This window comes from Bos mutus, unplaced genomic scaffold (genome assembly GCF_027580195.1).
Source record: "Bos mutus isolate GX-2022 unplaced genomic scaffold, NWIPB_WYAK_1.1 CTG227, whole genome shotgun sequence".
Taxonomy (NCBI): Eukaryota; Metazoa; Chordata; class Mammalia; order Artiodactyla; family Bovidae; genus Bos; species Bos mutus.
In genome coordinates this window covers 1-235336 of record NW_027219731.1, presented here as the reverse complement: position 1 = coordinate 235336, position 235336 = coordinate 1, and the positions used below count along the sequence as shown (strand labels likewise).

General features: G+C 42.2%; 3 protein-coding genes, 1 non-coding gene and 4 pseudogenes across 12 annotated transcripts; 3 read left to right on the top strand and 5 right to left on the bottom strand.

Moving 5' to 3' along the window:
• Nucleotides 1-15171: 15171 nt before the first annotated feature.
• LOC106701414 (multifunctional methyltransferase subunit TRM112-like protein pseudogene) lies at nucleotides 15172-15533 on the bottom strand (annotated as a pseudogene).
• Nucleotides 15534-25096: 9563 nt separating this feature from the next.
• On the top strand, nucleotides 25097-29948 carry LOC102268758 (protein fem-1 homolog A-like; annotated as a pseudogene).
• Nucleotides 29949-61480: 31532 nt separating this feature from the next.
• Nucleotides 61481-235320, top strand: LOC102279819 (protein SSX3; the record flags this gene model as incomplete). The annotated part of the gene is made up of 9 exons (XM_070366869.1): nucleotides 61481-61519; nucleotides 71755-71850; nucleotides 103368-103489; nucleotides 104126-104245; nucleotides 108361-108414; nucleotides 132667-132726; nucleotides 230846-230960; nucleotides 232876-232925; nucleotides 235180-235320. Coding segments are annotated over exons 5-9 (375 nt in total), but the record flags the coding sequence as incomplete, so codon positions are not given.
• On the bottom strand, nucleotides 69589-69692 carry LOC138986879 (U6 spliceosomal RNA). The gene has a single exon (XR_011463474.1). It is a non-coding gene; the product is annotated as a U6 spliceosomal RNA (small nuclear RNA).
• On the bottom strand, nucleotides 74949-75897 carry LOC102278772 (uncharacterized protein C1orf21 pseudogene; annotated as a pseudogene).
• On the bottom strand, nucleotides 128574-161769 carry ZNF182 (zinc finger protein 182). 9 transcript variants are annotated; one of them, XM_070366875.1, is made up of 6 exons: nucleotides 161377-161769; nucleotides 160982-161164; nucleotides 160083-160142; nucleotides 145256-145388; nucleotides 144849-144941; nucleotides 128574-140172 (listed from the first exon to the last, which is right to left on the bottom strand). In XM_070366875.1, exons 3-6 carry the CDS (start codon nucleotides 160095-160097, stop codon nucleotides 138545-138547), a joined length of 1869 nt encoding a protein of 622 aa, XP_070222976.1. In that variant the 5' UTR covers nucleotides 160098-160142; nucleotides 160982-161164; nucleotides 161377-161769; the 3' UTR covers nucleotides 128574-138544. The 9 variants fall into 9 exon arrangements, with proteins under 9 accessions (XP_070222976.1, XP_070222975.1, XP_070222974.1 ...); XM_070366874.1 differs by having other exon boundaries at nucleotides 144849-144944; nucleotides 161377-161768; XM_070366873.1 differs by having other exon boundaries at nucleotides 128574-140175; nucleotides 161377-161767.
• LOC102279541 (sperm acrosome-associated protein 5) lies at nucleotides 167612-169909 on the top strand. The gene is made up of 4 exons (XM_005910535.2): nucleotides 167612-167848; nucleotides 168278-168436; nucleotides 169631-169709; nucleotides 169813-169909. Exons 1-4 carry the CDS (start codon nucleotides 167713-167715, stop codon nucleotides 169907-169909), a joined length of 471 nt encoding a protein of 156 aa, XP_005910597.1. The 5' UTR covers nucleotides 167612-167712.
• LOC138986878 (SUZ RNA-binding domain-containing pseudogene) lies at nucleotides 212057-212437 on the bottom strand (annotated as a pseudogene).
• Nucleotides 235321-235336: the final 16 nt, after the last annotated feature.

Genomic DNA, 235336 nt, shown 5'->3' with positions numbered 1-235336 from the left:
AAATATATATAAAATTTGAAAATATGAAAAGCTATATACAGTCTAAATTCTCTTATCTTTTTCCTGTCTATTCACTTCTCTTTATTTTTAATTTTTATTTAGTTTTTGGCTGCACCATGGTGGGGCATGTGGGATCTTAGTCCCCTGACCAGGGACTGAACCCACACCCCCTGCAGTGAGTGGAAGCATAGAGTCTTAACCACTGGACCACCAGGGAACTCGCTGTTCACCTCTCTTTAATACATATAACCAAGTTAGTTTTCTCGGCGTGAATTTCTTTATGTAAGTAAAAGCAGTTGAGAGCACACTGTTATTTTTTCTTTTTTTAGTTCAGGAAAGGTAGCCCACAAGACAAATTCTTATCAGTTTTTGGTAATTTTAAATCGTTTGGTAAAATAGAAAATGAGTTATAAACCATGCTGCCATGAACATTTTTGTTCATGTCATGTATGTGTGTCCACCCTCTCTTGACTGTATACATAGGGATGGAGTTAGTGGGTCCTAGATTCAGCCTATCTTTTAAAAAATATTTTTGTTGTGAAATATAACGTATGTCCAGAAAAGCGTGCAAAACCAACATGTACAGCTCAGTAATTTTTCACTATGACGGTCTAGAAAATGTCCATAGTTAGCATTCCAGAATTCCCCTACTTCCAAAGTCAGGTACTCTCCTGACTTTTATGATAACTTATTTCCATTGAAAAGAAAATCACAAGCCGCAGAGTGGAAGAAGAGACAGACAACAGAGGACTTGTACCCAGGATGTATAAAGAACAGCAGAACAATAAGAAAAAGCAGATGACCCTGTAGTCAGAGAGGTTATTTGAATAGGTGTGTAACAAAGGAGGAAATCCAAATGGCTAGTAACACCTGAGATGGTACTCAGGGAAATCAGGGAAATGCAAAAGTGAAACCACAATGTAATCCTACCATACCTCCACCAGAATGGCTAAACTTAAGAAGCCTGACAATGACAACTGTTAGCAAGGATAAGGGTCTGTATCAGTAGCTCATATACTCATCTCAGTACATATAGTTGCTGATATATTGGCTCATATCAGCAGTCCATAGACTGCTGGTGGCAGTATAAACTGGTACAGTCTCTTTGGAAACATTTTAGCTTTCTTCATCAAAGCATGTGTAGACCATATGAGGAAACTCTTCTAGAAGATACCCAAGAGAAATCCTTGGCTAATGTACCAGGTTGTTGTTGTTCAGTCACCCAGTCGTGTCCAACTCTTTGACCTCAGGCATGAGGAGACTCCTGGACAAAAAGCTGGCAATGATCTGTTTCCAGACCAGAATGGGAATTAGATAAGTATTTGCCTTGAATAATCAGTTAGGCCAACTATTTATGTTGCACAAATTTTTATGTGATTATTGTATTTTGTAAAAATCTTTTGAAAGAGAATACATGCCCTCAATTTTGACCTTAGTCTCCCATATACCCTTTCCAAGGGCAGTTACAAGGACACACACACACACACACACACTGCTGTATCCATTTTTAAACTTCTAACACTTTTCTCATTTCTTAATAAATTTTAGTGATAATTAAATGTCAATAGATGTAAAAAGTTGCCTCATTCTTTTCAAGGCTGAATCTTACTCAATTATATGGATATATCACAATGTATCCAGCCCCCTGTTAATAGACATTTAAGACATTTCCAGGCTTCCCTGGTGGCTCAGATGGTAGTGAATCCACCTGCAATGCAGGAGACCTGAATTCCATCCCTGGGTTGGGAAGATCCCCTGGAAGAGGGCATGGCAACCTACTCCAGTATTCTTGCCTGGAGAATCCCCATGGATAGAGGAGCCTGGTGGGCTACATTCCTTGGGGTCACAAAGGGTCAGACATGACTGAGCAAGTAAGCACAGCAAGATATTTCCAGCTTTTGCTATTACAAACAATACTGCAATGAAAATCCTTATTTCATCCATGTATGTATGTGTGTGTATATATACACACACACACACACACACACACACACACACATATTTCAATTAACACAAAAGGGAATATGTCTAAAGAGAAATTTCTGAAAATGAAATTCTTGGGACAAATGATATATATATATATATATATATGAATTTTTATTTTTGATTGATATAGCAAAATGACCTTCTTTGTGGGTTTTTTCAATTGTATAAGAATGCCTGTTTTCAGCATACTCAAGACAGAACAGCATCTTGTCATATTTTTCTTTTTGGCCCATGTAATAGGTTAAAACATGTATCTTATTACAGATCTAATTTGCATGTCTTGTATCATGACTGATGTTGAATACATGTAATTGTGTTTAATGACCCATTTATAGTATTTTTTAAGCTGATTTTAAATTTCCTTTGCCCATTTTTCTATTAGATTGTTGCTATTTATATATTAAAGACAGTGGCTCTTTGTCTTTTATGTGCATCCCGAATATTTTCCCTCAATTTCTCAACTGTCTTTTAAAAGAAAAATTCTGGCATTTTCTCCATGCATTTCACAAAATTGTGCTTATCAATCTTTTGTGTCCTCCAAGTTTTGTGCCATAAGTAGATGGCCTTCCCTATTGCTCATATCTGTATTTTTTTTAATTCCTCCATTTTCTTTTTTTTCCTTTTGTCTTTTTTTTGGTCATGCCATGTGGCATCCAGGATCTTAGCTCCCTGACCAGGGATCAAACCTGTGCCCCTTGAATCGAGAGCAGGGCATCTTAACCACCAGACTACCAGGAAAGTCCTGTGCATTTTCTTTTTAGTGCTTTCATGTCTTTGGTTTTGCTTTTACTTCTGTGACTATCTGGATTTTTGATGGTTGTTTTAAAGTCTTAGCTGGGGATCAGTCTTCATTTTCTTCAAGATGCTTACACATTTGTCCCATCACTGTTTGTTGAATAACCTATAGTTTCCCCACTAACATGCAGCACTTCATCATATATACACACATTATAATATATAATTGTGTGTGTATTTATGAACCTTATTCTCTTCTATTGATCTAATGGTCATAGTCTATATGATTCTAATTCCTCTAATTCCTCTAATAAATAGGAGGGCTAAATCTCTGATTACTCTTCTTTTTCAGAAATTTACTGTTTCCTTTACTGTTTTGTTTTCCATACATAATTTATAGTCTGCTTACTAAATTTAAAAATAATCCTCTTGTTGTCAGTGAATTTGTATTAAACTTGTATTTTAAGAGGGCCATTTGTCTCTATAATAATTCAGATTTATTACTAAAGTACAGTGTATGTCTGTATTTTCTTCAAGTAATCTTTGCATTTTTGATTAGCGTGATAAAGTTTTCTTCAAGTGTATTTTTGACATCAGTGCTTGTTTCTGTTATCTAAATGAAAAATTACAATGCAAATGTATATGAATGTATATCATTACAAATTGGAACTAAAATGAAGAGGTACACATAAAAGGTAGTTGAAGAGTGAGTAAAAGGAAAAATGAAGAATCCTATGGTTCTCTTATTCTTGTTCAGGAGAACAATATAGATAGACCTTATTAGAGAAACATGCGTACAGTTACAGTTCCCTTTCCTCCACGTCCTCTCCAGCATTTATTACTTGTAGATTTTTTGATGATGGCTGTTCTGACTGGTGTGAGGTGATGATACCTCATTATAGTTTTGATTTGCATTTCTCTAATAATTAGTGATGTTGAGCATCTTTTCATGTGCCTGTTGGCCATCTGTATGTCTTCTTTGGTGAAATCTCCATTTAGGTCTTCTGCCTATTTTTGTTTGGGCTGTTTGCTTTTTGGTTACTGAATTGTGTGAGCTGTCTGGATATTTTGGAAATAAAGCCCTTGTTGGTCGCATCATTTGTAAATATGTAAGGGAGACAAATGCCTAATCTCAGTTAATCATTCATGAGACAGATAATGGGGAGTTAAAGGGTCTGTGTCTGGCCTTGTCCACAGATTCAGGCACAAGGAGAAAGCTCTGCATTTGACCTTGTCACAGGTAAACAAGGGAGTCATTTCCAAGTTGTATGGGGGTCATGGGAAAGAGTGGACAGCCAGACTTACCTAAGTCATGTGGGAAGAATGGTTCTTTGTGGTAAGTCATTTCTCAAAAAGGAATACAGATGAGGGGTGAGGATTTCTTGACTTTCACTGTTTTGGGGGCTTAGGTGAAGTTCAGCATTGTCACAGGTTGTCAGTTCTGTTTGAAAACTGGAGTCTAATCCTAAATGTCCACGCCACCAGACATGCATTCTTCTGCCCCATAGAATTGCTGAGCGATGGCCAATGGAAATGGTTCAGGAAGACATTTGGAGGTGTTCACAGGTGTTCTGAGTGTTTGATGCAGGAGCTGCGGCCCTCCCTGCTGTTTGTGACAGACTTCTTAGCAAGATAAAGGGGAATGGTGATAATATCCTAGTCGTAGGTATTGGAAGACCTGACAGTCAGTTAAATTTAAGGCTCTTGCAATTTGGGGGAAATGTGCCAGGGCATTCTTCTTTGTGAGGAAGGCTTCAGGGGGTGGTTCTGAAAGACAAAGATCATTAATGTCTTTTGCTTTCCTGTACTTCTGAGGTCTAAGGTGTTTCCTCTTCAGGTTCTGTGTTGTTGCTGGTCTTCTACTGACAGAAAATCATTAAGGCCCATTCTAGTAGCTATAAATTCACCTTACCCCCCAATTATCTCCTGCTACTTACCAGACCTTTTATCTAAATGGATCATGTACAAGAGAGACAGGGACATTTTTCATGAATTCACAGAGATCCATTAGGTTGTGTACTTTGGCCTATGTGGGTCACTGTAGGGGGACATAGTAAGCAGTGTACTGAACCAAGTAGTAATTAGCCTTTTGATCTAGGACAGTGTTCATCCAACGAGAGAATCCAGGTAACTGAACAAGAATTAAGTTTCAATATGTGGGCTCCCCCACTGCTGGCTGGGCTGCCATCCAGAGGGTTAGCAGCCAGGCTGGTCTAGGTCACTTGGTGAAAGAAATATTATACCTAGGATGTTCAACAGAGGATCCCACATTGTCAAAATATGTCCCTATAACCCCTGATCTTAATTAATTACCCAGGGATTAGCTGAAAAGAGCTGATTCCTTTCCAGCCATATTCATTGACCCAGCTGCCATAATAGGGTGTATGAACCAGAAGCAGGTAAGGGTGGTAGACTCTGAAATCCTTTGGAGTCCATTTAAAAATTTTTTTAAACATATAAATTTTATTTTTCCAATGATCATTATTATTGCAAAAAGTGCTTAATAATACATAGAAAGTAAAAGCCTCTTTGTAATCTCATCCTGGAGAGTCTGCCAGAGAATTATCTGAAAATTTCCAGGAAATGTTTGGTTGATTCTTTTTGTGATATTAGAGGTTGTTAGCCTGATCCATTCTTTATTAGGTTCCTCATTGGTTTTTTATCTGATGATTGATTTTTATCATTACCTAGATCATTAATTCGCTCAGTCGTGTCCGACTCTTTGTGACCCCAATGGACTGTACAGTCCATGGAATTCTCCAGGCCAGAATACTGGAGTGGGTAGCCTTTCCCTTCTCCAGGGGATCTTCCCAACCCAGGGATCAAACCCAGGTCTCCTGCACTTCAGGCAGATTGTTTACCATCTGAGCCACCAGGGAAGCCCCATTAATTCACGAGGAGTTACAAAATGGTGATGTTCTAATTCTGTCATTCCTTCTGGATTTATTGGCTGGAATGTTTCTGTAAAGAAGAACTTTCTCTCATCAAAGCTGTATTTTCCCTTTTTCTTTGACTGATAAAAAGCTCAAGGGGCTTGCCCCCAGCCAGGCTCTGGGTTTATGGATGCTGGACTTCCTCCTGTGTTCCCCTTAACAGGAACCCACTGAATCAGAGCTCTATTCTGGCCTACGTTGTTTTAGCACTGGCATTTGCACTGTATTGTTTTTATGCATTTCTAGTATCCCCTATGGAGAAGGCAATGGCACCCCACTCCAGTACTCTTGCCTGGAGAATCCCAGGGACGGGGGAGCCTGGTGCGCTGCCATTTATGGGGTCACAGAGTCGGACACGACTGAAGCGACTTAGCAGCAGCAGCAGCAGTATCCCCTAAGGCAGCATTTAGTCACATTGAACTGTCTGGGCTGCCATATTTTCTCCTGAGGGTACCAATTATTGTTTTTAGGGCTCCTACTACATAGGTTTGATTGATCAGTTCCTAATCTGAGTCCGTTTTTGAGGAGGCTGTTCTAGTGCTTGACCATACCAGATGCAGTGGATGGTAGTGAGTGTTGAAGTCCATCAGATACCTTGACTATCAGCCTATCATTACATGACTTTTGCAGTAAAAGGCGTACCGCTCTCAGGCTGCAAATAAATAGTCCAGGATGCTGAATACCTGACACTGATTAATTCTAAGGGCCACAGTGGAGTGGCTGGAGTCAGCTGAGCAGACTGAAATAGCAACAATTCAACCTGAAAAAATATCAACAGTTGTATGCAACAGCATACAGTGAAATCCCTGAGAATGGGTTCTTGAGATGCGATGCTGTGTGCCAGGAGCAGGCAGGCCCACAATTCATGCAGTGTGCTATTCCTCATCCCAACAGACCATTTTTTAGAAGGAGTCACATTTTGGCCAGCCATGGTAACTTCTACATCAGAAAGATATAGTCTTGTAATTTGTGCCCAGCCTGTGATGATAGATGTGTTTGTTGCCATGTCCATGTGATGACGAATGCAGAAAAGTAATAGCAGTGATCTGGGTCCTGAAAGCTCCATCAGCAGTATGATTCTAGTCAGTGGCATCAGAGAATGGACCCTTACCATGAGACCTACATAGGTGACCCTGACCATTCAGTTAGCAGCCTTGATTTATTTCCATTACTCACCATACTAAAGAGGGCCGTCCAGCCTCCCAGCCGGTGGTCTTCCATGTGGGAGACTGAACAACTGGACATTGGCTGTAGCTCCAGAGTCAATAGATATCAAAGGGAGTACTGGTCAGAGTTATAAGAATAGCCTTGAGTTCTGCCTGCTGAAGGGTGTGCCCACATCCATTTTCAGTTCTGCTAAGGTTGAAGAGCCCAGAGTAGAATGTTAGGTTCCAGCTAAGCCCAGTCGTTAGTGGATCAGGTTCAGGCATTTGAGGAATCGTCTATGAATCAAGTGCCCCACAAAGCCCAGCAGCCTTGTTCTATGGTTGGCAGAGTGGGAAATAAATTTTCCCCCAAAGGGATAGCTGTCCCATTTTCCTCTGAAGCCAAGATGCTGCTGGAGCCAGGCCAGCTGTGCTCTTGAATATATTCTTTCCTTTTGACAAATGGAGGCTTGTTGGATACTTCCCACCTTGTCAGTCATCGAGTCTGAATTGACCTACACCCAGATGGGACTATCAGGCTAGATGGCCTCCATGGGTCAGGTGTTCAGTTTGGACAAAGGCCCAGTAGAAAACTAATTGCTGCTTTTCATAAGGGGTATAGGTAGTAGCTGTATAAGAAGAAGAAAAGCTGGTACCCTAAGGAGCTTTTCCAAATGGGCTTCCCTTTGCTACTGGCCCCAGCAGGCAATACTATCAGTTACACAGACTGGTAACTCAGCAGGGTCATTGAGGCTTTGAGGGCCCTGAAAGTAGAGAGCAGAGAATGTGCCACAGCATGCCGGATAGCATCCTCTACTGGCCCATTGGTTTGGGCCCCACTCAAAGGACACTGCGGTTTAGCAAATATGAAGGATCTAGTAGAATGTCCAGGCAGGGCACATACTGTCTCCTTTTCCCAAAGAGCCCAGGATGGTGCTGAACTTCCTTTTTTGGCATAGGATTCAAAGAGGTAGAAGGTTTTCTTTGACTGCAAGAGGAATAGAGCGTCATGAATCCATCCAGAGGTCCCAGACACTTTATTTGCATTTTGTCAGGGTTTACCAGCCACCTCTGATGTGGCAAAGGCATGATAATACTGTGGGTGGAGCCATTGAGACTAAGGTTTCTGACTGGCTAACCAAGACTTCATCTATACAGTGAAAAGTTTGGACAGTGGAGGGTAGAGGCAGTCTTGTTACTAAAGTCTGACCCACTCACTGGTGGTGCTCTCATTACCCTTGGGAGAGTACTGCCAATGTATATGGAAGGTCTTGCCATATGAATGCTGATTGGTCTTGGTGCTTGGTGTGAAGAACTGGGAAGGGGTGAAGATTTTAAGCTAACAAGCTGGTGTGCCACAGTTTCAAGTATGTTGACAGAGGCCATGAGACTCCTGAGTCAGTGATGGGATACTTTATAGTCACAGAAAAATCAGTAGCCATAGTCAGCATGTTTGCATTTTAGGGGAAAAAAAAGTTAAAGCTCTTGGCAACCCATGAAGTCTCTGCAAATATAAAATAGAAAATGGTTTTGTTATGGAATAAGCATCAAAGCTGGGTTTCCTGGGTAGCTCAACTGGTAAAGAATCCACCTGCAATATGGGAGACCTGGGTTCGATCCCTAGGTTGGGAAGATCCCCTGGAGGAGGGAATGGCATCTCACTCTAGTATTCTTGCCTGGAGATTCCCCATGGACAGAGGGGCCTAGTGGGCTGCAGTCCATGGGGTCACAAAGAGTCGGACATAACTGAGAGACTAAACACAGCACAGCACACAAGCATCAAAGCAGACCACAGTGTGCATCACAAGCAGTTAGCTAAAGAGATTGCAAAGACAGAAGGAAATCTCATTCATCCTTTTCTGTGACAGAGCATATAGAGTCCATTACATGCTGGTTTTCAAGACACATGATAATTTATCAAGTCCTCATGCAAGAGGACTTAACAGGACAATTTGTCATACATTCTTTTGTAGTTCATCCTAAGTTCAGCTGATAATGGGAGTGGCTATCTGTGCTAGTTAATTGCCTTTATCCAAAGGCAAAATTGAACTTCTCTTTTCTCTATGACAATCAGATAGTTACAGCTTAGAGCCAGGCACCTAGGATAAGGTGACAGAGAGATAGAGTACCATCTTCCTTAATGTTTACATGTCAGTGAGGTGGCCCTTAAGAAAACCCTTAAGAAAATCCCAGGTCCTTAAGAAAAACATTCCTGGGTTATAATGCTGACAAAAGGCTTATTTAACCGTTTAAAAGATTTACATATATTTTGATATATATGTAAGTGGCAGAGGAAGCATTTACAAATACCAGTTTTCTCAAGGAAATACTCTAAGGAAAGGGAGAAGATCTCTTTCAGTAACAGGGAAAATTCCATTTTTAAAAATCCTTGCACTTTCAATTTATAATAACAGCACACTTTTCTAATTATCTCCATTGTAATTTCTACCTTTGTCTAGGCAGTGTGCGGCCACCTAAATATCTAGCAAGTCCATATAACAGCAAAATAAAGCAGTTAGGAAAATCACCATAGGATGAATTTTAAAAGTCAGTGCAGTCTTCAGAATGGGAGAAAATAATAGCAAATGAAGCAACTGACAAATAATTAATCTCAAAAATATACAAGCAGCTCCTATAGCTCAATTCCAGAAAAATAAACGACCCAATCAGAAAATGGGCCAAAGAACTAAACAGACATTTCTCCAAAGAAGACATACAGATGGCTAACAGACACATGGAAAGATGCTCAACATCATTCATTATCAGATAAATGCAAATCAAAACCACAATGAGGTACCATCTCATGCCAGTCAGAATGGCTGCTATCCAAAAGTCTACAAACAATAAATGCTGGAGAGGGTGCCGAGAAAAAGGAACCCTCTTATACTGTTGGTGGGAATGCAAACTAGGACAGCCACTATGGAGAACAGTGTGGAGATTCCTTAAAAAACTGGAAATAGAACTGCCATATGACCCAGCAGTCCCACTGCTGAGCATACACACCGAGGAAACCAGAATTGAAAGAGACACGTGTACCCCAGTGTTCATTGCAACACTGTTTATAATAGCCAGGACATGGAAGCAACCTAGATGTCCATCAGCAGATGAATGGATAAGAAAGCTGTGGTATGTATACACAGTGGAACATTACTCAGCCATTAAAAAGGATACGTTTGAATCAGTTCTAATGAGGTGGATGAAACTGGAACCTATTATACAGAGTGAAGTAAGTCAAAAAGAAAAACATCAATACAGTATGCTGCTGCTGCTGCTGCTAAGTCGCTTCAGTCATGTCCGACTCTGTGTGACCCCATAGACGGCAGCCCACCAGGCTCCACCATCCCTGGGATTCTCCAGGCAAGAACACTGGAGTGGGTTGCCATTTCCTTCTCCAATGCATGAAAGTGAAAAGTGAAAGGGAAGTCGCTCAGTCGTGTCCGACTCTTAGCGACCCCATGGACTGCAGCCCACCAGGCTCCTCCATCCATGGGATTTTCCAGGCAAGAGTACTGGAGTGGGGTGCCATTGCCTTCTCTGTCAATACAGTACTAATGCATATATATGGAATTTATAAAGATGGTAACGATGACCCTATATGCGAGACAGCAAAAGAGACACAGATGTAAAGAACAGTCTTTTGGACTCTGTGGGAGAAGGTGAGGGTGGGATGATTTGAGAGGGTAGCGTTGAAACATGTATATTATCATATGTGAAGTGGATCACCAGTCCAGGTTCGATGCATGAGACAGGGTGCTCATGGCTAGTACACTGGAATGACCCTGGGGGATGGGATGGGGAGGGAGGTAGGAGGGGATTCTGGATGGGGAACACATGTGTGCCCGTGGGTGATTCATGTCGATGTTTGGCAAAAACCACTACAATATTTTAAAGTAATTAGTCTCCAATTAAAATAAATAAATTTAAAAAGAAAAAGAAAAACAAGAGAGACCGTTAACCTTTCTCAGATTGAAAATAGTACTACTTTGTAGTTCCTAAGGAAATGGCAACCCACTCCAGTATTCTTGCCTGGAAAATTCCATGGAGAGAGGAGCATGGCAGGCTACAGTCCTTAGGGTCACAAAGAGTGGGACATGACTGAAAACTAAAAAAACAAAACAAAACAAAACTTATGAAGTCTTACCCAATCCAAGCCCAAGGAGTAGCTCTCTGGAGGCCTGATAATTAATTTTTAATTGAGTTTTTTCTTATAAAGTCCAGTGAATTTCTCCTGAGTTCTTGTCTTTGAATAATTAGCATCACACACACATAATTTATCGATGCAGTAATGGTTCCATCTCCCCAGATAATATTTCCCAGATGCAAAACACAAAGACACCCACAGTCATTTCTAGTATATTATTATGAAACACTCTTTGAAGGGTACAGATTGAACTTCCAGTGCTTAATGTATTTGGCTTTAATTATTTTGGGACTTCCCTTGTGGCTCAGCTGGTAAAGAATCCACCTGCAATGCAGGAGACCTGGGTTTGATTCCTGGGTTGGGAAGATCCCTTGGAGAAGGGAAAGGCTACCCACTCCAGTATTCCGGCCTAGAGAACTCCATGGAGTGCATAGTCCATGGGATTGCAAAGAGTTGGACATGACTGAGTGACTTTCACTTAATTATTTAAGTCTTGAGGAACAACCCAGCCTCTGAGCCATTGCTTGCATTAGTCCAAATCAGTGACAGGCATGCAAATCTCCATGAATAATAGGCATCTTCTTTTGTTTATCCGTACCAGGACTGGAGAGAGTGTGCATCCTAAAATTAATCCAGTGTCATAAGACCTATCCTTTGCAGTTGCTAGCTATAAATGCTAGATTTCTGTTTGTCTATTAATTAGATGATTTCATACTATTCTTCTATCCCTACAGGTAAAGCCGTAGTCTAACACTAATTCACTGAGTGTTTGTTCCTTTGAATATGAACAGTGCTGTAATTCTGAACTAGTGATGCTATTCTGGAGTTATTTGATAACTAACTGCTTCTAGACTGTCCAGTTGAGTGGTTCTGAGACCTATATGGTGATTTTTGCTCTATTATTACATCATTCCAAACAGTCCAATTCCCATATGTTTTCAATTTTTATTTGATTTGAATTTCCACGGCTTTTAAACATTTTGTATGACATGATTCCATCCAGTTGTATTCCATGCAGTTGTATTATGTACTTTTTTAATTATTCCAAAACACTAAGTTTATTATTCAAAGTCTCACTATCAAAAGAGTTAGCTATACCTGTGCCTGCTCCTGTTTCTTACAGGATTGTATTCTAATAAGCCTCCTTTTGCTCTTGTACAGCCCCAAACAGGTCCCTTACACAGACTTCATACTGAGAGAGCTCAAGAGATACATGTCTGGTTTTGAAGACTGGTATTAGCCTCAGATATATTAAGAGAAACTATCCACCAATAATCCTAGGGGGCTATTAAAATAGACTCAGGGCATTGAAATATTCCATATGTAGTAGGGAGATCTCTTTTATATATATATATGGGTCTGTTGATAGGTTTCTCACCAGTTTGGATGAGGTAAGTGGCCCTAGGAGTAAAGAATCTGCCTGCCAAGGCAGCAGCACAAGAGACGTGGGTTCCATCCCTGAGTCAGGAAGATCCCCTGGAGGAGGGCATGGCAACCCACTCCAGTATTCTTGCCTGGAGAATCCCATGGACAGAGGAACCTGATGGGCTACAGTCCATAGCGTAGCATAGAGTCAGACACGACAAAGACACTTAGCACACACAAGCAATTTACTGTGACTGTCTTTACAGCTATCAGTAGTTTTATTGAACGAAACTCCTACAGTAGTAAAAGTGAGAGAGCAACAGTTCTCTTGATTGTAGTATAGTTAAGAGAATTCTTCTATAAAGATCCTTCCAGTCAAAGTAGTTAGCAAAACATTTTTTGTGTCAAATTTAGGGCTGGAGTATCTTGATTCATATTAGTTACTTTGCTTTGGTATTATCAAAAATTACTCATGAAGATGGTTCCACCTTTACTCTGCCAATAATTGGGTTGTTTCAGATTTTAAGTCCAGATCATGTCTGTTCTAGGAATACAGTATGGAATTGATCAGAAATACGTAATTGTGGAGACCATTATTTGGAGCATAGGAAAAAGAACAGTGTAATATATGTTTTCTAGTAAAATCTGATTCTTAGGTAATTGAAATAACCCTCCTATGACAACGCCAGCAAGGCAGTCTATGAGAATGGTAATGTTTGCTTGTAGGGGATGAAAAAAAATAATTTTCTTTCCACTCCTCTAAGTTCTTGGCTGAGAGCCCTTTAACAAAAGACAAATTAATATGAGAAAACAAGTTTATTAACTTATATACCTCAAGTATATATGGGTGATACCCAGGGAACAATGAGTAGTAACTCAAAGCTGCAGCTTAGAACGCTTGCTCATATAGCATCTTTAACAAAGAACAGTAAATTTATGGGGAAATGACAGGACAAAAGAAAGCAGTTTTAATCTTCCAAGGGCAGCATACTGTGGGAAGGTAAATATATGGGAGGAGACTAATGGTAGATAAAGGCTAGTTAATAAAGTTTGTGCCATCTCCAGGCTGAAAGGATCTAAAGTTGCCTCCCGTGATTAACTTTTGTCCTCCTGGTAGAGAAGAGAAGAGAGACGTTGTTGAAAATTTATCTTTAAAAAATGTTTATTGTAGTATAGTTGATTTACAATGTTGTGTTAGTTTCTACTGTACAGCAAAGTGAATCTGTTATACATATACATATACCCATTCTTTTAAAAATTCTTTTTCCGTATGTGTCATTACAGAATGTTGAGTAGAGTTCCCTGTGCTATTCAGTAGACTCTTATTAGTTATCTATTTTCTAAATAAATAGTAGTGTATATATGTGAGTCCTAGTCTCCCTTGAAAATTTTTATCTTGCTTTTAGGCAAATGGGAGGGCAGGGAGCTTTTCTTGTACCTGCTTCTTCTCAACTCCATTCAGCTCAAAATAATCCTTATGCCAAAGTGGCGTATTCTGCTACCCTTCAACCTCTTTTCAGTTGAGCTCAACACCAGTATCAGTCACTCTAGAAAACTTAAATTTCAAGTCCTTTGTGGGAGCAACAGTCCAGTCCTCCTGAGGTGCTAGCTTCACAGGAAAAGCATGGATCCAATTTTTTTTAACTTGGATAGCCTTCATGGGGAATGAGCACTTGAAAAGGTTTCTCCCAGTGTGGGGACAGCCTGTCTTTTCCTGGGACACTTTTATGTAGATGAGATCTCCTTTTTGATAGATGTGGCAGACTTTTTCCAGGGGGTCCTTCCAGGTTCTTATGACTTTATGTCTCAGAGTTTCTGAGGAAGAGAGAAACCCTGTTAAGACCTGAGTGTGATTTTGGGAAGATTCAGTTAAATTAGGCACAGGACATGGTCTCAGACCAAAATTCATAGGCCTGCTATTTATAAGTTCAAAGAGAGTGATTTCATGCTTGCTGGCAAGGGTGCTCTAATTTCTAACAAGCTAGTGGTAAAGCTGTAGGCCTTTTTACCCTAATTGGTTGCTGAATCTTGGCAAGTAAGTTTCTTCAGAGCTTGATTCATTTGTTGTATTAATACATGTCCACAGGATTAAGAATGATAGGGTGTATGATAGCTTATAGAATTCTGCAAACATTTTATAATTCCTGAACACCCAGTGGAAATAAAGTGACTTTCTGTCTGATTCAATATGCCTGGTATCCCCAAGGTGTAAATTATATTTATTAAGAGAACTTTTACCATTGCCTGAGCATTGTCTTTTTGAAGAAAGGAAAACTTCAGGCCATTCTGACATCATACACACCATAAGTAGACAAAACCTCTTACCTTCTGCCAGCATCACTTCTGTGAAATCCAACTACTAGCAGTTCCTGTTGGCTAAGTTGCTTGGGGAAAATTTCTGGTGCTTACCATGGGAGTAGCCTGTACAGAATTCTGCTGACAGATAGCACATCTCTTTAATATGTTTTGAGTGAGCTCATCTTTTTGATAGTTGTAGTGAGAGTCTCATGCCTTTAAAATTGCTCTTAACTGAGTTTGTTGATGACACAATGATACCAGCCAAGTATACAGACCATGGAATAGGAATTATATTGTTAGGTACTTTCCATAGTATAGTCAAACTTCTTTTTAGCCTTTTTCTTAACCCATTTGTTCATTTCCTTTTAGAAGGCGTATTATTATTATTATTATTATTTTGGTTTTGAACCTTTAATGAGAAAAATGTATAATATCGAGCTCAAAAACACTGTGTGTGGTGTGTCACTGGGTCCAGGGTTAGGGATACACAGAATAGGACTAGCAAACAAGATATGTGTAAACAAAGATACACACAATCATAGAGTGAGAAACTGGTGCCTGGCACAGTTTAAGTCTCAGTTTCCTCATCGCTCAGCAGCATATGGGGATCCCACGGCTGATGGGGAATAGACGTCCTGACTTTGGGCATTGCAGGGTGCCCAACACCTCCACCTCCAGCAGCACGTGGTGCATCTTTCTCAGAAATTCCTCGTTATGCTCATATCCCTGAATCGGCTCTTTAGGCACCTCGGTCAGATGCAGGGTGTCCACAACCTCCAGAAGCGCCGCCCACTCCACTTTGGGTATCATACGCACTATGAAGTCAGGGTTGAATTCCACAGGATTGATAGAGACCTCGGTGGCCTGGAGACGCAGGGGGAAGCCACGGGGCCCCACCCCCTGCACGTACAAGCTCAGCAGGTTCAGAAGACATATTATTTAAAACAAAATGAAAGTTTCTTGTTGTATTAGAAGTGTGGCTTCTAAGTTGAATTGGCTTTGTTTTAACAGTGACTTTTGCACCTCTGTCAGCAAAATCATTGCCTTTAGAAATTTGCTCATTCTGCCCTATGTGGGCTCTACAATGGATTACTAATGTCTGAACAGGTAGCTGCAAAGGTGCTAATTACTTGGATATTGATTCTCCATGAGATATTTTAGTTCCCACTGAAGTCAAGAATCCTCCCCCCTTTTTTTTCCCCAAATTTGTCTCATTACACAACAGACACCAAACACATATTTACTATCAGTATGTAGGCTCTCTTTGGGTCTTGAACCAAGATTTGCAGCCCTAGAGCTGTTATTAACCTGGCTGTTCAATTCAGTCGCTCAGTCATGTCCGACTCTTTGCAACCCCATGAAACGCAGCACACCAGGCCTCCCTGTCCATCACCAACTCCCTGAGTCCACCCAAACCCATTTCCATTGTGTCGGTGATGCCATCCAGCCATCTCATCCTCTGTTGTCCCCTTCTCCTGCCCTCAATCTTTCCCAGCATCAGGGTCTTTTCAAATGAGTCAGCTCTCCGTATCAGGTGGCCAAAGTATTGGAGTTTCAGCTTCAGCATCAGTCCCTCCAATGAACATCCAGGACTGATTTCCTTTAAGATGGACTGGTTGGATCTCCTTGCAGTCCAAGGGACTCTCAAGTCTTCTCCAACACCACAGTTCAAAAGCATCAATTCTTCTGCGCTCAGCTTTCTTCATAGTCCAACTCTCACATCCATACATGACTACTGGAAAAACCATAGCCTTGACTAGACCGACCTTTGTTGGCAAAGTAATGTCTCTGCTTTTTAATATGCTGTCTAGGTTGGTCATAACTTTGCTTCCAAGGTGTAAGCGTCTTTTAATTTCATGGCTGCAATCACCATCCACATTGATTTTGGAGCCCAGAAAAATAAAGTCAGTCACTGTTTCCCCATCTATTTGCCATGAAGTGATGGGACTGGATGCCATGATCTTAGTATTCTGAATGTTGAGCTTTAAGCCAACTTCTTCACTCTCCTCTTTGACTTTCATCAAGAGGCTCTTCTTCACTTTCTGCCATAAGGGTGGTATCATCTGCATATCTGAGGTTATTGATGTTTCTCCTGGCAATCTTGATTCCAGTTTCTGCTTACTCCAGCCCAGCGTTTCTCATGATGTACTCTGCATATAAGTTAAATAAGCAGGGTAAACCTGGCTGTTGCTACTGCTGCTGCTAAGTCACTTCAGTCATGTCCGACTCTGTTCGACCCCATAGACAGCAGCCCACTAGGCTCCTCTGTCCCTGGGATTCTCCAGGCAAGAATACTGGAGTGGGTTGCCATTTCCTTCTCCAATGAATGAAAGTGAAAAGTGAAAGGGAAGTTGCTCAGTCATGCCCGACTCTTAGCAACCCCATTGACTGCAGCCTACCAGGCTCCTCCATCCATGGGATTTTCCTGGCAAGAGTACTGGAGTGGGGTGCCATTGCCTTCTCTAAACCTGGCTGTTAGTGCAGATTAAATTCCAGGCAAAACATAATCCTCCAAGATTTCTTGAGCAGTCACCCCAGCATATGAAGCCTCGAGATGGACTCTTTTCATCTTGGATGCGTGGCACATCAGTAAACATTATCAAGTGTGCAATTTTTTTTGTTTGCACCACGCAGCTTGCAGGATCTTAGTTACCCAACCAGGGATTGAACCTGGCCCCCCCTCGCAGTGTAAGCACAGAGTCCTAACCACTGGACCCTCAGGGAATTCCCTGAAGTATGCAGTTTGAACAGAAGTATCAGAAAAATTCAGTTGCTGCCTAGTGTCTTCTGCTAGTACCATTGTACGCTTGTTTGATCTTTTTTAATTTTGTTTGTCTTTTGGATTTTTGTTTGTTTGCCACACTACTCAATATGCGGGATCTTAGTGCCCTGACCAGGGATCAAACCCATGCCCCCTGCAGTGGAAGTCCTAACCACAGGACTGCCAGAGAATTTCCACCATTGTACACTTGTGGTCATCTCTTTGGTTAGGAACTGGTAAAGAGTAGCAGGGTTTAGGAGATTGCATCTTTTGAACATAGCTGTGGTTGCCAATGGGGTGGGGGTGGGGAGGGAAGAAGGGTTGGAAGTTTGGGGTTAGCAGATGTAAATTATTATGTATAAGATGGATAAACAACAAGATCCTTTTGTATAAGACAGCAAAGTATATTTAGTATTCTGTGATATAGCTTCATAATAGAAGAATATGAAAAAGAATATATATGTGTATAACTGAATCACTTTGCTGTACAGCAGATATTAACACATAACACAACATTGTAAATCAACTATACTTCAATAAAGTTTTTTTTAAAAAAAGGAATATAAAAAAAAGATTGCATCTTCCAAGTACAAGATTCAGATTGGATAGTAATGCTTATTCACAGTTAGTCAAATGGCATAGTGATAAGTGCTGAATCTTAGGCACTTGTAGGATAGCTGTCACAGCCTGTGAGAGGTACAAGTAAGTGACCCAGGGCAAGGGTGTGCGTCTTTTCACTAAGTGTGGTGGCTGTTGCTACCAGTTGGAGACATCCATGCACTCATAGTGTCACAGTCTCCAGAAGAACTGAGAAAGGTGCCTTTGGTCTATAGTCTAATCCTACCTTTTGAGTTAAAATTCCACTAGCAGTGCCTTTATTTTCATGACAAAACAAGTGGGGAAGTTTTTCAAAATTTGGAATCCTTAAAGCTGCAGGAGAGACTGTAGTCAGTTTCAGCTGTTCAGAAACCTCTTCAAATTCTAAGGGCCAAATCAGAGCCTTAGGTTAGTACTCCACCAGAAGTTTTGCCCTCTCTGCAGAAGCTGGGATCCACTGTCTGCAATGCCCTACCTGTGCCCCAAATTAAGTCATTTTATTGTAATAGGCTCCTTGATCTGCTAAATTACAGCCTTACCTGACAACAGATACAAGTATTTTCCTTCAGTTTGGCAGTATTTGAAATTGTCTAGGGAGGCATTGTGCCCCACTGAAGTAGGGAATTGTAACAAAGCCAAAATGCCAGCTTTGTGTTACTCTTCAGTTTTGGAGGCTACCATAAAATCATCTACATAGTGAATAATTATAGATGTCCCTCCATGGGCCAGATTCCCCTTAGCTTTCCTCTGAGTGTCTAGAGAAAACAATAGAGAGTCTTGGAACCCACGAGTAATTCTTTGCCATAAATACTGGAGTCAGGGCTTCCCAGGTGGTATTAATGGTCAAGAACTTGCCTGGCAATGCAGGAGACGTAAGAGACACAGGTTCAATCCCTGGGTTGGGAAGATCACCTGGAGGAGGGCATGGTAATCCACTCCAGTATTCTTGCCTGGAGAATCCCATGGACAGAGGAGCCTGCAGGGCTACAGTCCACAGGACTGTCTGCAAAGAGTTGGACACGACTAAAGCGACTTAGCACATACTACTAAGTAAAAGCAAATAAGAATTTAGATTCATTAGCTACAGAAACATAAAAAAGAGCAAAACACTGAGAAAAACTTTACAAACTATGGTCCCAAAGTCAGAATAGCTGGTAGGGCTAGAAACTGAAGCAGTTAATGGAACAACAGGTTTATTTACTTCTCTAAACTCTGTGTCAATCTACATGGTGGTTGTCCATCTTCATCAAATTTACCTTCCTTCTTTACTGGAAGTATGGATGAATAAGAGGGTGAATTTCCTTTTTAAAATTATTCCTGGCTTTTCTAATTCTTTTATAACTGATTTTATTCCCTTGAATTGGGCTTTCAACAAAGGATATTGTTTTACACATGGCCATAGCTTATCCTTTTGGTAAGCTTCTGTATCTTGAATTAAACCAGTATCATTGTTCTCTAGGGCCCAAAGTCATATATTGATTGTTTCCATTTGGGGTAATTTTCTGGCACAACCCTCTTTCCTATGCCCCTTTCCTCTCTGAAGGCACATAAATAACCAAACCAGGTGGGATAGCCATAAGCATTCCATCTAGTTTACAGAATATGGTAGCTTTTATCCTGCATAGAAAATTTGCAAGCATATCTCTTGCTAGTAGTTTTACAGGAGAAGGTGAGAAAGCATCCTTGTCATCAGAGGACCTGTGTTTGTGGGAAACTGGAAGAAAAGGAGCGAGTAGAAGGCTGATCTGAAATGCCAAACTTCAGTGGTGATTATCGACTCACCACTAGATGGAAAGTGACACATTTCTCAGGAAACTGCAGAATAAACAGCACCAGTTGTTTTTGTATAGTCGCTAAGTCGTATCCGACTCTTTATGACTCCATGGACTGCAGCACACCAGGCTCCCCTGTCCTTCAGTATCTCCCAGAGTTTCCTCAAATTCATGTCCCTTGAGTCGGTGATACTGTCTAACCATCTCATGCTTTGCTGCCCCCTTCTCCTTTTGTCTTCAGTCTTTCTCAGCATCAGGATCTTTCCCAATGAGTCAGCTCTTTGCATCAGGTAGCCAAAATATTGGAACTTCAGCTTCAGCATCAGTCCTTCCAATGACATTTCAGAGTTGATTTCCTTTAGGATTGACTGGTTTGATCTCCCTGCTGTCCAAGGGCCTCTCAAGAATCTTTTCCAGCACTGATACTTTTCAGAAAAGGCAAGCATAGATTAGCCTGAGGGCAAGGTATTGAAACTTGTGGTTCACCAGTTTCTACCTCCAAGATTCCTTCAATAAGTTAATTTTGAGCCTTTTGGCTGTTATTTCCTAGCTGAGGGTTTTGTCCTGGCCTTTCCTGATTCCTTATTCCTGCAAGGTCTGCATTCTCAGGAGTCTCTTTCTACAGTCCCTCTTAAGTGTCTTGGCCTCATGTAATAATGGCATACAGTTTTGCCACCTACCTTGGCTCCCTTCACATGTTGTCCAGAGTAGGGGTTCTTCCCTTGAAAAATAGTTGTAACCAAGTGCCAAACATGCCTACCTCAGATGAAAAACAATCTAGCTGGAGTGCAGGAGACCTGGATCCCATCCCTGGGTCAGGAAGATCCCCTGGAGTAGGGAAGATCCCCTGGAGTAGGAAATGGCAATCCACTCCAGTATTCTTGCCTGGAGAATTACATGGACAGAAGAGCCTGCTGGGCTATGTTTAACTGCTTCTTTTCTTCTTCCACTTTCTCTAGATTATCCCAAAACTGAGCAGCTGCTGCTAAGTTTTATATAATAGACTGTCCTTTGTTGACACAAAAGTACAGCAGAACACTGCCCTGGATCCATGCTGGTAAATCTTGAGAAAGTATCAACAAACTGCCGATGAAAATCAACAGGGAACTCACTAGTCTTCCGAGTATACTGCCTTGATTTCTCCCAGCTCACTTTTAGCAGAAAGGCTTCAAGTACGGCCATTTGCAGGCCCTCTCAGTGGGCCCCTCAAGCCATTAGTTCTTCCATGGTTGTGGGAGGTGGCATATAGTCAGTGTCTTTTGGCTACAATTCCCTCTGATGTGGTATGTTACCTTCCAGTCCTGACATGCCTGCTGCTTAATCATATAACCAAATCCTGTTGCAGAATTCTGTGTAGCAACCAGGGCACATCCCCATGTGTGGGGCTGTAAACTGAAAACACACTGCCAAGTACTTGTGCAAACTTCTGTGGGTCTTCCCTGGGCACACGAAAAGAAGGCCTCAATGATAAATGTTGGAGAGTTGAAGGTCATGTAGATTCATACTGCTTCAAGTCTGGGTAGCTACATAGTGAATCAGCTTTATTGGCAAAGTGGTTAGGGAAGGCCAGCTATCTTGTCATTGAGTCAGGAAAAATGTAGAATTAGATGACTGTTGGATTTCCTTTCCCATACTGTACATTTCAGCCTAGCACCTTTGTTGTTTGTCTTTTCTAAGTGACTGCTGCAACCACTCTCCATCCTGTAGCCACCGTGGGAGGAGGGGCGGGGACACATTCTTTTATCCAAGTTCCCAGTTATTCCTTGATAATATTGCTTTGTCATCTCTGCTTTCCTAGCTATACAGTTCGTGGATAAGAAAATAATCTTGAAGGTCAAAATCTAGGCTAAGCATGAAATCGAATCAGAGCTAGGGCATGAGACAAACACACACCTCACACGGGGCAGATAATTCATTACTGTCTCCTTGTCCCTCTTTGCAGGGAAATCTACTGATTAACTGCCCATCTCAAAGGTCATAGCTTCACCCTTACTAGGGGTCAGATTGAGGCCTGAAGATGAAGAGCTGCCATGGAAAGGGAGCAAAAGGAGGGGAGACAGCAGAGAAAGGAGGAGGAGGGTTTGGTGAAAGAGAAAGTGACTTTAATTCTCCCATTTCCTCCATCTTCCCAAATAATTTTAACCTTCTTCTTAGGATGATATTTATCCTGTAAACATGAGTAATTCCTTTGCTGGAGATGAAGTGCAATTGTTTAGTTGCTCAGTTGTGTCCAACTCTTTGCAACACCAAGGACAGTAGCCTGCCAGTCTCCTCCATCCATGGGATTCTCTAGGCAAGAATACTGGATTGGGTTGCCATTCCCTTCTCCAGGGGATCTTCCCGACCCAGGGATCGAACCCAGGTCTCCTGCATTGTAAGCAGATTCTTTACCATCTGAGCCACCAGGGAAGCCTGAGGATGAGGTCCTAATAAAAACCACTGTATATGTTAATTCATCCAAATTAAAGAAAGCTTTCTCAGGTCAATATAAGCCTACATTTTCCTTTCAAATGGATTCCCTTCCAAATGTCATATAGAGCTGTATTGGCCATTCAAGAGAGAAGATCTGCAGGCAACATCTGGGCTTCCCATCTTTCCCACCATTAAAGCTGATGGTGACCCTGATGGATTTTTAGGTCCTGTATTATGCATGTTTACTCAAAAAGAAAATCTAGAATTTGGAGAGTGGGATCCATCCAGGTAGTATTTGAAAACAGCAAAGCGCTAAGAGCGAGGCATTTGATAATTTACCTTCACTGGTCTGCTTAGTTTAGGAACTTTCAGGCCATCCCATCAGCAGCAGCATACTGTTGTGGAAAATTAAACATACAATCTCCTGACAACCCAGGAAATCTTCTCCACAAATGTAGAATAGAAGTAGAATGATTTCATTACTGAGTATTAAACCAGACAGTGATTGGCATCATGGGCAACCTGCTAATCAGACTGCAAAGATAGCAAGAAATCAACCATTTGTTTAACTGAGCAGATACAGTCCAGTACCTGCATGTTCTTAAGATGAATGACAACTAGTGGTCCTACAAGAGGACCTGAGAGCACCGTTTTCTCTACATTCTTTCATGGTTCATCCTAAGCTCAGCTGGTAATGGGAGTGGCATCTGTGCCAGTTAATTGCCTTTGTTTGCCTGCTAAGTCACTTCAGTCTTGTCTGACTCTTTGAGAGTCTGTAGACCTTACCCTGTCAGTCTCTTCTGTCCATGGGATTCTCCAGACAAGAATACTGGAGTGGGTTGCCATGCCCTCTTCCAGAGGGTCTTCCTGACCCAGGGATCAAACCTGTGTCTCTTATAGCTCCTGTATTGGGAGATGGGTTCTTTACCACTAGCACCACCTGGGAAGCCAGGTTAATTGCCTTTATCCAAAGGCAAATCAGAATTCTCCTATCTCTTATTACAAGCAAGTAGTTCCAGCTTCGGAGAAGGCAATGGCACCCCACTCCAGTACTCTTGCCTGGAAACGCCCATGGATGCACGAGCCTGGTAGGCTGCAGTCCACGGGGTTGTGAAGAGTCAGACATGACTGAGCGACTTCACTTTCACTTTTCACTTTCATGCATTGGAGAAGGAAATGGCAACCCACTCCAGTGTTCTTGCCTGGAGAACCCCAGGGACAGGGGAGCCTGGTGGGCTGCCGTCTATGGGGTCGCACAGAGTCGGACACGACTGAAGCAACTTAGCAGCAGCAGCAGCAGCAGCAGTTCCAGCTTACAGCCAGGCCCCCAGGTTAAGCTCCCAGGATGACAGTGAGACAGAGCACTGTCTTCTTTGGTGTTTATATTTCAAGGAGATGGCCCCCAGGCCCATAAGAAAAATATTCCTGGGTTGTAATGCTGACAGAAGGCTTATTTTCCCTTTTAAAATTTACATACATATCCAAGGGACAGAGGAATGTTTACAAATACCAGTTTTATCAAGGAAATGTTCTAAGAAAAGTGAAGGAGGGAAAGGTCTCTTCTCTTATATCAACAGGGAAGGTTCCTTTTTTTAAACCTTATAGGCTGTGAGTTCCCTAAGCCCAAGTTCCCACAGGGGTGACTCAGATCATTCTTGACAAATGCCTGCATGTGCACTGAGTTGCATTACAGGAAAGACCCCTGAGCCTGGGCACCTGGCTGCCTAACAGCAGCCTGGAAACCAGTTTCAGAATCATTTGCTGTAAGCACAAACCTGAGGAATGCCAGGGAAAGAGCACTTGGGGTCTTGCTTTCCTGTCACACTCAGCAAGATGTGTAGGAGCACAAGAGACCCATGGAGGAGTGTCTTCCAAGTCCAGTGGGACAGAAGAGAAGGCCTAGGCAGTCGACACAGCACTCCCAGTGCCGTCAGTCTGTGCTGTGTGTTCATTTACAGTCACAATGTCTCAAACGGCCAGGGCCACCGGAGCGACATACATTCCATTGGCGGTAATCCACAGTGAGCCTGCACCCCCTGCTAGTTTTTTCCACTGGCCGTACTATTGGTGCTTTACTGTCATAATCTACCTGCCACATTTTAGTCTTAATCAAGGCCGTGACTTCTCTTTGTCCTCCAGGGAGTCTCTGCTGTTCCTCTTCCGTCACCTGTGAGAGGATAGGGAGATGAGTTGGGGAGTGAATTGCACACTCTGCTGTCATCTCTCTGCACATGGCAATCCCTGAACCAAAGAATTCCCTTTGGTTTTTATCCAGCTTTCCTAGAACAAGCATGCAAAGCACTGTCCCAGTGACATATTCAGTCGTGGAAGCCACAATGACAGTTCCACTGACCCATGAACAACGTGGGGGTTAGGGGCATCAACCCCCTTCTGAGTGGAAAATCCAAGTATAACTTTAGACTCTTCCAAAACTTAACTACTAAGTCTACTATTGACTGGAAGCCTTACAGTTAACACAAACAGTTGATTAACACCTATTTTGTATGTTATATGCATTAACTGGGTGGTAGCAGTAAAGAAGCCGCCTGCCAGTGTAATAGATGGGCCATGTAGGTAGGTTTGATCCTTGGATGGGGAAGATCCCCTGGAGAAGGAAATAGCAACCCACTCCAGTATTCTTGCCTGAAAAATTCCATGGACAGAGGAGCCTCCCTGGAACCACAAAGTCAGACACGACTGATCACACACTCACACCCATGCATTATATCCTGTATTCTTCAAGTAAGCTGGAGAAAAAAATGTTATTAAGAAAATTGATAAGGAGATGCACCTAGGATGGAAGCGGGGGAGATGGTGAAGGCTGCAGCCTGCCCCTCTGGGCTCAGTCCTCAGTCCCCTGTCCCTCTAACCTTCCCTGTGCCAGCCCATGTCCTGGCGGAGGCCCAGATGGTGGACCTCCACACCACCATATACAACGCAATCCGTGGTAGATGCTTCAGAGGCTGCTTAGTGGCTGGACAGGGAGGAGCTGGACAAGCTGATGGGCGAGTTGGCCAATGGGGGAAAGGGGTGGGGGGTTAAGGTGGGGATGCCGCTTGTCATCACCTCCCATTACAGCCACCTAGATGTGGTTGTGGAGAAGGCAATGGCATCCCACTCCAGTACTCTTGCCAGGAAAATGCCATGAATGGAGAAGCCTGGTAGGCTGAAGTCCATGAGGCTGCACAGAGTTGGACACGACTGAAGCGACTTAGCAGCAGCATATGTGGTTGAGTAAGGTGGACCGTGCAGTGCCAGCTTGGAGGCGGGTGGCTTGGTACACTTCAATGACAAGACCATCAAGGGTGCGCAGCCACCCTGGGCCACCTAGGCCACTGACCCCTTGGACCTGGTGCAGGGCCTGCTGTACTGTGGAGCCTTGGTGAGCTACACCATGCGCACGTGCATGAAGCACCTGTGCGCTGACTGCTTCAGGGGGCACATGGAGGTGTTGTGCTACTCAGCAGACGAACACCAGGTGGACCTGGAGGTGACCAACCGACATAGGCACACGTGCCTCATGATCTCCTGTTACACAGGCCACTGCCAGATCACCCGCTATCTATTACTGCAGGGTGCCCAGGTGCACCTGTGCAGCATCAAGGACAGTGTGGCCCTGTGTGACTGCACCAAGGCCTGCAGCCTGGGTATCCTGCAGCTGCTGTTTGGGTGCCAGGCTCACAGGGAATGGGATGGCTATGGCGTAACACCACCTCTGGCTGCCCACATGACAGACCACACCAGCATCGTGGAGGACCTCAGCCAGGAGCAGCCTGCTGGGGAGGAGACGTGGCCAGGGATAGCCCAAGAAGGCCCCTCCACCAGCCAGGCATGTGTGTAGCCCCAGGGTGCCTGCTGCTGCAGCTCTTCCCAGGAGGAACACCTGAGCACCAGCTGGGAAGCTGCCTGACAGCCTTGGAGCTGCTGGGAGCCACCTACATGGCTAAGAAATGGGATCTGCTTGGGGTCCTGAAACTCTTGGTAGGGGGCTATGGAGCTGCGTCACCAGGGGACATATATCTGCCTAAACCCGAGTCCTCGCCTCTGACTATTCCAGGGAGGTGAACACCACCAAGGAATTGGAGGCACTCATCATGCAGGGGAATGAGAAGCATATGCAGGCACTGTTGACCTGAGAGCGGTCCTGGTCCCTCCCACCTGGACACTTCCCACTATATGCGCTACCAGGATGTGGTGTAGGCAAACTTGGACAGCATCTAGTGCTGCATCCACTAGTGGAAGTACACCTTGGACATGCAGGAGAACAACCTGGAGCCTCAGACCGCTAGAAGTTTCCTGTCCTTTGATGAACTCCTCTCCTAATTGCTCAAGAACTGCTTGGCCAAGGGGCAGCCTGAGTATGCCAGATGGCTTTGCAGATCTAATGTGGGTGCTGTGCAAAGGTCTGGAAAGTTGAGCGGGCCCAAGGAGCCCAGGGACTCAGCCCAGTTCACCACGGCCCTGGCCATCATCCTCTACCTGTTCTACCTGCTGGAGAAAGTGGAGTGCAGGCCGGATCAGGAGGACATGAAGCACCAGAGCTACTGCTCAAGTGTGCCCATCACAGCAAGAATGTCTTCACTCCTGCACATGGCGGTGGACGCCAACCACAAATGTGGTTCCCTTCTAAGTGGGCACATTCCCCTCTATCCAGGTGGTCAAGGTGCCCTTGACTGCAGGGCCAACTAGACAGCCGCAATTTTGACAACAACACCCCCAGTGCACATTGCAAAGCAGAACAACTGCCTGGGATCATGAATGCCCTGATAGAGGCAGGGACCCATATGGACACCACCACCCCCTTTAAGAAGACAGCCTAAGAGCTGCTACATGAGAAGCTGCTGGCCAAGAGCACCACTCAGCCCTTCAACTTTGTGACCCTGTAGTGTATTTCAGCCTGCACTCTGGACAAGAACAAGATCCCTTTCAAGGGCTTCATTCCCTAAGAGCTAGAGGCTTTCATCTAGCTGTACTTAAAGGGGTTGGAGAGGAGAACCCAGCAGGGCCAGGGCCCATACCTGTCCCCACCCCGTCTCTGGAGACCATTTCTGGTGGCTGGAAACCAGGGAAGAGTTCACAGGTCTCCATGGCCCCCTCCCCTTATCAGGGAGAGGGGACAAGAATCAATGAGCTGTTGGTGGTAGAAGCTTCCAGACCATGTGCTCAGAGAACTGACTCTTTCTAGGGGTTAGCACACTCATGCTCCATAAGGAGAAGATGCTCAACCTCCCACACGTCCCATCTGCCTGAGTTTCAGAGAATCTTGGCTCTGCCCTGTGGCAGAGGGATTGAAGCCATTGCCTTCCTTCCCTACTAGAAATACAAGAAGCTGAGAGTTGGGTTTGACCTCTACCTTTTATGTATCAAACCAGATAGACCCAGCTACCCAGGGCAGTGTTAGAACTGGAGGCCCTGAGGGGGCAAAATGGGAGAATCAACATTTCCGGCACATTTGCACCTGCTCCTTCTGCCCTGCTGTGGGTTGGACTCTTCCCCGAGCCACCAGCCCCTTGGGTAGCTTTTGTGGCTTGGTGTTCTGTTTATTTACCTGGCGGAGAGGAGTTGGTGCTTACCAGGTGGTGCAGTGGTAAAGAACCCACCTGCAGTGTAAGAGACACAGGAGATGTGGGTTCCATCCCTGTGTCGGGAAGATCCCCTGGAGAAGGGAATGGCCACTCACTCCAATATTCTTGCCTGGAGAAGCAACCCCACGGACAAAGGAACCTGGTGGGCTACAGTCCATGGGGTCGGAAAGAGTCCAAGAGAACTGAGCACCAACATCGGCAGCTTACATGTGTGGTGCAGAAGGTTTTACTTGTCTACACTTTTTAAAATTTATTTATTTATTCTAATTGCGGACTAATTACTTTACAATATTGTGGTGGTTTTGCCACACATTGACTTGAATTAGCTGCGGGTATTCATGTGTTCCCCCATTCCAAACCCTCCTCCCAACCTCCCTCTCCCACTTTTTAAAAAAGATTTTGGTGTCAGGCTCCCTAAGTTCATTTCATGTAGCAAGGTTTTATCTTGCCAGAGATGGCCTCGGCCAGCAAGGGTGAGCTATATTTTGTGAGGAATTTAGAAGGTAACAGTCCCCCAAACAAGGGTGACCGTACATTTCTGAACACTTGACTCATTAGCCTTTTACTTGGGCCGCCCTACTTCCCATTCTCACTAGAAAGAGAAGTCATTTTCCAAACAAGGAGCAAGCGGCTTGCCAGCCACTTCCCACCCAACAAGAGCTATTAATAGGTTGGTTGGTTTGGGGGTTGATTTTCAGTTTCTGAGTTCAAACTGCAGGTCACCTCTGCCTCACAAATCACGCAGAAGGACACAGGTTTGTGGCGAACAACCCAAGTGTCTGTAGCCATTTTTTAGATGCTTGGAAACCATGATCCACATGACCCTGAGACAATTCCAGGTATTGACATACTAACCCACTGAGTCAGCTAGATAAGATGGTGGATGTGCGAAATAGGTTGTCGAATAAAGTAGTACAAAATCTTGGTCTCCCATCACTGGGGGTGGGGAGGGTGATCAAGTGCTCTTGCTGGAGAAGCCACCCCTGCAAGATTGTCTTGTGTGGAGGCGGGGTGGGGGAGGTCTCCTCCATGTGCCATGGCTGCCAGCAGGAGAGTGTTTTTGGCATCTTGGGAAAGCAGTCAAGAGTAGAAGGGGACTGGAACTGCCACCCCCACAGCTCAGGAAAGAGGCCATTCCCACCCTGTGCCTCTCCTCCAGCCCTGTCTTGGGGAAGCTACACAGAAGCCTCCAGAAGCCATGGTAGGTCCTTGGATATTCTGTCCCTCTAAGGGGACTAGGTCTTGTTTGGATTTGCAGTGTTAGTTAGGACGTTCTTTATTTTCCAGACTAGGTTCTTACCTTCTGTCAAGGCAGGAAATGCCATCACTGTCCCTGGCAGTGTAGTAGCCTGGAATAAAGAAACGAGGCAGTATCCAAAAAAAAAAAATCCATAAGGAAGAGAAAAAACATTCACAGTACTGTCCTGTATTTATTGATACTGTAAGTTTATGTCATCTCTTTACAAGAGGAGTTATTTGTCAGTAGCTACATCAGTATTGTTTTATGTGATACAAACACTATAGATGTTTTACATTTTATTAACACTAGATATGACAAATGAAAAGATAATGTAAAAAAGAAATTCATATTTATTTACACTTATGATTCATGCCCTGATAATGAAGAAACAGCAATATGATTGCTTTATGGTAGCTCAGCCTATATGCTAATGAGTGAATTGTTTTAAAATTTTTGTGGCATACAGTATAATAGTCATATTCATAATCAGTATCAAGCATTTTTACTTTAAAAAACAGGTCTGATGACTGGCTTATATGTAGTTTTCCCATTTACAAGACAGAGTGAGGTATCCCTTACAATAATGTAATTCTTTCAGAGCAAAGTTGTAAAACAATAAGAAAACTAACACACTAATAATTTCATATTAAATATCACTCATCTTCTGCCTATGTAAGGATAGGCTGTCCATTGCAATACATCTTGCACACAATATTTTCTATACGATGCATACCTAGAAGATGAGAATGGCTAAAAAACATCCCATACAGTTCTTGTCATACAGTTATTAGATTTTCACATGAAGACATGCAAAACACATACACAACAGATATGTTTGATAACCATAAGGCATGATTCTTTGCTAAAGTGGATGTGGATCATCATGAAGGTTTTCATGCTTGTCTTCGTGTTGAGTAGATTGGGGAGGAAGAGGAAAAGGAGGAGTTCGTCTTGCTGTCTCCGGGGAAGCAGAGGTGAAGGAAATGGAAGGGAAGGCAGGAGAGGCAGGTACACATGGTGTAACTTTATGGAAACACATCGTGATCTCTGAGTTTTTTGCTTTTTCTTTCTTCCAAAAATGCTTCTATAGTGTACCAACCATTCTTCCACCATTTGCTTTAGTTTCAGTGCCTGTATCATAGAAGATGCTATATTATAAAAGAAGTCAAAAGCAGTCTTGAGCAGTCTGCCAGATTGTCTAATGTCAGTTTGTTTTCTTTCTTTTTTTATTCTTTTTAATTCATTTGTTTTATTTTTTTATTTTTATTTTTTGGATTCATTTTGATATTTGGCAAAACTAATACAATTATGTAAGGTTTAAAAATAAAATAAAATTAATTAAAAAATAAATAAAAATAAAATATCAAAAAAATAATTCATTTGTTTTAATTGGAGGCTAATTACTTTACAATATTGCATTGGTTTTGCCACACATTGACATGAGTCCACCACGGACGTACATGTGTTCCCCATCCTGAACCTCCCTCACCATCCCATCCCTCTGGGTCATCCCAGTGCACCAGCCCTGAGCATCCTGTATCATTCATCAAACCTGGACTGGCGATTCGTTTGACATATGATAATATACATGTTTCAATGCCATTCTCCCAAATTATCCCACCCTCGCCCTCTCCCACAGGGTCCAAAAGACTGTTCTATACATCTGTGTCTCTTTTGCTGTCTCGCATACAGGGTTATCGTTACCATCTTTCTAAATTCCATATATATGCATTAGTATACTGTATTGGTGTTTTTCTTTCTGGCTTACTTCACTCTGTATAATAGGCTCCAGTTTCATCCACCTCATTAGAACTGATTCAAATGTATTCTTTTTAATGGCTGAGTAATATTCCATTGTGTATATGTACCACTGCTTTCTTATCCATTCGTCTGCTGATGGGCATCTAGGTTGCTTCCATGTCCTGGCTATTATAAACAGTGCTGTGATTAACATTGGGGTACACGTGTCTCTTTCAATTCTGGTTTCCTTGGTGTGTATGCCCAGCAGTGGGATTGCTGGGTTGTATGGCAGTTCTATTTCCAGCTTTTAAACGAATCTCCACACTGTTCTCCATAGTGGCTGTACTAGTTTGCATTCCCACCAACAGTGTAAGAGGGTTCCCTTTTCTCCACACCCTCTCCAGCATTTATTGCTTGTAGACTTTTGGATCTTAGCCATTCTGACTGGCGTGAAATGGTACCTCATTGTGGTTTTGATTTGCATTTGTCTGATAATGAGTGCTGTTGAGCATCTTTCCATGTGTTTATTAGCCATCTGTATGTCTTCTTTGGAGAAATGTCTATTTAGTTATTTGGTTCATTTTCTGATTGGGTTGTTTATTTTTCTGGAATTGAGCTGCAGGAGTTGATTGTATATTTTTGAGATTAGTTGTTTGTTGCTTCACTTGCTATTATTTTCTCCCATTCTGAAGGCTGTATTTTCACCTTGCTTATAGTTTCCTTTGTTGTGCAGAAGCTTTTAAGTTTAATTAGGTCCCATTTGTTTATTTTTGCTGTTATTTCCAGTATTCTGGGAGGTGGGTCATAGAGGATCCTGCTGTGATTTATGTTGGAGAGTGTTTTGCCTATGTTCTCCTCTAGGAGTTTTATAATTTCTGGTCTTATGTTTAGATCTTTAATCCGTTCTGAGTTTATTTTTGTGTATGGTGTTAGAAAGTGTTAGAGCTTCATTCTTTACAAGTGGTTGACCAGTTTTCCCAGCACCACTTGTTAAAGAGATTGTCTTTTCTCCATTGTATATTCTTGCCTCCTTTGTCAAGGATAAGATGTCCATGCTGCTGCTGCTGCTGCTGAGTTGCTTCAGTTGTGTCCGACTCCTAGCAACCCCATGGACTGCAGCCTACCAGGCTCCTCTGTCCATGGGATTTTCCAGGCTAGAGTACTGGAGTGGGTTGCCATTGCCTTCTCTCAAGGTGTCCATAGGTGTGTGGATTTATCTCCAGGCTTTCTATTTTGTTCCATTGATGTATTTTTCTGTCTTTGTGCCAGTACCATACTGTCTTTATGACTGTGGCTTTGTAGTAGAGCCTGAAGTCAGGCAGGTTGATTCCTCCAGTTCCACTCTTCTTTCTCAAGATTTTTTTGGCTATTCGAGGTTTTTTGTATTTCCATACAAATTGTGAAATTATTTGTTCTAGCTCTGTGAAAAATACCGTTGGTAGCTTGATAGGGATTGCATTGAATCTATAGATTGCCTTGGGTAGTATACTCATTGTCACTATATTAATTCTTCTAATCCATGAACATGGTATATTTCACCATCTATTAGTGTCCTCTTTGATTTCTTTCACCAGTGTTTTATAGTTTTCTATATATACGTTTTTTCTTTCTTTAGGTAGATATATTCCTAAGTATTTTATTCTTTTCATTGCAATGGTGAATGGAATTGTTTCCTTAATTTCTCTTTCTGTTTTCTCATGATTAGTGTATAGGAATGCAAGGGATTTGTGTGTGTTGATTTTATATCCTGCAATGTTACTATATTCATTGATTAGCTCTAGCAATTTTCTGGTGGAGTCTTTAAGTTTTTCTACACAGAGGATCATGTCATCTGCAAATAGTGAGAGTTTTACTTCTTGTTTTCCAATCTGGATTCCTTTTATTTCCTTTTTCTGCTCTGATTGCTGTGGCCAAAACTTCCAAAACTATGTTGAATAGTAGTAGTGAGAGTGGGAACCCTTGTCTTGTTCCTGACTTTAGGGGAAATGCTTTCAGTTTTTCACCATTGAGGATAATGTTTGCTGCGGGTTTGTGATATATAGCTTTTATTATGTTGAGGTATGTTGCTTCTCTGCCTGCTTTCTTGAGGGTTTTTATCATAAATGGATGTTGAATTTTGTCAAAGGGTTTCTCTGCATCTATTAAGACAATCATATGCTTTTTATTTTTCAATTTGTTAATGTGGTGTATTACATTGATTGATTTGTGGATATTGAAGAATCCTTGCATCCCTGGGATAAAGACCACTTCGTCATGATATATGATCTTTTTAATGTGTTGTTGGATTGTTTGCTAGAATTTTGTTAAGGATTTTTGCATCTATGTTCATCAGTGATATTGGGCTGTATTTTTCTTTTTTTGTGTGACATCTTTGTCAGGTTTTGGTATTAGGGTGGTGGTGGCCTCCTAGAATGAGTTTGGAAGTTTACCTTCCTCTGCAATTTTCTGAAAGAGTTTGAGTAGGATAGGTGTTAGCTCTTCTCTACATTTTTGGTAGAATTCAGCTGTGAAGCTGTCTGGTCCTGTGATTTTGTTTGCTGGAAGATTTCTGATTACAGTTTCAATTTCCGTGCTTGTGATGGGTCTGTTAAGATTTTCTATTTCTTCCTGGTTCAGTTTTGGAAAGTTGTACTTTTCTAAGAATTTGTCCATTTCTTCCAAGTTGTCCATTTTACTGGCATATAGTTGCTGATAGTAGTCTCTTATGATCCTTTGTATTTCTGTGTTGTCTGTTGTGATTTCTCCATTTTCATTTCTAATTTTATTGATTTGATTTTTCTGCCTTTGTTTCTTGATGAGTCTGGCTAATGGTTTGTCAATTTTATGTATCCTTTCAAAGAACCAGCTTTTGGCTTTGTTGATGTTTTCTGTGGTCTCTTTTGTTTCTTTTGCATTTATTTGTGCCCTAATTTTTAAGATTTCTTTCCTTCTACTAACCCTGGGGTTCTTCATTTCTTCCTTTTCTAGTTGCTTTAGGTGTAGGGTTAGGTTATTTATTTGACTTTTTTCTTGTTTCTTGAGGTATGCCTGTATTGCTATGACCTTTCCCCTTAGCACTGCTTTTACAGTATCCCACAGGTTTTGGGTTGTTGTGTTTTCATTTTCATTCGTTTGTATGCATATTTTGATTTCTTTTTTGATTTCTTCTGTGATTTGTTGGTTATTCAGCAGCGTGTTGTTCAGCCTCCATATGTTGGAATTTTTAATAGTTTTTCTCCTGTAATTGAGATCTAATCTTACTGTATTGTGGTTAGAAAAGATGCCTGGAATGGTTTCAGATTTTTTGAATTTACCAAGGCTAGATTTATGGCCCAGGATGTGATCTGTCCTGGAGAAGGTTCCGTGTGCACTTGAGAAAAAGATGAAATTCATTGTTTTGGGGTGAAATGTCCTATAGATATAAATTAGGTCTAATTGGTCTATTGTATCATTTAAAATTTGTGTTTCCTTGTTAATGTTCTGTTTAGTTGATCTATCCATAGGTGTGAGTGGAGTATTAAAGTCTCCCACTATAATTGTGTTATTGTTAATTTCTCCTTTCATACTTGTTAGCATTTGTCTTACATATTGTGGTGCTCCTATGTTGGGTGCATATATATTTATAGTTGTTATATCTTCTCCTTGGATGGATCCTTTGATCATTATGTAGTGTCCTTCTTTGTCTCTTTTCATAGCCTTTGTTTTAAAGTCTATTTTATCTGATATGAGTATTGCTACTCCTGCTTTCTTTTGGTCCCTATTTGCATGGAAAATCTTTTTCCAGCCCTTCACTTTCAGTCTGTATGTGTCCTCTGTTTTGAGGTGGGTCTCTTGTAGACAACATATACAGGGGTCTTGTTTTTGTATCCATTCAGCCAGTCTTTGTCTTTTGGTTGGGGCATTCAACCCATTTACGTTTAAGGTAATTATTGATAAGTATGATCCCGTTGCCATTTACTTTATTGTTTTGGGTTCGAGTTTATACACCCTTTTTGTGTTTCCTGTCTAGAGAAGATCCTTTAGCATGTGTTGGAGAGCTGGTTTTCTGGTGCTGAATTCTCTCAGCTTTTGCTTGTCTGTAAAGCTTTTGATTTCTCCTTCATGTTTGAATGAGATCCTTGCTGGGTACAGTAATCTGGGCTGTAGGTTATTTTCTTTCATCACTTTAAGTATGTCCTGCCATTCCCTCCTGGCCTGAAGAGTTTCTATTGAAAGATCAGCTGTTATCCTTATAGGAATCCCCTTGTGTGTTATTTGTTGTTTTTCCGTTGCTGCTTTTAATATTTGTTCTTTGTGTTTGATCTTTGTTAATTTGATTAATATGTGTCTTGGGGTGTTTCGCCTTGGGTTTATCCTGTTTGGGACTCTCTGGGTTTCTTGGACTTGGGTGATTATTTCCTTCCCCATTTTAGGGAAGTTTTCAACTATTATCTCCTCAAGTATTTTCTCATGGTCTTTCTTTTTGTCTTCTTCATGATTCAAATATTGGGGCATTAAATATTGTCCCAGAGGTCTCGGAGATTGTCCTCATATCGTTTAATTCGTTTTTCTTTTTTCCTCTCTGTTTCATTTATTTCTACCATTCTATCTCCTACCTCACTTATCCTATCTTCTGCCTCCATTATTCTACTGTTGGTTCCCTCCAGAGTGTTTTTTATCTCATTTATTGCATTATTTATTATATATTAGCTCCTTGTTAAACCTTTCTTGCATATTCTCAATCCTTGTCTCCAGGTTATTTATCTGTAACTCCATTTTGTTTTCAAGATTTTGGATCATTTTCTCTATCGTTATTTGGAATTCTTTATCAGGTAGATTCCCTGTCTCTTCCTCTTTTGTTTGGTTTTGTGGGCACTTATCCTGTTCCTTTACCTGCTGGGTATTTCTCTGCCTTTTCATCTTGTTTATATTGCTGTGTTTGGGGTGGCCTTTCCGTATTCTGGCAGTTTGTGAAGTTTTCTTTATTGTGGAGTTTCCTCACTGTGGGTGGGGTTGGACAGGTGGCTTGTCAAGGTTTCTTGGTTAGGGAAGCTTGTGTTGGTGTTCTGGTGGGTGGAGTTGGATTTGTTCTCTCTGGAGTGCAATGAAGTGTCCAGTAATGAGTTATGAGATGTCAGTGGGTTTGGTGTGACTTTGGGCAGCCTGTATATTGAAGCTAAGGGGTATGTTCCTGTGTTGCTGGAAAATTTGTGTGGTATGTCTTGCTCTGGAACTTGTTGGCCCTTGGGTGGTGCTTGGTTTCAGTGTAGGTATGGAGGTGTTTGATGAGCTCCTGTCAGTTAATGTTCCCTGGAGTCAGGAGTTCTCTGGTGTTCTCAGGATTTGGACTTAAGCCTCTTGCCCCTGGTTTTCGGTCTTATTCTTACAGTAGCCTCAAGACTTCTCCATCTATACAGCACTGATGATAAAACATCTAGGTTAAAGATAAAAAGTTTCTCCACAGTGAGGGACACCCAGAGAGGTTCATAGAGTTACATGGAGAAGAGAATAGGGAGGAGGGAGATAGAGGTGACCAGGAGGAGAGGAAGGGGAATCAAAAGAGGAGAGAGCAAGCTAGCCAGTAATCACTTCCTTATGTGCTCTCCACAGTCTGCACCGCTCAGAGATGTTCACGGAGTTATACAGAAAAGAGAATAGGGAGGAAGGAGACAGAAGTGGCCAGGAACATAAAGGGGGAAATCAAAAGGAGAGAGACAGATCCAGCCAGTAATCAGTTCCCTAAGTGTTCTGTATAGTCCAGAACACACAAAGAGATCCACAGAGTTGGGTAGAGAAGAGAAGGGGGAGGGAGGAGATAGAGGCGACCTGGTGGAGAAAAAGGAGAGTCCAAAGGGGGAGAGAGCAGTCAAGCCAGTAATCTCGCTCCCAAGTAAAAATGGGTACTGAAGATTGGGTTCTTAAATGTACAAAATTGATAACAAATACCAAAAAGCAAAGATTAAAAATCTAGAGTAGAGGTTGGATTCTCAAAAATACAATATTAAAGAAAAAAACAAAGTCAAAAAATATAAAATATATATATATATATATGAAGTTTGCTTTAAAAAATAGGGTCTTTTTTTTTTTTTTTTGCAAAGTAATAGTAAGCCTGGTAGGCTGCAGTCCATGGGGTTGCTAAGAGTCGGACACGACTGAGAGACTTCACTTTCACTTTTCGCTCTCATGCATTGGAGAAGGAAATGGCAACCCACTCTAGTGTTCTTGCCTGGAGAATCTAGGGATGGGGGAGCCTGGTGGGCTGCTGTCTAAGGGGCCGCACAGAGTCGGACATGACTGAAGCAACTTAGCAGCAGCAGCAGCAGCAGCAGCAGTAGGTTATAAAAATGAAAATTAAAGGAGTAATAGAGGAATTAAAAATAAAAAAAATTTTTAATTTAAAAAATGCTAATAGAAAAATATATCTAGGACTTTCTCTGGTGGTGGTGTGGACAGTGTGGGGTCAGTTCATTTTCAGATAGTTCCTTAATCTGGTTTATTCTTCTCAAAATCTGTAGGCCCCTTCCTATGTAGTTGGTGCTAACTACAGGGTTTTAATCTATTGCACCTGTCACTTCCAAAGTGGTTCCCTCTGTTTATGTTAGCTTCTTCTGTTTGCTGGTCTCTTCAGTGTTTAATTTCCACCCTGACACAAGGGGGCGGTGGTTGACACTTTTTTAGGCTCACTTGTTCATTCGTGCTATGGGAAGGGAGGAACACTGCAAACAAATAACACACGTGTGCTCGCAGTGTCTCGGCCACACTGGGTTTGCCCCTGCTCACAGTGTGTGTGCTTTCCCTGTCTACCCTGCTTAGGCTCTAGGTTGCTCTGCTAGGAACTGTCTGAGGCTGGCCCTGGTTGTATGCACTTCCCAGGTCTAAGCTGCTCAGGTTCAGGTACTCGGGTACTCCACAAAGGCACAGACTTGGTTGGGGCTGCATTTTGTGCCCTTCCCAGGTCCAAGCAGCTCAGGTGACCAGGTGCTTGGCGAGCGTGGTCTCTGTGACTTATCGCCTCCCCTGTCCCTGCCACTTGGTTTTCTGGGTGTACAACTGGCGCGCCTTCTCAGGTGTGCCGTGTGTCTCTTCTGGGGAGCTGATCTCTGGCTGCAACCCTCCCGGCAGATATCAACTATCCAGAATCCTAAGAAGTCTTGGTTAGCAACGAAGCCTGCTTGCAGTTTGGTAGATGATGCCTCTCTGGGGCTGTGATTGCCCCCTTCCAGCTCTGGCTACCCTCGCCTGCCTGTCTCTGGTGGGGGGTGGGCTGGTCCACAGCCAACTAGCTCTGCTCAGTCCTTTGTTCTGTGAGAGGGCCTGGCAGTGTCGTAGGTTAGGGCTTTTCACGGGATAGCTATCCCACAGTCTGGATTGCTGTCTCAAGTTAGTTCCCTCAGATTGCCCTCGGGGCATTCAGGACCGGTCCTTACTCTAAGCAATGCAGCCCTGCCCAGCCCCAGCTTGCTAGTGGCGGATACAGGCATCTGTGCTGCTTCTCCACTGGGGGAGTTACCGTTGGGCACGTAATCTGTGGGTTTTAATTATTTATTTACTTTTCCTCTCGTTGGGCATGTAATCTGTGGGTTTTAATTATTTATTTATTTTTCCTCCTGGTTATGCCTGAGGTTCCAAGGCTCGCCACAGACTCATCAGTGAGAGTGTTTCCTGGTGTTTGGGAACTTCTCTCTTTTTTAAGACTCTCTTCCTGGGACAGATCTCCATCCCTACCTCTTTGTCTCTCTTTTTATCTTTTATATTTTTTCCTACCTCCTTTCGAAGACAATGGGCTGCTTTTCTGGGTGCCTGATGTCCTCTGCCAGCAATCAGAAGTTGTTTTGTGGAATTTACTCAGCGTTCAAATGTTCTTTTGATGAATTTGTGGGAGAGAAAGTGGTCTCCCTGTCCTATTCCTCCGCCATCTTAGGACCACCCCCTCCAGTTTGTTTTCTAACTCTGCTTCTTCTGCGTCTTCTTGTCTTCTTCCTCCTCATTGTCAGGCATTGGTTGGGAAGTAGGCACTCATCTCCATCAGGTAGTCTTCTGTGAATTCCTCTGGTGTGGTGTCTATTAGCACTTGAATTTTTCCAAGATCCATATCTTGAAACCCTTATCCCCTGCACCCCCTTTTTTTTTTTTTTGCCACATCTACAACTTCCTGATTTCCTTGATGGGCTCTGTCATAAATCCTGTGAAGTCATACACAACATCTGCACAGTTTTCTCCAGCAGGATTTTATTGTTTTTGGGCTTGATGGCTTTTGTGGCTTTTTCTGTAACAACAATGGCATCTTCAATAATGTAATCCTTTCAGACTTTAAAGATGTCCTCTCTATTGGAGTTCTCTTCCATAGTGTTGACAATCATTTCCATAGAGGACTGTGTGTAATGAGCCTTAAAAGTCCTTATGACCACCTGATTTAGAGGCTTAAATAGAGATACATTGTTTGGGGGCACTTGAATTACTTTAATGCCTTTAAGTTTAACACCTGGGGTTCTGGGTGGCCAGGGTATATTGCCCAAGATCAAAAGAACTTTAAAAGACAGTCTCTTACTGGAAAGGTACTTCTTTATCTCAGAGACAAAGCATCGATGGAACCAATCCAGGAAAAGAGTTCTGATTCTTCAGGTCTTCTTGCTGTACAATCAAAAGACTGGCAGCTGGTGTTTATCTTTTCCCATCAAGGCTTCCCTGGTGGCTAAAATGGTAAAAAATCTGCCTGCAATGCAGGAGACACGGGTTAGATCCCTGGGTCAGGAAGATCCCCTGTGGAAGGAAATGGCAACCCACTCCAATATGCTTACCTGGAGAATCCCATGGACAGAGGAGCCTGGAGGACTAGAGTCCATGGGATCTCAAAGAGTTGAGACTAACACACTGAGGTCTCAGGATTAGCATCTTTATAGATAAGGGCAGTCCAGTTCATAAACTCAGCTCCTTTTGAACAAAACAGTAGCATTAGCATATCCATTTCTGCCTTAAATCCTGGTACTTGCTTCTCTTCCTTACTAATAAATGTCTTTTCTTAAATTTTTTCCCCAGAATAGGGCACGTTTGTCTGTATTCAAAAGCTGTTCAGGCAGGTATCCCTCTCCTCAGTGATTTTTCTACATGGTATCTGGAACTCATCTGCTGCCGCCTGGTGGGTACAAGCTGCTTCTCCTCTTGACATTTTAAGGCTTCCCTGATAGCTCAGTTGGTAAAGAATCCACCTGCAATGCAGGAGACCTGGGTTGGATCCCTGGGTTGGGAAGATCCCCTGGAGAAGGGAAAGGCTACCCACTCCAGTGTTCTGGCCTGGAGAATTCCTTGGACTACACAGTCCATGGAACCTCAAAGAATCGGACATGACTGAGCATCCGTCAGTCAATCCTGACATCCCTGCCTTCAATCCTGGTGCTTGCTTGTCTTCCTTACTAATAAATGTCTTTTTTCACATATTTCCGGCAGAATAGGGCACTTTTGTTTATTCAAAACCTCTTCAGGCAGATACCCCTCTCCTCAGTGATTCCTCTACATACCTGGAACTCATCTGCTGCCCCCTGGTGGGTACAAGCTGCTACTCTTGACATTTTAAAAGCCAAACAAACCTCTTTCTTAAAATTATCAGACCTTTCTGTACTGACATTACATTCTCCAGCTTTAGATTCTTCACCTTCCTTTTGCTTTAGGTTGTTGTAGAAAGACTTTGCTTTTCCTTGAATCATATAGAGAAGCTTTTGGTATGCCTTTCTCAGAGCAATCCTGCATCTACATTAAAGCTGCATTTTCAAGATGAGATAAGGTGTTTCATAAAAAGTGCAAGGTTTTCATGCCTGTTGGTATAGCCGCAGTGACAGCTTCATCTGTTTCTTTTTTTTTTTTTAATGCAGTAGTCCTTATTGCTGGATTTAGTTGCCTTGAGATGGTGGGCAACCACAGCCGCAGACCTCAACCTATAGCACATATCAAACAATTCAACTTTTTGTTGTAATGCGATGGCTTTTCTCTGCTTCTTGGGAGCACTTCCAGCATCACTAGTGGTTTGGTTTGGTTCATGGTGTTATTCAAGGTTTACAGTATTGCACTAAGCACGATGAAAAATACATGAGGACCACAGAAGATGACTTGTTACTTCAATACACAATTTGTTGGAGAAACAAACTGCTCACACAGAGATGACTAATATCACATGGTGTTTTAAGCAGATACCTGCATCACTTGAGCTCATTGAAATTGCAAAAGGAGGTGGGTATGAAGTGATTGCAGTTGTACAGTATGGATGACAGTTAAATCTATGCAGTTATAATTTATTTCTGACTTTTCCCATGTGCTTACATTTCTCTTGACTGTGAACAGCGGCATGTATTATTGTAACTGTGTGCATAAGTTTTGATAAATTGAACCTTTTTATAATAGATTTTGGAGAAGGCAGTGGCACCCCACTCCAGTACTCTTGCCTGGAAAATCCCATGGGCGGAGGAGCCTGGTAGGCTGAAGTCCATGGAGTCTCAAAGAGTCGGACACGACTGAGCAACTTCACTTTCACTTTCATGCATTGGAGAAGGAAATGGCAACCCACTGCAGTGTTCCTGCCTGGAGAATCCCAGGGACAGGGGAGCCTGGTGGGCTGCCGTCTGTGGGTTGCACAGAGTTGGACACCACTGAAGTGACTTAGCAGCATAATAGATTTGCATACATTTTATGATAGTAAATAGCAAAAGAGACTATTATCTACACATTTTTGATGAATTCAGGACATACCTAACAGTTTCTAAACATTTTGATATTTCTAGGTTACACGGTTCATCTGTGAGTTTTTCAAATAAATAGTTGCAAATCCCAATAATTTTTTTCAATAGATTTTTTGAAAATAATCCATGTGTAAGTGGGCCAGTGTGGCTCAAACCAATGTTGATCAAGGGTCAATTGTACATTGAAATGGCTTAACAGCCCACCTCAACCCCCAGGGACACTTTTCACTTATCTGTACCTAAACCCCATGAACTGAATCTGGGTGCTCCCTCATTCTCTCGAGATCAGATAAAATGGTCTTAGGTACCTGTATCCAACAGAGCCTTAAAAGTCTGATCTCTCCCTTCGACAAAGTTCTCCAGCATACTCAGAGGGGGCGTGCATGGCCTTTGGTCCCTTTTGGGAACAGGGACCCCCCTGCTCCACCCCAATAATTTCTTCAAAGGGGTCAATTTCAGAATACAAGGGAAGGGAGGGACAAGGTGTGGAGTGAGAGGGAGGCTAAAGGCCAGAAGGCACGTCTTTATGTTTAGTTTATAACAATGAAACAGCTGCTTGGGCCTCAACCAAAGGTTCTCTTGTTTTCAATATGCCCAGAGCTCTGTATCAGATGGCAAGGTCCTTGTGACTGATGCCATCTCTTTCAGATTTGAGGATGCCTTGATTCTGTTCAGTTCATTTGCTCAGTCATGTCCGACTCTTTGTGACCCCATTAATGGCAGCACGCCAGGCCTCCCTGTCCATCACCAACTCCCAGAGTTCACCCAAACCCATGTCCATTGAGTCGGTGCCATCTAACCATCTCATCCTCTGTCGTCCCCTTCTCCTCCTGCCCTCAATCTTTCCCAGCATCAGGGTCTTTTCAAATGAGTCAGCTCTCCGCATCAGGTGGCCAAAGTATTGGAGTTTCAGCTTCAACATCAGTCCTTCCAATGAATATTCAGGATTGATTTCCTTTAGGATGGACTGGTTGGATCTCCTTGCAGTCCAAGGGACTCTCAAGAGTCTTCTCCAACACCATAGTTCTAAAGCATCAATTCTTTGGCGCTCAGCTTTCTTCACAGTCCAACTCTCACACCCGTACATGACCACTGGAAAAACCATAGCCTTGACTAGATGGACCTTTGTTGACAAAGTAATGTCTCTGTTTTTCAATATGGTGTCTAGATTGGTCATAACTTTCCTTCCAAGGAGCAAGCATCTTTTAATTTCATGGCTTCAGTCACCATCTGCAGTGATTTTGGAGCCCAGAAAAATAAAGTCAGCCACTGTACTGTTTCCCCATCTATTTCCCATGAACTGATGAGACTGGATGCCATGATCCTAGTTTTCTGCATGTTGAGCTTTAAGCCAACCTTTTCACTCTCCTCTTTCACTTTCATCAAGAGGCTGTTTAGTTCTTCACTTTCTGCCATAAGGGTGGTGTCATCTGCATATCTGAGGTTACTGATATTTCTCCCAGCAATCTTGATTCCAGCTTGTGCTTCATCCAACCCAGTGTTTCTCATGATGTACTCTGCATAGAAGTTAAAAAAGCAGGGTGACAATATACAGCCTTGACGTACTCCTTTTCCTATTTGGAACCAGGCTGTTGTTCCATGTCCAGTTCTAAGTGTTGCTTCCTGACATGCATACAGGTTTCTCAAGAGGCAGGTCAGGTGGTCTGGTATTCCCATCTCTTTCAGAATTTTCCACAGTTTATTGTGATTCACACAGTCAGAGGCTTTGGCATAGTCAGTAAAGCAGATATAGATGTTTTTCTGGAACTTTCTTGCTTTTTCGATGATCCATCATATTTTGGCAATTTGATCTCTTGATTCTGTAGCCATGGCCATATTGCTTTCTAGTCATACACATTGGCTAGCTTAGGCATTACTAGTGCAGTTGTTGCTGTTGTTCAGTCACTAGTCATGTCCCACTCTTTGTGACTCCATAGATTGCAGCACGCCAGGCTCCTCTGTCCTCCACTACATCCCAGAGTTTGCTTAAATTCATGTTCATTGAGTTGGTGATACAATCTAACCGTCTCATCCTCTGTCATTCCCCTCTCTTCCTGCCTTCAATCTTTTCATCATTAGGGTCTTTTTTTAGTGAGTCAACAGTTCACATCAGGTATCCAAAGTATTGGAGCTTCAGCTTCAGCATCAGTCCTTCCAATGAGTATTCAGGGTTGACTTGTTTTAGGATTGACTAGTTTGATTTCCTTGCAGTCCAAGGGACTCTCAAGGCTGTGATCCATGAAGGGGAACTAGTGCAATGGCAATCTTTAAAGATGTTCACTTCAGTTTGGGGCGTTTGCTACCCATGTTCATGATAGTGGGAGAGGAAAAAGTTTTTTTCCAGCTTCTTAGGGTCCCTGGCAGGATCTAAAAATTAAACTGACAGAGACAGATTAACAGAGAAAACCGTACACATTTGTTTGTAAGTTTTACATGACACGGGAGCCTTCATAAGGAAAGGAAGACACAAAGAAACAGTTAGACTTCAGGAGTTCTGGGCTGGGTTTGGTAAAGACTGGATGGTTGTGGAGGAATATGATAAGTCAGAGAGTGTGAGGGAAGTTTAGTTAACTGGGAGAGACTTAGCACAAACTGTTTCTTAGGGTCCCTTTGGTTTTCTGAGATAAGGATGCTCCTTTCCTCTCAGTGTAAGCAGGGAACCTTTCACATGAAGGTTTAATGACCTGTTTCAGGGAAGAAGGGCAGGGGGAAAGGTCAGAGTGACCTCTCAAAGTGCTTCATTTTAAAGTATTCAATATAACAAGGTGCATATTTGGGAGTAGCACATCCTGAAACACATCTGTAATACTATATCTTAAGTTTTTGCTCACTTTTAAGATAAAGTGTCTACGGAAATTTTTCAGGGCAGTGGGGTTGATCTCAAAAGGGGAGATGGGTGGGAAGTTCAAGGGAGAGGGGATATATGTTCATCTATGGCTGATTCATGTTGATATTTACCAGAAAACAACAAAATTATGTAAAGCAATTATCCTTCAATTAAAAACAAATTAAAATTGAAAAAAAAATTTATCTAGAATTTTTTGGGTCAGTTTCTCACTTGGCAGTAGGTCATCTTCATCAGCGTTATAGATCCAGTATGGGACAGTAAGAGCCCAGATGCCAGTCACAGCCTCATCTGTGGTTTCATCCAGAAGTTTGTCTTGGTGAAATCTCCCCAAGAAACTGAAATTATAGCATGCAGGATCTACTGCAGAAAACCTCTTGAGTCCTTTGGTGTGGTTTCTCAATGGATCTGAGGTAGGCATGTAGGCATGATAGACTGTAGAGGGACTGAGCCATAAGACGTTTCAGTTCTTCCCATTCTTTTGCAACAAGCGTCACATCCCCTCCTGCTCCTTCCTTGCTCAACCGTCCAGCCAAAGCTGTAACCATGTGCCTGGCTTCTGCTCATACTGGTCATGAGTTTCTGTCCCCCTGCCCTGTGTATGGATGCTCACCTCTGAAACTATTCTCTGAGTAAGTGTTGTGAACCATTTCTGACCTTCCCCAACTCTTAGTACAGGCATCCCTCATTTTAATTGTGCTTTGTTTTATTGTGCTTTACAGATATCTTGAGCTTTTTCTTTTTTTCAGTTCTTTTCTATCATAGTTTATTACAAGATATTGAATATATTTTCCTATGCTGTATAGTACGTGCTTGTTGTTTATCTATTTTAGGTATGGTATGTGCATCTCTTAATCCCATACTCCCAGTTAACCCTGCCCACTTTGGTAGCCATTAAGTTTGCGTTCTGTGTCTGCTTCTGTATTGTGTTTTATTTTTTTTTTTTAACAAATGGAAGGTTTGTGGGCAACCCAGCATTCCGTGAGTCTGCTGGCACCATTTTTCCAATAGCATTTCCTCTCTGTGTCACATTACAGTAATTTTTGCAATATTCCAAACTTTCTCATTATTATTATAATTGTTTTGATGATCTATAACCAGTGATCTTTGATGTTACTATCAATCCATGAGTCTAGGATTGCAAACTTAGATGATAAATATGTGTTCAGACTGCCCTGCTTCCTGTCTCTCTCCCTCTCCTCAGGCCTCTCTTTTCCTGAGACATAATAATATTGAAATTAGGCCAGTTGATAAACTTACAGTTGCCTCTTAAGTGTTCAATTGAAAGGGAGAGTCTCTTACTTTAAAACAAAAGCTAGAAATGATTAAACTTAGTGAGTAAGGCGCATCAGAAGTTGAGGTAGGCTGAAAGCCAGGCCTCTTGTACCAGTCAGTGAAGTTGTAAATGCAAATGAAAAGTTCTTGAAGGAAATTCAAAGTGCTGTTCCAGTGAACACATAAGTGATAAGAAAGAAACAGCCTTATAGCTGATACGGAGAAGCTTTTAGTGGTCTGGATAGAAGATCAAACCAATCACAACATTCCCTTAACCCAAAGCTTAATCCAGAGCAAGGCTGTAACTCTTTTCAGGTCTGTGAAGCCTGAGAGAAGTGAAGGAAGCTGCAGAAGAAAAGTTTGAAACTAGCAGAGGTTGGATCATGAGGGTTAAGGAAAGCTGTCTCTGGAACATAAAAGTGCAAGATGAAGAAGCAAGTGCTAATGTAGAAGCTGCAGCAACTTATCCAGAAGATCTAGTTAGAATAACTAATAAAGATGGCTACACCAAACAGCAGTTTTTCACTGTACATGAAACAGCTTTATATCAGAGAAAGACACCATCTAGGACTTTGATAGTTGGAGAGAAATGCCTGACTTCAAAGATTCTCAGGACAGGCTGGCTCTTTTTTAGGGGATAATGCAGCTAGTAACTTTAAGAAGAAGCCAGCTGCTCACTGATCATTCTGAAAATCCTAGTGCTCTTAAGAATTATGGTAAATCTACTCTGCCTATCCTCTGTAGGTGGAACAACAAAACCTGGATGGCAGCACATCTGTTTACAACATGGTTTACTGAATATTGTAAGTCCACTGTTGAGAACTATTGCTCAGAAAAGATTGTTTTTGTAATATTACTGCTCACTAGCAATGTAGCAGTACACAAAAGCTATAATGGAGATGTTGTTGTTCTTGCTCAGTTGCTCAGTTGTGTCTGACTCTTTGTGACCCCATAGACTGCAGCATGCCAGGCTTCCCTGTCCTTCACTATTTCCCAGAGCTTGTTCAAATTCATGTCCATTGAGTCAGTGATGGACATCTAACCATCTCATCCTCTATCATCCCCTTCCCGTCCTACCTTCAATTTTTCCCAGCATCAGGGTCTTTTCTAATGAATCGGCTCTTCACATCAGGTGGTGAAAGTATTGCAGCTTCGGCTTCAGCATCAGCCCTTCTAATGAATATTCAGGATGGATTTCCTTTAGGATTGACTGGTTTGATGTCCTTGCAGCCCCAGGGACTCTCAAGAGTCTTTGACTCAAAAGCATCAATTCTTTGGTGCTCAGCCTTCTTTATGGTTCAACTCTCACATCCATACATGACTACAGGAAAAACCATAGCTTTGACTAGACAGACCTTTGTAGGCAAAGTAATGTCTCTGCTTTTTAATATGCTGTCTAGGTTTGTCATAGCTTTCCTTTCAAAGAGCAAGAGTCTTTTAATTTCGTGGCTGCAGTCATCATCTGCAGTGATTTTGGACCCCAAGAAAATAATGTCTGTCACCGTTTTCATTGTTTTCCCATGTAGCCCATGGGACTGGATACGATGATCTTTGTTTTTTGAATGTTGAGATTTAAGCCAGCTTTTTCACTCTTCTCTTTCACCTTCATCAAGAGGCTCTTTAGTTCCTCTTTGGTTTCTGCCATAAGGGTGGTGTCATCTGCATATCTGAGGTTATTGATATTTCTCCAGCAATCTTCTTTCCAGCTTGTGCTTCATCCAGCCCAGCATTTCACATGATGTACTCTGCATATAACTTAAATAATCAGGGTGACAATATACAGCCTTTATGTACTCCTTTCCCAATTTACAACCAGTCCGTTGTTCCATGTCCAGTTCTACCTGTTGCTTCTTGGCCTGCATACAGGTTTCTCAGGAGGCAGGTAAGGTGGTCTGGTATTCCTGTCTCTTTAGGAATTTTCCAATTTGTTGTGATCCACACAGTCAAAGGCTTTAGCATAGTCAATGAAGCAGAAGTAGATGTTTTTCTGGAATTCTCTTGCTTTTTCGATGATACAACAGATGTTGGCAATTTAATCTCTGATTATTCTGCGTTTTCTAAATCTATCTTGAACTTCTGGAAGTTCTCAGTTCACATACTGTTGAAGACTGGCTTGGAGAATTTTGAGTATTAGTTTGATAGCATGTGAGTTGAATGCAATTGTACTGTAGTCTGGACATTCTTTGACATTGCCCTTCTTTGGGATTGAAATGAAAATTGACCTTTTCCAGTCCTGTGGCCACTGCTGTTTTCCATATTTGCAGGCATATGAAGTGCGGCACTTTAACAGCATTATCTTTTAGGATTTGAAATGGAGATGTACAATGAGATTAATGTTTTTGTGCCTGCTAGCACAATAGCAGTTCTACAACCCATGGATCAAGGAGTAATTTCAGCTTGCTGCTGCTAAGTCACTTCAGTCGTGTCCTAATCTGTGTGACCCCATAGACGGCAGCCCACCAGGCTCCCCCGTCCCTGGGATTCTCCAGGCAAGAACACTGGAGTGGGTTGCCATTTCCTTCTCCAATGCATGAAAGTGAAGTTGCTCAGTCGTGTCTGACTCTTCGCGACCCCATGGACTGCAGCCTACCAGACTCCTCCGTCCATGGGATTTTCCAGGCAAGAGTACTGGAGTGGGGTGCTATTGCCTTCTCCGAATTTCAGCTTAAGGCTTATTATTTAAGAAATACATGGCATTGAAACATGTATAATATCATACGTGAAACGAATCACCAGTCCAGGTTCAATGCATGATACCGGATGCTCAGGGTGGGTGCACTGGGATGACCCAGAGGGATGGGATGGGGAGGGAGGTGGGAGGCGGTTCAGGATGGGGAACACGTGTATACCTGTGGCAGATTTATGTTGATGTATGGCAAAATCAATACAATATTGTAAAGTAATTAGCCTCCAATTAAATAAATTTATATTAAAATAAGTAAATAAATAAAAAAGAAATGCATCTCATAATGTTTTAGCTGCCATAGGTAGTGATTTCTTGGATAGATCTGGGCAAAGGCAATTGAAAATCTTCTGAAAAGGATTCACCATTCTAGATGTCATTAAAAGCATTCATGACTCATGGGAGGAGGAGTCAAAACATCAACATTAACTGGAGTTGGGAAGATGTGGATTCCAAACATCATGGTTGACTTTGAGGGTTTCAGGACTTCACTGAAGGAAGTAACTGCAGATATTAGAAATAGCAAGAGAATTAGAATTTGAAGTAGAGCCTGAAGATGTGACTGAACTGTTGCAATCTCATTGTGAAACTTGAATAGATGAGGAGTTGCTTCTTATGTGTTTGGAAAGAAAGTGGTTTCTTGAAATAGAATCTACTCCCAGTGAAGATGCTGTGAAGATTGTTGAAATGACAACAAAAGGTTTAGTGTATGACATAAAGTTAGTTGATAAACAGTGGCAGAGTTTTAAGAGGATTAACTCGTATTTTGAAAGTTCTATTATGAGTAAAATGTGTCAGACAACATCAGATGCTGCAGAGAAGTTGTTCATGAAAGGAAGGGTCAGTGAGGCAAACTTCATTTGTGTCTTATTTTAAGAAATTGCCACAGCCACCCCAACCTTCAGGAACCACCATCCTGATTAGTCAGCACCCATCAACATCAAGGCAAGACCCTCCATCAGCAAAATGATTATGACTCACCAAAGGCCCAGATAAGGGTTAGAATCTTTTAGGAATAAGTGCTATGCCATGCCCAATGTTCAACTCTTTGCTATCCCTTGGATTGTAACCCACAAGACTCCTCTGTCCATGGGGTTTTCCAGGCAGAATACTGGCGTGGGTTGCCATTTACTTCTCAAGGGATCTTCCTGACCCATTGTCTCTTATATCTCCTGCACTGGCAGGCAGATTCTTTACCTGGGAAACCCTTTAGGAGTAAAGTATTTTCTTTTCTTTTTTTTAATTAATTTATTTTAATTGGAAGATAATTACTTTACAATATCGTGGTGATTTTTGCCACACATCAACATGAATCAGCCACAGGTACACATGTCCCCCCATCATGAACCCCCCTCCCACCTCACTCCCCACCCCATCCCTCTGGGTTGTCCCAGAGCACTGGCTTTCAGTGCCGTGTTTCATGCAATGAATTTGCACTGGTCATCTCTATTACGTATGGTAATGTACATGTTTCAATAATATTCTGTCATATCATCCCACCCGTGCCTTCTCCCACATAGTTCAAAAGTCTGTTCTTTACACTTGTGTCTCTTTTGCTGCCTTGCATGTAGGGTCATCATTACCATCTTTCTAAATTCCATATACATGTGTTAATATACTGTATTGGTGTTTTTCTTTCTGACTTACTTCACTCTGTATAATAGGCTCCAGTTTCATCCACCTCATTAGAACTGACTCAAATGCATTATAACTGAGTAGTATTCCATTGTATATATGTATCACAGCTACCGTATCCATTCTTCTGCTGGTGGACATGTAGATTGCTTCTGTGTCCTAGCTATGGAAGATAGAATGGTGAAAATAAATGAAGCAGAGAGGGAAAAAAAGAAAATTAAAAGAAATGAGGACAGTCTGAGAGACCTCTGGGACAATGTTAAGTGCCCCAACATTCGAATCATAGGTGTCCCAGAAGAAGACAAAAAGAAAGAGCATGAGAAAATACTTGAGGAGATAATAGTTGAAAACTTTGCTAAAATGGGGGAGGAAATAGCCACCCAAGTCCAAGAAACCCAGTCAGTCCCAAACAGGATAAACCCAAGGCAAAACACCCCAAGACCCTTATTAATCGAACTAACAAAAGTTAAACACAAAGAGCAAACATTAAAAGCAGCAGAGGAAAAGCAACAATAACATACAAGGGGAATCCCTGTAAGGATAACAGATGATCTTTCAATAGAAACTGTTCAGGCCAGAAGGGAATGGCAGGACATACTTAAAGTGATGAAAGAGCCTACAAGCAAGATGACTCTACTCAGCAAGGATCTCATTCAGATATGAAGGAGAAATCAAAAGCTTTACAGACAAGCAAAAGCTGAGAGAATTCAGCACCACCAAACCAGCTCTTCAACAAATGCTAAAGTATCTTCTCTAGACAGGAAACACAGAAGAGATTTATTTAAATTAACCCAAAACAACAAAGTAAATGATAATGGGATCATACTTATCAATTATTACCTTAAATGTAAGTAGGTTAAATACTTCAGCCAAAAGACAAAGACTGGCTGAATGGATACAAAAACAAGACCCTTATATATGCTGTCTACAAGAGACCCACCTCAAAACAAGGGACACATACAGACTGAAAGTGAGGGGCTGGAAAAAGATATTTCATGCAAATGGAGACCAAAAGAAAGCCAGAGTAGCAATACTCATATCAGATAAAATAGACTTTGAAATAAAAACCATGTTAAGAGACAAAGAAGGACACTACATAATGATCAAAGGATCAATCCAAGAAGAAGAAATAACAATTATAAATATATGTGCACCCAACATAGGAGCACCTCAATACATAAGCAAATGCTAGCAAGTTTGAAAGGGGAAATTAACAGTAATACAGTAACAGTGGGAGACTTTAATACCCCACTCACACCTATGCATAGATCAACCAAGCAGAAAATTAGCAAGGAAATACAAGCTTTAAATGATACAATGGAGTTAGACCTAATTGATATCTACAGGATATTTCACCCTAAATCAATGGAATTCACCTTTTTCTCAAGAGTACACGGAACATTTTCCAGGATAGATCAGATCCTGGGCCATAAATATAGCTTTGGTGAATTTTAAAAAATTGAAATAATTTCAAGCATCTTTTCTGATCACAATGCAGTAAGATTAGATGTTAACTACGGAAAAAAAAAAAAAAACTATAAAAAACACAAACATTTGGAGGCTAAACCACACACCTCTGAATAACCAGCATATCATGGAAAAAATCAAAAAGTAAATCACAATATGCATAGAAACAAATGAAGATGAAAACACGACAATCCAAAACCTGTGGGATTCAGTAAAAGCAGTGCTAAGAGGGAGATTCATAGCAATACAAGCCTACCTCAAGAAACAAGAGAAACCAACTAAACAACCTTTAGGAATAAAGTATTTTTAAGTAATTAATTTACATTGTTTTTAAAGATACAGTGCTGTTGAACACTTAACAGACTACAATATGAATACAGTTATAATAAATGTAACTTTTATAATCACTGGGAAACTGAAAAATGTCTTACCTTATTGCGATATTCACTTTATTTTGGTGATCTTGAATACCCACAGTGTCTCTGAGGAATGCCTGTACTAGTTGTCACATAAGGTGGACTTGAGACTGAACACAAGATTGGTGAGGAAATCCCCCACTTGGATAAGAATTAGGACTAACCATAACACTGTGTTCAGGCAGCTGTCTTTAAACCTGCTTCATGGTACTTGGTATGTAATCATTTTTCCAGTTCCTCCTCATTCAGTTCAGTTCAGTCACTCAGTCAGGTCCAGCTTTTTGCAATCCCATATACTGCCACACTTCCCTGTCCATCACCAACTCCCTGAGCTTGCTCAAACTCATGTCCATCAAGTCAGTGTTCTCCTCATTGACTGGCAATAAAGTGAAGGACCATATATTGAACATACAATTTGGTCAACGTTTCCACTACTGATTCCAAAGACTTTACTCAAATCTCCTTAATTTGTCTCTGTTAGTTTTCTATTACTGCTGTAACAAACTGCTATAAAGTCGGTGGCTTAAAACAACAGAAATTTTAAATCTTGTATTTCTGAAGTCCTAAATGGATCTCACTGGGCTAAAGTCAAGATGTTGGCAGGAATGGGTTCCTTTTTTATTTTTAATTTTATTTATTTTGTCTGTGCTGGGTCTTCGTTGGTGTGTTGCCTTTTCTCTAGTTGGGGCAACTTGGGGCTACTCTTCGTTGCAGTGTGTGGACTTCTCATTGTGGAGGCTTCTTTTGTTGCAGAGGACAGACTCCAGGTGTGTGGGCTTCTTTAGATGGGGCACATGGGCTCAGTATTTGCGGTTCCCAGGCTCTAGAGCATGGGCTCGGTAGTTGTGGCACATGGGCGTAGTTGCTCTGCAGCATGTGGGATCTTCCCAGATCAGGGATCAAACCTTGTCTCCTGCATTGCAAGCAGATTCTTTACTACTGAGCCACCAGAAAAATGCGGATGGGTTCTTTTCTGAAGGCTCAAGGGAAAAATCAATTTCTCTGCTCTTCTTAGCTTTTAAAGGCCACACATATTCCTTGATATCATTCTCTTCATCTTTAATACCAGCAACAGTCAGTTGGTTCTTCTCATGCTACATCACTCTAAACTTCTCTCCTACCTTACTCCCACACTTTTAAGGACTCTTTACATTACCCCCACCCAGACAGTCCAATCTCCTTGTTTTAAGGTCAGTTGATTAGCAAACTTAGACATCCTGAAATGTGAAGTCAAGTGGGCCTTAGGAAGCATCACTATGAACAAAGCTAGTGGAGGTGATGGAATTCCAGTTGAGCTATTTCAAATCCTGAAAGATGATGCTGTGAAAGTGCTGCACTCAATATGCCAGCAGATTTGGAAAACTCAGTAGTGGCCACAGGACTGGAAAAGGTCAGTTTTCATTCCAGTCCCAAAGAAAGGCAATGCTAAAGAATGCGCAAACTACCACACAGTTGCACTCATCTCACATGCTAGTAAAGTAATACTCAAAATTCTCCAAGCCAAGCTTCAATAGTACGTGAACCATGAACTTCCAGATGTTCAAGCTGGTTTTAGAAAAAGCAGAGGAAACAGAGATCAAATTGACATCATCTGCTGGATCATCAAAAAAGCAAGAGAGTTCCAGAAAAACATTTATTTCTGCTTTACTGACTATGCCAAAGCCTTTGACTGTGTGGATCACTATAAACTTTGGAAAATTCTTCAAGAGATAGGAATACCAAACCACCTGACTTGCCTCCTGAGAAATCTGTATGCAGGTCAGGAAGCAACAGTTAGAACTGGACATGGAACAACAGACTGGTTCCAAATAGGAAAAGGAGTACGTCAAGGCTGTATATTGTCACCCTGCTTATTTAACTTCTGTGCAGAGTACATCATGAGAAACGCTGGGCTGGAGGAAGCAGAAGCTGGAATCAAGATTGCTGGGAGAAATATCAATAACCTCAGATATGCAGATGACACTACCCTTATGGCAGAAAGTGAAGAAGAACTAAAGAGCCTTTTGATGAAAGTAAAAGAGAAGAGTGAAAAAATTGGCTTAAAGCTCAACTTGCAGAAAACTAGGATCATGGCATCCCATCACTTCATGGCAAATAGATGGGGAAACAGTGGCAGACTTTATTTTCTTGGTTTCCAGAATCACTGTAGACAGCGACTGCAGCCATGAAATTAAAAGACACTTGCTCCTTTCAAGGAAAGCTATGACAAACCTAGACAGCATATTAAAAAGCAGAGACATTGCTTTCCCAACAGAGGTCCATATAGTCAAAGCTATGGTTTTTCCAGTAGTCATGTACACATGTGAGAGTTGGACCATAAAGAAGGCTGAACGCTGAAGAATTGATTCTTTTGAAATAAGTCAGGCAGAGAAAGAAAATTCCATATGATCTCACTTTATGTGGAACTAAGAAAAACCAAAGACAAACAGAGCTCAGAGATACAGAGAACAGTTGGTGGTTGCCAGAGGCAAGAGTGGGTGGTGGACAAAAGGTGAAGAAGTCAAAAGTTAACAAACTTTTGATGATATACAGCCTTGTACTCCTTTCCCAATTTTGAATCAGTCTGTTGTTCCATGTCCAGTTCTAACTGTTGCTGCCTAGCCTGCATACAGGTTTCTCAGGAGACAAGTGAGGTGATCTGGTATTCCCATCTCTTTAAGAATTTTCCACAGTTTATTGTCATTCACACAGTCAAAGGCTTTAGTGTAGTCAATGAAGCAGAAGTATATGTTTTTCTGGAATTCTCTTGCTTTCTCTATGAGCCAGTGAATGTTGGCAATTTGATATCTGGTTCCTCTGCCTTTTCTAAGACTAGCTTGTGCAACTGGAAGTTCTAGGTTCACATACTGCTAAAGCCTGGCCTGAAGAATTTTGAGCATTATCTTGCTAGCATGTGAAATGAGTGCAACTGTATGGTAGTTTGAACATTCTTTGGCACTGCGCTTCTTTGGGATTGCCCTACTTTTCCAGTCCTGTGGCCACTGCTGAGTTTTCCAAATTTGCTGGCATACTGAGTGCAGCACTTTCACAGCATCATCTTTTAGGATTTGAAATAGCTCAGCTGGAATTCCATCACCTCCACTAGCTTTGTTCATGGCAGTGCTTTCTAAGGCCCACTTGACTTCACACTCCAGGATGTCTGACTCTAGGTGAGTGACCACACGATCATGGTTATCAGGGTCATTAAGACCTTTTTTGTATAGTTCTTCTATGTATTCTTGCCACCTCTTGTGAATGTCTTCTGCTTCTGTTAGGTCCTTACTGTTTTTGTCCTTTATCATGCTCATCCTTGCATGAAATGTTCCCTTGATATCTCCAATCTTCTTGAAGAGATATCTAGTCTTTTCCATTCTATTGTTTTCCTCTATTTCTTTGCATTTTTCACTTAAGAAACCCCTCTTATCTCTCCTTGGGAACTCTGCATTCAGTTGAGTATATCTTTCCCTTTCTCCCTTGCCTTTTGCTTTTCTTATCTCCTCAACTATTTGTAAAGTCTCCTTAGACAAACACTTTGCCTTCTTGCATTTTTTTTTTCCCTTTGGGATAGTTTTGGTCACTGACTTCCCTGTTGGCTCAGACAGTAAAGCGTCTGTCTACGATGCGGGAGACCCGGGTTCGATCCCTGGGTTGGGAAGATCCCTTGGAGAAGGAAATGGCAATCCACTCCAGTACTATTGCCTGGAAAATCCCATGGACAGAGGAGCCTGGTAGGCTACAGTCCATGGGGTCGCAAAGAGTCGGACACGACTGAGCGACTTCATGTTCATGTTCACATTTGGCCACTGTCTCCTGTACAGTGTTACAAACCTCTGTCTATTGTTCTTCAGACACTCTGTCTGCCAAGTCTAATCCCTTGAATCTATTTATCACCTCCACTGTATAAGGGATTTGACTTAGGTCATACCTGAATGGCCTAATGGTTTTCCCTACTTTCTTCAGTTTAAGCCTGAATTTTGCAATAAGGAGCTGATGATGTGAGCCACAGTCAGCTCCAGGTCTTGTTTTTGTGGACTATATAGAGCTTCTCCATTTTTTGCTGCAAAGAATATAATCAATCTGATTTCAGTATTGACCATCTGGTGATGTCCATGTGTAGAGTCTTCTCTTGTGTTGCTGGAAGAGAGTGTTTGCCATGACCAGTGTGTTCTCTTGAGAAAACTCTGATAGCCTTTGTCCTGCTTCATTTTGTACTCTGCTGGAGTCCAGCTCCAGCAGCCAGGGAATCAGCCTGAAGGGATGAGCGGTGTTGGCAAAGAATGTTGTCGGCAAAGAATGTTGTCGGCAAAGAATGATGTAGCCTCTGATGTAGCCTCTGACTCGAGGTTCGGGGACTACATGTTTATTTCAAGCATCAGGTCTTCTTTTATACTTTGACAAAAGCATTGGTCAGAGGTTTGACATTTTCAGTTCCCCCTCACCCAGATTATTGTCTCATTGTTGCCCTTCAAACAGAGTTCCTGCTTCAACGATTAGCTCAGAATCGTGTTTACTTGTGATTACATTGTAACTCAGGCCACATTCCTCAGTTTATTTCTTATCTTTCTAAATCCTGTTTGCCCCTAGTATCTTAAGCTCACTATCTCCTAAAAAGGCTTCTAGCTATTCTTAATGATTCCTAAACCCTAAGTTCAGCAAACTTCCTTTGCCATAAACATTCTCCTCACAAACAGGTCTCAGATAACAATCCTTCCCGTGGCCTCAAGCTGTGGCCTACGTGCTCATCCTGGAACATGCTTTATAAAAATCCTTGAACAAATGTCAATGGTTACTTTATAGATTATTTTCTGGGCACAACTGCAGAAGGCTTTGTGCTTTCTCATGCTTCTCTCAAGAACAATAAGCACCTTAACATTCTTTCCAGCCAACTCAACTGAAGAAAGGAAAGAGCAAGTCAGAATCACAAAACCTAACTCCTTCATCCCGGGACCGTGCCTGCGGAATGAGGAGAGGGGGTTGGGGCCGTGCCTCCATTTTGTCAGTAATGCCTAACACGGCTCCTGACAGTACTCCAAAGCCAAATTTGCCTGTTACTCCAGGTATCTCTTGACTTCCTACGTTTGCATTCCAACCCCCTGTGATGAAAAAAGACATATTTTTTTTTTGGTTTTAGTTCTAGAAGGTCTTGTAGGGCTTCATAGAACCATTCAGCTTCTTCAGCATTAGTGTTTGGGGCATAGACTTGGATTGAATCATTTGCCCTGCAAACGAACTGAGATCTTTCTGTTGTTTTTGAAATTGTACCCAAGTACTGCATTTCAAACTCTTGTTAACTATGAGGGCTACTCCATTTCTTCTAAGGGATTCTTGCCTACAGTAGTAGATGTCATGATTATCTGAATTAAATTCTTCCATTCTGATCCATCTTAGTTCCCTGATTCCTAAAATATCGATGTTCACTCTTGCCATCTCCTGTTTAACCACTTCCAGTTTACCTTGATTCAGGGACCTAACATTCCAGGTTCCTATGCAATATTGTTATAGCATCATTCTTTACTTTCACCACCAGATACATCCACAGCCTGCCTCTTCATTCTTTCTGGAGCTGTTTCTCCAGTCTTCCCCAGTAGCAAAGGGGGCTATGGATTTGGGGGGTCTCATCTTCCAGGGTCGCATCTTTTTGCCTCTTTGTACTGTTCATTGGGTTCTCATAGGAAGAATACTGGACTAGTTTTCCATTGCCTCCTCCAGTGGACCACCTATATCAGGTACATAGAGACAAGACTATGATTTTCCCAGTAGTCATGTATGGAAATGAGAATTGAACCATAAAGAAAGCTGAGTGCCGAAGAATTGATGCTTTCAAATTGTGGCGCTGGAGAAGACTCTTTGAGAGTCCCTTGAACTGCAAGGATATCAAACCTGTCAATCCTAAGTGAAAGTGAAGTCGCTCAGTCATGTCCGACTGTTTGCGACCCCGTGGACTGTAGCCTATCAGGGTCCTCTGTCCATGGGATTTTCCAGGCAAGAGTGCTAGAGTGGATTGCCATTTCCTTTTCCAGGGGATCTTCCCAACCCAGGGATCAAACCTGGGTCTCCCACATTGCAGGCAGATGCTTAACCATGCGAGCCACCAGGGAAGCCCCATCCTAAAAGAAATCAACCCTAAATATTCACTGAAGGACTGATGCTGAAGTTCCAATACTGAGGTTGAAGCTCCAATACTTTGGACATCTGATGCGAAGAGCTGACTCATTGGAAAAGACCATGATGCTGGGAAAGATTAAAGACAAAAGGAGAAGGGGGTGACAGAGGATGAGATGACTGGATGGCATCACTGACTCAACATGAGTTTGAGCAGACTCTGGGAGATAGTGAAGGACAGGGAGGCCCGGCATGCTGCAGTCCATGGGGTGGAAAAGAGTCGGACATGACGTAGCGACTGAACAGACTTATTTCACTTAGCATAATGCTCTCAGGGTACATCCATGTTGTTGCAAATGAAAAGATTTCCTTCTTTTATGGCTAAATAATATTCCATTGTTTTCTTTATCCATTTCTTCATTTATGGATGCTTAGGTTGATTTTATATCTTAGCTATTGTAAATAATACTGTAGGGACTTCCCTAGTGGTCCAGTGGTAAATAATCTTCCTTGCAATTCAGGGGATGCAGGTTTGATCCCTGGTTGGGAAACTAATATCCCACATGCTGCAGAGCAACTAAGCCCATTTGCCACAACTAGAGAGCCCATGCACCACAACTACTGAGCCCAAATGCCTTGAGGAAGATCCTGAATGATGCACCAAAGATCCACATGCTGCAACTAAGACCCAACATAACCAAAATAAATAAAATCCAATCTTTAAAAAAAAATACTGCAATGAACAGGAGAGTGCATATATCTTTTTAAATGAATGTATTCATTTCTTAGGTAGATACACAGAAGTAGAAGTGCTGGATCATATGGTGGTTCTATTTTTAATCTTTGAGGAAGTTTTGTATTGTTTTGCATAATGAAAGTGAAAGTTGCTCAGTTGTGTCTAACTCTTTGCAACCCTGTGGACTGTACTGTAGCCCACCACGCTCCTCTGTCCATGAGGATTCTCCAGGCAAGAATACTGGAGTGCGTTGCCATTTCCTCCTCCAAGGGATCTTCCTGACCCAGGGATCAAACTCAGGTCTCCCACATTGCAGGCACCACCCAGTAAGCCTAATTTTACATTTCTGCTGACAGTGCATGAGTTCCGTTTTTTTCTATATTCTCATTAACACTTGATATTTATTGTCTTCATAATAGCCATTCTAACAGGTGTGAGGTGATAGCTCACTGTGGTTTTGATTTGCATTTCCTGATAATTAGTGATGTTGAGCATCTTTACATGTACCTCCTGTTGGCCATTTGTGTGTCTTCTTTACAGAAATGTCTATTCGGATCCTCTACTGCTTTTTAATCGTGGTTTTTTTTTTTTTTTGCTGTAGAGTTGTATGATTTCTTTACATATTTTGGATGTTGTTGTTGTTGTGTTAGTCACTCAGTCATGTCCCCACTCTTTGCAACCCCATTGACTGTAGTCCACCAGTCTTCTCTGTCCATGGAATTCTCCAGGCAAGAATACTGGAGTGGGTAGCCGTTTCCTTCTCTAGGAGATTTTCCCAACCCAGATATCAAACCTGGGTCTCCTGCATTGCGGGCAGATTCTTTACTATCTGAGTCACCAGGGAAGCCCCACATATTCTGGATATTAACCCCTTATCAGACATAGGCTTTGCAAATATTTTTCCCAGTCAGTAAGGTGTCTTGTCATTTTGCGAAAGGTTTCATTTGCTGTGCATAAACTTTTTAGTTTGGCATATTCCCACGGTTTGTTTTTGTTTTTGTTGCATTTGCTTTTGGTGTCAAATCCAAAAATTCATCTCCAAGACTTACATCAAGGAGCTTACCACCTATGTTTTCATCTAGAAGTTGTATGGTCTCCGGTCTTGTAGTTAAGTCTTTAATCCATTTTTAATTAACTTTTATGGGGGTGTAAGAGAGTGTTCCAGTTTCATTTTGTTGCATGTGGCTGTCCAGCTTTCCCAAACATTTATTGAAGACACTGTCCTTTCCCCCATTTTATATTCTTGGCATCTTTCTTATAAATTAATTGACCGTAAATGTGTGGGTTTATTTCTGGACTTTCTCTTCTGTCCCATTGATCTGTATGTCTGTTTTTATACCACAGTCAAGTTAGTTAACACATCCATCACCACACAGAATTACTTTCTGTGTGTGTGCTTGTGAATTGGTGAGAACACGTAAGTTAATTTTTGTATGGTGTGAGGTGTGAATCATGGTTTGTGTTTTCCTCCAAAACTTATTATAACTATTTGTTCCAGCACCGTTTTTAAAAAAGACTTTCCTTTCCTGCATTGAAACACTTTGGCACCTTAGTCAAAAAACAGTTGTCCATATGTGTGCAAATCTGTTTCTGGACCCTCTATTCTGTTTCATTGATATATGTGTCTATACTTACATCAATACCATTCTGTCTGAATTATTGTAGCTTTATAGTAAGTCTTAATATTACATAGTATAAATCTTCCATGCTAATCCTTGCTTTGTGTATTCTAGTTCCTTTGCATAGCCATATAAACTTTTAACATCTCTGTTTCAGTTTTTAACAAAAAAGTTAACAAATAATTGGTTGAAGAAGTAGAAGACAAATGAGTAAAGTGATATAGAATTTAAACAACACTCAATCAAGTTGATTTAAATATTAGAGAACACTGAACCTATCAGTAGCTGAATATACATTCTTTTCTAGGGACACCTGAAACATTCTTCTAGATAGACCATATGTTGAAATCATACAGAGTGTGTTTTCTGACAACTGTGGAATTAAAATTGATCAAACAAAAGGGCATCAAGAGAAAATGCCTATATTTTTAAAGACTAAATGAAAGCAGTAGTACAGGGAACTATGTAAAGTGAGAAAAAAGTGTACATGCTGGACTTCCCTGGTGGTCCAGTGGTTAATAGTTTGCTAGTCAAGGCAGGGGAGCACGTTCAGCTGACCCTGTGCTCCACAACTACTGAACCCTTGCTCTAGAGCCTGTGAGACACAACTTCTGAGCCTGTGAACCCCAACCACTGAAGCCTGTGCACTCTATAGCCTGTGCTCTGCAGCAAGAGAAACCACTGCAATGAAAAGCTCTTGCACCACAACGAGAGAGTAGCCCCCACTTTGCCACAACTAGAGAAAGCCCACGCACAGGAACAAAGACCCAGCACAAACATACATGCCTCCTTCAAAAAGCAATAAAACACTAACTTCCCATTAACATGAGGAACTAAATAAGATAAACTTCAAATCCCCTTTTGATCACTTTATTTACTTTATTTATTTATTTTTATTGGAGTATATTTGCTTTGCAGTGTTTTAGTTGCTGCTGTACAGCGAAGTGAATCAGCTATACACACTACTATGTATAAGTAGTTATATACTACTATAGAAAACTAATGAAAATTAATTTTTTAAAATGAAAGACATATACAATGAATGGCAGAAATTTATAAGTACATATTTTTATTCTATACATTACGTGTAAGTAGGTATTTAAAAGGCATAGCCTATGGGGTATTATGGTAAAAATCCTAAAAGCATTTTTCTATCTTTCCCCTATCCTCCCATGCTGACCCGGTCACCCTGAATGGGATTGTGTTTAGAGGTGACAGTGTCCTTGGTGTTTGTTTACAGGTGTCAGTGTCCTTTGAGGACGTGACTGTGGACTTCAGCAGGGAGGAGTGGCAGCATCTGGACTCTGCTCAGAGGCGCCTGTACCAAGATGTGATGTTGGAAAACTACAGCCACCTCCTTTCACTGGGTAAGCCCTGTCAGAATGTGAATCTGTGAGGAACCTGTATGGGTAAAGTTTTGTCCGTCCAAGAAAATATGTTAATGTCTTAAACTGCACTGTCTTTGACTGTGACCTTATTTAGAAATAGGATCTTCCCAGAAGTAATCAAGCTAAAACAATGTCATTAGTTGGGCCCTAAACCAATATGACTGGCATTCTTATGAAAAAGAGAAGTGTAGACACAGACAAGCACAAACACTCGAGGGACCGTGCGGAGGCACACAAGGAAAAGATGACCATGTGATTGGAGGGATGCATCTATAGGACAGGAGGTGCCTGAGGCCACCAGAAACCAGGAGAGGCGCATGGAACACATCCCTCCCTAGCACCTTCAACAAGAACATGACCTGGCTGACATCTTGATTTTGGACTTCTGGTCCCCAGAACCGCAAGACAAGAAATTCCTGTTGTTCTGAGCCACCCAGTTTGTGGTACTTTGTTACAACAGCCCTAGGAAACTGCAACTTTCTGTACTGGGGAGTGGAGTGATATTATGAGAAACACCTAAAAAAAACATGGAAATGGCTTTGAATTGGGCAGCAAGTAGAGGCTGAAAAGATTTGTAGGGGCTTGATAGAAAAAGTCTAGTCTAGATTGCCTCAAAGAAACTTGTGGTAGAAGTAGGAATGTTAAAGGTGGTTTTGGTGAGATCTCAGATGGTACAGTCCATGGGGTCACAAAGATTCGGATACAAGTGAACACACACACACTGCCAGATGGAAGATAGGCATATGTTGTTGGAAATTGGTATAAAGGTAAATCTTTTTTTTTTAATTTTATTTTTAAACTTTAACAATATTGTATTAGTTTTGCCCAACATCGAAATGAATCTGCCACAGGTATACCCGTGCTCCCCATCCTGAACCCTCCTCCCTCCTCCCTCCCCATACCCTCCCACTCTGGGCCGTCCCAGTGCACCAGCCCCAAGCATCCAGCATCGTGCATCGAACCTGGACTGGCGACTCATCTCATACATGATATTACACATGTTTCAATGCCATTCTCCCAAATCTCCCCACCCTCTCCCTCTCCCACAGAGTCCACAAGACTGACCTATATATCAGTGTCTCTTTTGCTGTCTCATACACAGGGTTATTGTTACCATCTTTCTAAATTCCATATATACGCATTAGTATATTGTATTGGTGTTTTTCTTTCTGGCTTACTTCACTCTGTATAATAGGTTCCAGTTTCATCCACCTCATTAGAACTGATTCAAATGTATTCTTTTTAATGGCTGAGTAATACTCCATTGTGTATATGTACCACAGCTTTCTTATCCATTCATCGGCTGATGGGCATCTAGGTTGCTTCCATGTCCTGGCTATTATAAAGGTAAATCTTATAAAGTGGCAAAGAATTTGGCTGAATTTTGTTTTCTTGGGTGGAAAGAACTTGTAAGTGATGAACTGGGATATTTAAGTGAGGAAATTTCTAAGCCAAGTGTTAAAAGCGAGACTTGATTTGTCCTTAATGCTTATAGTAAAATGATAGAGGAAAGAGAGAATTTGAAGAAGGAATTGTTAGTAAAAAGGAACTAGAACATGAAGATTTTGAGAATTTTCAGCCTATCCATATTGTAAAATATGACATGTACTCTGGAAAGGGCACCAAGTGTGTGGCTGGAGAACCAGTTGCTAAAAGGATTAGGCATGTGAGTTGTAGATCCAATCAGCCATCTCAGCAGAAACACTGCCAGCTTGGGATGAACAGGGCAGAGGCAGGAAAAAAGGAAGGAAGGAAGACTGGATTTCTTGGATTCTCCAGCCAGGAAATAGGCTAGTAAAGCTATTTGGCGGTGAATATCTTCTAAGAAAAGCGGTGAATGACCCTCCAAATGGTTCAGAAGCCAGCAGAGCTCTCACTGCCACCACAGGCCCAGAGAGCACAGACTAGGAAGATGCAGGGTGACAAGCTGTCACCTCTTTGCTTCCAGAAGATGAGCCACCTAGTTGATTTCCAGGGCTAAGAGGGCAAGGCCACCACCCAGGGCTGAGGGTGTAAGGTCACCACATAGGATCTGAGGTCACATCTCTTAACAGTGACATGCTCTCTTGAACTCTCTCTTCAGCTCTCCCTTATGATACTTGTTGACTATCAGATTTGTTCCAGGATTTAGCTTTGGGTCTTCCCTGGTGGCTCAGATGGTAAAGAACCTGCCTGCAATGCAGGAAACTGGCATTCGATCCCTGGGTTGGGAAGATTCCCCTGGAGAAGGGAATGGCTACCAACTCCAGGATTCTTGCCTGGAGAATTCTGTGGACAGAGGAACCTGTCACGTCCATGGAGTCTCAAAGAGCCAGACCCAACTGAGCGACTAACACTTTCACTTCCTTTTATTTAGCCTTACAGCAAGCCCTGGTGGCTCAGTTGTAAAGAATCTGCCTGCCAAGCAGGAGATGCAGACTCGATCCCTGGGTGGGGAAGATCCCCTAGAGTAGGAAATGGCAAACCCACTCCAGTGTTCTTGCCAGGGAAATTCCACGGATAAAGGAGCCTGGTGGGCTACAGTCCATGGGCGCAAAGAGTCAGACATGATTTAGGAACTAAACAACAATATTTAGATTACATGGAGTTTACTGCCCACTTTGGGCACATTCTCAAGCAATTCACCTCTGGGAAGACCCAGTCTCAGTGCTGCAAGGGTGGCTCCTGGCCTCACACCATCCACAGGCTGAGCCTCCGTCAGAAGAACTTGGGCCCCTTACAAGCAGCACTGGAAGGCAGGTCTACCATTTGCCACATTTTCTATGTCAGTGCTGGCTTCTTCTGTGTTCACTCACCATTACTGAGGGAATCCTTGTTAAGTTTTATTTTCCTCCACTAACTAAAATGCTTAAATTCTGTGAGTAAATTGAGACATTGTAGCAAACCAAAAGTTGTTTCTCAGAAGGAGAGCAGAGGATGGCAGAGCTTAGCTCCAGAATCCTAGGACCTGTGCTGTGATTCGTCTCAGGGGAACTGCCAAAGCCTCCATCCCTGTGTCACTGACACTTCAAGCACCAATGGATCTGATGGGTCATGTGACCCAAGTGGCAGGGTGGCTTGTATGGCGGTCTGGACGTGTCACACAGGGCCTTCTCCTATTCTGATCTCCACTCAAAATGGCAGCTTTTTGAATCACCTGGTAAATAGGCCAGAGTAGCTCATCCAGATGAGGACTGTGTTGCCTCTGATGTCCAAAGAGGCCCTAGGTGTTGGCCCTCTTTTTGCTTATGGAAGAGCCAGATGCAAAACTTATTCTTCAAGAGGTTAGAAGGAGTATCTCAACAAGCCCCCCACCACTGAACCCCTAGAAATCTCACTGAGATAGAAGGCCCCTAAATTTATTTTCAGATTCATTTCCTGTCTCCTGACACACAGATGTCTTATCCATAAGTCTAGAGTAGTTTCTCACTCTTATCCACTAGGTCTAATAAGCATAATATCCATGTAATGGACCAGTGTGGGGTTCCTAGGTGGTGAAGAACCTGCCTGCTAGTGCAGGAGATCTAAGGGACATGGTTTCGATCCCTGGGTTGGGAAGACCCCTGGAGGAGGTCATGGCAACCCACTCCAGTATTCTTACCTGGAGAATCCCATGGACAGAGGAGCTTGGCAGGCTGTAGTCCATGGGGTCTCAAAGAGTTGGACATGACTGAAGCTACTGAGCACATAGACATGTGATGTGATGTCTTGTGGAAGGGAAAATTGCCCAAGAACCCTGCAGGTTAAATTATGACATAGGACTGGAGAGTTGATCTACCTCTGAGGCAGGACAGTGCAGGTATATAGCTGGCCTTCCCAATGGAAAGAAAACTGCTTTTGCTGGTCTTTACTAACAGTACTGTTTTTAAGAAAGGCATTTGCCAGATAAATATATACATGCCGAGTATCAAAGGATGTGTTCATTTGGTCAAGCAACAAAACTGTATCTAGTATAGCAGCTGCTGTTGGAGACACTACCTGGTTAAGTTCATGATAATCCACTGTCCTTCTCCAAGATCCATCTGTCTTCTGCACAGGCCAAATAGGCATGTTGAATGTAGTGGAATCACCATCCTTGCATCTTTCAAGTCCTTGCTGCTGCTGCTAAGTCGCTTCAGTCATGTCCACCTCTGTGCGACCCCATAGACAGCAGCCCACCAGGCTCCCCCATCCCTGGGATTCTCCAGGCAAGAGTACTGGAGTGGGGTGCCATTGCCTTCTCCATCAAGTCCTTGATGGTAACACCAACCTCAGCAATCCCTCAGGAAAGCAGTACTGCTTTTGGTTTACTGTTTTCCTAGATGGAGACAGTTCTAGTGGCTTCCACTTGGCATTTTCCACCATAAGAGGCTTCACTCCATAGGTCAGGAGACCAATATGAGGACACTGCCAGTTGCTGAGTATTCTAATTATGCATTCCTATACCAGAGAAATAACCACGAGATGGGTTTAGTGATCCACTGAGCTCACTGTGTGTGATTGACCTGAGCTAAAACTCCATTGATCACTTCACTTTTATAAGCCCCAACTCTGTCTGGTGAGCCACAGTAATGTTTTGGATCTTTTGGAATTAGTGTCAGATCAGAGCCAGTGTCCTATCTGGTAATATCTGGAAAGCCTCATTGCTTTTTCCCCAATGCAGAGGTACCCTGGTAAAGGGCTATAGGTCCTTTTAGGAAAAGTTGGGAGAAATATTAGTGGTGTAAATTTTTGGCAGTGTCATGGGTTCATTCCTCCAGGGACCCAGCCTCCCCTTCATTCAGAAGTGTTCATTCTCGGTGTATAAACTGACTCAAGTCTGAGAGTTGATTGAGGAGCTGGGATTCTGTGTTTGGATGTTTCAAGTTAGACTTCTTTTCACTTGACCTAGAACTCTTTTCCTTCTACAGATCAAGTAAGATTTTAGTAAATTGCCCACCTATTTGTTTCCTATGGAAGTCATGATCAACTAGCCAAACTCACAGGTCTCTGTGAATCTTTTTGACAGCACAGAAGGTTTGGTTCATCCCTATGTAATATATATTAAAGACATGTATTTTTTTTTCTATTTGGCAGTAGGATAGCATAAGAGAAAGAAGTTTAAATCTCTACCTGGCCACTTGTTGTATGAATAACTAAGCCACTTACTAGCTGTGTGACTTTGGAATTTTACCTCTCCAAGGCTCAGTTTCCTTGTCTGCTAAGGGGAATAAGAGGAGAGTTGGTTTGAAGATTAAATGGATTAATTCATCTAAAGTGCCCAGGGCAATGTCTGGGACATAGTAAATACTCAATATTCTTTTATTTTTTTGCTCTTAATTTGTTTATATGCATGTCTGTGAGCAGGTGAACCACTCTAAAACAGGTGTTATATTTAATGCTATCCCCCCATTCTCATATAGTGTTAGAAGGATAGAGAGGTATAGACATATAACACATAAATATATGGTTGTGTAGCATAGTTTCTTAAATATCTGAAAACTGTCTTTTGCTAAATGTTCATACACTGTTTCTGTCCTGCTTTTCTTAGACTGTCCTAACTCTGCTGGCTTCAAAGAAGGTTATCTCTTAAATAATGAAACACCAAGATAAAGATATGGGCTTTCCAGGTGGTGCTAGTGGTAAAGAGCCAGCCTTCCAGTGCAGGAGATGTAAGAGACCCAGGGATTTGATCCCTGTGTCGGGAAGATCCCCTGGAGGAGGGCATGGCAACCCACTCCAGTATTCTTGCCTGGAGAGTCCCATGGACAGAAGAGCCTGGTGGGCTACAATCCATGAGGTCGCAAAGGGTTGGACATAACTGAAGTGACCTAGTATACACACACGCAAGGTAAAGGTTTGTTTTGAAAGATGTTTGAACTCTAATGAGTTGTAGAATGAATTAAAACAGTATTATAGAAATTTCTACCCTTATTTGTGAATTGGACTGTTCTGATTACTACTCTGACACTGTGCTAACCACATCGACCTTGTATTTGGCAATCCAGTGCCTCCATTTGGCCCCTGCCACACCAGGTTTGAACTTCCTTTGTGGCTCCGCTGGTAAACAATCTGCCTGTAATGGGAGAGACCTGGGTTCAATCCTTGGGTTGGGAAGATCCCCTGGAGAAGGGAACAGCTACCCATTATAGTATTCTGGCCTGGAGAATTCCATGGACTGTATAGTCCATGGGGTCACAAAGAGTCGGACATGACTGAGCAACTTTCACTTCACTTCATTTCACTTCACTTCACCCCAGGTTCCAATTGCTCTCACTGCATTTAGGTTTTCCAGTTCAGTGGCAGCAGTTCCCACTGAAATTTCTGACCTACAGTGAAGAACAATCATAGATTATCGGGGGCCCCCTCACAAATTTATTTGTCACAGTTGTCATGACTGGTGTGTCTCTGGACCATCCTGGTGTGAGTGAGCAGATGTTTCTTGATAAGTCTACTCTTAACATTCCAATCTCCCTAAGCCTTCAGATGCCTTTCTCTGTAGTACTCCAAAGCAGTCCTAGAATTCCAGCTGCATTTATGTGGGCTGTGATTTGGTTCATGTTCCAGCCAACCAGCCAAATATACTGTCTGTACCCTTCCTAACCCCTCAAGTGGCAAGATGACATTCAGAATCTGCTTAGTGTACACATACTAAAAATTTCAGTCTTATCCAACTTTGTTCCTTCCATTATCCCACACATATCACCCAGATTTCTGTCCTTATAAATTGGACAAATCATGCAGTCATTTTGGAGTATCTCAGATCTTCTCATGGGTCGCACTTTGTATCTTACCCTTTGGGCCTTTGTTGTTGTTTAGTCCCTAAGTCATGTCCAACTCTTTGCAACCCCATGGACTGCAGCATGCCAGGTATCCCTGTCCTTCACTGTCTCCTGGAGTCTGCTCAAACTCATGTCCATTGAGTTGGTGATGCCATCCAACCATCTCGTCCTCCATCGCCTCCTTCTCCTCCTCCCTCAATATTTCCCAGCATCAGAGTCTTTTCCAGTGAGTCAGCTCTTCGCATCAGGTGGCCTAAGTATAGGAGGTTGAGGAATTCTCCAGGCAAGAATATTGGAGTGGGTAACCCTTCCTTTCTCCAGGGGATCTTCCCAAACCAGGAATTGAACCACAGTCTCCTGCATTGAAGGCAGATTCTTTACCAACTGAGCTATCAGGGAAGCCCATAAATACAAAGAAACATGAAAATAAACGTTGCTCAGTCGTGTTCGACTCTTGGCCACCCCATGGACTATACAGTCCATGGAATTCTCCAGGCCAGAATACTGGAGTGGGTAGCCTTTCCTTCTCCAGGGTATCTACCCAACCCAGGGATCGAACCCAGGTCTCCTGCACTGTAGGCAGATTCTTTACCCAGCTGAGCCACCAGGGAAGCACGGTGGTGTGACCCAAAACTTTATTCTTGAAGGGTCCAGGCCTGAATTGTATCGCTGTAGTTTTACATTGACTTCAATCACAGGGCATGCGTGTGTGTGTGCTCAGTCACTTCAGTTGTGTCCGACTCTTTGCAGTCCCATGGATTGTAGTCCCCCAGGCTACTCTGTCCATAGAATTTTCAGGCAAGAATACTGGAGTGGGTAGCCATTTCCTCCTCTGGGGGATCTTCCTGACCCAAGGATTGAACCCGTGTCTCCTGTGTCTCCTGCACTGCAGACAGATTCTTTACCCCGAGGCACTGGGGAAGCAATCACAGGGCATGATAGTATGCCTTACGGGATCGCCTGTATTCTAGACATACTCTTCTTTTTAAAAAAATTTTTATTGGATTATAATTGATTTACAATGTTAGTTCCAGGTGTACAGCAAGGTGAATCAGTTATACATATACATATATCCACTCTTTTTTTTAAGATTCTTTTCCCATATAGGCCATTACAGAGTAGTGAGTAGAGTTCTGTGTGCTATACAGTAAGTCCTTATTAGTTATCTATTTTATATGTAGTAGTGTGTATATGTCAATCCCAATCTCAGTTTATCTCTCCTCCCCTCTTACCGTCTGGTAACCATAAGTTTGTTTTCTACATCCATGACTCTACTTCTGTTTTGTAAATAAGTTCATTTGTATCCTTTTTTTTTTTTTAAGATTCCATAAAAATATGGAACACTTCATGAATTTGTGTGTCATCTTTGCTCAGGGGCCATGCTAATCTTCTCTGTATCATTCCAATTTTAATACATGTACTGCCGGGCTTCCCTGGTGGTTTAGATGATAAAGATAATCTGCCTGTAATGTGGGAGACCCGGGTTCAATCCCTGGGTCAGAAAGATCCCCTGGAGAAGTGAAAGGCTACCCACTCCAGTATTCTTGCCTGAAGAATTCCATGGACGGAAGAGCCTGGCAGGCTCCAGCCTATGTGGTCTCAAAGAGTCAGACATGATTGAGCAGCTTTCACTTCACTTCACTGCTGAAACAAGCACTAAGACATACTCTTCTTTATTTCCATTGTGATATAGCAGGCCACAGTTTCCGCTTGATAGTCAAGATCAACCACCCCAGCCAGCACAGTAACTCCCTTCTTTGCCTGTTGATTCAGAGATGTGAAAAGACCAAGATTTCCGGGTGGCAGACTTATCTTCCAGTTCAATAGAATCAGTGTTGTGTCTCTTGGTAGAAGTATTCCTCCCTTTGGAACTAAGGCATGTGGAACAGCAGAGCATAAGACTGCCAGTACAGGAAACAAAATTTTTGCTAATGGGCCATTAGGAGTGATAGTAAGTGGTGCCATTCCTGGCCCAGGGCTGAGGGGGTGGGGCTACCATCCTGGTGGGCTTGGAGGACAGAACATTGAACCAGTGAGGATTATTGTCAAGCTGTGGCTCAGCTGGTAAAGAATCCGCCTGCAATGCAGGAGACCTGGGTTCGATCCCTGGGTTGGGAAGATCCCTTGGAGAAGGAAAAGGCTACCCACTCCAGTATTCTGGCCTGGAGAATTCCATGGACTGTATAGTCCATGGGGTTGCAGAGTCAGACACGACTGAGTGACTTTCACTTTCACTTAAAATCTAATGGAATTTGCCCTGCTCGGTTTCAGACTTGCTTGAGACCTGCCATACCTTTCTAAATTCTAATTTCTCCCTTTTGGAATGGGAGTATCTATCCTATGCCTGTGACACCACTGTGTTTGGAATATTTTAGAAACAGGTAGTGCGTCTGCTTTCATAGATATGCATGGAGAGGAATTTTGTCCCAGAATGACTTATACTCAAGTCTTACCCATAAGATTTAGATGATTTAGATGCTGAGATCTGAGACCCTGGGTTGATGTTTAGATGAAATTTTAGACCTAAGAGTTGATTGGGGATATTGGGATAGGGTTAATGTATTTTATACATGGGAAAGATGTGAATTTGGGGGGGTCAGGGGACATGCTCTTATTGGTTGAATAGTGACCCCTCAAAAAAAGATATGTCAAAATCTTAACCCCCAGTACCTGAGAATGTGCCTTTATTTGAAAGTAGTATCTTTACAGAAGGGATCAAATTAAAATGAGGTCATTGGAGTGGACCCTAACCTGAGTGGTATCCTTATTAAAAAAAAAAAAAAAGGAGATTTGGGCACAGAAATAGGCACACATAGAGGAAAGACAGTAAGAAGATATACAGGGAGAAGATAGCCATGGGACTGGATTAAAATACATTTACAAGCCAAGGAACACCAGAGATTTTGGCAGACAGAATAAGCTAGAAGGTGCAAGGAAGGATTCTCCCCTATATCTGCTGGAGTGACCATGACACTGCTAACACCTTGATTTCAGAATTCTAGCCTCTAGAAATATCAGATAATACATTTCTGTTGTTTTAAGTCACCTAGTTTTTGGTGCTTTCTCTCTTTCTTTTTTTTTTTTTAGTTCTACCAGGTTATTGCTACCAACCCATCTCCCTCCACCCTCATGCCTGCATGCTCAGTCATGTAACCCCAAGGACTGCAGTCCACCAGGCTCTGTCCATGTACTTTTCCAGGCAAGAATATTGGAGTGGTTTGCCATTTCCTTCTCCAGGGATTTTTTGGTACTTTCTTAAAGAAGCCCTAGGGAACTAACACAGAACCTCAGTGAGGTGGTTTCCATTCTCAGCTGCTAAGTGCTCTGGGGCATCTGAAATGTGTAATGGTGTCATCCTTGATTTCCCTGAGATTCTTCACTCCCTTTGCACATTCATGCTTATTACTCTTTTTCCAATGAAATGCGGTTACTTTTCCAAAGAACACATGGAAAGCAATTAGTTGGACCCCATTTTCTATCATTTCCTGTTAACAGGGTATGAAGTTCCCAAACCAGAGGTCATATTCAAGTTGGAGCAAGGAGAGGAGCCTTGGGCACTGAAGGAAAAAACCCTACATCACAGCTGCTCAGGTGAGTGTGATCCTGGCAGAAGGAAGACAATGGAAATACTTAAGACCAATACCTTTAAAGTGCTGTGATTGCTGCCCTTTTTGAAGGTTCAAAACTTTAGAAACTCCTTGGCCTCTGAGGTACCAAACTGCTCTTCCCTGTATTTCCCTTACTGCTTCTTGGCTTAGCTTCCCTCCAGGAGAATTGCTACAGTATCTATACTCTAGATCATATGCCAGACTTCCTTACTATGGATCTGGCTTTCTTGGATGTTTTCTCCTCCCATTACATTTTTATGCTTTAGTACTGAAACCCCACTCCCAAGGTCTTAGATCCTTATTGTATACATTCAGGTTTTAATGGATTTGCCTTCTTTGGAGATCAGTTGGTTGCCTCACTCCTGTTCTACCTGGTTCCCTTTCAGCTTCTTCTCCCTCTTGTTTTCATCTTCTCACTCTAAGATATCAACAAACTGTCATCTACAACCAGCCCCACCTCCTTTTCTCTTTGTAGATATTGCTTTCAGATTCCTCACTTCTCTTCACCTCCCCTAATCTCCATGCCTGCCTTCCATCTTCTCACTTTATGATCCCTGTCACCTAGCATTTTCTCTTTTAAAATCAAATTTATTAAGATATAATTTACATACCATAATAAGTATCCATTTTAAGTGTACAGTTTGGTGAGTTTTGACAAAGGTACACACTGTTATAAGCACCACCCCAGTCGTGATACATTCCATCACACAAAAATGCACCTTCATGCCCCTTGTAGTTAACACTCTACATGACTTTGGCCCCAAGCAACCACTGAGTTACTTTTTGTCATTATAGACTAGATTTGCCTTTATTAGTGTTGCATATAAATGGAATCATTCTGTATGTACCTTTTTGGGTCTGGCTTTATTTGTTCAGCCTAATGATTTTGCAATTCATTCATGTTATTGAGTATATCACTAGTTTGTTTCTTTTAAATAGTGGATACTATTCCATGGTATGACTATTAAATAGTTCCTTTTAAATAGTGAATACTGTTCCGTTATAATTTTTTTTTATCTCTATGCCTGTTAATGACAAGTGGTCATTATTTGGTTATTATGACTACAGTTGCAGTAAACATTCTGATTTGTCTTTGTGTGAGCATATGTCTACATTTTTCTTGGGTAAATGCCTAGGATTAGCGTTGCTCTGCAGATGGTGACCGCAGCCATGAAATTAAAAGACGCTTACTCCTTGAAAGGAAAGTTATGACCAACCTAGATAGCATATTCAAAAGCAGAGACATTACTTTGCCAACAAAGGTCCGTCTAGTCAAGGCTATGGTTTTTCCAGTAGTCATGTATGGATGTAAGAGTTGGACTGTGAAGAAAGCTGAGCGCCGAAGAATTGATGCTTTTGAACTGTGGTGTTGGAGAAGTTGAGAGTCCGTTGGACTGCAAGGAGATCCAACCAGTCCGTTCTAAAGGAGACCCAGCCCTGGGTGTTCTTTGGAAGGAATGATGCTAAATCTGAAACTCCAGTACTTTGGCCACCTCATGCGAAGTGTTGACTCATTGGAAGACTCTGATGCTGGGAGGTATTGGGGACAGGAGGAAAAGGGGACAACAGAGGATGAGATAGCTGGATGGAATCACCAACTCAGTGGACGTAAGTTTGAGTGAACTCCAGGAGTCGGTGATGGACAGGGAGGCCTGGCATGCTGCGATTCATGGGGTCGCAAAGAGTCAGACACGACTGAGCGACTGAACTGAACTGAACTGAACCATTATCTTCATTACCTCCACCATAGTTTGGCCCCAGATAAATAGCAGGGAGGGAACACAGCTGCACCCTTCAACAGAAATTGGATTAAAGATTTACTGAGCATGGCCTCACCCATCAGTGTTTGCTCACCTTTCTTATAATTTCATATAATTGCCAAACTGTCTTCCAAAATGGCTTTACATTCCCAACAGCAATACATGAGAAATTCTGTTGCCCCAAATCCTTGCCTATACTTGTTATCATCAGTCTCTTTAAACTTTGCTATTAGAATGGATATGTAATGGTATGTTATGAATGTAAGCAGCATTTCTCTGATGTGTAATAATGTTAAATACCTTCATGTGCTTATTATCATTTGTACATTTTTTTGTGAAGTGTCTATTGAAATATCTTTCCTATGGGGGGGGGTTGTTTGTCTTCTTATTGAGGTATAAGAGTTTTTTATATTTGCTCGATACAATTTCTAAGCCAGATATATGTACTGCCAATATTTTGTTGTAATGTGTATCTTACAGTTTTAGTCTTACTGGTGCCTATCAAAGGAAAAATATTTTAATTTTTATGGAGCCTAATTTATCATCTTTAAAAAAGTTTTAGTATTTTTTGTGATCTATTTAATAAATCTTGTCTTACTGCAAGGTTCTTGCTTCTTGGAAGAAAAGCTATGACGAACCTAGACAGCATATTAAAAAGCAGAGACATTATTTTGCCAACAAAGGTCCATATACTCAAAGCTATGGTTTTTCCAGTAGTTATGTATAGATTTGAGAGTTGGACCATAAAGAAGGCTGAGTGCCATGCTGCTTTAAAAAAAAAACAAAACAAAACAGTAAAATGTTTATTTTCTTAGGAAAAAAAAAAAAAAAGTGGGCAAGAGGGATTCAAAAGATTGTGATCACACTTCGTCTGCATCTGAGCAAAACTGATGTTGCAAGCTTGATCTTTGATTAAGAGACCCAGGAAATGAAACCACCTGCTGCTCCCTCCTATGTCACTTCCAGGAGTCATGTCATGACATGCTTTGAATTGATAGTAGCGTCTCTACTTCTTCATAGCAGAGAAACTAGGCTTGCCATAGCAACCATCCCATCTCCAAAGTGCAACACTGCCAGTGAGAAACAAGGCTCTGGACTACTGGGGGAGGCAGGGAGGAGGGAGCGGGGAAGGAGGCGCTTGTCTTAGAAGCAGAACCAGTCTAGAACAGAAGTTGGATATCTGAGTTCACCACTACTTCATCTTTTAGAAAAAATAGGTTGGAGAGCATCTGTAAAACCAACAGTATCTTCAAGGTGAAATTGCAGAATTTTGCTGCAGACCTGGACACAGAGAAGTGAAAAGTTGCAATAAGTTTTAACTAGCAGCAACAAAGAAATTTCGATAACAGTTTTTGTTTGTTTTTAGCAATATTCCTTTGCAAGTTCATTAAGAAACACTGTAAGTTAATGCAGCATACGATATGGAATGATCTTCTTTTGCTATAGTGCTGTTCGCTGAAGAGAACCGACCTTTGCAAAGATTTCAACTAGGGTGTAACCTATTTACACAGTAGTAGCTCCTGGTTTCAGAGAAGGCAATGGCACCCCACTCCAGTACTTTTGCCTAGAAAATCCCATGGACAGAGGAGCCGGGTAGGCTGCAGTCCTTGGGGTCGCTAGAGTCGGACACGACTGAGCGACTTCACTTTCACTTTTCACTTTCATGCATTGGAGAAGGAAATGGCAACCGACTCCAGCGTTCTTGCCTGGAGAATCCCAGGGACGGAGAAACCAGGTGGGCTGCCGTCTATGGGGTCGCACAGAGTCGGACACGACTGAAGCGACTTAGCAGCAGCAGCAGCAGCTCCCGGTTTGAGTGGTAGGATTGGTGCTATGTGATACCTTCTTCTTCTGAACAGTAATCTCGACCCTTTTCAATTTTTTCATCCAGCATTCTGAAGAATTCTTGTTGGCTTTCAGAAATGTGCATGTTTGCTCTGGGTTGATGAACTAATCCTGAAATCTCTTTATTAGTTTTAAGTCTTACATTTGAACTGGCACTTTTTCCCAAGTTTTCTTGGTTCCTGGCTGCTATTTTCTGCTCCTCTTCTGCCCCATTTTTCATGTATTTGACCTCTTCCACCGGTTTGATCCTATACTCATCGCCAAACACATCTCCATTCTGGTAGTTCTTCCCTTTCTGGGCTTCCTCTTCGTTTTGAACAGTGGCAACATGCTTGGTGGAGGCACAGCGCATAGTCTCATTCGGTCAGCTTCAGCTGGGCTGAACTGCAAATCATCTCTACAGACACAGGGACATTTTTTTTTCCCTTTAGACACAGGGAAAATCCACCTTCTTGCTGAGTCGGTCAAGATGGGTGCACCTTGGGCGCTAGCGGGGGTGCTGAAGGTGGCAAGCCTCCGGCCCCGGTCCTCCTCTCGGGTTTTCTTCCTCCCTCCTTCTTGTCTTCCTTCCTCTTCCTCCCCACGGTGAGTCCGGGTCTCCCCCTCCTCCCCGAGGCCGGGGGTAAGAGCCCCGAAGCACCTGAAGCCCGGCCCGGGTGCGTGCGTGCACGTCCTTACCCCGGCCCCCGGGAGTGGGCAGGGAGCCAGCGGGGGCTGGCAGCGAGCGAGTGAGGGAGGGGGACGGAGGGAGAGGACCTCCTCGCCCCTCCATGATGCTTTTGAACTGTGATGTTGAAGAAGACTCTTGAGAGTCCTTTGGACTGCAAGGAAATCAAACCAGTCAATCCTAAAGGAAATCAATCCTAAAGGAAATCAATCCTATATATTCATTGGAAGGACTGATGCTGAAGCTGAAGCTCCAATACTTTGGCCACCTGATGGGAAGAGCTGACTCATTAGAAAAGACCCTGATACTGGGAAAGATTGAAGGCAGGAGAAGGGGATGACAGAGGACAAGATGATTGGATGGCATCACCCACTCAATGGATATGAATTTGAGCAAGCTCCAGGAGATGGTAAAGGACAGGGAAGCCTGGCGTGCTGCAGTCCCTGGGGTCACAGAGTCTAACATGACTGAGCAACTGAACAACAACATTGCAAGGTCACAAAGATATTCTCATATTTTCTTCTATACAGTTTATCATTTTAGCTTTTTAAGTTTAGGTCTATGATCCATTTTTGTGTTTAATGTAAGGGTTGATGTTCATTTTTTTCAATACAATATTCAGTTGTTCCAGAACCATTTATTGAAGAGCTTTTTCCCCACTGAATTACCTAGGCACAGTTATTAAAATCAATTGATTTCACATATGTGAACCTATTTCTGGACTTTCTGTTCTGTTTAATTGATCTATTCAACTGAACTCAACTCATGCTTGTGCTCAGCCATGTCTGACTCTTTGTGACCCCATGGACTGTAGCCTGCCAGGCTGCTCTGCCCATGGAGTTTTCCAAGCAAGAATACTGGAGTGGGTTGCCATTTCCTCCTCTAGGAAATCTTTTTGACCCAGGGATTGAACTCACGTCTCTTGTGTCTCCTGCATTGAGAGACAGATTCTTTACTGCTGAGAAAAGGTTTTATTATTATTCAGTTATGGTGAGGCCAACATATCTGGAGACAACTGCCATTGAAAATAGTTTGTAACAGCTTCCAAGAGGAAAAGGCATACCACACTGTGCAGAGTCACACCTGGGAGCACTAAGGTCAATCAGGAGGTAGAAGTTGTAGGGGGAAAGCATGGGCAACAGCCTTTATTATGATTTTCATAGGAAAGAATGGGTGAGGTAGAATAAGCAGGCTGGAAAGGTTTAGAGTTAGTTAGTTTGAGTAATTTCAGTGGACTCTGGGGTGTAGTGTAGAGACTATCCTTAGTTGCCTGGTACCCAGCCTGAGGTGATTAGGGCAGGGTTCTAGTGGCTCAACCTGTGAGATCTTGAAAAAGGAGATAGTTGGTGGATATGGGCTCTGGATTTGTTGGTTTGCATATGGTAGGTATACTTATAGGAAAGTCACTTGCTGTCTCTGGGAAATAACTAGGTCTGGGAGAGGCAGTCTCTCCAGGATCAGCTAGACATCAGATGCTAGAGCATCTAGAATACAGAAAATAAGAAAATATAGTTAATACACTGTCCTTTTGGCAGACCCCTATTTTATTTGTTGTTGTTCAGTCACTCAGTCATATCCGACTCTCTGCTATCCCATGGACTACAGCACGTCAGGCTTCCTTGTCCTCCACCATACTTTATTACTATAGCTTTTATAATGAGTCTTGCAATCAGGTAGAGTAAGTTCTCCAGGTTGACTTTTTTAAAAAATTACTTTGACTCTTCTAGGTCATTTGCATTTCCATATAAATTTTATAACCAGTTTTTAATTTTTTGGAAAAAAACTTGCTGGGATTTGGTTTGGCATTAATTCTAAGATCAATTTTAAGAGAACTGACATCTTAATAATATTGAGCCTTCTAATCTGTGAATATAGCAACTTTCTACATATATTTAGATCTTTGATTTCTTTAGCAATGTTTTATAATTTTCATATAAAAGTTTTATGTATCCTTCATTAAATTTATCCTAGGCATTTGATGTTTTTGATACTATTATAAATAGCATTAAAATTTTTTTTCAGATTATTTATTGCTAGTATAAATTGCTAGGAATTTATTTTTGTACATTGACTTTATGTCCTGAGGCATTAATTTTTGTAACTAATTAATTTACTTTTGGCTGTGTGGGGCCTTCGTTGCTACTCTCAGGCTTCTTGTAGCTGTCGCTTCTTCTGTTGTGGCGCACAGGCTCTAGAGCATTCCGGCTTCAGTAGTTTCAGTGTGTGGGCTCAGTAGTTACAAGTCGTGTGCTCTAGGGTGCAGGCTGAGTAATTGCGGCACACAGGCTTCGTTTCCTCATGGTTTGTGGGATCATAGTTCCTTGTGGGATTGAACCTCCTGTGTCTCCTGCACTGGCAGTCATTTCTAAATCCACCTATTAATTGTTTTTTTACATTTTTTAATATTTTATTTTATTTTTAAACTTTACAATATTGTGTTAGTTTTGCCAAATATCGAAATGAATCCACCACAGGTATACATGTGTTCCCCATCCTGAATGATCCTCCCTCCTCCCTCCCCATACCATCCCTCTGGGTCATCCCAGTGCACCAGCCCCAAGCATCCAGTATCGGGCATGGAACCTGGACTGGCGACTCGTTTCATACATGATATTATACATGCTTCAATGCCATTCTCCCAAATCTTCCCACCCTCTCCCTCTGTTTGGGGTTTTTCATGTAAGTAATCAACACTTTAAGGGCACTTTTACTTCTTCTTTTCCAATTTCATGCTTTTATTTCTTTTCCTTTCCTTATTTCACAGTCAAAGACCTTTATTTAGTTCAGTGTTGAATAGAAGGGGTGAGGATGGACATGCTTGCCTTGTTCTGATATTTGAGGCAAAAAAAAAGTACCATTAATGATGTTAGCTGTAAGTTTTTTGAAGCTGCCCTTTATCAGGCTATGTAAGTTCCTTTCTAATTCTAGAATTTTTAAGAGGTTTTTTTCTTATTATGGTTATTTGTTGGATTTTATCAAGTGCTTTCTCTTCATTTTATTAGAGTGATCATGTGAGTTATTTGCTTTTATTTTGTTAATATATGTATTTATTTTTTATTTCAGTAAATAAACAATTGAGATTTTTTTATTTCAATAAACAATTTTAAATTGACCTTACATTTTTGAGATAAATACTAGTTTGATTATGATTTATTATCCTTATTATTATATTGTTGGATTCTATTTACTGAAAAAATATTTGCACTTTTCATGGGTGATATTGGTTTGTAGTTTTCTCTTTTTTGCAGTATCTTTGTCGGGTTTGAGTATTAGGGTTATGATGGCCACAAAAAAATTAGTTGTGAAGTGTTCCCTTCTCTATTATCTGAAAGTTTGTGGAAGATTTTTACTTCTTTTTTTACTGTTCATGAAATTCACTAGTGAAATGATCTGCCCTCAAATTTTCTTGATGGGAAAGTTTTAGTAACGGATTTACCAGTGAACTCATCTGGGTCTCAAATTTTCTTTGTGGGACTATCTTTCATTTCAAATTCAGTTTCTTTACTAGATATAAGGATATTCATATTTCTTCTTGCTTTGATAATTTTTCTTTCAGGAAGTTTGTGCATTTTATCTAACTTGTCAATATTTGACATTCAGTTGTCTCATAATATTCCTGTATTATCATTTTACTAATTTAAAAAGTATTTATTTATTTGGCTACACTGGGTCTTAGTCACGGCATGTGGGATCCACAGCTGTGGCATGCGGGATCCAGTTCCCCAACCAGGGAACACTGCATTGGAAGTGCAGTGTCCCAGGCACTGGACTATCAGGGAAGTCCCTGTATTATCATTGTAATGTCTATTATATGTTCAGTAATGTGCCCTCTTTCTCTGAAATTGATAAAATTTAAATTCAACAGGATTATAAAAATAGAAATTTGTATTTACTTTAGCGTAGCCTCAAAATGTATAAAGAAAATATTGACTACACTAAAAGGAAAAATGGAATACATATTCATAATTGGAGATTTTGACATTCCTATCTCAGTAACTGATTTTTGTCTGTTTACAGACAAAAGAATCTGTAAAGATTTGAACATGATATACCAGTATGACCTAATTGACATCATAGTTCTCTACATCCCACAACTGTAGAATACACATCTTTTCAAGTGCATGTGGCCCACTGACCAAAATAGACAGTATTTTGGGACATAAAACTAATGGCAAAAAACTTCAAAGGATTGGAATCATGCATTATATTTTCTCTAATTACTATTGAAATAAATCAAAACTCTGAACAGAGAGACAATTAGAACATACCCGAATGTTTTGAAAGTAAGCAACACATATACAAATAGCCCATAAGTCAAAGAAAAATCCATAATACAATTAGGAAATATTTTGAGCAGAATGATAATGAAAGTATGACACATCAGAACTTGTGGGATGAAGTACCACCCAGATAGAAATTTATTGCTTTAGATCAAGGGAAAATCCTGAGCTCATCTCTTCCCATTTGTTGTTCAGTCACTAAGTCGTGTCTGATTCTTTGTAACCCCATGGACTGCAGCACTCCAGACTTCCCTGTCCCCTTCTCCTCCTGTCTTCAATCTTTCCTAGCATCGGGTGGTCTTTTCAGTGAGTCAGCTCTTCACATCAGGTGGCCATAGTATTGGGGCTTCAGCTTTAGCATCAGTCCTTCCAATGAATATTCAGGATTGATTTCCTTTAGGATTAATTGGTTTGCTCTCCTTGCAGTCCAAGGAATTCTCAAGAGCCTTCTCCAGCACCATCAATTCTTCAGCACTCAGCCTTCTTTATGGGCCAGTTCTCATATCCATACATGACTACTGGAAAAACCATGCTTTGATTATGCAGACCTTGTCAGCAAAGTGATGTCTCTGCTTTTTAATATGCTGTCTGGGTTTGTCATAGCTTTTCTTCCAAGGAGTGCGTGTCTTTTAATTTCATGGCTGCAGTCACCGTCCTCAGTGATTTTGGAGCCCAAGAAAATAAAATTTGCCACTGTTTCCATTTTTCCCCATCTGTTTGCAATGCCAGAGACCCTGGTTCGATCCCTAGGTGTGGAAAATCCCCTGGAGAAGGGAATGGCTACCCACTCCAGTATCCTTGCCTGGAGAATTCTGTGGGCTACAGTACATGGGGTTGTAAAGACTCAGACATGACTGAGTGACTTAACACTTTCTCTTCCTATGAACACACCTAAACTATAACTACATAGAGAACAACTATCTCTGAAAATGACATGAAGACTAGCATAACAAATTTTCCACAACTGAGGACATAAAGAAAAGTCCACATTGAGATATGTAGGAGGGGCAGAGACACAGTCTATTCAGAACCCACACACTCAGTGTGACAGCCTGCAAGCAACAGAGATATCATAACTGCAGAGGTCACCCTTGAAGAGCAAGGGGTTCGAATCCCATGTTGGGCCCCTCAGCCCAGGATACCTGCCGTAGGAAAATGAATCCCTACAACATCTGGTTTTGAAAACCAGTGGCACTTACATCTGGGAGAGCTGGATGACTGTCAGAAACTAAGATTTTACTCTTGAAGAGCTCACAAACAGACTTTCTCTCTGTGAGTCCCAAAGGAAGCAGCTTGGAAGTGCCTGAGCTATATGAGAATGAGATTCATTGACTAATTTAGAGCATGTGCCAGAGGGGCAGGGATCTGGTGAAACTTTCTCTAGGGACAGAAGTGCTGGTGGGCACCATTTTTTCACTCTCCTTCCACCTAGCTGGCCTGGTGCTGGCAGGTACCATTTCTGTCACTCTCCACCAGCCTCATTAATACCATACATCCAGTATTCCTCTCAAGACCCATCACACTGCACCCAGTGAGCTGCCTCGGATGCCTCTAGTGCCCCCTGAAAAATGGCTCCTGCTCCAGGGGGCCAAATCCATCCACCAGCATGCTCACAGGAGAAGGCAATGGTACCCCACTCCAGTACTCTTGCCTGGAAAATCCCATGGACGGAGGAGTCTGGTAGGCTGCAGTCCATGGGGTCTCGAAGAGTCGGACACGACTGAGCGACTTCACTTTCACTTTTCATTCTCCAGTGTTCTTGCCTGGAGAATCCCAGGGATGGGGGAGCCTGGTGGGCTGCCGTCTATGGGGTCTCACAGAGTCGGACACGACTGAAGTGACTTAGCATAGCATAGCATGCTCACAGCAGTTATGGCCCAACCACCACAGGTGGGTACATGCAGCCCACACAGGGGATACCCCTGGAACACCTGTTTCTGGTGACCAGGCATAATTGCACCACTAAATATTAAGAAAATATTACGACCAACTTTATGCTAACAAATTTGATAACTGAGGTGAAATGGACACAGTCCTAGAAAAACACAAATTACAAGAAATGTCAAAAACAGAGAAGTTTTAGCAATCTTTTTGTCCATTAAAGAACTTTAACCTCTAATTTAAAACCTCTCCTTATTGGTGAATTCTTCCTGTCATTTAAAAAATCCCAGTATTGTACAAGTTACTGTTTATTAAGAGTACTTTTAAAAAATTTGGGGGCTGTGCTGGGTCTTCATTGTGGCACGTGGGCTTTCTCTAGTTGTGTGTTGGCTTTATATAAGTTGCCTTGTGGTTTGTGGAATTGGAATCTTGAATGTGGAATTGGAATCTTAGTTCCCTATTCAGGGATCAAACCCATGCCCCCTGCATTGAAAGGTGGATTCTTAACCACTGGACCACCAGGGAAGTTCTTTTGGATAACAACAACAACAACAAAAATAACATTTTCTACTTCATTTCATAGTAAGTTGAACTATATTAGAGTAAAAAAAAATATCCTTCTCCAAAAGATATCATTAAGAAAGTGAATAGGCAAGCCACAAACTGGGAGAAGATATTTACAGTACCCAGATTTGAGAAATGACTCACATTCAGAATATATAAAGAACTTGTAGAAATAAAAAAGAAAAAGGTAATCTAGCCAGTAGAAAAAGAAATGGGTAAAAGACTTGACCAGGTACTTTTAGAAGGAGGTATCCACACAATAGTTGTGTATATGAAAAGTTGAACATCATTATTCATCAGGGAAATGTAAGTTAAAACCACAGTCAGACAACCCTACACACATAAATAAAACAGAACAATGACTAAAATGTAGAAGACTGACAATATCAAGTGTTATCGGGATTTTGGAGCAACTGGAATTTATATGCATTGATGGTAGTAACGTAAATTCTTTCATTCAATTTGGGAAACTGGCAGTATATACTAATGCTAAATGTATAGCTATTCTGTATCTCAGGAATGTCACTCCTAGGCATTTATTTAAGAGAAGTGGTATGGACCTAACAGAAGCAGAAGATATTAAGAAGAGGTGGCAACAATACACAGAAGAACTATATGAAAAATTTCTTCATGACCCAGATAACCATGATGATGTGATCACTCACCTAGAGCCAGACATCCTGGAATGTGAATTCAAGTGGGTCTTAGGAAGCATCACTATGAACAAAGCTACTGGAGGCAATGGAATTCCAGTTGAACTATTTCAGATCCTAAAAGATGATGCTGTGAAAGTGCTGCATTCAATGTGTCAACAAATTTGGAAAACTCAGCAGTGGCCACAGGACTGGAAAAGGTCAGCTTCATTCCAATCCCAAAGAAAGGCAATGCCAAAGAATGTTCAAACTACCGCACAATTGCACTCATCTCACACACTAGCAAAGTAATGCTCAAAGTCTTTCAAGCTAGGCTTCAGCAGTACGTAAACCATGAACTTCCAGATGTTCAAGCTGGATTTAGAAAAGGTAGAGGAACTAGAGATCAAATTGCCAACATCCACTGGATCATCGAAAAAGCAAGAGAGTTCCAGAAAAAACATCTACTTCTGCTTTATTGACTTTCCCAAAGCCTTTGACTGTGTGGATCACAACAACTGTGGAAAATTCTTAAAGAGATAGGAATACCACCTTACCTGCCTCCTGAGAAATCTGTATGCAGGTCAGGAAGCACCAGTTAGAACTGGACATGGAACAACAGACTGGTTCCAAATCAGGAAAGAAGTACGTCAAGGTTGTATATTGTCACCCTGCTTATTTAACTTATATGTACAGTACATCGTGTGAAATGCCAGGCTGGATGAAGCACAAGCTGGAATCAAGCTTGCTGGGAGAAATACCAACCTCAGATATGCAGACGAAACCACCCTTATGGCAGAAAGTGAAGAACTAAAGAGCATCTTGATGAAAGTGAAAGAGGAGAGTGAAAAAGTTGGATTAAAACTCAGCGTTCAAAAAACTAAGATCATGGCATCCGGTCCCATCACTTCATGGAAAATAGGTGGGGAAACAATGGAAACAGTGAGAGACTTTATTTTGGGGGGCTCCAAAATCACTGCAGATGGTGACTGCAGCCATAAAATTAAAAGACATTTGCTCCTTGGAAGAAAAGCTGTGACCAACCTAGACAGCATATTAAAAAGCAGACATTACTTTGCCAACAAAGCTCCATCTAGTCAATGCTATGGTTTTTCCAGTAGTCATGTAAGGATGTGAGTGTTGGACTATAAAGAGCTGGGCACCAAAGAATTGATCTTTTTGAACTGTGGTGTTGGAGAAGACTCTTGAAAGTTGCTTGTATTGGAAGGAGATCAAACCAGTAAATCCTAAAGTTAATCAGTCCTGAATATTCATTGGAAGGACTGATGCTGAAGCTGAAACTCCAATACTTTGGCCACCTGATGTGAAGAACTGACTCATTGGAAAAGACCCTGATGCTAGGAAAGATTGAAAGTGGTAAGAGAAGGGGACAGCAGAGGATGAGATGGTTTGATGGCATCACCAACTCTATGGACATGAGTTTAAGTAAGCTCCAGAAGTTGGTGATGGACAGGGAGGCCTGATCTGCTGCAGTCCATGGGACTGCAAAGAGTCGGACACGACTGAGCGACTGAACTGAACTGAGCACATACATCCACTAAAATAAATGTACAGGAATTTTCATATCAGCCTTATCATAATTATCAAAAACATGATGCTCTTAAAGTGCCGCACTCAGTATGTCAGCAAACTTGGGAAAGTCAGCATTGGCCACAGGACTGGAAAAGGTGTTTTCATTCCAATCCCAAAAAATGACAATGCCAAAGAATGTTCAAACCACTGTACAGTTGCACTCATTTCACATGCTAGCAAGGTTATGCTCAAAATCCTTCAAGCTAGGCTTCAACAGTACATGAATCAGGGATTTCCAGATGTACAAGCTGGGTTTCAGAGAAGCAGAGGAACCAGAGATCAAATTGCCAACATTCATTGGCTCATAGAGAAAGCAAGGGAATTCCAGAAAAACATCTGCTTCGTTGACTACACTAAAGCCATTGACTATGTGGATCACAACAAACTGTGGAAAATTCTTAAAGAGATGGGAATACCAGACCACCTTAACTTTTCTCATGAGAAACCTGTGTTTAGGTCAAGAAGCAAGGGTTAGAACCAGACATGGGACAATGGACTGGTTCAAAATTAGGAAAGGAGTATAACAAGGCTGTATATTGTCACCCTGTTTATTTAACTAATATGCAGAGTACATTATGCAAAATGCCAGGCTGGATGAATCACAAGTTGGAATCAAGATTGCTGGGAGAAATATCAACAATCTCAGATATGCAGATGATACCACTCTAATGGAAGATGGTGAAGAGGAACTAAAGAGCCTCTTGATGAACATGAAAGAGGAGAGTGAAAAAGGTGACTTGAAACTCAGCATTTAAAAAAAACTAAGACCATGGCATCTGGTCCCACCACTTCATGGCAAATAGAAGGGGAAAAATTAGAAACAGTGACAGATTTTATTTTCTTGATCTCCAAAATCACTGTGGATGGTGACTGTAGCCACAAAACTAAAGGACACTTGCTCCTTAGAAGAAAACCTATGACGAACCTAGGCAGGGTATTAAAACAGAGAGACATTATTTTGCTGACAAAGGTCCATATAGTCAAAGCTATGGTTTTTCCAGCAGTCATGTACAGATGTGAGAGTTGGACCATAAAGAAGGCTGAGCATTGAAGAATTAATGCTTTTGAATTATGCTGGAGAAGACTCTTGAGAGTCCCCTGGACTGCAAGGAGATCAACCAGTCAATCCTAAAGGAAATGAGTCCTGAATATTCATTGGAAGGAGTCTTGCTGAAGCTGAAGCTCTAATACTTTGGCCACCTGATGCGAAGAGCCAACTCATTGGAAGAGACCCTGATGCTGAAAAAGATCGAAGGCAAGAGGAGAAGTGGGCAGCAGAGGATGAGATGGTTAGACAGCATCACTGCCTCAACGGACATGAATTTGAGCAACCTCTGGAAGATAGTGGAACACAGAGGAGCCTGACGTGCTATGGTCCATGGAGTTAGAAAGAGTCGGGCACAACCTAACGACGGAACAACAACAGCAAAACAATTTAATTAAGCACACAAACATTTTTAAATGGCACAAAAGAAGATATAAGCAGGAGTGGAGGAAGAGGATATTAACCTGTCCTTTTATTTGAGAATAAACTGGACTTTTGTGAGCCGTTTTTTGAGTGGCAATGAGAATGCTAGCTTGCATGCACAGCTCTTTCTAAACAGATGACTGTCCATTTCTGTACGGTTCACTGAATCTGTGGGCTCAGTAAAGGGCTCAGGAAGCTTTTTACTGAAGAAGCAAATTTTTATGATGAATGTTGGTACTGGTGATCTTTTGTCCAATATATAAATGGTTTAGAAGTTATGTTTTATTTACAACTTAGACATTTTATATACATTTAAGTGTTTAATAAAGTGAAAAGTAAAACCACCTCTAAAATTTAGCCTAGGAATCCAGGGGTTAGTAACTTCCAAATAAATTAAAGCCAAATATATGAGAATACAATGCAACTTAAGAATAAGAGGATGAGATTTTTGGACTGGACATGTATTCAGAGTACTGTATCTAACTGACTAACAGGGGAAAACTGGATTTGATGGCTCAGAGCATTCTCAATATCTAAAAACTCTTGCTGATGAGATAGTGTACAGTTCTTCCATTTTACAATTATTATTGAGAATATAATATGTCTCATGAACTGTGATTCACTCTTGGCAAGAATAGTATATTAATTGTGTTAAAGCTAATTCACAGTAATAAAGAGAGCATTAAATATAATGACTTACATATAGAATTTTCTTACATATAGAATTTTCTTACATATAAAGTCTCTAATATCACAGGCCATTGGAAAACCTAGCTGCTTCTGCTTATTCATGAATCCATTACTCAGCTCCACCGTCTTTTGAATTTTTGTGGCATCTACATGTTTGAATCCATGTTGCTGTCAAATCCAGGTTTTAGTAAGCATGAAGGTAGAAGGTATAGAGAAAATATGCCTACTGTTTCAATGCTTTGGTTTGAAGGTGGCACCCAGTGTTTTCTCTCATATTCTGTTGAGAACATTGTCACATGGTCACAGCAATTTTCAAAGGAGGCTGAGAAATGTTATATGACTGGGCAGCCATATTCCTGGCTACTAATCCATTAATGCAAAAGAATGGTGAAACAGATTCTAGTGGTCAGCTTTCATTCTACCACAGATGGCTTTTCATCACTTTCATTATGTACTTCTTATTAAATATATTTAATTTTATTTCCAGGGAAACAGTTACACTTGGATGGAGAGTTGGAGTATAGACATCCATTTATTGTTTGTATAGGTCAAAATGGCTACGACCACAGTATTTTTCCTGTAGACATGAATAAATTATTTGTTTAGTTTTATTGAGATATAATTGACATACAGCATTGTATAAGTTTAAGGTGTACAGCATAGTAACTTGACATACGTATATTGTGAAATGATTGCCACAGCAAGTTTAGTTAACATCATATTATATAGATACAAAAATGAAAAGGAAAAGATTTTCTTTGTGATGAGAACTTGTAGAATCTACTCTCTTAGCAAACTTAACTATTTTATCACATTAATTTGATATTGATGCTGATAAGCAATAAGCAGTGAGATTAGTGAGGATTTAGAATGGAAAGCTAATGAGGACTTAGACTCTGAGTTACCCATTCAAGCCTAGGCTCTCCATAGATGTTTCCCCTTAAAACCCTTCTCTGTTTAATCTTCAGTCCACCTTACTTGATATCCCCTACCAAAATAAAGCTAGATTGCTTATGTTAAACTCCAATCTCCAATACTGAATATATGTGTAATTATTCTGAACTTCACTTTCCTTATCTACAGTGGTGGATAAGATACCTCATAGGGCTTTTGAAAGGATTAAATGAGTTCATATGTATATATTTTGTAGAACAGTGCCTGTACCACCAAATCATGTAAGAGCTTGGCACATAATAAGTGCTATTTATGTACTTTCTATCATTGTCATCATCATCATCATCAGATTTACTGGTTTCTCTGTGACCAATTTGGATTAACTTAAGTGTGCCTCTTAATCTTCTGTTATGTATTATTTGTGTCATTTTACTTTTTTTCTCTTTTTAGATGGAAAGTTTGGGATTAAAACCTTACAAAAAAGAATTTCTGGAAAAGTTTCATTTCATGGTGAAATGGAAGGTGAAGATGCAAAAGATGATTCATTGTATTCCATTTTAGAAGTACTGTGGCAAGATGCTGAACAGATAAAAAGCTACCAGGAAAAGCAGAACAAACCTTTGAGTCATGCTGCTTTCATCAATAAGAAAATATTGAATACAGAGTGGGATTATGAATATAAAAACAGTGGAAAATTTATTCATCCAGGCCCAAATTGTATTCCTTCACAGAAAAGACCCCATAAACGTAACTCATTTGGAAAGAATTTAAAGCATAATTTAGATGTACATATTCATAGTGAAAGCAATGCAACAAATAACTTTGATAAAATTATTGGACACAGTCAAGTTTTCACCCAGAGCTCTTCTTATACTAAACATGAAAATACACATACTGGAGTGAAATTCTGTGACAGCAATCAGTGTGGAAAAGTCTTCAGCTTCAAACAAGCACTCAGTCACAATCTGAAATTTCCTGTTGGGGAGAAAGCAAATATGTGTACTGAACTTGGGAAGATCTTCACCCAGAGGTCTCAACTCTTTGCACCTCAGAGAATTCATACTATGGATAAACCTCATGAACTTAGGAAATGTGTAAATGTTTTTACACAGAAGCCACTACTCAGTATTTATTTGAGAGTTCATAGAGATGAAAAGCTATATATATGTTCTGAGTGTGGAAAGGCATTCATCCAGAATTCAGAATTAATTCTGCATGAGAAAATTCATACTAGAGAAAAACCCTATAAATGTCATGAATGTGGAAAATCATTTTTCCAAGTGTCATCTCTCCTAAGGCATCAGACAACCCATACTGGAGAAAAACTTTATGAATGCAGTGAATGTGGGAAAGGCTTCTCCCTAAACTCAGCCCTCAATGTACATCAGAAAATTCATACTGGAGAGAGACACCATAAGTGCAGTGAGTGTGGGAAGGCCTTTACCCAAAAATCAACACTCAGAATGCATCAGAGAATTCATTCAGGAGAGAGATCCTACATATGTACTGAATGTGGGCAGGCCTTCATCCAAAAGGCACACTTGATTGCGCATCAAAGAATTCATACTGGAGAGAAGCCTTATGAATGCAGTGACTGTGCGAAATCTTTCCCTTCTAAGTCACAACTCCAGATGCATAAGCGAATTCACACAGGAGAGAAACCCTACATATGCACTGACTGTGGTAAGGCCTTTACCAACAGATCAAATCTGAATACTCACCAGAAATCTCACACTGGAGAGAAGTCTTATATATGTGCTGAATGTGGGAAGGCCTTCACGGATAGGTCAAATTTCAATAAACACCAGACTATTCATACTGGAGAGAAGCCCTATGTTTGTGCTGATTGTGGCAGGGCCTTCATCCAGAAGTCAGAGTTACTTACACATCAGAGAATCCATACTACAGATAAGCCTTATAAATGTTCTGACTGTGAGAAATCCTTCTCAAAGAAACCACACCTCAAAGTACATCAGCGAATTCACACAGGAGAGAAACCATATATATGTGCAGAATGTGGGAAAGCTTTCACAGACAGGTCAAATTTCAATAAACACCAGACAATTCATACTGGAGATAAACCCTATAAATGTAGTGACTGTGGAAAAGGGTTCACTCAGAAATCCGTTCTGAGTATGCATCGCAATATTCATACATGAAAGTAACCCTGTTTCTTGAAAATGAGAAAGCCTTACCACAGAAATCAGGTCTAAGTGTGTGTTAAAAATTCAGCCAAGACAGATCAGATATTGAATGCATTGCATAATAAAAAGAATGTGTCAGGCTCTTTCACCTGAGATGAGAAAAATTATTCAGAAGAGACTCTCTAAGAATGCATTGAATGATGAGGAATTTCCATATTTGCAAATCCTCACAAAATATAATTGAATTCATACTGGGGAAAATGTTATCAGTTTGAGATATTGGGAAAAGCCTTCCTGTAGAAAGTATTATAAGGCAAATTATTACCAAATTCTTTATAGATAAAGTATGAAAAATGATATAAATGACAGTAATGTTTATTGTGTTGTATTAAGCAATTTAAAGTGACAACAAAGTGAAAGGTAGGACAAAACAATAATATATTTGATGTATAGACCTGCTCTCAGATCTATTTGTAGCAAAACACATTGCACAATGGGAGGAATAATTGAGTTGAAATTCTTTTTTTTGTATTTGTGTCTATCAAATATGTTTGCTACTGAATATTTTGCTCATGTGAATCCACAGTTTTAAAGTCATTATGGTTTTATATATACACTCATCTGCTGATATAATTTTACACAAACAAATATAATCCTGTCATACATGTTGATTTCCATGACATCATATTTTTATCTTCCTTCATTGTGGTACAGTGCAGAAATAACCACAGGTCTCTCCCATCCTTTTATGCACCCCTCTTTGTAATATTACTGTTGTTTCTCTTATTAAGAGGCAGAGCTCTCTCTCTACTCCTTGACTCTGAGTTTGGCCATGTGAATTGCTTGGGCCAATATACATTAACAAAGAGATTCAAGAAGATGCTGGAGAGGTGTGAAAAGCCTGCTTTGAGACTTACCCTTTCTTGCCGCTCTTTTGAATTCTGAGACCTTCATGTGAAGAAGCTCAAATTACTAAGGGATGTGAAACCACGTGGAACAGAGATGAACCAATCCAGATGAAGCCCCTTAAACCAAATGCCAGATGTGGGAGTAAGGCCTTCTTTAACCTCCAGCCCCAGCCATGCCAGCCCACACCAGAAGAGCCACATCAGTCATCCCAACCAACCTGGAGACTTATGAGATAGAAAAAATGATTGTTTTAAGCTACTAAGTTTGGTGTAGTCTGTTATACAGCAAATGCTGAGTAATACATAAAAGTGTACACCTACTGGGGGTGTTGTATCAAAATATAAAACATGTGGCATCAGCTTTGGGCCTGGGCATCAGGTGGAGACTGGAAAAGCAATGAGGAAAACTGTTAAGAAAGTCTGCAGAAGATGGCAGTCCATATTGTTTAGTGAGGGAAAAAATAGCAAAACAGCTACCATGCTCTGTGGAAAGATAGAGAATATACCAAATGAACTTGTGGATCTGGCTAAAGAGATTTCCAACAGAATGTTGAAGTATATGTTTGCTTCTTTTAGCTGCATATGATAAAATGCAGAAAAAAAATGAACTAAGTAAATAACTGTTCCATTTGCCATCAGAGTTCAGAACAAACACCTAAAAAAACAGGACTTGGCTGAGTTGGAAGGTAACTGCTTCACATCTCCAGTCTCTCCAGCCATCAAAATATTCTCAAGGTGAAAAAGTGACCTCCAGAGTAGAGATCAAATCATAGATGTGGTTCTAAGACCCTTTGTTAAAATGTGTAAAATATTTAAGTTGGTGTTTGGGAGACCCTGTCAGCTAAGCTAAACAGCTCTCAAAAACTTCTCAACAGTGTCCCAATAGCCTGACTCACTGTTCAAAGTAGAGAGGGGCCCATCTTAAAAAGAATTGTTGATGTTGCATTTGGGACATAGAGTCAATACAAACCAGATTCATAGAAAACTTGCAACATTTTTAACAGAGTTTTACTAACAAAACTACCTCCATGTTGGACTTAAAGGACTGAAAAAGTCCAAAGTGAAAAATGGACTCCCCTGTCTTAACTTCTGTGAACAGGAAGCAAGCTGTGAAAGTTACTCAGCTGCAAGCATGGGCCATTTCTTATGGGAAAAGAAGGCCGTCTCAGAGAGAAGATCCAAGAACAATGTACTAAAATGGATTGGGAAGCCATTCCCAGGCAGAACTATGACCTAAACAAGAAACATTTTTTGCCCCTGGAGCAGAGATACCTGACAGTATTTGCTCTGTGGGATTTCAGAATTGTTATTGAACAGTGATTGATATATGCCTCTTTTTCCTTCCCTTTTTGAATGGAAGTATCTGTTACAGTTATCCTGTCCCTATCTCACTATTGTATTTATATTTATGTGTATGCACATGTGTGAGTATGTGTGTGTTGGGTTAGGGGAGTGGTCATATAACTTGTCATTTAGTTCACAGGTCTCTGGATAAAAAAAAAACTGAGAATCTACACCCAAGGAGCCTCAGCCATATTTGAATCTGATATAGAAGTCTTAAGGTCTTGGATTTGAGCCTAATGTTTTAATTTGGGATGAATGTTTGGAGGTCTTGGAATGGGGGTGAATAGATTTTGCCTGGTGTGATAATGTAAATAATTTATTATCAGGACAGAGACTGTGATAGAAAATACTACAATTTTCCATCCCTGTATGTATGCCTGTTTTCAGTCATTATTTTGCTTTGTGTTTCAGTTGGGATAATTTCTATTAACCTATCTTCAAGGTCACTCATTTTAACCTCTACCCTGGCTCTGTCAGATCTACTGATGAACCCATTGAAGGCAATCTTTATCTCAGTTAATGTTTTCTTTTTATTTCTAGATTGTCCATTTGAATTTGAAAGAGTTTTCATCTCTGCTGAAATTCCCCACATGTTTATACCTGTTGTTTACATTTTCCACTACCCTCTTTAACATACTAATCATTGTTATTTTAAACTCTTTGTTTGACAGTTAAAACAACTAAATCAACTGAATCTGGATCTGTTGATTGTTTTGTCTCTTGACAGTGGATTATTTATTCTTGCTGTTTTGCATATAATATTTGGCTGAATGTCAGATGTTATATGTAGGATAGTAGAAACTGAGGTAAATATGTAATTCCTGGGAGTAGACATGTTACTTTCCTTATAGGTCATTGGCATAGGGGAATTGAGGCCAGCTAGTTAGGATTTGTTCTGGTGTTTAGGTGGTGGTGTTGCTCTCTTTACCTACAATGTATCAATGACTTCAAATTTCTCTAGTGTTACCTTGTGCTTCCAGTAGGCACTGGTTTTCCAGATAATTTTTCTCAGTATTCCCGCACCACCCTTGCCTTTAGGCCTTTCTTAATGTGCTTATACTATGGAGAGGCACTCTCTCTATGCTCTTGCCTTTCCCTTAGTAGCAGACTTTTATTATTACCTGGGTCTTGGTGACCTGATGAGTGGGAGGGCAGGAGGTGTCTGGGGCCAGCCTCAGTCTTAGACAGGCCCTATATCCCTAGATCTTGGAAGGTGAAGCTTTTTCAGTGATCCTGCCCTTCCCATTAGTATTAATATAGGGCTTTAAATGGTCTGAACCTAGGAAGGTTTCCTGTCCTTCCCTTTTCCTTTCCTCTAGCTACAGTAGATCTTTACCTATGTCTTGGGGGCAACAAGGTTTGCTGCACTTCACCCAGTGGCTTAAAGTTTTTATTCTGTGAGGGAGTAGGGTCCCATCAGGGCTTTGGCCATTTCTGTATCAGCAGCTGTGCCCCTAAAGGCCTACACCACTGAGAGAGGCTTTCTGCAGTCTCCCATCCTACCCCTGATGTTTCTTATGAGCAACCAGTGGAGGTCTATGGAGAAGAACCTGAAAGTGGGGGCCTATGTCTCCCGCTCTCAGAGCTCTGATATTCTCTCACTATCCCACACTCAACTTTTAAAACTTTATTTAAGATTCTTGCTGAATTCTTAATTCTGGTGTGGTGGACCCATCTTCTTTCCTGCTCTGCCACAGATAACCCAGTGATAACTTCCTGCCTTCTTTGAGGCATTTGTCTTATATATCAAGCTAGTTTGTTCCCCTATGACATTAGCTCCCTGATGAATTCAAGGAAAGTTATGATTTTATAGATTACCTGGATTTTTTCTAATTGTAAGAATGGGAGCTGAGCTCTTTCCAAGTGTCTGCATTTCTAGCCAGAATCCAGAAATCTGGATGGTCTCCTTTGGCCACTACTATCAGAATATATGCCCCCTTTCCATGTGACTTTACCACTTTACCCAAGAGGTAGAGTCTATTTCTCCAGCCCTTGAAACTGGATTTGGCCGTTTTCTTTGGTCAACGGGATATTAGCAAATATGACACTAGCAGAGGCTTGAGAAGTACTTGCACATTGAGGTTTGCCCACTATTGCTGCTCTTAGAAATCCTGAGCCCAAGTATGGAAAAGCCTGAGTTATGCTATGAGTAACCTTATGGAGCAGCAGTGGAACAGAGATGAGCCATCCCAATTGAGGTACCCTAAACCAACTAGATTTCATCTGCAAGATATGTGAATGAAGCCATTCTATCCATGTAACCATGGTCAGTCCGCCTGTGGTCAGCAGCCTCTGAGACGACCTTGCATCATGATCCCCACCTCTTGGTATCTACACCTTTGTATAATCCTGTTCCCATGGGTTTGCACCAGGTTAATGACTTGGTTCTAGTGAATAGAATAAGGCAGAGGTAATGGGATGTCACTTCCAAGATTAGGTTACAGAAAGACTGGGGCTTCCATTTTGGATGCTCTCACTCTCAGTTGGTTCACCTTAGGGGAAGCATGAGGCAGCTCTATGGAAAGACCTATGTGGATGAGTTTGGGAGCATATTCTCCCAATCTAGTCTTCAAATATGACCATAGCCTTAGCTGACAGTTTGACTGCAACTTCATGAAAGACCTTCAGCCAAAGGCACACTTCTGAGCCTCACCTGAATTCCTGACCCACAGAAACCACAAGAGAATAAATGTTTTAAGCTGCTAAATTTTAGGGCAGTCTGTTTCTAGACTAGAAAAGGTCTGCCATCGACCCCACTGATCCCAGACAACTCACAGAATCATTGATTAAAATGTTTATTGTTTTAAGCCACTATGTTTTTGGAGGCTTGTTACCCAGAAAAAGCTACCTAATACATTTATTATTTACTGACTTTCCTCCACTATGTATTCAGAATAGATAACCAATACTAATTAACTACTATGAATGCTTTCATGTTTTAATCTGTGCTCATATAAATTATATATAGATATACATATGTTACATGCTTATAATCAGATAGAAGCTATATAAGATTTGTTTTCTTCCTTGACTTTCAAATATGGGATCGTATCACATAATTATCTCTGCTTGCTTTATTACTGAATAATAACATTTTTGAATAATTGCATCATAGTTTGCAGGGTGGATATGCAATAACTTATTTAACTGTTTGCATATTAAGATTTATTTACATACCCCTTTTTCAACTTAGCAATGCTGTTCAAAATATTACGAGGCGGTTTTCATAATGGCTGGGTAGATAGGCTCAGGAACCGATGGCTAGGGTTTCAATCCTGACTCTACCAGTTACTAGCTCTGTGACCTTGAGCAAGTTAGTAATCTCTCTGTACTGATTTATTCAGCTGTAAAGGATGGTCACAGTAGTACATATCTCATAGATTCAACGTGAGATGAGTATAAACTTCCTAGGGCTATATAGTTCCACAAACTGAGTGGCTTCAACAGAAATGTATTGTGAGGCCAGAAGTCTGAAATCAAGGTGTCAGCAGGGCCACACTTCCTCTGAAGGTACTAGAGGAGGAATTGTTTCCTGCTTCTCTCCTAGTTTCTGGTAGTCTCAAGTATTCATTGGCTTGTGGATGCATCACTCCAGTCACACAGCCATTTTCTTCCTGAGTGTCTCCAGGTCGTGTTCCCTCTGCATGTCTGTCTCTGTGTCTGATTTTCCCTTTTTTGTAAGAATACGGTCATATTGGATTAGGCCCACCCTACTGACCTCATTTTAACTTGATTACTTCTGTAAAGACTCTATTATCAAATGAATTCACATTCTGAGGTTCTGGCAGTTAGGACTTCAATGTATCTTTGCTGTTGCTACTGCTAAGTCACTTCAGTTGTGTCCAATTCTTTGCACACCGCATGGACTGTAGCCCACCAGGCTCCTCTGTCTACAGGATTCTCCAGGCAAGAATACTGGAGTGGGTTGCCATTTCCTCCTCCAGGGGATCATCCCGACCCAGGGATCGAACCTGTGTCTTCTGCATTGCAGGTGGAATCTTTACTGCTGAGCCACTGGGGAAGCCCCTCAACATATCTTTGAGGGTACACAATTACTCATAATAAATTAATGCATTTGTCTATATAAAGCACTTAGAACTATGAATACTAGATACATACCACTTGCTGAGTCTGCCTGGAGAAGGCAATGGCACCCCACTCCAGTACTCTTGCCTGGACAATCCCATGGACAGAGGAGCCTGGAAGGCTGCAGACCATGGGGTCTCGAAGAGTCGGACACAACTGAGCGACTTCACTTTCACTTTTCCCTTTCATGCATTGGAGAAGGAAGTGGCAACCCACTCCAGTGTTCTTGCCTGGAGAATCCCAGGGACGGGGGAGCCTGGTGGGCTGCTGTCTATGGGGTTGCACAGAGTCAGACATGACTGAAATGACTTAGCAGCAGCAGCTGAGTCTGCCAAGGCCCCCCTACCATTCTCTATGATTGGGCAGGATTTAAGGGCTTATCTGTGGTGTCTTAGTCTCCAACTACCTAAAGAAAATGTTTAGAGTAACAGGAAAAACGGGCCAAGGACCAAGGCTTGTTACCACCTTTTGAGGGCTAGGCTAAGAAAGATTCATGTATAGAGGATAATGGGAAGGAGCAGCCGGAAAGAAGAAAACATACCAGATGAGAAAGTGACTCATAGACAATAGAGTGTTTCCAAGGAATGTTTCAGTGGAGAAACTTTCCAGACTAAAGGTCAATTCACATGAGGATGGAAAACTGGTTCTTGGATTTTGTGACAAGGAGGTCATTATTACCTTTGGTGTTATTTAGAAGTGAATTTAAGGAAAACAACTGAGCAAATTTGAAGGGATTTCTGAACTCAGGTGGTGTTACTTCACCACAAAATTTTTCCGGTAGAAAAAAATATTAGGCTATTGGGCTGCATTACTCTGTTGTTGTCTAGGTTGTACTGAGAAATGTGTTTTCAAGAGTCCTTTGTGATTCCAAGTCAGCCAAAAGTAGAAATTGCATGAGATTTGGGAGGTCAAAATGAAGGAGCAACCATTACTCCAAAAGTTTGAGATTAGATTCAGAGAAGGACAAATGCAGAGATACCTAGGTCTTAACATTTCTTCACTCTCTTCCACTCTGTATTCAGCCCTTTCTATCTCCCAGCCAGGGCTTCTCTGGTAGCTCAGCTGGTAAAGAATCTGCCTGTAATGCAGGAGACCCCAGTTCGATTCCTGGGTTGGGAAGATCTGCTGGAGAAGGGATAGGCTACCCACTCCAGTACTCTTGGGCTTCCCTGGTGGCTCAGATGGTAAAGAATCTGCCTGCAATCTGGAGACCCAGGTTCGATCCCTGGGTTGGGAAGATTCCCTGGAGAAGGGAGTGGCTACCCACTCCAGTATTCTGGCCTGGAGAATTTCATGGACCTGTATGGTCCATGGTCTGGCAAAGAGTCAGACAAGACTGAGCAACTTTCACTTGTCTCCTAGCCCTGCTGACCTTCGGCCTGCCGCTTGATGCCTGGCTGCAGCCCACAAAGGCAACAGCTCTTCATAGACTTCTTCATCAGCTCCCCTTTCACAGTGTTACTTAAGCAGCTGAGTGTGCCTGGCTTCTCAGATTTTCTTGCAAGCACTGACTTATCCACCATGCCAGTGTTTCAAAAAGGCTGATTTAGTGACTTCTCTAATCTTCCAACTTCCCCTTCCATGCCTTTACTTCCCCAGCTACTCCCACAATTGTGCATGATCTAATTCATATTTTTAAATTCCTTATTTCATTATACTCATAATGAATCCGCTTCCCCAAATGAACCCTGATTGTTAATGTTACACTTTCTTTTCCTGATAACTTGGTAAACATCACTCTTCTAAAATTGGGTGGTGCCATTGAGAAATCTTAGATTAACCTGCTATTTTTCTTGTATGTTTCTGCCATATGATTCTTTTTTTATGCTTGAAGTTAAGGATCTTTAGAAGTGTATGCCTTAGTCTTGATTTTTGTAAACTGATTTTGACTGGGTTATAGTGAGTTGTTCCAATCATGATTCAAACCTTTTATTTCAGGGAAGTGTTATTTTGTTTAACTTTTTAATCTGGTCTATCTTTTCTTCATGGACATCGGTTATGCATATGTAATGTGTCTTTGTCATCTCCATCCATTTCATACTGCTCTACATTCATTTCATATCATTATTCTTTTTGGTTGTTTATGGTTGGCTCTTAAGACTCCATGAATCTCTCATGTTTCTTAATGTCTAGGCATTAATAGCCAGTGTGCTCAGATTTATTTACATTTCAGGACAATAAGGATAGACGATGTCTCCCTCCCTGGAGACATTCACAGAGAAGATTTACTTACATTCTAGGATAATAAAGATCATGTCTCTCTTCCTAAGAGGATGGGCAATAATAAATCAATGTAACAATATTGTGTTTTCCCTACATTTTAATTATGTCAATTTTCAATCATGTACAAACATCAAAAGAACAGTACAATTAACACACATAACTTTCATCTAGATTCAACAGTATACGTAAATTTTTTCCTGAGTAATTGATGGCAAATTACAGACATTAGAACATTACACTCAAATACTTGAGCATCCATCTCCTAAAAATAAGGACATTCACCCCCATACCTAGATTATCATTATCAATCTAGTTCTCATATGATATTGAATATGGTATTGCATATCCAGTCCATTTTCAAATTTCTCTCACTGTCTCCAAAATATATTTTACAACTTTATTGAGGTATAATAACATATAGTAAATGGAAATTATTTAAAGTGCATAATTTGGTGAGTTTTGGCATATATATGTACCTTTAAAACCATCACTATGATAAAAACAATGAATGTATCCATTACCCCTAACAATTTCCTTATGACCCTTTGACACCCATCTCTCTCTCTCTACACTCTCCCCTCCCATCCACAGGCAACCACTGATCTGTTTTTCATTACAAATTAGTTTGAATTTTCTACAGTTATATATATATGGAATCATATTGTAGGTATCCTTGTTTTGTTTGGCTTCTGTCATTCAGCGTAATTATTTTGTGATTCATTTTTGTTGTTACATGTGTCTATATTACTTACTTTTTACTCCTAAGTGGTATTTCATTGTATAGATAAACCAAATTTGTTTACCCATTCATGTGTTGATAGAAATCTATGGTGTTTCTAGTTTTTGGCTGTTACAAATAAAAGTGATACGAACATTTCAATGCAAGTCTTTGTGTGGACATAGCTTTCATTTCTCTTGTGTGAATACCTGGGAATGAATATTTTTGTTATATGTTGAGTGTGTGTTTAGCTATTTAAGAAATTACTAAACTGTTTTCCAAAGTGCCATACCATTTTACGTTCCCACAAGCAGTGTGTAAGTGTTTCATTTGCTTCATATCTTTGCCCTCACTAGGTATAATTACTCCTTTTAAATTTTAGCCATTTTTGTGGGAATGATATGGTATCTCACTGTGGTTTCAATTTACATTTTCCTATAATGCTGTGGAGCGTCTTATGCTTATTTATAATCTATATCATCTTGGTTGGTGTATCTTTTATTTTGCCCAATTGTAAGAGCTCTTTATATATCCTAGATATAAGTCCTTTGTTGGATATATATTTTGCAAATATTTGCTCCCAAGTTTGCCTTTTCATTTGAATAACAGAAGAGAAAAAGTTTTTAATTTTAGTTGAGTCCAGTGTATTTATACTTTCTTTCATAGTCCATGCTTTTTGAGTCATTGTTAAGAAATTTTTGCAAATTTCAAAGTCACTAAGATTTTATCCTATGCTTTCTTCTAGACATTTTATAATATTGGTTCTTACATGCAGTTATGTCCATTTTGATTTAATTTTGTATATAGTCTTAAGAAAGGATTTAAGTTCATTATGTTTTGCATATGGCTGTCCAGTTGTTCCAGAACCATTTGTTTTTTAAAAAAAAAAGTTATCCTCCCACCATTGAATTACCTTGTCATTTCTGTTAAAAGAAAATCAGTTGATTGGTTGTATTTCTGGAAATACTTCAGTTCTTATTTATTTATTTGGCTGCACCGGGTCTTAGTTGTGGCATGCAGAATCTTTAGTTGTGGCATCCAAACTCTCAGTTGTGGCAAGTGTGAGCTAGTTCTCTGACCGTGGATCAAACCCAGTACCCCTGCATTGGGAGTGTGGTGTCTGAGCCACTGGACCTCCAGGGAAGTCCCTCTAGAAGTACTTCAGTTCTATTTTTCTGTTTGTCTGTCTTACTGGCATTGTAACATCACTGATTACTGTAGCTTTATAGTAAGTCTTGAAGTCAAATAGTATAAGTCCTCTAACTTTACTCTTTTCCACAATTTTTAGGCATATATGAGTCTTTTATATTTCCAAATGAATTTTGGAATCAGCTTGTTGGTTACTATAAAAAGCCTGCTTGGGTTTTGATTGGGATTGAATCGAATCTATGGAGCTATTTGGAAATAGTTGACATTTTAATAATACTGAGTTTTCAGATCCATGAACAGATATATCTTTCCATTTATTTAGGTCTTCTTTCATTTCTCTCAAAAGTGTTTTCTAGTTTTTAGTATGCAAATTTTACACATTTTGTCAAATTTATCCCTAAATATTTTATATGTCTATATTATTTTAAATGATACTAGTTATTTTAAAGTTTCCAATAGTTATTTGCTAGGATAGAGAAATACAGTTGACTTTTGCATGTTGAGCTTGTATCCTATAACCTTGCAAAGCTCATTTATAAGTTCTAGTAGCTAGTTTTGATCCTGTAAGCTTTTATACATAGACAATCATGTCATCTGTAAGAAACGGTAGTTTTGCTTCTTTCTTTCCATTTTATTTATTTCTTGTCTTATTGTACTCGCTAGAACCCACTCCAGTATTCTTTCCTGGAGAATCCCAGGGACGGGGGAGCCTGGTGGGCTGCCGTCTATGGGGTCGCACAGAGTCGGACATGACTGAAGCGACTTAGCAGCAGCAGGAGCAGCAGAACCTGCAGTACAATGAGCAGAAGTGACTACAGTGGAAATATTTGCCTTTGTCTTGATCTTAATAAGAAAACAGGTTCAATCCCTGGGTCGGGAAGATCCCTTGGAGTAGGAAATGGCAACCCACTCCAGTATTCTCGCCTGTAATATTCCGTGGACAGAGGAGCCTGGCAGGTAAGAGGAGCCTGGCAGGCTATAGTCCATGGGGCTGCAGAGTCAGACAAGACTGATCACACACCCTGATGGCCTATGTGGGATCTCTCACCTCACCTCAATACATAATATAGTATTGGATTATAATACACTTTGCTATTCCCATCTATTGTTATGATTTATAATCCAATTCCATTGTGATCAGAGAATATACTTTGCCATTATATATATGTAGTCCTGCATCCATGTCTCCATCCCTTCATATACTCTAGGCATCATTCCTGCCTTGTATTCCACCTGTGCTTCCCTTGTCTCCACCCTCATTTGAAATCCACTGAGCCCCGCCCCTGCGCAAGGTATGCTCCCTATGGGCTCCATACACAGCCCTCACAGTGTCCACTGGTCCGTTTCTTTTCCTCCTCTCCCTGCTTGCATGCTAGAGTTCTCTGCAATCCCATCTAATTCTGTAAAACACGGCCCTTCCCATCTGTCCATCTGGTTCCACTCAGTCTCGTCCTGGAGGGGCAATAAGGGCGGTGCTCCGGTACACTGAGGTTATGGGAGTCTAAGCGGCTAATTCATTCTCGGGACTAGAATGGTAAATTTGGGCCCTCTGCTCAGGTTGAACTAACCAAACGAGATATATTCGCTCTTCCTTCACGCAAGAGTTAAGTGTGAGTTACCTCCGAAATCTCTATGGTGTGCGGGCCTTGTGGGGTGGTCTATGTGGTGGACGGGGTACGAAAGACGTAATCAATGATGCTACAGTAATACAGAAGTTCCAGCAATGCCAATAGTGGTACTGGCAGTAAGACAAACAGAAAAATATAGTTGAAGTACTTCCCGAGGGACTTCTATGTGGAGGGCAGGGTGTTTGTAGAGGTTCCCCACAAGCCCCGCCCACTATGGCTTCTTTTGGCAATCATAGGGGAAAAGGGCGGGTCCAGAACACAGACTAAACTTGGGCTTCCTTTTGTGTCTTTTGAAGCGACGGCTGTTTGCAGTTGTTGGCTTGCTGGTGGCGGGTCACTTCCCTTTTAGAAGTTCAGGCTTTGGACAGACCAAACGTTTGTTGTTCATATAAACTTGAGCACTTTGTCCTTATCCTCGCCATTTCTCAGCTTCTTAATTTATGACATAGGGATGAAGATGGTAGCTATGTCATGACTGGTGCAGAGCGTTTGGAGCTAGGCTCTGAGCATACTAAAGGGGTGTGATGGGTTATCTAGGGCATCCTGATTAGTTAGGGATAGAAATATGCTGAGCCACCATGAAAGGGGACTTCCCTGGTGGTGCTAGTGGTAAAGAACCAGCCTGCCAATGCAGGAGATGTAAGAGACTTGGATTTGATCCCTGGGTGGGGAAGATCCCCTGGAGGAGGAAATGGCAATCCACTTCAGTATTTTTGCCTGGAGAATTCCATGAACAGAAAAACCTGGCAGACTGCAGCCCATGGGGTCCCAAAAGTGTTGGACACGGGCTGAAGCGACTTAGCACACAGATATGTGCTAACAGAAATAACAACTATTAGCATTCTGCCCTTATGAGCTGGCACTGTGCTAAGTGCTTTACTTTCTTCAGCTCATTTTCTCAGCCTAACACTGTACCAGGTGAGTACTATCATCATCTTCATTTTATCATTCCAAGCTGGGTGGTGCATGAAATACTTCAAGGTGCTGGGCCTCTCTGCTGACCTCTGCCCCTTCCTGTGTCCACAGCCACTTGCTTGTGAGTCATCTGCTTTCAGAGTCCCCTTGGGATGTGGAGAGTTCCTGCTACAGCTGTGAAGGGGGTGGCCTGGCTGTGAGGACTGCACAAGAAGATCCCCATGAATTACAAGGTGAGTCAGACCTAGTGGTACTACCATGATACCTAAGGCCACAGTAGATAGATCCCTCTCAGGCTGGACTCAGACCCACCACAGAGCTGTATGTGGGTTTATACACACTGCATTTATATGGGTTGTTTATATGGATTATTTCACTTTCTGACCTCTCCTGGGCCCAGAAAATGGGGGCATGGAACACTCTCCCTAAAATTATATCAATTATTCCACTTTCTCATTTCCCATACCTAAACCTTCACAACTATATCAACAGTGATTTCTCCTGATTTAATTATCTGGGATATGCAGAGAAGCACCAGACTCCCTTCAAATTTGTATACTTCTTTTTCTTGACTTACTCTTTTAGTTAAAACCTTCAAAACACTATTAATAATATCTTCTAGGCATCTAAACTAGTCATTTGACCCCAGGTTTCTATTGTCACTGGGCTTCCCTGGTGGCTCAGACGGTAAAAGCCTGGTGGGCTACATTCCATGGGGTCCCAAAGAGTTGGACACGACTGAGCGACTTCACTTTCTTTTGTTACTACCAGACCATCCTGACGTACCACAGATCCACACTGAATTCCCATAACCCAGAGCTCGGAGCCTTCAATATTTATACCAATTCTCATCTTAATGTACCCCTCAGGGACTCTGCTGGGCCAAGGGGCTGGATCTTCTCTGGTCTGCTCGGCTGGGTCTGTGCCCACTCTTTTGGCTGCTTTCCAGAAACCTGTTGTGCTCTCACAACATCTCCTTTGTTCACATGGTGAGTTTATATATCAAAACAAACATTTGTTTACAGTTTCTATTTTTGTGTCCTAGAAGAAATCTGACTTAAATGCTTGTGGCCAGTCTACCACATTTAATTGGAAGATTCACATTGTGTTTTCATCCTTTAAAATCTCCTCTGGATGCATTATGTTCCCTTTCTCACTCCTGATTCTATATCGGTTTTAACTTTATTTTAATCAAGTTTGAGTGGTCTATAGACTCTTTCCTATTTCAGTGGTGTTTTGGTTTCATGTGTCAAGTATAATATATATTTTTAGAAAATGTCTCTTCATTCACCTTTCTCCTATTATTTGAAATCACTTTGTTGTTCTGTTTATAACTTCTTGAGAAAGATGCTTAGCTAGCAAATCTTTATTGTTCCCAACATATTCATTAAAGATTATACATTTTCCTCTATATGTTCCTTTAAGCCCATAAGTTTTTTTCTATAAACTTTTAAATCAAAGTATAACATTTATCCAGGAAAGTATACACATTTTAAAAGTATAGCTCAATGAATTTTAGAGCACAGCCTTGTAACCACCCCTGAGATCAAGAAGTTAAACATTCTCAGTGACCCAGGAGTGCCTTTCTCGGCTCCCTGTGGTGTGGACCTGTACTGCTTTGGAAATATGAAGAATCATTTTCAGTTGTCACAAGACAAGGCAGGACTGAAGTCATTTGTTCAATAGAGGTGGGGAGATGAAACATCCTGCAGGGTGTGGGATAGATCTGCCCAACACAGAACTGTCCCACCCAAAATGCCAACAGCTCTACCACTGACAGACATGGGGGCAGACTCATCCTTGCTCCCTTTGCTGCCGTGGCCCCAGCCTGTGACCTGTTAGCTTACTCACACCCTCCAATTCCAGTTGCCTTTCATTCCCAGATGTCTGTAGTTACCTGCCACATTTATCTGGCACCTGTGCCCTGTCCCACCTGGTGTGTCCACCTGGAAATGCCTTTTCTGGATTAGCCTGAGGGACACAATGCACCTTTCAAAACTTATACCCCTTCCACGGCTTTGCAGCATTTGGGTGTCCACACTACTGACTATAAGCCCTTCAAGGATAGGAAATGTGTATTCTGCAATTTCTGTTTCCCCAAACACCCAGGAAAACCCCAGCTACATAAAAGGAGTTCAAAAAAGGTTTGTTATATGAATACTCAATAGTATGGTGTTCATTATATGATTTTATTTTAATTGGGAAGCTTTATTTAATACAGTGGGTATCTTGCCATGAGCATCGGCTGTACTGTTGTTCCTGCAAAATTATTTGATCCTTTATCCATTCTGTGGCTGATCAATCTCAAGTAAAAACAGTTTTTGGCTGTTATCAATAAAGCTCCTCTGGACATTCTAGTACATGCTATTTAGTGCACATATGTACACATTTCTGTTTGGTATATACATAGAAATCAAATGGCTGGACCATATCATAGATGTATTGTTAGCTCTTGAAGCAACTATTGATATTTTCCAAAGTGGCTATACCATTTTACATCCCCCCTAGCAGAGGAGGAGAATTTCTGCTGTTCCACACCCTCACCAGCACTTGGCAGCAAATGCCTCCCTTTCTGTGACTGCATCTTCTAGATTTCTTCCACCATGTGCCTTGAGTCTCTTTCTTTTCATTGTTTTCCATTCTTTTAGTTCTCTGTAATTCAGTAATGGTATTTTCTATTTTCTATTATCCATGCCTCACCTGTTTCCAGTTTGCTACTAAAACCTGTTGATTTTTTTTTATTTATTTTTTTATTGAAGGATAATTGCTTTACAGAATTTTGTTGGTTTTTGTCAAACCTCAACATGAATCAGCCATAGGTATACATATATCCTCTCCCTTTTGAACCTCCCTCCCATCTCCTGCCCCATCCTACCCCTCTAGGTTGATACAGAGCCCCTGTTTGAGTTTCCTGAGTCATACAGCAAATTCCTGTTGGCTGTCTATTTTACATATGGTAATTAAATTTACATGTTATTCTTTCCATACATCTCACCCTCTCCTCTCTTCTCTCCATGTCCATAAGTCTATTCTCTATGTCTGTTTCTCCATTGCTTCCCTGTAAATAAATTTTTAAGTACCATTTTTCTAGATTCCGTATATATGCATTAGAATATGATATTTATCTTTCTCTTCTGACTCACTTCACTCTGTATAATAGGTTCTAGGTTCATCCACTTCATCAGAACTAACTCAAATGTATTCCTTTTTATGGCTGAGTAATTTTCCATTGTATATATGAACCACAACTTCTTTATCCATTCATCTGTCAATGGACATCTAGGTTGCTTCCATGTTCTAGCTATTGTTAATAGTGCTGCAGTGAACAATGGGATACATGTGTCTTTTTCAATATTTGTTTCCTCGAGGTATATGCCTAGAAGTGGGATTGCTGGGTCTTATGGTGGTTTTATTCCTAGTAAAACCTTCTGTTGATTTCTTACTTTCACTTACTGTGATTTTTAGCTACAGACTTTCTGTATGTTGTTTTTTTTTTTTTTCATAAATTCCCATTGTTTGGTGACTTTCTTCATTTTACCATATCTTAAATTGAATATGTTAATTTCTTGGTCTTTTTTTTGCCAGAGCTTGTGCAATTTTCGCTATGCTATGCTATCTCCAGCTGAAAGAAGTTGGTGATACCACCATAAAGGGTACTATATTAAAATCCAACTAAATGTTTATAAAGGATAAATAAAACAAACTATATCAGGGAAAAGACATTTTCCAAAATATTAGTTACAAGAGCTTAAAAAAAACTTCTAGAATTACATCCCCTTAATCCTAAATTATTAATCTTATTACTCCATCATTTACATTTACATTATTGGAAATTTACTGTTTTTATCAAAGTATAGTTGATCTACAGTGTTGTGCTGGTTTGAGGTATATAGCAAAGTGACTGTTTTTTCAGATTCTTTTCCCTTACAGATTATTATAAAATTATTGAGTATAGCTCTAGGTGCTATACTGTATGTCCTTTGTTGTTGTTGTTTAGTCGCTACGTTGTTTCTGAGTTTAGTGCAACAAGGTACCAAGAAGATAAAAGTGTGCTCTGAAGGGGCCATGTTGCCTGAGGCTGCTAGCCTTGGAACCAAGGAGGGGTTAGGGTGGAGGTGGAACTCCTGCAATGAAGAGACCCCAGAGTGCTTTGTTCCAAACAAGATAGAGGTTCCTTTTCCCTCTCATAAGATTCCAGGGTGAGTGATGGGCCCTCTATGGGTGAAGGGTACTAGGGCAGCATTGCCACCCTCCTAGGGCACTGCCCTCATCTGTAGCATGGAGAGACTGGGCCATGGGCCCACCTGGGTCCCAGGGTAAAGGACAGAGGTCCTATTAGCAGGGAAGTGGCTAGAACTGGGTTCCTGGTACATGAGGGGACTGTGTCACACAAGGCACACTTCCAGTACAGCCTGTCAGCTCCCCAGGGGCAGAGGGTGACCCCTCATACCCAGCACAAGATCCAGCGCTTGGCTCACTGATGAATGAATGGCTCCAAGAGCCAATGCACAGAGGCTTCTCAAAAGTACTTTTCACACTTGGGTGCCACTCAGGGTGGGGACCTGAGGAAGCGGGAGGTAGGGGGTGGGTGGTGCTTGCTGAAGCTGAGAAGAGGGTGCAGGAAGGGCCCAGGCAGGAGGAAACTCAGCCAGAATTTGGAGAAGTAAATTCCACTGAGAGAAATGTTGATGGGGAACACAGGAAGGACTGAAGTGGGACTGGCTGGAGGACACTTTTCCTACAGGGTTTCCTGGACTGTATGGGGAGAGTAGCAGGGCTGGCTGACCCCACAGAGAATGGGCCCTAAGAGGCCCTCTGAGCTCAGGGAGTGGAAGAAAGCACTACTACATCCTCAGCAGCAGAGAGGTTTCACAGTAACATGTAGGCCAAGGCTGAGCCTGCTGCTGGGGGCTGCCCAGGGTTCTCCCAGAGGAGCCCTTAAGCCCATCCCATTTTCCCAGCCAGCTTTGCCAGGTGGCCGGGGCACTGGAGATTCTGGACTCTGCTTCCCCACAAAAAGGAGACCAAGTGTGATGGTGGCAGTGAGGGTGGTTGTGGTGGTGCATGGTTTGGGATCAGAACACTTGTCTTTCTGTTTATACAGGACAGAGGGAGGAGGTAAGAAGAGGAAGTGTCCAGAATCATTGTCATGTTCGAGGTGAGCATGGCTAGAAGCATGTGCTCTGTCTCACACAAAGAAAAGGGAGATGTGTCAGTGCTTCATACCTTTAGGAAACAGGGAAATGCTTTCTAGTGCCCTGGATACATTTCGGTTCAGTGGCCCTCCAAGCAGTCCAGGGTCATTGTTGAAGGTCACCCAGGCAAGCCACTTTCAACTGCAACCGCCTCATCTTTAGAATGTTGACAAGTTGCTTATCCTGTAGATGCAGGACCGCAGAGAGAGTGAAGTAAGATAGGAAACTTTGAAGCATGGCAACAAGGAGCCAATACTGTGCCCAGGTAAGGAAATAGTCTCTGATAAAGTGAGCCTAATCAGATTGGAAAGATTCCATAAATATTATTGGTCTAAAACACTGCTCAAATTCCTAATGAACACGTACCCCCAAAGGACCAGTTAATTTTTAAACCATTTATTTAGAAATAACTTCAAACTGAGAATTTCTGTGAATAATACAGAGAATTCCTATAAGCCCTTCAACCAAATTCAACAATTGTTAGTATTTTACCACATTTTCTTTGTGATTCTCCCTCCTTCCTTCCCTCCATCCTCTCTCTATATACACATTTATATATATAGGCATTATTTCCTTTTTATGAACCACTTTATAGTAGGTTGCAGACATGATGGCTCCTTGTTCCTGGATACTTCCCCATGCATTTCCCAAGGACAAGTACATTCTCCTACATAACCACGGTCTTAGCTTGGGCTACCATAACAATACCATAGACTGGGTGACTTAAGCAACAGAAATGTGTTCTCATACAGTTCTGGAGACTAGAAGGAAGTCTAAGATCAAGGTTCTGGCTGATTGCATTTCTAACAAGGGCTTCCTTCTTGGCTTGTAGATGGTAGTATACTTTTTTCCCCCAAACTTTAAACTTTTTTTTTTTGCATTGGGATATAACCGATTAACAATGTGTGGTAGTTTCAGGTGAACTGCAGAGGGATTCAGCCATATATATACATGTATCCATTCTCCCCCAAAGCCCCCTTTCATCGAGGCTGGCATATAACATTGAGCAGAGTTCCATCTAGATCTTTGTTAGTTATCCATTTTAAATATAGCAGTGTGTATATTTTAAATGGATAACCAACAGAAACCTTTTGTATAGCACATGGAACTCTGCTCAATATTATATGCCAGCCTGGAGCGGAGCAGGGTTTAGGGGAGAATGGATACATGTATATGGATGGCTGAGTTCCTTCACTGTTCGCCTGAAACTATCACAACATTGTTCATTGGCTATATCCCAATGCAAAATAAAAAGTTTAAAGTTTGGGGAAAAAACAGTAGACAGCCAGGAAGGAAGCACTTGTTAGAAATGGAATCAGCCACAACCTTGATCTTAGACTTCTGGTGTTAAAAAAAATAAAATTGAATTGAAGTCGCTCAGTCGTGTCTGACTCTTTGCGATCCCATGGACTGTAGTCTACCAGGCTTCTCTGTCCATAGAATTTTCCAGGCAAGAGTACTGGAGTGGTTTGCCATTTCCTTCTCCAGGGGATCTTCCTGACCCAGGGATCGAACCCAGGTCTCCTGGATTGCAGGCAGACGCTTTACCCTCTGAGCCACCAGGGAAGCCCATAGTAAATTAAAAAAATAAATACAGCAGTGTATACTTGACCTTCCCAAAGGCACTAACCATCCCTTCCCCCTGGCAACCATAAGTTTTTTTCTAAGTCTGTGAGTCTGTTTTTGTTTTGTAAGTTTGTTTGTATCATTTCTTCTTAGATTCCACATATAAGTGATGTCACATGATATTTCTCCTCCTCTAACTTCATTCAGTGTGACACTCTCTAGGTCCATGTTGCTGCAAATGGCATTTCATTCTCTTTAATGGCTGAGTAATATTCCATGGTTTATATATACCATATCTTCTTTATTTATTCCTCTGTCAATGGGCATTTAGGTTGCTTCCATGTCTTGGTTATTGTAAATACTGCTACAGTGAACATTGGGGTGCATGTATCCTTTCGGGTCATGTTTTTCTCCAGATATATGCCCAGGAGTGGGATTGCAGGGTCATATGGTAGCACTATTCTTAGTTTTTTAGAGAACCTCCATACTGTTCTCCATAGTGGCTGTACCAATTTACATTCCCACAAACAGTGTAAGAGGGTGCCCTTCTCTCCACATCTTCTACAGCATTTGTTTGTGGATTTTTTGATGATGGCTATTTTGACTGCTATGAGGTGATATCTCATTGTAGTTTTAATTTGCATTTCTCTAATAACTAGTAGCAATGTTGAATGTCTTTTCATGTGCCTCTTGGCCATCTGTATGTCCTCTTTGGAGAAATGTCTATTCAGGTCTTCTGCCCATTTTATGAGTGGGTTGTTTGTTTTGATGCTATTAAGCATCATAAGCTGTTTGTAAATTTTGGAGACTAAGCCCTTATAGGCCACGTCATTTGCAAATATTTTATCCCAGTCTGTAGTTTTTCATTGTTTATTGTTTCCTTTGCTGTGTAAAAGCTTTTAAGTAGGTCCCATTTATTTTTCCTTTTATTTCCATTATTCTAGGAGATGGATTGAAAAAGATGTTGCTGTGATTTATGTCAGAAAGTGTTCTGCTATATTTACCTCTAGGAATTTTATAGTGTCCTGTCTCACATTTAGGTCTTTAATCCATTTTGAGCTTATTTTTGTGTATAGAGTTAAGGAATGATCTAAAATAACTTTTTTACATGTGGCTGTCCCGTTTGCCCAGCACCATTTGTTGAAGAGACTGTCTTTCCAACATTGTGTAGTCTTGCCTCCTTTGTCATAGATTAATTGACCATAGGTGCATAGACTTATTTCTGGGTTTTCTATCCTGATGCATTATAGATGGCTGTCTTCTCACTGTTTCCTCAAATGGCCTTTCCTGGCTGGATGCACATAGACAGTGAGCATGAGCCTTCTCTAATATCTCTTCTTATAAGGACACTAATCCTATAAGATCAAGGCACCACCCTTAGTTCAGTTCAGTTCAGTCTCTCAGTTGTGTCTGACTCATTGCGATGCCATGGACTGCAGCACACCAGGCCTCCCTGTCCATCACCAACTCCCGAAGTTTACTCAAACTCATGCCCATTGAGTCGGTGATGCCATCCAATCATCTCATCCTCTCTCATCCCCTTCTCCTCCTGCCTTCAATCTTTCCCAGCATCAGGGTCTTTTCAAATGAGTCAGCTCTTTGCATCAGGTAGCCAAAGTATTAGTTTCAGCTTCAGCATCAGTCCTTCTAATGAGTATTCAGGACTGATTTCCTTTAGGATGGACTGGTTGGATCTCCTTGCAGTCCCAGGGATTCTCAAGAGTCTTCTCCAACACCACAGTTCAAAAGCATCAATTCTTTGGCACTCAGTTTTCTTTACAGTCCAACTCTCACATCCATACATGACTACTGGAAAAACCATAGCCTTGACAAGACAGACCTTTGTTGGCAAAGTAATGTCTCTGCTTTTTAATACTCTGCTGCTGCTGCTGCTACATCACTTCAGTCATGTCCAACTTTGTGCAACCCCATAGACGGCAGCCCACTAGGCTCCTCTGTCCCTGGGATTCTCCAGGCAAGAATACTGGAGTGGGTTGCCATTTCCTTCTCCAGTGCATGAAAGTGGAAAGTGAAAGTGAAGTTGCTCAGTCGTGCCCGACTCTTACTGACCCCATGGACTGCAGCCTACCAGGCTTCTCCGTCCGTGGGGTTTTCCAGGCAAGAGTACTGGAGTGGGTTGCCATTGCCTTCTCCAAATACTCTGTCTAGGTTGGTCATAACTTTTCTTCCAGGGAGTAAGTGTCTTTTAATTTCATGGCTGCAATCACCATCTGCAGTGATTTTGGAGCCCCCCAAAATAGTCTGCCACTGTTTACCCATCTATTTGCCACGAAGTGATGGAACCAGATGCCATGATCTTTGTTTTCTAAATGTAGAGTTTTAAGCCAATTTTTTCACTCTCTTCTTTCACTTTCATCAAAAGGCTCTTTAGTTCTTCACTTTCTGCCATAAGGGTGGTGTCATCTGCATATTGGAGGTTATTGCCCAGGAATCTTGATTCCAGCTTTTGCTTCTTCGAGCCCAGTGTTTCTCATGATGTACTCTGCATATAAGTTAAATAAACAGGGTGACAATACACAGCCTTGACATATTCTTTTCCCAATTTGGAACCAGTCTGTTGTTCCATGTCCAGTTCTAACTGTTGCTTTCTGACCTGCATAGAGATTTCTCAGGAGGCAGGTCAGGTGGTCTGGTATTCTCATCTCTTTCAGAATTTTCCAAAGTTTATCGTGATCCACACAGTCAAAGGCTTTGGCATAGTCAATAAAGCAGAAATAGATGTTTTTTTCTGGAATTCTCTAGCTTTTTCGATGATCCAGCAGATGCTGGCAATTTAATCCCTCGTTCCTCTGCCTTTTCTAAAACCAGCTTGAACATCTGGATTGTTCATGCATTGTTGAAGCCTGGCTTGGAGAACTTTTGATCATTACTTTACTAGAGTGTGAGATGAATGCAATTGTGCGGTAGTTTGAGCATTCTTTGGCATTGCCTTTCCTTGGGATTGGAAGGAAAACTGACCTTTTCCAGTCCTGTGGCCACTGCTGAGTTTTCCAAATTTGCTGGCATATTGCATGCAGCACTTTAACAGCATCATCTTTCAGGATTTGAAATAGCTCAACTGGAATTCCATCACCTCCACTAGCTTTGTTTGTAGTGATGCTTCCAAAGACCCACTTGACTTTTCATTCCAAGATGTTTGGCTCTAGGTGAGTGATCACACCATCGTGATTATCTGGGTCATGAAGATCCCTTTTGTACGGTTCCTCTGTGTATCCTTGCCACCTCTTCTCAATATCTTCTGCTTCTGTTAGGTCCATACCATTTCTGTCCTTTATGGAGCCCATCTTTGCATGAAATGTTCCCTTGGTATCTCTAATTTTCTTGAAGAGATCTCTAGTCTTTCCCATTCTGTTGTTTTCCTCTATTTCTTTGCATTGATCACTGAAGAAGGCTTTCTTATCTCTTCTTGCTATTCTTTGGAATTCTGCATTCAGGTGCTTATATCTTTCCTTTTTCCTTTGCTTTTTGCTTCTCTTCTTTTCACAGCTATTTGTAAGGCCTCCCCAGACAGCCATTTTGCTTTTTTGAATTTCTTTTTCTTGGGGATGGTCTTGATCCCTGTCTCCTGTACAGTGTCATGAATCTCTGTCCATTGTTCATCAGGCACTCTATCAGATCTAATCCCTTGAATCTATTTGTCACTTCCACTGTATAATCGTTAGGGATTTGATTTAGGTCATACCTGAATGATCTAGTGGTTTTCCCTACTTTCTTCAATTTAAGTCCGAATTTGTGAATAAGGAGTTCATGATCTGAGCCACAGTCAGCCCAGTCTTGTTTTTACTGACTGTATAGAGCTTCTCCATCTTTGGCTGCAAAGAATATAATCAGTTTGATTTCGGTGTTGACCATCTGGTGATGTCCATGTGTAGAGTCTTCTCTTGTGTTGCTATGAGCAGTGCGTTCTCTTGGCAAAACTCTATTAGCCTTTGCCCTGCTTCATTCCGTATTCCAAGGCCAAATTTGCCTGTTACTCCAGGTGTTTCTTGACTTCCTACTTTTGCATTCCAGGCCCCTATAATGAAAAGGACATCTTTTGGGGGTATTAGTTCTAGAAGGTATTGTAGGTCTTCATAGAACGGTGAACTTCAGCTTCTTCAGCATTACTGGTCAGGGCATAGACTTGGATTACCGTGATATTGAGTGGTTTACCTTGGAAATGAACAGAGATCATTCTGTTGTTTTTGAGATTACATCCAAGTACTGCATTTTGGATTCTCTTGTTGACTATGATGGCTATTCATTTCTTCTAAAGGATTTCTGCCCACAGTAGTAGATATAATGGTCATCTGAGTTAAATTCACCCATTCCAGTCATTTCAGTTCGCTGATTCCTAAAATGTCAACATTCACTCCTGCCATCTCCTGTTTGACCACTTCCAGTTTGCCTTGATTCATGGACCTGACATTCCAGGTTCCTATGCAATATTGCTCTTAACAGCATCAGACCTTGTTTCTATCACCAGTCACATCCACAGCTGGGTATTCTTTTTGCTTTGGCTCCATCTCTTCATTCTTTCTGGAGTTATTTCTCCACTGATCTCCAGTAGCACAGGGGGCACCTACCGACCTGGGGAGTTCATCTTTCAGTGTCTTATCCTTTTGCCTTTTCATACTGTTCATGGGGTTCTCAAGGCAAGAATACTGAAGTGGTTTGCCATTCCCTTCTCCAGTGGACAACATTTTGTTAGAACTCTCCACCATGACCAGTCTATCTTGGGTGGCCCTATGGGCATGGCTCATAGTTTCATTGAGTTAGATAAGGCTGTGGCCCATGTGATTAGATTGGTTAGTTTTCTGTGATTGTGGTTTTCAGTCTGTCTGCCCTCTGATGGAGAAAGATAAGAGGCTTATGGAAGCTTCCTGATGGGAGAGACTGACTGAGGGGGAAAATGGGTCTTGTTCTGATGGGTGGGGCCATGCTCAGTAAATCTTTAATCCAATTTTCTGTTGAAGGGTGCAGCTGTGTTCCATCCCTGCTATTTACCTGGGGAAAAACTATGGTGGAGGTAATGAAGATAATGGTGACCTCCCTCAAAAGATCCCATGCATGTACTGCTACATTCAGTGCCCCCAGCCCTGCAGCAGGCCACCACCGACCCACACCTCCACCGGAGACTCCTGGACATCCACAGGCAAGTCCATTACCGTCTCCTGTAGGGTCACTGCTCTTTTCTCCTGGGTCCTGGTGCACAAGGTTCTGTTGTGCCCTCCAAGAGTCTATTTCCCAGTCCTGTGTAAGTTCTGGCAGCTCTGTGGTGGGGTTAATGGCGACCTCCTCCAAGAGGGCTTATGCCATACCCAAGTCTGCTGCACCCAGAGCCCTGTCCCTGCGACAGAGCACCACCAATCCATACCTCCACAGGAGACACTCAAACACAATTCTGTCTCAGTCTCTGTGGGGTCCTGGGTCCTCAGGGTTTGTTTGAGCCCTCTGAGCATCTCTGGTGGGAATGGGGTTTGATTCTAAACATGAATTTACCCCTCCTACCATCTTGCTGGGGCTTCTCCTTTGCTCTTGGACGTGGGGTATCTCCTCACAGCCACTCCAGCATCTACTGTCTTGCTGGGGTTTCTCTGACCTTGGACGTGTGGTATCTCCAAGGGTATCTCCTTGTATCACAAGGGTATCTCCACCATTAGACTTCATTTAACCTTAATTACTTCCTCAGAAGGAATTCCCTGGTGACTCAGAAGGTAAAGAGTCTGCCTGCAATGAGGGAGAACCAGGTTCGATCCCTGGGTCAGGAGGATCCCCTGGAGAAGGAAATGGCAACCCACTCCAGTATTCTTGCCTGGAAAATCCCATGGACAGAGGAGCCTGGCAGGCTACAGTCCATGGGGTTGCAAAGAGTTGGACATGACTGAAGCAACTTCACTTCACTTCACTTCACTTCACTTCACTTCTTCAGAGGCCCCACTTCCCTTTCAGTACTTTAAATATATCTTGCCATTCTCTTCTGGCCTGCAGAGTTTCTGCTGAAAGATCAGCTGTTAATTGTATGGAGTTTCCCTTGTATGTTACTTGTTGCTTTTCTCTTGCTGCTTTTAATATTCTTTCTTTCTGTTTAGTCTTTGTTAGTTTGATTAGTATTTGTCCTGGCATGTTTCTCCTTGGGTTTATGCTGTATGGGACTCTGTGCTTCTTGGACTTGACTGACTATTTCCTTTCCCATGTTGGGGAAATTTTTTTTGTTTATTTTAATTGGAGGCTAATTACTTTACAGCATTGTGGTGGTTTTTGCCATACATTCATATGAATCAGCCATGGGTGTACATGTGTTCCCCATCCTGAACCCCTCTCCCACCTCCCTCCCCATCCCATCCCTCGGGGTCATCCCAGTGCACCAGCCCTGAGCACCCCTGTCTCATGCATGGAACCTGGACTGGCGATCTATTTCACATATGATAATATACATATTTCAGTGCTGTTCTCTCAAATCATCCCACCCTTGCCTTCTCCCAGAGTCCAAAAGTCTGTTCTTTACATCTGTGTCTCTTTTGCTGTCTCACATATAGGGTCATCGTTACCATCCTCCTAAATTCCATATATATGCATTAATATACTGTATTGGTGTTTTTCTTTCTGACTTACTTCACTCTGTATAATAGGCTCCAGTTTCATCCACCTCGTTAGAACTGATTCAAATGCATTCTTTTTAATAGCTGAGTAACATTCCATTGTGTATATGTACCACAGATTTCTTACACATTATAATCTCTTCAAAAATTTTCTGAGACCCTTTCTTTATCTCTTCTTCTTCTTCTGGGACTCCTATAATTTGAATTTTAGTGCATTTTGTCTCAGACGTCTTTGAGACTATCCTCAGTTCTTTTCATTCTTGTTCCTTAATTCTGCTCTTTGGCAGCTATTTCCACCATTCTATCTTCCACCTCACTTATCCATTCTTCTGCCTCAAATATTCTGCCACTGATTCCTTATAGAGTATTTTTAATTTCAGTAATTGTGTTGTTCGTCTGTTTATTCTTTATTTCTTCTAGGTCCTTGTTAAATATGTTAATTGATTCTTGCATTTTCTCCATTCTACTTTCGAGGTTTTGGATCATGTTTACTATCAGTACTCTGAATTCTTTTTCAGGTAGTTTGCCTATTTCCTCTTTGTTTATTTGGTCTTGTGTGTTTCTAGCTTGTTCCTTCATTTGCACAATATTTCTCTGCCTTTTCATTTTTTTTTAACTGACTGTGTTTGAGGTCTCCTTTTCCCAGTCTTCAGGGTCAAATTCCTTCTTCCTTTTGGTTTCTGTCCTTGGTGGGTAAGGTTGGTCCAGTGGATTTTGTAGGCCTTGTGTTGGGTGTGACTTATGCTTGCTTTCTGGTGGGAGGAGGGGAGGGGTTTTTTTTCCCCCCTCTGCTGGGCAGGGTGTGTGAGGTTATAATCCTGTCTGCTCATGATTTGGTTTGTGTTTTTGGTTTGGTTTTTGTTTGTTGTTTGGATGAGGCATCCTGCACAGGGTGCTGCTGGAAGTTGGGCAATGCTGGGTCTTCTATACATGTGGTTGCCTTTGTGGGTGTTCTCACTAATTAATACTTCCTAGGGTTAGGAGTTCACTGGCAGTCTAGGCTCTTGGAAGTAGCACTCCCACTCCACAGACTCAGGGCCCAGTCTCTGGCTGGGGAACTGAGGTTCCACAAGTGGTTTGTCATGGCATTCAGTTCAGTTCAGTCACTCAGTCATGTCCGACTCTTTGCGACCCCATGAATCGCAGCACACCAGGCCTCCTTGTCCATCACCAACTCCTGGAGTTCACTCAAACTCACGTCCATCAAGTAGGTGATGCCATCCAGCCATCTCATCCTCTGTCGGGGTCCCCTTCTCCTCCTGCCCCCAATCCCTCCCAGCATCAGAGTCTTTTCCAATGAGTCAACTCTTCGCATGAGGTGGCCAAAGTACTGGAGTTTCAGATTTAGCATCAGTCCTTCCAGTTAACACCCAGGACTGATCTCCTTCAGAATGGACTGGTTGGATTCCTTGCAGTCCAAGAGAATCTCAAGAGTCTTCTCCAACACCACACTTCAAAAGCATCAATTCTCCGGCGCTCAGCTTTCTTCACAGTCCAACTCTCACATCCATACATGACTACTGGAAAAACCATAGCCTTGACTAGACAGACCTTTGTTGGCAAAGTAATGTCTCTGCTTTTGAATATGCTATCTAGGTTGGTCATAACTTTCTTTCCAAGAAGTAAACATCTTTTAATTTCATGGCTGCAATCACCATCTGCAGTGATTTTGGAACCCCAAAAAATAAATTCTGACACTGTTTCCACTGTTGCCCCATCTGTTTCCCATGAAGTGATGGGACCAGATGCCATGATTTTAGTTTTCTGAATGGTGAGCTTTAAGCCAACTTTTTCACTCTCCTCTTTCACTTTCATCAAGAGGCTTTTTAGTTCCTCTTCACACTTTCTGTTATGGCATTGAAAGTGAAAGTGAAGTTGCTCAGTGGTGTCCGACTCTTTGTGACCCAATGGACTGTAGCCTACCAGGCTCCTCCCTCCATGGGATTCTCCAGGCAAGAGTACTGGAGTGGGTTGCCATTTTCCTTCTCTAAAAACTAACATGAGCACAATGCATTGGCTGGGAATGCATTGGCCAGTTATGGAATTAAAGAGGATTAAAACAAACACAAGAAAACAAAACAAGAAACAGAAGACTAATCCCAGACAAATGTTAAGTACAAACAAAATCAGGCAAATAATAACAAAAATAATGGAATACACACACACACACACACACACACATACAAAATCAAGATTGACCCAGCAAGCAAAGGAAACCAAAAATGATATCAACCAGTTAAAAACAAAACTAACTAAAGCACAAACCAGAAAACAAAACCAGAGGAAGGTGTCAACTGGGGAATACAGCAATGAAAACAAAACATACAAACATGGTGACAAAAAGAAAGAATATAAAAGCAAACTTTATTAAATAGAGTGTAGATTAAAAAGATTAATATATATATATGAATAATTACACCAGATAAAGAACAATAAGAAAAGCAAACAAAAGAATAAATATAAAAAATAATAAATTTAAAACAACTTTTTAAAGAAAAACCCCACAGAACCACAGAAGGCCAATGCAGAGGCAGTATATAAAGGAAATAAAAAATGTGATTTAAAAAATTCTCAAAAGCTTAAATGAATTTAGTAGTACTAAAAAAACCAACAACTACAGCAAGAGGGAAAAAAAGAAAAAAAATCCAGATGCAACTTCAGAACAAATCAAAATATAAAAATAATAATGTTTTCTTGGAATTCAGCTGTAAGCATCCTTTCCCTTGATGTGAGTCACAGTCCACCTCACCTCCTTAGGATGCCCTCCAATACTGGGCTGGTCTCGGGACCTGCTGTGGGGGCAGCTCAGACTCTAATTGGGTCCTGTTCCTGTGTGTTCTTGCCTCCAATGTCCACAGCTTCCAGAGCTACTGTTTTTTCTTTTGTGGGAATTCTCACTGTCCTTTTATATATTCCATAGACACGGAGTCTGCCTAGTTGATACTGTGGATTTAATCTGCAGCTTGTACAACTGGTGGGACAGTTTTGGGTCCTCTTCCTTAGCCGCACTGCTTCTGGGCTTAAATTGTGGTTTTATGTGCACCTATGCATGTGAATCATCTACAGGGGTTTGCTCCTGAGGCTGCCCTGGAAGACTTGGGTCAGCCCCAGTGAAGACTGGGTGTGGAGGTGGTGCAGCTGCTTGGATTGCAGGAGCCCTGGCAGCACCCAGTACTCAGGGGAGCCATCAGCTAGGGCAGCAGGAAATATGGTGCTCTTAGGGTTTTTCTAGCCTCTGGCAGCTCTGTCCCAGTGAGGATTGAGCATGGAGGTGGCATGGTTCCTTGGGTCACAGGGACCCTGGCTATGCTGTGTATGGCAGGGGCACCATTGGTGCAGGAGATGTGCTGCTATTAGGTTTTTCTCTAGTCTCTGGCGGCTCTTTTACAGTGAGGAATGAGCATGGAAGTGGCACAGCTGCTTGGATCACAGGGTCCCTGGTGGCACCAAGTGTGCAGACACATGGACTGCCTCAGTCGAAGGATCGATGGCCCTATTACTCTTTTCCTAGCTTCTAGCAGCTGGCAGCAGATCCTCTTTGGTCCTTCTCTGTTGCTCGGCCCATTCAGGCACTTTAAAGGCCCCATGGCTGGGGTCCGTCTCTATGACATGGCATATCAGGCGCTTAAATGGCCACCCAGGCTGGGGTCCTTCTCTGTGGTCTGGTGCGTCAGGCACTTAAAAGGCCACCCTGGCTGGGGCCCTTCTCTGTTGCTTGGCATATCAGGCATTTAAAGCTCTCGTGCCCCGGCTGGGGTTCATCTCTGTTGCTCAGCTTGTCAGGTGCTTAAATGGTCGCACTGGTTGGGGTCGTTCCCTATTGCTCAATGTGTCAGGTGCTTAAGGGCCCCGCCTACCCCATTGGGGTCCTTCTCTGTTGCTCAGTGTGTCGGGTGTTTAAAAGGTCCCCATAGTTGGAGTCCTTCTCTGTTGCTTGGAGGGACAGGCACCTAAATCACCACCCTGACTGGGGTCCTTCTCTATTAGTTGGCATGTCAGGTACTTATAAGTGCCTCTGGCTGAGCTCCTCCTCTTTTGCTTAGTGCATCAGGCGCTGAAATGGCCACCCATCTTGGGGTCCTTTTTTGTTGCTTGGTGCATCAGGCACTTAAAGGGCCCACCTGGTTGGGTCCCTCTCTATTGCTCGATGTGTCAGGTGCTTAAATGGCCCCCCACCTGCAGTTGCGGGGGTCCTTCTCTGTTGCTTGGCATGTCAGGCACTTAAAGGGCCCCCGATTGGGGTCCTTCACTGTTACTTGGTGTGTCAGGCATTTAAAGGGGACCATGACTGGAGTCCTTTTCTGTTTCTCTGCACATCGGGCACTTAAAGGGCCCCCTGCCTGGGGTCCTATTGTGTTGCTTGGCATGACAGGCTCTTAAATGGCCACCCTGCCTGGGCTCCTTCTCTGTGGCCTGCTGCGTCAGGCACTTAAAAGGCCACGCTGGCTGGGGCCCTTCTCTGTTGCTTGTCATATCAGGCATTTGAAGGGCTGCCCTGGCTCAGGACATTTCCTGTTGGTCAATGTGTCAGGTGCTTAAGGGCCCCGCCCATCATGTTGGGGTCTTCTCTGTTGCTCAGTGTGTCAGGTGTTTAAAGGGTCCCCATGATTGGAGTCCTTCTCTGTTGCTTGGAGGGACAGGCACTTAAATGGCCACCCTAGCTAGGGTCCTTCTCTATTGCTTCGTGTGTCAGGCACTTAAATGCCTACCCTGGCTGAGGTCCTTCTCTATTACGTGGCATGTCAGGCACTTAAAGGGCCTCTGACTGGGGTCCTTCTCTGTTGCTCAGTGCACCAGGTGCTTAAATGTTCCCCTGGCTTGAGTTCCTCACTGTTGCTTGGTGTGTCTGGAGCTTAAATGGCCACATTCCCTGGGTTCCTTTTCTGTTGCTTGGTGCATCAGGCACTAAAGCCTGCCCCCGTCCCCCACCCAACCTGGTTTGGGTCCTTCCCTACTGTTCTCCGTGTCAGAGGCATAAGGGACCCCCCTGCTTGGGGTCCTTCTCTGTTGCTTGCAACATCAAGCACTTAAATGGCCAAACTGGCTGGCATCCATCTCTTATTTTTCGTGTCAGTCACTTAAAGGGCCCCCTGGCTGGGGGTGCTTCTCTGTTACTTGGCACATCAGCCACTTATTAGTGCCCCTGGCTGGGCTCCTTCTCTTTTGTTCAGTGCATCAGGCGCTGAAATGGCCCCCCATGTTGGGGTCCTTTTTTGTTGCTTGGTGCATCAGGCACTTAAAGGGCCCACCTGGTTGGGTCCCTCCCTATTGCTCAATGTGTCAGGTGCTTAAATGGCCCCCACCTGAAGTTGGGGGGTCCTTCTCTGTTGCTTGGCATGTCAGGCACTTAAAGGGACCCCCGACTGGGGTCCTTCACTGTTGGGAGTGTCAGGCACTTAAAGGGGACCATGCCTGGAGTCCTTTTCTGTTTCTTTGCACATCGGGCACTTAAAGGGCCCCCTGCCTGGGGTCCTATTGTGTTGCTTGGCATGACAGACTTTTAAATGGCCACCCTGGCTGGGGTCCTTCCCTGTGGCCTGGTGCGTCAGGCACTTAAAAGGCCACCCTGGCTGGGGTCCTTCTCTGTTGCTTGGCATATCAGGCATTTAAAGGGCCGCCCTGGCTGAGGACGTTCCCTGTTGGTCAATGTGTCAGGTGCCTAAGGGCCCCGCCCACCCCGTTGGGGTCCTTCTCTGTTGCTCAGTGTGTCAGGTGTTTAAAGGGTCCCCATGGTTGGAGTCCTTCTCTGTTGCTTGGAGGGACAGGCACTTAAATGGCCACCCTAGCTAGGGTCCTTCTCTATTGCTTCATGTGTCAGGCACTTAAATGCCTACCCTGGCTGAGGTCCTTCTCTATTACGTGGCGTGTCAGGCACTTAAAGGGCCTCTGACTGGGGTCCTTCTCTGTTGCTCAGTTCACCAGGTGCTTAAATGACCCCCCTGGCTTGAGTTTTTCACTGTTGCTTGGTGTGTCTGGAGCTTAAATGGCCACATTCCCTGGGTTCCTTATCTGTTGCTTGGTGCATCAGGCACTAAAGCCTGCCCCCGTCCCCCCCCACCCCCCCCACCACCTGGTTTGGGTCCTTCCCTACTGCTCTCTGTATCAGGGGCATAAGAGGCCCCCCTGCTTGGGGTCCTTCTCTGTTGCTTGGCACACTAAGCGCTTAAATGGCCAAACTGGCTGGCATCCATCTCTTATTTTTCATGTCAGTCACTTAAAGGGCCCCCTGGCTGGGTTCCTCTTTATTCAGTGCATCAGGCGCTGAAATGGCCACCCATGTTGGGGTCCTTTTTTGTTGCTTGGTGCATCAGGTACTTAAAGGGCCCACCTGGTTGGGTCCCTCTCTATTGCTCAATGTGTCAGGTGCTTAAATGGCCCCCCACCTGCAGTTCGGGGGTCCTTCTCTGTTGCTTGGTATGTCAGGCACTTAAAGGGCCCCCGATTGGGGTCCTTCACTGTTACTTGGTGTGTCAGGCACTTAAAGGGGACCATGCCTGGAGTCCTTTTCTGTTTCTCTGCACATCGGGCACTTAAAGGGCCCCCTGCCTGGGGTCCTTTTGTGTTGCTTGGTATGACACTCCCTTAAATGGCCACCCTGCCTGGGCTCCTTCTCTGTGGCCTGGTGCGTCAGGCACTTAAAAGGCCACCCTGGCTGGGGTCCTTCTCCGTTGCTTGGCATATCAGGCATTTAAAGGGCCGCCCTGGCTGAGGACGTTTCCTGTTGGTCAATGTGTCAGGTGCTTAAGGGCCCCGCCCACCCCATTGGGGTCCTTCTCTGTTGCCCAGTGTGTCGGGTGTTTAAAGGGCCCCCATGGTTGGAGTCCTTCTCTGTTGTTTGGAGGGACAGGCACTTAAATCACCACCCTGACTGGGGTCCTTCTCTATTAGTTGGCATGTCAGGTACTTATAAGTGCCCCTGGCCGGGCTCCTCCTCTTTTGCTCAGTGCATCAGGCACTGAAATGGCCACCCATGTTGGGGTCCTTTTTTGTTGCTTGGTGCATCAGGTACTTAAAGGGCCCACCTGGTTGGGTCCCTCTCTATTGCTCGATGTGTCAGGTGCTTAAATGGCCCCCCACCTGCAGTTCAGGGGTCCTTCTCTGTTGCTTAGCATGTCAGACACTTATAGGGCCCCCGATTGGGGTCCTTCACTGTTATTTGGAGTGTCAGGCACTTAAAGGGGACCATGCCTGGAGTCCTTTTCTGTTTCTCTGCACATCGGGCACTTAAAGGGCCCCCTGCCAGGGGTCCTTTAGTGTTGCTTGGCATGACAGGCTCTTAAATGGCCACCCTGCCTGGGGTCCTTCTCTGTGGCCTGGTGCGTCAGGCACTTAAAAGGCCACCCTGGCTGGGGTCCTTCTCTGTTGCTTGGCATATCAGGCATGTAAAGGGCCGCCCTGGCTGAGGACATTTCCTGTTGGTCAATGTGTCAGGTGTTTAAAGGGCCCCCATGGTTGGAGTCCTTCTCTGTTGCTTGAAGGGACAGACACTTAAATCACCACCCTGGCTGGGGTCCTTTTCATTAGTTGCCATGTCAGGTACTTAAAAGGTCCCCTGTCTGGGGTTCTTCTATGTTGCTCAGTGCATCAGGCACTTAAATGGCCACCCTAGCTAGGGTCCTTCTCTATTACATGGCATGTCAGGCACTTAAAGGGCCTCTGACTGGGGTCCTTCTCTGTTGCTCAGTTCACCAGGTGCTTAAATGATCCCCCTGGCTTGAGTTCTTCACTGTTGCTTGGTGTGTCTGGAGCTTAAATGGCCACATTCCCTGGGTTCCTTTTCTGTTGCTTGGTGCATCAGGCACTAAAGCCTGCCCCCTTCCGCCCACCCCCAACCTGGTTTGGGTCTTTCCCTACTGCTCTCCGTGTCAGGGGCCTAAGGGGCCCCCCTGCTTGGGGTCCTTCTCTGTTGCTTGCAACATCAAGCACTTAAATGGCCAAACTGGCTGGCATCCATCTCTTATTTTTCGTGTCAGTCACTTAAAGGGCCCCCTGGCTGGGGGTGCTTCTCTGTTACTTGGCACATCAGCCACTTATTAGTGCCCCTGGCTGGGCTCCTTCTCTTTTGTTCAGTGCATCAGGCGCTGAAATGGCCCCCCATGTTGGGGTCCTTTTTTGTTGCTTGGTGCATCAGGCACTTAAAGGGCCCACCTGGTTGGGTCCCTCCCTATTGCTCAATGTGTCAGGTGCTTAAATGGCCCCCACCTGAAGTTGAGGGGCCCTTCTCTGTTGCTTGGCATGTCAGGCACTTAAAGGGACCCCCGACTGGGGTCCTTCACTGTTGGGAGTGTCAGGCACTTAAAGGGGACCATGCCTGGAGTCCTTTTCTGTTTCTTTGCACATGGGGCACTTAAAGGCCCCCTGCCTGGGGTCCTATTGTGTTGCTTGGCATGACAGACTTTTAATGGCCACCCTGGCTGGGGTCCTTCTCTGTGGCCTGGTGCTTCAGGCACTTAAAAGGCCACCCTGGCTGGGGTCCTTCTCTGTTGCTTGGCATATCAGGCATTTAAAGGGCCGCCTGGCTGAGGACGCCCCTGTTGGTCAATGTGTCAGGTGCCTAAGGGCCCCCACCCGTTGGGGTCCTTCTCTGTTGCTCAGTGTGTCAGGTGTTTAAAGGGTCCCCATGGTTGGAGTCCTTCTCTGTTGCTTGGAGGGACAGGCACTTAAATGGCCACCCTAGCTAGGGTCCTTCTCTATTGCTTCGTGTGTCAGGCACTTAAATGCCTACCCTGGCTGAGGTCCTTCTCTATTACGTGGTGTGTCAGGCACTTAAAGGGCCTCTGACTGGGGTCCTTCTCTGTTGCTCAGTTCACCAGGTGCTTAAATGACCCCCTGGCTTGAGTTTTCACTGTTGCTTGGTGTGTCTGGAGCTTAAATGGCCACATTCCCTGGGTTCCTTATCTGTTGCTTGGTGCATCAGGCACTAAAGCCTGCCCCCGTGCCCCCCCCCCCCCCACCACCCGGTTTGGGTCCTTCCCTACTGCTCTCTGTATCAGGGGCATAAGGGCCCCCTGCTTGGGGTCCTTCTCTGTTGCTTGGCACACTAAGCGCTTAAATGGCCAAACTGGCTGGCATCCATCTCTTATTTTTCATGTCAGTCACTTAAAGGGCCCCCTGGCTGGGTTCCTCTTTATTCAGTGCATCAGGCGCTGAAATGGCCACCCATGTTGGGGTCCTTTTTTGCTTTGGTGCATCAGGTACTTAAAAGGGCCCACCTGGTTGGGTCCCTCTCTATTGCTCAATGTGTCAGGTGCTTAAATGGCCCCCACCTGCAGTTCGGGGTCCTTCTCTGTTGCTTGGCATGTCAGGCACTTAAAGGGCCCCCTGATTGGGGTCCTTCACTGTTACTTGGTGTGTCAGGCACTTAAAGGGGACCATGCCTGAGTCCTTTTCTGTTTCTCTGCACATCGGCACTTAAAGGGCCCCCTGCCTGGGGTCCTTTTGTGTTGCTTGGTATGACACTCCCTTAAATGGCCACCCTGCCTGGGCTCCTTCTCTGTGGCCTGGTCGCCAGGCACTTAAAAGGCCACCCTGGCTGGGGTCCTTCTCCGTTGCTTGGCATATCAGGCATTTAAAGGGCCGCCCCTGGCTGGGAGGACGCTTTCCTGTTGGTCAATGTGCCAGGTGCTTAAGGGCCCCGCCACCCCATTGGGGTCCTTCTCTGTTGCCCAGTGTGTCGGGTGTTTAAAGGGCCCCATGGTTGGAGTCCTTCTGTTGTTTGGAGGGACAGGCACTTAAATCACCACCCTGACTGGGGTCCTTCTCTATTAGTTGGCATGTCAGGTACTTATAAGTGCCCTGGCCAAGGGGCTCCTCTTTTGCTCAGTGCATCAGGCGCTGAAATGGCCCCCCATGTTGGGGTCCTTTTTTGTTGCTTGGTGCATCAGGCACTTAAAGGGCCCACCTGGTTGGGTCCCTCCCTATTGCTCAATGTGTCAGGTGCTTAAATGGCCCCCCACCTGCAATTGGGGGACCCTTCTCTGTTGCTTGGCATGTCAGACACTTAAAGGCCCCCCTGCCTGGGGTCCTTTTATTTTGCTTGGCATGACAGGCTCTTAAATGGCCACCCTGCCTGGGGTCCTTCTCTATTCGTGCGTCAGAAGGTTAAATGGTCACTGGCTGCGGTCCTTCTCTGCTGCTTGACACGGCAGGCACTTATACGTCCTCCTTGTTGGTTGTTTTTGTTCAGTCGCTAAATTATGCCTGATTCTGCAACCCCATGGACTGCATCCTACCAGGCTCTGTCCATGGGATTTCCCAGGCAAGAATAGTGGAGTGAGTTTCCATTCCCTTCTCCATCTCCTGGTTGGGGTCCTTTTCTATTGGCACACCAGGTACTTAAGGGTCCCTCTGACTGGGGTCCTTCTCTGTTGCTCAGTGTGTCAGGTGCTTAAATGTCCACCCTGGCCGGGGTCCTTCTCTGTTGTCTGGTGTGTCATGTGCTTAAGGGACCCCTTCCCATTTGGGGGTCCTTCTCTGTTGCTTGGCACCTTAAGCACTTAATGGGCCATCCTGGCTGGGGTCCTGTCTATTGCTTGTCATTTCAGGTGCTTAAATGTTCCCCTTGGCTGTGATCCTTTTCTGTTGCTTGGCGTGTCAGGTGCTTAAAGGGCCACCCTTGCTAGGATCCTTCTCTGTTACTCTGTGCATCAGGCACTGAACGCACCATCCTCTCTGGGGTCTTTTTCTGTTGTTCAGCTGCTGGTGCTGGCATTTGGGGAGTGAGAAGCTACAGTGAATGTTCCACCCCCTGCATGTGACTCAGCAGTATTGCCTTGCCTCCAAGGCTGCCTGGTTTTCCTCCAGAAGCATTTCCCTCCATAATCTACTCCCTCACACCACCTTGGGCCATCTCCCCACAGTCAAAAGCAGACCTCACCCTGAGATTGATCTCCAATACCTATGCTCCAACTCCCAGCCACTGTGCTTTCTAAAGGACTTGCGTCCCTGTCCAGCGTTATGTGCGGCTGTGACAAGGATTGTTTGTGTGATTCTCATTCCATTCAGAACTGTCACAGATCAGCTGCTTCACTCTCAGCCTCAAATGCTTCTCTGTTCCAAACAATGCCCCAATGTGGGGATCTGATCCCTGCTTCAGTTCCTCTCACACACAGCCACCCCCTGCCAGGTGCAGGTCCAGTCCTGCTCACTCTCATCTCTTTCCCACCTCCTTCCTTCATCCTACCAAATTTTGCATGGGTCTGTGTATGCTTTTCTGGCAACCAGGTACTCGTGCCCACTCTCAGATGGTGTTCTGTAATATCTTCTGTGTCTGAAAGTGTATTCGTGATGTATCCATGGAGAGAGGTGTATCCCAGGTCCACCTACTCCTCCGCCATCTTGTTCTCCCTATTTCCCCACCTCCAAACACAACCACACCATGGGGTTACAGCTTCAACATATGAATTTGTTGAGGGACATAAACAGTCAGTCCATAACAACCATGAAAACAATGCAGTAGTTATTTTAAATCAGGAAATTTAACATCAGTAACATATGTTATCTCATTTGTTTTCACCAATTCTGGTCCTGGATCTAATCTAGGATCACACGTTGCATTAATAATCATGTCTTTTTTTGACACTATAAAACTTCTAGAGGAAAACATAGGCAGAACACTCTCTGACATAAATCACAGCAATATCTTTTCAATCTATCTCCCAGAATAAATTATATAAAAGCAAAAATAAACAATTAGGACCTACTTAAACTCAAAAGCTTTTGCAGAGGAAAAGAAATAATAAACAAAATCTATCTACAGACTAGGAGTAAATATTTGAAAATATCTAACTGACAAAATTTACAAATAGTCCATGATACATAACAGCATCAAAACAACCCAATCAAAAAATGGGCAGAAGACCTAAATAGACATTTCTCCAAAGAAGACATATAGATGGCCAAGAGGCACATGAAAAGATGTTCAACATTGCTAATTATTAAATAAATGCAAGTCAAAACTACAATAAGATATCACCTCACACCAGTCAAAATGGCTATCATCCAAAAATCTACAAACAATAAATGATGGAGAGAGTGTGGAGAGAAGGGAACCATCATACACTGTTGGTGGGAATGTAAATTGGTACAGCCACTATGGAAAACAGTGTGGAGGTTCCTTAAAAACTAAAAATAGGGTTGCCATACGACCCTGCAGTCCCACTGCTGGGCATGTATCTGGAGAAAAACATGATCTGAAAGGATACATGCACCCCAGTGTTAATAGTAGCACTGTTAACAGTAGCCAAGACATGGACACAGTCTAAATGTCCATTGGCAGAGGAATGGATAAAGATGTGGTACATACATACAATAGAATGTTACTCAGCCATTAAAAAGAATGAAGTAATGTCATTTGCAGCAACATGGATGGACCCAGAGACTGTCACACTGAGTGAAGTTAGAGAAGGAGAAAATGACATCCCTTATATATGGAATCTAAAAAGTGATACAGTTGAACTTATTTACAAAACAGAAACAGATTCACAGACTTAGAAAACAACCTTATGGTTGCCAGGGGAGGTCAAGCAGAGCGATAGTTAGGGAGTTTGGGATGGACATGTACACACTGCTGTATTTAAAATGGATAACCAACAAGGACCTACATGGAACTATGTTCAATGTTACATGGCAGCCTGGATGAGAGGGGAGTTCGGGGGAGAATGGATACATGTTTATGTATGGCTGAGTCCCTTTGCTGTTCGCCTAAAACTATTCCAACATTGTTTGTTAATTAGCAATGCCTCAGAACAAAATATAGTTTTTTTGGTCAAGGGAAAAAATCTGGCCACAAAGTGGTAGAAGCACACAACAGCTTTAAAATAATGCTTTGAAAGAATACAGGCAAGAGGATGTCCTCATAGCTGAAGACCTTCCAGGTGTTGAGGTCCTTTAATGGACCGGAACCTGGTGGTCCAGAGTTGACAATAAGAAAGTAAAAGAGAGAGAGAGGCTGATATCCCCTGGTTTACGCAGAACCCAATAAAGCTCTTGGCACAGGGCTTGCGTCGCTCACAAAGGCACCAGGTGCCCTCTTGAGGGGTGATGGCACAGTGTGCCTTCTCGAGAGGGTCTTAGAAGCCTGGGCAGGAGAGTGAGCACAACAGGTTCCTACACTCCAGAGAATTAGCCAGAGAGAGAGAGAGAGGGAAAGAAAGAAAGACACAGGGACCCAAGCTCTGATGGAACAAGGATGTTTAATTCAACATAATGTGGGTATATATACTGTCTTACAAGGTAGCATTGTTCAGCAAAGATAAAGATCAAAAGTTCAGACTTACAAATTATCAAGGAAACATAAGGCAATCCATATCAAAGAGAGAGGGTTGTAAATAATCACTTTTACTGTATGGTTCATAAAAAGGAAGAGGGTTGTAAATAGTTACTTATCACTGTATGGAAAAACTAACGAAGGAAATGCATGTATTCCTCAGCCCCAGGAGCGGTTTGCCACTCCACTTAATTCCTGAATATTCAGGAATTAATAAGGAACAAAGGATTCATGACAGATCCAAAACAGCACACAGGAAGCCTCCTGGTAAATGCTTCCTGACATCCAGGAACCACGCCAATCAGAAGGGGAGAAGGACAAGGAAACTCCAGTGTGAGGGGTGTCTAAGAGGGGACTTATATGTCAAGGTAGAAAGTCTCTGTGTAAGCGCCCTAAGGAGCACAAGTGCTTTGGGATCTTTTATAGACCTAGAATTTATCTTTTCAAATGGCTACCTAATGTTGTCTGTAATTTTGAGGAGTATACAAAGCAGGCAGGCTCTAAATGGCTAAAAGTCTGCTTATTGGAGCTATATTTAAAACAAATGCACGTGTAAAAATTTGAGTTTGGCACCAGCAACTTTTCAGCTAAGGGTATTGGCCTGCTGTGAAAAAGTAAACAATATAGGGCTAGTATACTTGGGCCGTCTTTGTCTCATGTATGTAACAGCTCATCCCCCGGTCCCATGTTGTTTTGCAACCTGAGTTGTATGTTAGTTTTTTTTCTTAAGATTTATTTATTTATGGTTGTGCTGGGTCTTTGTTGCAGTATACAGGCTTCTCGTTGCAGTGGCTTCTCTTGTTGTAGAACACAGGCTGTAGGCATGTGGACTTCAGTAGTTACAGCACAGGGGCTCAGTAATTGTGGTTCATGGGCCCTAGAACTGGCTTAGTAGTTGTGGTGCATGGGGCTTTGGTTGCTCTGTGGCATGTGGGAACTTCCCAGACCAGGGATTGAACCAGTGTCCTCTGCATTGGCAGGTGGATTCTCAACCACCAGGAAAGCCCCTGTATGTTATTTCTTAACACATGAGTTTGGAGTCAGTGCAAAGCATCCTCAAGACCCAGAATTCTATAAAGACACAAACTGAGATTTCAAAGCCCCTTCAAAGCCAGTCTGCCAATTTAGTAGGGAAACCCAAGAGAATCGATCAGGAAAGAAGATTTTTATTTGTTCAATCTGTTTAGTCAGTAGAGTGATATGACCTCTATGGTGTATATCCCTGACTTTCAGTAAAACTTGGTGTTATCTACTCATATGTAGAGAGATGTATTGGCAAGTATGCAGGACCCCACCCTCATCCTCAGACAAGCAACCAATAAGTAATTTAGGGCTATGTGGTTATCTAACACCATGGCTCCTAAACTATGGTAAGATTCAGTCAAGAGTTCCAGTTCATGGATGGCTAGTTTAATTTATGTGGACATAGATCTCTCTGGTCTTTTCATTGTTATGTGATGTCCCAAATGTATACTGTTTCTACTGCCCCCAAAACCAGTGATCCTAGAGTGGTTAGTATAAGAGGGACTCTGTGGAAAGCTCATTTGCAGTGATGGAGAGTGGTAGCTAGCATGATCTGTGGAGGCAAGTCCACGTGGAACTGGGGATGAGAGCAGCAAACTGCCTTTAAGAGCCAAAAATATTATTGAAGCAGACTAAAGCTTGATGCATCTCCCAAACAGGGCTACCATTTGAATTAGATGTGTCTGGGGCTCTGGAAAGGATGGGTTGGGCACCATGGCAGAGACAACAAAAAGAGAGAGTACCCCTAGGATTCTGTTTCCAGCTCTGGAAGGGAGCAGAAATCCAACATACCCCCATAGAACAACAGCTCCTAGCAGCATGCACAGCGTTTCTCCAGGTAGAGCCTCTTACAAAGTAACAGCATCATGAGAAAAACTCCCCTTCCTATCCAGGAGTGGATTGAGAGTATGTTCCATTGACCCACCTCTGTCATGGCTTAACACCCCTACTTTGACTAAGTGGCATGCCTATTCACAGCAAAGAAGCACCCTGTCAGTCAGCCCACTCTCCTTAGATTGCAGGTGCTACTAGGCCACGTAGAGTATGTAGATCCTCCAGATGTCCTCATCCCTATTCCTGTGGTAACCCCTGCAGCTTATAAAGTGGGAGTGGGGGAAATTCAAGCTGATGCCTAATATACAGTTGCCTGGAAACAAGAAATAAGATTTTTTTTCCAGAGAAAAAATTTATTTTTCAAAAAGATACATGAATTATACTTTTTAAATTTTTTAAATTGAAGGATAATTGCTTTACAGAATTTTGTTTTCTGTCAAACATCAACAAGAATCACCCATGTCCCCTCCCTCCCCATCCCACCCTTCTAGATTGTCACAGAGCCCCTGTTTGAGTTCCCCGAGTCATACAGCAAATTCCCATTAGTTATGTATTTTACGATTGGTGTCATTAAGTGGATATTAACACACATGATATTGGTTTAATTTGCTGGTGATAAGAGGGCAATACAGTTGAGTATAGTAAAAATAGATTCCTTGGCCTTGCCCCAGACTAAATCATATGCTCCTTGGGAAGTGTTCAGTGGGCTGAACTCAGAGCAGTTCAGCTGGTGATCACTCATGATGCCTGGCCATTAGTCCTTTGCATTGACAATTGGGCTGTTCTAAAGGGGTTAACTCTATGACTTGAACAATGAAAAGCTGAGGGGTAGATAATCATGAATAAGCCCTTGTGGAGTCAGGATATATGAAGACATTTGGGCTCACCTGCAAGAGCCTGAGTCCATGTTTACTGTCTTCCAGATCCCAGCTCGCAAGGCACTGACACTCCTTGGCAATCAGGAAGCTGATTCCCTAGCTCAGGTATGTGACCTAGTAACTGACCCTTCAGTAGATACAACTGATTGAGTGCACAGGAAAAGCCATTACCATAGCATCCAGGTGGAATGCTATATTGCCAAAGATGCTGGATTGCCCTTGAAATGCAGTGACTTGGTTAATGCAGTAACAGCATGTCCTGTGTGTTCTATGCAATGTCCAAGGCAGCTGTCAAAGGGGTCTGGGGCCATCCACTGGAGTTCCCAAGTGGTGAGGGATTGGCAAGTTGATAATAGACTCCCTCCCTCTGAGAAAGGGTTCTAAAATGCCTTGGTTTGTGTGGACACTGCGTCTGGCCTAACCCAAGCTTTCCTGTCACTGCACAAACCAGGCTGCCACCATTAAGGGATTAAGAGAAACTGAGTGAGTACCAAATAAATACCGTCATCGACTAGACAGTGATCAGGTGTCTCATTTCAAAGGTCACAATGTGAAAGACTGGGCAAAAGATCATGACACTGAATGGAGATTTCATCTCCTCTATAACAGGGCTGGTAGACAGCATGCAATGTTAAAGCAGCAGATTAAATTGTTAACCAAAGGTAAAACCACTTTGACTGTGTAGAACAAAGTACTGCCCCAGGCTTCAGTAAATTTGAATGACCAACCAGTAGGGCCTATAGCCCTATATGCCAGACTGGGGACCCCTGCCAAGATACCCAGCACTTCCCCTGGCCACCCTCTGTATACAGGGGCTGGTTTGTGAAGCAACATCATCCTTGGATGATGAGGAAAAGATATGTGGGATCTTATTACCTCTGAAGTGCTAAACATATTCAGGAGTGAAATGTTCTCATCCCTTTTAGACCCTGGAGTGGGTATTTGTTTTCTCACATTTCAAGGGAAATGCGCAGCCTTTGCCAAGATAAAATTGAGCAGCTTTGTTGTGTAGCCACTGAAACTGGCCCTTCCTCAGTCTTCAGAGGGCCCCAAGCCCAGGCAGGTGCCTTAAATCCTGAATCATGTCCTCTTATCAGGGTATCAAGTTACCAAACCAGACTTAATCTTCATGTTTGGGAAAGAAGAGCACAAAGAAAAATCTAAAATTGCATAGGTGAATGAGAACTAGAAAGATTGGGGATAATGGATGGTGGATGGAAGATTCCAGCTAGTGAGGAAGAGGTTCCTTTGCTAGTGAGGAAGAGGTTCCTTTGCTAGTGAGGAAAAGGTTCCTTTGACGTGCCACAGACATGCCAACAGTATTCCTCAAAGGAAAAGAGGTAGGACATGGACAGGAGTTCTTTAGATTAAAGGACCTCTCCATGAATCTTCCCCTACTCTTTGCTTAGCTTTGAGAAAGAACCCTGGGACTTCCCTGCTGGTCCAGTGGTTAAGAGTCCATCTTCCAAAGCAGGAGACTCAGGTTCAGTCCCTGGTTGGGGAATTAAGATCTCTCATGCTGTGGGGCCGGAGAAGGCACTGGCACCCCACTCCAGTACTCTTGCCTGGAAAATCCCATGGACGGAGGAGCCTGGTAGACTGCAGTCCATGGGGTAGCTAAGAGTCGGACATGACTGAGCGACTTCACTTTTACTTTTCACTTTCAGGCATTGTAGAAGGAAATGGCAACCCACTCCAGTGTTCTTGCCTGGAGAATCCCAGGGACAGAGGAGCCTAGTGGGTTGCTGTCTATGGGGTCGCACAGAGTCGGACACGACTGAAGTGACTTAGCAGCAGCAGTACCACGCTGTGGGGCAACTAAGCCTTCATGCCACAACTATGTAGCCTGTGTGCTCTGGAGCACATGTGCTGCAGCAAAGACCCAGTGCAACCAAAATTTTAAAAATAATATAAAATCAACATATAAAAATAAAAAAGAACACTGCCTGCCTGCCATGTCCTCAGGATGTTATCCTTGCCTCCTCAGGCTGAAATGAACTTTTCTCGATCATTCTCCCCTTCCCTGGCCAAAATTTTTACTTTCCCTCTCTCCAGTTGTCATCAATTCCTTTCCTTACACAGACACTTAAAGAGCTGTCCTTACCTTTGTGACTTTCATTTCTACTTCTCTCACCCTTGTGAGAAACCTCAAGGTGTTTTTCTCCCTGTGTTTTAGTCAGATTCCACCCCATCCAAATTTAAACTTTCAAGGACTTCCATTATATGGCCCGATTGCTTGTTTCTCTCTGTTCCCCAAAATTGAAACTGTGGTGTCAGTTTTCTAGTTGTTTGCTGCCAGTACAAAGATAAACACTTTCTGTAATTTCAGCTTATATTTAGCAAGTGTGCTAAATTCACTTATTCAGAATGTATCCGTAGGTCCTTTGGGATTTTCTGTGTGTACATGTCACCTGCAGACACTGAGAGTTTTATTTATTCCTTTCCAGTCATTACTCCTTTTTCTTGCTTTATTTCACTGCCCAAGGCCTCCAGTACATTGTTGAATAGGAGTGGGCATAGCAGGTATCTTGTCTCAAGACAAGTTTTTACCATATCACCATTAAGTCTTTGCGATTTCTTTTAATGCACCCTTTATCAGACTTAAGGTAAGTTCTCTTCTAGTCCTAGTTTGTTAATTTATATTTGGAAAGGGTGTTGAGTTTTATGAGATCCTTTCTCTACATCTATAGAGGTCATTATATTTTTCTCCTTTATTAATTACATTATCAACTTTACTGTCAGAGTTTTTTCATAATTCCTTGATGTTTATATTAATTAAATCTGTAGTGATATCCACTATATCATTTCTGATTTGAAAATTTATGTTTTCCTTTTTTTTTCCTCCCTTGATCAGCCCAGGGTTTCTCATTTTATTAATCTTTTCAAAGAATTTGATTTTCTCTATTGCTTCATTACGTCTGAAGGACAAGAAAACAAATGTGATGGAGGAATCTCCTAAGAAGTGTTAAGCATAGGTAGTAAGTACACTAGGAGCTTGAAATATGAGCAGATGTGTGAAGTACAGGTGATGACTAAGCAAGCAGCTTTTGAGACGCAGGCAGAATTCCTAAGATGTGTTAAATATAGTCAGCAAGTAAGTTAATAGCTTGTAGGATGCATTAAAGAGAATAGATGAAATCTATTGAAGAAACAAGAGTTACTGAAATATAGGAATGTGAATATCAAGTCGATTTGGGGAAGGTGTCAGGGATACACTTGTCAGAGGGCCTTGCCCTCTCTGCATGTCGTTGACATGGAGGAACTGTTCATTGAGCTGTGTGTCCTGATCATAGGCTGCTCCCATCCGATATACCTGTGGTCACCAGTGGGGGGCCTGGGGAAGCTTCTGAGACCACCTCCCACTTCTTCCCCTCAGTTCTCATCAACACGAGCTTCTGCATCACTGAGACTGAGACCCTACAGCCCAACTCCACAGATCCCCCTCACTCACCACACATACCACCTGGCACTCGCCTGGTCTGGTGGTCTGCCACACGTTGCCCACCCACACTCTTCCTCTATGCACTTACTAAACACTCAGCCCCATTTTGCCATGAGCCTGACTGCCTTTCACTCTGCCCCATTCACCACTGTCACACCCACTGTGCCTCATATTATTCCCAATTTACTCCACTTGGTCCACATTTCCAATATCCACCCTCTGTCTGCTCAAACTATTCACTCCCATTCTCCCTGGCATTGCTTACATTCAACTGTTTCTTCTCCAGTAACTCACTCTATTGCATACTTCCATTTCTCTGCCCTGCCCTGTTCACCCCCACTCTGCCCCTCATCGACCCATTCCCATACTCAGCCCTTCATCATCTTTCCTCCAATTCCATTCCATTTATCCACATTCTGCTGTTCATCCCCACTCCTTTGCCTCTGGGTCCCTGCCTCACTCACCTCTGATTACCTACACAGCCCATCACATCAGATTGCCACCTGGGCTCCAGGAAGCAGGAGTCCAAAATCAACCTCAAGCAGCAAGACCTGACCACCCCTCCCCATCCCACTTAAGGGTGACCTTTGATGGGCCAGAAAACCCCAAGACTATTTTTCTATCAGTAGGAGGATGAAGTTCCTTCTGTTTTTTAATTTTATTGAAGTATAATTGATTTACAATGTTGTGTTAATTTCTGCATAGCTAAGTGCTACATATTCTTTTTCATATTCTTTTCAGTCATGGTTTATTACAGGATATTGAATATAGTTCCCTGTGCTATGAAGTTGGACCTTGTTGTTTATCCATGCTAAATTTAAGTTTGCATCTACTAACCCCAAACTCCCAGTCCATCCCTCCCCTCCCTCTTCTCCTTGGCAACCCCAAGTCTGTTCTCTGTGTCTGTGAGTCTGTTTTGTATGTACGTGCTCAGTTGTGTCCAACTCTCTGAAACCCCAGGGACTGCAGCCCACCAGGTTCCTCTGTCCATGGGATTTTCCAGGCAAGAATACTGGAGTGGGTTGCCACTTCCTACTCCAGGGGATCTTCCCAACCCAGGGATCAAACCTGTGTCTCCTGCACTGGCAGGTAGATTCTTTATCACTGAGCCACCTGGGAAGCCCTAAGCTCCACCTTCAGCATATCTATATTTAAATGTTATGAAATCCTGTATTTGGAATCTGACTTCCTTTGAACAGTAACAGAACAAAACATGTTGTTTAAAAGTTATTTTTTGAGAAGGTAATACATCCACATAGTGTAATTTTCAAAAGTTGTCTCACTCCCAATTCTTTCCCTCAAGCCACCCACTTCCCCATCCCTTTCCCAGAGGTAATCAGGGTTCCCAGCTTCTTGCGTATCTTTCCAGAGATAGTTTATGCATATACACTCAATTATGTATTTACCATTTATTCTTTTTATATACAAATGGCAGCATAGTATTCTCACTATCCTGCACCTTGCTTTTCTCACCCAATAATGTATGTTGGATATCATCCCACATCACTATACAAATGGTGTCCAAGTTTTCTTGATCTATTCTTTTTTGTCTACCTGAAAGGTTGCTGTATGAACATGTCAGGGTTTCAGGAGCCATGTGGAAAGCTTCTAACCTTTTGTTTTCACAAACAGTACATCACTGAATACCTCTATATGTCCATCTTTTGGTACATGCATGAGTATATACAGTCCTAGAAGTGGAACTGCTGGCTCAAAAGCCATGTGTATTTTTGGTTTTGATTCTTTGGAATCATTCCTCCTTGAGTAAGTTTTCCTGGACTTGCTGTTTGCTGGAAGTTCATGTAGGGGAAGAAAAGGGGCCATGTTCTAGGCAGATCAGAGCTTTTCCAACTGGAATTTTTTTTCCCATTTGGTAGTTCTTTCAGACTTCTCCAGAGACAGTAAAGAGGGGCAGCTGTTGGGTTCTTCACAAGAACACTCCCTTCTCTTTCCCCAACCCCTACCAACTGCTCCTCTCACAAGTATAGACTACTTTCTGCAAATATGGCTTGTCTGAGTACTTCCTTGTTGAGGCCCCTCCCTGTCTCTCCTGAGACTTCCATATGGGTTGAGGAAACGTCCCACCTGCCCATGCTCTGTTACCGCTGTTACGTATCTATATGGTCTTGCACTTAGGGAATAGCCTAAAACTTGGCTAAGAGTCCTTACCAGTGCTATCTCACATCTGCAGCCTTGACCACTCCTCTCTAGCCTTTGAAATCTCCTTGCACTGGTGCTTGATTTCCTCTGCCTCTGGCAGCCCTCTCATCTGTTTTCAGCTATTTCCTAATTTTGTCAGATACAAAGTCCTTCCTTTTCTCCTTGTAGCTTCTGGGTGAAGACTGAGATGAAAAGAAAAAAAAAAAAAAAAAGAATGACTTTACTCCTTATATTTAAACCAGAAGTCAGAATATACTTTTTAAATGTTTAATTAAATGGACAAAAATGTCCTTCAGTGAACACAAATGCACCATCAACTTTCTAATGTGCAATGAGCTTGGACTTCCAAGAATGGCCTTTCCCATGGGCTTTCTTTCCTGTATGCGTTCTCTGATGTACAATAAGATTTGATTTTTGAGTAAAGGCTTTCCCACATTCTGCACACTTATAGGGTTTCTCTCCAGTATGAGTTCTCTGATGAACAGTGAATGTTGATTTTTCTCTGAAGGCTTTGCCACACTCAGTGCATGCATAGGGTTTCTCTCCTGTGTGTGTTCGCTGATGTATTATGAGCTGTGACTTCTGGCTGAAAGCTTTCCAACATACAGGACATTCATAGGGTTTCTCTCCTGTATGAATTCGCTGATGTATAATGAGCTTCGACTTTTCTCTGAAGGCTTTGCCACATTCATTGCATTTATAGGGTTTTTCTTCTGTATGTGTTCTTTGATGTATAATGAGATAAGATTTCTGGGAAAATGCTTTTTCACATTCATTGCATTCATAGGGCTTCTCTCCTGTATGACCTCTCTGGTGTAGCATGAGATAGGATTTCTGAGAGAACGCTTTCTCACATTCATTACATTCAAAGGGTTTCTCTCCTGAATGAGTTCTTTGATGTACACCAAGGTTTGACTTTTGGGTGAAGGTTTTCCCACACACATCACATTCATAGGGTTTCTCCCCTGTATGAGTTCGCTGATGCACAATGAGGGTTGACTTCTCGTTGAAAGACTTCCCACATTCCATACATTTATGAGGTTTCTCTCCCGTATGAGTTCGCTGATGTATAATGAGAGTTGACTTATCACTGAAAGTTTTCTTACACTCATTACATTCATGGGGTTTCTTTCCTGTATGAGTACTATGATGTATAATTAGATCAAGCTTCTGTATGAAAGATTCCCCACATTTGGTGCATTCATAAGTTTTTTCTCCTGTGTGGGTTTTCTGATGGACAATGAGGTTTGACTTCTGAGTGAAGGCTTTTCCACATTCATTACATTCATAAGGTTTCTCTCCTGTATGAGTCCTGTAATGTATAATGACAGTAGATTTTTCTCTGAAAGCTTTTCCACATTCTGGACACTCAAAGGGTCGCTCTCCTGTATGAGTTCTCAGGTGTATAATGAGCTGAGATTTTTGGCTAAAAGCTTTTCCACATTCTGTACATCCAAAGGGTTTCTCTCCTGTATGAGTTCTCCAATGTACAATGAGGTGTGACTTCTTGCTGAAAGTTTTCCTACAGGCAGTACATTCAAAGGGTTTCTCTCCATTTTTAATTCTCTGATGTAGACTAAGACCCTTCTTTTGCCTGAGGGTCTTCCCACACTCTTTATATCCATAAGGTTTCACTCTGGGAGTTGTTTTCTCATACTCAGTATGGAAGAATAATTTTGCACATTCATTATCATATTTCTTTCCCACAGAACTTCTACTATATAAGTCTAAATTATCAACCATATTATATCCAAATGATTCATATTTCTGGGGCCTTTGTATTGAAGCAAAAAGATTTGTACTCAGATAAAGTATGTTTCCAAGTTCATTATAGTCAAGGCCACTCTTACTTGTAATTGTTTTCTTGTCAGGGAATCCAACTTGCATCAAATATTTATCTTGGTCATCCTGATGCTGTCTCTCAATCTGTTCATCAACCTGGCAGGCTTCTTCTAGAAAGAAGTACAATAAACCACCTTTATACTTTGACATTATGGAACGGACCTTCTTTAGAAATGTTTTGCCACATGAAAGCTAATACTGATATGTCATTTTATCAGAGTTCCTGGAGAAAGAATCTTGACCATCAAATCCTGTTCTTTTACTTAACTCCCACTTGCTAGCCTTTTTGTTACCAAGAACAGTCTTATCCTAACACTTCAGTCTTTTTTACTTCTACTTTTATATCACTCTGGGGACCTTATCACCCTTTTTCTTCATTTATCATATGAACTCTTTTAACTATTCCTGATATACTATTGCTGTTGCTGTTAAGTCGCTTCAGTCGTGTCCGACTCTGCAACCCCACAGACAGCAGCCCACCAGGCTCCCCTGTCCCTGGGATTCTCCAGGCAAGAACACTGGAGTGGGTTGCCATTCCCTTCTCCAATGCATGAAGGGAAAAGTGAAAATGAAGTTGCTCAGTTGTATCCGACTCTTAGTGACCCCATGGACTGCAGCCTACCAGGCTCCTCTGTCCATGGGAGTTTCCAGGCAAGAGTACTGGAGTGGGTTGCCATTGCCTTCTCCTCCTGATATATTACTTCCACCTAGATAGAAATGAACACTGCGACTCATGGACTCAAATCTTCCAACAATCCTGAAATCCACATTTTCAATAAAATGTGAGAGAAAGATCCAGAATTAACCTTACAAAAACAAAGAAACCTAATGATCTTTGCTGAATTTGGATTTTTGCATTCATCCTAATGATCTTTGCATTCATCCAAGTTGGCATTCACAGTTCTTCAATACCAACTTCTACTTTTGCCTATACTATTTCCACTAAAAACTACATCTATTATTAATCCAAATCCTTCTTCATGTTTCATCACCCACATAGCCCAGTCCTGCATGTTTTGCTATATTCATAATCTAGATAAATTTCAAGAAGCAGTTTAGTCTTTTCAAAAAAAGTTTACTCTGATCTTCTTATATAACTTTAACTTTCATTAACATCTAAAGTAGTCAGTTATCTGTGCCACTCATTTAGACAGTTGAAAGCACAAAGCCTTGCTTTTAATATATCATCAATTACAAGATGCATATTACTCCACATTTTAATACCACTAAATCCAGATTCACCTTACAATCAATGACATGTCATTAATTGGTAGCAAATTTTCTTTCTCAGTGGTGTGTTTTAAAATCAATGGTGTCTTGGTCAGTAAATACTTTTTGCATATATATTGAATTTTTATTTTTTGTAGTTTAATTTTCTTCTCACCTTTTCCTAAAATTTTATATGAAAAATTTCAAACATACAAAAGAGTTGAAAGAAGAGTACAGTAACTACTCATATTACCACTTAGATTTAACAGCAACATTTAAGAGTAATACTGGATTTTAAAATGGATCATGCAGCTGTGGCTTCTCTTCCTATGACTTCCTTTCTTTCTATAGTAAAGCACTAGTCCTTAACTGGGTGTGAACATCACAAAGAAAAGTTTTTACAAAATACATTTGATGGGACCCAAGCTCCACCAAGGATCTGCTGAATCTGGACCTCCTTAGGTGTTAAGAAGCAACACAGCACATGTGGCTAGGGCTGTAATTTCTCTAGCCCAGGATCAAATCCTGGATCAGACTTTTACATGTTCTGTGACCTTAGGCATATTAGCTAATCTATTTGTATCTTACTTTCACATCTGGAAAACAGGAATTGTAAAAGTATCCACCTATTGTATGTCTATAGGATTAAATTAATTACAATAGGGCATGCATAGCACTTCAAATGTTTACTAGAAAAACTACTACTATAATAATAGCTACTACTATTATGATTAAGAATTATTATACTATAAAAAGAAATAAGGACTGTCTCAGGATATTTAATATATTCTTGAATTAAATGAAAAAAGACGAATAAAAATATGCACAGTAGACTACCATTTTTCCATGGAGGAAACAAGTATAAAGTATATATTTAAAATAATATAGGCTCATTCTGTAAAAAACAGTAGGATAAACTTTTAAATTTTAATAAATGGTTACCTATGGGATAAGGAAAGGAAAGAGTAGGATGGAGAGGGAAAGAGGCTGGACTTCTTTGAATATACATTGTTTTCTAGATTTGATTTTGGAATCAAGTAAATATTTTACAAATATTTTATATAATTATAAAGCAAAACTGAAAATAAAAGGATTACCTAATAGTAATAAGTATCAACTCATTCTGTATTTCCTAACAACCATGCTAAAAATTCTTGATTCTCAATGGCACCAACATGATGAGCTCAATTGAATCAACCCATTGTACACATTCAGCAGTCTCAGAATAATACTAACAATACTACCATCAGATGTAAAATTAATAAATTAAAAAAAATTTAAGCCCAGAATTTGATTTGGAAATATACATTTGAATACATGATGTATTTTCTCTTAAAAAATCTTTTACATAGTTCCTAGCTATGTCAATTTAATAAAAAGCCTAGAAAACAATTCCCTACCATCCCAACTGTGGTCATGAAACATTACCACTAAAAAGAACCAAAGCTCCTTGGAGAAATGGCTGCAGGGCAGGTACAGGAAATACATAATATGAGCCTGGAATATCTTGTAACAGAAAGCAAGAAAGCTACCAAAGACTCAGGACCCAACTTAAAGGGAAATCCACTGGCCAGAGATGGAGCAGTTTGATTTATAATAAGGCAATGGATGAAAACATAAAAGTGCTTAAATCCATAAGTCCATAAATGATACTCAAAAAAGACGTATTAGGCACCTTTGAATGATGCAACAAAACCAACTCATTTTGAAAACTGGTAAATAAATGGAAAAATATATGTAACTCATATATAATCAAATACAATTGACCCTTGAACAACACAGGGGTTGGGGGCACTGACCCTCTGCACAGTTGAAAATCCAATTGTAACTTATTGGCCCTCCATACAGGCAGTTCCTCCTCCAAGTCTGTGGTCCCATATCTGTGGATTCAATCAACCATAGATTGTCTAGCACGGTATTATTAGCATTGAAAAAGGCATAAAAGTGGAACTGCACGCTTCAAACCCATGTTGTTCAAGGGTCAACTGTAACAGATGGAGGGCAATCCCTCTTTATGGAAGTATTCCAGCTAATCAACAAAGAAGGAAAGTCCTTAAAAGTGCCAACTTACAAATTTAGAACAAATGATAGAAAATGCATAGTTTTTCCAACCATCTTAGTAATACAGTAAGCACCCTACATATGAACCTTCAAGTCTCGAACTTTCAAAAGATGCAAATGTGCATTCACATGTCCATTCACGTAAGTCAGAGTAGTACCATATAGCTGATTGTGTTAGTTGGGTACCGAGGCTAACTTTGTTGGACTTATGAACAAATTGGACTTACAAATGCACTCTCAGAAAGGAACCTGTTCATATGTAGGGGACATACTGTAATTGATTCAGGCAAGAATCATCAGTGAACATTAAAACCACTGGGTAAAAAATTTTTGAGGAACAGGATGTTCAGAGTTTGGCAGTTCCACAAAATGTTAAATAGTTAGCACACAGTCTAACAATTCTACTATGTATGTACTCACAAAAAATGAAAATGTACATTTCAAAACTTCTGCATGAATATTCATAACAGCATTATATTTAAAACAGAAAAAGTGAAAATAACCTAAATGCCCATCAACAGATGAATGGATAAACAAAATGTGGAATATCCATACAATTAAATATCATTCCACCATAAAAAGGGATGACACATACTACAATATAAATGAACCTTGAAACATACAAATGAAAGAAACTGGACATAAAATTCCACATTTTGTATGGTTCTATTTATATGAAATGTCCAGAATAGGCAAAACTAGAGATAGAAAGTAGATTAGTGCTTGCCAGGGGATGGGGGCTGGGGGATTGGAGGGTGACTGATAAGGGTTAGGAGTTTCTTTGAGGGGTGATAATAATGTTCTAGAAGTAGACAGTGGGGTTAGATAGAATATTCTGTGAACATACTAAAAATCACTGAGTTTTTGAGTTTCACTTCAAAAGCATGAATTTTGTTGTATGTGTATTATATCTTAATAAAGATATTTTAAAAGAGAATCAAGATGCTTTAGGAGACCGAATCTGATAGGAACATCTAAACTGGATAGAATCAGGTAATCCAATCCAGAATTAGACCACTAGTGCCTAGGCCTGTGACTAATGTGGGCCTGGCTTCTGATGAGCAGTGGGAAATGAGAACAACAGAAGAGGCAGGGCTTGGGGCCAGGGGGCTGGCACTTATAAGACACCTGTATTACAGGGAAATGGGACTGTGCAGAAACTTATGGGTGAGCACCAACTTAAGGAGAGTGGCCTGGTGGGTGTAGAACAGGGGAGAAGGTGTTAGTCTTAGGTGTTGATATCCCTGTCCTCCATAAACCATCCCTGAGATATTCCTGAAAGTCATTTCACAGACCCTCACCCCTGACTTCTGGAGAAGGCAATGGCACCCCACTCCAATACTCTTGCCTGGAAAATCCCATGGACGGCAGAGCCTGGTAGGCTGCAGTCCATGGGGTCGCTAAGAGTCAGACACGACTGAAGCGACTTAGCAGTAGCAGTAGCAGCAGCAGCAGCACCTCTGACTGACAAGCTGGGATCTCCTGCCCCCATAGCCAGGTCAATGCCACTTACCTGGAAAGCTCCAAATTGGAATTTTTCCTTCTGGCAGGCATTTCTCTTCCACCTCCAATTTGAGGATAAGATCTGGTTTGGTAACACGATGCCCTGCTAATGAGAAATGAAAGTCATACCTCCTTGGTCTTCAGAAATTCTGAGAAAAAGGAAGGTGGAGTGTGGGGCAGTACAAGGGATGTATTACTTGACACAATGGTAGTCAAACCAATTCACCTGGATTTTGAGTTCCCAAACACCTTGTCAGGAAAGCAAAGAGGGGAAAGGAACTCTGATCCTTGGAATTTAATGTCAAACTCTTCTATAGTTCAGAGGCCTAACAAGTTTCCAACTTGAGAAAGGAAATGGCATTCTTGTTGGACAGAGTAATCATAAATAGCAAAATTACCTTAGGAAGCCATTCTTACCTACAGAGACCAGGTTGCTGTAGGTCTCCAGCATCACGTCTCTGTACAGGGTCCTCTGTGGAGGGTTCAGGTACTGCCACTCCTCCTGGGTAAAATCCACAGCCACATCCTCAAATGTCATGAGTCCCTGTAACTGTATATTCTTTTATTTGAAAATGCTGACCACTGAATGATAAGGATGGGATAAATATAAGGGAACTTCTGTTTGGGTTCCCAGTTCATGATGATGACAATACAGGATGTCTGTCAAGTTATTGACCTACTTGGTGGAGGGAAAAATCACAAGTCATGGTTGAGAAACTATTATACTAAATAATAGAATATTTAAGACAATGTGGTATTAGGATGGACAAGTAGTCCAGTAGAACTAAAAAGATAATCCAAATGTGTAGGGACACCTGAGTAATGATAAAGTTGAAACTTCAAAATAGTGAGGAGAGGATGATATTTTCAAATAAATATAGATGGGTTACTGGACCAAAAAAAATTACATTTAACCCCTAACTCTCACCATACACAAAAATCAGCTACAGGTAAATTGTAAATCTAATATGAGAGGTAACACAATGAAGTATCTGGAGAATACTATAGGAAAATGTTTTTGTAAGCTTAGGGTAGGGAAAATCAAAAACAAAGACATGAACAGCACTACTCATAAAGGAAAAGATATACGTTACAAGATTAAAAATACAGCAGTAAGAGAAGAGGAACTAAAAATAAAGAGCCTCTTGATGAGGGTGAAAGAGCAGAGTGAAAAAGCTGGCTTAAAACTCAATGTTCAATAAATGAAGATCATGGCATCCAGTCCTATCATTTCATGGCAAATAGATGGAGGAAAAAGTTGGAAACAGTAACAGATTTTATTTTCTTGGCCTCCAAAATCACTGCAGACGGTGACGGTAGCCACGAAACTAAAAGAAGCTTGCTCTTTGGAACAAAAGCTATGACAAACCTAGACAGTGTATTAGAAAGCATAGGCATCATTTTGCCAACAAAGATCCATATAGTTCAATCCCTTGTCCAGGAAGATTCCACATGCCACAGGGCAACTAAGCCTGTGCATCACAACTAGAGTCCACCTGCTACAACTACTGAAGCCTGCATACCTAGAGTCCATGCTCTGCAGCAAGAGAAGCTACCACAACGAGAAGCCCATGCACGGCAACTAGAGAAAGCCCGTGGGAAGCAACAAAGAGCCAGCACAGCCAAAAAGAAATAACAATTTTAAAATGCATACCAAAAATTTTCAAAAAAGAATATACAGTACTGTTAGAAAAAAATACAGCAATAAAAAGGTAAGTATTGATGGGGAGATTATCTTCAGCTTTCATAAGTGATAAAGGGTTCTTATCTGGAACATATAAAATAACTCCTACAAATCAAAAGAAACACAATCAGCACAGAAAAACAGACAAGAGATGTGAATACTAAAATGAAAAACATATGGACATATGTTCTGTGAACATAAGAAAATGTACTTAACCCCATTAGCACTCAGGTAAATGAAAATTTAAGCCCCACTGAGACACTACTTGGCACTCACCAGAAACATTATAATTACATGATTAAAATGCCATGAAACTGTGTGGACATGGGAACTCTCACACACTGTTAACAGGAATATAAAAACTGGTATAACTGCTTGGGGAAAAAGTTTGCATTGTTTACTAAAGTCAATGACTGCAAATACTATGATCCAGCAATTCTACTCCTAGGTACACACCTTAGAGAAAATCAGGCACATGTACTCTAGAAAACAAGTACAAGGATGTTCACAGGAGGACTATTTCTAATGCTAAGTTGTGGGGAAAACCCAAATGTCCCTCAGCAATAATGGGCCAATTGTGGCACAATCTTTCAAAGGAATACTATGTGGTAACAAAAAGGAATCAACTACAACTGCATATCCAACACAGATGAATGTCACAGATGTACTAATGAGCAAAAGAATCCAAACACAGAAGAGCACATACTGCATAATTCTGTTTATATGCAGGAAGAGAACAGGCAGGCCTAATCCATGCTGTTAAAAGTTAGGACAGTGGTTTCCTTTGGGGCTGGTATTGATTGGAAGAGGGCATGAAGGGGGATTTGGAGGTCCTGATTATGTCCTAATCTTGACCTTGTTTCCAGGAGTGGCTCCACAGGGTGTTCACTTTGTCATAATTCATCAAGCTGTACACTTATAAACCATACTTCATGTATGTTATAATTAAATGTATTTTATACCTTTATACTTAAAATTATTTTTGACAAGTGCAAAGACACTTCAATGGAAAATGGGAGTTCCAATTTCAATAAATGGTATTGGAACAACTGACTATCCATATGCAAAAAAAAAAAAAAACTTCAACCATACCTCCAACATATATAAAAATTAACTCAAAATGGATCACAAACCTAAATGTAAAATCTAAACCTACAAAATTTTTAGAACAAAATATAGGAGAAAATCTTTTTAACCTTAGATTTGCCAAGTATTTCTCTGATGTGACACCAAAACTCAAGACACTGTTAAAAGAATAAAAACCCATAGAATGGGAGAAAATATTTACAAATTGTATATCTGACAAAGAAGTTGTATTGAGAATACATAAGAACTAGAACTCTCAAAACTTAAAAAGCAAAGAGACATACTTTATCAAAGTTAAATGGCAAATAAGCACATACCAAGATGCTCAACATCATTAGCCATGAGGAAACCAAATCAAAACCACAATGAGCTACCACTACATACATATTAGAATGGGAAAAAACATGACAATGGCAAGTGCTGGTGATGCTGTGGAATAAACAAAGTCTCATTTATCATAGATAGAAATGCAAAGTGGCACAGACACTTTGGAAAACAGTTTTGCAGTTCCTTATGAAGTTAAGTATATACTTCCATAGTATCTGCAATCCAACTCACAGGTATATTTACCCAAGTGAAATGAAAACTTATGTAAATCCCAAATCCTGTACATGAACATTTACAAAGCAGCTATATTTGTAATCACCAAAATATGTAAATAACTCAAATGTTATTCAACCTGTGAAGGAATAAACTGTAATACACACAATGTAATCCAACTCAACAATAAAAATGAAAGAACTAATGATACATGCAAAAACATGGGTGAACCTCAAATGTATTATGCTAAGTGAAAGTAGCCAGACCCAAAAAGCCACATACTATATAGTAGTAGTAGTGTTAGTCGCTCAGTCGTATCCGACTCTTGGTGACCCCATGGACTGTAGCCTATGAGGTTCCTCTGTCCACGGGATTCTTCAGGCAAGAGTACTGGAGTGGGTTGCCATTCCCTTCTCCATGAGATCTTCCCGACCTGGGGATTGAACCCAGGTCTCCTGCATTGCAGGCAGATTCTTCACCATCTAAGCATACTATATGATTTCATTTCTATAACATGGGAAAGGCAAAACTATAGAGACCAAAAATATATCAATGATTACTAGGGGCCAGAGTGTGGCAAGGGGTGAACTACAAAGGGGAAATATAGTTGACCCTTGAACAACACAGGTTTGAACTACACAGGTCCACTTATATGCAGATTTTTTTCAATTAAATATATTGGAAAAATTTTGGAGATTTGCAACAATTTGAAAAACTTACAGATAAACTGTGTCCCCTAGAAATATAGAAAAAGTCTTGAAAAAATAGTATATATATATAGATATTGTTCTATCCTTGCATAGACATAAGGTGATTTTTTTTTTTTGGCCACACTATGTGGCTTCCGAAGAATTGATGCTTTTGAACTGTGGTGTTGGAGAAGACTCCTGAGAGTCCCTTGGACTGCAAGGAGATCCAACCAGTCCATTCTAAAGGAGATCAGCCCTGGGTGTTCTTTGGAAGAATGCTAAAGCTGAAACTCCAGTACTTTGGCCACCTCATGCGAAGAGTTGACTCATTGGAAAAGACCCTGATGCTGGGAGGGATTGGGGGCAGGAGGAGAAGGGGACGACAGAGGATGAGATGGCTGGATGGCATCACCAACTCAATGGACGTGAGTTTGAGTGAACTCCGGGAGTTGGTGATGGACAGGGAGGCCTGGTGTGCTGCGATTCATGCGGTCACAAAGAGTCGGACACGACTGAGCGACTCAACTGAACTGATGTGGCTTCCAGGATCTTAGTTCCAGGCCATGGCATTGAACCCTGGGCCCTCAGCAGTGAAAACTCAGAGCCTTAACCAGAAAGACTGATGTGAGGTGTTCTTCTCTGTTTCGCCTAATTCAGAACTCAGGCCAAAAAGCAGTAGGCATTGCTCTAAAAGACTGCAGGGCAAACTAACAACCCACAGATGCCTGGGGCCAAAGATTACAGTCCAGACAGACAACAGACTGCCTAAGGCCTGAGATTCTGTGGCAAGTTAGGATATTCAAAAATACCCACATACAGGGAAAGGTAGAAAGCCACATACATGCACAGAATAGGACTTACGCTCACAAAAGACATGAGAAGACTAACTGCTCTAATTCTTCATGAGCATAGAAAACTGAAAAGCTTCCAAATTCTTACATGAATTGAATATAAAATTGACACATAAACTCATTTAAGATTGTACAAAATAGAAAAATGCAGACTAATCTCACTTATGAACAACAGTGTAAAAATCCTAAATAAAATACAGTTGATCCTTGAACAACTGAGGGTTAATCCCTGTATAACTTATATTGGCCCTCCATATCAGAGGTTCTTCCACATTTGTGGATTCAACCAAGTCCACAGGACTGTGTAGTACTGTAGTACTCACTGTTGAAAAAATCCACATGTAAATGGACCCGAACAGTTCAAACCCACGTTGTTCAAAAGTCAGCTGCATAAGCAAACAATAGATCCACATTAAGACAATAATACATCGTGACCAATTAAGATTTATTCCAGCCATACGATGATAGTTCAATATTAGAATATTCATTAACATAAATCACCATTAAACAGACCTAAAGAAAAAACTTATATGAATATAACTAATATAAGAAATGCTGATACAAAAATATTGAAACAGAATTCAATACCCAATCCTGATAAACATAAACTATAGATTAGAATAAATGATAATTTCCTTAAAATAACCAAAGATAAAAACTGATAGATAAGATAGGAAGGAGGGAAGGAATGAAGGAAGGATTAGAATGGAAGGCAGGAATGGAAGGAAGAAGCAAAGGCAAACTGGAATGGAAGAAAATAAAGGATGGACAGAGGGATGGACTGGACTGGAAGGAAGGACAGAATGTATGTTTTGCATAGGGGCCTTGGATCACCATGGATAATGTAATGATGTGATTTAGGGTTGGGGCTGGCTATACCAGAAAGATCAACCACGTGATTTAAGGTGGGGGCTTTGAGTCACTCCCAGAGGGGCTGGAGAGAAAGAGCAGCCACATGGACAACCATGCCTATAAAATGAAGCCCCAATTAAAAACTCTGAACACTGAGGCTCACAAGAGCTTCTCTGGTTGACAGAATTCCACATGTACTACCACACATCAATACCAATTACACAAAGTCATGCATCTTGACCTCATGGGGAGATAAAAATGGAAGCTCCATGTTTGGTACTTCCTGGGGATCTGCCCTATATACTTCTCTCTTTGGTAGGTTCCAATCTGTGTCCTCTCCCTGTAACAAGCCATAGCCATGAGTATTACTGCTTTCAGTGAGTTCTCTGACTTTCTCCAGTGAACTGTCAAACCTAAGAGTGACCTTGGGGACCCCCAAACTTGCAAGTGGTGTCAGAAATGAGGGTGGTCTCTTATCAGGACAGTTTTCTCTAACTTCAGAGTTGTCAAACTCTTCATAGATAGAATGACACAAAGTCACAAATATGCAGTTATCCCTAAGTTAATTTATAAATTTAATGTGATCCCAATTTAAAACACAAGCTTCTTAATGGTACTAAACAAGGTAGTACTAAAGATCATACCAAAAAATAAACATGCAAGAATAGCTAGAAAATTTCTGGAAAAGAAAAACTGTCAGATTTGGCAAAACCAATACAATATTGTAAAATTTAAAAATAAAATAAAATTAAAAAAAAAAAAGAAAAACTGTCAGGGAGGAAAGCAGCCCTACCAGATACCAAAACATATTTTGATACAGGCATTCTATCAAAGGACAGGGTTCGAAAGACCCACTTTTTAATAAATGATGCTGAATTAACTCGAAAGCCATTTTGGAAAGACTAGATTGGATCCACACCTCATTGCATAAGGTATAAACACCAAATGGATCAGAGGCCTAAATGTAAAAAAAAATGAAACTAAACAAAGTACTGGAAGAAAGCATGGGTGAATGTCCATATAACCTGGATGCTGTTGTTGTTCACTCACTCAGTGGTGTCCGACTCTTTGCGACCCCATGGACTGTAGCCTGCCAGGTTCCTCTATCCATGGGGATTTCCAGGCAAGGATACTGAAGTGGGTTGCCATTTCCTTCTCCAGGGGATCAAACCCACATCTCCTGCAAGTCTCCTGCACTGCAGGAGGATTCTTTACTGCTGAGCCACCAGGGGTAGGGAAAGACTTTCTAACTATGAATAAAAATCCAGATATAATAAAATATTAATAAACATAACCACAAAATACAATATAAAAACACTTTGGTAAATCCAAGGAAAAAGCAGGGGTGAAATTTGTTGCAACATATATCACAAATAAAGACTGGTAAAACATATCACAGATAAAGATTAATATCCTTAACATATAAAGAACTCTTGAAAATCAAGGGGGAAAAAAGGACAAATACCTGACAGAAAATCAGGCAAAAAACATAAGACAATTAACAAGAGAAATAAAAATATCTCTTAAATATATGAAATTATATTCAACTTTACTCATAATAACAGAAATGGCAATTAAAACTAAATATAGATACCATTTCTTACCTAGCAGATTGGAAAAAATTTAAAAGCCAGACAACATACTCTATTGGTACAGTCACAGAGAAACAAGGCACTATCATACATTGTTGGTAGGAATATAAAACAGTATAACTCATATAGAAGGGAATTTAGCAATATCTAATCAATTCTATTTACCCTTTGATCAGCAATGCCACCTATAGAAATTTATATAGAAGATATACCTGAACAAAAAGGAAACAACTGATGCATAATACATTTCATTTCAGCATTATTCTTTTTAAATTTTTGTTTATTTATTTATTTGGCTGTGCCAGGTCTTAGTTGTGGCATGTGGGATCTAGTTCTCTGACCACGGATCAATCCAGGGCCCCCTGCACTTGGAGTGCAGAATCTTAGCCACTGGATCACTGGGGAAGTCCTCAGCATTATTCTTAATTGCAAAATACTGGAAACAACCAAAATTCACACGTACATAGGAGAATGATTGAACAAACTGGTGCATCCACTAATGGAATACTATGCAGCCGAAAAAATGAATGAAACAGAAATAGAACAATCCTAATGTTCATATAAAGTCACAAAAGACCTGAATAGATAAAGCAATCCTGAGAAAGAACAACAAACCTGTAGGAATCACACTCTGTAATTACAAACTGTATTCAAAGCTATAGTAATCAAAATAGCTTGATTTGATTGAATCAAAATAGTAATCAGAATACTTGGATAAAAACAGACACACAGATCAATGGAACAGAAGGCCCAGAAATAAACCCGTGCATATATGGTCAATTAACTTATGACAAAGGAGCCAAGAATATACAATGTGGAAAAGATAGCCTCTTCAATAAATTCTAAAATAAATTCTGTTGGGAAAATTGGACAGCTACATGCAAAAGAATGAAACTGGAACACTATCTGATACTACATGCAAAAATTAACTCAAAATGGTTTAAAGACTTGAATATGGGACCCAAAACCATAAAATTCCTAGAATAAAACATAGGTTTTTTTTGGTTAATGAAAAATCATTGGTTTAATGATTAACACCAAAAAGCAAAGGCAACAAAAGCAAAATTCAACAAATAGGACTACATAAAAGTAAAGCACTTCCATACAGCAAAGGAATCCATCAAGAACATGAAAAAACAACCTACCAAACAGGAAAAACATCTGCAAATCATATAAATTATAAGGGGTTAATATTGAAAATATATAAAAAACTCACAATTCAGTATCAAAAATAAACCCAGTATCAAAAAAAAAAAAAAAAAACACAATTAAAAAATAAGCAGGGAGTTTTCCCTGGTGGTCCAGGGGTTAGGTCTGCCTGCCAATGCCGGGAACATGTGTTCGATTCTGGTCTGGGAAGATTCCACATGCTGTGGAGCAACTAAGCCCATGCCCCGCAATTACTGAGCCCTTGCTCTAAAGCCCCTGCTCTACAACAAGAAAAGGCACTGCAATGAGAAGCCCACGCATCACAACTAGAGAGTGGCCCTCACTGGCCGAAACTGGAGAAAGCCCAGGTGCAGCAATAAAGACCCAGTCATAAATATTTTTTTAAATCAAAACAAAAATAAGCAGAGGATCTGAAGAGACATTTTTCCAAAGAATACATTCAGATGGCCAACAGGCACATGAAAAAATGCTCAACATCGCTAATCATCAGAGAAATGCAAATCAAAACCACAATAAGCTATCACTTCACACCTGTCAGAATGGCTATTACCTAAAAGATAAGCAATAGCAAGTGTTAGCTAGGATGTGGAGAAAAGGGAATCCTTATGCAGTGTTAGTGAGAACGAAAACTGGTGTAGCAATTATGTAAAATAGTATGGGAGTCCCTCAAAAAATTAAAAATAGAATTACCATATGATCCATCCATTCCTTTCCTGGCTATTTATTCAAAGGAAACAAAAACACTGACTGGAGATGTATGCACCTCCATGTTCACAGCAGCATTATTTACAATAACCAAGATATGGACTTTACCTGAAGAGTCCACTGAAGGATGAATGGACACAGAAAAATGTGATAGCCACACATACACAAATGGAATGCTATTCAGCCATAAAAAAGAAGGAGCTCTTGCCATTTGTGACAACATGGATGGATCTTTAGGGCATTATACTAAGTGCAATAAGTCAGAGAAAGTTAATACCATATGATCTCACTTGTATATGGAATCCAAACAAACAAAAGAGCCCTCATAGACACAAAAAACCGATTGGTAGTTACAAGACGCAGGTGGTGATGGGTGGGGATATACAAAATTGGTAAAGGTGGTCAAAAGGTACAAACTTCCAGTATAAAATATCTGTAAGTAACTCCTGGGGATGTAATGCACAACATGCTGACTACAGTTAATAATACTGTATTGTATATTTAAAAGTTGCTAACAGAAGAAATCTTGAAAGTTTTCATCCTAAGAAAAAAATGAGTAACCATGGTGATGACTGTTAACTAGACTTACTGTGGTGATCATTTTGGAATATACACAAGTACTGAATCATTATGTTGTACATCTAAAACGAATGTATATGTCAATCATATCTCAATTAAAATGAATGAGGACAATATTTGTAAACTTACATGGAGCAACTTCCAGGATATATTGTTAAGGGAAAAAAGCAAGTGCAAAACAGTCTATAAATAAAGTATACTACCTTTTTGAGTAATATGAAAGGGGAAATCATCACATGAGTACATCATGTAAAGTGCCAGGTGGGATGAAGCACAAGCTGGAATCAAGATTGCTGGGAGAAATATCAGTAACCTCAGATATGCAGATGACACCACCCTTATAGCAGAAAGTGAAGAAGAACTGAAGAATCTCTTGATGAAAGTGAAAGAGGAGAGTGAAAAAGTTGGCTTAAAACTCAACATTCAGAAAACTAAGATCATGGCATCTGGTCCAATCACTTCATGGCAAACAGGTGGGGAAACAATGGAAACAGTGACAGACTTTATTTTGGGGAGGGGCTCCAAAATCACTGCAGATGGTGACTGCAGCCATGAAATTAAAAGATACTTGCTCCTTGGAAGAAAAGCTATGATCAACCTAGACAGCATATTAAAAAGCAGAGACATTACTTTGCCAACAAAGCTCCATCTAGTCAAGGCTATGGTTTTTCCAGTAGTCATGTATGGATGTGAGAGTTGGACTAGAAAGAAAGCTGATTGCCTAAGAATTGAGGCTTTTTTGAACTGTGGTGTTGGAGAAGACTCTTGAGAGTCCCTTGGACTGCAAGGAGACCCAACCAGTCCACTCTGAAGGAGATCAATCCTGAATGTTCCCTGGAAGGACTGATGCTGAAGCTGAAACTCCAATACTTTGGCCACCTGATGCAAAGAACTGACTCACTTTTTAAAAACCCTGATGCTGGGAAAGAATGAAGGTGGGAGGAGAAGGGGACGACAGAGAATGAGATGGTTGGATGGCATCACTGATTCAATGGACATGAGTTTGAGTAAGCTCTGGGAGTTGGTGATGGACAGGGAAGCCTAGCATGCTGCAGTCCATGGGGTCTCAAAGAGTAAGACCCAACTGAAGGACTGGACTGAACTGAACTGAAAGGGGAAATTTTTAAAATATACCTTTATCTGCTTCTTTTAAAAAGAAACATTATAAGCATAAATCAGAAACTAACAAGACTGGTTATCTCCAAGGTAGAATGAGAATTGTGTATTAGGTACAGGAAGAGGTGACAATTCTGTGTATATATTCTGTCTTCAAATCATATTAACATTTTATATATAGTATAAAGATAAGGATAAAGTTAAATCAACAAAGATGTAAAGAAATAAAATCAAAATGGAATACAGAGAGAGAAAATGAACCTAACTGTATACCAAATAAATAACATAACCACACTATATAGGAAAAAAATCAAAAGGAAAAATTAATTCATGTAACTTCTAAACAGAGTACTTTGATTACATATCCTCAGTATAAAAGGCATGCAAACAATTCATGTACTGTACTCAATAGGTTGATTTTTCACAGGTGTGTAGGAATTCTGAGTCTATCTTCTGTATATTGTAAGACTAAGAAAAGAAAATGAATCAATATATTGACGCTAGGAGCCAGTGCTCTCACTGTTGGTGAAGGGAGATGCAAATATGGAGTAAGAGAGGTCTAGGAAGATTCCTGGGATATTGCATAAATTCAAGCTATGCATGTATGTATGTGTGTGTATACACAGACATACAGAAACACAGTTCACTGAAAAGACCTAGAAGTAATGATGCCCCAACAGCAATGAGCATACCTACCATCCAGATTTTGATTTCTATATATAATTATTCACTAACAGGAACCAGTGCTGCTTGGAGAAATGGCTGATTCTAGGCCTCGGGTAGGAAAAGTAAAAGATGGAAACTGGAACATCTTATTATGTCGGCAGTAAGGTAGCGCTCAGAAAAGTATCAGGATGTGACAAAAGGACACAAAAGCCAGCTAGCGGATCCCCCTGGATAACTCAGGGGCAAGTGAGCAGCAAAATAAATAATGACAATTATAATAGGTTATAATCTACTGAAAAAGTTAAAATCCATAAAAATTAAAATTCTGTATTAATGATATAAATAAAGAAGAGGGAGCCCCACCTCCTAATACCATCACTGACCTTGGGCATTAGGATTCCAACATGTGAAGTTTGGGGGCACACAAACATCCAGACCATAGCAAAGGTCAACAAACAAAAAAATCAATCATATTTCTATATACTGGCAATGAATACTTGAAACTGAACTTTTAAAAACAAAACCATTTACAGTGGCTTAAAAAATGAAGCATGCCATATTGTTGTGGAATGAACTGTGTCTCCACTAAAATTCTTAAGCTGAATGCCCAAACCCCCAGTGTGACTGTATTTGGAGACAGGGCTTTAAGAAGGTAATTAAGGTTAAATGAGGTCATAAGAGTGGGACCTGATCCAACAGGATTGGTGTCCTAAAAACAGGAAGAAACACCAGAGCTTCCTCTCACTCTGCAGATGCACAAAGGAAAGACTATGCGAGGACAGTGAGAAGGCAGCTGGCGATAAGCCAGGAAGAATTTCCTCACCAAAACCAACTCTGATCTGGGACTTCTAGCCTCCAGAACTGTGAAAAAATAAATCTCTGTTGTTTAAGCCACCAAGTCTGTGGCATTCTATGACAGCCTGAGCAGACTGATACACATACACAGAATCTGTATGCTGAAAATTATAAAATGTTGATGGAGCCAGTAAATGAATATCTAAATAAATAAAAGGAGAGATAAATAAATACTGTGTTCATGGACTGGAAGACACAACATAATAAAGACATCAAGTCTCCCCAAAATGATCTATAGGTTTAACTCAATTCCTATCAGAATCCCAGCAAGATCATTTTTAGACATGTAAACAAGATTATTCTGAAATGTACATATAAAGACAAAGGCACAAGAATAGCCAAAAAATGTTGAAAAGGTTGAATAAAGTTGGAGAAATCATACTACTTGATTTCAAGACCTATCATAAAGCTGCAGTAATGAAGACAGTGTGGTACTGGCGGAGGATTAGATACACAGATCAATAGAACAGAAGACAGTCCAGAGATAGATCCCACAAATATGGGCAACTGATTTTTGACAAAACCATAAAATCAATTCAATGGAGAAAAGATGGTCCTTTCAACAAATGGGGGTTAGAACAAATAGAAATCCATTTGCAAAATTATGAACCATGACCTAATCCTTACGCCTTACATAAAAATTAACACAAAATGGATCTTGAGTCTAAATCTTGAGTAAACCTAAAATTATAAACAATAGGAGAAAATCTTCATGACATCATGTGATATTGTGACTCATAATAAGAAATTAATTTTTGGTCTTAGCTCCCAAATTCTGGCAGAAAGAGCTCCTGAAACCCTTGGAGTATCTCAAGCAAGGAAAGCAATAAAAGTGTCTTTTGGTATATTAATGAGATGACTTTAGGACCCCACCTAAGGAGGGGGTCCACGTGACTAGAGGACTGGAAGTTTTACTCCCACCCCCTAACCTTGGGGATGGGGAGAGGGACTGGAGGTTAAATCAAAAGTCAATTGCTAAATAAATAACAACAACAAAGCCAATGGCCAATGAGTTAACCAATCATGCCTATGTAAAGAGTTCAGTTCAGTTGCTCAGTTGTGTCCAACTCTTTGTGACCCCATGGACTGCAGCACGCCAGGCTTCCCTGTCTGCATAAAAATCCAAAAGGACTGGATTCTGAGAGCTTCTGAATTGTAAACACATGGAGGTGCTAGGAGAGTGACACACCTGGACCTAGAGAAGGTGTGGAAGCTCTTCCCCATATACTTGGCCTTTACATATCTCTTCCATCTGCATGTTCATCTGTATACTTTAATATATCCTTTAATAAACTGGGAAACATGTTTCCCTGAGTTCTGTGAGCCATTGTAGCATATGAATCTAACTCGAAGAGGGGGTCACTGGAAGCTCTGATCAATAGCTGGTTGTACAGAAGCACAGGTGATAAGCACTGGGCTTTTGACCAGCATCTTAAGTTGGGAGGTGGGGCCGTCTTGTGGAACTGAGCCCTTAACCTATAGGATCTGACACAATCTCCAGGTAGACAGTGTCAGTATTAAGTTGTAGAACACCCAGCTGGTGTCAGAGATTTGCTTGCTGTGGGGGGAATCCACCACACATTTGGTGACCAGAAGTATCAGAAGTGTTATTTGTGAGAGTAAAGGAAAACTTATGGGAGTGACACAGTAGGAAAGAACTGAGCTTTTCTCTACATAGGAGATACAAGACTAGAGTTTTTCCATTTTAATTAGGGTGAGGCAAAGACTTCTTAGACCTGACACTGTTAGGCGAAGCACACTGACTGAAACTGCCCACCCTGGCCAGGCACCATAGTAACCATTTGCATGATCTGTTTTACCACAAGAGGTCCTGCTAAGGAACACGGAACTAATAAGCCACCACCAACCAGAAGAGTTCAGGAAAGGTCAAAAGGAGACACCACATGTCCGACCATCTCCCAGAATCCTCTCTGGCATACATGTTGGCTGAACAAGGCATGCATCAGCAGGAAGGACTCTGAGTCAGAATGACTGGTTAAAGACAACCCGGAAACCATAAAATCCCATCACCATAAAACCCAAGACTGCAAGCCATGTAGCAGAATATTCTCCTGGGTTCCTTTATCCTACTGCTCTCCACCCGGTGCCCTTTCCCAGTAAAATCTCTTGCGTTGTCAGCACATGTGTCTCCTTGGACAATTCATTTCCGAGTGTTAGACAAGAGCCCAGTTTCGGGCCCTGGAAGGGGTCCCCCTTCCTGCAACAACACCAAAAGCACAACCCATAAAGGAAATAGTTCATAAAATGGACATTTTCAAAATTAAAAATTCTTGCTCTGTGAACAACACGATTAAAAGACAAGCCACACACTTGGAGAAAATATTTACAAACCATGTATCTGACAAAGGACTTGTACACAGACTATACAAAGAACTCTCAAAATGCAATCATGAGAAAAACAATCCAATTTAAAAATGCGCAGAAGACTTGATCAGACACTTCACCAAAGAGGATATGCAAAAAGTAAATAAGCCTATATAAAGATATTCAATATCACTGGCCATTAGAGAAATGCAGATTAGTCTGTGATTGAAGACAACTCCACCACCTAAAGGAAGATTCAGCAAAGAAATGACTTGAAAGGCAACTGAAGGAAACCTTTACTTCCCTGAGGACTTGATGTGTTCTCTTGGAAGAGTAAATGGAGCCAGACTAATACTGTAATGTGTAACTGTCTGTTACACCCTAAGTCATGTGTCTACATTTTAATTTGGCCTTTGCTGTCTCTCATCTTCCCTGGTATTAACACTTACTTATAAATAATCTATTTTCTGTTTGAGATTCCTATATCACTGAACACATCCATGGTAAAATAAAAGGAAGAGACAACATCCTTACCTGGGCTTCGGCCATTCCCTCCTCTTCTTGGGAAAAAACAAGAGATGTGTGAAGACTGAGCTAGAAGAGTGGAGAAGTGTAGAGCATATGAGAGACCCCATCAGGCTTCCAGTGCCCAGAAATATCTGCCTAGAAATCCCCTCACACCAGCTGGGCACATGGCTGCTCTGTGGAAGTTTGGGAAACCATGTGGTTTTAACAACCACTTGTGTATTCTTGAGTCTTTTTCTCATGCGAAAACAAAAGTTTTCTTCTGTAGATATACTTGTGTACTGACTCAGAAATTGTACTTCTAGGTATTTTCCTTAATGAAATAAATAATGGATCGCAATTTCTCCTTAAGTGTAGCTTCATCTCAGCATTGACTTTTAACAATGCCAAATTTATAATCCATAATAAGGGATTAAATTCTATGTAGCTATTAAAAATAATCTTGTATGGAACTGTACACTTATTATCTGTTTATTTTTCTGTACGTTTCTAAATTACAAGTATTTTAAATGTTATACGATAAATTTTTAAGCTGAATCATAGTAACTTCTAAATGAAAAAAAGCTAAGTTATGGAACTGCAGGAACCCATGCGTTAAATGTTTAAAAATGCATACACCTTATACACACTACAAAATGTCTAAGAATTACAATATAAATATAGGGGCATAAAATTAGTTCCTTTTTATTTTCTTCTCCTCTCATTGCTAATCAATCTACAATGCAAATGTTACCTACTTTTAAATCCCAAAAAGAAATTGAACTTTAAAATTATTATTCCCATGCGTTTTAAGCCAGATCCCCCAGATTCCATACCACCAGTCCCTGCCCGACCTTCCCAAGCCCCAAACTCTGGGCTAGGCCCTTTATTGGGTGAGTACTCAGGTGCCTCTTCTTGCTTCTCCTCACCTCACTGGGGCCGTCTCGCCCAGGAGTCAGAAGGAAGCCCTCGGGTGCAGATTCACTTCAAGTGGAGCATTCAAAACAGGCCCCTACCTAGGGGGCTCGGAAAAGGGGATACGGGCAGGAGAGGTAGGGGCACCTAGGCAGAAGCTTGAGGATGTGTATGAACCCTTAGCGCAGGTCACTGTGCTAGAAAATGTGTAAAAGTCAACATTTAGTAAGCCCCATTCAACCCTGACTAGCCCCATAACTTTGTCTACAACTGAGCCCACAAATCCTCATTCGCTGACCTCTTGGTCCACCATCACTCACTCACCCCACATCCTCCCACGTCAATGACCCCCCCAAACCCGCTTCATTCGTTCCCCAGAACTCCCCATCACTCAGCCCATCATCCCTACCACTCGCTCCCTCAACCTCTTTCTCGACAACAGATTTTCTGCTCGGTGCAGAGGAGACAGTTACGAGAACTAGCGCCGGAGAAGCACTTCCGCTTTGGGACCAACTCAGGCTCCGCAGCCCAAAGGGCTGCAGCGGCCGGGTGTGCGCACTCTCAGTGGGGCCTTTGAGCCCGCGTCCGCCAATAGTCAACATGGGGCCCCCTCCCGCCGGCCGGACGCGAAAGCAATGGGGCCGCAGCGCAGGCGCAGAAGAAAATGGCCGCTCCGGTGACGTCACTGCTCTGTCGCGATGGCCGCGCCTACCGCTTCTCCTCCCTTCTAGGGCCGCAGTGTAGAACAGGTGTTTATGATCTACAGAGGCCGTCATTCCTAAGACTCCAAAGACCGGTTTCCTTATTGCGGGAGGGGAAATGCCCAATTAAGGAAAACGCTAGCAGGCGGGAATTTGATGTCTTGAACCTGGAGGGCAGCATCAGGTTTGCAGGTGTAATTGAATAGGAACTCGGGATGCGTGGCAGAATTGTTCTGCGTGCACAAAGGCTGAGGGTAGGAAAAAGTCGCTGGCTCCATCCAGTGGCCAAGGCTGGGAGTTTACAGTCTAGCGTTTGAAGGACGGTGTGCGGACAAACAAGCTGCTGAAGAATAAATAAACGGCGACCTAGTACATAAACACACACCGGGATGAAGGAGATGTGTTAAGTAGTGGCTGGGAGGCTGTTTTCTCAGGATGGGCAGGGACAATCTCCTTTTGTCGGAGGTTACAGTTACGCTGATCAAAGGAGCCAGCCACACAAATATCTGAATCAAAGAGCTTTGTGGTGGAAGGTGAGGCTGTTGCAAAGGCCCTGCCTGAAGTAGGACTGGTTTGGCATATTGGAGGAACAGAAACAATGTCAGTGTGTTGGGAATGTAGGAACTGTGGGCAAGGGAGAAGTGAATGGGTGGCAGATGCCCTAGGGCCTCCCCTGCCAGGAACCGAGCTCCTATTTCCTTCTGGACATAATGGGATGCCATTAAGGGGAGGGGTGTCAGATTTTTAAAAGTCCAGTCTGAAGCAATCTGGCATTATATATTAACTTTTTAAATACATGTATATTTGACTCTTTTTTTTTTAATTGCTTGTCTTGCACCACTAGAATATGAGCTGTGCAGGAATTTACTTAAGCACCTCCTGTATGCCTGGTAGTGTTCTAGACATTGGGAATATAGCAGGGAAGAAGACAGAACCAACCAACCAAATAAAATGATAGAAACAGCTATGTAATCTAGGGCAGGACTTAACTCCTCTGGGCTTAATTTCCTCATCTATAAAATGAGGATAATGACAGCACTTACCTATAGGACTGTGGTGACAAATGAACCGTTAATTGTAAATAGTTCAGAACAATCCCTGGCACATACCAAGTGCTAGTATGTAAGTGATGATGATGATATTGATGATTAAGATAAAATTAGACATGTGTCTGTATAAAACTTTTACTAATAAGGAAAAAATAAAAAGATGACCTGCAGGCTGCTTTGTGGATAATAGATTTCAGAGGGCAAGGATGAAAACAGGAAGAATAGTGAGGAGGCTTCTGCCAACGGGCCCAGTAAGTGATAATGGAGGCTCAGACCTAGCTCAGTATCTCCTGTGTGCCAGGCACTGTGTGAAGCACATATGACCTGCCTCAGATACTCCCCATTTTCTGTGAACAATCCTGTGGTCCTCCCTCTTGTCAGGTGAGGAAACTGAGTCCCAGAGATACTAAGTAACTTGCCCAAGGTCACAAAGGTTCCCAAGATCAGATCTTTAACTTCTAGCCAATAATACTTTGTTTACTTGGTATACCACAGAACTTTTGGAAAGTATCTGAGGGTCCTTATTCCAGAACCATTAAAAACAAGGCAACAAATTTTTTTTGGCCAGGAATACATATGGAGCTTCCTAACAGACAAAGCAAAGAGAGAAAGCAGAAAAGTAACTCAGGTCTCTTGCACTCTTAAGGATTTGCACCTCCTGGATACAAAACTTGTCAACTCTCTGAATGCATCAGAAGGTGGAAAACAGGAGGATCTGGACCTTTAGGGCCCATGTTATTCTGGCCTCTTCCAGCCTGTAAACATAATTTCTCTACCACCTTGTATATATACATACATACACGCACCCCTACATAGAGAGGAAAATCCTACAGAGTTGGTGGGTCTTGGAGTACAGTGACTGCCAGATCCAAAAATGTCCCTGAACTAGTGATACAGCCCTACAGAAACTGTCCCAGGGTTCAGAGTGCATATCCACAAACTATGTGAGACCAATTTTTCTGCTGTGGAGCTAGGATGCCCACTCTCTGTCCTAGGCATCCTCTACCATCAGTCCTTATGGGTACAAATTCATTCAGTAGCCTAAGCATCAGATAACTGGTGAAGGGGTGTGAAAATGTGACAGCTAGCTGGTCCCACCACAGAATCTGCACCATGTGACACTCTCACTTAAAGCCCCCACCCCACCTCACTGGTAAGTCATTACAATTGTTCTTAAGATACATTTTCTCAAAACCGTTGCTATTGTGAGTGGTCATTTTGGACCATGAGGTAGCAGGTGAGTTTGGCAGAGGTACAGCACAGGAGCAGCCAGCTCTTTGGTGATCTTGGAGCTGCCACTCTAGCCCTAAACTGCCTGCCTCCAAGAGAATGATCACTTTCCATCCTGTTCCATCCATTGGTGTTTAGAGTGGTGTTTGTATGTGCAGCCAAACTGAATCCTGAACAATATATCAGACTTTTCTGTCTTGACAGATGTGTCACTAAACAGAGACACATGGGACCTGTGGGGGCAGGAGGGATGAATAATGATGAAGGACAAACTGGGAATGAAACGGTGAGGAGAGACAAAGGATGATGGCAGGGAGATGAATGAGCAGTAGAGTGGAGTGAATGTGGGTAGTGTGGGGCATGAGGGAATGACTGTGCATTCAGTTTTGAATCAATTTGAATCAATTTATGGATGATACTGAATAAATGATGGGAAAATGAGGTACCATCTAAGTGACAAAAATTGAAAGTGGAAGGGGACTGTGAGTGAATGGGGCAATGGAAGGTGGTGAATGTGAATGGGGTTGAAAAAGCAAGAGCGTGCAAGTTGGTATGAGTACCAAGGATTGAAGGGTACATGAATGATGGTCTATGGCCCACAGTATGAATAAAAAGAGGCTAATTTAGGGGAAAAGTAGCAGAGAATGAAAGTCATGTGAGGCACAGAAGGAAGAATGGGGTGCACAAGGGACAGAATAAAATGAAATGGAAATGAATATGTGGTAGAATGTAAATAAGTGAATTGGGTCAAGTTTGTTTGAGTGAAGATACTATGAGGAAGGAAACTGGCCAGAGGTGAATGAGGGGCAGACTTGGATTCAGTTCAGTCCAGTTGCTCAGTCGTGTTCAACTCTTTGCAACCCCATGGAGCGCAGCACACCAGGCCTCCTTATCTATCACCAACTCCCGGAGTTTACCCAAACTCATGTCCATTGAATCGGTGATGCCATCCAACCATCTCATCCTCTGTCATCCCCTTCTCTTCCTGCTCTCAATCTTTCCCAGCATCAGGGTCTTTTCAAATGAGTCAGCTCTTTGCATCAGGTGGCCAAAGTATTAGAGTTTCAGCTTCAACATCAGTCCTTCCAATGAACACCCAGGACTGATCCCTTTAGGATGGACTGGTTGGATCTCCTTGCAGTCCAAGGGACTCTCAAGAGTCTTCTCCAACACCACAGTTCAAAAGCATCAATTCTTTGGCGCTCAGCTTCCTTTATAGTTCAACTCTCACATCCATACATGATTACTGGAAAAACCACAGCCTTGACTAGATGGACCTTTGTTGGCAAAGTAATGTCTCTGCTTTTCAATATGCTATCTAGGTTGGTCATAACTTTTCTTCCAAGGAGTAAGCATCTTTTAATTTCATGGCTGCAGTCACCATCTGCAGTGACTTTGGAGCCCCAAAAAACAAAGTCAGCCACTGTTTCCCCATCTATTTGCCATGAAGTGATGGGACGAGATGCCATGATCTTCGTTTTCTGAATGTTGAGTTTTAAGCCAACTTTTTCACTCTCCCCTTTCACTTTCATCAAGAAGCTCTTTAGTTCTTCTTCACTTTCTGCCATAAAGGTGGTGTCATCTGCATATCTGAGGTTATTGATATTTCTCCCAGCAATCTTGATTCCAGCTTGTGTTTCATCCAGCCCAGCATTTCTCATGATGTACTCTGCACATAAGTTAAATAAGCAGGATGACAATATACAGCATTGACGTACTCCTTTCCCAATTTAGAACCAGTCTGTTGTTCCATGTCCAGTTCTAACTGTTGCTTCCTGACCTGCATACAGATTTCTCAAGAGGCAGGTCAGGTGATATGGTATTCCCATCTCTTTCAGAATTTTCCGCAGTTTATTGTGATCCACACAGTCAAAGGCTTTGGCATAGTCAATAAAGCAGAAATAGATGTTTTTCTGAAACTCTCTTGCTTTTTCGATGATCTGGCACATGTTGGCAATTTGATCTCTGGTTCCTCTGCCTTTTCTAAAGCCAGCTTGAACATCTGGAAGTTCAAGATTCATATATTGTTGAAGTCTTGCTTGGAGAATTTTGAGCATTACTTTACTAGCATGTGAGATGAGTGCAATTGTGCAGTAGTTTGAGCATTCTTTGGCATTGCCTTTCTTTGGGATTGGAATGAAAACTGACCTTTTCCAGTCCTGTGGCCACTGCTGAGTTTTCCAAATTTGCTGGCATATTGGATTATATTGGACTGACTGGGATTAGATTGGGAAATGCAGGGTAGCATTCCAGTAATGGGCAGGGATCCCACTGAGAATCAGCCCAGGTGAATGAGCTGAAGCATGTATGTGAATGGAGGTAAAGATGGTCAGAATGATAGAGGATGGAATTAAAGAGCAGAAGAAGGTGAGGAACTGGCTATTATACAGCAAAAGGAGAGAGGGTGAAGGTCACTTGGCCCAAGATGAGTAAAGTGGGGGAAATGAGGCCCAATGTGAGTAAAAAGTGGTAAATCTGAGACAGAGTGTGACTCAGTGAGGGTACTGTGGGATGAAGTGGGAGCAACTCAACATGAATCAGGAGCAGAACGAGAGTGATGAGTGGAAACAGGGGTTACATTGGGAATGACTTTAAATGAATGAGACAATGAGAGGCAGCATGTGAGTAAATGGAGGCAGTGAAGATAGAGGCAGTGAAAAATGAGAAAGAACAGAGGGGATCAAGCGTAGAGTAAGTATGTGTGGATAACTTGGGCTAGTGTTTGAAAGTAATACAGTTCCAGGAAATGCAGGTAATATGGAGGCAGCCCTTGAGAGAATAGAAGTGAAGAAGGGGCAGAAAGAGAGTGAATGAGGCGAGAATGAGACCCAGAGTCAATGAATAAAGCTGAAGGATGGGCCGCATGAGAGTGGATGGGAGTCATTTGATGCAGTGTCAGGCAGTGAAGGTTAAAGTAGGAAATGAGAGTCTGAGTGGGAGTGAAAGGAGATGAAGAAGGAAAGGATGTGAGAGAGCTTGGGTTATAGCAAGTAGAGGGTTACGGAATTATAGTAACACAGGGCCCAGCGTGAATGAATATAAGTGGATACAAGACAGTGTAAGTGGACAAGGGAATAAACGGTAGAGTGAGAATGGGGGTGAAAAAGCAGTAGAGTGAACATGTATATGTAATATATAATGTGGGGCAGATTCCAGTAAATGAGGGTGGAACAGAGCACATTAAGTGATGGGAGATGAAGGAGGTGCTGAGAGTGAGTAAAGGGAGGTAATGTGGAGCAGAGGGTGAGGGCACAGTAATCATATTTTATAGAGCATGAGGAATCTGAGGTGGTGGTAGACATGGTGTAGTGACTAGAGCTGACTACTCAGCAGAGTCAGTGCAAATGGAGGTGACCCAGTGGTAGAGCATGATTAATGGGAATAGAGTGGGACAGTGTTAAGGAACATCAGGGAATATGTGCTGAGTGTGAGGTTTAGCACTTGGGTCCTGTCAGTCCCTTGGGTGTCCCAAGCCCCTCTCTCCCTGCATCCCTTTCTGACATCTCTGGGTTTCTCCCTGTCCCTGTCTCCTTCCACCTCTGTGCATATATCAGTATATTTCTTTTTTCTTTGTGTGTGTCTTTAAGAGAGCTGGCACAGGGGAAGATGGTGAGATGCCCAAACCTCTCTCTGGCCTCTGTGTTCTAAAATCTATCACCTAGCTCTTTGCTCATAAAGCCCAGAGTTCCAGTAACCCCTAGTTCTGCACACTGCAGGGTGAGTCTGAAGCAGGGGAGTAAGTTAGGACGACTTGCGGCTGTCATAATGCAGGTCTCAGGCACTATTGTGGTGATCCTGATGGCTGCCAACGTGGAGGCCAAGATCTACGAACGCTGTGACCTGGCAAAGAAGCTGGAAGCAGCAGGCCTCAACGGCTTCAAGGGCTATACCATTGGAGACTGTGAGAACCCAGTTGCCCCAAATCCCACCCATGCAGTGAGCTGCCCACCACACTCAGACCCAGACCCCACCCCCTTGCTATCTGTTATCTCCCCAGGCTAGGGAATGATCCTCTTGGTCACCCTCTGACTGTTATGAGTAGTTTAACTAACTCTAGTTTCATCATCATTGCCTTCCCAACCATTTACCCTCATCTCTACTAACACCACCATCATTACCATCAATGTCACCACTGCTTAAATCACCATGAATGCCATCACCACTGCCATTACCAACACCTTTCCAGAGTCACCAACATCAACACCACCACCAAACCAAGATCATCACCCCCACAACTGAGAGGAAAACCATGCCTGCCCCACTCCCTCCTACCCTCTTCCCTCTTCCCAGGACTCATGCCTCTCTGCTACCTTTTCCCTCCCTGCTCCAGGGCTGTGCATGGCACACTATGAGAGTGGCTTTGACACTTCCTTCGTGAACCACAATCCCGATGGCAGCAGTGAATATGGCATTTTTCAGCTGAATTCCGCCTGGTGGTGTTACAATGGTGTTACACCCAGCGAGAACCTCTGCCACATGGATTGTCATGGTGAGGCAGCACTGAGGACACACTGAAGCCCTGCCTGGCGCCTCCCCAGCGTGCAGAGGGCAAGACTGCCTAAGCCGTAATCTTGAGTAACAAGCAGAAGATTTATAGGGAAAGGAGCAGAGTTGCCTGGGCTGTTTCAGATCCCAACCAGCCTGTATCCTTACCCAGACTGCCCTGAGGTGCTGTCTAGGTCAGGAGGACTCAGAGCTCCCAACCCTCACCTAGAATGGAGGCTGCCATTTTCTAGGACTAGGAATCAGGAGGGGGAAACTGTCCTGATTTGGGATTAGGATTGTCCAGGCCTAGAGGGAAGAAGCTGCTATCTGTCTGTAGGAACAGAAACAAGGTACCTCTGTGCAGAAAGGAGAGAATTTTCCAGACAAGAGTGTTGTATTGTTAAGGACAAAACTGAATAGCAGTAGAAGTTGTTCAGGGGTGGCTGAAATGGAGACTAAGGCTATCTGGGACCAGCCCAAATGGAGGTTGAAGCTGTCCAAGTCCTGCCACAGTGACAGAAGAGGTAACCCAGGACTTGTCCACTTGAAGGTTGAGGTCATCCAGGACTAGTCAACATGGTGGTTGAGATTATTAACTAGTCCAAATGACAGTTAAGGTCATCCTCGTCCATCCACCATAGCAGTTAAGATCATTTAGGACCAGGCACCATGGTAGCTGCAGTTGAACAGGACTAGTCAACATGGAGACTAAGGTCACTTGTAGCCAATAAGAATGGGTGTTGAGGTTATCCAGGACCTGACAACATAGTGTTTGAAGTCCCCAGGACTGGCCAACCTTGCAGTTGAATGGTTTCCCAACAAGCCAACATCCACTGCAGTTGAGATCATTCATAACCAAACAAAATGACAGACAGTTGAAGTCATACAGAATTGGCCAACATGGAGTCTGAGGTTGTCCAGGACCAGTCAATATGGTGGGTGAGGTTATATATAACCAGCCAACATGATAGTCAAAATCACCTAGGATCAGTCAATGGGTTAAGGTTCTATAGAACCAGTCAACATGGTAGTTGATGTAATTCATAACAGGCTGATAAGTAAATCAAGGTCATCTAGAATCAGGCAGTATAGTGGTTGAAGATATTCAGGTTCCAAGAAACCTAGAACCCCTGGTCCCTTCATATACTGTCACCCTGTTCCTAGTACCCCAGAATACTCTGTCACCTCTTCTCTTTAGAACTGCTCAACCGCCATATTCTGGATGACATTATGTGTGCCAAGAAGGTAGTGTCCTCAGAGAGTGGCATGAGTGCTTGGTACGTTCATGGGGATGGCTTGGACCCTGGGTAGCTGGGATAGTGCCACTGTCACCCCATCAGCCTGTCCACTTCATCCTCCCTCTCTCCCTTCATTTCCCAGGGATTCTTGGAACCAACACTGTTATGGCTATGATTTATCTGAATGGCTCAGGGGATGTCATATGAATGCAAAACCTAACAAAAAAATTATTTCATGACTCAGCTTCCCAGGAATGGAGATTTTATTTTCCTCTCTGTTCTTTCTTCTGTGGCTATAATAAAGGATGATATCTGTAAACAATGCAAACAACCTCTGATGTCTGGCTTTCTTCATTTTTCCAGTGCCTTAAGGTGCCCCTATTCAATCACTCCCTCCATATAGTCAAAGCTCTAATCAGGGGACATGAGATCACTTGGGGTGGGGCTGGAAGATAATGTAGTGATTAAGAATATAGGTTCTCCTGGGTTCAGATACCATCTCTACCACTTACTAGCTGGGTTGCCTTGTGTAAGGCACTTAATTTCTTTGTGCCTCTGTTTCCTCATCTGCAAAATGAGGATGATAGTGGTAGTAACTATCTCCTGGGGTTGTTGAGAGAATTAAATGAATTAATGTCTGTTTAAGGTACATAAAGTGGTACACAAAGCAGTTCTAAGTCTGGAGGTAGAAGAGTGGAGTAGGGAGGTATGAAAATTGGCTTCCCTTAAAAAGTATCACTCCCAGTTGAAGTAACTATAGGGTGTTTAATTAAGGCAAATACAGAATCTTCAGGGGAAAATTGAATTGGTTTCAGCTTACACAGGAAGCTCAGTAGGAATTGGGATTTTGAAGCATTCACATTCTCTCACATAGTACCATTCTAACTCTCAGCCCCCAACTCCTTCTTTCATGATCTATAACCAAAGTTTCAAATGACAAACTGGGAATTTAGGCCAGGAATTCAACAGCTGCACAAGGTAATAATTATTTTTACAGTCCATTTTGAGCAGAGAATTTAGGCATTTGAACTTGCCATTCTTTCCCTTTATGCTGGCCAGCCCCATTGGAAGCAGCCACCCCCATGAGGAAACAGTCTCTCACATTCTTTGTATTCTTTGATTGCAGTGGATATTCAACTACCCAAAGCCTTGTTTTCAGTGCTGACTTCATTCAAGATAAGCACAGATGATCATTAAGGCGGCTATCTGCACTGCATGCTGAGAAATGCCAGAGCCCCCTTCCTTAATGCCACCTGGATTTCCCCTGCCTTCACCCTCAACCAGCCTAGATGACCAAATTTCACATTTCCTTGAGGGTCCAATAAAAGGTACCATCACACTGGATACCAATTTCTGAATGAGATACTTATTTATCAAATGAAGCATAGATAAACTCTGGTGAATTTAAGTAAAAATCAGATCTTCTAAAACCCTAGCAGGTAGCTCACAGTATTTCTGGGAAGATTGCATGATCAAATTCAGAAAGGGGGAAGGTCCACACACACAGAAAAAGCCAAAATCTTGACCACAGAATAGGTCGGGGCAGATACACTAGCACTGGGACTTCGCTGGTGGTCCAGTGGCTATGATTCTGCACTCCCAATGCAGGGGGCCTGCGTTCAATCCCTGATGAGGAAATTCGATGCCACATGCAGCAACTGAAAAGATCCCACATGCCACAAGGGAAGATCAAAGACCACAAGTGCTGCAACTAATACTGAGCGCAACTAAATAAGAAATATGGGCATTATCAATTGTTGCTTTTGAAAACTGGATTTGATGCCCTAGTGTTTCCTTCACATTGTTCTGATCATGTATCCCTTCTATTTATTTACATTTATAGTATATCATTGTTATTCCTTGAGTGGTTATCTCTAGATCTCTAATTTTATATCATGGGGTTTACTGATTCTTCTGACCATCAAGGTGTTCTCCCTGAATTGAGCCAGAACATAAGAGAGCCCCTTGTGCTGGCAGGCCTTTGGTTTCCTGAAGAGTTGCATCTCTTTAGTTTTGCCTCAGCAGGACACCTTTGACTGACATGAAGACATTTTAAGTCACACATAGAGCAATGTTATCCCCGCATTTATCACAAGATTGCAGATGAGGCTGAACTATCAGAAAAATGTCTTCAAACCTCAATGCCAGGAAATCTTTGCTTCTGAGAAGTGGCTCACTTTCCCTATATGGTTGAGATAAATAAAGCAAGTGTTTTTCCATCCCTTTATGTCATGGCTTCCAAGAAGCTCAGAAAATAACTAGCTCAACATAATTATGAAAGATCCTATGATCTACATATATACGTTTCAATTTTGCTTTGGTTTTGCCCCACTTTTCTAGTCCTGCTGCTGCTGCTGCTGCTAAGTCGCTTCAGTCGTGTCCGGCTCTGTGTGACCCCATAGAAGGCAGCCCACCAGGCTCCCCCACCCCTGGGATTCTCCAGGCAAGAACACTGGAGTGGGTTGCCATTTCCTTCTCCAATGCAAGAAAGTGAAAAGTGAAAGCGAAGTCGCCCAGTCATGTCCGACCCTCAGCGACCCCATGGACTGCAGCCCACCAGGCTCCTCAACAAATAATAATATACTAAAAACATAAGGTTTATTATATGTGTGCCGGGTATTGTTCTAAACACTCAATTATCTTCACAACAACCATAATGGTGTAGGTATTATTATTACCACTCTCTTCATCATCATCCCCATTTCACAGATGGGGAAACTAAGGCGCAGAGAAGTTGGAGACTTGCCTAAACTTAGAAAGTTATTAAGGACACTTTGGGTCCAGAGTCTGTGTTCTTAATCACTATTAGTTCCTTGCCTCTAAGTGTCCTAACAGGTCGCAGGGAGGGGAGCAAATAACAACTTGCCTGGAACTTAGTCATGTCTGACTTGTGGAGTGAGGGCAGTGGTCTAAAAAGGCAGAACAGTTGAGTGAAGAAAACAGAAGAGTTGGACATGGCATGGAAAAGTTAGATTGAAAGTTCACCAAATCATCAGGCTAGAAGTCCATAAATGCCAGTTAAAATGGCCATAACTATAGCCAAAAAATGGGAAAGAACATGTTTTCCCCGCAGACCTCCATCATTCAACATCACCACCCTATCAGGGACCTCACCGGACCTCCCAACACTCATTCTCACCCATTACTGACTCCAGAGACCCGCCCCCCATTTCACACCCTACAGACCCTCCCATCACTCCAAATACCCTCATCATTCACTCTACAGATTCCCCCATCACTGACTTTAGAGACCTCCCATCACAAACCCCACAAATGTGTCATCACACACACCCCCAAAAAAACACACCCATCAATTACCCTACACACCCTATCACTCATCCCACATCCCCTGTCACGCATTCCACAGATGCTATCACTCAGCTTACAGACCTCTCACCATGTACCCCCGGAGACTTTTATTGGGCATATCAGAGCACCTCTCCAAGTAATCACCCAGTAAATTCACGTCTTTACAAAGCCCATACTCACACGTGTAACTGCCCACAGACCACTAGCCCTGTCTCACTTTCATTCTGAGTGAACCCTCTACCCTCTTTCATCCCCTTCTCTGATGTTAAGAACAGAATTCTTATTCTGGCGAGATCTGCCTGGAATTTCCAAAATCAGTCACAACTTCTTCCGACAACTACTTTCTTGGTCCTTGACCCCCACCATCGGTGCATTCCTGATCACCGGGCAATTGCTCTTCCTAAGACCATCAGTGTTAGTAGCCCGTAGCATCACTGATAGCAGTGTTCTGTAACAGCATTGACTGTGTGTGGCTGGCAAGAAAAATGGCTGTGCCAATAAACCAGATCATCAAGGGAGCAGACATCTTTACAAAGGTTACCACTCTATAGCAGAGAAAGTTTGGAAAAGATGGAATTTCGGGAAGAATTTGAAAATTTGCGATAAGAGCAGAACCTTTTGTATAAAGGCTAGCGATGGGCAAGTTATACTCACATTTTGGGGGGGTTCCTGGGAACTCATAGGTACAAACATAGAGCTGAGGACCACAGACCCCTGTGGGGAGATACCACTGGGGAGATGCAGGAGGGAGGCCAGGAATAGTGCAGCTCTCCCTGGAAACTATTACAGGAAAGAAGAAAGGCAAAGCTGGGAATGATACACTCCTCTAGAGATCAGTCAGTATGCATCACTGGAGACATAGGGAGAAAGTAGTGGGTAGTAGTCCTCTCAAGAAGATAAAATTATGGGGATGGAGTAAAGCAGTCCTTATGATAGACGCTATTGGGCTAGCAGTGGTGAAGGCCCGAGTTGGTACGCTCCTCTGTGGGAGATACCACTGGCATAGATGGGGGGAACGCTGAGGGTGGTACAATTCTGTACTCAAAGACAGAGATGTATGAAGAAACTGGTACCAGTAAGCATAAGTACAGAGAGTTGGAGACAGAAGCCCCAGGGGAACTGGGGCAAAATGGGATCCTAAAAGGAGACTAGGTGAGAATCCAGATCTGATAGTGACCCTCCAGGCCCATTTTGCATCCTCCTCCTGGGAACCGACCACAGAAATATGAGGTGTAACCAAGATACCAGGATCAAAGTCCTATGGGTTGGGGCTCTGGGTCTCCCTGAGGCCTAGAGGAGGAACATACAGGGGGCAAACCAGTGCTCAGGTTCTGAACCTTTAATGCTCTACCATATTAATCATACTCTACTACTTAGTCATATGAAAGGCAAAATGCATGGGACACTAAAGGAGATTGTTTTTTCCAGGCTTTTGCAATAGGGAAGACTTTCTTTAAAGAGAAACTTCTCAAAGGCAAGGAAAGCAATCTAGGGTTTTATGTTGTTGTTCAGTTGTTCACTCATTCATGTCCAACTTTTTGCGACTCCATGAACTGCAGCACACCAGGCTTCCATCCTCACTATCTCCCAGAATTTGCTCAAACTTGAGTCCATCGAGTCAGTAATGCTATCTAAAGAAGCAGGTAAAAAGAGTCATATTTGAGTCATGAGGAAGGACGAGGACAGGATTTATCTTGGAATATGCAGAAGTATGGGGGACTGCTATGGACTGAATTGTGTCCCTCCTAAAATTCATATGTTAAATCTTTAACCCCCAAGGTGCTATTATTTGGAAATAGGGTCTTAGGGAGTAATTAGCGTTCAGTTATATCATGAAGATGGGACGCAGGTCAGATGGGATTAGTGCCCTTATAAGAAAACTGCAGAAAGGAAGAGGCTGTGTCAGGGCACAGTGAGAAGCCAGAAAAAGAGCTCTCCCCAGGAACCAAATCAGCCATCCCTTTATCTTGGAATTCCCAGCCTCCAGAGCTGTGAGAAATAAATTTCTGTTGTTTAAGACCCCCAGTCTATGGTATTTTGTTATGACAACCTGAGCTGATTAAAACAGGGAACTTTGTAGTTCCCTTTTCAGGAACACAAAAGAGTTGGGGGATTTCTTCACTGCCTTCCAGAAGGACAGGCCTCCCTCAGGTATAAAGTCCAATACTTCCAGTCACCTCCATTCCAGCTCACTCCACCCCTCATGGCTCCCATTCCTCCTGACTCTACCAATCATTTAAATCTACTCCTTCTCACTGTGCCCCAGATTTACCCCATTCAGTAACACTGTTTATTCACTTTCATTCACTCTGCCTCATGGCTACTATTCACACACTCTGTACCTCATTTTTTTTAAGTGAACTATTTTTAATTAATTAATTTTATTTCTTTATGGCTGTACTGGGTCTTCATTGCTGTGTGCAGGCTTTCTCTAGTTGTGGTGAGTGTCAGGGTACTCTCCAGTTGCGGTGCACGGGCCTCTCATTGTGGTGGCTTCTCTTGTTTCAGAGCACTGGCTGAAGGGCAGGTGGGCTCAGTAGTTGCGACTCGTGGACTCTAGAGCACAAACTCAGTAGTTGTGGTGCACAAGCTTAGCTGCCCCATGGTGTGTGGAATCTTCCCCAACCGGAGATTGAACCCGTGTCCCCTGCATTGGCAGGCAAAATCTTAACCACTGGACTACCAGAGAAGTCCTGTATCTCATATTAATACCTTTTTATTTCAAACAATGTTCTCACATATTTATTACTGAACTAACCTGCTAGTGAAGAAACAAAGAGAACATAGAAACAAAGGGAAAAATCACTTTTCTAATAAAACCTGTGCAAATTTCCAGATAGCAGTAATGTTTTCAGCTTGGTAAGATGCTAGTGATTCTGATACAGCATAAACATGCGTGCCATCTTATGTGCAATTCCTTACAGACCCAGCTTTGTTAGTCTCCAGTGTCTCCTCTTGGAGTTGTACCTGATTTTATTACCAGTTTATTCCCAATCCATTAGGGAATGGGAATATTCTTCTTTTGTTTCTTGTCCAGGAATCACTTAATCCTGAAAGTCTTATGAGAAGAAAGTCATAGCGAGGAACAGAATCAATTGAACACACACCACAATTGTGGAGAAAGGGAGAGACAGTCAACATCTCTTTTACTGTGGTAAAATACACATTACATGAAATTTACTATTTTAATCATTTTAAAGTGTACAATTCAGTGTCATTTAGTACATTCACAATGCTCTGCAACCATTTCCACTATCTAGTTCCAGACCATCTTCATCACCCCCCAAAAAAGTGCTTACCCATTTCCTATTCCCTCCTACCCCCAGCCCATGGTTATTACTAATCTACTTTATGTCTCTATGGATTTGCCTATTCTGGATATTTCATGCAAATAGAATCATACACTATGTGGCTTTTTGTATCTGGTTTATTTCACTTAGCATGTCTTCAAGATTCACCCATGTGGTGGTATGGTATCTGTAATCATTCCTTTTCTTGGAAAAATTGTACAGCTATACCACATTTGGTTTATCCACTCATCAGCTGATAGACATTCGAGTTGCTTCCACCTTTTAGCTGTTGTAAATAGTGCTGCTATGAATATTTGTGTACAAATTTGTGTTTGAATTTCTGTTTTTAATTTTATTGGGTACATTCCTAAGTGTAGAATTGCTGGATCATATGGTATTTCTATGTTTAACTTTTTGAGGAACTATTTTCCACTGTTGCTGCACTATTTTACATTCCACACCAGCACTGTAGGTGTCCAATTTCTCCACATTCTCCCAAACACTTGTCATTTTCTGTTTGTTTTTATTATAGGCATCCTAATAGCTGTGAAGTGGTATCTCATTGTGGTTTTGATGTGCATTTTCCTAATGATTAGTGAGGTCACAAAGAGTCGGACACGACTGAGCGCCTTCCCTTTCACTTTTCACTTTCATGCATTGGAGAAGGAAATGGCAACCCACTCCAGCATTCTTGCCTGGAGAGTCCCAGGGACGGGGGAGCCTGGTGGGCTGCCATCTATGGGGTCACACAGAGCCGGACATGACTGAAGTGACTTAGCAGCAGTAGCAGCAGTGAGGTCTTTCCAGGTGGTGCTAGTGGTAAAGAACCTGCCTGCCAATGCAGGAGACATAAGAGATGCAGGTTCGATCCCTAGGTTAGAAAGATCTCCTGGAAGAGGGCATGGCAACCCACTCCAGTATTCTTGCCTGGCGAATCCCATGGACAGAAGAGCCTGGAGGGCTACAGTCCATAGAATCAGACATGACTGAAACGACTTAGCATGCATGCAATGCCTAATGACAGTGAGAATATTTCATGTGCTTATTGGCCACGTGTATGTCTTCTCTGGAGAAATGTCTTTGGAAAAAATGTCTTTTGTAAATGGATTTTTGTTGTCAATTGTAAGAGTTCTTTATACATTATGGATACCAAATGCTTATCTAATGTATGATTAGCAAATACTTCCTCTGATTCTCTAGGTTGCCTTTTGACTCTCCTGATAATGTCCTTTGATGCATCAAAGTTTTTATTTTTATTTTCTGGTCACACTGTGCAGCTTGCAGGATCTTGGTTCCCTCACCAGAGATTGAATCCAGGCCCTTGGCAGTGAAAGCCCAGAGTTCTAACCACTGTACCACCAGTGAGTTCCCAAAAGTTTTACATTTTGATGCAGTCTAATTTCTCTAATATGTCTTTCATTGCTTATGGTTTTAGTGTCATATCTCAGAGACCATTGTCAAATCTAAGGTCACAATGATTTACCCCTATGTTTTCTTCATATAAGAATGTTTTACTTCTTATATTTATGTCTTTGGTAAATTTTGAATTAATTTTTACATGTGATATGAAGTTAGGTTCCAATTTCCTTCTTTTGTATGTGGAAATCCAGATGTCCTCGCACACTGCTGAAGAGACTTCTCTTTCCCCCATTGAATTGTCTTGGCACTCTTATTGAAATCAATTGACCATAAAAGTGTGGGTTTATTTCTGGATTTTCAATTATATTCCATTGACAGGTACATCTATCTTTGTGCCAGTATCACACTGTAGCTTTGTAGTAGGATTTGAAACCAGGAAGTGTGAGTTCTCCAATTTGTTCTTTTTCAGATTGTTTTGGCTATTCAGGGTCCTTTGTAATTTCATGTAAGTTTTGGTACCTGCATTTCCATTCCTGCAAAAAAAGAGGCCTTTGGAATTTTGATAGGAATTGCATTGAATCTATAGATTGCTTTGGGGAATATTGCCATCTTAACAATGTTAAGTCTTCCAGTCTGTGAACACTGGAAGTCTTTCCATTATTTAGGTCTTTCATTTCTTTCAATGAAGCTTTGTATTTTTAAGTGTACAAGTCTTGCACCTATTTGGTTAAATTTATTAATAAGTATTTTATCCTTTTTGATCCTATAAAATGGATCATAAATAGAATTACTATAAATAGAATAAAATAGATTATAAATAGAATTGTTTTTCTTAATTTCTGTTTCAGATTGTTCATTGCCAGTGTGTAGAAATACAAGTGATTCTTATATGTTGATATTTTACATTGCCACTTTGCTGAATTTAGTTATAAGTGCTAATAGGTTTTTGTGGATTCTTTTTTTTTTACTTCAATAAAAATATTTATTTATTTATTTATTTTTAACTTTATAATATTGTATTGGTTTTGCCATACATCAACATGCATCTGCCACGGGTGTACACGTGTTCCCCATCCTGAACCCCCCTCCTGCCTCCCTCCACATACCATCCCTCTGGGTCATCCCAGTGCACCAGGAGTGTGTGTGTGTGTGTGTGTGATCATATCATCTTGGAATAGAAATAGGTTTACTTCAATTTTGGTGCCTTTTATTCCTTCCTTGACTGAAAATCACTCTGGCTAGACCTTCAAGTACAATGTTTAGCAGAAGTGACAAAACTGGGCCTTCTTGTCTTGTTCTCCATTTTAGGAGGATACTTTCAGTCTCACTATTGAGAATGAGATTAGCTATGGGTTTTCTATAAATGCCCTTTAACAGGTTGAGGAAGTTGCCTTCTATTCCTGGTTTGTTGAGTGTTTTTTTAATCATGAAAGGATGTTAGATTTTGTCAAATGGTTTTTATGCATCAATGAGATGGTATTATGTGGTTGAGATATTTTCTAATTTCAGTTGTAATTTGCTCTTGATCCATGGGTTATTTATAAGTGTGTGACTTATTTTCAAACATTTCAGGATTTTCTAGTTATCTATTATAGACATGTAGTTTAATCCCACCGTGGTCAGAGAATATACACTGTATAACTTCATCCTTTGAAATTTGTTGAGACTTTCTTTATGTACCAACATGGGATCTAGTTGGATAAATACTCCTCATGCACCTGAAAGGACTGTGAATTCTTTAGTTATTGGGTGTAGTAATTATATGAATTTGTGCTAATTATATGAAGTTGGTTAACTGTGATGTTCAACTCTTCTATATCACTTCTGATTTTCTTCTGTTTGTTCTATTCCTGACAGAGGTGTGTTCAAATCTCTAGCTATGTTGTGGGTTTGTCTATTTTACCCTTTAATTCTATCAACTTTCACTTTGTATGTTTTGAACCTATGCTACTATGTGATGTAGTAAGCAGAATAATGAACCCCCAAAGATGCCCCGTACTAATCCCCAGAAACTGAATATGATGAGTTACCATGCACATGAATGCTTTTTACATGACAGAAAGGACATTACAGGTGTAATTAAGATTATTAATCAGTGGATCTTAATTTAGAGAGATTATCCCACATTACCCATATAGGCCCAGTGTAATTGTTCAGTTCAGTTCAGTCGCTCAGTCGTGTCTGACTCTTCGCGACCCCATGAATCGCAGCATGCCAGGCCTCCCTGTCCATCACCAACTCCCAGAGTTCACTCAGACTCACGTCCATCGAGTCAGTGATGCCATCCAGCCATCTCATCTTCTGTCGTCCCCTTCTCCTCCTGCCCCCAATCCCTCCCAGCATCAGAATCTTTTCCAATGAGTCAACTCTTCGCATGTGGTAGCCAAAGTACTGGAGTTTCAGCTTCAACATCAGTCCTTCCAATGAACATGCAGGACTGATTTCCTTTAGGATGGACTGGTTGGATCTCCTTGCAGTCCAAGGGACTCTCAGGAGTCTTCTCCAACACCACAGTTCAAAAGCATCAATTCTTTGGTGCTCAGCTTTCTTTATAGTCCAACTCTCACATCCATACATGACTACATTGTTGTGGGGAAGAATTGGGCCTTTTCTGCTGACCAATGCTGGCTGTAGGCATTTCAGTTTTCAATGCATCTTATCAATTTGCTGAGCATACTTCTCAGATGTAATTGTTTTGCCAAGATTCAGAAAGCTGTAGTGGATCAGACGGGCTGCAGACCACCAAACAATGACCATGACCTTTTTTTGGTGCAAGTTTGGCTTTGGAAAGTGCTTTGGAGCTTCTTCCTGGTCTGACCACTGAGCTGTTTTTCGCTGGTTGTAGTATGTAATCCACTTTTTGTCACACGTCACAATCTGATTGATAAATGGTTTGTTGTTGTTGCATAGAATAAGAGAGAATAACACTTCAAAATGACAAATTTTTTTTGATTTTCAGTCAGATCATGAGGCATCCACTTATTGAGCTTTTTCACTTTCCCAATTTGCTTCAAATGCCGACTGATCATACAGTGGTTGATACTGAGTTCTTCAGCAACTTCTCTTGTAGTTGGAAGAGGATCAGTTTCAATGATGGCTCTCACTTGGTCATTGCCAACTTCTGATGGCTGGCCACTACACTCCTCATCTTCAAGGCTCTCATCTCCTTTGCAAAACTTCTTGAACCACCACTACACTCACTATACATTCATTAGCAGTTCCTGGGCCAAATGCGTTGTTGATGTTGCGAGTTGAGTCTGCTGCTTTACAACCCATTTTGAACTCAAGAAACTTGATGCAATTTGCTCTTTCCCTAACATCATTTCCATAGTCTAAAATAAATATAGAATAAATAACAAGTAATAAGTCATTAGCAAAAAAATCATAAAGTGAGAAATGCACATGAAAATGATTTATTTAAGAATATATTCCAATACCAATGGCAAATTTCAACAATGCAAAAACCGCAGTTACTTTTGCACCAACCTAATTTGTAGAAGTACTGTTTGAGTATTTTCCAACACTAATGGAAGTCATCAGGGAACAGTTTCAAGAACCACACCAAACTGTAAGTACTATCAGTTCAGTTCAGTCACTCAGTCGTGTCCGACTCTTTTGCGACCCCATGAAACACAGCACGCCAGGCCTCCCTGTCCATCACCAACTCCCAGAGTTCACTCAGACTCACGTCCATCGAGTCAGTGATGCCATCCAGCCATCTCATCCTCTGTCGTCTCCTTCTCCTCCTGCCCCCAATCCCTCCCAGCATCAGAGTCTTTTCCAATGAATCAACTCTTCGCATGAGGTGGCCAAAGTACTGGAGTTTCAGCTTTAGCATCATTCCTTCCAAAGAAATCCCAGGGCTGATCTCCTTCAGAATGGACTGGTTGGATCTCCTTGCAGTCCAAGGGACTCTCAAGAGTCTTCTCCAACTATAAACACAAATAAAATCACATCTAAACACACCATACTCAAATTGATGAAACCCGAAATTATAACAAAAACCTTAGAAGTTGTCAAAGAAAAAAGGACAAAGGAAAAACAATAAGATGAATGGCTGGGTTTTCAAAAGAAATTCTGGTAATCAGAAAAAAAATGGAATGATATCTTTGAAGTGCTGAAAGGAAAAAAAAATCTGCCAACTGAGAATTCTACACCCAATTCTATACTGGTAGTCCAAAACAGCAGGTGAAATAAATAGAAATATTTAATACAAAATTTAATACAAAGCTAAGAGAATTCATCACCAGTAGACTTATACTACTAGAAATACTAAGTGGAGTTATTTTAATCTGATCCCAAATGGAAGCAAGAAATATAGAAAGGAATGAAGAGGCACAGAAAAGTTGAACATAAAAGGATGAAAAAATATATACAATGAAATCACTAATAGAAAGCTGTTGTGGCTATAACAATAGCAAAGCAAGGAGGCTGTAAGGTAGAAGTATTGGTAGAGATAAAGAAGGAAATTTCATAATGATAAAAGTGATAAAAGCTTCAGAAGATTCAGCAGTTCTCGAATTTTAATCTACCTGCATTATTAGCTTTTGTTGCTGCTGTAATAAATTATCACAAACTTAACAGCTTAAAGCAACACCCATTTATTACTTCACAGTTTCCATGGGACAGATGCCCAGGCAAAATGTGGCTCAGCTGGGTTCTCTTTTGAAGGTTTCATATAAGGTTGAAATTATGGTGTTGTCAGGGCTGTGTTCCTTTCTGGAGGCTCTAGGGAAGAATATACTTCCAAAGTCATACAGTTTGTTTTCATAATTCATTTATTTTTTCACATAGTCCCCTCCATCTTTAAGATGACAGTAGCATGGCAACTTCTTTCTGTGCTTTGAATCACTGACTTTCCCTTCTGCCTTCCTCTTCTACCAGTATCTGCTTTTAAGGGCTCATACAATTACACTCTCATCTCACATGCTAGTAAAGTAATGCTCAAAATTCTCCAAGCCAGGCTTCAGCAATACATGAACTGTGAACTTCCTGATGTTCAAGCTGGTTTTAGAAAAGGCAGAGGAACCAGAGATCAAATTGCCAACATCTGCTGGATCGTGGAAAAAGCAAGAGAGTTCCTGAAAAACATCTATTTCTGCTTTATTGACTATGCCAAAGCCTTTGACTGTGTGGATCACAATAAACTGTGGAAAATTCTGAAAGAGATGGGAATACCAGACCACCTGACCTGCCTCTTGAGAAACCTATATGCAGAACAGGAAGCAACAGTTAGAACTGGACATGGAACAACAGACTGGTTCCAAATAGGAATAGGAGTATGTCAAGGCTGTATATTATCACCCTGCTTATTTAAATTATATGCAGAGTACATCATGAGAAATGCTGGACTGGAAGAAGCACAAGCTGGAATTAAGATTGCCGGGAGAAATATCAATAACCTCAGATATGCAGATGACATCACCCTTATGGCAGAAAGTGAAGAAGAACTAAAAGCCTCTTGATGAAAGTGAAAGAGGAGAGTGAAAAAGTTGGCTTAAAGCTCAACATTCAGAAAACGAAGATCATGGCATCCGGTCCCATCACTTCATGGGAAATAGATGGGGAAACAGTGGAAACAGTGTCAGACTTTATTTTTTTGGGCTCCAAAATCACTGCAGATGGTGAGTGCAGCCATGAAATTAAAAGACGCTTACTCCTTGCAAGAAAAGTTATGACCAACCTAGATAGCATATTCAAAAGCATATTCGGAAAGAGTCGGACACGACTGAGCAACTGAACTGAACTGAACTTATATGAGATTTCAGTTATATATTGCTATGTAACAAATGACCACAAAACTTAGTAACTTACAACAACAACTATGTATTATTTTAAGGAGTCTGAGGATTGCCTGGGTAATTCCTCTGCTGTTCTCACCTGGGCTCACATATCCAGCTGCAGTCAGCTGGAATGTCCAAGAAGGCCTCTCTCTCATGTCAGGGGCTTTACCTGGGGTGACTGTAATGGCTGAAATGGCTGGGCCTCTCTTCTCCACTTAGATTTCCATCCTTGACTTCTTTGCATAATGGAGGAAGAGTTCTACAAGAGTGAAGGCAGAAACTGCAAATCTCAAACTTTTGAGATTTGGGCTATAACAAGCATAACATCACTTCTGTGACATTGTACTAGTCAAAGTAAATAACCAGGCCAGCCCAATGTAAGAATGGGAGAAAATGAAAAGGATTGTGGCCATTTTAAACTTACTACATGTGGCAAAGAAATAATGTTCTTCCTAATTTTTCCAATACCAATGCCCATCTGATCTAGATCTTAAATCAAATTAGCTATTAATTCTTCCACCACCAATGCTTCTCTGTTTCTTAGACTCATGAATCTGTTACTACTTCTACAATCAACATCCCTGAGGTCTAAACTGCATCTTTGGTATTGCTAATATTCCCCCTATAACTACCCCTCCTGACTATTCAGAGTGTCCAGGTTTCTCTTAACCCTTCTATCAGCAGTGTTCCTCTTGCCTGAGTATCAAAGGTAGATCTCATACAACCATTTCACAATCAATGACTCTGCTATGGATCATTAAAAATATGTTAATTCTTTTGTAATTAAAGTATGGGTCTCAAGTTATGAGTCCCTTTTCCACCATCAGTATTGATCAAATGTGCTCTTGAATCTGTATCTTGAATCTATTCTAACTTTTGTTAACTCTGTCAGAGACTTTGGGATTCCAGGGGCAGAAAGATTGTAAAGAGAAAGTGAAAGTTGCTCAGTCATGTCCAACTCTTTGCAACCCCATGAACTATACAGCCCATGGAATTCTCCAGGCCAGAATACTGGAGTGGGTAGCCTTTCCCTTCTCTGGGGGATTTTCCCAACCCAGAGATGGAACCCAGGTCTCCCACATTGCAGGAGGATTCTTTACCAGCTGAGCCACAAGGAAAGCCCAGAAAGATTGTAAGTGATAGGCAAAGATTGGCCTTGGCAGATCTCAGAGGAGCCAATGGGAGGCTGAGAGGATATTAGTACTGTGAGTGACAGGCAGAGGTGAACTGTACCCATTTGAGGGGCCAGTGGCTGAAAGTGACAGGCAAGGATAGACACTGGGAAGACAATGGAAGGCCTGGAAGACAATTATGCTTGGGCTATAAGTGGCAAGCAGGAGTTGACTCTGCCCTACTGAAGGGGCAATGGGAGGCTCAGAAGATAGTGAGAATGTGACACTAGCACTGTGAATGACAGCCTGGAATGGGCTCTGTCACACTGAAAAGCCAGTGAAGGCTTCCCTGGTGGCTCAGTGGTAAAGAATCTGCCTGCCAGTGCAGGAGACACAGGTTTCATCCCTGGTCCAGGAAGATTCTACATGCCATGGGGCACATTAGCCTGAGGGCCACCACTATTGAGCCTGTGGTATAGAGTCTGGGAAATGCAACTACTGAGCCCACACACCCTAGAGCTCCACAACAAGAGAAGCCATTGCAATGAGAAGTCCATGGACCCACCACTTGCCACAACTAGAGAAAAGGCTGTGCAGCAATAAAGACCCAGAATAGCAAAAAAAAAAAAAAAAAAGCCAATGATAGGCCTGGAAAGTGGTAATGCTGGTGCTGCAAATAACAGGCTAGGGTGGATCCTGCCCAAATAAAAGGGTCAGTGGGAGTCCTGGAGGGTGCTGACCCTGGGGCTGCAAGTGACAAGCAAGGGTTGGCTCTATCAGCAGTAAAGAATCTGTGGTAGATCTGAAGGATTGCAGTGCTGGGGTTTGATGGTCAGATAAGGTGGGCCATGCCAGCACTGAAGGAACAGTAGAAATTCTGGAGGGCTGTGAGTGATAGGCAGAAGCAGGTTTTATCCTACTGAAGCCCAGTGGGAGGTTGCAGGAAAGGTGATACTGGGTCTAAGGACCAATAAGAGACATGGAGGGTGGTAATGGTGGGTCTGTGAGTGACAGGCCAGGTCAAGTTCTACTGGATTAAAGTCTCAATGGAAATTGTAATGCTAAGGCTATGAGTGACAGCCTGGGAGCACGCCCTGAAACCATTAAAGGATCAATGAAAAGCCTAGACAGCAGTGACTCTTGGGTTGTGAGTGATGGGCAGGGGCTGACTTTGCCAATATATAGCCCCATGGCACCCCACTCCAGTACTCTTGCCTAGAAAATCCCATGGATGGAGGAGCCTGGTAGGCTGCAGTCCATGGGGTCGAGAAGAGTCGGACACGACTGAGCAACTTCACTTTCACTTTTCACTTTCATGCACTGGAGAAGGAAATGGCAACCCACTCCAGTGTTCTTGCCTGGAGAATCCCAGGGACGGCGGAGCCTGGTGGGCTGTCATCTATGGGGTCACACAGAGTCAGACACAACTGAAGCCAACTTAGCAGCAGTAGCAGCCCCAATATGAGTCAGTGACCCCAAGCCTGGGAGAAGTGGTACTAGCATTGAAGCCAATAGGAGGACTGCAGGTGGTGATGTTTGGACCAAGAGTGACAGGTGGGGATAGGCTCTGCCGCATTGAAGAGCCATCAACCAAATCCCTTTGCTTTAACCATGAATCTGGATTTCTACAAACTATTCCACCATCACCTGTTTCATATTCCTGACCATAAACCTGAGACTTTCTTATCTATTTCACCATAATCTGACATCCCAACTGTACCTTAGTAAACACTTTCACCAACACTTTTCTGGTCTAACATTAAACCCAGTCAGTCAGTTTAGTTTGCTCAGTCGTGTCCCACTCTTTGAATCCAGGTCTCTGTCAAATATTGTGCCATTAATGGCTTTATGATCTCAGGTCAATTCCAGCCCTTTATGAACTATTCCATCATAAATGCTATTTTGGTGTAAATCTTGAATCCAGACTGTTATTAACAATACCACTATCAATACCCCTCTGCTGTAAATTTGTATCTGGCCCTGTGTTAACTATTCCAACATCAATTTCATTTTGATCTGGATACCAAATCCCAAGCATCAGACAACTCTTCTATCATTGCTGTCCCCCTAAACTGACCTCCAATTTGGGTCTCTGTTAACTTGACTACCATCAATTTCCTTCTTTTTTAGAACTTGTCTTTGGTTCTATTATCTTGTCTTTGATCAATGCCTCTATTAAGTTTTCCAGTATCTCTGATATTCTAGACTGATTTCAAAGTCAGCCACTCTAAACTATTCCACCTATACCTTGAAACTATAGTAATTAACTCTTTAATAATTAGTGTAATACAAACAATAATCACGCTTGGGTCTAGGTCTCAAATCCTTGGCTTCTGTCAATTCCTTCATCAATGCCTCTCTGCTTTGAAATTGAAAAATATCTCTGTCAACTTCTCCACTGTGAATATCCATCTGCTGTGACCTTGAAGCCAGGTCACTTAACCACCATTAATGCCCCTTGAGTCTGACCTTGAAAGTGAATTTCTGTTACTATGTCTCCATTAGTGTCCCTCAGCTGTAACTTCAAACCCAGAGCCTCTATTACCTCTTCCAACATGAATGCCCCTTTGGACAGACCTCAAACTCAAGTATATTTTAAACTATTCTACTATCAAGGTCTCTGTGGATTTACCTTAATCCCAGGCCCCTGTTAAGCCCTCCACCACAAATTATCTTCTGGTCTAGATCTCAAATCCCAGGCCTCTGATTTATCTACCTCTATCAGTTTTATTCTGGTCTGACTTCAAATTTTGGTTTGTGAATTCTTTCAAAATCAGTGCCCCTTTGGCTTAGATCTAAAATCATGAACCTGTTACCAGTTCTATTATTAATGTTCTTCTCAACTTAGGACCTAGAATGAATGCTTTTACTTTCAAATTCTCTCTGGGCTGATACTGAACCTGGACACCTGTTACCTGTTCCACTATCAGTGCTCCTCCTGTGACCCATGTGTCTGTTAACTATTCTTCCATTAATACCCTTCTAGTCTAACCTTGAATCTGGGCTTTTGTTAAATATTTTAATATCCAGCTTTTCAGGTGTGAACTTGAACCCAAGATTTTCAGTTTTCCCCTATTTATTGAGGTATAACTGACAAACAAAAAGTACCACCCTGAGCTTCCCTGGTGGCTCAGTGGTAAAGAATCTGCCTGTAATGCACAAGACCCAGGTTCAATCCCTGGATCAGGAAGATCCCCTGGAGAAGGGAATGGTTATCCACTCCAGTTGGAGAAGGCAATGGCACCCCACTCCAGTACTCCTGCCTGAAAAATCCCATGGACAGAGGAGCCTGGAAGGCTTCAGTCCATGGGGTCGCTGAGGGTGGGACACGACTGAGCAACCTCACTTTCACTTTTCACTTTCATGCATTGGAGAAGGAAATGGCAACCCACTCCAGTGTTCTTGCCTGGAGAATCCCAGGGGTGGGGGAGCCTGGTGGGCTGCCGTCTATGGGGTCACACAGAGTCGGACACGACTGAAGTGACTTAGCAGCAGTAGCAGCAGCATCCACTCCAGTATTCTCACCTGGAGAATTCCATGGACAGAGGAATCTGGTGGTCTACAGTTCATGAGGTTGCAAAGAGTCAGACACGACTTTGAATGAGCACCACAATTAAGTTAATTAACACATTTGTCACCTCACATATTTACTCTTGGAAGTGGTGGTAAGAACAGTTAAGATCCGCATTCTTAGCAAATTTCCAGTATACAATGTATTATTAACTATAGTAACTCTGCTGTAAATTAGATCCCCAGAACCTATTTCTCTTTTTACTGAAAGCTTGTATCGTTTTACCAACCTCTCCCCATTTCCCCCACCCCTTAACCCCTGGCAACCAACATTCTACTCTTTGTTTCTATGAGTTAGTTTACTTCAGATTCCACATATAAATTACACCATACATATTTCACTAAGCATAATGCCCTTCAGGTTCATCCATGTTGTTGCAAGTGGCAGGAGTTTCTTCTTTTATTGCTGTATAATATTCTATAGTGTGTGTGTTCATGTATTTTCTTTATCCATTCATCTGTCAACAGGCACTTATATTGTCTCCATACCATGGCTATTGTGAATAATGCTGCAATGAACATGAGAGTACAGATATCTCTCAGAGACTCTGATTTCATTGCCTCTGGGTATATACCCAGAAGTGAGAATACTGGATCAATTTTTAATTTTTCAAAGAATCTCCTCACTTTTCCTTATAGTGGCTATTGTTGTTTGGTTGCTTAGTTATGTCTGGCCTTTTGCAACACCATGGGCTGCAGCACACCAGGCTTCCCTGTCCTTCACCATCTCCCAGAACTTGCTAATTAGAGTCTGCTCTCTGGAACTCAGGGAATTCTAGGAGACTAAGGTCTTTTTCTACAAACAAGAAACAGGGGACACAGAGGGACTTTTGAGCCAGTAGGGTCTCACAGGTTCCTGCTCAATTTCAATCCCTCTTTTTTGATATTCATCTATCCTGAGGGGAACAGGAAGGGACAAGAAGGGAATAAAATTTTAGATAGAGAGGTTAATCATAAACTCAGTAGGGTAATCCTGTTTTATGGGGACATGGTTCAAATGCTCCTCTAGTCTCATCTTGGGCTTCCCAGGTGGTGCTAGTGGTAAAGAACCCATCTACCAATGCCCAAGACATAAGAGATGTGGGATTGGATGATCCCTGGGTTGGGAAGATCCCCTGGAGGAGGGCATGGCAACCCATTCCAGTATTCTTGCCTGGAGAATCCCATGGACAGAGGAGCCTGGAGGGCTACAGTCCACAGTGTTGCAAAGAGTGTTGCAAAGATGACTGAAGCAACTTAACACGCACGCAGTCTCCTCTTGAGACTGGGTTCGAGTTGAGAGGAATGTTGGGTTCCTCTCAACATTTCCACCAGCAAAGACACTCTGTTGTGGGTCTTCCTGGGTGGTCCAGTGATTGATTAAAACTCTGCCTTCCAATGCAGGGGGCTTGGGTTCAATCTCTGGTCAGGGAACTAAGATCCCACAGGCCCTGCAGTGTAGCTGCACTCCCACACACAAAAGACCCTCTGTTTTAAACTTAAATCCAAAACTCTATTAATTATTCTAGCAAAAGAGCTTTTCTCTGTAGACAAACCCAATTCTCTGTTAACTCGTCCACCATTGATAGCCCTGTGAACTGATGTTGACCCTAGGCCTCTGTTTACTCTTTCATTATTAATGCTTCTACAAGTAGAACTCATGATCTAAACTAGGCCTCTGTTAATTCATGTGAAATAAAATTCATAGTTTATGGGAAAACAAGAAAAAATTAAACATAAACATTCTTTTCTACCCTTTGACCTCCTCTCTCCCCTCAACCAGGCTTCCCTGGTGACTCAGAGGGTAAAGAATCCACGTGCAATGCAGGAGATGCAGGACATGTGTGTTCAATCCTTGGGTGGGGAAGATCCCCTGGAAGAGGAAATGGCAACCCACTCCAGTATTCTTGCCTGAAAAATCCCATGGACAGAGGAGCCTGGTGGGCTTTAGTCCATAGGATTGCAAAGAGCTGGACATGACTGAGAAACTAAGCATGCATGCATGTTCCTCCCCTCTACTGTGCATTCAGATCAGATCTGCAATTATACATTGACCACACCTCCCCTATCAGCAGGAATACCGACTCAACCATAAAGAGAAACATTCTTCTAGCATCAACAAAACAACTCCTAAAAAGATAGCATTCCTTCCTGATCTTGTAAGGGGTCACATGACCCACCAGGCTGACACTTAGATCTTGATTATGTAAACTGTCAATAATGTGTAATTTAATGCAAAGCCCTCTGTATCAAAAAACTTATATAACTGTGCCTTGACTTCTAACAAGTACAACAGTTCTCAGAGCTTTCTGAGATGCTCTTCCTGAGTTATAATCCTTAAATTTAGCTCAAATAAAAATTTCCAATTTTTTCTTAGATCAACTGATTAATTTTTCATCAACACTTCAATATTTTATGAATTTCATCTAGATATCAAATCCTGTACTACTGTTAACTTTTATACCATCAGTGTTCTTCTGTATTGGATCTTAAGATTGGACTACTGTTAACCTGCCCACCATCAATGGATCTCTAGTCTAGGATTCAATATTTCCTGTCTCTTAATTCCTCCACCATCAGTGTTTCTTGGCTATGATCTTAAATTGGCCTCTGTCAACTATTTCACCATCATGCTCCTCTCTCGTTGCTATAGAACCTAGACTTCTATTAAGTCATTCACCACCAGTGTCCCTCTGGTTTTATCTTGAATATGGATCTTTGTTAAATATTACAACATCCATGTCTTTCAGGTCTGAAGTAGAACCCAAGCCCTTGTTTACTATTGCACCTACACAGTCCTTTTGATCTTGCCTTGAACTCGGCCCTGGTAAAATTATTTCACTACCAATTCCTCTTCTAATCTAGATCTCAATGTTGAACCCACATGTTTCATTTGGTTGCTATGTCTCAGGAGTACCATAATCATTTTTAGTATTGCTTTTTTTTGACCATACCACACAGCTTGCAGGATCTTAGTTCCCTGACCAAGGATTGAATTCAGGGCCACAGCAGTGAAGGCCTGGAATCCTAACCACTAGGCAGGCAATCAGGGAACTCCCTCTTTAGTATTGTTTTTAGTGATCCTCTAGCATTCCATACTTTGGAGGTATCATTTCTTTCTCCAGTACTCAAGGTTGTAATTTGGGTTATTCCCAATTTCTTGGTGTTAATTAAAAAACCTATGATGAAGATTCCTAAAGTTAAATCTCTGTGAACATCCATAATTATTGTCTTTGATGAATTTCTAGAAATATAAATAGAATTGCTGGATCATAAGAGGGCAACAAGTAGTTCATATGAAGAGACAACATTTTCATACATTCCAATATAAATATGCTTGCCACTCTGGTTTCTCAACACTCTGTTCTTCCCCTTGGGGTCTTTCTAAACAGGAATGAAAAATTATATAGTCTCTAGTGAGATGTTTGTTTATCCTGTGCAGTAAAGATTTAATGCAGCAGGCCTGGGCTTCCCAAACCCTGCATATTCCAAATGTCTTCAGGAGTGGCCCTTAACCAGTTCTTCAGTGATAACCTCTGAATCCTTGGAATATCTTCCCTGATAAGAGCATCTTTGTGTATCTGAGATCTTGGACTACACCAGATACTTTATGCTAAAACCCAATTTATGTTGAATGTGCACTCTGTGTCTCTGGGACTTTGGGTCACACTATATTTGTTTCATCTCTGGAAGGCTAGAGACTAAGTAGTTAAGGTGAGTCACGCAGGTACTACATGCCTATGTGACTGACCACCAATAAAAACTTGAATACCAAGGCTCCAGTAAACTTCCCTGGTTGGCAATACTTTATACATGTTGTTACACATCACTGCTAGAAAAAACAAGTGCTGACCATGCAATACCACTGGCAGAGGAAAACTGGAAGCTAGGCCTGGTTTCTTCTGCACTCTGCCCTCTGCATTTTTTTTTCCTTTTCTGATTTAAATCTGTACTTTTTCACTATAGTAAACCATAGTCATGAGCTTTTGATTATGGTATACTATATTTTGATGAAATCACAACCGCTTTTCTGAGTTTTGTGAGTCCTTCTACTGAATCATCAAACTGAGGGTGCTCCTGGAGGCCCCATATTTGACATCAGAAGTGACATTCACTAGAATAACCCTGACTCACTGAAACGTGGTAAAAGTATTGTTTGGGGAAAGGAAGGATGAGTGGATAAGAATTGATGAGCCATTGATGCCTGGATAGCCTCCAAGTCACTCACAGTATAAAGTAACAGCTGTGCTTTGATCAGTTACTAGAGGTAAAAGTTACCAATGGAATTTAGAAATGACAGACCTCACTCCTGAGGAATTGCCTCATTGGATGTATTAAAGTTCTCCAGAGAAACAGAACCAAATGAACGAAATATATACAAACACACACACACACACACACACATATGATTTATTATAAGGAATTGGCTCATGCAATTATAGAGGCTGAGAAGTCTCACAATATGCTGTCTGCAAGTTAGAGATCCAGGAAAGCAGGTGGTATAAATTCCAGTCCAAATCTGAAGGATTGAGAACCAGGAGCATCAACGGTATACACACCTTCCCCACCCCCCCACCCCCCCACCCCACCCCCGGTTCAAAGGCAAGAGTAGACCAATGTCTCAGCTTAGTCAAGCAAAGAGAGTAAACTTCCCCATCCTCTGCCTTTTTGCTCTATGCATGTCCTCAACAGATTGGATGGGCCCATCCACACTGAGGAGGGCTCTCTGCTTTACTCAGCCCAAATACTGATCTAAATTTTAATCTCATCTGAAAATACCCTCACAGAAATACCCAAAAATAATGTTTAGCCAAATATCTGGGCACCCAGTGATTCAGTCAGGTTATCACATAAAATTAACCACCACACTTGAAATATAAGGATATGCAAAATAATAAGAAACAAGCTAAATATACAATCTCTTGGTTATTTTATCTGTAATAGCTAAAATGAAAGTAGGGTGTCAAAATAGATTATGACACTGTGCCAACTTTAGATTTCAACTGGTTTCAACTATAACTGCTAGCCTCAGTTCAGTTCAGTTCTGTCGCTCAGTCATGTCCGACTCTTTGCAACCCCGTGAATCACAGCACGCCAGGCCTCCCTGCCCATCACCAACTCCCAGAGTTCACTCAGACTCATGTCCATCGAGTCAGTGATGCCATCCAGCCATCTCATCCTCTGTCATCCCCTTCTCCTCCTGCCCCCAATCCCTCCCAGCATCAGAGTCTTTTCCAATAAGTCAACTCTTCGCATGAGGTGGTCAAAGTACTGGAGTTTCAGCTTTAGCATCATTCCTTCCAAAGAAATCCCAGGGCTGATCTCCTTCAGAATGGACTGGTTGGATGTCCTTGCAGTCCAAGGGACTGTCAAGAGTCTTCTCCAACACCACAGTTCAAAAGCATCAATTCTTCAGTGCTAAGCTTTCTTCACAGTCCAACTCTCACATCCATACATGACCACAGGAAAAACCATAGCCTTGACTAGACGGACCTTTGTTGGCAAAGTAATGTCTCTGCTTTTGAATATGTTATCTAGGTTGGTCATAACTTTTCTTGCAAGGAGTAAGCGTCTTTTAATTTCATGGCTGCAGTCACCATCTGCAGTGATTTTGGAGCCCAGAAAAATAAAGTCTGACACTGTTTCCACTGCTAGCCTCAGAGTCACTACCAAAGGAGAAAAAATATGCTTGGATAGACTCAGCAGTAAAGAATCCTCCTGCAATGCAGGAGACTCAGGCTCAATCCCTGGGTTAGGAAGATCCCCTGGAAAAGGGCATGGCATCCCACTCCAGTATTCTTGCCTGGAGAATCCCATGGACAGAGGAGCCTGGCAGGCTACAGTCCAGGAGTCACAAAGAGTCAGACATAACTGAAGCAACTTGGCATGCACCAGATTGTATCTGGTGGTCACCAGGAAGGTAGTGCAGGTGGCAGGGAAGCAAAAGAAAGAAACTATTGACACCAGAGGGTACAGACTAAAGGAGTGTCAAGAGTTTAACTAAGCTGCTCCATAGTTTTGCTGCCTCAGCATCCATTTTGTTTGACCAAGCAGCCTGTGGGGGCCTTAAACTGTCACTAGCTCACTCATGCAAGTATGTACACTGATAACAGCCCACAGAATAGCAAGTAAATGTAAGTTCCTGATATGACTTCCTCAACAGCCCTTGTGATAAACAGTCTCCCCAGCTAGGACCTTCCCCTTGTGTACCCCTTAGATAAGACCCCTGTGGAACTTACCAAAACCCCATTTTTTTTTTGTTTGAATTGATCAGTTCAGCCTTAGCCCAGAAACCCTAAAGCACTCTGCTCAACAGACCAGGTCCTGCCTCTCTCTCCACCTGCACCCTGTCTTGATCCACCACCCCGCAATGTGGCCCACAAATGTGTGCCCCCTCCAGGATGTATAAAAAATAAACCTCTTTAATTTCAATTTCTTTATTAAATCTAGGCTTTCCATTCAGCTCCCCAGGCCTCTATTTAACAAATTTTAATTTAACAAAGTCATAACAAGGACTTATCTCATTTTGTAGATCACTATCAACACCTTCCCTTTATGTATCTTACAGATATAAGAAAATTAGGGTGATTTACAAAAGAATGAAGAACTACAATAGGGAAAAGTCAAGGGACTTGTCCAAATAGGATGAACAAGTATCTTTATATATTAATATATCTTTATATATAAACCTTTAAGCAGTTAATAAGAGGGGACTCAGCCACCTGTTCATGGACACTTCCCTGTAGCAACCGAGGTGTCAGGGCTGGGGCAGGGTGATCTTAGACCTACCTCTATGGCATGACCCTGCCAAGTGCTCACCCTCATCCTTTAGACTTTATCCAGCCCCAGGGGTGGTGCTGGGAGTAAGTAATAGTTGGGATGGCTGCCAGAGTGCTTATACTTGCCAATCCTCGGGTTTGGTTCAGTGATTTAACTCTGCAATAGCACCATGATGCACTATGCACTGTTTTACAGATACTGAAACTGAGATTCACAGTATGTTTTGTAATTGCGAGATGTGGAATAACAGTGGGGCAAAACTGAGTATAGAGAAAAGCAGATGGGACTTGACCTTCATTAGAAATAGACTTTGGGGACAGAGAGAGGGATGGACTGGGAGTTTGGGGTTGGTAAATGCAAACTATTACATTTAGAATGGATAAAAAACAAGGTCCTACTGTATAGTACAGGGAACTATGTCCAATCTCCTGGGACACCACAATGGAAAAGAATATTTTAAAAGAATGTGTACATGTATTGTATAACTGAGTCACTTTGCTATACGGCAGAGATTGGCACAACATTGTAAATCAACTATTCTTCAATTTTTAAAAAATCAAGAAAAAAGAAACAGTTATTAAAATGGGATTAATAAAAGAGACATTGATGGGGCCAAAATCAAGGCATTAATGCAGTTCTATTGGAGACTCTTGTGGACCAGTGTGGCCCTCTGCTTGACAACTGGAGCTGATTCATTAGAAAAGATCCTGATGCTGGGGAAAGATAGAAGGCAGGAGGAGAAGGGGACAACAGAGGATGAGATGGTTGAATGGCATCACTGACTCAATGGACATGAGTTTGAGCAAACTTCAGGAGATGGTGAAGGACAGGGAAGCCTGGCGTGCTGCAGTCCATGAGGTCACAAAGAGTCAGACACAACTGAGTATCTGACACAACAATACACTATAAGAGGAATGCAAGAAATTGTATTCACAAGCAGGCGGACTCTTAGGGCTGACTTTGAATGAGGAGCTGCCAAATCCTACTACCACAAGGATGCTGTCCTGTGAACAGCTCCCTATTAAATATCAGACAGCTACCTAGTTTGCTGATGGTGGTTCCAAAGTGGACAGATAGCACCCTGTTTGGGAGGCTACCACATTACAACTGACTCATAAAAGCTCCAAATGAAGATGGCAAGAACAAATTATTTTCGTGGTTGAATTGCATGCTATTTTTCTTGCAATAATGGAAGAATTGGACAAAGAAAAGAGCCACTGTGTTTGAATTTTTACTGACTAATGGGTAATGGCCAACGGTCTGGCCATGTGGTTAGATAGATGAGCAATAGAAAATTGGACTGTTGAAAGGATCCCCATATGGGGCACAGCTCTATGAAAAGCAATAGTGGAATTTAAATGGTGCTATAAACTAGAACATGTTGATAGCCATCAGAAGAACCTCTTTCCAGGAGCCAAAGGATTTGACAAGTAGATATTGATGTGCTTGCTTGAGATAGCCACCTGGGTCCATGAAATGAGTGGACAAGGAAAAGATACAGCAATGCAAGGATGAACTGATCACTGACATATTCCTCTAGCACCCACTGAGTCACAAAATGTCAACCAGAACTGCCCTGTCTGGCAAAGGAGGCAGAGATTTCAGATGACTATACATCAAGGCTGTATATTGCCACCCTGCTTATTTAACTTATATGCAGAGTACATCATGAGAAATGCTGGACTGGATGAAGAACAAGTCTTGAAGCACAAGACTGCTATGAGAAATATCAATAACCTCAGATATGCAGATGACACCACACTTATGGCAGAAAGTGAAGAACTAAAAAGCCTCTTGATGAAAGTGAAAGAGGAGAGTGAAAAAGTTGGCTTGAAACTCAACATTCAGAAAACTAAGATCATAGCATCTGGTCCCATCACTTCATGGCAAATAGATGAGGAAACAGTGGAAACAGTGGGTGACTTTGTTTTTTGGGGCTCCAAAATCACTGCAGATGGTAATTGCAGCCATGAAATTAAAAGATGTTTGCTCCTTGGAAGAAAATTTATGACCAACCTAGACAGCATATTAAAAAGCAGAGACATTACCTTGCCAGCAAAGGTCCATCTAGTTGAGGCTATGGTTTTTCCAGTAGTCATGGATGGATGTGAGAGTTGGACTGTAAAGAAAGCTGCGCGCCTAAGAATTGATGCTTTTGAATTGTGGTGTTGGAGAAGACTCTTGAGAGTCCCTTGGACAGCAAGGAGATCCACCCAGTCCATCCTAAAGGAGATCAGTCCTGGGTGTTCACTGGAAAGACTGATGTTGAAGGTGAAACTCCAATACTTTGGCCACCTGATGCAAAGAGCTGACTCATTGGAAAAGACCCTAATACTGGGAACAATTGAAGGCGGGAGGAGAAGGGGACCACATGAGATGAGCTGGTTGGATGGCATTACCAACTCAATGGACATGAGTTCGAGTAAACTGCAGGAGTTGGTGATGGACAGGGAGGCCTGGTGTGCTGCAGTCCATGGGGTCGCAGAGTCAGACACGACTGAGCGACAGAACTGAACTGATGGGAGCAGAGTCCCTGGATGAAGGCCCCACACATAGCTGGCAAGCAGACTATGTCAGACTGCTGCTGATAGTTCCAGGGGGTTATAAATGGATCTTTGATTTTTTTTTAATTTAACTTAAAAAAATTTATTTGGCTGCGCCAGCTGTTAGTTGCAACATTCAAGATCGTTGATCTTTGTTGTGGCATGCAGGATCTTTTGTTGCAGCATGTGGGATCTAGTTCCCCCACCAGGGATCCAAATCAGTCCCCCTCTGCATTGAATGCAGAGTCTTAGCCACTGGACCACCAGGAACTCCTGGGATCTTTTTTTTTTTTTTTAATTGGAGTATAATTGACATATAACATTTATGTAAGTTTGAGGTAGACAGTATGTTGACTTGGTACACATATATTGCAATGTGTTACCACCTCTATGGCATCACATTAATGAGTCTTTTATAAATGTGACTTGACAGGAACACTCTACTGGGCTTTCAGTAGTAGAAGCAAATACTCAGAATACTATAAAAGGACTGGAATAGAAGCTACTGTAGCAACTTGGACCACAGTTACATTTTTTTCAAACCTAGGAATACACTTATAGCTATGTGTCACTATAGCTACACTTATAGCTTATGCTGCTGCTAAGTTGCTTCAGTCGTGTCCAACTCTGTGCGACCCCATAGATGGCAGCCCACCAGGCTCCACCATCCCTGGGATTGTCCAGGCAAGAACACTGGAGTGGGTTGGCATTTCCTTCTCCAGTGCATGAAAGTGAAAAGTGAAAGTGAAGTCGCTCAGTCGTTTCGGACTCTTAGCGACCCCATGGACTCCTCCGTCCATGGGATTTTCCAGGCGACAGTACTGGAGTGGGGTGCCATTGCCTTCTCCCTTATAGCTTATAATAGTGTCCAAAAATGAGCACAGATATCACATTAAATGAATAGATCATGTTGCCTATATAGCTCAGAGAACTGGTTTGATCAAAAATTGGAATAGGCAGATGTCTAAAATAGGGGGGATAAAGGCATGAAGAGCTGGCTTGCATTCCTTTATGAATGTGTGCTCACATTTAACATAAGAGCCAAGGGACAGTCCCTGCTTGATGTATTCCTCCAATTTTCTGTGAGGTCTGGGGCAGAGAGAGCAAGGAAGATGCTGTTACTACTACACAATTCTTTCCCTCAATACCTCAACTTTCTTCTTTCCAACCTAATGTAGTGGTCTTGGGACCAAGGCTACAACTGCAGGCGCCAGGACCAAGGATGATCCCTAAATGAGAAACTGTAACTCTACCTTTAAACCTTTATGCCAGAATTCCGGAAATTCCCTAGTAGTCCAATGGTTAGAGCTCTCTGCTTCCACCGCAGTGGGCATGGGTTCAAACCCTGGTCTGGAAATTAAGATCCCGCCACAATTTGTAAGGACTTAATGGGATGGATTGTGCCCTTCACCTGTTTATATAGATAGGTCAAAGATGGCCTTTACATATTGGCCCCAAAGTTGGTTATTTCTTCACTGCAGGCTGAGATTCAATAGCTCAAAAGCCTATCGATGCCAAACTGAAATGTGTACACATCCAATTATTTTACAAATAGCCCAAACAAGCAGATTTTTCACCATTTAGGGCCTACCTGCTTTGCATGCCCCATGAAACCTCACCCTACCTCTGTTGTCAATAGATAAGGCAAGTCCTGGGCTGTAAAAAACCCAAGTTGCTGCTGCCCTTCAGAGTTCTCTGACACAGAGACTCCCCACTTTATTGCTGAGTGACATCACCTAGATACATTAGCTCACTCTCTTAATCCCCAAGCCCCCAGCAGTTCCTTTGCCCTCCTCTTTTCTTAGTAGCCTCTGCGCCCGCACCTCCTGTTGTGAAGCACTTCCCCAGCCCACAAAGCCAATAAAGCTCATGTGTGCTACTGTCACCTTGTGGTCATGTTTTCTCTTGTTCAGTCGCTAAGTCATGTCCGACTCTGCGACCCCATAGATTCCTTGTCCTTCACTACTCCAGGAGTTTGCTCAAACTCATGTCCACTGAGTTGATGATGCCGTTCAACCATCTCATCTTCTGTCACCCCCTTCTCCTCCTGCCCTCAGTTTTTTGCAGCATCAGGGTCTTTTCCAACAAGTCAGCTCCACACATTGGGTGACCCAAGTATTGGAGCTTCAGCTTCAGCATCAGTCCTTCCAATGAATATTCAGAGTTGATTTCCTCTAGGATTCACTGGTTTGATCTCCTTGCTGTCCAAGGGACTTTCAAGAGTTTTCCACAGCACCACAGTTCAAAAGCATCAATTCTTTGGCACTCAGACTTCTTTATGGTCCAACTCTCACATATGTACATGATTACTGGGAAAACCATAGGTTTGACTCTATAGACCTTTGTCTTCAAAGTGGTGTCTCTGCTTTTTAATATGCTGTCTAGGTTTATCATAGCTTTCCTTCCAAGGATCAAGCATCTTTTCATTTTATGGCTTAAGTCACCTTCCACAGTGATTTTGGAGGCGAAGAAAATAAAATCTGCCACTGTTTCCATTTTTTCCCCATCTATTTGCTATGAAGTGATGGGATCTTAGTTTTTTGAATGTTGAGTTTTAAGCCAACTTTTTCATTCTCCTCTTTCACCCTCATCAAGAGGCTCTTTAGTTTCTCTTCGCTTTCTGCCATTTTTTCTTTATCAACCCCCAAATACCTCAAACCCCTACAAGTGACAATGAAAAGGGGAGAATTTCTGGGGATGACCCGGAAATAGATATGGACACCAACCAGTCAGCAGGAAAATCAATTAGCAAAAATCCTGGATGACCTCAAATGGGTGGAATTCAAAATTTGGGATGCCACTGCATCTGGGGCTGGGGCGGGCAGAGGGGCCTAGTTGTATGGGGTAGGAAGTCAGCCTGCTCACCTGGGAACCCATTAGGCAAATGGTGGATATTGTAAGACCTATGGGCCTGAACAGAAAAGAGGGAGGGGTATGACTCTGAACTGAGGGAGGCTACCCCTGACCCCATAATGGGCTATAATGAGAGGAGCTCCCTGACACTGGCCAGCGATTCAGGGATAGTCTGTGACAAGAGGACGTCCTCATCACTGGGAGCCACTACAGCAGCTAAACAAGCCTATAAGGCAGAGGCATCAGACCAAGGTTAGTCCCCTAAGTGTTTGCATCTTTGCAAACAGCTAGCCTGACTCTCAGAGAAGGCAATGGCACCCCACTCCAGTACTGTTGCCTGGAAAATCCCATGGACGGAGGAGCCTGGTAGGCTGCAGTCCATGGAGTCGCTAAGAGTCGGACACGACTGAATGACTTCCCTTTCACTTTTCACTTTCATGCATTGGAGAAGGAAATGCCAACCCACTCCAGTGTTCTTGCCTGGAGAATCCCAGGGACGGGGGAGCCTGGTGGGCTGCCATCTATGGGGTCGCACAGAGTCGGACACGACTGAAGTGACTTGGCAGCAGCCTGACTCTGATGCTATCATCACACGTGGATCTGCTGTTATCATTCTAGCCCCTCCCTGGAGGGGTATCGAGACCCCAACTTTTGGGTTGAGGCAGCTAAAGCACTACTTAAAGTGACAAAGACAAGGAAGTCATCTTCCTGTCTCTCCTACGACTCCTAAACAAGGGGGCATCCTGCTGAACAAGAGAGGCAAGACAGAACTTCAATAACAATTGTCTTCACAGAACAGGATGGAAAAATGAATCCCTGCTAAGGGATCTTGCACAATTAGTGAGGAATGAGGGGTAAGGACCTCCAGAGGCAGCTTTGAACCCTGGTTCACATATACCTTGTTGATAAGGATTTTTTCTATGGAGGGCTACCCACCCAACATGAGGCCTCATAATCACCTGGGCAGGCTATGAGTGGAAAACACCATCTGAGGCCAAAGATCTCCTCCATCAGCTAGGGATGCTGAAGTGGGCTTATCAGGTAACAGATGGTGTGCAGCAGGATGACTGAGCAAGTGGGAGGAGGGTGGATAGAGTCCTGAGTCCACAGAGTTGTTTCTCAGAGGGGCTCCTGACAAAGGTAAGTCCTCTTTACTGGCACTGATGGTTAACTACGAAAACAGTTCAAAATTCACAGCTGCTCTTCCATTTAATAGAAACTCAGGAAAGACAAACTCAGATACAAGTGTTTAAGCCACCTGGCCTATATCAGAATTACCATCGAGAGTGAAGCTGCCCCCCTCTAAGTCAACAAACCTACAGCTTGGCCTCTGCTTAAGCGTGAACTCTGAGAAAACAAAGGTTATATATTAGACAGAATTCTCCAGTGAAGCAGAACCAACAGGATGTATACATAAAAAGAATTTTTTTTTTTTGTAAGGAGTTGGTTCACAGGGCTAGCCTGGCAGTCCTCAAGCTGGAGCCCCAGGAGAGATCATGATGTAGTTTCTGTCCAAAGACTCGCTGGCTGGGGGTCTAGGAAGAGACAGTGTGTCAATCTGAGTCCCAAAGCAGGAAAAAACCAAAGTACCAACTCAGGGCAGTCAGGCAGGAGGAACCGACTTCTTGTGACCCCATGGACTTTAGCCCACCAGGTTCCTCTGTCCATGGGATTCTCCAGGCAAGAATACTGGAGTGGGTTGCCATGCCCTCCTCCAGGGGATCTTCCCAACCCAGGGATTGAACCTATGTCTCTCACATCCCCTGCATTGGCAGGTGAGTTCTTTACCACTAATGTCACCTGGGAAGCCCTTACTTATGGGAGGGTCATCTTTTTGTTCTACTCAGGTCTTCACTGCTTGGATGAGACCCACCCACACAGGGGAGGGGGGGATCTGTTTTACTCAGCCTACCAACTCAAATATTAATTTCGTCTCGAACCTCACAGACACGCCCATAATAATGTTTGACCTAAAGTCTTGGCACTCTTGACCCAGTCAGATTGACACATAAACTTAACTATCACAGGTTATATTGAACCCTAAAGGACAAGAGAGTTCCACATCAGAGGTTCTCTGATACATCGGTGCAGCAATAGTACTACTTACTAGGGTTAGAGTACAAGCTGTGGCAGGCTTCTCTTCCAGAGGTAACCTCATCTTCAGTACTTACATCTGGTCTCTGCCACTGGCCAGGACAGCCCCCACGCCGGGGTCCAACAGTCACAGAAGTGGGGCCTCACCTGAAGACAGTTGCCCTTGTATCACATTAACTGTAGTTTGGGCTCCAGAACCCAAACACACTGGCTGGCTCTGTTGGACATAGGTGCTCAAACCTTCCTAATCCCAGGGAGCATTCATGCTTTAAAGGCCCCCCCCCCCAAAAGAGGTGACTGGCTTGAGAGGACAATTAATTAAAAGAAAAATTACCCACTAATATGGATCTTTATAGTCAAAGCTATGGTTTTTCTAGTAGTCACCACTGGGGCTAACTCACCCAAACCCCAGAAATGCCTCCACCCCTTGCTCAATGGGGACAGGAGGGAAGACAGTCAGCACCCTCAAAACAAGAAAAGCAATTATCTTCCTTTACTGATGGAGTGAGCATGGGGTGTTAAGGGACCAGACAACAGACAGCCACAGCCTATGACCATAAAATCCATACAGGGCACAGACCAAAGCACCCAATGGGCTGAGCAGCATGTAATAGTCCTAGCAATAGAGTATGCCTTTGACAAACATTTCCCCAACGTTCATATTCTACTGACTCCTGGTCAGTGTTCATGAGCTAACTTCTTGGTCAGCACATTGGCAAAATCAGGTATTTGGGATAAAGAGCTATGGGGCTAATTGCCACACTAGCTCCCACTCTGCCTATCTGGGTGCACCATACCTCGGCTTATACCAAACAAGACACAGAGGAGATACCTTAAGATGCCAAGCCTGATGAACTAACTGAACCACCAGAGCAGCTAGGGCTCTGGAAGGAGGGGGAGTCTCCCGATCTTTGAGAGGAGCCACCCCCACTTCTATCAGGGGGCACATGAGAGGTCAGGGCTTTGGGGCATCATGGGGTTATGAAAATGGATTGTTAGAGGAGTCAGATCAGCAGTGAGACAAACCATCAGGGACTGTAGCAGAAGCCAGAAATCTAGACATTGGGCATGCCTCACTGGAGGGAAAATTCACAGAGAAGGAGGGCCACATCAGAGATGGCAAAGTGATTTCACTGGGCCTCCCCAAGGAGCAACAGCAACATATATGTTAACATATGGTTAATAGTGGTGGATACCCACACAGGCCTTCCATTGCTCTCCCTGTGGGGGCCCCAACCTCTGTTAACATTACTGAAGGGTTAACATAGCAGCCTGACAGCCCTTGGGAGTGTTGCTAGTTACACAAATACATCAAGGTTCCCACTGCAAAGCAACAAACAGTGAGTAGTACAAAATCACATTGTGTGAGTTTTCACCTACCCCACTGTCTAGGAAGAATATAATGGTATTTAGAAACAAGGGCTGCTGAGAGAACCTGGAGTAAAATAGTCCCATAAGTTCAAAGGTGCAGTCCTAAGATATGACTGCACTGTATCAAAATTCACAACAAATGGAGTGACCACCCAAGGAGACGTTGTGACCTCTCCTGGTGGGCATGTCCACACTGCACACAACCCAATTATTAGTTTTCATGGACGTGGGAGCCTTGCATGCTGCCCGCAACAAAGGAACATCCACTTGATACTTCCATCTTTTCCCCTTCTTCCTCATAGAAAATCGAGAGCCTAGCAAACACTTCCCCTTTGATCCCGACAGGGACCTGCCATGGACCACCAACTTTGGGACCATACTCAAATGGGAGCTTCTGCTCCTCATCCAATGTAAGCTGAGCAAACCACTCACCACTATCTGGAGAGAAAAGCATCCTAATCTGCTGCCCAAATACTCCACTAAATCTCCATAGAACAACCTTGGAACAGCTCTTGACACCCAGGAGGTAGAATTAGTTACCCCTGGACTGGGTAATACCATTTGGATGATATCCAAGGGACAACCGAGCTTCCCCTGCCTACAATGCAGGAGCTGCAGGAGAGGTGAGTTCGATCCCTGGGTGGGAAAGATCCCCTGGAGGAGGACATGGCAACCCACTCCAGTATTCTTGTGTGGAGAATCCCAAGGACAGAGGAGCCTGGTGGGCTACAGTCCATAGGGTCGCAAAGAGTTAGGCATGACTGAAGCGAGGTAGCACAGCATGGCATGGCATGGCAAGGGACAACCAGAGCTTCTACTGCTGCCCACAGATAATCTCTGACCTTCACCCTTACTCTCTTGCTGTACCCCTTCCATATTTGAGGTGTTCCTCCTTTACCAGTGTTGATTACACACCATTGATGGATCACCTTCCCCTGGCAAACTACACTCTAGTGCTGACAGTGTTCAGAAACAACATGCCTCTTACACAAAACAGGGAAACATACAACATGGGTCAGGATTGGAACCATGGGAAGCATGCTATTGGACATTCAGGTCAGTCAGTCCTACTAACATGACCACAGACACCATCACTAAGGCTAGCATTTCTCCTCCCATCTCTACTACTATCTGCAACACCCAATCTTGCTAAGCCAGGCTCTAAGATATGACTTGTGATTCATAGTACAGGTGTCTGTGGGTCAACTCTTACTTCAAATATGTGGCCAATCATGGGCTGAGCCCATAACAAATTGAGCTGACTCAGATGCTGAGTATGAGGTAGATAATATGCAGGTTTGCTTGGCTAGAAATTATAAACTCCTATTAACATCACCTTGAATTGCTCTAAGCTGTACAACTTGCCTTCACAGGAACACAGAATACGGGCAGCAGTGAGAGTCTTGGTGGGCCTGTAAGAGAATCCCTTGTAAAGGGCCTCCCCTATAACAAGCTTCCCCTTGTCCAACACTGGATACTGGGTTTGACTCAAAACTGCAGTAGATATTTACTCAGCAGCAGAACCTCGCAAGGACTTGCCCTCACCAACCACACTAGCCACAACTCTCCAATGCCACAATCTTTCCAAATATTGTCCTGATACTAACCACTTTAGGATCACTAATTGGTGGGTGGAAGGGCAGGAGAAACAGAGTATGTGCAGGACACCATGGCAGTGAAAGAAATACAGCCAGTCATGCCATAGCCACACAACTTAAAGTATCCCAGGAGAAACTGAGAAGGGAGGTAAAATTCACCCTTTTTGTGCTTTCTCAGGCTTGGGGGCAAGCAGAGTTCAGGAGCCTGTAGGAAGGAAGAAGGCTGACTAAAATTTGGTCAAGACAAAGCAGAGGGTAAGCAATAGGTAATTGTGAACACTTAGTGCCCCCCTCATTAAGTCAGACAAAATCTGTCCTTATGGAATAAGAGTTCCTGGGAAGTTGCTGCTGCTGCTGCTTTAGTCGCTTCAGTCATGTACGACTGTGTGCAACCCTATGGACTGAAGCCTGCCAGGCTCCTCTGTCCATGGGATTCTCTAGGCAAGAGTACTAGAGTACTGACCCAGGGATTGAACCAGAGTATCCTGCTTTGTAGGCAGATTCTTAACCACTGAGCCACTAGGGAAGCCCCATTAGGAAGTTGAGTTAGGTCCAGATAGTTTTCAAGGGGGTGCTGGCCTTCATGTTCTTGTTATTCTTGAAGGACTGTGTGTCATCTGTTGATTGTTCTATTAGGCTGACAGCTGTTAAAGAATCTTGGGCTTCCCAGGTGGCACTAGTGGTAAAGAACCCACCTGCCAATGCAGGAGACATGAGACATTCGAGACAGTTTCGATCCCTGGGTTGGGAAGATCCCCTGGAGAAGGGCGTGGCAACCCACTCTAGTATTCTTGCCTGGAGACTCCCACAGACAGAGGAGCCTGGTGGGCTACAGTCCATAGGGTCACAAAGAGTCAGACACAACTGCAGTGACTTAGCATGCATGCATACTTAGGGATAAAATAAAATAATAGTTATTAAAGGTTTAATAAGGGAGTAAATCTAAGATTTGATGTTCAGAGAGAACGAGTTGAGAAGATTCCTAGACATTGGGCCTGAAGGGTATTCAGAGAGTGAAGATGACAGTGAAAATCTGAGGAATTTTCTGGAATGTCTGGATGTTTTTGGTGATGGCATAGACATCAGAAAGATTTCAGGGAATACACACACAGCAAAGGCTTCCAATCACAAGTGCCCCACACCAGGATGGTGTCCAATGCCAGATAATTATGAAGATCCACTCACTGGAGTTCCTGTAGTTCTCAGGCAGTGATATTAGTGGTTTTGGTAAGATTATTCACAGTCATGGTTATTTCCTGTAGCAGAGCACAGAAGATGCAGGTGGCCAGATGAACTTCTAAGCAGCCCACACAACAGCAGTTCTAGGCATGCATGTAGCCCATACTTGACTTGCTGCAGCAAGTGTTTTTAGATTTACTCCCAGTCTCTTAGCCTCTTGTTTAAGTCTTCTTAAGTACCTGATGAGACAAGAGCACAGCCTCCTTCTGGGGCTTGGATTTTGCCTAAGCTTGTAGTTGTAACATGTTTCATAGACTTTTGGCTCATCTAGTGTCTGGAAAACTTAAATCAGAGGTAATAGAGTAGTTAAGGTGAGAAAAAAAAAGGGAAGTCTGGTTAAGCATGGATTGCCCTTTTTGAAAAGTATTGAGGTTGAAGGAGATTCCTTTCGAAGTGTAGAGAAAAATGCTGAGTGACCCTGCTTTTTTCCCTAGACTAGGGAAAAGACTCTGAGTGAGAGCACAAAGGATCCCTTAAATATGAGATGGCATAGGGATTTAAGGGAAACTGGAAGTTTCCAAAGAAGAGGGAGAACATAACCTGCATTCTAAAGTGAGGTTGTGACAGACTGTACTATGAGTTGGGTGAAGGAAGGCTATGGATTCTGGGGTCCTTGCAGGGGTGGTGGAATTGTTAAAGGGGAGAATACCTTGGGTGAAGGGGAAAATGAAATAATACAAATGAAGGCTCATTATGGAAGTCTTCAGTTGTCAGGGAGGGGGAGTTATGTGGATAGTAAAGATGATGCTGGAGTAGATAGAGAAAAAAACATGATTCTGCAAGAACGGTAAAAATGGTGAGATTAGGAAGTACACAAGAGCATCCTACAGGGTCTTGTTTGGCATCTTGGGCAGAAGCTGACCACCTCATGGTGTCATCTCCTTGGTCTGATGTTCTTATAAAAGCAGTACCCCTTGTGGCAATGTCTGCTTCCAGGGGTTCTCAAGGGACTCTCAGTTTATTTTTTTTACAAGTTTAAATCATGTATTTAAAATACAATTTATAACATGCTTAATCTGCCAATTCAGCAGGGGGTAGGGTGGGCATTTGCCCACTAGACCAGCAGAGCAGGATGGCAGGGGTGTAGCCCTCTGTCCCATGCCCCTGTGTTCAGATACCCAAGGGGCTCATATGCACCCATGAAATCACATGGCCAAAAACAGGGCCCCAGAAGTTTCTAGAGTCTCTGCCTACCAGGGAGGCTGGGGCAGCCCCGCCACCCCACCCCCAAGCAGAGCATCCCCAGATGGGGCCAAGCAGTGTATGGCTGGGCTAGCCAGGGCTGTGCAGGGCAGTGGGCTCTGAAAGGGGCTGATGGTAGCAGATGGGGTGCTGACTCCTGCCTGCAAGTGGGGAGCACCCTGACTGAGTGGGTGAAGAAGGGTTGGTCCCAGGCCCAGCCCCCCAGCTCCTTTGGTTACAGGCCAACATCAGAGTAATGGCTTATGGGAAGTGGTTAGCTGGAAGGGCTGAGGCCTGGCTCCTGGGGTCATGGAGGAGCTGGGAGAAGGGGATAGTACTGTAAAGGCAGATAAAGGAGCAGCAGCCTCAGGTTTCTGCCCCCCACTCCCCTGAGGTTTTCCAAGCTAAAGCCTACAATTTACTTTAAAATTTAAAAAAAAAAAAGAAAAGGAAAAGTACTTAAGGAGAGTTATAGACAACTATGATAAAACAAAAACCCACAAACACACACACACATGCAAAATCCAAACCATTCTCACATCTCCCCTCTCACCTCCCCCCAACACAATGATTTCCTGTTTTCTTTTTAAAATTTTGCCTGCCACCTCTCCATCTGGGAAGCCAGGATATGACTGCTGGTGTGATGACAAGCTCCCGGCAGACAGAGTCCCATCTTTAGCCAGAGGGAGGTGGGAACATCAGTCCCTACTACATTCTTGATTCACAGACACTCATCAGTCAGCCTTCCCTTGGTTCCCACTAGAGGAGGGGAGCAAGAACAGGTGGTCCCAACAGCTGAGCAACAAGCACTTCCAGTCTTCCCACCTGGCTTACCTCTGTACCTCCTCCAATGGGAAAGCATAGTCTCATCTGGGCCAGAAACCACTATTACAGGAGAGATGGATGATAACCGTTTAAAATGCGGAAACTTGGTCAGGGCAGTGGAACCGTAAAGACAGTAGCAACCTTTTCCTGTACCTATTCCTGGAGGTCATTTCCCCTCAGAACAGCCTGTGGGCACCATTCAACTTCCTGCGGGTTCTTACTGACTGAAGCTTTATTTCAGCTCTGCTCAAGAACAATTGCCTGCCTTCACACAATTGTAAGCCTGTGCTATGGACTAGTTGGAGATCCAACTGAGAGCAGACCTTTCCTCCTAAAAGGAAGATGTACTGGGCCAAGGCTTGCTGGGCCCGATTGACATCCCCACAGGACAGGCTGAGAGCCAGGCAATGCAAAGGTGGAGTGAGCCTGCAAGACCTGGCTTACCACCTTAGCCAGAGCAAGCTGCCCTAATCACAAATGTCACAACAGCCACTCCAAAACTCATCTGCTGAGTGAGGAGGTCATCTGACTGGCTGAGGGACATAAGGCAATGGAAAAGATCAGAAAGCCTGAGAGGAGACAGATTTATATACACACTGCTACCCTGGGCAGGGCCCCCTACATCTCTTCCACCTCAAAGAACCAAAGCAAATCTCCAGGATCCAAGGACAGAGGGAAAACTGCTTTCATTCCATGCCCTTTCTCTGGTGGAGGATAGACTAAGACTATGGGGAACCAGTCTGTCATTACCAATCTTTACAATGCACAGCTTGTCTTTTCCCATGTGTATTCAGAATGGTTTGCTCATAAGGTGGTGATTTCACAAGGGAAATATACTGGATAGAGTTACCGAGCTGATGCCATCAACAGAGGCAGCACTCCACAGACCCTTAGGCATTCTAAGCCTTGCTGGAGTGGGAAGATCCACCTACCTTCTGACCACACTTGGCAGGAGGCTCAGAGTCCTGGAGTCAGACTGTCTCCTGGCTTTCCCTGTGCTGACAACAAAACACTGAGCAAGTCTTGCAGCCCTTACTCCTAAAGCCCGGGAGTGCAGCCTCACTCCCTGCCCTCTTCTAGAAGTAGCAAGCCTGGCTGGTGGGGAACCACCCTGAGGGGTTTTGGAAGAGGGAGTCTGTTCACTTTATCTATCGCCCAAAATACTAGACTAGGTGAGTGGTTGACACCCTCCCCAGGCTCTCTGAGCCTATAAAGCTAGTCCAGTCTCCAGGCAGGGCCAAGATGCCCTGGGACATAGCTGGGGATAGGGAGGTATAGGCTTGGGGTCTGTCCTGGGGACTACAGAGCCCTGCCCTTTTTCTGGGCTTCAGTAGGAATACAGAAGCTAAGCTCACCAAAATCCTATTGGTTAATGCTTCTAGTGAATTGCCCAGAAACATTTTTTTTTTTACTCTATGCTACTCCTTTATTGAAACAACATCATTGGAAAAGCCATTTCAGTACAAATGGAAGATGAGTTGAAAAACGGATTTTTTAAATCAATTTTTTATTGAAGGAAAATTGCTTTATAGAATTTTGTTGTTTTCTGAATCAGCCATAGGTATACATATATCCCCTCCCTTTTGAATCTCCCTCCCATCTCCCTCCCCATCCCACACTCTAGGTTGATACGGAGCCCCTGTTTGAGTTTCCTGAGCCATACAGCAAATTCCTGTTGGCTGTCTATTTTACATATGTTAATATAAGTTTCCATGTTCCTCTTTCCATACATCTCACCCTCTTCTCCCCTCTCCCCATGTCCATAAGTCTATTCTCTTTGTCTGTTTCTCCATTGTTGCCCTGTAAGTAAATTCTTCAGTACCATTTTTCTAGATTCTATATATATGTGTTAGAATACAGTATTTATCTTTCTCTTTCTGACTCACTTCACTCTGTACAATAGGTTCTGGGTTCATCCACCTCATCAGAACTGACTCAAAGGCATTCTTTTTTATGGCTGAGTAATATTCCATTGTGTATATACCACAACTTCTTTATCCTTTCATCTGTCGATGGACATCTAAGTTGCTTCCATGTTCTAGCTATTGTAAATAGTGCGGCAGTGAGCAATGGGATACATGTGTCTCTTTTGATTTTGGTTTCCTCAAGGTATATGCCTAGCCCAGAAACATTTTTAAGTAGACTACCAAACTTTAATTGAGAAAGAATAGCTTGATAGCCTACTTAAAAATGTTTCTGGGCAATTTGCTAGAAACATTAACCAATGAATAGTTTGGTTGCTGCTGCTGCTAAGTCGCTTCAGTCGTGTCCGACTCTGTACGACCCCATAGACGGCAGCCCACCAGGCTCTCCCATCCCTGGGATTCTCCAGGCAAGAACACCCACTCCAGTGTTCTTGCCTGGAGAATCCCACTCCAGTGTTCTTGCCTGGAGAATCCCACTCCAGTGTTCTTGCCTGGAGAATCCCACTCCAGTGTTCTTGCCTGGAGAATCCCAAGGATGGGAGAGCCTGGTGGGCTGCCATCTATGGAGTCACACAGAGTCGGACACGACTGAAGCGACTTAGCAGCAGCAGCAACCAAACTATTCACTGGTTAATGTTTCTAGCAAATTGCCCAGAAACATTTTTAAGTAGGCTATCAAACTATTCTTTCTCAATTAAAAACTCATTAAACTGCTAAAACCCCCCAGGCACTTTTTTTGGTAAATCAAATATTAGTATAAACAGGGACTTCCCTGGTGGTCCAGGGATTAAGAATCTGTCTTGCAATGCAGGGGACATGGGTTTGATCCATGGTCAGGAAGATCCCACATGCCACAGAGCAACTAAGCCCAGGCTCCACAAACTGAGTCAGTGCACCACAGCTACTGAAGCCCTTGGGCCTTAGAGCCTGTGCTCCACAATAATAGAAACCACCACAGTGGGAAGCTCATGTACTACTACTAGAGAGTAGCCCCCACTCACCCCAACTAGAGGAAGCTTCGAAGGCCCAGCACAGCCAATAAATAAATAATAATAAATAAAATTTATTTTTTAAAAATTTGTGTAAAGAAACAAAATTCGGAAGAAAAGAGAAAAACAGGATATTTTCAAATGGAACTTGGTTTTTTAATAATGAAGATGTGCACTTGAGGGTGTGTGGATGGGAGTTCTCAGTTGTGTTTTGAAATCTCAAGTTAATGAGCATGATGAACTATTATTGCTGGCACTGACTTTATCCCAAGTAGCCAAGTGGTACTGTCTGACTCTCTACTCGAGTCTTTGGTGGATCCCCCAACCCTCCTCTAACTCCCCACACTTTCCCTTCCCATTGAGTTGGGAAGCCCGTGTAGCCACGCCAATCACAGTGGGAAGAGGGGGGAGGGAAGTCACAGCATATGGGGTTCATGGTCACAATGCGTGGAGCAAAGGGGATCAGAGTGCAAGTAAGCCAGGTCGTTCCCTCTGCTCAAGTCCAGCTGTCTGCCACAGCAGTGTGACCCGCAGCCGATGGCCCACTCAGGAAGTGATGACAGCAATATCCATTCCTGCCTGCATTTATCTGAGCTGTTTGAAGCTTTGTGACCCATCAGGACCCAAAGGCTATCTGATCACATTGCTGAGATACCTGCTGTCTTCGGGTTGGGAGATCCTGATTGGCCTGTTGAGGGTAGATTTCTCTTGATCCTCTTCAGGGCTGGTGCTGCCCAGGCTCTGCTACCTCCTGCTGCGCTAGGGACTTGACACTAGGCCTGGCCTGCTGGTGGAGTTGGGGCTGCTGATCACACCAGTGCGGTTGGGCCTCTTGAGGATGCTGATCTGTAGAGGGGGCTCCTGGGAAGGCTGTCATCCTGAATCACAATATGCGCTCTGGAAGATTTGGACTTCCCCACCATCTGCCACCTCCTTCCAGCTCTCAGCAACTTCCTCATCTTCCATCTTACTGGCCACTTTCCAAGACCTTCAGTTTAGAGTCTGCAGTTGGGATGGACTTCCATTTAGAGTAGGTTTTCATATCTTTTCAGTTGAGAAACACCAATCCAGGATTTGACTCCCTGGGGTTTGGTGGTAGAGTTAATGATGTAGAGAGAATGATGAAAGGGCCCTGTTAATAAGACTCAAGGGGCTTCCTAAGTGGCACTAGTGGTAAAGAACCCACCTGCTAATGCAGGAGACATCAGAGACATGGGTTTGTTCCCTGGGTCAGGGAGATCCCCTGGAGAAGGGCATGGCAGCCCACTCCAGTATTCTTGCCTGAAGAATCCCCATGGACAGAGGAGCCTGGCAGGCTACAGTCCATAGAGTTGCAAAGAGCTGGACACGACTGAAGTGACATAGCACACACACACACACACACACACACACACACACACACAAATAAGACTCAAGATTAGTCTTCTGGTTGCCTTGAAAGAATTAAGTCTCCAGTTTCTAGGTTATATAGTGGTATACATGGGAGAAATGGAGAAAAAGCAGCTTCAACTTGCCGAAGAGAAGTTTGGGAATAATGAACAAATTTCTTGCCAAATTTTAGAATGTCTGAATTGACCTAGTTAGAGACTTCAAGAGCCCAACAGAATAGAGAATTCTAAGGGCTAGCCCATAATTTTATAAGAGAACAGTTGGTATGACCCATCAGAAAGGACCAGGGAGCAATAAGGGATAAGGGTGAAACCCTTAGGCCATGGGAAATTGACTTCTTCCATCAGTTTAGCAAGTTTTTATTTTAATAGTCCATTACCTCTATCATTCCAAATGAGTAAGAGGATGACAAAGACAGTGTAATTTTTGTGATAAATGAAGAACTCATTGGATTTCTTGGATGACTTTACTCATGAAATGGGCCCTTCAGTCACTTGACAGAGCCAGTGTGGAACACTTGTCCTAATAAAAGTTTAGCAACCACAGTGGCAGCAGCCCTTTTACAAGGGAAAGTTTTAAGCCAGAGAGAAAACATATATGATAGTAAGAACATATTTATTTTATAACCATGAGATTTAGGAGCTGAAGAAAAGGTCCTACATATCTATCTATTAAGAAAACTCAAAAGGTGAGTGATGTAAACTTCCAAATGAAATTTACAATCCCCAGTTAGCGGATTTTGAAAAGTAAAATTGTGACCAAGTTAATGTTTTTCAAATAATTGAAAGTATTATTTATAAAATTGTATTGTTGCTACCTAAAATTAGGTAAGGGGCTTTCCCAGGTGCCAATGCAGGAGATCCAAGAGATGTGGGTTTGATCCCTGGGTCGGGAAGATTCCCTGGAGTAGGAGATGGCACCCCACTCCAGTCTTCTTGCCTGAGAAATCCCATGGACAGAGGGCCTTGGAGGGCTGTAGTCCATGGGGTTGCAAAGAGTCAGACATGACTGAGTGACTGAACATGTACACACACACAACATAAGGTAAAGCAACATGATGACACAAATAGAAATATATCAGAGACAGTGAGCACGATGACAAATCTCTAGGAAACTTACATAATTTTTGAACTATTTATATTAATAATATTTTACCCAAACAACTTTAATCTAGGGAAGGCTAAGTATTTTTTTGACAACACTTTCCATGTAATTTATATAATCATTTATATAATATTAAATAAAGCTAATCATTTTTAGCACCTCTTTTTACAAGACTAAAGAACAAATCCTTTGTGATTTTCCAGTGGCCCTGGGAAACCCCAAAGTCAATTTTATAAAGTATAAAAAAAAGTATATAAAAGATATATAAAACTATATAAAAGATATCAAGTATATAAAAATAAAAGATATCAAGTATATAAAAGATATCAATTTGGATTAGATTTGGGGAAGGCAAGATGTCAAAAGTTGTCAGGATATTTGAACAACTTGGTAACACTATCTGAAGGTCAGAAAAATATTACATAACATACAACATACATACATATGTGCGACCCCATAGATGGCAGCCCACGAGGCTCCCCTGTCCCTGGGATTCTCCAGGCAAGAACACTGGAGTGGGTTGCCATTTCCTTCTCCAATGCATGAAAGTGAAAAGTGAAAGTGAAAGTGAAGTCGCTCAGTCATGTCCGACTTTTAGCGACCCCATGGACTACAGCCCACCAGGCCCTCCGTCCATGGGATTTTCCAGGCAAGAGTACTGGAGTGGGGTGCCATTGCCTTCTCCGATATAAACATACAGACAGATACAAATAAGGATATTATAGCTATCATTCTAAAATTTTAGTTGAGTCATGTATAAAAGTAGAAATATAGAACTCCTTGGTTAATATAACACAGTTATGGCCCTTGTCTTTGTCCCCCTTTATATTTTTATCAGGATTATTCTGACAGATAGAACAAGTGAGTTTATCTGTTTAATATGAGGGCTTAGAGTTCCCACCATCTACTTTTGCCTGATGTGTAATGCTTATGGAGTTGTGTGCGTGCGTGCTCAGTCATGTCCAACTCTTTGCAACCCCATGGACTGTAGCCTGCACGCTCCTCTGTCAATGGGATTTTCAAAGCAAGAATACTGAAGTGGGTTGCCATTTTCTACTCTAGGAGATCTTCTAAACCCAGGGACCGAACCTGTGCCTCTTGTGGCTCCTGCGTTGGCAGGCAGATTCTTTACCACTGTGCCACATGGGAAGCCCCAATCTTATGGAGGCTGTGGGAGGGATAAATATGGGAAGACAGGCCAAAGAGATACCCAGAAGCCACCTGAATGTCTCCAAAAATATCTGAGTGGATAAAATAGCCAGTCTGTTTCCAGTTAGCTTTCTCAGCTTTAGGTGGTTGCCTTTGGAGTCGGGAGTGACTATAGTCTAGTGATTACAGGAATCTGAGGGGCTGTATTAGGAAGAGAAAGATCAGGCAGGGATGTTGAAGGGAGACAAATCAAAGGACTTAAGGCAACTTCAGGGAAGAACAAAGGCAATAAGAGGAGGAAGAAGGAATGGAAGTGATGAGAAGGGGCAGGCCTTGGATGTGCCAGTTTGGGAAGGCCTCAAGTTTTCCAAAGAAGTCAGTGAAGTTCCAAATTGCCTTTGGTAAATTTTTGCCATTTATGAATTTATTAAATTAAGTAAGTGCAGTAATGGCAAAACATATAATAAGCAAAGAAGAAGAGTAGGGAAGACACCTGGCAGAATGAGATTTGTTGTTTTTACTGTTCAGTTGCTCAGTTGTGTCTGGCTCTCTGCAGTCCCATGGACTACAGCATGCCAGGCTTCTCTCAAGCTCATGTCCATTGAGTTAGTGATGCTGTCCAACCATCTCAACATCTGTTGGCCCCTTCTCCTCCTGCCCTCAATGTTTTCCAGCATCAGGCTCTTTTCCAATGAGTTGGCTCTTTGCATCAAGTGGCCAAAATATTGGAGCTTCAGCATCAGTCCTTCCAATGGAATAATCAGGATTGATTTCCTTTAGGATTAACTGGTTTGATATCCTTGCTGTCCAAGAGACTCTCAAGAGTCTTCTCCAGCACCACAGTTCAAAAGCATCAGTTATGAGATTAACAAATAGTCCATTCTGAAGGAGATCAGCCCTGGGATTTCTTTGGAAGGAATGATGCTAAAGCTGAAACTCCAGTACTTTGGCCACCTCATGCGAAGAGTTGACTCATTGGAAAAGACTCTGATGCTGGGAGGGATTGGGGGCAGGAGGAGAAGGGGACGACAGAGGATGAGATGGCTGGATGGCATCACTGACTCGATGGATGTGAGTCTGAGTGAACTCCGGGAGTTGGTGATGGACAGGGAGGCCTGGTGTGCTGTGATTCATGGGGTCGCAAAGAGTCGGACACGACTGAGCGACTGAACTGAACTGAAACCAAGGTTAGAGAGCTGAGGGAACCCTTTATGCAATCTCTGGGAAGAAAGCCAAAGGAATACCCATGTGCAATTTCTGGAGTAAAGAGCTATGTGAACCCCCCGCCCCCCCCCCACCCCGCCACACGCTGTCTTTAGGGACTGGGGAGCTAATGAAAGATCCATGCCAATCCATGGGTTTGGGGAACTGAGATAACTCCCATGCATAATCCCCAGTTTAGGGGAGCCAAGGAAATACAGAAGAAGCCTTACAGAGGGGCAAAGAAACATCTCTTTACCAGAAAGAAAAGTAATTCCTTACTACCATACTACAGCAAACAAATGTCCAGAATACTGGACTAAAGTAGGAGGTGTGATTCACCATTGTATATTCCTATTTTTCCAGCAGAAAAGGACACAGGGTCCAAGAAACCATCATGAATACCTGGGTGAAGACAGTTGAATCTCAGTTAATACAGCTCTAGTACTTACTGGTCAAAGTAGCCCACTGGTTCTTTATCTATGTAACACTACCCGTAAGAATGGGAATAGACTGAGGGAGGATGCATTGCTAGACTGGTATTGCTGTCAGCAATCTGGACCAGCACAGCAACTGCCCTTAACATCCCCTCCACAGGTGGAAAACTTTGGGTTAAAATCAATGATGAATGGAGAAAAGGAGAAATGGTAACTGAGGGAAAAGGAATGAATAAATGGTTTATGCAATGAGGGAAATCCACTATTGCACTGGTGCCTTGAGAGAGGCTCAGAGCAAAGGCCTTGTCTCTTAGCACAAGTATGCTGCTTCTGCTGCTGCTAAGTCGCTTCAGTCCTGTCCGACTCTGTGCGACCCCATAGATGGCAGCCTACCAGGCTCCCCCGTCCCTGGGATTCTCCAGGCAAGAACACTGGAGTGGGTTGCCATTTCCTTCTCTAATGCATGAAAGTGAAAAGTGAAAGTGAAGTTGCTCAGTCGTGTCTGACTCCTAGCAACCCCATGGACTGTAGCCTTCCACGCTCCTCCACCCATGGGATTTTCCAGGCAAGAGTACTGGAGTGGGTTGCCATTGCCTTCTCTGAGCATAAGTATACCAGGTGCTTAAAATAGTGAAGCCATATGCTTGCTGAGACCACCCCTGCTTTTGGAACCTGACAAGTTTGAATAGAAGCCTGAATCGCATCACTTTGGGTTACATTTTGTTGATGCCATATGATGATGAATTGGACCAATTGTTGATGATTGAATGGAACTCTATATTCCAGTATCTGTTTTCTTCTTGTTTTTCAGGATACATATACTATAAAGTATACCATTTAAGAAGGAATTTCTAGGAACGACTCCCTACCAGGCCATCAGACTGTATGGTCTACAACTCTCAGCAGACCAATTTATATGTCATTATAAACCTTGATGATAGAATGCTTGAGTGAGTGAGTGAAGGTTGTTCAGTCGTGTCTGACTCTGCGACCCCATGGGCTATACAGTCCATGGAATTCTCCAGGCCAGATTACTGGAGTGAGTAGCCGTTCCCTTCTCCAGGGGATTTTCCCAACCCAGGGATCGAACCCAGATCTCCCACATTGCAGGCAGATTCTGTACCAGCTGAGCCACATAGAATGCTTAATCCCTGGTTGTAATAAACAAAATATAACAGCAGCATGCCTGACATGGCACAGTGTGTTATACACAGTTATATGTTCTCCTTGTTTTTGTGGATAGAAAGCTATTAAACAGGATAAAAAAGTAATGCCTAAAATTCTCCAAGCCAGGCTTCAGCAATATGTGAACTGTGAAATTCCAGATGCTCAAGCTGGTTTTAGAAAAGGCAGAGGAACCAGAGATCAAATTGCCAACATCTGATGGATCATGGAAAAAGCAAGAGAGTTCCAGAGAAACATTTATTTCTGCTTTATTGACTACGCCAAAGCCTTTGACTGTGTGGATCACAATAAACTGTGGAAAATTCTTAAAGAGATGCTGGCTTAAAACTCAACATTCAAAAAACTAAGATCATGGCATCCAGTCCCATCACTTCACAGCAAACAGATGGGGGAGGAAACAGAAACAGTGACAGACTACGTTTTCTTGGGGTCCAAAATCACTGTGGACCGTGACTGTAGCCATGAAATTAAAAGACGCTTACTCCTTGGAAGAAAAGCTATGACAAACCTAGATAACATTTTAAGAAGCAGAGACATCACTTTGCCAACAACAGTCCATCTAGTCAAAGCTATTGTTTTCCCAGTAGTCATATGTGGATGTGAGATTTGGACCATAAAGAAAGCTGAATGCCAAAGCATTGATGCTTTTAAACTGTGGTGCGGGAGAAGACTCTTAGAGTCCCTTGGACAGCAAGGAGATCAAACCAGTCAATCCTAAAGGAAATCCACTCTGAATATTAACTAGAAAGAATGCTTTGGCCACCTGATACGAAGAGTTGACTCTCTGGAAAAGATCCTGATGCGGGGAAAGATTGAAGACAGGAGGAGAAGGAGAAGACAGAGGATGAGATGGTTGGATGGCGTCACAGACTCAAACATTAGTTTGAGCGCACTCAGGGAGATGGTGAGGGACAGGGAAGCCTGGCTCGCTGCAGTCCATGGGGTCACAAAGAGTCGGACACTGTTGATTGAGGGACTGAACAACAGAACAGTAAGTAAAAGCACAGGCTTTGGACTCAATTCAACTTGGGGTGAACTCCAGCCCTGCTACCTACTGATTATGTAACCAAGTTGCTTAACTCTCTGCATCTCAGTCTTAGCATCTGCACAAAAGGAATGATAACACTACTCAACTCAAGGGGATGAAAATTAAATGGGATGATGCACATAAATGGCTTTGTGTTTAGCACATGGGTTACTGCCCTGTTCTCCTTGCCCTAAGAAGGAGGCACTTAGAAAGACTCAGAGATGACTAAGCCCCATGAGGGACAGTGGAAACAGTGTCAGACTTTATTTTTCTGGGCTCCAAAATCACTACAGATGGTGACTGCAGCCATGAAATTAAAAGACGCTTACTCCTTGGAAGGAAAGTTATGACCAACCTAGACAGCATATTAAAAAGCAGAGACATTACTTTGCCAACAAAGGTCCATCTAGTCAAGGCTATGGTTTTTCCTGTGGTCATGTATGGATGTGAGAGCTGGACTGTGAAGAAGGCTGAGAACTGAGGAATTGATCCTTTTGAACTGTGGTGTTGGAGAAGACTCTTGACAGTCCCTTGGACTGCAAGGACATCCAACCAGTCCATTCTGAAGGAGATCAGCCCTGGGATTTCTTTGGAAGGAATGATGCTGAAGCTGAAACTCCAGTATTTTGGTCACCTCATGGGAAGAGTTGACTCATTGGAAAAGACTCTGATGCTGGGAGGGATTGGGGGCAGGAGGAGAAGGGGACGACAGAGGATGAGATGGCTGGATGGCATCACTGACTCGATGGACGTGAGTCTGAGTGACCTCCGGGAGTTGGTGATGGACAGGGAGGCCTGGCGTGCTGCCATTCATGGGGTCACAAAGAGTGGGACACGACTGAGCGACTGATCTAATCTGATCTGATCTGAAAGCATGTTTGTATGCAGGTCAGGAAGCAACAGTTAGAACTGGACATGGAACAACAGAATGGTTCCAAATAGGAAAAGGAATACGTCAAGGCTGTATATTGTCACCCTGTTTATTTAACTTATATGCAGAGTACATCATGAGAAACGCTGGGCTGGAAGAAACACAAGCTGGAATCAAGATTGCTGGGAGAAATATCAATGACCTCAGATATGCAGATGACACCACCCTTATGGCAGAAAGTGAAGAGGAACTCAAAAGCTTCTTGATGACAGTGAAAGAGGAGAGTGAAAAAGTCGGCTTAAAGCTCAACATTCAGAAAACGAAGATAATGGCATCCGGTCCCATCACTTCATGGGAAATAGATGGGGAAACAGTGGATACAGTGTCAGACTTTATTTTGGGGGGCTCCAAAATCACTGCAGATGGTGACTGCAGCCATGAAATTAAAAGACGCTTACTCCTTGGAAGAAAAGTTATGACCAACCTAGATAGCATATTCAAAAGCAGAGACATTACTTTGCCAACAAAGGTCCGTCTAGTCAAGGCTATGGTTTTTCCTGTGGTCATGTATGGATGTGAGAGTTGGACTGTGAAGAAGGCTGAGTACCGAAGAATTGATGCTTTTGAATTGTGGTGTTGGAGAAGACTCTTGAGAGTCCCTTGGACTGCAAGGAGATCCAACCAGTCCATTCTGAAGGAGATCAGCCCTGGGATTTCTTTGGAAGGAATGATGCTAAAGCTGAAACTCCAGTACTTTGGCCACCTCATTCGAAGAGTTGACTCATTGGAAAAGACTCTGATGCTGGGAGGGATTGGGGGCAGGAGGAAAAGGGGACGACAGAGGATGAAACCGCTGGATGGCATCACTGACTCAATGGACGTGAGTCTGGGTGAACTCCAGGAGTTGGTGATGGACAGGGAGGCCTGGAGTGCTGCGATTCATGGGGTCACAAAGAGTCGGACACGACTGAGTGACTCAACTGAACTGAAAGCATGTTTCTGGTTATTGGATCTTCCAGAAAAAGCACATATTTAAAAGTTTTTTTTTTTTAAGTTTAAAATTCTTGAGTTATTAGAAAGGCCATATGATGCCCTAAGAAAGACCCCATATCTGAGGAAGTTGGAGACTGATGGGAAGGATTTGAGGTGGCAGCCTGCCTCAGATATACCATTTGAAAATGAAAGTGTTAGTCACTCAGTCGTGTCTGACTCTTTGCGACCCCATGGTCGGTCCATGGGATTCTCCAGGCAAGAATCCTGGAGTGGGTTGCCATTCCCTTCTGCAGGGGAGCTTCCCGACCCAGGGATCAAACCCGGTCTCCTGCATTGCAGCCAGATTCTTTACCATATGAGCTACCAGAGAAGCTAGATGTACCATTTATTAAAACCAAACAAACACACAGCAGAGGGTAGAAAGAGGTAAGCTGAATGGAAAGGTAACATCTGAGCATGTGTGCTAATGGACCTACGTAACTGGGAGTGGCCAGTTTTGGCGGGAGGCAATCCTGCTTCAAGCAGGAAACTTCAAGTTTCCACCCACTTTGAAAAGGCACTCCTGTCCCCGGAGAGTGAACCGTTAGGTGACCCCATTCCTGCCTCTCTTGCCCCGCCTACTCTCCTGATCTCCGATTGGCCAGATCAAGTTGGCTAACTGTTCTGATTTGTTGATTGTCCTTGGTCGGTTGAACTGTGGGATTTCGTCGCGACATCTCGTGGGATTTCGTCCTGACGTCGAGCGGCACTTCGGCACCGCTTCACGTCTGAGGTAAGCTCTCTCAGGGTCTCTCTAGACAGGTTAAGGGGAGCAAGCAAAAAAACTGGGACCTACTGTTGTTGATAATTCAAGCAACTGAATATTTTCTGGACCTCCTAACATCCTCAAACGGAGAAGGGAATGGCACCCCACTCCAGTACTCTTGCCTGGAAAATCCCATGGACGGAGGAGCCTGGTAGGCTGCGGACCATGGGGTCGCGAAGAGTCGGACACGACTGGGCGACTTCACTTTAACTTTTCACTTTCATGCCTTGGAGAAGGAAATGGCAACCCACTTCAGTGTTCTTGCCTGGAGAATCCCAGGGACGGGGGAGCCTCGTGGGCTACCGTCTCTGGGGTCGCACAGAGTCAGACACGACTGAAGCGACTTAGGAGCAGCAGCAGCAGCAGCTGGTATAAAGAATCAATGTTCTTGGCCTCAGACTCTCCCTGCCCTGAGAGAAACTCCCAAAGCTCTCCCCTCCTGAGAGAAACTCCCAATGCCATATTCTCAGCCTGAGTGATGGGTGATCCTATAGTGTCAGAGGTGCTAGCTCTCCTCACTTTAATAATTTTCAAAAAGGTAGTAAAAATCAAGATATATTGATTTACAATACATTAATTTCACACATACAACAAATTGATTCCATGTATTTATAGATTAAGTGAGTGAAGTCGCTCAGTCGTGTCCGACTCTTTGCGACCCCATGGACTGTAGCCCACCAGGCTTTTCTGTCCATGGGATTCTCTGTCCATGGGATTCTCCAGGCAAGAATCCTGGAGTGGGTTGCCATTTCCTTCTCCAGGGGTTCTTCCCGACCCAGGGATCGAACCCGGGTCTCCTGTATTGCAGGCAGACACTTTAACCTCTGAGCCACCAGGGAAGCCCATTTATAGATTATACTTCCTTTAATGTTATTACAAAATAATGACTATGTTTTTTGTATTGTACAATATGTCCTTATTGCTTACTTATTTTATACATAGCAGTTTGTATCTCTTAATCTCCTATCCCTATCTTTCCCCTCCTGTCTTCTCTCCTCACTGATAAGCACTAATTTGTTCTGTTTATCTGTGAATCTGTTTTTTTTGTTGTTGTTGTTATGCTCATTTCTTTGTTGTTTTCTTTAAGATCCTGTGAATAAGTGATAACATATGGTATGTGTCTTCTTCTGTCTGATTTATTTCACTAACATAATACACACCAAGTCCATTCATGTTGCAAATGACAAGATTTTATTCTTTTTATGACTGAGTAGTATTCCCTTGTGTGTGTCACTCACACACATGCACATATATATATACCACAGCTTCATCCATGATCTGTTTATAGATACTTAAGTTGCTTTCTATATCTTGGCTAGTATAAATAATGGTGCCATGCATATTAGGCTGTGTGTATCTTTTCAAATTAATGCTTTTGTTTTGTTTTGGATATATACCCTGGAATGGAATTTCTGGGTCTATTGTCATTCTATTTTTACTTTTTTGATGTACCTTCACACTGTTTTCCACAGTGACTATACCAATTTACATTCCCACCAACAATATACAAAAGTACCCTTTTTTCCACATCCTCCCCCAGTGTTTATGGTTTGTGGTCTTTTTGATGATAGCCATTCTGGGAGGTGTGAGGTGATATCTCATAGTGTTGGGGTTTTTTTAATATTTATTTATTTGGCTGCACTGGGTCTTAGTTGTGGTACATGGGATCTTCAATCTTCATTGCTACATGCAGAATCTTTCGTTAAGGCATGCAAAATCTCTTTAGTTGCCATATGTGTACTCTTAGTTGTGGCATGTGAACTCTTAATTGAGGCACGTGAACTCTTAGTTGCAGCATGTGGAATCTAGTTCCCTGACTAGGAACTGAACCCAGGCCCCCTGCATTGGGCGCATGGAGTCTTAGCTGCTGGACCACCAGGGAAGTCCCTCTCATTGTGGTTTTGATTTGCATTTCTATGATGATTAGCAGTATTGGGCATCTTTTCATTGACTTGGCTGTTTGCATGTCTTCTTCAGAAAAATGCCTTTTCAGTTATTCTGCCCATTTCTAAATGGGGTTGTTTGGTTTTTTAATATTTTTATAAGCTATTTATATAATTTAGAAATTAACCCTTTATCACTCATATCATTTGCAAATATTTCTCTCTTTCAGTAGGTTGTCTTTTTGTTTTGTCAGTGGTTTCCTTTGCTGTGAAAAAGCTTTTAAGTTTAATGAGGTACCATGTTTTGGTTTTGTTTAGTTTGCTGTAAGAGACAGGTCCAAAACATATTGCTACAATATATGTCAAAGAGTGTTCTGTCTGTTTTCTTCTAGGAGTTTTATGGTCTTATATTTAGGTCTGTAATCCATTTTGAGTTTATTTTTTATATGGTGTAAGAAAATGTTCTAATTTCATTATTTACATGCAGCTGTCCAATATTCCTAGCACCACTTATTGAAGGGAATTGTCTTTTCTCCCTCGTATATTTTTGTCTCCTTTGTCACAGATTAATTGACCATATGTGCATGGGTTTGTTTCTGGACTTTATAATCTGTTCCATCTATCTGTGTGTCTGGTTTTGTGCCAGTACTATATTGTTTTGATTACTGTAGCTTTGTAGTATAGTCTGAAGACACCTTCAGCTACTAGTTTGTGAGTGTGATACCCCCAGCTCTGTTCTTGTTTCTCAAGATTATTTTGGCTATTTGGGGTCTTTTGGGTTTCCACACAAAATTTAAAATTATTTGTTCTAGTTCTGTGAAAAATGCCATCTCTAGGTAATCTCTTATGATCCTTTATATTTATGTGGTGTTGGTTGTAACTTCTCCTTCATTTCTGATTTTATTGATTTGGGCCTAGTAATACACTTTTTTAATTTAAATTTATTTATTTTAATTGGAGGCTAATTACTTTACAATATTCTATTGGTTTTCTCATACATCAACATAAATCCACCACAGGTGTACATGTGTTCCCAATCCTGAACCACCCTCCCACCTCCCTCCCCGTATCATCCCTCTGGGTCATCGCAGTGCACCAGTCCCAAGCATCCTGTATCCTGCATCAAACCTGGACTGGTAATTCGTTTCTTATATGATGTTATACATGTTTCAATGCCATTCTCCCAAATCTTCCCACCCTCCCCCTCTCCCACAGAGTCCAAAAGACTGTTTCATACATCTGTGTCTCATTTGCTGTCTCGCATACAGGGTTATCATTACCATCTTTCTAAATTCCATATATATGCATTGGTATACTGTATTGGTGTTTTTCTTTCTGGCTTACTTCACTCTGTATAACAGGCTCCAGTTTCATCCACCTTATCAGAACTGATTCAAATGTATTCTTTTTAATGGCTGAGTAATATTCCATTGTGTATATGTACCACTGCTTTCTTATCCATTCATCTGCTGATGGACATCTAGGTTGCTTCCATGTCCTGGCTATTGTAAACAGTGCTGTGATGAACATTGGGGTACACGTGTCTCTTTCAATTCTGGTTTCCTCTGTGTGTATGCCCAGCAGTGGGATTGCTGGGTCATAAGGCAGTTCTAGTTCCAGTTTTTTAAGGACTCTCCACACTGTTCTCCATAGTGGCTGTACTAGTTTGCACTCCCACCAACAGTATAAGAGGGTTCCCTTTTCTCCACACCCTCTCCAGCATTTACTGCTTGTAGACTTTTGGATTGCAGCCATTCTGACTGGCATGAAATGGTACCTCATAGTGGTTTTGATTTGCATTTCTCTGACAATGAGTGATGTTGAGCATCTTTTCATGTGTTTGTTAGCCATCTGTATGTCTTCTTTGGAGAAATGTCTATTTAGTTCTTTGGCCCATTTTTTGATTGGGTCGTTTATTTTTCTGGAAGTGAGCTGCAGGAGTTGCTTATATATTTTTGAGATAAGTTGTTTGTCAGTTCCTTCATTTGCTATTATTTCTCCCATTCTGAAGGCTGTCTTTTCACCTTGCTTATAGTTTTATTTGTTGTGCAGAAGCTTTTAATTTTAATTAGGTCCCATTTGTTTATTTTTGCTTTTATTTCCAATATTCTGGGAGGTGGGTCATAGAGGATCCTGCTGTGATTTATGTCAGAGAGTGTTTTGCCTATGTTCTCCTCTAGGAGTTTTATAGTTTCTGGTCTTATGTGTAGATCTTTAATCCATTTTGAGTTTATTTTTGTGTATGGTGTTAGAAAGTGTTCTAGTTTCAATCTTTTACAAGTGGTTGACCAGTTTTCCCAGCACCACTTGTTAAAGAGATTGTCTTTTCTCCATCGTATATTCTTGCCTCCTTTGTCAAAGATAAGGTGTCCATAGGTGTTTGGGTTTATCTCTGGGCTTTCTATTTTGTTCCATTGATTTATATTTCTGTCTTTGTGCCAGTACCATACTGTCTTGATGACTGTGGCTTTGTAGTAGAGCCTGAAGTCAGGCAGGTTGATTCCTCCAGTTCCATTCTTCTTTCTCAAGATAGCTTTGGCTATTCAAGGTTTTTTGTATTGTGAAATTATTTGTTCTACTTCTCTGAAAAATACCATTGGTAGGTTGATAGGGATTACACTGAATCTATAGATTGCTTTGGGTAGTATACTCTTTTTCACTATATTGATTCTTCCGATCCATGAACATGGTATATTTCTCCATCTATTAGTGTCCTCTTTGATTTCTTTCACCAGTGTTTTATAGTTTTCTATATATAGGTCTTTAGTTTCTTTAGGTAGATATATTCCTAAGTATTTTATTCTTTTCATTGCAATGGTGAATGGAATTGTTTCCTTAATTTCTCTTTCTGTTTTTTCATGATTAGTGTATAGGAATGCAAGGGATTTCTGTGTATTGATTTTATATCCTGCAACTTTACTATATTCATTGATTAGTTCTAATAATTTTCTGGTGGAGTCTTTAGGGTTTTCTATGTAGAGGATCATGTCATCTGCAATCAGTTAGGGTTTTACTTCTTCTTTTCCAATTTGGATTTCTTTTATTTCTTTTTCTTCTTTGATTGCTGTGGCCAAAACGTCCAAAACTATGTTGAATAGTAGTGGTGAAAGTGGGCACCCTTGTCTTGTTCCTGACTTTAGAGGAAATGCTTTCAATTTTTCACCATTGAGGATAATGTTTGCTGTGGGTTTGTCAAATATAGCTTTTATTATGTTGAGGTATGTTCCTTCTATTCCTGCTTTCTGGAGAGTTTTTATCATAAATGGATGTTGAATTTTGTCAAAGGCTTTCTCTGCATCTATTGAGATAATCATATGGCTTTTATTTTTAAATTTGTTAATATGGTGTATTACATTGATTGATTTGTGGATATTGAAGAATCCTTGCATCCCTGGGATAAAGCCCACTTGGTCATGGTGTATGATCTTTTTAATGTGTTGTTGGATTCTGATTGCTAGAATTTTGTTAAGGATTTTTGCATCTATGTTCATCAGTGATATGGGCCTGTAGTTTTCTTTTTTTGTGGCGTCTTTGTCAGGTTTTGGTATTAGGGTGATGGTGGCCTCCTAGAATGAGTTTGGAAGTTTACCTTCCTCTGCAATTTTCTGGAAGAGTTTGAGTAGGATAAGCGTTAGCTCTTCTCTAAATTTTTGGTAGAATTCAGCTGTGAAGCCGTCTGGACCTGGGCTTTTGTTTCCTGGAAGATTTCTGATTACAGTTTCAATTTCCGTGCTTGTGATGGGTCTGTTAAGATTTTCTATTTCGTCCTGGTTCAGTTTTGGAAAGTTGTACTTTTCTAAGAATTTGTCCATTTCTTCCATGTTGTCCATTTTATTGCCATATAATTGCCGATAGTAGTCTCTTATGATCTTTTGTATTTCTGTGTTGTCTGTTGTGATCTCTCCATTTTCATTTCCAGTTTTATTGATTTGATTTTTCTCCCTTTGTTTCTTGATGAGTCTGGCTAATGGTTTGTCAATTTTATTTATCCTTTCAAAGAACCAGCTTTTGGCTTTGTTGATGTTTGCTATGGTCTCTTTTGTTTCTTTTGCATTTATTTCTGCCCTAATTTTTAAGATTTCTTTCCTTCTACTAACCCTGGGGTTCTTCATTTCTTCCTTTCCTAGTTGCTTTAGGTGTAGAGTTAGGTTATTTGACTTTTTTCTTTTTTCTTGAGGTATGCCTGTATTGCTATGAACTTTCCCCTTAGGACTGCTTTTACAGTATCCCACAGGCTTTGGGTTGTTGTGTTTTCATTTTCATTCATTTCTATGAAAATTTTTCTTTCTTTTTTGATTTCTTCTGTGATTTGTTGGTTATTCAGCAGCGTGTTGTTCAGCCTCCATATGTTGGAATTTTTAATAGTTTTTCTCCTGTAATTGAGATCTAATCTTACTGCATTGTGGTCAGAAAAGATGCTTGGAATGATTTCAATTTTTTTGAATTTACCAAGGCTAGATTTATGGCCCAGGATGTGATCTATCATGGAGAAGGTTCCATGTGCACTTGAGAAAAAGGTGAAATTCATTGTTTTGGGACGAAATGTCCTATAGATATCAATTAGGTCTAACTGGTCTATTGTATCATTTAAAGTTTGTGTTTCCTTGTTAATTTTCTGTTTAGTTGATCTATCCATAGGTGTGAGTGGAGTATTAAAGTCTCCCACTATTATTGTGTTATTATTAATTTCCCCTTTCATACTTGTTAGCATTTGTCTTACATATTGTGGTGCTCCTATGTTAAGTGCATATATATTTATAATTGTTATATCTTCTTCTTGGATTGATCCTTTGATCATTATGTAGTGTCCTTCTTTGTCTCTTTTCACAGCCTTTGCTTCAAAGCCTATTTTATCTGATATGAGTATTGCTACTCCTGCTTTCTTTTGGTCTCTATTTGCATGGAATATATTTTTCCAGCACTTCACTTTCAGTCTGTATATATTCCTTGTTTTGAGGTGGGTCTGTTGTAGACAATATATATAGGGGTCTTGTTTTTGTATCCATTCAGCCAGTCTTTGTCTTTTGGTTGGGGCATTCAACCCATTTACATTTAATTATTGACAAGTATGATCCCGTTGCCATTTACTTTATTGTTTTGGGTTCGAGTTTATACACCCTTTCTGTGTTTCCTGTCTAGAGAATATCCTTTAGCATTTGTTGGAGACCTGGTTTGGTGGTGCTGAATTCTCTCAGCTTTTGCTTGTCTGTAAAGCTTTTGACTTCTCCTTCATATTTGAATGAGATCCTTGCTGGGTACAGTAATCTGGGCTGTAGGTTATTTTCTTTCATCACTTTAAGTATGTCCTGCCGTTCCCTCCTGGCCTGAAGAGTTTCTATTGAAAGATCAGCTGTTATCCTTATGGGAATCCCCTTGTGTGTTATTTGTTGTTTTTCCCTTGCTGCTTTTAATATTTGTTCTTTGTGTTTCATCTTTGTTAATTTGATTAATATGTGTCTTGGGGTGTTTCGCCTTGGGTTTATCCTGTTTGGGACTCTCTGGGTTTCTTGGACTTGGGTGATTATTTCCTTCCCCATCTTAGGGAAGTTTTCAACTATTATCTCCTCAAGTATTTTCTCATGGTCTTTCTTTTTGTCTTCTTCTTCTGGGATTCCTATGATTCAAATGTTGGGGCGTTTAATATTGTCCTCGAGGCCTCTGGGATTGTCCTCATTTTTTTTAATTCGTTTTTCTTTTTTCCTCTCTGATTCATTTATTTCTACCATTCTATCTTCTACTTCACTAATCCTATCTTCTGCCTCTGTTATTCTACTATGTGTTGCCTCCAGAGTGTTTTTTATCTCATTTATTGCATTATTCATTATATATTGACTCTTTTTTATTTCTTCTAGGTCCTTGTTAAACCTTTCTTGCATCTTCTCAATCCTTGTCTCCAGGCTATTTATCTGTGATTCCATTTTGATTTCAAGATGTTGGATCATTTTCACTATCATTATTTGGAATTCTTTATAGGTAGATTTCCTATCTCTTCCTCTTTTGTTTGGTTTGGTGGGCATTTATCCTGTTCATTTACCTGCTGTGTATTCCTCTGTATCTTCATCTTGTTTATATTGCTGAGTTTCAGGTGGCCTTTCTGTATTCTGGCAGTTTGTGAAGTTCTCTTTGTTGTGGAGTTTTCTCGCTGTGGGTGGGGTTGTAGTTCACTCATATTAGTGATCTTCATTTCTTTTCAACAGAGCAAAATCCCACATCCCTCTGCCTGAAAACTGAAACCTTTCAATCAGAGACACCATATGACCTCTGGGACTTAGCCTCCTCCCCTCCTTTGCCTCAAAACAGCCCCCCTCAATAATACTATGCATTCACTTCACTACTTCCCCAACAAGTGTCTGATATCTTTCCTTCAAAATAAGCCAAACCAGGCAAACTACTAACAACAATAACCAACCTCCCTCAAAGACTCAATGCTACTTTGATCATGACAGAAAACATGTCATCCCTAATCACTACTTCTCTCAGAGACCTCCAGCTTCCTGTTCTCATCTGATTTCCCCACCCTCATGTCCTTGCTCAGGGACAGATAAGCCAAGGATGTAGAAAGTGAAGTGAAGTGAAGTCGCTCAGTCATGTCCAACTCTTTGTGACCCTGTGGACTGTAGCTCACCAGGCTCCTCCATCCGTGGGATTCTCCAGGCAAGAATACTGGAGTGGGTTGCCATTTCCTTCCCCAGGGAGAAAAGTAGAACCTTAAAACAGGTGACTGAGTGTGGACTTCCTTCAACACTTTATCCCCCAACAGAACCTTTGGCCTTGTGACTGGAGAGACCCAGGCTGTGTTCCTTCTAGATAAGCGCCATGAACAGAGACAGCTTCTGGGAAAACCCCAGGGAAGATAGGAAGAAATTAGAGAAGAAATCCAAGGTGAGTTGATCTGGAGAGGGCAGAGGAGTGGCCCAGGGGACATTGTATGGTGACTAGATTTCTGGGCATTGGGGGTTGGGGGAGGGTCAGAAGCACTGGGGACAAGGAGCAGCATGTCAAGGGGAGATCCAGAGCTTCTGGCCCTCATTCTGTCCTTGCCTGGTATCCTTGGGTACAAGATCTGTGATCTTGCACTGGATTGGATGGTTCTCAGTCTATTCTGGAAGGTGAGAGAAGAGCATGCCACCAGCATTAAGCACCTACTACATGCCAGACGGGAGCCTAGACAATGTTACCCATTTTCTCTGTTAGCCATGACTAGAGAGGGTTTATTAGCTCTACTTTATAGATCTAACATGGAGGCCCTGCAGCCAAGGAAGAGTTCCTGGCTGAAAGTCAGACATGTTTAGCTGAATCATTGCTGGGATTTATTTTTCTTTCTTTTTTAGACTTTGAAGAATATTTCCAAATACTTCTCTAAGAAAGAGTGGGCACGTCTGGGATACTCGGAGAAAACCACCTATGTGAATATGAAGAGAAACTATGAAACCATGACTAGACTAGGTAATAGGAAGTTCTGGGTTCAGACAAGGCTGGGAATAAATGACGATTCCTCTTTACAAGCCATGGTTTATTCTTCTTAGGCTATGCCAAGTGTCCCACATTTGTCCTTTTCTGTGCGAAGAAATCCCAGGGCAGTTTTCAACCCTTCTGCTCTTTTAAATCCTGTGCAGGGCTGTGGGCTGAGAGTGGCCACAGAGATGCTCAGACCTGGATTCTATGCATTTCTCTCTCACTGGCCGTGGTTCAGATTCCCCCTGCCCAGCTGATGAGCTTTACTGTTGGTGCTGTGTCCCAGCATTTCCCCCTCCTCTCAGGTTGTTTGTTAAGAAACAAATATTGTGCATCATTCTAGGTCTCCAGTGTACCCCACCGGCTTTCATGTGTCCTAAAAATGGAGCCACAAAATCCAAGCGCTGTGATTCTAAAACTAAGAACCCCAGGGAAAAGGGTAAGTGACAGGAAATGAGTCTCCTGAAGCCCATTTATGCGGGGTTCCAGATGGGGAAAGATTCTCAGGACTTTGTTCCCTCAAAAGCATCATGGTTAAGTGAAAAAAAATGGAATGCAGAGGGTTAAGCACAGTCAGAGGCCATTCATATATAATCCTAAAACATGCAAAACGAGAATATATATATTTTTATGGATAGAAAGTATTTGGTAAATGTATAAAAACGTGAATGAGAATAAAACCCATCAAACTCTGGAGTGAAGAAGTGGAAAAGGAAGGAGGGTAGGGATCAGTGAGGGCCACACAGATGGCTTCAGCTGTGACTTGTCCATAGTGTTTTGTTATGTTTTGAATAAAGAGCTCAGAGCGATCTGAAGTAGTTGTGAGATAATGTTGAAATCCTACTAGACCCAATGGTAGATGCACGTTTCAAATATTATTGTCCATCATTTTATGCATGTTTGAAACATTTCTTTTTTAAAGGAGTTAGTTCTTGCTAAGCACCATTAATGAATCACAGGATGATTAAGAAAAATTTGAAGTGTAAATCCACCCAAAACTTCCAAAATAATAGTGCATAGGTATTGGGTAACTATCTTAAGAAAGTGATTAACATATTATGTAATGACATATGGCTGTTTGCTTGCGTTTTATCAAAACCAAATAGTTGTCTCACTCCTAATCGAACCTGGTTCTGTGTGTTGAGTTTGGAAGAGAGTTTAAGAGAGTAATCTTCCACACATTGACCTTTCCTACTGGTCAATGAGCAGAGGCAATGTAAGGTTTAAAAAGTGACAGAGTCTAGAAATCTGAGCAGTGTATGTACTCACTTAAAAAGGGGATGGGATGTGTTCATTTGCTCTTTTGCTCTGACAGCACAGTTGTGAGAAGACAGGGTGAGAATGTTCAAAATGTCTCCAGTAACCCTTTGACTCTCTAGTTTAACAGGCCGGATTCCACAAGCTCCCAAAATTACTGTAAGAGGGCTAAAAACCCAGTGCTTGAGTAGCTACAAGGTTTTTGATATTAAAGAGGTATCTTTATACTGGAAACATTCCATAACCACTGGACTAAATCATCCATGGTTCATTTCACACTTAACAGTTTCATTAAGGTGTAATTGACATACTGTGAAATTCACCATTTTAAGTATAGAGTGATTTTTGGCTAAAGACCAATCAATTTACTTCTTTGGGGAAAAACGTAAGAAATACATAATAGGATAGGATAAGGCAGTGATGGGGTTTAGTTTACATTTTATAAACCATAGAAGAAAAATTCTGAATAGATGCTGCAAATAAATAGCAAAATCATTGTTATTCAGAGGCTGGTCTCAGAGTAACTCTTTGATAATAAGTGGACTCGTCACCCTCTGCTGCAGAAATCCCTGATACTACAGGAGTCTCTGCAGTTTGAGAATATTTACCAACAACAAAAACAAATTTCTGACTTGTCACCTCCTTTTAGATGAACCTCCTCAAGGGACTTCCAACATGCAAGGGGGAAAATGCCAGAAGGTGAGTGCCTCGCAAATCCAAAGGACCAGAGATTGTTTATCTCTCCGTAGATGTGAATATTGGGATAAAAGTGGGAAAATAGCCTGGCCCTCACTGCCTCCCTTTGCTGATCTCTTTATCACAGTTCCTGATGTAGTTCAGTTCAGTCGCTCAGTCGTGTCTGACTCTTTGCGACCCCATGAATCGCAGCACGCCAGGCCTCCCTGTTCACCACCATCTCCCGGAGTTCACTCAAACTTATGTCCATCGAGTCGGTTATGCCATCCAGCCATCTCATCCTCTGTCGTCCCCTTTTCCTCCTGCCCCCAATCCCTCCCAGCATCAGAGTCTTTTCCAATGAGTCAACTCTTCGCATGAGGTGGCCAAAGAACTGGAGTTTCAGCTTTAACATCATTTGTTCCAAAGAACACCCCAGGGCTGATCTTTAGAATGGACTGGTTGGATCTCCTTGCAGTCCAAGGGACTCTCAAGAGTCTTCTCCAACACCACAGTTCAAAAGCATCAATTCCTCGGCGCTCAGCTTTCTTCACAGTCCAACTCTCGCATCCATACATGACCACTGGAAAAACCATAGCCTTGACTAGATGGACCTTTGTTGGCAAAGTAATGTCTCTGCTTTTCAATATGCTACCTAGGTTGGTCATAACTTTTCGTCCAAGGAGTAAGCGTCTTTAAATTTCATGGCTGCAGTCCTGATGTAGTACCAAGAGCTAAATAATAATTAACAACAATTGTAATAGTTGTTACTTCTTTTGATTTCATAGTGATGACAGATACTATTTTAGGCAATTCACATGGATTAGTGTATTTAGCCCTTAAAACCTCTATGATGTTACTGCCATTTTATCCCCAAATAATAATGAAGTTATTATTAGTATTATTAAATACTACTACTCATAATAATGCAGATACTGTCGTACAGTGATGTTAAATAATCTGCTTGAGACCACAATGGCTGTTCTCTTCTCCAGAGGATCTTACTGACCCAGGGATCAGACCTGGATCTCTTGCATTGCAGGAAGATTCTTTACATCTGAGCCACCAGGGAAGCCCAACAGTGGCAGTGGTAGTAGTCTAATCCAAAGCCCCAAGCCATTTCCAAACCTATAAGCTTTTCCACACGTTTCTGAAGCTCAGGCGTTTCCCCTAAACTTTGCAGATGCTGCTGACACTTCTGTTTAGACACCCACTCTCACAACAGGGCCCCTTTTGTGTTGCTTGGGAATCACTTGAACTGTCAGCCTCTCTCTTCTGTGAGCTCCTTAGGGACCTTGTCTGCCCCTGAGGCATCTCTGAAGTCCCAGTTCCAGCCCAGGAAGACCCTTAGAGGTTTATTGAATGAGTTCTTCTGCAATTGCAGGTTAAACTATAGTTTAGAGGGTAAAGGGATCTGGTGGTTGGGTTACCAGTAGCAGTGTGGACACGGTTGAAGAGAGAATTCAAAGAGGGATCATAAAAGTGTTTGTTTTTATTGTTATCACATTTAAACAGCATTTATAGCCTTAGAAAGTTCTTTCACTTAGCTTGTTTTACAGTTATTGTTCACTGATGCATAAATAAGGGAGCTGATTATATAGTTATCGTTCACAGTTTTATAAACAAGAGCTGAATGAAGGTTGGCTTTAAGATCGTTGGTCAGCGACACACCCTGACACAAGTAGAATTGGTACAGGAACCACCTCACCTAATTCCACATGAAATGTTCTTGCCGAGGTAGGACAGGATGCAACATCTGGCACCACCTTCTTGGCTGTCTGCGTGAATTTATGTGAACCATTCTCTCTTCTCCTTTCCCTATATTCATCTCTCCCACACCATTTGCCAGCAGCGTTTTGTCCCCTCTGCACATTGTTCCATTTGCTCTCCCCGCAGCTGTCAACCATCTTATCTTCAATCCCTTAGATTTTATAGAAGCCCCTCCTCATTTTCACAGACCTCATGGATCGTTAGAATGCTCTACTTTCCCAAATCTTCCGTGTACCACACTCCTGCTCACTTGGAGATTTCTCTTGGTGAGGGTGTCAGTCTGGAAAAAGCATGAAAACAAGCGTTCTAATCCTGGAAACGCCCTTCATTTAGACCATTCCATTTCCTTCTAACTTCCTAGATTCTTCGTAATTTAGGTACAGGTAATATAATGATCCCTCAGACTTGTTGAGGACGTTAATTAAGGTACTGCACAAGAAAACACTTTGTAAGCTCTAAAGCACTTGAGAAATGGATACTGATTGTATGTGACTTTCACGTTAAAAAGGTGATGCCCAAGAAGCCTGTAAAGGGAAAAAAACGTTCGAAGATAGTACCAGGAACATCAGGCCCAGAGCAGGCTCAGAGACAGCTGTGCTCCCAGGCAAAAGCAAGTATCTCTGCTCAGCAGAGTAAGAAAACAGCAGGTAAGAGAAACCACTTTT

What these genes read in the sequence shown, in the direction of transcription:
- ZNF182 (XM_070366872.1), bottom strand. An exon ending in CAGCAACCTGGTCTCTGTAG is followed by an intron (nt 144,945 to 145,255) that starts GTAAGAATGGCT and finishes ATTTCTCATTAG; the next exon opens with CAGGGCATCGTGTTACCAAA. An exon ending in TCCAATTTGGAGCTTTCCAG is followed by an intron (nt 140,176 to 144,848) that starts GTAAGTGGCATT and finishes ACTTCTTTCTAG; the next exon opens with AAGAAGCCTGCCAGGTTGAT.
- LOC102279541 (XM_005910535.2), top strand. Translation starts at nt 167,713, where the DNA reads ATGCAGGTCTCAGGCACTATTGTGGTGATCCTGATGGCTGCCAACGTG. An exon ending in GGGCTATACCATTGGAGACT is followed by an intron (nt 167,849 to 168,277) that starts GTGAGAACCCAG and finishes TCCCTGCTCCAG; the next exon opens with GGCTGTGCATGGCACACTAT. An exon ending in CTGCCACATGGATTGTCATG is followed by an intron (nt 168,437 to 169,630) that starts GTGAGGCAGCAC and finishes TCTTCTCTTTAG; the next exon opens with AACTGCTCAACCGCCATATT.